General features: G+C 45.9%; 1 protein-coding gene across 2 annotated transcripts; it reads left to right on the forward strand.

Annotated features, from left to right (window-relative positions):
- The first annotated feature begins 9,119 nt into the window (after nt 1-9,119).
- Nucleotides 9,120-242,759, forward strand: EXO1 (exonuclease 1). 2 transcript variants are annotated; one of them, XM_078649397.1, is made up of 14 exons: nt 9,120-9,299; nt 30,037-30,209; nt 45,330-45,449; nt 48,448-48,571; nt 60,159-60,296; nt 125,928-126,140; nt 132,593-132,780; nt 134,513-134,609; nt 136,300-136,531; nt 146,357-146,603; nt 151,068-151,764; nt 217,640-217,741; nt 238,050-238,243; nt 242,360-242,759. In XM_078649397.1, exons 2-14 carry the CDS (start codon nt 30,049-30,051, stop codon nt 242,499-242,501), a joined length of 2,655 nt encoding a protein of 884 aa, XP_078505523.1. In that variant the 5' UTR covers nt 9,120-9,299; nt 30,037-30,048; the 3' UTR covers nt 242,502-242,759. The 2 variants fall into 2 exon arrangements, with proteins under 2 accessions (XP_078505523.1, XP_078505522.1); XM_078649396.1 differs by lacking the exon at nt 242,360-242,759 and adding an exon at nt 240,815-241,091 and having other exon boundaries at nt 9,166-9,299.
- Nucleotides 242,760-260,488: the final 17,729 nt, after the last annotated feature.

The following is a 260,488-nucleotide window of genomic DNA, read 5'->3' on the forward strand; positions in this document are numbered from 1 at the left end:
TCAGCGTGCGGGCTTTGCGAGGGCGAAGGGCTATGCTGGGGGCCGGTGGCGTGCGGAGGGTGGTTCTGATCGAGGCACCTAAAATGGCGGGTGCGCACGACAGAAATGTGGCATCCGGGGAAAAAGGCAAGATGGCGCAGATAATGTTTACCAAACCGTACCAATTTTCCACAGAAGCGTGGACTAGCAAGTAGCCCACCCTGGTCCACTGGCCAACCCAGAAAACCCCTGTGCGGAGTGGCGTGAAGGTGAAGAGAGAGCGGAGCCAGGAGCCCACCCTGGTCCAAGCACCAGCCAAAAGCAATGCAACGTGGGAGCCCACCAAGATCGTCGATATCGGAAACAAGAAAAGGGCATCCGCCGGCGTGCGGATAAGCAAAATACCACCTGCAAACAAGGGAGAGCATAGCAAGATAAAGCCCTGAAAGGAGAAAGGCGCGCGTTAGTTTAAAGGAACTATCATGTGATCACAGCGGCCATTTTAGAGTCAGGCGGCTATAGGAAAACATATGAAAAACAGAATAATAGTGCGAAAAGTCCAAAAAAGACACACAGAAAGGTGGAAATCAAGCACAATAAAAGTGAAACAAAGAAATAAAGAAAATAAAAAGAGGAAGAAGAGCAGAAAAGTGCTAAGGAAGAAGATGAGTGACAATGAGGAGAAACAGAGCACGAAAGCCATCTTCCGCAGGCCATTACCGTTCAGCCTATCAGAGCATCAGGTGGGAAAGATGGGTCAGGAAGTTTGAGCGCTACATGATCGCCACGGACGTCCCGGACAACAAGCAACTGCACCTACTGCTAAATCTTGCATGGGATAAAATAAAAGATCTTTTACTAACATTCCGCGCCGACCAGACCGCGGATTCCAAGGGAGTGATGCAGTGTCTCACACAAAAATTTGACCCACAACGCAACGTCGATTTTGAAAGATGTTATGTTATGTTATCGAGTCTTATATAGCGCGCAGCTGCCCCAGCAAAGGGGCGTCCCGGCGCTTTCAGCATAAGAGGTAGAACAAACACAACAACCTGGAACCGTGGCAACCAACATACCACTGGAACTAAACTAGAGGAAAGAGAAAAGTTTTAGTAGCTTTCCTGAAGACAAGCAGACACTCTATGCTGCGAATCTGCTCAGGCAGAGAATTCCATAACCTAGCTGCCAGGCAGCGAAAAGACCGCCCTCCCGCATGGCAGCGCTTGACCCGCGGGATAACAACCAGGTGTTGCCCCGCAGAACGCAGCCGGCGGGAGGGGATATAGGGAGTAAGCAAGTTACTCAGCAAGCTAGGTCTAGCAAATTTCACAATCTTAAAGGATAAACACAACGCCTTGAATTGAATACGCTTCTCCATAAGGAGCCAGTGAAGCCCCTGGATGATGCCAGCAATTGGGCAGAATCACGGGAGTCCCACCAGGATTCTGGCTGCTGCATTTTGAACATGTTGCATCCGAAGTATTTCAGCCTTATTTGCCCCCAACAGAAGAGAGCTGGCATAGTCCAGGCGAGATAGAATGGTCGCCTGAACAACCAGCTGACGTGTCGATGGGTCAAAAAACTTCAGAAGGGGCTTAAGACCCCGCAGAAGGCCAAAACACGTGCCAGCCAACTTTTCTAGTGTGAGCCTGAAAACTGAGAGATGAATCCATCCATACCCCAAGATTTTTAACCACTACCTTTGGAATGGGGATATTGCCCAGAACAGTCGGCCACCAATGCTCGCTCCACAAGCTCCCATTCTTCCCGACCAGCAAAACCTCAGTTTTGTTGGCATTTAGTTGCAAGCAATTGGTAGCCATCCATTCAGCTACAGCCGTCACCCCATCTCTGAACCTAGAGGCATTTCGAAGAAGAGCCTTCAGCCAAGGTAACAACAAGCTCCGTGTCGTCCGCATATGAGACCATAATAAGGTCCCACTGCCTGGCGACAGCTGCTAAAGACTGCACTTATAGATTGAACAACGAAGGGCTCAGCGCCGAGCCCTGGGGTACCCCCAGGTCGATGGAATGGGCCTGAGAAAGAAACGGGGGAGCGGACACTCGGAAATATCTTTCGGTCAGAAAAGATATGAACCATTCCAGAGCCGACCCAATCACCCCAGCTTCCTCTAGCTGCTGTAGTAGGATGCCATGCGAGACCGTGTCAAAGGTGGCACTGAGATCTAACAGGATCAGTGCAGCACTTTGACCAGATTCAAGAATGGTCCACAGATGTTCCGTAGTGGCCTGGAGAGCCGTCTCCGTACTGTGACCCGGACGGAACCCATTCTGAGATGGATCTAAGATGTTATTGGAATTCAGGAACTGTGTAAACACGTTGTTGGTGTGTGCCTCTGCAATCTTAGCCACCCATGGGAGAAGAGATATGGGTCTAAAATGTTCATGCTTAACTGGGTCCAGAGTAGGTTTTTTAAGAATGGGGGATACCCATGCCTGTTTCCATAGTGCCGGAACAGTTGCAGTGGAAAAGGAGGAGTTAACTGTATGACATAGCGGATCCCGAAAAATAAGAAAGATACACATTCAACACGGCTTGCCAGAAAGGAGAAGAGAGCTTGAACGACTTTGCAACGAGACTAAGGAAGCTGGTTGCATACTGTGAGTTTGACAAATTCGACAATGAGCAAGCAATAAGACTGCGCATCGTTAAAGGCTGTAAATCAGTGGAGTGCCGAGCACGTGTTCTGAAAGAACCAACAATGCTGGAAAAGATATTGAAGATGGCTTGCACAGAAGCACGAGCCACAGAACAAGCAAAGCAGATGGAGATGGGAAAAGAGAAGAAAGTGGAGGTAGGAAATCGCGTCACTGGGAACTTCAGGAAGAAAGAATCCAAGGGGCCGGTCCTACCAAAGAAAGGCGAACAAACATGCAATTGGTGTGGCCTCGAATTCACGCACGTCGTGCCTGCCCCGCAATGGGTCAAAAGTGCAGGAAGTGTAACAGAGACAATCATTTCTCGAGCACATGCATGACCAGACAATTCAGAAATGAAAGAGGCAGAACAATGAGACCACTGATGACAAGTAACAGATACGCACGACACATGGAAACTGCCAATCGCAGCTCCTCAGATGAGTCAGAGGAGACAACAGCACCTGTGAGGGAGGAGAGACGGTATCTGATGTCAGATGCACCAAGAGAAGACAAAGACACAGAGCATGTTCACCTCGTGGACAAGAGACAAATAAAGAAAACAGCCACTGTAGACATTGGGGTAGGAAACCACCAAGCAAAGTTTGTGCTTGACACTGGAGCAACCTGCAACATCATGTGCATATCAGAATACCAAAAAATTAGAGTGAAACCACCACTATCACCGTCGACCGTGGATGTGTTCACATGGGGCTGCCGACAGCCAGTAGAAAACATGCGGAAACTCTAACGTACAAAGGCAAAGTGTACCAAGAAGAAATACATGTGCTTAAGGGTGACATCCCAGCACCATGCCTGCTCAGCCACGTGACCGCCCAGGGAATGGGGCTACTGGCCATGACATATCACATGTCGCAAACTGAAAACATCCTACACGAGTACCCAGAAATACTGAAGCGTCTTGGGGAGCTAAAAGGAAAACAGATAACTTTACTTATCAATGAAGCGGTCAAACCGGTGGCCCAGCATCATAGAAGAGTACCAATTCACCTACAGTCACAAGTTGAGGAAGAAATAACAAATCTGTTAGCACAGGATATAATTGAACCTGCTGAAGGACCCACGCCTTGGGTGTCTCCAATTGTGGCAGTCCCTAAGAAGAACACCTCAAAGATCCACATTTGTGTGGACATGAGGATCCCAAATACCGCAATCGCAAGGGAACAACACCCAGGGCTCTACTTAAACAACATGTTCAGCTGCCTCACTGAGCCATGCCGGTTCTCGTAGCTGGATCTGTGCAAAGGGTATCATCAACCTAAACTGGACCACCAATCGAGGTACATCACAACATTTTCCACGCATCTGGGCCTGTTCAGGTACAAGCGTTTGAGCTTTGGAATCTCTTAGGCAGCGGAGATATTCCAAGATACAATACGGCAAGTGATAAGATCAATACGAAACAGCCTGAACTATAGCGATGATATTCTGGTGTTTGGAAAAACAGAGAAAGAACATGATGCAGCTCTACGTCAAGTGCGCGCACAACTGGAGCGAGCAGGCCAAACGGTAAACGAAGGAAAATGTGAGCTGGGAAGAGGGGAACTAGTGTTCTTCGGTCATATCTTCTCCAAGCAAGGGATGATGCCAGACCCCAGCAGGGCCGGACTGGGAACCAAAACCGGCCCTGGTAAAGTGCTCGGCCGGCCCCCCTCCCCACTTGGGGGGTTGGAGGTGCCGCCGAGCGCTTTGCTAGGGCCGGTTTTCGGCCGATTTTGTTGCAGGGCCGATTTTGCAGCTATGCTGCAAAAACGGCCCTCTAACAAAATCGGCCCCCAGGAGCTCAAAAACGGCCCCTACCCTTGCGGGGCACCGGGGGATTGCCCGGTGCCCGCTATGGCCAGTCCGGGCCTGGACCCCAGCAAAGTTGAAACACTGAAGAACGCAAATGCGCCGACAGACGTTGTAGAAATACGATCATTTCTAGGCCTCGCCAGCTATTGTGCCCGATACATACAAGACTTTGCCACAGTGAGCACATGACTAAGAGAACTAACAAAACAAGGACAGAAATGTATTTGGTCTCAGGAATGCAACAAGGCATTCGAAGAAATAAGAAGAGCAGTGGTGACTGTGGAGCATCTAGCATACTGTGACCCCCTACTGTGCACTGAACTGACTGTTGACGCAAGCCCGGTAGGGTTAGGAGCCATACTAGAGCAGCACCTGCCAGGAAGAGATTCACAAAGGAAGATTGTTGCATATGCGAGCAAAAGCTTAACAGACATTGAAAGGGCATACTCACAACCAGAAAAAGAGAGCATAGCAGTGGTATGGGTGTGTGAACACTACCACATGTTTGTCTACGGGAAGCCATTCACCATCATAACTGACTACCAGGCGCTAGTGACAATCTATGGCCGCCCGTCAGCCAAAATGCCTCCCAGGATTGAACGCTGGGGCATAAGGCTGATGGATTATGACTTCACGTTGTGCACAAGCCAGGAAAAGAACACAACCCGGCAGACTACATGTCGAGACACCCACTATTGCTGGCACAGGAGACGACATAGATGGCAGAAGAATACCTCAATTTCGTATTGAAAGAAAACACCCCGGCGCCAATAACGCTAACAGAGCTAGCAAGAGAGACCAAGAGAGACGCCACGATGCAAGTGGCCATGGAGATAATGAGAAGGCAGAGATGGAGGCACGCCAACAATAATTGCACCTGGGGGACAGGAGTATGCAAGGAAGAAGTGCTAGCTCTCAAGAAGATCCATGAGGAACTGTCAGAAACCGACCGATCATGATGAGAGGCACAAGAATAGTGATACCCAGCTCACTCAGGAAGCAACTGGTGAACCTGGCTCATGAGTCTCACCGAGGCATAGTAGCAACGAAAAAACGGATAAGGGAAAAAGTGTGGTTCCATGGCCTAGATCGAATGGTAAAAGACACCATAACGACTGCCACCTCTGTCAGGTAACTGGATCACCGGCCAGAAATGAACCTTTACAAACGTCGGAACGTCCAAGAGCGGTGTGGCCAATGCTAGCAGCTGATTTCTTAGGGCCCCTGGACACAGGCAACTACCTGCTTGTGGTCATCGATGAATACTCACGGTTTCCAATAGTACGCCACGTCTCATCGACATCAGCAACAGCGACACTACCGATATTGGATGACATATTTGCAGCATGGGGTTCACCAGAAACACTAAAAACAGACAATGGTCCTCCATTCTCAGGGGAAGATTTTCACAGATTCATGACCTACCTGGGGATAAACCACAGGAAGATAACTCCGCTGTGGCCTCAAGCAAATGGAATGGTAGAGAGATTCATGGGGAACATCAAAATGGCCGTTCAGAGGACAAGGCTGGCACAAATATCACTTGGTCAAGCTCTGTGCCAAGTTCTACGAGACTACAGAAACACACCTCATTACTCCACAGGAAGATGGCCAGCAGACCTAGTACTGGGAAGAACAAGCAGAATGAGGCTACCACGAATAGAAGCAACCATGGCCCCCAGATCGCAGTGACATTGCAGAAAAAGATAAAGAGGCGAAAGAGAAAATGAAAAGATATGCAGACGCCAAGCGACACACCAGCGTGCCAGACCTAAAAGAAGGAGACACGGTGGTATGGCGTCAGAGGCAACAAAGGAAATCCGACAGCATGTTCTCCAAAGACCCGTTACTAGTGATGAAAGTAAAGGGAGCAATGATCACGGCAGAGTCAGAACATCAGCGGATAACACGGAACAGTTTACATTTCAAAGAACTAAAAGAGGAAAAAGGGGAAGACCAGGACAAGGAAACAACAGACCAAGAAGAGCAAGGGCCAGCAGAAGAAAAAGAGACAGAAGCAAGCCCGAGAAGAGTTTGCAGACGTCCAAAAAGATTAATAGAAGAAATGTGATGATGAGAGGCAAACTGACCTGTGCCAAAAAAATTTTTGCATCTATCTTTATCTCTATCTACACATCTCTGTGTTTCAACATTCTCGTCACGTCTTTGTGACAAAGGGGGAGATGTAGTGACCTGCTGGCAGGGCACTAAGACCCTGCAGGTCATGAAGTGGACACTAAAGGAACCGGACACCACATCTGGTCAGGGGTGTGGGGAAGGGGCATTCAGAGCTGGACAATCAAAGTGGGCAGATGTGCGTGGGCACGTAAATACTAAGCTGTAACAGATAAAGGAATAGAAATCTTTACCTGTCTCCTTTCCCTCTTTGAAGTGGAGACACGACACTAAGGTCGGAGTTGAAGTTTTATTAGCTGCCAAGGTTTCAGATTGCTATGTGTGACATTTTCATAATTTTAGTATAATTTTTAATATTTATATGTTTTTCTCATCTTCATTGCTTGATTTTGCTCACAAAAAAAGTGCCACTCATATTTGTTGAAATGTCACTCATAATTACACTACAATTATGAAAATGTCACACATAGCAATCTGAAACCTTGGCAGCTAATAAAACTTCACACATAAATGTCACACAACCTTGGCAGATATGCATAGGCAACCCTAGCTCTAGCACAGGCAACCCTATTGGCTTTGCCAATGCGACGGTGTTCTATCAAACTGTTCTTCAGAGCATGATCATTAAATCAAAATCGGCTAATTCGTGCGCCCTAGAACAGCAGGTAGAACAACTTTACAGCAGTGAGGCATCTCCGCCGGAGGGGCGCCTATGTTAGCGGGGCTCTCGTGAGTAAAGTAGAGCCCTGTGTGCACGAGAGGCCGGATGCAGGATGAGAGAGGCGAGGAGGCGCGCGCCGGGGCAGCCTTCCTTCCGACTCTGCCGCCGGCCGGAGCCATGCCGCCATTTCCTGGGTGTGCGAACTCCCCAGGGGCACTCTCACGGTGGCCGCCTCCGCCGACCGTAGCCCATGGTGCTGAGGATCTCCCCACCTCTAACGCCATGCATGAGGCCTTTGGCCCCCCGGGCCCGCCACGCAGCCAGGTCTGGGGCATCCACACTGACCGGGGGAGCTACCCGGCATGGAAAACGGGCCCAACCAGGAGCCGCAGCTCGCCCTCCCCCGGGGACAGGGTGGAGAGAAAGCAGCCGTCCGCTGCAGGTAAGGACCCCCGCACCGCAAGGTCCCAGGTATCCCGGGCCAGCCGGAGTGACCCCCCAGACAAGAGCACCACACGCCGCAGAACCCCTCCACCATGCCAGGCTGCAGCGGCCCGGGCAGCGTCTACACATGCACCACCCTCCCCTTGCTGCCCGCACCCATGTAAAGTAATGAATCCACTGGAGGAAAACAGAATCGGAACGGGGAAAGGTGCTGCCCGGTCCCCAAGAGGAGAAACCACCCTCCCCTTGCTGCCCCCACCCTAGCAAAGAAATACATCCCAATGGAAAAAATGCATTCAAATGCGGGTGAAGGAGCCGCCCGGCCCCCGGGGAAGGAACCCCGGGGGGAGCGTTCACTCGTAACTTTTGGACTGGAAACACGCGTGTGCCCCCCCATTTTGGGACCGTCTCCTGTTGTCGCTCTTGTCCTTGGTCCGATTGTGAAACAGCAGACATTCTACTGCCCTCCCTTGGTGCTCTGTCTGCGTCCCCCCTCCGAGCCCACTTAATGCAACTCTGCTTCCCTTGTTTTTTGGGTCGTGACCTGAGAAAATCTACTATTTGTATATATATTTATATAGAGATAACTCTAACCACTAGTATATGTAGTAGACCTTTATACTCTCTACCATTCCTATGTGACTCTTAGTTTATCCATTTGTATCTCTTCCTTGAGTGACTTTACAACTTGTACATTTGCAATTTTTTTTTCTGTTTGTATCTCCTCCTTGTGTGACTCTACAACTTGTACATTTGCAATTTGTTTCTGTTTCTATCTCTTCCTTGTGTGACTTTACAACTTGTACATTTGCAATTTTTTCAGTTTGTATCTTTTTGTAACTCATGTAATCCTAAATCCTTATGTATTGCAAGTGGTTCTTATGTAAAGCGCTCTGACACCTTCGGGTAATGTTCGCGCTATATAAAATCGCATTAAATAAATAAATAAATAAAGTATGATAACCTTACACTACCATTTTACCCAATCGGAAACCTGTTAGGGCATAAATGAATAGAAACATCGCGTCGTACGTCATATTAAAATGAAACCTAAGAAGTTATAACGGTGGTGGCCATCTTGAAATAAGTATCTTTCATTTTAAAGGTAAAGGGTTTCCTCGAGGAAGGTTATAAAACATAAACTACTTTGTATAAGTGCTTGAGTTAAAGCAAGTTAACTACACATTTAAAAAACACTAACGCTAAAATCAGAACTATAAAGTTTAAAAGAAATAAATAGAAAATGAAATACAAACATTAATAACCGCACATATAGATAAGCGGTTTCCTGCGCGGTAATTCCACATCACCGCTGTGAAAAGCGGAGAAAAAAACGTTCAAGGGCTATGCGGTTTGCAGCAAAATGTCTTTTGACGTCTTACGTCACTTCCGACAAGGCTTTGGCGGGTTGTTTTGGATTCTGGTTACAGTATGCCTGCCTCCCTGTGATCAGTGATCATCCGATTTGCCTCTTGGCGCGGGCATCTCGGAGTGCTCTGTAGAGAGAGGAGGAGTCGGGTGCGTCAAGGCAAGGACTGGTTGGTCTACATTGCAGCCTACTTCTGTTGCTCGCGGGAATCCCTAGGTGAACAGCAGGTTTATTAAAGTAAGAATAGTGGTCGAATTGTCCACTTTTTATTGTCTGTCGCTGTCATCTGCCTCCCTCTCTTTTAGCCCCTCGTATTCTCTCTCTTTCTGTGTCTCTCTCGCTGCTCCTCACTCGCTGAAACAGGGCTTCAATAAACGTCTCTTGCCCTCTGTTTCCTCTACTTTCCTTCATGCGTTCCCTTGTGAAATGGATCCAAAAAATAAAGAAACACTCTTGTTGGAAATGTTTCTGACATTTTTCTGTTCCAAAGTGCAGCCTAGGGACGAAGATTTTTTTAAAAAAAATACGAACAATAAATAACTAAATAAAGCATTGCAGGAACCGATGAATGTCAGTTGCCCAATCTCTACTTATACATTTGTATAAGAAAGAGCACTGTTGTTTTACCAAAGGATGACAGATCTATGTCTCTCCATATGTATCACTCCTGCTGATGCAGGGGTGCCATGCAGTTTGGCAGAAATCTACGTGCTGCAGAGTTGATGGTACACAGCCCTTGTCTTCATGGTGGAAGAACCCGTTGGTCATTGCCAAGCCACTTTCGACATCCCAGCTTAGGGAGATGTGGTGCCTGCCTGCTGTATGATGACTTGAGATTGAGAGACACATTTGTTTTGGTAAATAGAGCAGCAATATCTTAATCTGTTCAGAGACCACTTCTTCACTTTTGACGTGTCAAGTGTGACACATTCAACCAGCCCTACATGTTCATTATAATGTATTTGTAGAGCACTTGTACGGAGATGTTTCTTTTTGCTTTAGGGAGATAACACCCATAAAACCTAACATTTTCTGAGGGAAATAGCGCAGTGATACTTAATAATAAAAAAATCAGATTTTCAGCCTGTTTTGTTCAGGTTAAATTTGAGTTAGTTGGCCAACCATCCCCTTACGATGGTGAGTTAATGGTCTTCTCTTTAGATTGAGAGACTATAGCGCAATGGAAAGGTTAAAGATACGCTGTGGCTGTCCTTGCGTGTTGGAGCAATTGGGCATGGGGCCGCTTGTACTTGTTAAACAGAAAAGGCAAGAGGATTGACCCTTAAGGGACCAACCTCACAGTGTTGTATGGCTTTGAAGGGTATTGGGGAGAATGACCACTTGTGATCTCCTTGAAATGAAAGATTTTATCCAATTCAGGACCACACTGGTCATATCCCCACCTTCCAGTGTCTTGAATAGAATGTTGTGGTCCATGGTATTACATGTGTGTGACTATTGTAAGAGGATTAGCATGCCAGTTTCTCCTTTATCAATAAGCTGGTGAAGTTTGCGTGCCAATAGGACCACTAGCTAGATGCTATGACGTGGATGAATGCTTGCTTGTTGCCATGCATTAGTCTTAAATTCTGCAAAGCCCTGATGCTAACCCAGTGCCACTTTTTCCATACATTTGCCCATAAATGGGAGCAATGAGATGGGTCTTAGATTGTCCATATCCTTGACTTCCAGGGTGGGTATCTTCAGCAGAGGTCTCACTAAGTCTACTTTCCAGAGGTTTGGAAGAATGCCATGCTGTAAGGAGCTTTTAAAATGTCAATGATGTTACTTGGCTAAAATGTGTTAATTTAGATGCCCTGCTGGAACAGGATCATTTGAGCAACCTGAAGGGTGATTGTTAGTTTTGGTCTGCAAGAGTTCCTTCTGTGTTATTTGTGTCAATGTCTCTATTTGGCTTGATCCAGCGGGCTATAGAAAATATATCATAAACTACGCTACCCAACTTCATAACCTATAAACAAAATTCTATACTAAATATGGACCCATTTATGAACCTGATATATTTTGGGCCTACTGAATCAGGTGGTCAGAATAAATCTATATACACATTATCTACACACTATATACATATTTATACATTTGCAGAAAGAATATTGTCATTATAATAAAACCCAACCATTTAAACGACCACCATAGGTGACGTGATCTAGCTAATGGTAACCTATACTTCTAAATAATCAAGACCAGCTTGTTTGTCAAAAGTAAGATTTTATTTTCTAAATTATGATATATATGTTGTAAGTTTTATAAATGAAATTTATTTGCAATAAAGCAAGCATGATGGTAAGAAATATGGAAAAAATACAATTTAAGCAATTGAATCAATTTTAAAGAAATTATATAAAGTTTAGCATTTCTAAAACCTATTTCCCTGACTGAGCTAAATAGACAGAATTTAAAGTAAAGATCTTTGAGGATTCTTACGTGCTCCACGCAAAGTCCAGCAGCACATCACCCTCATCGGAAAGTCAGAAAGCAGCAGCCAGCCCAACCCTAAGGGCATGACTTTTTATACCTTTCTACGCTAACTAAACTAGCAAAGGAAAGTTTTCAGAAATCTACGACGTCCCATTGGTTGAGAGTGACAAGTGACATGTCACCCGATTCTTAAAAAGTTCCACAAAATCATGTCTTACAAAGACCATTGTCTCTTCCACGTGAAGCCAAAAGCTTCCTGCGATTGCAACTTTGTATTAAGTCATCCTCGCAGCTTCCATAGTCTTTCAGTGCAACTTCCGCGGATGCCAAGTTAAGGGCTGACAAAAAGTTCACTTTCGACCTTGGCCATGTCCGACAGAATGATGTCAGCTCATCAGTTTTTGCTTTGTGAATGCAGCTTCAATAAACGTTTTAATTCAGAATGGGCGTCTTGTGACTTTCTGCAGAATTATAGATCAGCTCTTTTTCTGCGGCTCAAATAACTAGGCCTCAAAAGCAGGCAACTTATGATTTCTAGTATAAAACAAACACAAGAAAAGTATTAATGTAAGAAATAAAGTATATTCTGTATCCACCCCATGGTTTACTAATTAATTAACCCACCCGATTAATCAAAATGTTACCTAGCCATTGCAAACAAATAAAGCAGCGTTTATATTTACCAGTCTCCGTTTTTCAATGAGACCCATATGCACCTAGAATAGTAGAAATGACATCACACAGACAAGGAAAAGCAAAACAAGCACATGCTTATTTTAAGTTTGCAGCAGTTAGTAATGACAAAAACGAAAACAATAAATTATTTTATTATTTTGCACGAACAAAAAGATGCAACATTTATGCACGTTTATGAGCACACATGTTAGTCCCCCCACGTGTAAAGTTTAATCTAGGTTATTTTAGTACGACATATCACAAATCATTAATAATTTTATTCATGTTATGGAAATGTGACTTTGCGAGTTTAAACAAAATTTTGTTTTCTATCTCGCTCCATCAACTCCCTCATCTGGTGATTAACAAATCACCACACCAGCACTCAAAATTTCGGTAAATTAAATTTTTAAGAAATCGATTCAAATTCATTTGTATTAGTAAACCTAAAAGTCTGTTTCAGCATAATCTTTGCAATTAACATGACGCTCTCTACGTAACTCCTGTAACTCGATCTCCCTTTCCTCTTCTTTTCTGAGTTTATAGATTCTCTTCTTTTCCTTCAAATGTTTCTTTCTTTTATGTAACAAACAACCTACTTTAGTCAAAATAAAAATGAATACTATTATAATCAAAGGTGCCAGAATCTTGCCAAGAATTGAACTTCCGATATTATGAAACCAGTTTTTAATTGCTTGAAACCTTTTTGAAAGTTTCCCTGTAAAATCTTCTTCTTCTAAAGGAATTATTTCTGAATGCATTTGTGTAATATTCTTAATATACATTTCAATATTCTTACTTTCATCAGGAATATATGTACAGCAATGTTGAACATGTAAAATGCCACAGACTCCTCCCTCTTTTGCTAGGAGAATGTCTAAAGCAAGACGATCTTGAATTACCATGGATCTAATTGCAATAACTTCAACATTCACTAATTGAAACCCATCAGCAGTGTCAGTTGATAATCTATCAACTATAGTGGACAATTTTCTGATTCTCCCTGCATTTAGGGTTATACCAACAAAAGGTATTACAGCTTGGAAAATATCTCCCAGAACTTCGGTAAAAGTTTCTCTTTTAGCTCTATTTACATAATTATGAATTTTAAACAATCCTTCTGAATCTCTGTCAACATGAAATACTTTAGGAAAAACAATTCCCACATAACAAGTTCCATACCAATGGTCTGGAAGGTTATAGTAAGCTTTGTCACCACAAACAAAATAAATTCCAGGGAAGATAGGATCTTTTCCACCTTTAAATCCCCAACCTCCCATAATCTGATAAGTATCTTCACAGTTGCTTGCACCTACAAAATAATTATCAAAAAGTGTATTATCTCTTCTAATGCAAAGCTTTCCACTAACAGGTTTGTCTATATGAATTGCAATATTTTCAAGCATTTTGCCATTTAATTTCTCATCTTCTTTTTGCCAGAAGGATGACTTAGTCTGCTTGACTAATTCATTTCTCTTATAAATTGCTCTTCTCTCCTCAACCATATTCAAAAATTTCTTTCCTTCAGCACTTAATTTACATGTTAGATTATTCTTGTAAGCATACTCATAAGTGAGTTCGTTAGTAACAAGGAAATATTCTCTCAATTGTTTTGCTTTCTTATGCTTATTTAAAGCATTATCAATCTTAACATTAGCAAAAATTTCATCATAATTTGAATAGTAATATTCTAAACGACCAGTTTGATAAAATAAACTAGTTAATACACTACATGTAACAGCATAAGTGAGAGGAAGCATATTATATGTTACTCCCTCAGAAACAGAAGCGGGTAACTTAACACATACATAACAGTCCTTTGCATCCATTACCTTTACATATTCACTCAATAGTTTTGTGAATGTATTGCTTGAAAAATCACCTATTGATTTATCTTGATGAATGTTAGGCTGATGATCAATTACTTTTGCAGATGTACTATGTTTAGTTTGGCTAACCAGAGCTTTGCTTGTTATGTTAACTTTGTGTAATTCTCTATTCATTTCTAAAGGTATAATCACAGCTAGTATCAACCAGAGCAGAACTAAAATGAGCAGACACACCAGAGTCATCTTACAGCATCTTTTAAAAACAGAACATTTTGAAGTGCTCTCCTTAACGTAAGGCATTTTTTAGGTTAGTTTTAGCCTCAAAAATAAAAATAAAAATAAATTTTAAAATTTATATACACCCCCCTTTTAAAATATATTTTTCTTTTATAACCCTAAACAAGATTTCTTCGACCTTATGTCATACATAAGTTTTCTTCAACTAAACAGTTTTTTCTTCGACCTTGTGTCAACTAACAGGATTTCTTCAGCCTTTTGCCAATTTAATAATTCTGTACTTCAATCATTGTCACTAATTTCTTGTATTTCGTTTTCTTCTTCACTACTATCATATATGTCAATAACAGGTGGAATTACTAAGTAAGTCCACTCAGGAGACTTGTATTTCTGGTTTGGTCTAATTATTCTCTTCCCTTTTCTCGATATCACTTCAATTTTTCTTCCAACTCCAATTTCTTTTCCTGGACTCTTTTGACTACTTATTTCTTCAACTTGTTCTATTGGCTTTTTGATCAATCTGACTCTCAATCTTCCACCAGGCCAGTAGTCTGCTTTTCTCACATACTTCTTCTTTGGTTCAGAATTATTTGATTCTGACTTCCAAGTCCTTTTCTTTCCGTTTTCACTTCCACCTTCCACGTCACTTTCTTCAGTTTCGTAGTCTGAAATTTCAATTGACTCAGGAACTTCTCTATTCGGCAATTTCACTCCTTCAGGAACTTCACTTTGTCTTCCATCACTGGTACTCGGTAATTCGTTCTCCTCCTCTTCTTCAATTACCTCTAGCTTCCCAGATTTCCGATTTCTGTTCCTTACTTCAGAGCTTGTTCTCTGCCTTTCGATACTCTCCTGGTCTGAAACTTCCTTTGGTTCAGCTTCTTTGTCTTCAATATAGACAACTGAATCCTCAGTTATCTTTCCTTTTAATAGATTCTCTTCACCTTCAGAATCTATTTCAATTATTTCTAAGTCTTTTCTTGTCAGATTTCCATTCACTGGCACAGTTTCCAGATGTCGACTTTCTTGTCGATCTTCAGAATCTGGAATTACTTCACCTTCTGTTCTGTCTTCTGCTTCAGAATCAGAATCATCTGTGGTATCACTTTCAACATCAGAACTCTCAGGAGTTGGTACTGGAATAGTATGACTTGGATGAATCCAGCGTTTCAATCCTCTGCACTTTACAGCATTAGTAGTGATCAAGATTACCTGCCTAGGTTTCTGCCATCTAGGAGATAGACAATTCCTCCTCCGATGTACTTTCGTTCTGACCCAATCGCCAGGTCTCAGATCATGAGTCAAAACTTTTTCATTTGATTGAGCTTCAGTTCCCACCTGATTAGACACAGAAGTTACCATATCAGATAACCTTTTACAGTAATCCAAAATTGCACTGTCATTTATGCTCAACAGTTTACCTACAGGTACAAAAGCTTGCCTCATAACTCTTCCCATTAAAATTTCATGAGGACTCAGACCTGTCTTTTTATCTGGTGTACTTCTTAATGACATCAAAACAAGTGGAAGAGCATCAGTCCACTTAACTCCTGTCTCTAGACACATTTTTCCAATTCTGTTTTTGATAGTTCCATTTATTTGTTCAACTACACCTGATGCCTCTGGTCTGTATGCACAGTGTATTTTCTGCTCAATGCTCAAAGCTTCACAAATTAACTTCAACAGTTTGTTATCAAAATGGCTTCCTCCATCACTCTCAATAGTGACTGGAAAACCGTACCTTGGGATGATTTCTCTGAGCATTAGTTTTGCCACTGTAATTGAATCACAATGTCGTGTAGGGAAAGCTTCTAACCATCTCGAGAATAAGCATACAATTACAAGTACATATTTCAAACAGTTGTGTAAGGGCATTTCAATGAAATCTATTTGTAACCTGGTAAAGGGACCACCCTCTCGTCCAATTATTCCTGTCCCCACCACTGATTTTCTGTTTGGATTCATTTGTTGGCATGATAAACACCTTTGACAAAAAGATTCTGCAATCGTTCTAAATTTGGTATTGAACCATGTTTCTCTAAAAAGTCTGACCATAGAATCTCTTCCTAAATGTGCAGGACCATGATATAATCTGGCCATGTCAGCAATCAAGCAATTTGGTAAGACTATTCTGCCATCTTTGTAAACCCACACTCCATCTTCTTCACGTGGTCTACAATCTGATCTTAACCATAGGTCTTTTTCTTCATCATCTGCTTCATTTTGTAAATTCCTAATCTCATGCCATGTTTCTACAACAGTTGTTAGCATTAATGAATTTGAATCAGTTTCTTTACTCCTATTCCGATTGTAAGAATAATTTTTCCTTGCGCAGTACTTTGCTGTTTCGTCTGCGAAGGCATTTCCCTTGGAAATATAATCAGTTCCTCTAGTGTGCGCTGCACACTTGACTATGGCAATTTCTTTTGGTAATTGTATTGCTTCAATTAATCTCCTAATAAAAACTGCATTTTTAATTGGTGATCCTGTTGATGTCATGTATCCTCTCTGTGACCAGAGTTGTCCATAATCATGCACAACTCCGTACCCATACTGACTATCAGTAATGATGGTAACTCTTATATCTTTTGATATTTCACATGCACGAATTAAAGCAATCAATTCAGCCACTTGTGCTGAACGAACTCCTTCAAGACATGATGCTTCTTCAACATCTTCGACTGTACAAACTGAGTATGAAGCTTTCAAGACACCTCCTTCGGATCTTAAACATGAGCCATCTACAAAGTAGACAAAATCCGATTCAGACAAAGGTCTGTCTTTGATGCCTTTTCTTGGTTTAGTGCAGAATTCCATGACATCTAAACATTCATGTTCTGTTTCAATATCATCAACAATTTCAGAATCAGGCAGTAATGTAGAAGGATTCAGATTCAAACATCTTGAAATCGAAACATTATCTGCTCCCAGTATGATTTTCTCATACTTTGTCAATCTGCTACTTGTTAAATGTTGAGTCTTACCTCTTGTCAGTAATATTTCAACTGAATGAGGCACAAAAACTTTCACAGGAAATCCCATAATGATTCCTTCACTTTGTTCAAGGCTGATACTTGTAGCTGCAACTGCTTTCAAACAACCTGGTAATGCTTTTGCAATTGGATCAAGAACTGCAGAGAAGTATGCAATAGGTTTCTTTAGATTTCCATGTCTCTGAATTAACACAGATAATGCACATCCTTCTCTCTCACTGCAATACAGTTCAAAATCTTTCTCATAATTTGGCATACCCAAAGCAGGAGCTTGGCATAAGCTCTTTTTCAGGTTCTCAAAAGATTCCATCTCAGCATCATTGAGAATAATTGGATCTTTTACATCTGATTTGGTCAGTCTTTGTAGTGGTTTTGCAATTACTGAAAATCCACTTATCCATTGTCGACAGTAACCTACCATTCCCAGGAACATTCTGACCTGTCTTTGTGTTCTTGGCGGTAACATTGCTTGAATCATTTTTATTCTCTCTATTGTTACTTGTCTTTTTCCCTTTGCAATTCTGTGACCAAGATATTTTACTTCTTGTTTGCAAAACTGTAGTTTTGCTGGGGACACTTTATGTCCTTCTTCTGCAAGGCGATTTAACAGAATTATTGTGTCTGTTACACAATTTTCTCTTGTCTTTGCAGCTATTAACAAATCATCAATATACTGCACCATCGTAGACCTACCTGGTAAGTCTAAATCTTCTAATGATCTTTTTAACAATTCATTAAAGATTGAAGGACTTTCTGTATAGCCCTGAGGGATTCTTGTCCATCCAAGGGTTTTTCCTTGGAATCTGAAAGCAAAGATTTCATAACTGTCTGGGTGTAAGGGAACAGTAAAGAATGCATTGCAAAGGTCAATGACTGAGTACCATTCAGCATCATGTGGAATCTGAAATAGAATTACTGCTGGATTTGGAACCACAGGACAACATGGAATGACAATTTGATTAACTTTTCTCAAATCTTGTACGATCCTAAATGTTCCGTTAGACTTTTTAACTCCCATAATTGGTGAATTACAAGAGCTACTCTTCATTTCCTTTAATACACCTTGCTTGATTAATTTTTCAATTATAGGTGTAATACCTTCAATTGTTTCTGTTTTCATTTTATATTGTGGAGTGTTTGGAAATTCTATTCCCTGTTTCAATGCAATTTTTACAGGATCTACGTTTTTCATCAGACCCATCTCATTCCCAGTAAAATCCCATATTTCAGATTTCACTGTTTCCTTTAGTTCTTCAGGTAAATCCTTTTCTTCAAATGCAGGAAACAATTTTGTTTCTTCTGCTTCCATCATCATCATTGTCATTCTGTACAAACCATCTTCCTCCATTGTTTGTAATTCAACTCCTTCAGGAGAACAATATATTCTACAATTCATTTTACATAGGATGTCTCTACCTAATAGATTTACTGGACTACTATTACAAACCACAAATCTGTGTTTGTCTCTGTAATTTCCAATTTCAACTGGTACTGGATCAGTTAAGTCTGTTTTAATTTGCTGATTACTTACTCCCACAACTTGGATGGTATCCCCAGAGAGAGGTAGGTTTTCAATTTCCACTGATCTAACAGTAGAACGGGTAGCACCAGTGTCCACTAGAAAAGTGATGTCTACATCATTAACTTTCCCGTTTACATAAGGACCAGACTGGTCAACCTCAAGAGTGGCTCCAACAACACACTCTTCCTCCTCTCTCGGGCACCGTCAGCAATAATCATCAGAATCACTGTCTTGACTTTCTGTTAATAAAAATTGTTGTGAAGCATTTTGCATTTGAACCTTTTGCTGTTTTTGCTGTTTTTGTGGTTTTATTACCTGTTCACATCCCTGAAATCCCACGTTTGGATTATATTTTTGAACTCCCCCACAATTCGGAAAAGGTGGTTGTGGCAATTGGTCTTGACGATTATTCACCTGTTGTTGTTGCTGTTGTTGTAACTGTCGCTGAATATTAAATTCATTTAACCCCTGTTGCATCTGTAGCTGTTGCTGCAGGTTAACACCATTCTGCATCTGTGGATTCAATAAGGGATTCTTTGAGTTTCTAGGAGGATGAGGACACTCGTCCCTCCAATGTCCAATTTCGCCACAATTAAAACAAGGTAATCTTTGTTTCAGTTCTTCTATCTTTGGGCTAAATTTCTTTGGGAAATTATTACCTTTAAACTTTCCTTGTATCTGGTTTGTATTTCCAGTTTGAACAAAATTAGTGTTCTTGTTTCCCATGCTGGCAATCTGTTGCTCAGCCACCTTTACCTGAGCCCACATGGCTTTCTCCTTCAGCTTCTTCTGTTTTACTTCTAATTCATCGCTACAATATTTTGCTTTTCTTAGTATATCATCTACAGATAGTGCTTGCCATCCGACAATACTAGTTCTGATCATTTCTCCAATTTCAGGTTTTAGTCCATAAACAAATCTATAGATAAAATGACTCATATCTTTTTCATCTAATTTTTCATAACCACTGTATTGTTTAAAGATTAACAATAGTCTTTCATAAAAAGAATGAACTGATTCTTTTGTTTCTTGTTCTGTTCTTTCTATTTTAACCCAATCAACTTCTTTGGGTGGAATTTTGTTTTTCATCCAAACAATTACTTTCTCATAGAAATCCATTACAAGTGGATTTGGGGCACTTGTTTCTTTGATTCTTTCAGGTTCTGCTTTTGGCCAACTAATAGATATTTTACATTCTGTCCAAAGATCAGATGGAACTACAATATCAAAAAATCCATCTAAATCAATCCACAGAACCTTTGACACTTTGATAAATCTATCGACTTGCCTGTACCACTCAACTGGTTTCTCCCTCAATTTTGGAAAGTCATTTGTGAATAGTAGAATGTCCTGTCTTGACCATGGGACATGAACATATCCTCCACCTGCAACTTCCCTCATTGGAAATTGTTTTGACAATTTTTCCAATCTTTCATCTTCCTTCCTTTTGGTCCATTTCACTCTCCATTTGTTCAGTTCTCCTAGTTTTTTGATATAGACAATCAAATCTATAATGTGAACTATTCTTCCCATTGAGTTCAAACTCTCAATGTCACTTTCTGAAAAGTCTAATCTGTAATGCTTTGCAAAATTCTTTTGTTTACTTACATCGATTTCAAGTTCTGCAGCTAGATCCTCTAATTGATCATATTTATTTTTCGTTTTCCACTGAATACTTTTGCAAATGAATAGTAGTTCATCGTCCCGATAGTAATTTAAACTATCTGGGCCAATTGTTCCAATTATTAATTCTTCAATATTAGCTTTTAATTTGGCCACATCAAGTTTTGGTGTTGTTACCCTAACTTCAGGACTTCCTACATCTGACATAGCACCCATTGGTGTTTTTGGAGATAAATCCTCATTAAAGGTTAAATCAGGCATTCTTGATCTAGAAGTGTTTAATTCAGTTAAGTCTGAATAAAATTTTTCAGTAGGCTTTTGAATTTCTGTATTTAAAGGAATAGTTAATCCAATTTTGTTTGTATCTCTTTGATCAAATACAGGCTGAACAGGACCTATTGTTACTGGAACTGTGACAGCTTCCATGCCTTTTGTCATTCTTTTATTTAATTCTTCTTTAGACCTTAAATATTCATTATAATCAACATCCTCAACATTTCTTGTCTCTCTTGCATAATCTTTTGGAGGTTCCCTTGCTCTTGGAGTCATTGAGAAATGTCTACCTTCATTTCGAGCATTCTCAAATTCTGATCTTCTAGGAGTTTCAGTGATTTCACAATTATTTGGATAAAGTTTAGGAGCTTCACTAATTGGAGGTGCACTCGGTGAAGTTTCAGTAGAAACCACCGGAGTAGACCATGATCTAGGAGGTCTCAAAGGCTGATTAGGCTGTTTCTTTCTAGCAGTTGTATATATTTCTTCCATAACTGCATCCTCAGATTCACTTTCCATAGATTTTCCTGTAGGAGAACCCATTACCATTTCATGAATTAAATACAATCCTTCACTCATGTTTCCCTGTCTCCACATTCGCAATCTATCTTCATGAGTTTCTCTTTTCCATGATGGATTTTTAGAAGGTCTTTTAATTCCACTAGCTTCTCTTTGTAACTGATACATCTCGTCTTCCCACTCAACTAAAGCTTCAAATTGAGTTGGTCTCGGTTTTGGAACAAGAGCATTCATTTTCTCTCGTAAGTTTCTTAAAACTCTTACATTAAATGAACCATCATCAGGCCAAGCTAAAACACCATCGTTTTTAGTATAACGTTTCCAACTGTCGAACCATAAGACAGTATGATATCCGTATTCACCTTCCATGTACGCTGCAGGTGTTTTATACTTATGAAGTAGTTTACCACCTCGCGTTTCGATTTTCTTGTCAGGTGAAAATAAATTCTTAAATTTCTGAAATAATGTTGTCTTTTTCTCAACATGTTTAAAATGATAACTCATTTTTAAGAGTTAAATTTAATTCACAAATTGTTCGTAAAATATTTCCGGGATGTTCCGCGAAACAACCAATCCGTGCGCGAAACACACCAACAGGCCAATGGCAGTTGAGCTGCGTCACTTTTCTGCTCAACCAATAAATTTAGAGTTTTTCCGAACGACCAATCAGCTCACAGGTCGTCAGAGACTCAAGAGCCAATCAGAATACAGCTTGTGACGTAGGTCACCCAATCCCAGTGCGGCTCTGTGACGTACACAGCAGCTGCGGTTTCTCGCTTCTCACTCCTGGCGCTTACCCCTCCTTCACAGAATCTTTTCACAGCGCCATTTTAAGGACACTTTTCAGTGTAATTTCAGTGTAAATTAATTCTTAACAATGACTATAAAGACAACATCTGTTCGTTTCACTAATTAGGATAGTTTACATACATTCAAGTATCCACACTTCGGAATAGACGGCGCTATTCACACTAAGGATAATATTCAATTGTCAGTAGAGTAAACTTACCCCACCCTTCTAACACGTATAATTATGAACTCGCTTTGCTCTGAACCCACCGCGAAGTGAAAGTTCTAAGAGTTCCACTTGAACATAAAATACAATTCAAACTCGCACTTTTACACGGAAAATTCCCTAAATTCAAACACACATGAAATCCGTACAGGACTCTCACCTGTTTATAGAATTCATGCACCGTTAGCAAAATAACGACGTTATCCGTACAGGGCTCTCACCTGTTTATAGATATGAAACATGTACCCGTACAGGACTCTAACCTGTTTATAGATAATCATGTACCGATGTTAATTTTACCCTTCACTCAAGCTCGGATATAACCAATACTCTCATCACAGTGAGTTTTATGGAAGGCGCTTTGTCCCTATTCTCATGCTGCTTTGATTTCTTAGAAAATCCTCACTATACAAGATTCAGACCTAGCCCTATAACTGTGCTGCTCGGCGACAACACTATGGTACACGGCGATACCTCTTGTGATACTCGGCGATATCACTACAAACTGAACAGATGGCTTGCGTGACTAATTTCTCGCCACACAATCTATACCGGTATAGCTTACAGATAGCACGAAAAACGAACTTAACAAGTGTTAAAACATCGATCCTATTTCTATACCATGACGTAATCCTTAGCAACCAACATATTACCTTGGTTACCTCTTAGCAACCATCCTCTGCTACCAGAGAATTGATCCAGCGGGCTATAGAAAATATATCATAAACTACGCTACCCAACTTCATAACCTATAAACAAAATTCTATACTAAATATGGACCCATTTATGAACCTGATATATTTTGGGCCTACTGAATCAGGTGGTCAGAATAAATCTATATACACATTATCTACACACTATATACATATTTATACATTTGCAGAAAGAATATTGTCATTATAATAAAACCCAACCATTTAAACGACCACCATAGGTGACGTGATCTAGCTAATGGTAACCTATACTTCTAAATAATCAAGACCAGCTTGTTTGTCAAAAGTAAGATTTTATTTTCTAAATTATGATATATATGTTGTAAGTTTTATAAATGAAATTTATTTGCAATAAAGCAAGCATGATGGTAAGAAATATGGAAAAAATACAATTTAAGCAATTGAATCAATTTTAAAGAAATTATATAAAGTTTAGCATTTCTAAAACCTATTTCCCTAACTGAGCTAAATAGACAGAATTTAAAGTAAAGATCTTTGAGGATTCTTACGTGCTCCACGCAAAGTCCAGCAGCACATCACCCTCATCGGAAAGTCAGAAAGCAGCAGCCAGCCCAACCCTAAGGGCATGACTTTTTATACCTTTCTACGCTAACTAAACTAGCAAAGGAAAGTTTTCAGAAATCTACGACGTCCCATTGGTTGAGAGTGACAAGTGACATGTCACCCGATTCTTAAAAAGTTCCACAAAATCATGTCTTACAAAGACCATTGTCTCTTCCACGTGAAGCCAAAAGCTTCCTGCGATTGCAACTTTGTATTAAGTCATCCTCGCAGCTTCCATAGTCTTTCAGTGCAACTTCCGCGGATGCCAAGTTAAGGGCTGACAAAAAGTTCACTTTCGACCTTGGCCATGTCCGACAGAATGATGTCAGCTCATCAGTTTTTGCTTTGTGAATGCAGCTTCAATAAACGTTTTAATTCAGAATGGGCGTCTTGTGACTTTCTGCAGAATTATAGATCAGCTCTTTTTCTGCGGCTCAAATAACTAGGCCTCAAAAGCAGGCAACTTATGATTTCTAGTATAAAACAAACACAAGAAAAGTATTAATGTAAGAAATAAAGTATATTCTGTATCCACCCCATGGTTTACTAATTAATTAACCCACCCGATTAATCAAAATGTTACCTAGCCATTGCAAACAAATAAAGCAGCGTTTATATTTACCAGTCTCCGTTTTTCAATGAGACCCATATGCACCTAGAATAGTAGAAATGACATCACACAGACAAGGAAAAGCAAAACAAGCACATGCTTATTTTAAGTTTGCAGCAGTTAGTAATGACAAAAACGAAAACAATAAATTATTTTATTATTTTGCACGAACAAAAAGATGCAACATTTATGCACGTTTATGAGCACACATGTTAGTCCCCCCACGTGTAAAGTTTAATCTAGGTTATTTTAGTACGACATATCACAAATCATTAATAATTTTATTCATGTTATGGAAATGTGACTTTGCGAGTTTAAACAAAATTTTGTTTTCTATCTCGCTCCATCAGGCTCCTGTGCAAAATATATTTAATTGCTAAGTAGGCATATGGATTGGATCATTACTTATCAATTTCCTTATAATATAATTTTTTCTGAGAAAAAAGGACAATATTACCACAAATGGCTTGTAATGCTGGTGTTTACAATTTTACAGCTGCAAGTTGTTGATGTTCAGAGACAAGGTGAGTTATTTAGAAACCTTGGTGAATTACGAATCCTGTCAAGGAAACCTTAATTTTTGCTTTATATGAGAACATTGTAGAGTGGTAGGCCTCCTTATGAGGTGAAATAATCTCTTATCTATTTCCTTTGGGCTCTCCAACCTTTTAGTTTAAGGTTTTTAACTTATCAGAAAACCAGGGAATATTTCTACTTAGCCTATGCGTAGATTTATTTTCACAAATCGGCAATGTTTCACACAGAGTAACCAGTAGTAAGAAGTTGAAAAGATGAAGCTGTTGGTTCGAGTTGGAATCTGGGCGTAGTGCACCTTGTTGGACTCAAACATTTATTAATGCTGCAGTAAATTGGTCTGGCATGAAAAGGTTCTGTTTGTGCATACTAGTTGTTCATCAAGGATTTATCGTTATCAATGGATTTTGGTAGTTTTATGTGAAATCAAGTTCCAAATTGGTTAGACCAAATTTAAGGTTTAAGTTTGTATACTGAAATCTAAGTGACTGAGGCACATATGACCTCCAGTGTAAGGAGTGTAATTAGTAATTCAAGATTTTGTGTCCATGTCATTGCTGGCATTTGTACCGTTCTTTAAGATGGACTTGAACCATGGGTATAAATCCTCAAGGAGAACCTGATTTTGTCTATCAGTAGTTAAGCTTGACAATTTCCTTTGCATTGTGAGACTTTCATGCTCATTCTTCTTCGTCCTCTTGGATAAAAATGCAGCACTGGCAACTTGGCACCTTTCCTAAATAAATGTGTTCCAACTATGTGCTGAAACAGTATGCTTGTGGAAGATTTTGGAATTGGACATACAGAGAATCATTGTCCCAACCTTCCAAAACGAGCACCCAAAGCATGAGATGAGCACATGGGACTCTTTGGACTGCCTGGATCAGTAGCTTCTCTGAGTGGCCCAAGGTTGTATCTGTGTCTCAGCATGGATACAGAGAATTGCAAGATCCAGTTCCGCCGTACAGAGTGAAAAATGTACAGTGAGTAGAGATCCATCATCTAAAATCCTTGCACCACACCTCGTATCTCATCTGATTACATAGCCTGAACATATACCATACAAGCTAACCATACTCTATATGCATGGAACGAATGACTGCCTCACCTCCAGACAACAGCTGTTGCAGTTGTTGCTACTTCTCCCTTCCTGCTTTAATACACCCAATACCAAGTGCTTTGTTGCATTCCGTGCAGTACATCGCAAATAATGGTAATTTATTGTCCTGCTTGAGAGAGAGACACATGAGTGCAGCAGTGGTTATTATGTTAGCCAAAAGAGAGGTTGGGTCAACTCCAGTGAGTACACAGAAAAGCTTTGCTGTGCAGTATACAAGAGGCCAGGGGCAGCAACCAAACCAGATGTTTGTGCATGGACTCCTCACAAGCACACACAAATTCTCGGTCCTTTCTTATTTACTTTATCATGATCAGCAATAATTGATATGTCTTCTCAAACAGATATAATTTCAGATACTGCAAATTGTTTGTGGTTATTTTTTGCAAAACCTCAGGCAGCATATATCTTCAACAAAATAAACAGGCTTTGCTAGAGCTAATAGTTCCAGCATTGCCTTCGAACCTTTTGCATTTATCAATGCTTGTTTTGTTTTGTCATGGGTTTTGCAAAACGTTATAGCTGGGGATCTTCTGGGCCCTCAATAATTAAAACAAATATTGTCTCAAAGCAAAAATATATTTTTGATCTAAAAAAAACACATACTGCCATAGTTGTCCCTGGCACTGAACATAATTACTTTGCATGCTGATGTGATCCTTGTGAAAGAGCGGACTCCCAATGGCCAAAGTAGTCTGACCCATTGCTGTATGCTGTAGTGGATGGAAGAAAATGTGAACAAGACCGGAGCAGACCAATGGTAGAAGTCTGCTGTCTGACAGCCTCTAGAAGCATATGATATATTTATTTTACTAAAATCAAGCGGTATTGGCACCTGAGCTAACAAGGTTGATGTTTTAAATTAAAGAAACATCCTATAGAGGCTAACTCATACTCCTTTTGTGAGTGATAATTAAAACCATATGTTTAAAAAAGCTGGATTGTTTAAAATTATTTAAGTTTTTTTCTCCGTGTTCTAGGCAAATAATTCCAGGTTAGTCAGAACTTGCAAGGCGATATTTCAAGTTCATAGCTGCCATTGGCCCAAGTCACATGTAAGAAAGCTAGTCCTGCCTTTGTAGCCAACAGCATAATTCATTATGCAACTTATGAATTTGCTTATCACGTTATCCGAATGGGTTCAAAACATCCAGCTTGCAAGGTTGGGTAAATGGCCAAGTCATCTAGTCACATGACAGATCGCCTGCTGACAGGTTCCCTCTGACTAATTTGGTTTACCTTTGGCGCAAATGATCAATGTGGTGCCACTGTTGGAAGGAAAACAGTTTTCATTCTCTGGCTTTCATAAAAGAATAAGCATAGTAAGCCTCTATGGTGATTTCTTATACAACAGTAATGGAGTTGCACTAATGGCTTGTTCCATTCCTGTTGTTTTAATTTTGCGGTGTCTCCTCGGAATAAATCTTACTGATTAATCCAGACTAGCTGAAGTATGTCTGGATTTGCTGGTGCTTCCGTATAGTACGACTATAGCTTAGTAGTTTGCCTCAAAGGAGAAAAGTCAGTTTGTGCTGGACTTTCACTTTTGGGGTAGTGACTTGGTTGACATGCCAGTGTTTGGCCCCTAATTGTAGTAGCACATAGAGCTGATAACAATGGCTTTGAATGTAGTACATATACATTGCTTATTGAAATATCAGAAACAGGTTTCACCATGAAATGATGTGTGCAACATCCCCTCACTACATGGCACGTGAGCAAATGGGCACATTTTTTAAACAGGGAAAAGAAAATGGGGAAACATGAGTATGGTTTTTATTTTATTTTTTTATGGCCTCGACAAAATGTTTGCTGGGCATTGTGATGTGTTGCTTTTATCCTCTGCTCTGTCTAACTGACTTTTCCTCTACCTTATTTTCCCGTTGACATCACATATTAAAAGAAAAATAATAATAATTACCTCACTGTCTCGCAGTAAAAAAAACAGGTTTTGGTCTGTTAAGTGATGCATTTGTTCCGCTCAATATTCCTTGGTTATTCAGTTGTGTCTCATATCTAATACCACACCAAATGTTTCTATTTATCTTTCTCATCTGGGTCTCTTTTGGGTCATGTAAGCTTCTTTATTACAGGCACTTTCGGTGACAACAAGAGACAGAAAGAACATGGTAAATGCCGTGCACATACATGCAAAGATGGCTTTTTCAAGATTGCAGAGAAAACAAAAAGCAATTTGTGATGAAGCACGTGTTGGTTGCATGTTTTATATTTGACTCTACAAAAGTAACCTGTGTCTCAAACACAATTGTTTTACTAAACCGCCGCCTAAATGAAATTGACATATGTTTGAATCCATATACAAAAATGACGTGTTTCTTGCTACTTTGCTTAATATTGCATTGGTACTTTGACTTCTTCCTTGACGAATCAGCATTAACTGTACTTGAGACCAGTTCCACCGGCAGGTCACTGCAGGTTTAGCATATCCTGTTCGATATGTTGGGAACTAACAAAGGGATGGGCGGGATTTTTTTCCACAACTGCTGAGCCACAAAAAATGGGAAGTACCCAATACATTGAACCCTTCCCAAATTTCTATATACCCTAATGTAGTAATATGTACACATAAATGACAGTTGTCACAAGAATTGCATATACTGCTGTTTCTCCCTAATCATGCTTAATTTACATCCATTCTTATTGTTTTCCATTTAAAAAAATATTCTCATCATGTTTAAGATTTACGATTTGTTTAGCTCAATGAGAAATTATCTTACTGCTCCCTTCCAAAGGTAGGGAGTAAAATATGCTCACTTAGAATACTTTTACGTGGATCGGATTATTGCTAGAACCTAGATTTCTATGAGCCTCTTTTAACCCCTTCGACGCTGATGACGAGCTCAGCTCGTCATGAGGTACACCTCTCGTACGCTCATGACGAGCTGAGCTCGTCATGAACCGCGGGTTTTTCAAAAAGTCAGCGCACAGCGGGAAAATGCGCCGCACGCATGCAGTTAAGATACAACAATGGATCCATTGCAGTCCTGAATGTACAGACAATCTGTTTTGTGTTATATTTGTTGCGTAAACATTGCTTTTTAAGACATTGATGTTTTTACCTTGATCATTTTTATGTAATATTTTCTTGCCAGTGGACATTGTCATCTATGGCTTTCCACACTGAGAACCTGATCTCTTTACCGATATTTCCATTTACTAGAATCCGCTCACTAAATGTTAATTTTAAGATTTTTATTGATTTTCTGTCTGTCCCTTCTCTTTTTTATGTGTGGGCCAGAGAAAGCTTTAGGTGTTTCACCAATCTCATGTTTAATAAAAAAAAATATATATATATTTCTTTATACATACAATGACTTTCGGTGAGCCCTCTTCATCTATTGGTCATTCCCACTTTGTGTCATTCACATTTTTCTTCCACAGCATACAGCAATGCGCAGAGGGTCAGGTCTGCTCACTGCATCCATTAGCTGTCTTTTACCTTGAATGATTGCGTTTTGACTGATCACTTATACACAGTTGCTTAAAAATCGGAGGCCTTCAGTGTTGCGACTAATGTGCCATGCCTGCTTGGTCACTCCTTTGTATTTTTCTTTTATTTTGCAAGGTTTCTTTTGTTGCATATTGCCTATGTATTTTTCTTTTATTTTGCAAGGTTTCTTTTGTTGCATATTGCCTATGTTTGAAAACAATGTTGCAGGCATGCCAAGATCAGATCGTTTGGCTTTGCCAATGCGCTTTATTTATTGCTATTTTTTGTGGGTCTGATAGATTTGTGTTACTTTTGAATAATTGACACATTTTTTTTATCAAATTGATGGACCAATGTTATTGTAGATATATTTTTTTTAATACTTTTTGGGTAAGGTGGTAAACAATTACCAAAGGAGTCGGGACTAAACCGTGCCTCAGCAGCACACTTATAATGCTGTGCAACTTGGCAAGTGCCCTAAAGTACAAAAGGAGTAGAACATGTGGTGAAATCGACAAGTGTTTTGTTGAGATGGTTAGTTGATCAAGAAGGAGGCTGCTACTTCAGCCACGTCCCTTTAAAGTGCTGTTGACTTTATAGGTCAATCACTGGAACTCCTTGAAAGTTTGTAGTGAGGTTGCTTGCGCTTTGCTTCTGATTGCCTTATTTATTTCTGAGAGAGTTCTATCAGCCCCAGTTATGATAATGCATTTGTGTATGTCTACTTGAAGTTGATGCATGTAAGAAATGCTTAGAACTATTGAAATTACGTTGATCACTGTGTTTATTTATGTGATAACGTCAAGCTTTCTGCACACATGAATTCCCCTTAATGATGTTCGATGTGCTTTAAAATTCAGTAGTGTGTGAACATGGGAATACAGGGATTGCTGCAGTTCCTCAAAGAGGCCTCTGAACCCATCCACGTGAAGAAGTACAAGGGGCAAACCGTGGCGGTGGATACATACTGCTGGATCCATAAGGGGGCTTTCGCCTGTGCTGAGAAACTCGCTAAGGGAGAACCTACAGATCAGTAAGTACACCTGATAATCTTTGTACCGCATTTTGGGGAGTCTCAGCGCTTTTTTGACATGTACTCAGCAGAGTAGCAGTTGCTAGTTTCACTTAGGAGAACTAGTAATTATAATACATTTTCACTTCCCTTTTTTAAGTACAAGTGCGAAGATATTGTTTACACTTAAGTTGTCCACCTGTGTACTCTCTGTTTGTATATATTTCATCTGAGATCCTGCAGCTGCTCTGACTTTTCATTTAGATAAATGAAGTTCATACTTGAATGATCTGACCATGCTCTGTTGTTTTTTGGCCCTGGTGAATCTAGAAAAAAGCATGATGCGGCACTTTGACAGTGGCAACTGTCACACTCAATCCAAGGAGTCACCTTGAATCATTTTCTGGTCATCAGAATGTATGAGGTTTAATGGAAAACGGAGAACGTACACACCGTGTTCATTCAGATATAACAATCTCGTATAGATTTTCTTAGATCTGCGAGTGACCAGCCTCATACAAAGTAAAGAAAGCAATATATATATATATATATAAAAACGAATGTATGTCTGTCTGTCTGTTTGTCCTTTATGCATTACTACACCATTCATCAGATCGCCATGAAACTTTGGGAAGTTGCTGAGTACACTCCCGCGAAGGTTTCTGGCATAATTCTTTTTAAAATATCGGCCCCCCATGGCCCTCATAATCTTTCGAATACTGATGTACGCACCAGACGGAAAAACAAAAAAATAGTGTATCCACAAGCACTCAAATAAATAAATAGAATTAAAACGACACTTTGAAATGTTTTCCATATTAAAATTAATATGTTTCAATAAAAATGACACACTGTAAATTGAATGTTATCATGACAACTTTCCTTGAATTTCCTTTCTTCGGAGATCGCAGCAACACGCGACGGGTAAGCTAGTGATTTATAAAAGAAAACAGTATGGTGAAAAAACAGACTAGATCACTTTCCAAGACTATGGATCTGCAACAAATTAATACCACTCCACCACTAAGGTCCCTGGTAGCTTCATACAACAATGAAAGTCAAGTTGGACTTAGGGTACAACCTTATCTCAATTGCACTATAGGGAAAGCCTGTCTGACTAAAATCTTGGCAGTAAGGATGCTGGCACTACAAATCAAAGATTTTAATCCCAACTGGCCGCTGCTGTCTAAAGTAGTCAAGTGTAGACTCTGCAGCTACAAATCAGAATCTCTTCTACATTTACTGTGCAGCTGTCCGATCTTGCTTGACTGCCATCGAATCTTACTAAAGCCACTCTTTTTAATTCACGGCATAAGGACATGCAACCAAGCAATGAACTGGATTTTTAGTACAATGGTCCCCCTCGAACTGGCAAGAATAGGTGAATTTTTAAAAGCAGCGCAGGACTTCCTAAAAAAGAGTTCGCTTATGCCATAATTGAGTCTTCTCTTGGTTGAAACTTTTTTATTCATTTTATGGAAGTTTTTTTTTATTTACTTTTACACATTACCTTCATAATAGATATGTGAAAGAGAAGATGGTAGAGAGAAAGCCTGTATACCCAGTGCCTCCCTTCCTTGGGCACAAAAGCCATTCGTATTATACGGTTTTGACATGTAACTAGCATTTTATTTTTGCTTCTGTACAATTGTTTTTTTTTAATTTTAAATCTTTTCTATTGTTATGGTTTTAAGTAATCTACATAATAAACTTTGTATTGACTTTTAACTCAACTGTAACTGAAAAGAAAACATTAATTTTTATTGGTAAATTTTTTGATTGAAGTGGCTGATAGCTGAAGTTTTAACATGAAGTTTTAACATGGTCTATCACTTAAGTCTCAAATGATTTGTCTTACCCAGCATGTTGGTTCAGAGCTTTTTTTAAAGTCTTCGTCATTGGCCACATGAAGTCTTAGCCAAATAGTGCTTGGAATCAGAAAGTTACAAGCGAGTCCATATTCAGATTCGGTCTGTGCATGGAGTCTCTTTGGCTCGGCATTATGGTGCATTTAGGGTCCAACTAAATGTTCGAAATATTTTTTTAAAGTAACAGGCTACAATAAGCCCTAGTTAAGCACATAATATCTCCTATAACTAAGAACAGTCCAAATCTGCAAACAATATTTCAGTATTCTGTTGGAAAAGTAACAGGTCGTATGCAGAGTATAAAAACATCATGTTAATGTTAAAACGCTGCCTAAACAATGAGGAAAACGTATCAAGCTGCACTCCTGCATTTATTTCCAAAATGTCTAAATGTTTAGTAAATAAGCCATTTGAGCAATGAAGGATGTCTGTCACTCTGCACGTGTCTTCAGCAACGATTTGTGAGTCTTCATGTGAAGATTATGTTCTCCCTCGCACATCTCCCCCACAAACACATCTCTCAGCAGCCTTTCTGTGGCCTGATGCAGGGTACCTGCATCCTGCATGCCTTTCCTCAAACTACCCACCCCTCTTTCATGTTTGTACATCGAACAGTGCAAGCATGCATTCTGAATTCAGTTACAGTGGGTGGGAGTTATATGGTAAGTGAAGGGCTTTGGCTAAAAGACTCCCTAAGAAGGTGGCCGCTGCTCAGTCAGCTTCCCACTTGCCAAAGCTGCTACATAGTATAGTTTTGTAAATGTTTCAAGTAATAATGTAAAAACAGAATTGGTGGCAACAGTTTAAGAACCTTAACTATTCTATTTTTATTTTTGTAATGTGTCTTCTGGCACCCCAAAATTGTGTGTGTTTGCTGGCCCTACACCAATAGTGAACAATTTAATATTTTAATAACACAGGTATTTCGATAATAGTGCAGTCTAAAAGAGCAAAGATGGTTTTTAAGAGTTCTATCCTGTTTATTGTTGATTATGGGTGTGAGGACCATATACAATGGTATTAAATGATCTAATTGTAATAAATGCTAATGTTTGGAGAGGACTCGGTATATATAGCTCTTCAGGTTGTATTTAGTAATAAACATCACTCTTTGATCTTCTTGTAATGTACTATGGAGATGTTGGTTTTTATAGTCCTTGCTCTTTCTATTGTTTTATTGATGGCCTTAATCTCATCCTCCTTTTCAAATCCTTTTTGTAATGATAGAAACTTTTGTTCTGTAGTTGGAGTCATATGTGCTAATCTACAAGCTCTAATTTGGATAGAGGCCTATACGCTGCTAACAACGCCAATATCAGTGAGTTAGGTTGGGTGCAGAATCTTGTATCGCATTATAATAGCTGTCTAAAAGATTCAGTGAAAACAAACCCATGCACGGACATATTCACGTCTCTGTCTGTGCTGGCAATGCATAACCCTGGCAGAAAAATGTACCACGCAAGAGAGATTAAGAAGCTGATGACCAAATCAGATAAAGTTTCAGGGCCGAGTGGCCTGCCCAATGCTTTCTTTAAATCATGCTTGAATACTCGAGTGAACATCTAGCCCCACTGATTAATTACTGCTTTGTTTTTAATCACATTCCATACTCTTGGTGTGGAGCGATCATTCACCCATCTTTAGAGGTGGTAAAAATAGTGATGCCAAGAGCTATTGCCTGATTGCTCTCTTAGATAATGAGACCAAATACTATGCTGGTCTTCTACTCTTCGCCCTGAACAGCTGGATGGATGACCAGAAGATAATTCAGTACAATCAGACTGGCTTTTGCCCTGGTATGGCCACCCTGACTAACCTGACAGTATTAGTACTGACACTAAGAAAAGCTCCAAAATGCAAAAGCTCCTTTCATGTTTTTTTTTTATCTGAAGCCCAATTTTGATCATGTAGACAGGATAAAGCTCTGATTTAAACTTACAGTACGAGGGATCCCAGAGAAACTATTCAAAGCAGTTCAACAACTCTACACTGATACGTGGATTAGGATAAAACTAGAAGACTGAAAAAGGGTCTCCCGTAAGATCTAGACCTCAACCAGCCTTAAAAAGGGACGCATGCTCGCCCTAGCATTGTTCAACCTCTTCCTGGCCGATCTCACCCAAGACATGGACCAGACAAATGCTCAGGAACCCAAATTAGGGGAGGGGAACCATTGCTAAGTATGTTATACGCTGACGATCTAGTTCTTCTCAGCTGAACCAAGGGCAGCCTACAAAGGCTGTTGCTCAAACTAAGTAACTACACTCAAGCAAATAATTGAACATCAACCTTGCAAAAACAAAGGTGTTAACATTTAACAAAAGATCTAAGAAAGTAGGACCCTAGCATCTAAATACCCACAATCCCATTCAAGAGCAAGCCTACAAACCTCAAAACTTTTCTTTTCCTGCAAGCCTTCTCATCTTAGCATCTGCCCCCCTGTTCCCCAGGGCCTGCATCCTTTAGCGCCAAGAAACCGCTTGGTAGTCGTGCGCTCAATAAATACTTTTAAATTCAAATTCAAGTATCTGGGAGTGATAATTGATACAAACAGCACTTTTTTACAACACAAGGAACAAATGAAAATGAAGCCATGGTCTCTCGTAGCGGCTTTCGAAATCCCTTCAGAAGAGGATTGAAAACTGCTTGCTCTTCCCTATACTGGAAGCTATTAAAACAAAGCTTCTGCCTACCATAACCTATGGCTGCAAAGCACTTTTGTGGCCGTGAATCTGAATGGCTAGAGTCGTTAAACCTTAACACCTATAGCCAGGTTTTTCGACACCTTCAGAATGCCTCGCCTGCACAAATCAGGTTGGTGTTAGGCCTTGTGAAGCAAAAATATGCAAGACAAGGAAGCCTTTGTCAAATTTTGTCACAAACTGACAGCAGCCAAGGAAGAGTCATTAGGTCATAGGTTCTGGACTGAATTGTCTAGAAATACTGGCCCACACAGTGACTATTTACAGTCCAGTACGGAGTCTCTACAAATTATTATAATTTTTTATTTTTTTTGCAGAGTTTTATATAGCGCGAACTAGACCCGAACCAAATCGGGTATCAGAGTGCTTTACATATCACCAGTTACGTTACATGAGGACACACATTCATTTTAGGCACGGGGAGATTAAGTGATTTGCCCAGAATCAGAGGAGGTTTTGGCGTCGTTACCGAGACTCGAAACCAGATTCCGAGGTCGAGCGCCCTAGCCGTTAGGCCAACTCCTCTCCGAACTGTGAGTATTCGGAGCCTCATTTCAAGTCTTTAGTAAACATGTTAAAAGTATGTGAAGCTCTCTTGTAGAGAGTAAAAATATCTTCTTAAAGCGCGCTCACTCCAGGATAACCATCCAGTCCTTTAAGACTAGCGCAGTAGAAATACCTGAGCTTTAGTAAATCAGTCCACAAAAAATATGGAAACTAAGCGGCTTCGCTTGGTTGATTTCCCATCCTTGGACCTTTCACCGAAATTGCTTAAAAAAGGAATCAGTGTATCCTGCAGAGGCTGTAATCAAGCTCAAGAAACTATTGCGCACATTATTTGTATTTGCCCAGTATTCCTAACCGCAACAGCAATTTTTAGGGCAATCTTTCAACTCACTGGGAGTGTGGACCTGCCGGCAAGCAGTTGTGGCATGTTTTTACTGGGGCATTCAGGAAAACCTTCTGAGAGCTATCAGGGGCCTTTACTTCAGGACTTGGGTGAAAGTGAAAATCTCGACCAACGGAGTCACAACCCATAACATCTGGACCAACACTGGTGTAGCCGCACTTCTGTTCAACCTTTGTCTGGTGAATATAAATGACCCTCTAGGTTCAGCCTGTGCCCCCTCGCCCAAATTTGCGGCTGGAACACATTCATTGCCTCCAGTATGCAGATGAAAAGTTATTATTTGATCACATGGTAGTAGGGCTTCAGTGATCCTTGGAAGCACTCGTACTGTATTACGAGGAAAATACATTAGCAGCCACAAAATCATAGTATGTGGCGTTAGCAACAACCATACAGCCAACAAATTCATATTTTCCTTGAATAACCTGGTTTTGGAGGAAATATCGTGCCTAAAGTAGCTGGGCATTTGCTTCAACCGGTGTAATTCCCATTTAACAAACCTCACTGGCCAAAAGACTACTTTGTCTATGACAATGAGCTTTAAAAACTGGCAAAAAAAATGCGTGGACCACATCTTACTGGGTTCTGCACAGTATTTGATGTTCATGCAAACTCACTTATTGCTCATTGATTTTTGCAGACATCACCACATGGCTGGACAAAGCCCAAACTCGATGCTGCAGACACCTGTTCAGCCTTCCATTCGGCTTGTCGTCATCCGAAATACGGCTGGAATTAGGACTCTGAAAACAATAATGTATATTGATAAGGTTGGATTTTGGGCTACTAAGCGAAGCTTAAGGATACCCCCACAGGTTCCCTCAAAGAACTGATATGGCACAGCATCCAGGACAAGAAACTCCATTGGCAAACCTATGTATGGATTTCAGTCGAACTCCTGGTAGCTCAGTGCTTTGACCAAACCCAGCCTCCAAAGTTAACCTCCAAAATCGCAAAAATAAAATCAGGAGAGAAAGTCAGGCAAGATCTATCATGACAGGCCCATGCTGAACTTTGTGTGACTTTTCTCTGTTCTTAGTAAAAAAGCCTTATATCTATCCAGCCCTATGAAACTGGTCTTTAAAAAAAGAATGTATGAGGCTGAGATGCTGGCTAATTCCCCTAAAAGCATACAAATGTGGGCGTTTTAATGGCTCTCCCGAACATCACTGCAGATTGTGTAATTTTAGAAAGGAATCATTGATGCATATGGTCTGCATTTGCCCCTGTATAAAAGTTTAAGGTGCTACTGGTTAAAGCCGATATTTCAGCACTTGGGCATAGCACAATGTAATAATGCCATTACTCCCTGTCTGAGTAGAGATGGCGCATAGCTTTCAGCCATGTGTGTGAAATTCCTTAGTGAAGCGTTTAAGTTATTGAGCTCGTGACCCGCAGACAGCTAAAAGCGGTAGTCTACCTGCTTTATATTAATTCTAAACATTGTTGCTTAAGGCGATCTCATTATGTACTCCCACTACCGACATGCAGCCCCCTGGACATAGTCGGTCAAGACCATCAGGGTTTAGGTACTTCTGGCCCGTTCCCATCATAAAAGAATTTTGCGAATCGAATGGGAGTCACCCCAGCTCATGAAGCCAAATGAAATTGCTTACTACTCGCTGCTCCAGAACAAGTAGGTCCAGAGTGAGCCAAAACCATTAAGCCACATGACATTGCAATATGCACTTAATTAAATTCAATCTGATTGCAACTGTACTTTGCTCATTGGCCTGTGACCGCCTACGATTTGATGGGATCCCTCTCGCACCTGCCACCTAACTAGTACCTTTTTATTGGCAGTCTATTTCATGCCTTCGGATTTTAGAATTTATGTAAAAGATGTGAAGTATAAGTAGTTTTACGATGAACTAAAATTGATAGATGTATGCATGATCGGATTAACTGAGGCATCATCTGACTTCGCTATGTTTTAAATGTTTTTGCTATATAGTTATGTTTTTAAATAACTAAAAACAAAAACTTACCATACCTTGTTTTAAAGGGGGCAATACAAGACTAAATCTTGCCGACGACTAGGGTTTTGACTTAAGTTGTAAACGAGCTGCAACAAAAAAGAAGCTAATTGAATCTTATGCCCGCTGTGTATCTTACAGTCTGCACCATTTTTAAGGACACTAGCCTGGCAAGCCTTTAAGAAGCTTATCTAAATGTACTTTGTTTTATGTGTAAATTTGACGTTGGCATCTGTTCCACGATAATCTCTTGATGAGTTTTTTAAAGATTTTTTTTATTGTAGTTTTAAAAACAAACTTTTAGCATGTTCCTTTTAATTTTATTAGCTAATCATTCCTTTTAATTTAGTAAGTAAGCATATCTAATAAAAATTACATCTAGGTTCACTGAGTAGTAGTACAATATATTGACTGGTGGTTGGGTGAGCTGAGGAGCTGTGCAATAATACACAGTTTACTGATGTGTTCTTTATATTCAGTTGTTCAGTGAATAATTTAGACATTAGGAGGCACGAAATCTAGATTCCCCATGTTAGTAGCAGAAACATTTTGGAAGTGGCAGCTAGTACAGAATATTCCTATCAAATCAATCCATTTGCCAGACGTTCAAAAGTAAAAGGTAGACCAGCTTAGCAGACACACCGTAACAGCATAAGTGAGTGTTGAACAGTAAAAGCCTCAAAGGCAATCTCTTGGCCCTGGGTTATCCTGGAATTAAGTGCAAAATAGCAAGGAAAATGCATCCAGATCCTAGAATGGCAGGCAAGTGGGTATTCTTGTGGACTATAACAAAAATGCTTTAGCACAATTGAAAATTACTTTTCCATTTACCAGTCCAAGTGGCGTCCGCTTGAAACGGTGCTAAATAAAGAATTTCCTCATTGCTCTATACTGGCCTTGCCAATGAAGATACCCAAATCATAGAGAAAGCATTTGTGCGAGCCGAGCTTTCCTATGACCATGGCAAGGCAGGCCAAGCACCCCTGCGGATCAATGCTAAGCTATACCTTCTGTTTTCTGTTTACTTACAGAATGGTCATTTAAATATTAGCTATCGCCAAATAAGTGAAAATCCCTGCCACATGCTTTTTAGGTCTCGCTGGCGTGGGCTGCGCACATGTGTAGTCTCGCTGGCGAAATGTTATGTTTTTAGGGCTTTCATGTATTGGGCTTTAATCCCCGCCCCTCTTTCCCATTGGCCGACGTCACCGTTTATTCTAAACGTTGGCTAGCCACTGGGAAAGAGCTTTCTGTGATGTGGACTTTTCTCTTTGTCAGACAGCCCACTTGGATGGGCTCGTCTGACTTCCACCCGTCGCAAAAGGTTTGTTATCTTTATGGGGTATGTGTTTCAAACACATGGCCCCATAAAGACGTGCTCCGGCGCGATCTCTCCCTCCCCTTCTTTGCCTCTTCCACGCTGTCCTCCATCCCGTCCCCTCTCCCCACAGCCTCCTCCTCCGCCCTTCCCCACCGTGGCCACGTACGTCTACACTGCCCTTCCTCTTGGCATGCCCCGTAACCACAACAATGCAGATATGTACAGTGTTGGTTTCCACAAGGGCAGACACTGGAGCATTGGGGCTCAGATAGCGCGCACAATGCAAGCTTTAAATCGTCAAACCCGGATCCCTTAATTGAAAACACGCTGCCAGTTGGCTGTGGAGGAAGACTGCCAGGGTCATGAGAGGTTGAGGGAGCCGGGGGAGGTGGGGGGCGCAAATGTGCTTATGTTTCTGCAGTTATCATATTTTATTTTCTTCTTCTGCAAGAACAGTAAGCCCCGGATGCAGTGACCCAGCAGAATTGCAGGCTCGGGAACAGGCGCTGACAAGCACCGGTCCCAGGCCCGCCTCCACTGCCGAAGCTTGGGGTAAACAGCCCCTGTAGCAACGGCTGCATTCCTCTTTTATCGCCCCAACTTCTGAGGGTGCCTCGGGCTGAGGGGAGCGCACTGTCATTTGGTAATATTTTAAAGCCGGCTTTGTTGTCGGAAGGGATTTCTTAGTACGGTTTATAACTTTTTTCTTGGCATGCGCCTATCTTTTGGAACATGTCAAGTGGCGGTCTCTGTAAGCTGCATGGAGGAGGGAGGCGAGCGGGCGGGCGCGGAACTTTTTGAATCCTGGGCTAGGTAGTTCCAAGAACGGGCAAGCTGATGCCAAGCAACTCCCCTTAGTGCAGTGTGGGTGCAAGGGCTTGGCACAGGGAGCAAAGAGCCTCAAATCATTTTGTCTGACTCCTTTTCCAAAGCCAGTGAGATTGCTGCCCCCTGGTGGTCATCCTCCCAGGTTTTTCATTTTTAGAAAATCTACAGGTGACTGGGACTGTGTTTTAGTGCATTAACCTACCTTCGTGTACTATATGGTATGCTGTTTTATCAAATATAATATTACCATACGTTTTATATATATAGTATTACAGAATCGTCCATTGTTTAGGGCAAGAGACTTACTGTATGTTCAGCTAAGTTATGTTAAGTGTTATATGATGCTGTGTGCTACATTGGGTTGTGTTACGCTGCGTTGTTTTTAATTGCGCGTTATGTTTAGCATGGGGTGTGTTGTGTTAAGCTATGTTATGTTAGATTCTGTTTTATTACATGATGTGTTGTGTTACAGGGGCTTCTGTAGTGCGACATGCATTATAAAGAGGTCTGTACCTTGTGATGTAATTCAGTAAGTGTAGACTGCGTGGAATAGATCGCGCCGATGCTTGTAGCTGGACAGCCTTTGGGCGCTACTGTCATTTTTCGAAAGGATGTTCCTGCAGGCTGTAACTGTTGGATATAGCAGGGCTTCGGGGATGGTTACAGGCAGGGGAGGAAATGGGAGAAGGATGTGCAGGGAAGTAGAAGGCATGACCGAGGGAAGAGTCAGTACCCCCTGGTTTGGACTGAATGACAGTACCGCTGATGTGTAATTATTTTAAAAAAAATATATATATAGCGGGAACAAGACCCGAAGGTATCATAGCGCTTTACATGTGCAACAGTTTCGTTACAGACTGACACATTCATTTTTGTTAGGCACGGGTAGATTAAGTGATTTACCCAGAATCACAAGATGTCGGGTGTCCCTGCCAACACTCTACATCGGTCCCCCAGCTTCGAGGGCCACCGCCCTAGCCGTTAGGCCACATCCCCTCATTAGTTTGTGTGTACCGAGTCTGCACCGCATGTGGCCAAGCAACAGACGCAATGATAGGATGGCTCTCTCAGAAAGTTCACTATTAAGTTTGCACTGGAAGGTACAGCGCTCAGTCATTTCTGTTCCGCACGCGGGGGGCGGGTCCGAGAAGATGTCCTTGTGTAACTCTAGCACTGGACCCAGAGAGACCCCGTCCTTGTACACGGGGCTGGCGATGGAAATATGGAGCCAAATATACTTCTCTCCTGCACACTGCATGGAAAGAAGGTATAGAAGGGCGGGTGCTCGTTTTTCAGATGCAGTTATTAGACAGAAGTGCCGCAGCAGCAGGGAAGTGCTGGTGCTCTCCCAATAAGAGATGTGCACCAAAGGATAAAGGTTTCGGTACTCTCCCATTGAAAGTAGTGTCCCACTCAGAAAAGTGTTGATACTTTCACATTACACGTCTTGCGCCGCTCTGAGAAGTGCTGGTACTCTGATGATAAGGATAACTCAGCTCTGCTGAGAAGTGCTGACTCTCTCCCAATAAAATACGTGCACCCTTAATTCGAAGGGCTGATCCTCTCCCAATAAAAGTAGTGCGGTCCTGCTTATTGGGGCTTATACTCTCCACTTCAAAGTAATGCAGCCCTGCTGAGAAGTGCTGGTACTGGGTCATTAAAAGAGCGCAGCACTGCTGAGAAGTGCTGGTTCTCTTTCATTAAAAGAGTGCAGCTCTGCTGAAAAGTGCTGACACACTTTCATTAAACGAGCGCAGCCCAGCTGAGAAGTGCTGGTTCACTTCTAATAATAGGTTTCGTCTTTCCTTAAGTTAAAGCCATTTGCTTTGCTATACAATACCATTAGCAAAGCAAATGGCTTTAACTTAATCAAAGGCGAGACCTATTGCATTTTCAATGCTTGTTACATTCTTTCACTGGGAAGAGGTTCTGCATCTGTTAATGGTAATACAGTAATTGCGACAAGAATCTGCCTCGCCTTCTTTATTTGGCTAATTCTGGCTTACACTTCTCCTCTATTCAAGTATATTTGTCTCTATTCGCTTTTGGCAAACGTCGAGGCATCTCTTTACACAACTTCGGGAGTATGCATTTCCTAGAATGCATTAGGAAGTGTTCAGCTACAAAGAAGCCCTTCTCTTACTTGGATAATTTTATAGTGGGCTATCTAAGTTATCATGACACAATTTTCAATCAGTGCTCAAGATGAGATTAGGCGACGTTGCTTGTCATGGAAAGTTTCATTCCTGTAGCTATCACTTCAGCCAGAAAGATGACTGAGCTTCATGCTCTTTTCATCAATGATACTTCCAGTCCTCCAAACTAATAAGACTTTGCTATGAACTTGACCTTCTTTCCTTCCATCGGTCATTTCAGAGGCTCACATTAATCAGTCAACACATTACCAATTTTCTTTCTAAACTCTTCCACTACACAGATTGCCTTTATGTAAATTAGATGTTAAGAAGTTCTTGTTTTATTGTGTAGATAAAAAACACCGAACATGGGCAAATAGAAGGTTGTTCTAGTGAGACGTCTTCTAGTGCGTTGCTAGGTGGATAGCCTCTAGCTTCATCATCATCTACTTATAAGCCAACAGATCATTATAAGGTAAACTCAAAGCTCTAGTGGGTAAAGCTTCTCAATGCAATTTGTTTGCATAATTTCCTTCATTGTGTTCCTGCCCTCAAGCTTCCCTGATTGGGTTAGCTTCCTAATCTATTTTACCATGTATGAATATCAGCAACAATCCCATGATGGGCAAGTAAAAGTTTCATACTTGTATTCCTCACTTTCTGTCCTGAATGTTCTCTCTAATTTTATAAAGATTCCACCCACCTCCCCAGTGACCTGGATCATAGTTTTGGCTCCGGGTCATGTTAGATCCTTTTTCAGGCAGACCTCCAACACAAACGTCTAAACACTTTGCTGTTTATGGAAGAAGAGCGCAGTTTCAAAAGACCTTAAGGTGGCCTTGCCCATTTTTTACTTACCTACAACCTTAGTAAAGGAGCATGGTTTCCCTGCCTAGTGTCTTAGATGTTTAAAACATGTATGTACTGTACTACTGAGTTGGCTTAGTATGATTATATTTTAGAATGGACTAACTCTATTGCCTAGTGTTAAATGATTTTGAAAGTTCAAACCATGTATATTTAAAAATATATATTGGGATCCTGCACATGTGCAGATATAATTAATGTACTGTTTATGTATGGCTTCAGAGACAATACATTTGAAAGTGAAATAATATTACATTACAAGTAAGCAACTTCTTTCTCATCGCCTTCTCCCTCCTTTGGTCATTACCTAATGAGATGACCCAAATACTATAACTAATTTCAACAGCCTTTGTTTATTTTACAAGAGATAGCTTTGACTGTTTTATCTTATTGGATTTGGAGGTAGTCCTGTACAGGCTATGATTTGTTCGTTCAGTTTGAAATAGGAAGTGTTTTTTTCTGAGAATAATGGAAACAATAGCAAACCTGTGAGCAGGCTGAAAGCCAAAGAGCAGTTAAATAACCTACCGCAATAGCAATAATTTATTTCACAATCAGAAATGATGAGAAACTTTAACATTTGGAAAAAATACCTAAATAGTTATCAATACATCACAAACATAATTTTGATTGTTTATAACAGTGACATGATGGCTTTCAGCCATTTTTCAGCACTTCAATTTGTTTGAGTGATCCCATTGGGTAACCTCCAGTTTAGCACGGTGGTGACTCGCATGTTTGGCTAGAACATCTGTCACACAGCACTACTGATGACTGTGGTACCCGGTCTTGTGATGAGTAAGTCCTTCTAAGGCATTCTAATCTGGGGCAGGTGGTGATAATGATAGACTTGAGTCCCTCATGATGCTTTAAAAAAAGAAGAAAAAAATCCTCTCTCGATGGCATCTTTAGTAGGGGACCAATCAACTGAGTTGCAGGCCACCCGCTATGAAGGTTATGAGTTAATCTGGTTTGAGTCAGTAATTCAGTATGTTTGAACTCCAATTGCATACGTGCTGTTGTGAGCAGCCAGCATCTCTGGATATTTCATGCTTTTTTCCTCAGAGTGGTAGGCTGATTAGTGTTTTCAAATTGCTTATTCTCTTATTCAAAGCCTGAACAATGTAGTCTCTTTTCCTTAGGTTTGGGCATGGAGTGGCCCTTCATTTTCTGTTCTTTGTAGCTCTCTGACCTTTATTTAATGCCTTTATTATGGTGCATTAATAAGTGCAGCAAAACCCAGGGCACTTGTGAGTTTGAGCTGATGCTTCAGCTATTGAAGTGAAATGACCCTTACTATGCTTTGAAAGGTGTTGTTTGAGATCGAGTGCGAGAAAGATTGCTTTGGTTTGGAGGAGATGCTTCTGAACACACTAGTATTTGGCGTTTCCCCATAGACCTGTCCATTGTTTATCTTTACTTTGTCTTACATCCCTCTATTAGTTATTTTCTTCATGTTTGTGCTCCCTTTTTAAGTCCAGATCTATTAGGTTGTTATACCTAAGCACAATGGGCTTCTTTTTCAAAGGCAGTTATATAGGGATGAAGTAATTGAATCCGGCTTCAGGTGAGAAGCCGCAGTCTCACTGCCATGCCACGCACTCCTATGAAGGTGACGGAGAAGCATACGTTCAAGAAACTAGTTGTGGTAGCTTAGCATGAAAAGAACATTTAGGTGATCTTCTGCCTCTTGAGCCCTACAAACATAACAATAGAGTAGCATGAAATAATAAAAGCAACATCAAGATTCAGTCTGGGGTTGGATGGAACTGAATTTGGCATGATGATTGCTTTCTCTAGTTAATTTAGCCTGTTAGCAGTGGGGATGGAGACCATGCCATTGGTGTGCTCTCCGACATATGCTTAATGAGAGGAACTGTCTGGGGTCAGCATAGTAGCTGGGTTATCATATAGCCCCCAGGCGCCTATGTCTGCTGGTCATCATGCTGTGCGAAAATCTGACAAACATCTGTTTTAATTCTGAAGACAGTACGCACGATTTAGTGTTATTTTTTCACTGGAGAGAGGCTGCACTATGCTTTACTGTTTTTTGCTGTTAGCACTGAGGACAAAAGTTTCTTGTCTGAAATAAGTAAAATGTCTAAATATCAAGTGGTGAATCGGTGGGACAAATAATGTACACGTGTGGGCTAATTTGGAGATGCCGGTATGCTTTTTTAAAATCTTTACAAAAATACATTTTTTAGAGAGAAATAGGGAGATGTTATCTGCTACCATTGACCTACATTAGCGATGCAGAAAGCTTGAAAGCAAGAAAAAAAGCGAACTTTGGTTTAAAACAGAAGCTGTACTCTTGGAAGTCATCTCCCTGTCTTAGGTCTGTTTTTGGAGACCTATATTTCCTTTGTCTTTCCCTCTCCACCTTTCAAGGTATAAGAAGAAATTTGGTGATTGTATTAATTTAAATGTGCTTTCATTAAATATTGTAAATTGGAGCCCCTATTATAGTATTGAGCGAACCCAGGAAGTCGTGCTACAGCTACTGTTAACAGTTAATGTCTCCTGTTCTCCAGATATGTTGCCTACTGCATGAAGTTTGTCGATATGCTCTTGGGATGCGGAATCAAGCCCATACTGGTCTTTGATGGATGTACTTTGCCTTCTAAAAAGGAAGTGGAAAAGTCGAGGCGAGAGTACGTGTTTTTTTATGTTGCTTTTTTAAAATGTATTATGGAGCGATGAGATTGTCTTGTTTAACTTGATCTGCAATTGCATTGTGTGTTTGGATTACTATGTCAGTACTGGGCATTGTGTGTTGTCTGAAGTTATGCAGAATTGTTTGTCTTCGTTGAGCTGTACCAAATGTCAAGACCCTGCTAAATTCCCGCACACCCTTTCACTATTACAACCAGGAGAAATGATTAATGGTAGCCATTATGGAAAGTTTAAATCCACAAAATTCATAGCTTCTTTCCTATTGGTAACAGGTCTGCTGAGCAAAAAGGACACATGAGTGGAGCCTTCATTAACTTACTCTGTGACGCTTATTATGTCACTGCATGCTCTTACATTTCTCGCCCATTAAGTATAATGGGGTGACCCTGTAACCCTCAGAACCTGGGCGGGTAGTTATACAAACAATAATGGTTCTGTCGGAAGGTAATACCTAATGATACGGTATTCAAATAGTCAAGAAGGCAAATCAATTAGTTTTTGTTCCTAACAGACTTTGTACAGTTGGATCTCAAGTTTGGTGCGTCGACGTTTAGGGCATTCCTCACCCAGGATCCGACGGAGAGAGACGTAAGCTGCCTTCGTCCCCAAATTAATGCGGCATCCCTGATTGAATTAACCCCTCATGCTTGCACAGCTTTATTCTTGTTGTAAAAAAGAGACAAGACAGCATCACAGAGCAACAAGTGCTAGTCGGCTGACTAGCACCGTCCCAAACATAGGACCAGACGAGTCATACACCTTTGACGATTCGTACACCTCAAAAGGCTGTCCCATATCCATCCAGTCCTGATGAAGACCCCGCCCTTGATGCGCACAAATCAGCGCATCGCTTCCCAGAGTCGAAACGTCGACGCACCAAACTTGAGATTCATCTGTACAAAGTCTGTTAGGAACAAAAACTAATTGATTTGCCTACTTGACTATTGTGTTCACAGTTGACAATCTTTAATAATTGACCTACCACGTATTTATGTATGTATGTTTTAATGTGTACCAGTCCTTCACAAATTTCTGTGTTTTGTTTATGTTCATTTGTCGTTTGGATAGCACAACTAATGTTTGAAAATAATAAGAAAGTACATGACTAAAAATGTACTTTCTCTACCAATGGGGTCATTGTTTTTGTTTTATGTATAAGTGCCACCACATGTGTACCCCAATAGGGACATATTAATGCAGTAATAGAATTTGAATACCGTATCATTAGGTATTCCCTTCCAACAGAACTTACATTTCTCGCAGCATGACTCGTTCGCCTTTTCCCCTCCCCAACATTAAACTTTACTCTCCACTTTGCCAGGCCCTTCTTCTGGGTATTGCTTTCGCAAGACTCACCCCTTGCATTCCTGAGATTTTGCGGCCTATCTTCTAGTCCCCATGCTCGATATCCATTACATGATTTTCCCTACCCTGCTTGTAATTGGCTTTATTCAGCTAAGCTAATAGGCTAACAATCAGGATGCCACTCTCCTCACCTTGTGTGCTAACATTCACCCTTCTCACATTGTCCCAATTCCCCCTCTCCTCTGCTCATGCCGACTCTTCTACCCATGAAATCATTCAAACTTTTATTGCGCGCCGCCTTTTTTTTTATCGCCCATTCAAGACCAATTTGTGTTGTCCAGCTTCAAGGCCTTCCTCTGCACACATGCTCAGCATCCTGACCACTATTGTTAACATGATATTTAGATCGCTATCTTCTGACCACCTCCACTTATTTCCTGTCTCTCTCCTTTTGCTTTTTATAAAGCCCTTGAAAGACATTTTGCACTGAATCACCCTCTATGTCCACCCAAAACCCCCCTGCAGTTGGCCTTCTGCAAAATGCACAACCCCAAGGCAGCTCTCACCATCTCTCCAATGACTAAACAATATATGTGGGAAGGTTATGCCCAGACGTGGGTCCCTTGCTCACTAAGCCACTTGAGTCAAGCTATCCTGGCTGAAGACGGCTGATAGCCAGAAACCGGCCTAGGATGCTTAATTCCGGTCCAGGAAAGACATGACTTGGCAGTTCGGGCTGGACTGTTCCCATGAGGCACAGGGTCAAGACTGATTTGCATATAGCCATGTCTGAACAGGGCTGGCTTGGTGAGCAAAATAACGATGGATTAAACCCAGATCTGTGACTGGGACTGAATGTTTTGCCATTGTGCAGCATTCCGTCCATCATCTTGTGTGTTTTGCTAAACAATATACCCATCCTCCCTCTTCTCAACCCATCTGCTGCACTGACAGCTGCCATGCTGGTGCATCCCTAGTGCTGTGCTCCTCTGCCTGTAAATATTGTATAATAAATTCATAAATATCGAATTTACCAGGAAGAGGTTTGAATTGACAAAAATATTTTTTATTTGATGACTAGGTTAAGTGTGTTTTTTTTTTTTAAGCGTACTATAGCCAAGGCTATTGTTAGACCAGCATGCATTATTTGTGGGCAAAGTTTCTGACTGACTTCACTGTATGAATTGTTTGCTCATGTTGTAAATTTGTTGGTGAAAGTAGAAGTGAATGATCAGCAGAGGGTCTAACGAAGAACATGGAATGTTAGGTCTATTGGTTGGGTAGAGTTGGGCAGCAGGCAGGATGCTAGAAGTGAGAAAAAAGCTGGTGAGATATGGGCCCAGAAGAATATTGTAAAAGTAGACACTTATGTGAAAATTAAATGAAGTGCTAAACAATGACTCAATTTAGGTTAGACGTTTCAGATGCAAGGCAGGAGCATTTGGGGGCATGCAAGGAGTGAGATTTTATATGGTGAAATGTCTATGCACAAGTTAATAGCAGATTCAAGAAAAAGTATCAACACCTGCTGTTGAGAGTAGCTTCACGTTTAGAAAAAAAGTGTGATTCGCAGAAGTGGAGCACTTTACCACAAGTGTGTTTGTTGGTCATGGGAAAGTAAGGTTAGTCTTAAAATGACTAGGCACTTATGTTTTCTTTATTGACTTGCAGGAGAAGGCAAATAAATTTACAGAAGGGGAAGCAGCTGCTTCGTGAGGGAAAGCTTTCTGAAGCCAGAGAGTGCTTTACACGCTGCGTCAACGTAACACCTGCCATGGCCCTTGAAGTGATAAAAGCAAGTACCTTTCATAGCTTTGAAAGTATTAAATCCAGATTGGCCAGGTCCAGAGCCTTGAAATCAAAGTGTTTGAGTTGGTGAACATCATTTCATGAGACTAATCCAAGTTCTGGGAACAGTGTGGCTCAATGGTTAGAGCGGCAGACCCTGATGCAGAGGTCTAGCCCGGCACCAGGGTTCAATTCCCCGCCTCGGCGGGTCTTGTGCTCAAAATTCCACGGACCTGATAATTCTCGCCTCGGTGCCTATTCCAATCATGGAGTCCCACTCTGCAACTTTGGGCAATAGCTTGCTTAATCTCCACAACGGCCCCCACAACGCTAAGGATGCCTGGCCTCCACCTTGGGGGTGCCCAGGAGTGGACACCTCGCAGGGAAAGCCAGGATGGGTTCCACAGCGGTATTCATACAAGCGCCTTGTGACCCTTGCGGGTGAGTAGTGCGCTATACAAGTATCAATTTAAATTTTTACATTACATTTTATTCTGCCCCAGATACTCTACATTTAGATTTTCGGACAGCTGGAATCGAAAATCATCAAAGTCCTTTTTAGGTTTCCTCAAATACAAAAAAAAAACTGTTGCTAGAGAAAAATACCATGTTCAAATTGTCTCACGGTACACAGTGATGCATGTCTGCCTGCCCTGTTCTTGGAGAAACGTTTACAAATTGTCTTTTTAGGTCTTGCTTTCAGAAAGCTTGTTGCAGTTTTTTGGAAAATACCTCTTTTGTACAATGCTAAGAGTGGGCTTAAAGTCCGCCCTTATCGCTTACCACTGCCTCTCTCATTTGCTTACCTCTTATTGGATGGCTTTCCTTCTAATGTTTGTCCCTTGGATGGCTTTTATCCTTCCAAGATTCAGCATGGAAGTGCATGTGTTAACTTGCAGTCCCCTGCCTGCTTCTTTCCAGCCCCATAGTCTCAATGCTGCCCCCCCTCCAAAACCATCCCGATCAGATGTAAATAATTATTTGGGTGGTTGCTTTTTTCGATCAAAAAAATATAATACCCCGCCTAGCTCCTTTGCACCTCTGCGCTCCCCAGTTGCTGCAGTCTCTGTTCACTCGCTTTCCCTGTCAATTGCTATTTTTTGAGGGGCTGAGGTGGAGGTACGGGGGGGGGGGGGGGGGGGGTTGAGGCAATTATAATTCAGTTATTTCTAAATGGCTCAATGTTTGTTTCCCCAAGTATCACTGAAGGCCATAGTCAATTTTTCGAAAGTAAAATCAATATAAAGCTCCGGAGATAAAACATTATTTAGACACAAATAGTGTGTGTATATCTACTCACAATAAAACTATCACAGTATAGTTGACTATATTGTCCGGCAAACAATGCAGTTGAAATCAAATTTTCTCTGCCTTTATTTCATAAACGGGGCAGGGGTATGATTTCCTTTTGGATCCCGAAACATGGCGCTGTTTCAGAAATGAGTTACCTGCTTGAAACACTAGGCCCTTAAGGCTAAAGGAGTCCTAACTCTTCGACTGAAGATGACCTGAAATATTAAGCTTAGCAGCTAGGTGAAAAAGTACTTTAATAATAAGGTAACCTTTTTTTAAAAGTGAATCCGGATTGAGATCAAGTTGAACGCTCTAAGAGAAGATATGATGCTACTAGCTAGTGCCAGAGTTTCTTCTGCTATCTGTGGAGAACGTAATGTAGTGTCACAGACGTGATATTTGACAATGCTGATTTTGTATTTAATATACAGCCCTGACTTATCTTTGTGATGTTTAATGACAACTTTGGACCCATTGTCTGGAAAAACCTAATTCATATGGCTGCTGTTAGGTTCCGTTATTTTGAAGCATTTTAACCAACTCTATTAAACCACTGAGGCCTAGTAGGTAATCATAAAAAGACTTTGAGGAGAAAAAATAAAAAATCTTTAAGTCAGTAGGGCTGGTAGACGACTTCCGAAGATACATTTTCCTTGACTCCTTAAGAATTGAAATACCTCTCACAACACGTCAGTGGAGTGTTCTCTGAGAAGCAAAGGACTTGAACTATTCAAATATCTTCATATCAGCTGTATATCATTTGCTAAAAATGGTGCAAAGAGGTGTGGCCAAGATGGCAGACAGATAGGAGGCATATTTCCTTTTGTCTGACAGGGGCTCCATAGAGCCAGCTGCATCTCCACTCGGAGAGCATCAGAAACAGTCTTTGGAGGTTTGGGGCAACAAGGGCGCAAGCCGTGGAACCCCTCTGGATGAAGCTGTGATCAGGGGGCAATCTGGGATAAGCTGGTGAGCCCCCTTTCAGAGAGTGAGGCCTATATGTTGAATCGCTGCACTAGGAGTTGGCTGATGCAAGAGCTGGTGCCGCATCAGACATTATGCTTTCCTAGCTTGAGATGCATTCAGACTGAGTGGGAAAGAGACCCTAAGCATAAACAACCAGAGGACTACAATGCACACCACAGGATGACAACAGCACCACCCGAGGCCTGCTCTGGCCAGGCTACATTCCCTCAGACTCAAGCGCCATGTGGTCTGGTGCAGTGTGAGCTGTCATAGTGCAGAGGCCTTCCCACGATGAGTTGAGTAGGAAAGAAGATCTCCTAAAATTCAGGGGTGACTGAGGAGGCAGAACTCCCATGGGCCAGTGTGCAAAGTACATGTGGGGTGATGGGTAGCCGGCTCACTGTGTTTCCAAGCAGCTAACATATCTCAAAGACAACGCAAGACACCGTCGGCCAGGGAGACTGGACGGAACTATAAGAATTTAGTTGCCATAATACCCTTGTGAGCAAAAAGGAATAAGACCAGGGCCAAAGACGTATGAAACCCCTGTGCTGAGGGGGCTATCCAAAGATCAGGGCCTATCCAAAGATCAGGGCCTATCTCGCCCCTTTAACTGCAGAGCTTGTTGGTATGTCGTAGTCCATCAAGGAAGGCAGCAAGGTTGCACAAAAGAGGTGATTAATGGCTCCTGGTTTCTGAGTGTGTGTTGAGTGAGAGTAGAGTAAGCACTAGAAAAAGCCCCCTCACCAGCAGTCACAGGATATACTCGCATGAAATTCCAAATCCATTTGATGGAAATGGGAACCAGAATAATCTCTACTCTAGAAGATTGATGTTATGGCGGCTGCCAGTGGGAAGAATGATTATAGTCAGTCAAAGAACTGCTTCTTAAGCACAGCCCGTAGAAATCTGAGAAGTAACTGAAAATTCACGTTTACACTCTTCCTGAGTAGAAGCCCCAGTGCTGTAAGCAACAGCAAATGACAGACTTCTTCTGTAGCAAGGCATAGCCTATAGGTGGTGTTAGAAGGGGCGATCTCGGAGGGCCAGGTATTGCTCACCCAACCACCCCAGGACCCACCTCTCCCACAGATCTTGCCGAGTCTTATCGTGAGGTCCTCCCCGGGGAGGACTTCGAGTCTAGGATCGTACGTACTGAGCTCACACCACACTTACGAACAGACACCACACCGTTGGATTCTAGTAACAAGTTCTTTATATGCAGTAAAAAGAAAGTAGCACTCTTATGTACAAATGATCGAGGGATCACAAAGTCTTTGAGGATTCGGGCAGAGGGAAGCGGGACAGTCTTTAGCCTTTGGGCCAGTACGAGGCGTACCCTGCGCACAGCTCTCAATCCTCGAGCCGGGGGGGTACGGAAGATGGTGGACGTACTGGCTGCTTCACTCACGTCGAGTCGGCTCAGGTCGTGATGGTAGCGTCGATGGTCCAGCCGGACCAGAGTACTCCTCGAGCCGCGACGAGGTCAGCAGGGCTCGATCCGGAGAAGTTCCTGAGGAGGCGCGACAGCGTCAGCAGGGCTCAGATGGTACGAGTTCTAACTCGGGCCGCGACAGCGTCAGCAGGGCTCCGATGGTCTTTGAGGTCGAGCCGCGACAGCGTCAGCAGGGCTCCGATGGTCTTTGAGGTCGAGCCGCGACAGCGTCAGCAGGGCTCCGATGGTCTTTGAGGTCGAGCCGCGACAGCGTCAGCAGGGCTCAGATGGTTCAGTTCCGAGTGCGAAGAGGGAGCCGCGACAGCGTCAGCAGGGCTCAGATGGTTCAGTTCCGAGTACGAAGAGGGAGCCGCGATAGCGTCAGCAGGGCTCAACAGTTCAAGATGAGTTCTTCTTAGGGTCAGCCGCGATCAGATCAGCAGGGCTTCAGGTCCAATATACAACTGCCCGCTAGTTGTGGGGCGGGCCTTGATATAGTCCAGGAGCCCTTTGATGTCCGGACCCTCGCAGGCGGAGGTCTCAGGCCTTGGGGCTGGTCGTTGGCGAGGTCCGTCGGTTGGCTCTTTGATCTCTTTGGAAGATGCGTCCGGGAATTCCCAGACGCCCAGCAGGTCTGGAGCCAGCACTCGGGGAGGCCAGAGGTACGATCGAAACTGGTCCACAGGGGAGGGCCAAAGGTGTGACAGATACCAGTCTCTCAGGGGAGGCCGGAGGTGCCATCGAAACTCCCTGGCTTATCTCAATTGGGGAGCCCTTTACCCCCCAGCCGGGACTGGCGCGCCTTTGGAGTCTGGGCTTCGCTGGGGTCGGGGTCACGCTAGGCCCAGGGAGTCAGGGATCTCGGGAAGGGAAAATGGCTTCCGAGCCTTTGGGGGCATGCAAGGTTTCGGCGTGGGGCATGCAGGCCTGGTCGCCGGGTACGGGTTCTGGGCGTTCGGGGAGCAGGACGACCAGGAAACTCGGGGGGTGCTACTCTAACGGGGTGCTGCGCAGGGAACTCAGGGTGCAGGGTGCGCTCACAGGGTGCGGAGGAACAGGGGCGTCCCACGCCACGAGGCCGGGTCCAACACGCGTCCCCCCCAGCTGAAGGCGGGGAGAACTACCCATCCTCTTGGGGGTTCTCTTCTCTGAGGCGGAAGAACCGGGACAGGCCGTCTGCGTTGGCATGGTCAACACCAGGCCGGTGCTCAACAGTGAAATCCATCCCCTGGAGGGAGATGGACCAGCGCAACAGTTTGGGGTTCTCCCCTCTCATCTGCATTAGCCACCGGAGGGGTCGGTGGTCGGTCTGGACCCGGAAGTGAGTACCGAACAGGTAGGGCCTCAGCTTCTTCAGGGCCCAAACCACCGCGAAGGCTTCCCGCTCGATGGTGCTCCACCTTTGTTCTCGAGGGAGTAACCTCCGGCTAATGAAAGCCACTGGCTGGTCGAGGCCATTTTCGCTCACCTGGGATAGGACCGCGCCGATGCCATGTTCGGACGCGTCCTGGACCACGAACTCTCGGGAGTAGTCGGGGGCCTGTAGCACGGGGGCAGTGCACATGGCATCTTTTAATGTTTCGAATGCCTCTTGGCAGGCGGGGGTCCAGTTGACTTTCTTCGGCTGGTTTTTGGAGGTTAACTCCGTGAGAGGGGTTACGATGCTTCCGTACCCCTTGATGAATCTTCGATAGTACCCCGTGAGCCCTAGGAACGCCCGCACTTCCGTCTGGGTCGTGGGGGCTTCCCAGGCCACGATCGCATCGATCTTGGGCTGGAGGGGAGCCACGAGGCCGCTTCCGACCTGGTGCCCCAGGTAGACTACGGACCCTTGTCCGATCTGGCACTTGCTTGCCTTAATGGTGAGACCGGCCCTCTGCAGGGCCATCAGCACCTCCCAGAGGTGTTCGGACCAGTGAGCACTGAACACCGTGATATCGTCCAGATACGCAGCGCTGAACTCCTCCAACCCAGCCAGTACCTGGTTAACCAACCTCTGGAAGGTGGCGGGGGCGTTTTTCATCTCGAAGGGCATCATCCGGAAATGGTAGTGACCGTCCGGGGTGGAAAAAGCGGATCTCTCCCTGGCCCCTTCTGTGAGGGCGATCTGCCAGTATCCGCTGGTCAAGTCGAACGTGCTGAGAAAGCGAGCAGCTCCGAGGCGGTCAATGAGCTCGTCTGCTCGGGGAATGGGATGGGCGTCGGTTCTGGTGACTGCGTTGAGCCCGCGGTAGTCGACGCAGAACCTCAGCTCGGGAGCAGCCCCGGGGGCGGCCGCCGCCTTAGGAACCAGGACCACGGGGCTAGCCCAGGGGCTGTCAGAGGCTTCGACCACTCCCAGGGCTAGCATCTTGTTGACTTCGGCCTTGATGCAGGTCCGGACTCGGTCAGGGACGCGGTAGGCTCTGTGCCATACCGGAGGGCTGTCCCCGGTGTCCACGTCGTGGACGCACCAGCTGGTGACGCCGGGGATGAGGGAAAAAAGGTGGGAGAATTGTCCCAGTAACTGGCGACAGTCCTCACGCTGCTCAGGGGTGAGGGAGGAGGAGAGGCTCACTCCCTCTACGGAGCCATCATTTTCCTTCGCACACAGGAGATCAGGGAGAGGCTCCGTTTCCTCTCCATAGTCAGTGGCGAGAAGCAAACTCAGTCCGTGCGAAGTGGGGTTTGAGGCGGTTCACGTGGAGGACCCTCAGGGGTTCCTGGGGGATTGCACATCGACCAGATAGGTCACCTGGCTCTTGCGCTCCACCACCTTGAAGGGCCCTGTCCACTTGTCTTGCAAGGCACAGGGCTCCACGGGGGCCATCACCCAGACCTGCTGTCCGTGTTGAAACTCGACCAGAGTGGCATTCTGGTCATACCATCGTTTCATTTCTTCTTGGCTGGCCTCGAGGTTTGCCTCGGCCAGTTCTCGGAACTTCCACGTCTGGTTCCTGAGGGCCAGGATGTATCAAAACACATCTGGAGGGGGCTCTGGGGCGGCCGTTTCCCATTCTTCTTTGACCAGACTGAGGGGCCCCCTGACGGGGTGCCCGTAGAGCAGTTCGAAGGGGCTAAACCCCAAGGATTTCTGAGGGACCTCGCGGTACGCGAATAGGAGACGGGAAAGAAGGACGTCCCACTTGCGCCTCAGGGGCTCTTCGAGACCCATGATCATTCCCTTGAGGGTCCGGTTGAACCGTTCAACCAGACCGTTACCTTGGGGGTGATATGGGGTGGTGAACTTGTACGTCACCCCACATTGTTGCCAGAGAGATTTCATGTACTTCGAGATGAAGTTTGTCCCTCGGTCGCTCACTACTTCTCGGGGGAATCCCACACTGGAGAAGATCCCCATGAGGGCCCGCCCCACTACGGGGGCCGTCACCATTCGCAGGGGGATGGCTTTGGGGTAGCGGGTGGCATGGTCCACCAAAACGAGGATTAAACGGTGGCCCAAGGAGGTCCGGGGGTCGAGAGGCCCCACGATATCGATTCCCACCCGTCCAAAGGGTGTACTGACCACGGGGAAGGGTTGGAGGGGGGGCCTTGCGCCTTCCTCCGCTCTTCCCGCTGGACTGACACGTGGGGCAGGACTTGCAGTGATTCTCCACATCGGAGCGCATGCCGGGCCAGTAGAAGTGGGTGACCAGGCGGTGATATGTTTTGTCTCTTCCCAAGTGTCCCGCCAGGGGCACATCATGGGCCAGGTTCAGGAGGAAGCCGCGGAAGCGTAGGGGCACCACCAGCACCCGGGCTGACCCTAGCTCCGCGGACTTTTGTTCGCTGTATAAAAGGCCGTTTTCCCAATAGACAAAGTGGGAGCCGGACTGGTCACCGGCGGCCTGCTGCTGCGGCCCAACCAAGGATGGACAGGAGGTCTGTTCGATGCAAAATTCTTCCCGGGACGGTCCTCCTTCCTTGCGCCACTGGGCCAGCTCAGGAAGGTCGTCCAGGCTCGGAGTCGGTTCGACGTCAGGCCCGAGGGGACCTGCGTCGGAGATGAGGCTCTCCTCGGGGGACAGCTCGGGGCGTTCCGATGTCACAGGGACCTCGGGGTCCTCTGGGACTGGCTGGGCGTTCTCAGGGATTACCCCCTCGGGGGTGGCCACTCGGGCGGTCATGGAACGAGTGCTCACACAGGCCCATTCGGGCAGGCCCACCATCTCCAGGTGGGTCCTTCGCTCTACCTGCTTCCACTGGGAGCTCTCCAGGTCGTTACCGAGTAGGCAGTCCACGGGCATGTCGGTGCGGACTGCTACTCGTAACTCTCCGGAGACGCCCCCCATTCGAACGGGACTTGGGCTATCCGGCAGGTGCGGACGGAATTGTCAGCTGCGATCACCCTGCAGGAGGCGTGGGGTACAATTTGGGCTTCAGTGACTAAGTGACACTTTACGTCTGTGATACTGGCCCCTGTGTCTCGGAGCGCCCCTATGCGGTGGCCATTGACGACTACTTGCTGTCGGTATTTTTCGGTGTTGTCTGGCAGAGGGGCTCCGGGGACCATTTCCCTATCACCCAGGGAGACTAAGATCATAGCTGCGGGGTCACCCCCCTCGAAATCCTCTTCCCCTTCCTCTTCTATGGCTACAGAGGCTAACTGGCGCGCTGGGGGACCCGCAGCGGCGGGCTTCTTGAAGAAAGGGCATCGGGGTCATTGGCATAATGCCCTGGCTGTTGGCAATGGTAGCAGGCTTGGCTGACTCGGGCCCTGGCTTTGCGGGAGGGAACCCTGCGCACGTTGTGGGAGGCGAGGTGCCGGGTTGGTTTCTGGGGGGACTGCGCGGGGACCCTACCTGGGACCCCCTCTGTCTATTCTGACTCCCCCCTCCCCTCTGGCGGGAATAACCCTGTTCGTTTTGACCAGATTCTCCCCCGGGCCCCCGGGGGACTCAGGTGCTCACCCAGCGATCGGCCTCGACGGCCAGTTTCCGGGGGTCAGCTAACTTGCTGTCCAGGAGGTGCTGTCGGAGTTCCACAAAGCAATTTAGGGACAAATGTTCGTAAGCAATGAGGTCGATGAGCCCCTCGAAGGTGAATACTTTGCTGCCCTTGATCCAACCTTCCAGAGCCCGGCTGTAGAAGTTGACATATTCTACCCACGTGGTGCCGGGAATCTTTTTGCAGACGCGAAACCTTTGCACTCTTATGTACAAATGATCGAGGGATCACAAAGTCTTTGAGGATTCGGGCAGAGGGAAGCGGGACAGTCTTTAGCCTTTGGGCCAGTACGAGGCGTACCCTGCGCACAGCTCTCAATCCTCGAGCCGGGGGGTACGGAAGATAGTGGACGTACTGGCTGCTTCACTCACGTCGAGTCGGCTCAGGTCGTGATGGTAGCGTCGATGGTCCAGCCGGACCAGAGTACTCCTCGAGCCGCGACGAGGTCAGCAGGGCTCGATCCGGAGAAGTTCCTGAGGAGCCGCGACAGCGTCAGCAGGGCTCAGATGGTACGAGTTCAAACTCGGGCCGCGACAGCGTCAGCAGGGCTCCGATGGTCTTTGAGGTCGAGCCGCGACAGCGTCAGCAGGGCTCCGATGGTCTTTGAGGTCGAGCCGCGATAGCGTCAGCAGGGCTCCGATGGTCTTTGAGAACGAGCTGCGACAGCGTCAGCAGGGCTCAGATGGTTCAGTTCCGAGTGCGAAGGGGGAGCCGCGTCAGCAGGGCTCAGATGGTTCAGTTCCGAGTACGAAGAGGGAGCCGCAACAGCGTCAGCAGGGCTCAACAGTTCAAGATGAGTTCTTCTTAGGGTCAGCCGCGATCAGATCAGCAGGGCTTCAGGTCCAAGATACAACTGCCCGCTAGTTGTGGGGCGGGCCTTGATATAGTCCAGGAGCCCTTTGATGTCCGGACTCTCGCAGGCGGAGGTCTCAGGCCTTGGGGCTGGTCGTTGGCGAGGTCCGGCGGTTGGCTCTTTGATCTCTTTGGAAGATGCGTCCGGGAATTCCCAGACGCCCAGCAGGTCTGGAGCCAGCACTCGGGGAGGCCAGAGGTGCAATCAAAACTGGTCCACAGGGGAGGGCCAAAGGTGTGACAGATACCAGTCTCTCAGGGGAGGCCGGAGGTGCCATCGAAACTCCCTGGCTTATCTCAATTGGGGAGCCCTTTACCCCCCAGCCGGGACTGGCGCGCCTTTGGAGTCTGGGCTTCGCTGGGGTCGGGGGCACGCTAGGCCCAGGGAGTCAGGGATCTCGGGAAGGGAAAATGGCTGCCGGGCCTTTGTGGGGCATGCAAGGTTTTGGCGTGGGGCATGCAGGCCTGGTCGCCGGGTACGGGTTCTGGGCGTTCGGGGAGCAGGACGACCAGGAAACTCGGGGGCCGCTACTCTAACGGGGTGCTGCGCAGGGAACTCAGGGTGCAGGGTGCGCTCACAGGGTGCGGAGGAACAGGGGCGGACCACGCCACGAGGCCGGGTCCAACAGGTGGGGTAACCCCTTCCAACTAATTTTCCACTAGCAGGACCAGGAATACAAAAGGAAATCCTTGACCGAAAAAATTAATATCCTCATTATACTGGACAAAAATTTTCTTTGGAAAAGGCCACACAAGAGAAATCACCTCGAGTAATGGACCAGATGATACAGAAAGAGTTGGAGAACTATTTTGAAGCTACTAAGAGATTACAAATCGACCAGATCTGACATCACAAGGGAGCTCAAGATATTTCTCTACCACCTCAGAGTAGTTGATGTAGGGCAAAACCCTGACTAGGCAAAGCCGCCAGTTGGTGTTCTTGTGTGACTGTTGGCAATAGACAGGACAGTGCTCAATGCCTTTGTTCACTTGAAATGGAGGGCTGCAAGAAGAGAGGAAGGGCACAATCTAAATACTGGATGGAGCTGTTGGCCTCTGTGGTGTCAAGGAAGGGTATTGTAAGTTCTCAGTGACCGTGTTAGGGTGCTACTTGCAGTGTTCATTACCTACTTGGGGCAATAGAGTTTTGGGAGGAAGGGGTATGGCTAGTGACATCCCTAAAGTTGGTGCGAAGACAAGGAGGAGGGAGGACCAGTTCGATGCTCCAATATTGAGGGTCGTAGTCTGTTTAGAAGTTTAAGAAGGTACATTCATAAATAAAAATCCATCCTGCATTTTCTTTAATCGTGACGGGCTAATTGTACCCAATTAAAAACTAATGTTCCTTCATGGTCTTAAAAAGCCGAGGTGAGATATGCTTCATACAGGAAACTCATCTTTTATAATTAATGTTTAAAGAAATATGGAGGCAAGGGCACCAAGCCTACCCAACAGCTCTATACATTCGCTAAGACCCAACCCATAGGCTTAGGGTTAATAATAGAGACACACTTGCGATTCTCTATTCATAATACGTACACAGATGGGGCATGACGATGGTTGTTATTGAACAGACCGCTTAAAGGCAGGCCAGTCTTCCAGGCAACGGTTTATTCAACTATCCGGGACTAGGAGCAGTTCCTTAAACACTCGGTCCAGAGAAACTTGGACAGTGTAACAGGTCCAATGTTCGTGACCATGGTCTACAACATGGTCCAGGGCAACCTGAGGGATAGAACTGGTCAGAAGACGAGTGACAGTGGTTTTCTCGAAGAAGTGTGTCCGTTGGTAGGCAGAGTTAGGATTGGTGGAAACCTGGAATTGGAAGCACTTTAGGATAGAATTTTCTCCCTTCCCTGCATCAGGTAAGTCATATGATAGACTAGACTTGCTATCCAGTGGCAAGGAATTGGCTTTTAGTCTGAATGAAGTAGAACATGGAATGCCTCATTTGAGGGAGGGCAAGATTTGTTCAAAATGTTCTTGTTTAAAAAACAACAAATAAAAGAAAATGGTAAACATTTGTTATTTATGCTGACTTTATAGAGAAAGTATGGTTGTGCATGTGTGTAGATGAATCATGTGTACAAATTACTATGTAATCAATTATTGTTCTTTGTAGGCTGCTCGGACACATGGAGTTGATTGTATTGTTGCTCCTTACGAAGCAGATTCCCAGCTGGCGTATCTTAACAAGACGGGCATAGCACAAGCAATAATTACAGAGGACTCTGATCTTCTAGCATTTGGATGTAAGAAGGTATGTGGATGTCTTGAAAAATAAATAAAATCACTAGAATGTCCTTACCTGTCAGGAAGTGGCCTGATGAGTGACAGACCCGCAGTGCACCTAATTTCTAATCCTGTTAACTGACATGATGTTCCAGCTTGCTGCTCTGGTTTATTAAGCATATTAATTATTGGCAAAATGTTATTTATAAATACAGTTACCAACTAAAATTAAGGATACCAATTTCCGATTTTGTCTTAATGGTTAGGCAAAATAAGTTCACTCATGTTTTGTAGTGAATGCTGCTGAAAAAATTCAAGACTTAAATATGCGTGCCAATATGTAAATTGTGAACTGTTCTTGATGGTTTATGAGAGGGCTCCCTTTTTCCGTTTTTACGGATTTTTACAGATAAATACAGACCGAAAACAATGTGTTTTCTGGCTGCATTTATTTTTAAAAGTGTATAAATACAGAAAATTGTACTTCTTCTAAGTAACTCTCCGTGCTGTCTTTCATGAATTATAGGCCTCCAGCTGTACATATGGACAGCATGGGGAATTTTAAAAAAAGGATGACATTTCTTTATATAACTGCATATGTCAACATACTTTTATGGTATAATGCTAAGATTTACCAGTGGATGCATTGGTATGTAATATTTGGCAGCTTAAATAGCTAAAACACGACCAACATCAAAGTATGAGTGCGCCTCTATCAGTTAAGTAGACATGGAAATGTACAGTTTTACAACTTCATTTATATGCAAAACACAAAAAAATGGATAAATACAGATAAAATGGGCAAAAAATAAATACCATAAAACTGGGAGCCCTATTTATTATAACTAGTGGAGTGAGACAGGAAATGTATTTTGCCTTGCCTACCATCACTTTTTTAATAGTTGAGAATCAAGATTTCCGAAGCAAGCATTGCCAAGTAGAACATCAATCAATTAAAACAAGTCAGACTTTTAAGACCGTTCTATTGAGTTGTTGTCTACTTTCAGATGGATGAAGTGTTGAGTTAGTGATGTTAGACATTCCCCTACCCTAAGGGTGCAGTGAGAAGTTGAGAGGTCGTGGCAAGGGTAGAATGCTTGATGCTATTACACCTCTACATGATCTGAAAGGTTGCTAGGGAGCTTGTGTTGATGATCTGTTTTTTTCAGTATGGTATTGATTGTGAACTTGTGTCATATGACATGCATACCTGTATTTGCGGTAGGAGGGAAAGAACTTTGACAAGTGGCTCTCTAGCAGATGTTAGAGGAGGTGTGCAGCTGTTCTTGTGCAGAGGGAGTATGCCGCAAAATGGTGGATATTTCCTTACTCGGAAACTGATCCAAAGTATCATTCTGTAGAGCAGCATGTGCAAAACCATAAGGAACATAATAAATATGAGCAAAGAAGTGACATTGTCCTCATACCCTCCCCCATGTCTAAGTGAAAGAACTCAGTGCAAATTGTCTCGCACTCCAAGGTGAGACCCGAGCTGATCTGTGTTCCTGTTTGACCCCTGTTGGATTTCACCTTTGCTGCAGTTTTGCAAAATCTCATGCCTGGTTATCTTAACGATTAGTTAGAGAAGTGCATTTTGTTGGATTACCATTTTTTCAATGTGGGCATCAACAGTGGGCATGTCCTCTGGGAGAACTCACCTACGAAACTGAGCAGTGCTCACCAATCCCCAGGTCATCAGCACTATCTTTAGATAGTTTCTTTTTTTTTTACTTCAAAAGATTTTATTAGAAGAAGTTTTTTACAAAACAGTACAGAGTAAGCCGATCGAAGGCAACACTGGTAAATGTAAACATACGTATCGGTAATAATACATACGGGCTTGTTATGGCGCATGTGAGCCGGTTATACATCGGCTGCTTGAGTCCTTGTCTTAACATACCGCTCAAATGCATTGCCCCCTACGGTCGGAAAAGATCGTGTGTAGAGGTAAGTAGGACAGAGATGAGAGGGAGGGAGAGAGAGGACGGACACAGGTCCGGTGAATGGAGGTTGTGTGGCCAGCGAGATTTTGCAGACTGGTTACGCCACGGGTGGGGGTGGGGGGGGGCTCGGGGGGGTCGGGGGGAGGCGGGGTTCTGTGTGGGGCCGAGAGGTGCATTCACGGCGGTTTTTGTGAGGCAAGGTATTTGTCCAGCCACATCTCATTGCTGCGTCCAACTTGTGGTGTTTGATTTTTCGTTATGTTGTCTGCTCCCCTTAGGAAGGTGACCCAGTTGAACCATACTTTGAAAGTGGGCTTCCCTGTATCTTTCCGGTTAGACAGGATTGTCTTGGTTGCCGCCGTGAGGAGCAGGTCAATGAGGCTCCTGTCATTGGCAGATCGAATCTGCGGTGCTGTGAATGCGTACGCTATGCTGAGGAGATCTATTTTTGGAGTGTACCCAGTTACATTGTGGATGAATCCTGTTACTTTCCCCCAGAAATTTTTAACTTTAGGGCATTGGACTATCATGTGTTTTAGGTCATCTCTCTGTTTCTGACCGCTCCAGCATAAGTCGTTGTCAGTGAGACCGACCGCTGCTAGGCGTGCCGGGGTCCAGTACGCCCTGTGTAGGAGCCAGAATTTTGTTTGCGCTAGTGTTGAGGTGACTTTGTACCTGCTTGCCGAGGCCCAGAGGAGGGCCTTTTCTTTCTCGCTAAACCGCCCTTCGTTTAGTGTTTCCCAGCGATCCATGACTTTCCTGTTCAAATTTGTTGTTTTTTGCTCTAAGTAATTTGTAGAGGTGCGATGTTTGGTGTCCAAGTTTGTTGAGATTTGACATGTATTGGTGTATTGTTGGCACTTCTTTGCTTAGTTTTGCTCTGGTGATGGCCGCTTTTATTTTGAGGAAGTATAATTCTATATCTGGGAGGTCGTGCGCCTTTTGTAGGTTGGAGAAGGTGGAAGGGGACCCTTGTTCTTCTAGTTGGGATGGGGTGTGGATACCTCGCCGGAGCCAGGGGGTTATATTAAGTACTCTGTTCTTGTATTTCATTTTTGTGTTGAACCAAATGGATTCGTATTTTGTGTTTCTTATACTCTTCTCCATTCTTTTGTCTACATGCAGGAGGGCATTTTTGGTGTTTCTGAGGATTGTGTTGGTGGCTGCCGGATGTTTGTTAGCCGCGAGGAGGGCTGCCAGGTTTATGCCTCCCATCAGAGCTTCCTCTAGTTCCAGCCAGGCTGGTGTGTAACCCTGTTCCTGCGAGAGCCAGTATATGCCTTGCCTGGCCAGGCAGGCTGTTTGGAAAGTCTTAAAGTTTGTGACGTTAAGCCCCCCTAGGTCCTTGCTGAGCCTGAGTTTCTGGAGGCTAATCCTGGCTTTTTTACCCCTCCAGAGGAAAGAGTTTATCATTGTGTTCAGTTTTTGTGTGGAATTCTTCCGTAACTATCAGTGGCAGCATACTCAGCAGGTAGTTGACCATTGGAGTTAGCATCATTTTAATGGTTTCTACTCTGCCCCACCAACTAACGTACTTGGGGGACCACGTGTCAAGTCTATCTTTTATTTTGTTTAGTATTGATTTTTCGTTATGCTCCAGTGTTGACCTGAGGTCCCTGTCAAAGTAGATACCTAGGTATTTAAGTGCCTTCTTCTGCCAGAGTAGGCCGGAGTTACCTAACACTTCCCTGGTGGTGTGGACGTTGAGTGGCTTGCATTCGTACTTGCTTCTGTTAAGCTTGTACCCTGCTACATTGGCATACACTTCGATGGTGTTCATTAGTGCTACTATTGAGGGCTCGGGGTTCTCTGTCACGATGAGTATGTCATCGGCATATGCTGCTAGTTTGACCGTGTTCCTGTTGACCTCCACCCCCTTGATCTCGGCATTGTTCCTGATCATGGTCAGTAGGGGTTCTAGGGTCAGTGGGAACAGAGCCGGGGATAGTGGGCAACCTTGTCTGGTTCCTCTTTCCAGAGATAGGGCCTCTGATGTGCCTCCATTAAACACGACTCGGGCTTTGGGTGCCTTGTACAGAGCCATGACCATTGACCTATACTTCTCACCTAAGCCGAACTTCTGCATACACTGGTCCAGGAAGGGCCATGAAACTCTGTCAAAGGCCTTTTCTGCGTCTAGCGCGATCATCACCGCTGGTTTGGTGTTGGAGGAGGCACAGTTAATTATGTGGCAGAGGAGTCCTGTATTGTCTTGGGATAGTCTGTTTGTAAGGTAGCCCACTTGCGTTTTGTGTATGAGGTTTGGGAGTTGCGCGTTATCTACCCACTAGTATTTTTGCGTATATTTTGCAGTCTACGTTAATTAGAGAGATGGGTCTATAGTTCTGCGGAAATTGCGTGTCTTTGCCTTCTTTGGGGATGACTATGATATTGGCCTCTGCCATTGAGTTTGTCATTTTCCCTGCTTTGATGCAGTGTGCGAAAGCCTCTTTCAGTGTGTTTCTAATATGGGGAGGAAGTGTTTGTAAAATTTGGCTGTGTATCCGTCCGGACCCGGTGCATTATTGTCTTTTAGGGCCGCTACTGTCAGATCTATTTCTGCCCCTGTTATTTCAGATTCTAGTGATGCGCATTGTGCCTCATTGTGCCTCTGTTAGTTTGGGTAGGCTAAGTTTGCTCAGTAGGGTTGCCCCCCCCATCGGGGTTGAGGTTTTTGTCCTCTTTGTATAGTATCTCATAGAATTCTTAGAAAACTCTGAGAATCTCTTTGTTGGTTGTTTGAGATTTCTTGTTGGTGTCGGTCATGGCTGCTATGACGTGTTGTCTTTGCTTGCTTTTTAAGGTAGGAGGCCAGGGCCTTGCCTGCTTTGTTTGCTGAACAGAGATTTATGAGTTTGTACCTGTTGATCCATGTGCCCGCTCTCTCGCTTAGTACCTTATTTAGTTCGCATTTTTTCCTTGTCAGGGTGGTTAGTGTGTTCCTGTCTGCTAGGTTGAGGCTGTGGTGCATCTCCAGGTCTTTGATTTGTCTCTCTAGTTCTGCTATTGCTTTGTTCCTGTCCCTGTTAATTTTGGCCTTGATGCTTATAATTTTCCCCCTTATTGTGGCCTTCATAGCATCCCAGAGTACTCCCTTGTCTATGTTTGGCTTGTCGTTAATTTCTAGGTATTCTTTGATGGCTTCCTCTATGGCTGCTGCATTGGTTGGGTCCTTAATGACATCGCTATTGAATCTCCATCTACAGCTAGTTGGGTCGTTGTGGTGACCGCTAAGTGTTAGGCTAATGAGGGAGTGGTCGGACACTGTTCTTGGTGCAATCTCCGTGTGTTCTATGAGGTGAGTGTGAGTGGCTGATATTAGGATGTAGTCAATGCTGCTGTACGAGTTGTAGGGGTGAGAGTAAAATGTGTAGTCTCTGGCGTCTGGGTTCTGCAGTCTCCATGGATCTCTGAGGTGGTGTTTGGCGCATAGGTTCCTAAGTGTGTGTTGGGGCTGTGTTTGGTGACTGGTCCTTTTTGGGTGTCTGTCTAGAGTTTGGTCTAGTACCAGGTTAAGGTCCCCTGCTACTATCAGTAGTTCCTCTTGGGGGAGATTGCCGAGTTTGTCTCCCACTGCTCCCCAGAAGGACTCGTCCTCGTGGTGGGGCCGTAGATGTGGGCGATGTGTATCGTTTCCTCCCCCTCTTCAGGCTAGTTATTAGTAGGCGTCCATCTTCATTCGCCTGGTGTTCGAGTAGGGTCAGTCTGGCTTTCTTATTTATCGTTACTACTCCTCTTTTTTTGTGTATGGCTGGTGAGCACAGGGTTAGTCCAACCCAGCTCGCCTTTAGGCGCTGCGCGTCCTCTTCAGAAAGTTTTGTTTCCTGCAGGACATATAAATCGCTTTTTAGTTTGGTTAGATAGTTCATTATCTTCCTCCTTTTTATTGGGTGGTTGAGCCCTTTGACGTTAAGTGAGGTTATTTTCAGGTCAGATAGTAGTTGGGGGTCGTTGTGCGTTGTCATCTTGAGTGTATATTATCGCACATGTTTGGTGCTGTCTGTGAGGGGTTGGCTCCTTTGCGTTTTGGTCTATCCGCCCCCCTCCTGGTACCTCCCTGCGTACCCCGTCTGGACTGTCTGCAATGCGTGATGGCTGTGTATATGTGTCCGTTGAGAATTAAAGAAGTAGAGAAAGAAAGAGAAAAGGAATAAATAGTCTGTACTGGTCTACCCCCCTGGCCCCCCCAAACCCCTACCCCCCCCCCGCATTTCGATAGATGGGCGTGCGACAGCAACGTTTCTTCCCCCCACTCCTCCCCCCTCGAGGGTTACAGTTGTCTACGATATTTGCGCCGTGCATAAACCCAGGATTATCAGAAAAGGATATACACTTGGTCCATACAGCAGATGATGCCGTGTTGGCCTCCCACTCGTCCCAGGGTGGTTGAGGTAGTATCAGTTCACGGATATTGTGACAGGGTCCACCCTGGGAAACGGGAGCGTCTTCTTTGTGCGTACCTGATTTAGATACCGGCTATACCGTGAGGTAGAATGTTAGTTGAGGTAGAAGCGTTGCTCGGGTGCTGGAGCTCTTTTGTGTGCCTGGTTATTGTCCACTGTAGGCCTGGTCTTTTGCACTCGTGTTGTCCGATGATGCTCTTCTCTTCGCCGTCTCTGAGCGTTGCGACTCCATGTCCTCCACCGGGGGACCGCGTAAATGTCTTCTCAGTTCTCCTGGGTCGTCAAAGATCAGTGGGTGCCCCTTGTCCACGATTCTCAGTCTTGCTAGGCCTGCAAAGCTGAAGGTGATATTGTCTTTCCTCATTTTGTCTCGCAGAGCTAGGAAGCCTTTCCCTGTTTCGACAGTTTGGCGCGAGAAGTCTTGGGTGATTATTATTTTGGTGTCCTTCCACTTTAGTGTTTGGTTCTTCCTGGCCACTGCAAATATTGCCTGGGTCTGTTGCGATCTAAGGGGTCTGCAGATTATCGGGCGGGGGCCACGTGCTCTTTGTTAGTTTCATCGCTGGTACACGATAGGCCTTGTCTAGTTCGAAGTGTTTGTCAAAGCTGAGACCAGTGATATGCAGGATGAGCTCCTTTAGGAGGGCTGCGCAGGATCCGGGGTTGTCCTCTTCCCCTTCTGGTACGCCGAGAAGTCTTATGTTGCCTCTTCTTGTGCGGTCGTCTTGTTCGGCCAGCTGTTTCTGTAGGCTGTAGGTGGCTTTGGAAATTGACTGGATGGCTCTGCTAGATTTCGTGTTGGCGTCTTCGATCACGCTAATTCTCACTTTCGCCGTGTCAATCCTGGTGTTTGTGTTGTGTTGGTCTGCTCTAATGGCTGCCAGCTCTAGTTGCATGTTGTCGATAGTTTGTTTGGTGGATCTGGCAACCTCGTTGCCTTCGTTGACTTTCCTGAGGATTGTGTCCAGCGTTGTGTCATTTTTGAGCTTCAAGGGCGAGTCAGGATTGTTTTTGTATTTCTTTATTTCGTTGGCTACTTTCCCTTCTTGGTTAGACATCTCGCTGAGGCGCCTTCTGGCTAGGTAGCTGTCCAATCTGTCGCCCTTACGTTGTGTGGCCGAGCTGGATTGCTCTCCCCTTGGACCCGGTGTGGCTTTGCTCGTGTGCAGGCGGTCTAGTCTGTACCTGCTAGGCTCTCGGATGGCCCTTGTCCTTGTTTTAACTCCCGCCAGTTCCGCTTGATGGTACTAGTTTGCTTCCTCCCTTGGTGCACTTGTTTGCTGCTGCTGAGCTGGTGTGGTAAGAGGGTGATGGGGCCTACTTCGTGACATGAGATTACCAGTCTACCTACGCCATCAGCTGAAACGCTAGCCCCTTTTCCTGTAGAGAAAGGCGTGCGACAGGGATGCGTCTTAGACCCGACCCTGTTCTCCCTCTTAAATGGTTTATTAGAAACACTAGTGGCTGTCAAAGACATAGATTCACCGAGGCCGAGGCGAACCGCAAAATTCCAGCTATAATGTATGCGGAAGTCTCCCATGGGCATGCAGCGGGTAGTGGAGGAGTTCTGTGCCTTTTGCAGGAAGGGGGATTTGGAGATAAATCTCCAAAAAACAAAATACATGGTCTTCCATGCCAATACTATTAATTGCCCACACCCCCGAATGGAAGGCAGGGCCTTAGAGAGGGTGTCAATTTTTGATTACCTGTGCCTCACACTTAACGACAAGATGGACTGGGGGACCCACGTAAAGAAAGCCATTCTAAAATTGACACAGTCCACAGGGGGCATCATAAAAGTATACAAAAACTGCTCACAGAAAGCGATAGGCCCCCCAGCAGAAATATAAAAAAATCCAGGCAAGGGGAGCGTCACTATATGGTGCAGAACTCTGGGATCATTGTCCATCTAACACACTATCTATGCCTTCCTTAGGCAGCTGTTGGGCCTCCCCATGAGCACTCATTTAACACCACTAAGGATGGACTTGGGAATTGGCCCTATTGCTGATATAATTGCCTCTCGACCACTCTTCTTTTGGCACTGTCTCTGGAGTACACCTGGGCTAACCAACTATAGGGAGGAACTGAAGGATGTTATGTCTATTTTGGGTGCAGGGAACATACCATGGCTGTCATACATTAGGAACACATGCCAAGCGCTGGGGAGGGCAAAAATGTGGCATTAATTCAAGCAGTCTGACCTCCAGGTTTCTGGATGTCAAACAGCAATACAAGATGGAGCCAGCTCTGGACAGCATACAACCATTTTTGGCAAAGAAACTGTTCCTCCAATTTAGGCATGGGGTGCTCCCGCTTCGAGCACTCACAAACAAATGAAAGGGAGTGTAAAACTAGATTGCCCAGGGTGTGATTTGGTCGAAGAAACAGAACTCTATGTCCTTCTTTTTTTGTTCCGCCCTTCAGCCTATAGAAGGTGAGGTCCAAGTGGGTGCTCCAGCTTCGTAGAAATGTGGGTATTAGGCACCACACTGAGGCCTTTGGGTTGCTTAAATATGAAACACACCCACTATTTGTGTTTGCCATTTCCAGGTTTCTATTTACGATGTGGTGCATACGTAGTGGGATTTTAAAGAAAAGGAACTGGGGAAAAACTTAACTGTGTATACTCATCATTTATGCTGCTAAGCCATGTTTGCACAACCTCTCAGCCAGAAATATTGCTTCGAAACCTTACTCTCTTGAGCTGCTCCATCTTTTTATTCCTTTATTTTAATATATATATTAATTGGTTTTAAATGTCTTTAAAAACTATGCTTATGGATTATTAGTCAAAGATAGATATCTATGGTTGTTAATAAGAGGGAGATCATGTGGCTGCTGAGTCAGAAAATATTGTAAAATGTATACTTGTATTTTCACCCTTGGTTTTATGGATAATTTCTTACTATTTTATGGATAATTTCTTACTATTTTATGGATTTGTCTTTTGTATTATATGTAATTGTATCATTATATGTGCTTTATGGCTGTATAGCCGAAATAAAGTAATGTGACTGACTGACATGTGTTTTGCAAAACTTTGTGTTGGAGATAACAATGCCAGGCTCCAAGAATCTAAAAAAAAAACTGACTAAAAGCAAAAGTATTTTGTGGTCTCAAAAAGCACAGCTAACCATAGCAGTTCCTTGCGTTTAAGGTGCCTACTTTGTGTGTAAATGTACTACTTGCCAAAGGGCAGAAAGCCATCACTCACAGTGAAGCTGCTACATTTTCCTTGCCGTACATCGTAGTGGTTTGAAGAAAAATGCGAATGACACGAACGCAAAGTAATGGATAAGAGTTGGCTGAAAGCTCCACGTTATACGAACATTTTAAAAACGAATCAATTGAGTTAACTGGATTGAGAAACTCTGCTGCCCTCAAGTGTACATTGTCTATAATACAGTCTAAACTAAAAAGGAATGCTTGAAATTTTAAACCGATGTCCCGATCCTCTTGTCTAAGTTTAATTTACTCGCGAACCTGGCTTGATTTACGTGTGCAAGATACAAAGCCAGTCCTGCCAAGCGTCACGCAATAGGCGTGACGCTCACGCATTTCAGTGCGGTGATCCGCATCACCGCACTGAAATAAATTGTCACGCATACCAGCGGCGCCTGTCACTGTGCCCGGCCGGGCTCTCTCTGCTGCTCCCTCCGAGAGAGGTGCGCAGCGCCGCCCGTTGTGTTCCTAAACACTCACACACTGTCCTGCAGCTCTCAGCTCTGAGAGCGCTGCAATGTCGACTCTGCACTCTGCCACAAAGGAGCAGCCTGTTGCCCTGGAAACGAAATGCGTCTGCGACACATTAATTTTAATGGTGCGGCTGCCTGCGGCGCCAGCGCGGCTCATGTCACAGGGGCCGGGCTGCCAGTGCCCTGCTCTCGGCCCGACCGGTGATACTACAGCCAATCACTGACGACCGTGTCACCAGGGGGGCCGGGAATAATTAATCCGTATGTACGGCGGTACAGTCTGCCGTCACGTCCGACGGCCCGGAAGACAGTAAAGCCGGCGGTGGGGGATTTAAATCTGAGAGTGCACTGCCACAGCCTGCATAGCTGCCAAGGTTTCAGATTGCTATGTGTGACATTTTCCTAATTTCTTTGTAATTATGAGTGACATATCAACGACTATGAGTGACACTTTCTCGTGAGCAAAATCAAGCAATGGAGACCAGGTAAACATATCAATATAAGAAATGACACCCATTTGAGCAACGAAAAACTCTCAGAAGATCTTGAAACTGCTGTAAACCACCAGAAATTAAAAGGTAATAACAATTGACAAATAGTTTGTCCAGGCTGTGCCACATGCAAGACCTGACCAAGCAGGCTGAGAGGCCCCAGTGAGGATCTCAGCTGCTTATTATAATTAATGTTTTCAGTCACTGTGTTACAGGGTTAGTCAAGCTGTAATAATATTTTAGACCTTTAGTACTAATAAATATTAAAAATTAATTCATGGACTGCACTCACTGTGTCAGCTGCGTGGAGGGCTGGGGCAGTGCGTCCTGAGAGTAGTGAGCTACAGGCAGTCGGGCAGAGCAGTGACGCTGTAATTAAATAAAATATACTATTTGTTCGAAAGTTGGACTTCACCTGACCAGAATTAAACGAACAGCAGGATTTGACTGATTCGTACGTATATATCAATCAAATGAGACAATATTAATTACATTTAATGATCATTGAGATCTGGATTGTGTTCAGAGCACACTCGTCCCAGGGTGATGTGGCTCTTTCTCATCTTGGAAGGTGTTACACATTTACTCCCGACAAGGGCAGTAGTAAGTCATCTCCCAAAGTCGTAACTGGAATACAAGACCCTGAAGTGAAAACAGTCGACTGTTGGGGTGTAGAAGAGAGCGTTCCTCTTGTCCTAAAGTTGCTCTCTTTGGTGAAAACTAAAGAAGTTGGGAAGTGCAGTTCCGTTCATGAGAGACCCGCGCTGATTAGTCACTGCGTGTTCCCTGGCTTTGCATCAGTGGGACAGGGAAGTGTAAATGTTTTCCAAGAATACTCCTCCAAGTCTGAATCTGCGAAGGTCACCGTTTTCCGAGTGCACTTTCAGAACTTTTGTGAGTTCCAGAATTTCGGAGGCTTACTCCAAACTTTGAAGGAAACAATGCAGAAGTAAATTGCCTGTGTTACTTGCAGTACAGCTATGCCTGCCTCTATACAAACATTCACAGCCTGAGCTCTTGCAGTAATAATATCCTTTTATAAACAAACCTTTATTGTCTAACAACAGATGAGGGGCTAAAGCCCCAAAGTTTCTGTTCCAAAGACACATTGGACAGCTCTCTGTTCATGGCATCTCTTCCACGCCCCCTCACTGAAAATATTCGAGCCAGCGCTGTGTGGGGGCTGAAACTTTACTTACTACTGTTGACCACCTGCTGCTGCCCAGCCACGATGTGCAGCAGTGACTGCCACTACTGCCAGGGCACTGCCTGTCTTCTGCTTGCTGCTGCCTCCACTCGTCGTCCTCCTGGTCAGACCAGCTGACTTTCGCCAGCTGCTGCAGCCTCAGGTTTGTGGGATGCAGGCGGCCGCCCCGCCCGGGCCGCAATCGGTTTGCGGCCCCCTGCGGCCATCATGGCATGAGAGAGCAGGCTGTGGCAGGGCACTCTCAGATTTAAATCCCCCACCGCCGGCTTTACTGTCTTCCGGGCCGTCGGACGTGACGGCAGACTGTACCGCCGTACATCCGGATTAATTATTCCCGGCCCCCCTGGTGACACGGTCGTCGGTGATTGGCTGTAGTATCACTGGTCGGGCCGAGAGCAGGGAACTGGCAGCCCGGACCCTGTGACATGAGCCGCGCTGGCGCCGCTGTGGTAAATAAAATATTACCCTGTCATAATTTCTATGAATAAACAAAGTGTCATGCATTAAATGAGAGGCAGAGTCCGTGGTATCCGAGTCAAAGGGCTTTATTCCAATAACTCGAGTTAAGGGAGAATCTGTTCCATCACCTCTAAGGTTCAGGAAGGGTCTTCTAAACATTATTTTCTGATTACATATTTATACGTGCAATCTTGTACGTAGGAGGAGCGCTCGAGGCAGAGCAAGAGAGAAGATAAGAGCATGTGGGCGTGCATGAGGGTGTACACTTGATGAGTCATAGGTGAGTCATAGGTGGGTGGATACATGGAGGGGGGTTGCATGGCAGGCTTGGAACTTTGCCCTACTTGTGCGTGCAACTTGATCATGACGTGCAACTGACGTGTGACTGGGGGGAAAGCTGACATTCAGTCTAGTAGAGAGGCCTTTAGTGTCAGGGCGACCAGCACGTCTGGTATTATCTGATATCTTGAGTCCGGGGATGTTTTATCTGAAGCAAAGGTCGCTCATCACTAAGAGCCAGAGAGGGCATATATTTCTTCGTGCATTGCATGGGGAACGTGGGCTTTCTACGGATGCAAGCTCTGTAATTTACTTAAACGGAGACAGAAAGGCTAGGCCCTTTCTCTGCAGACGGGTTCTGTTTACCTTCTTCACTGGGCAGGAATGTGATTCTGTACAACAAGCAGATAACTATTTTGCAAAACACTGTCTTGGCACCTCCGTGCTGGGTCTCTTTCAGCTGAGCCAGAGGTATGCGAGGTCAGGGATACGTAACTGCAGCTCTCAGAGTGTCTGGAGACCTGGAGCCCTAATTCAGAAACAGGCTCAGGCTGAACCACAAAACGGGTTCATCGTGACTTATTTAAAAGTGCACAATGCAAATACATGGGCCTTAAATGCTAACTTAATATTTCTTACATGGGAGACTTGAAGACTGGCATCCTAATGCAGGACGTAAATGCAGAGGCCTTGTGATTCAGGCCACTTAAGGGAAAATGCATGTATGACATGCACATACATTAAACATAGGGTACACGCAGGGGACATATTGGTCATGTAAAATTCCATCTTCCTCATTCCCTCCTTGTCCCCTACTTTACCCTTCAGGACACATCTATATTCATGAGACCGTATAGTTGATCATACAGCATCATTTGTTCATCTTTGATCCTTTGTACACGTGGATGTGGTACACAGGCAGTCGCACCCAGGCCGCAAATGGCCGGGCCACACTGCAGACAGAGACAGCAGCCGAATATCATAAGCAGTATCATTCCTAGGAACGACAACACTTTCCATCCCCAAGCCGATATTACACCCCAGAGCCAACTGGACCAAGTCCATGTGCCTGGGTACAAGGCCGTTCTGAAGAACAACAAGTCTCATGGCAGACTGCTCCTGGGTCACATTCGCCAGAGCAGAGGCAGTCACATTCACTACTGCTTCCAGAGTTCTTGTTAACCTGCGTATCAGTTTACTGTTTTGGACGGGACCTATGAAGAAAAAGAATCCTTTGTTGAAATCTGTATATTGCTCCCAAGCTGTTTCAGTCTGATCTATCTCTGAGGAATCAGTCTCTCTCCTTTGTCTAACATGCTCTAGTCGTGAGTCTCGATGATAATGGGATGGGGCTAGAAAGACGGGTGGCAGCAGGAACGCTATACAACATGTCCCACCCCAGTCTGGGGGCAGATGTACATAGGCTGTCTGACCGCAAATGAAATAGGTATGGCGTGATGTTTTGAATGAAGACTGTCCTTTATCGTTAAACTCTAGTACAGCTTTACACTCGCTGTGTCCCATATGTACTGAGCCTTTCTTTCTAACGCACAAAGCACCTTTTACCGGTAGGACTGATATAAACGGTGGACCTATATTTTGCATGGGCTGAGCGTTCAGCATTACAAAACTAACGGATGCATTTCCTTGCTCGTACTCTTCATTTTCTAGATCGGTTCCCTTCCTTTGGGGAAATCCGTCTTTGTCTGGAAAACATGCTTCATTCATTACTTTATTCAGGTTTCCATATATCCATTCATCTTGGTATACTATGGACTTTCTGTCTAGTGAGGTCATTAAGGCAAACCATGCTCCTCACGAACCATTGTGGGAGAACGGTAAAGGGAAGAAGGGCAGAACTCCCTTCGTCTTTTGATAAGGTGGCAGTTGGCCACATACCCAGCAATCAGTCGCATTGCTGGTCTGATGAGAACGGTGTAACATTCGAATGAAAGTATTGTTACGCAGGGCAAGTCGATATGACAGTTCATGGAGTGGAAGTTCACTGAATGTATGCTCTACGGTGTTGTTAAGGGAAGAGTGCATATGCGAGGCAAGAGGAGGAAAGAAAACATGTAGTATTAAACTAACACAGATTATAACAATGCACAGGAAAAATAGAATAATCAAAGAAACTCAACATCTACTATGTAATAGCTTGCAATATTTTTCTTTCATTTTGCTCTACTTACTATTGTCGTATGCGATCTTATACATGTCAGAAATCTAGTCTAACCGATTCACCACCTAGTGGACTTAAACAATTAAACTTCGTCTGACTTACTAGATCGTAACTTAGACCTATACTCTTGCTGTGGAGTCTTTTCTAGCAAAGGCGGCGCAAGCGGCGCAAAGTCTTTAATGTCTTTATTCTTTTCAAAAGTACCAGATTGTCCAAAGTATCTCTTGCAGTGATGAGCGTGAAGCCATCCCTTTCTTCCCTCTACTTTAATCGCAGTCCTCGTGGTCAGTAACACCAACTTCGGCGTCTTCCAACGTGGCTCAAGGGGGCTTGATCGATCAAAATTCCGGACAAACACGAAATCCCCAGGGACTATGGGGTGTTCCTTGACCTGGGTGTTGTCAGGGAAGGTGGCAGCAACCTGTGAACGACAAGAGAGTAGTGCAGACATCAAGGAAGCCAGGTAATCTGTCAGCATGTTACTGTCAACATTAGTTATTTTCTTGGGCATAGGCGTACCCCACATATTTGGCGGTCTACCGAAAACTACTTCATACGGAGATAGGCCTGTTCTGGAATGAGCTACCATACGCATGTAAAAGAGGGCAACCGGCAAGGCTATCATCCAATCCACGCCTTTTTCTGCACAAATCTTTGCTAGTTTCGTCTTGATTGTCTGATTATGTCTTTCTACAAGGCCTGCTGCTTCAGGGTGTCGTACACAATGGAACTTCCAATTATATCCTAACAGAAGAGACACTTGTTTCATTAATTCAGAGGAAAATGGCTGGCCATTGTCGGAGTAAATGACACGGGGCAATCCGTATCTGGGGAAGAATTCGCGCACCAATTGCCTGGCGGGTGTCACAGCAGTATAATCTGGAACTGGATACGCTTCTGTCCATCTAGATAGTGCACACACAACTACCAAGACATACTTGTAACCTCTACATCTGTCCATTTGGATGTAATCCATCTGGAGGACCTCAAAAGGGTGGTCAGGAGGATGAAATCCGCCTTGTTCCACCGGGATGCCTTTACCTGGATTGAACTGGCAACAGATCATACATGTTCGTACTTTCTGTTTCGCTGCTTCACGCAGGTGCTTGTTAAACCAGATATTCTGTAAGCTGTCTATCATTGCCTTTTCTCCCAAGTGTGCTGGACTATGTGTTGTGTTTATGATTACTTGTACCATGGAATCTGGAAGAAACCATGTGCCTTTTCCCTTAGTCATCCAACCTTGGTCAGTCTGGACCCCTCCTTGTTCAGTCCATTTCTTTATTTCATCTGTAGTGGCATGTGTCTGTATGTCGAGTACATCTTGAGAAGAATCCCTGACTGTCATACTTTTTGTCAGTAATGGTACTTTTGTCCTTGTCGTGTCTGTTGGTGTCTGGGCTGTAAGTTTAGCAGTTCGGTCTGCCAGGTCATTACCCTGGGAAATGGTGTCTGTAACTTTGGTGTGAGCTTTGCATTTCAGGATAGCTATGGCTGTAGGTAAATGTATTGCTTCCAACAGGGCTTGAATAAGCGGGCCGTGCTGAATTTTGGCCCCATGAGAGGTCAAGAAACCTCTCTCCCTCCATAGTACTCCGAAATCATGAACTACGCCAAAAGCATATTGTGAATCTGTATAAATGTTCACTCTTAAGTGCTTAGCTCTTATGCAGGCTTGTGTCAGAGCGATGAGCTCTGCTGCTTGTGCTGACAGTGTGTCTATTCTTTGTGTCTCTATGACTTCAGTAGCAGTGGTCACGGCATATGCTGCTACTAACTCTCCTGCACTTGTTCTCATGCATGATCCGTCTACATAGAGTGTTAGGTCAGGGTCTGGAAGTGCAATATCTGTCAGGTCTTGTCTTGGTTTCGTCACTATATTCATTACTTCCACACAGTCATGTGGTGGTGCATTTACTGTACTTGAGGGCAAAAGTGTAGCAGGGTTCAGAATGTTACATCGTCTGATCTCTATGTGTGGTTGAAATAATGTCAGTTCATATCCTGTCAGTCTCGCTACAGTCAAATGTTGTGTCTGTGTCCTGTTTAAGAGAACCTCCACTGCATGTGGTACCTGTACTGTCAGGGGATGTCCCAGCACTATCGAGTCACTTTGTCTTATGGCTAGGGCTGTTGCTGCAACCGATTTCAGGCACGCAGGCAGAGCCTGGGCCACTGGGTCTAGTGTACTAGAAAAATAAGCACAAGGCTTGTGTTTTCCTGCTTGATCTTGTGTGAGGACAGATAACGCTGTTCCATCCCGTTCAGTTACGAAAAGCATAAAAGGTTTACTGTAACTAGGAGTCGCTAGAACTGGCGCTTGACATAATGCTCTTTTTAATTCCTCAAATGCCAAGGTATGTTCTTGTGTCCAAGGGAGGACAGTCGAAGACGCTGCCTCCTGTGTTGTCAATTGTATGAGTGGTTTGGCTAGATAGGCATACTGGGGAATCCATTGCCTACAGTATGAAGTGAGGCCAATGAAGGCCCGTACTTCCTTTTGTGTCTTGGGCTGTGAAAGGTTAGAAATGAGCTGTATACGTTCTTGTGTTAGCCGTCTACCATCCTTGGACAGCAAGTGTCCAAGGTACACCACTTGCTGTTCACAGAACTGTAACTTTGAAGGGGACACCTTGTGCCCCTTGTCAGCCAGAAAGTGTAAAACTGTCAGTGATGCCTTCTCGCATTCTGGTTCTGATCGTGCTGTAATCAGGATGTCGTCTACGTACTGGAGTAGAGCAGTGTTGGGAGGCATATAAATACTGTCCAGCTGTCTCTTCAATGCTTGACTGTAAATGCTAGGGCTTTCTGTAAAACCTTGTGGAGCTCTTGTAAATACAAAGCTACGCCCTTTTAAACTAAATCCAAAAAGGTATTGGCTATCTGGATGAATGGGAACACTAAAGAAAGCATTCTTCAAGTCTATGACAGTGAAGAACGTGGCCTCAGAATCAATGGCAGTCAGTAATGAAGAAATGTCTGGAACCACTGGATATTGTGGTACTACACATTTATTCAATTCTCGTAGGTCAACAACTAGTCGGTACACTGGTAGTACACTAGGGTCAGATCGCTTAAGGACAGGAATGACCGGTGAGTTACATACATTCGAGTCGGTCTCTACCACTACTCCTCGTGAAATGAGCTCGTCAACTATTTTCAATAAGGCTATTTCGGCATCAGGTGGTAACTTGTATTGTCTAATACGTGGTAATACTACTCCTGCTTTGAGAGTGACATGGTGTGGTGTTATGTCCATGTAACCTACGTCAGTCGGTCCTTGTGCCCACAGGAGCTGTGGCACATTCTGGAGTCTGTGGTCAAAATCAGTCAGCACATAATGTCCCTTAAAATCCCGTAAGAACAGTCGCACTCCTTCTGGAGAACAACAGATAACTGCTCCAAGATCTTTTAATGTCTTCATACCAAGTAAGTTTTCTGGACATGATTTAGTAAGTAGCAAGTCTGTGGTACGTGACAGTGGACCAACCCAGAGGGAGACTGGCTTCGATACTTCATTAACAATAGGCTTTCCTGAAAATCCCAGGGAAACATTCTGTGAGCCCGAGAGAGGTGCCCCTGGAACCTCGTCATGACTGGTGGTAGTTCTGCTCGCCCCTGTGTCAATCAGAAACTTTCGGTCCTGACCTAGTACATGACTATGTACGTACGGACCCTCTTGATCTACAGGAACTTCAATAAGGGGCAAGCCAACTTCCCTCTCAAGGCTGTTTCATGAGAACTGTTGATATTCTGGATAGTCTGACTGTGTGTACTGATACATTTGTGGTGTGGCATGAAGTGGCGGTGGTGGAGGTGGAAAACTCGCTACTGTCTGCTGTGTGTTCTGTTGGGTGCTATTTTGTCTAGGAGTGTATTGTCGTTCTTTTGTCTTGCCTGTAGCTATATTGTGTTTCAGAACTGTACATTCCTTTACATAGTGACCTGGCTGTTTGCAATAATTACAGTTCCCCTTGACATGTGTCATGTTAATCTTGTTCGTATTTGCCGGTACCGTTTAGGCAATCAGCACCTTCATTTTTGTTTCTTTCATGCGTCTCTTTTCCTGATCCTGCTCTTCTCTAATCCTGTTCTGGTGATATTGTAGCATCTGTAACATTTGTGAAGGGCTGTTTGCTTGCCAAGTACTCTCAACCTTCAGTACTCTATTCTTGATCTGGGGTAAGGAATTCTCTACTAATTTGCTCACGAAAAGATGTGGATATGATTCGCTACCTGGCTTAAGGCCACTATTAATAGTAAAGCATTTCTCAAATCTAGAATAGAAATCACTCGTGTCCTCATCTTGTTTCTGTTTACAGGCTGAAATAGCATCCCAATCTTCCTTTTTCGTAATCAATAGTCTCGGTAAAACCTGTATCAGGAGTTCAGGCAGTTCCTTAGCTTTGTCCCCAAGACCAATTCCTGGGAGCCTGCCTTTGTCTTCTGTTTCCAGTGCAGCCCAACTTAACTTTTTCTCGCCTACCTCCCAGTCTTTTTCCTTAAGCTTTTCGTAAATACCTGCAGGCAACAGTACTTTCAGTAGCTTCAGAATGTCAGAGTACGTATAATCTCCTATGCGGAGGATGTCTTTTAATTCTCGGTGAAACCCCCCTGGGTCTTTATCATGGCAGGGCAACATCTTTTTCATCTCTAGAATTTCTAATTTCGTCAAGGGAACATAAACATACCCCCGTTGTAACACATTGTCCGCATTTTTGACGGGATGTACCTCTCGTAGGGGGTTCTGTCTGTCTACGTGTAAGTTATTTCTGTCATGATGTGAGGTTGGAAGCATACATGTAGTCAAAGAATTTATGTATTTATGTCGTTGATCCAGGATGACATTAATTAATTCAGTACCCAGGCCTGTCCATCTGTCTAGAAGCAAGTCGTCCAATAATTTATACAATTGACCGGGATCGGAATATTGACTCTCATACAACGTTATTAAATGTTGAACCATGTAAATACCAGCCAAACGCTGTTCGTTCGGTGGAAGGCTCAAGAAAGTCTGGGCTAATATATCACTGCTGTATATATTAGAATTAGACACCCACTGGGTGGCTGACCGGGCCAACTCCATTTCGTGTGGGGTGGGAGGTCGCTCGCTCCCTATCCGTTGTTTCAGGGCTTTTTCAGTAGCTTGGAACAGATTTTCAAGGGAATATCTTTCTTTTATAGCTGACCCCTGTTTACGGTAGTCGAGGCGCTTGGGCCTGTCAAACCGTCGTGCATTACCTACATAATTCATTTTGTATTCTACCTCTTCCGTTGATGACTCACCCTTCTCGTCAGACCCTGTTCTGTGTATTGCCAATATTTCTTTTTGTATTTTCTTGTACATGCTCTCTGTCTGTCCCTGTTTATCATGTCGACCGGCATCTATGTGGTCACTCCATTCTATCAAACCAGATCTTACATCTCCGTCACCTCCGTCTTGTTCCCTGATCAGGCAATTAATAATAAAACGTAGGATATAATTCTTAACCCCTACCTTTCTGTGTTGCATGGCTTGTACTATACAATCGGGTTCCTCCCCCGTTCTAATGAAACGGTACATTTTATCTAGGTGCTCTTTCATGTCTGGTAAGTTTTCCAAATATGCGACAGCTTGTCTCAGTCTTAGTGAAATCACAAGCATTGGACCCTTTCCTGGTTCTGGATCATATATACAATGTGGAATTGCTACATCTACAGTAGGTAACCCTCCTACTGCCCCTGGCCCTACATCGTCTTTCACGAGTTGCTGGAGCTGATCCGCTGCTGGAGGCGGAGGGAAATCTGTATTTGCGTAATCTGGTATGGGCTCGTCTAGATACGATGAAATGAACGCCTCGGATGCTGTCGGCTTTGTTCTACGTACTCTATATGGCACAGGTGGTGGCGTTCGCGACCTACTGGGTGTTTCTGAGGTGGTCACTCTAGCTAGTTCTTCTGAGAGGACGGGATAAATACCAGTAACAACGGCATTTCTTTCTCTATCAGCCTGTTCTGTTTTGACCCGTTCCCCCTCCTCCCGTAGTTCTTTTTCTTTCGCTTTTTCCCCTGCTTGTTTAGTTCTCTCTGCTTTGTTCAATTCTTTCTCTGTTCTCCTATGTGACTCTTTGCGCCATAACTCAATGGCATCTTTCTGAGAGGGTCTTGATTTCTTTTTCCATAGCGCTTCCTCTACTCTCATAATGCATTCAGAATCCCATGTTCCCGAGACAGGCCATCTATATTTCTCCTCCAAATCCTTCGTGTAATCTACCCATAAATCTAAAAACAAAATGGCGTCTAGCCCGTGCTTATTATACATAAAATGACCAGGTGTGTCTCTGGGCGGGATGTTGACTGACTCTTCTAGTATACCTTTCCTGGTCCCTATCTGACGCAATTTCGAAAACAGCGGCATGTTGAAACCAACACAATGGAAATACAATACACATAGAATAGACTGAAACAATCAACAATCATTCACACTACAACATTAAAACACTAAAACAGATACAGTCTAACCTGATACATGGAATAAAACACATACTTGAAAACAGTTAACTTTATGCACTGGAATACAGTACAACCATACCGGTCCCAAAAATAAGACACGTCTTTACCGTGCCCACGTTTTACCGTGGACCCGTCTTTACCGTGCCCACGTTTTACCGTGGACCCGTCTTTACCGTGCCCACGTTTTACCGTGGACCCGTCTTTACCGTGCCCACGTTTACCGTGGACCCGTCTTTACCGTGCCCACGTTTTACCGTGGACCCGTCTTTACCGTGTCCGTGTGAACGGACACGTCTTTAACTTGATGCGTTCCCCATAGTGGTACTCACCGGGAAGCAGAACTTCAAGGCCTCGGAAACTTGATACTTGATACCACGCATGCGCCTCGGAACAGGTGGGCCTTCGGAACCTCGGACCTTGCTCTCTCACGGGTTGGGCTCTGGTTGGGATGATCCGCGATCCTCACCGCCTCGTGTGGACGCCTGGTCGCAGTCCGTCACCTCCGTGGGCCTGAGGGAGTAAGCAGGAAGTCCCGCTGAGTGTACACTTCGGAGTCCGTCACGGCTGTAGAAGGGGGCAAAGGCTGGACCTACGTCACCGGCGCGTGGGGAAAGGGATATGTTCCTATTCGGGCGCCAGATTAATGTGGTAAACAAAATATTACCCTGTCATTTCTATGAATAAACAAAGTGTCATGCATTAAATGAGAGGCAGAGTCCGTGGTATCCGAGTCAAAGGGCTTTATTCCAATAACTCGAGTTAAGGGAGAATCTGTTCCATCACCTCTAAGGTTCAGGAAGGGTCTTCTAAACATTATTTTCTGATTACATATTTATACGTGCAATCTTGTACGTAGGAGGAGCGCTCGAGGCAGAGCAAGAGAGAAAAGAAGATGAGAGCATGTGGGCGTGCATGAGGGTGTACACTTGATGAGTCATAGGTGAGTCATAGGTGGGTGGATACATGGAGGGGGGTTGCATGGCAGGCTTGGAACTTTGCCCTACTTGTGCGTGCAACTTGATCATGACGTGCAACTGACGTGTGACTGGGGGGAAAGCTGACATTCAGTCTAGTAGAGAGGCCTTTAGTGTCAGGGCGACCAGCACGTCTGGTATTATCTGATATCTTGAGTCCGGGGATGTTTTATCTGAAGCAAAGGTCGCTCATCACTAAGAGCCAGAGAGGGCATATATTTCTTCGTGCATTGCATGGGGAACGTGGGCTTTCTACGGATGCAAGCTCTGTAATTTACTTAAACGGAGACAGAAAGGCTAGGCCCTTTCTCTGCAGACGGGTTCTGTTTACCTTCTTCACTGGGCAGGAATGTGATTCTGTACAACAAGCAGATAACTATTTTGCAAAACACTGTCTTGGCACCTCCGTGCTGGGTCTCTTTCAGCTGAGCCAGAGGTATGCGAGGTCAGGGATACGTAACTGCAGCTCTCAGAGTGTCTGGAGACCTGGAGCCCTAATTCAGAAACAGGCTCAGGCTGAACCACAAAACGGGTTCATCGTGACTTATTTAAAAGTGCACAATGCAAATACATGGGCCTTAAATGCTAACTTAATATTTCTTACATGGGAGACTTGAAGACTGGCATCCTAATGCAGGACGTAAATGCAGAGGCCTTGTGATTCAGGCCACTTAAGGGAAAATGCATGTATGACATGCACATACATTAAACATAGGGTACACGCAGGGGACATATTGGTCATGTAAAATTCCATCTTCCTCACCGCAGGCAGCAGCACCATTAAAATTAATGTGTCGCAGACGCATTTCGTTTCCAGGGCAACAGGCTGCTCCTTTGTGGCAGAGTGCAGAGTCGACATTGCAGCGCTCTCAGAGCTGAGAGCTGCAGGACAGTGTGTGAGTGTTTAGGAACACAACGGGCGGCGCTGCGCACCTCTCTCGGAGGGAGCAGCAGAGAGCCCGGCCGGGCACAGTGACAGGCGCCGCTGGTATGCGTGACAATTTATTTCAGTGCGGTGATGCGGATCACCGCACTGAAATGCGTGAGCGTCACGCCTATTGCGTGACGCTTGGCAGGACTGAGCCTGCTCTCTCATGCCATGATGGCCGCAGGGGGCCGCAAACCGATTGCGGCCCGGGCGGGGCGGCCGCCTGCATCCCGCAAACCTGAGGCTGCAGCAGCTGGCGAAAGTCAGCTGGTCTGACCAGGAGGACGACAAGTGGAGGCAGCAGCAAGCAGAAGACAGGCAGTGCCCTGGCAGTAGTGGCAGTCACTGCTGCACATCGTGGCTGGGCAGCAGCAGGTGGTCAACAGTAGTAAGTAAAGTTTCAGCCCCCACGCAGCGCTGGCTCGAATATTTTCAGTGAGGGGGCGTGGAAGAGATGCCATGAACAGAGAGCTGTCCAATGTGTCTTTGGAACAGAAACTTTGGGGCTTTAGCCCCTCATCTGTTGTTACACAATAAAGGTTCGTTTTTAAAAGGATATTATTACTGCAAGAGCTCAGGCTGTGAATGTTTGTATAGAGGCAGGCATAGCTGTACTGCAAGTAACACAGGCAATTTACTTCTGCATTGTTTCCTCCAAAGTTTGGAGTAAGCCTCCGAAATTCTGGAACTCACAAAAGTTCTGAAAGTGCACTCGGAAAACGGTGACCTTCGCAGATTCAGACTTGGAGGAGTATTCTTGGAAAACATTTACACTTCCCTGTCCCACTGATGCAAAGCCAGGGAACACGCAGTGACTAATCAGCGCGGGTCTCTCATGAACGGAACTGCACTTCCCAACTTCTTTAGTTTTCACCAAAGAGAGCAACTTTAGGACAAGAGGAACGCTCTCTTCTACACCCCAACAGTCGACTGTTTTCACTTCAGGGTCTTGTATTCCAGTTACGACTTTGGGAGATGACTTACTACTGCACTTGTCGGGAGTAAATGTGTAACACCTTCCAAGATGAGAAAGAGCCACATCACCCTGGGACGAGTGTGCTCTGAACACAATCCAGATCTCAATGATCATTAAATGTAATTAATATTGTCTCATTTGATTGATATATACGTACGAATCAGTCAAATCCTGCTGTTCGTTTAATTCTGGTCAGGTGAAGTCCAACTTTCGAACAAAGAGTATATTTAATTTAATTACAGCGTCACTGCTCTGCCCGACTGCCTGTAGCTCACTGCTGTCAGGACGCACTGCCCCACCCCTCCACGCAGCTGACACAGTGAGTGCAGTCCATGAATTAATTTTTAATATTTATTAGTACTAAAGGTCTAAAATATTATTACAGCTTGACTAACCCTGTAACACAGTGACTGAATACATTAATTATAATAAGCAGCTGAGATCCTCACTGGGACCTCTCAGCCTGCTTGGTCAGGTCTTACATGTGGCACAGCCTGGACAAACTATTTGTCAATTGTTATTACCTTTTAATTTCTGGTGGTTTACAGCAGTTTCAAGATCTTCTGAGAGTTTTTCGTTGCTCAAATGGGTGTCATTTCTTATATTGATATGTTTACCTGGTCTCCATTGCTTGATTTTGCTCACGAGAAAGTGTCACTCATAGTCGTTGAAATGTCACTCATAATTACAAAGAAATTAGGAAAATGTCACACATAGCAATCTGAAACCTTGGCAGCTATGCAAAGCGTGTATATTATTTATCATATGGGACGACATCAAGTGGGCTTTCGAACCCTGGAACTCTGTGCACACCCAACCGAGTTGAGCGCGTGGGGTAATATTGACAAATGTTCCTCTGTGGATGAAAAAAAAAAAGAGTTGGCAAATATATTTTCCCTTGCTTTGAGATTTTCGCTTGAGCAGGCATAGAGGTGCCTATTTGCTTTTGTGAAAAATATATTGGTTAAATATTTCTAGGAGTACTAATAAACAAACTAAAAATCGTAGTTTCCTTTGAGTAAATGAAAAGTTGTGCTGTATCTGGAAGCTTGGGGGGATTAATGGATCCCCTGCAGGAATTTTTGTTTAACCTACTGCTCAGAGGAGGAAATCCCAAAGCTGAATTCAAGCTTTACAAATACACTTACTATGTTATTTCTGATAGACTTCTAGCTGCAGATTACTCACCTTTTGATTATTTCCTGTTCATCAGACTGGATCCGGAAACTTGAGCAGTATCTCGGCGCGCCGGTACACGGCACCACGTAGCTCCGCGTTTATGCCATTCCGCTCTAGAAATGATGTGAGGAGCCTATAGAAGCGTCACTTATACGCGCTGACGTCCGTTTCTTTCTGCGCCTCCGAATGCAGAGTTGGAGCTACCGCTCGTCTCTTTGAGACACTTGCAATCTTTGAGACTTACCCCAATCACAAAATTGCTTCTCAGTGTGCACGACACTTGACCCCCTTCCAAAACAACAAGTTGTAAGCCCTGTAGGGACTGTCACATCCCAATCTCTGTGACAGATCCTCATCAAATTTGCATCTGGTGCCTGGGGTCGAGCTACGACTAAGCGCTCTAGTGACTGCGCGGTGATGATCCTGAAGGCCATCTGCTACCGCAAGGCAAAACTACATCAGCACGCACCAGAAGTCTCCGTGACGTGGCCAGTCCAGCACGAAAGTTTGTTTCTGTTCAAGATCCAGAAGTTGACAGATTTGTTACAGGGGCCAGTCATCCTCGCAAACCAAATCTTCAGGTAAGTCAAAGAAAACCACACAAGAAATCTAAGCAGGATTTGGCCCTCTCCCACCACTCATACTCTCCTGAATTTAAACCTGATCTTGTGCCTTGTCCCGCACAACCCATCTTCAGGGGTGGTCCACCACTTTTAAGCAGGTCGAAGAGCCCCACATACCAAGCACCGACTATTCGGATCCCTGCCGACTCCCTCTGGTGCACTTGCAGGCCCCACAGAGCTGAGCGATTCTCCACATGGATTACCGCCAGCGGGATTGCCTTCGGTGCCAGCTGCACCCTCCAAGCCCATAATGGGGCCAATTCTGTCACCACGGTCCATGCTGGTTCCCAGCGCATCAACTCAGTTGCCGAGTCTGTCCTCTCCAACATAGAGTTGGCACTTACATGATGCAGTTTGAGATTGGCCAGCAGCATCATGAGGAGATCTGGTATGATGGCCTGTAGAAGTTTAATGGCCTTGATACCTCCCCTGAGTCTGTACTTCTCTCACCCCCTGGCCTTGCTACTGAGGGGAGTGATTCCTATACTATGTTCATGCGCAGGGCGGCAGAAGGCCTTGACCTCCAGCTCCCCACCTTGGCGGTCAAGACCAATGTACTTATGAAGGTTCTTGAGCCAGGGAAGACATCTAAAAAGCCCCTCCTACCATTTAACTAGGCCCTTACAGATGCCTTGTTGTGGGTGTGGGCAATACCTTGGCCTGGCCAACCCCACATTGTACAACCCCACTGCCCTATCTTGGGGGATCCAGCATTTTTAGCTCCGCACCCCTTACTTGAAAGCTTAGTGGTGCCGGTGCCTGCAAGCAAAATCAACCTCCCCGTCTTTGAGGCTACTTCCCCGATAGGTAGTTGAAACTTGTAGAGCCATTCGGGAAGAGAGTCTTTTCCTCCACTAGCTTGGCGCTAAGGTATGTGCATGCCAGCTGCTTGCTACGGCGCTATTCTCCAACATTTGAGACTCAGTATCTCAAGTCAACCAGGTGTCCCTGAATATCCCGGACTAGTCCTCGGTCAGGCCATACAAAGCAGTCATGACGCAACAAAGTTAACATTTCTTTGTAGCTTGGACACCAATGGTTCAATCGGTCGGCTCATTGGTAGCAGTGTCTGCATTCGCCGCTGCGTTTAGCTGTGGTCCACCGGTTTTGGGCGACGTCCATTCGTACTTCATAGATATGCCGTTTGACAGGAAATGCCTGTTTGGGACAAGGCAGATTTCTTTCTCGAGAGGTTCAAGGAGAGCAGGGCTAGACCACGCTCTCTATCTTATCTCGCAAGCCACACCAGCTCTACCGTTCATTTTGTGGCTTCAGCAGAGCTACCCCATACTGTCAGCCAGTGCAACCCCTGCCTCCCACCCAGCAGTTTGCAGCTGTGGTGCCCACCACTCCTGTGGTTTAGGTCAATGGGCTGCCAATTCCACTACCCACCTCCCTCTGCAGCCCCACCTGCCAAACCCCTTTATGGTGCCCTTAGTGGGCACAGCCACCTGGTGTGTGGTAGGGTCCGGCGATTCTTTCTGGCTCGGGAGGCCATAACATCCAACCGGTGTATACTGCAAATTGTTCAGAAGGGCTATGTCTTACCATTCCTTTCCGCACTGCCACACCTTCCACTATCCCTCCCCCAATCAATGAGATAAGACCATCTTTTCGTTTTACGGCAGAAAGTGTAAGCACTTTTGGCCCAACTCGCGATCAAGAGGGTGCCCGTGTCAGAAGTAGAATGCAGTTTCTATTCTCAAGTTTCCTTCAGCCAATCTTAGACCTGCACCTTATCAATGCTTTCCTCCGGAAAGAAAAGTTAAAAATGCTCACCCTAGCCCAAGTCTTGTCTGCCCTGAACTCTGGAAACTGGATGGTGGCATTAAACCTGCAGGGCGCCCATTTCCATATACCAGTCTGCAGGCCCATCGGCACTATCTGCACTTTGTGGTGGGACTGGAGCATTTTCAGTTTGCAGAGCTCCCCTTTGGTCTCATTAGTGCCCACGGGTGTTCATGTAAGTGATGGTGGTGGTGGCAGCACATGTTTGGAGGTCAGCGGTACCAGGGTTTCCCTACCCTGACAACTGGCTGTTAAAGGTAGGTAGTGGTCAACCATTTCCAGGCTACGGCGAACCTCCTGTAATCTTTGGGGTTCACTACCAACATGCTATAGTCACACCGGACTCCTTCCCAGACTCTCCCCTTCATTGGAGCTATTTTGGACACAGTTTGATTTTGTGCCATTCCCCTGGGAAACCGAGTCCAGGACATTGTCTATGATCCTGATCTTTCATTCTCAGTCCTGTATTTCAGTGAGCTCGACTCTGAGGCTACTTGGACTGATGGGCTCCTGCATCCTGCTGGTCAAACACCCCAGATGGCATATGCAGACTCTGTAGTGGAATCTGAAGTCTCAGTAGGCCCAACATCAAAAGTACCTCCCTGACCACGTTGATATTTTGAAAGAGACTGCAAAAGATCTGCATTGGTGGTTACTGGACCGCAGTTGAGTCAGGGGCAGACCTCTCTCTCTTCCCCATCCAGAGCAGACTGTGGTGACTGATTCATCACGTCTGGTTTGGGGTGGCAATCTGGGAGAGGTGGATATCAGAGGCCCCTGGTCTGCAGCAGAGTCCCTGCTTCATATCAACCTGCTGGAGCTCAGGGCTATCTGCCTGTTTTTGAAAACCTTACTATAGTCTATTAAGGGGAGGTTAACACAGGAGCTCATGGAGAGCATCATAGCCATGTGATACTGCATCAAACAGGGCGGGTCGGGTCTTTGATTGAACCTATGGGTATAGCTGGTTCACCAAGAAATCTTCTTGGTGGTGAACCACCTGGCAGGATCATGAATGCCAAGGTGGATGAGATCAGCTGTCGGTACCTTGTGTATCACGAGTGGCAGTTACACCCAGAGGTGGCACAAGATTACATCTGTGAATAGGGAGAACCTTGGATCAATCGGTTTGCCACCGCCAAGAACTGCAATGTTTGCAATTCTGTGTGCTGAAGTTTCCAAGTCGTCTCTCGGTTGGAGATGTATTCTGCCTCGAGTGGAACTCAGAATCCTCTATGCTTATCTGCCGATACCACTTCTGCCCTGAGTTCTTAAAAAGACCAGGGCCGACTGGGGCCAAGTGAACCTAATAACCCCGGATAGGGGTTCAGAGAGTATGGTATCCAGAACTCCTGGCGCTGAGCATCTGTCCTCCGATCAGGATGCCCATCCGGGAGGATCTCCTGTCACAGCAGCAGGGCAGGGTTCTGCACTCTGGCCTTCTCTGTTTCCACCAGTAACAGTTTAACACCTTCAAACTTCCTCCGGAGGTGACTGATATAATCTTGGCAGCCAGGCGTCCTTCAGCAAACACTGTGAATGCCGTTTGTTGGGACATATTTGTGGCGTGGTGTGGTACTCTGCAGAAAGATCACAACCAGGCAAAGCTCTATGACATTTTGTTGTTTTGGCCCTAGCCGGCAAGGGCTTGCTCTGGGCAGGTTAAAGGGGACTTTTCGGCTCGTTCGATCTTTTTGCAGCTGCTAGATCAGCCCTCTTTGTTTAAATATCCAGTTGTTCTGCTCTTTTTGAAATTCTTACAACATGTGTTTCCTCCCTTCCTTTTGTGATTCCACAACTGGACTGTAAGATGATACTGACATTTCTGATGTGCACTTCATTTAAGCCCCTAACCACTGTTTCTTGCGGCTCCTCACCTGCAAGATAGTGTTCCTCATTTCCATATCATTGGCATGGTGGTTGAGTGAGCTTCAGGCAATTTGTGTCAATCCACCATACACCACCTTCTTCCAAGACAAACTGGTTTTGGAGACACAACTTATTTCTTGCCAAAATTGTGACGCTGCTCTGTCAGTCAGAACATCACCTTGCTGGCGTTCCAGGCTCCGCGTCACCTCTCCTAAGAAGGAGGAGATAATCCAGTGCTTGGACCATAGGAGAGCACTGAGCTTTTACCTAGATGGTACCAAAGAACATCGAGTAGATGATAAGCTCTTTGAGATGGTTCCCACTATATCTTGTTCTACATTAAGATCTGCTATATAGCGGCTAAAAAGCAGCTTCTGGAAAGTATGCATGCTCATTCTACTGCGGCAAAGGGTGATACCACTGCATTCGCACGCGGAGTCCCTGTCCTGGGCATTTTTAAGGTGACTGAGTGGACGTCACTCCATATATTCACAAAGTACCATAATTTGAACAGCCAGGTTCGTAAAGTACGTACTTGGTCCTATAGGACTTTCTGGTTTGAGTCAATCCACAGACTCCCCTCCATATAGGTACTGCTTTAGTATTTATTGAGAAGGTGAGAAATCTGCAGTTAGAATCCTATATCCGAAGAACAAGTTACTTATATTTGTTTATGCTCTTTCTGGTAGGGACTCTAGCCGCAGATTCCTCACCAACTCTCCTATCCTCCGCATTCTGTGGTTGGCCTCTATCCATTATTAAGATACCAAGTGTAGAAATCAGCAGACTGGTCACACAAGTTTGCTTTTGGGGCTCCAAATCGGGGAGCGTGAGCAGTCTCAAAAGCAACTGACCTAAGCACGTGTGAGTGGCGCCTTTAAAGGCTCTACATGTAATTTCTGGAGCAGAATGATGTCATTGCATAGCCACACAGCACCACCTACAGGCCTGCAGCTTACTGCAAAAAAGATTCTGGATCCATTCGGATACCTAGGCAATATTCAAAAGGTGAGGAGTTGGAGGCTGGATCAAATTTCTACCAGAAAGAGCTTTACCTGAAGGTAAGTAACTTGTTAGTTAATGTCAAAGCAGTCAGAAATCTACTCCATTTGTGGGATGAAGCCAAAAAAGAAAATGTGATCCTTTTGAGAAATGTGTACAGATGGTGTTTTTTCAACAGTGCTGTTGTAATTAAAGATTCCATTACTTATGATTGCTCGTGCAGCCAAATGACACAAAGGTGATGGATCGGCTTTGCTTTTTTAGTCCTGATTAAAATATGTTTTAAAAGCCTGCTCCAGTGGAAAAAAGCAAAACTAAAAAAACTCTGACATGCATCTACAAAATAAAGAATTTAAAGTGGGATGAATTAATGTATTTTTAAGATACAATGTGAGCTCTTCAGAAGAGGAAGAGTGATACACCAGACAGCCAGTGGCATGAGGTGAGAGGGAAATACTCCAGTGGAACGAAGAAAAATATAGAGAAAATGAAACAATACATCCTTCATAGTGTCATTTTCATCAATAGTCCAGAATAGATAGTTCTGCTCATATGTGAGTTATTTATACACTTTCTAACATCTGTATTTTTTGTAAAAAAAAAAAATGATTGTGTAACCTATGTGCAGACTATATTAACAAAAGAAAAAACTTCAAATCGAAAAAACTTCAAATCGAAAAAACATCACTAATGCGCAACTTGACTATGTTTTACTTAGAAAAAAGTAAAGAAAACAAGGAAATGCTGACTGGTAGGCAGGCAGCAGCTCGTGAGAGCTGGAATTCGGCACTGCACCTTTAATAAAGCCAGCCAGTCATATATTAAATCATGCATTGGGCTATGACGTTTTCACATTTTCTGGTTGAAAATATAGTTGTCTATTTTATTTTTTCAATAAACACTCAATACTATTCAGAAGCAGGAGTCTTGTGACATCTTTTCCTGACTGAAAATCGGTTTATTCTGCTGTTTTGAAGCTTTCGTAACTGGTATGATATTGCTTTTTTTTAGGGTATCAATTATTTGTGGAAGAATGTAGTGGAAGTCCTCAGTGGCATTTGTATAGTCTGCCTTCCATACTTGCAACTGATGTGGAGTAGGAAATTGGTCAAAACCTGTCCTTGAGAATTCCTAAGAACTGAGAGGGCTTTGCTCTGCTTGATAGGCATGAAGGCAAAGGAAGATTGGAGGAGGTTAGATGAAATCTCCAACAGTAAGCCACCCTGTCTCATCTAAAGCCCAGGACTAAATCCATATGCAGGTGTCATGAAGAAAAGCATCCCCGTCCCGACTGATAACATTCGTGGACTGTCATTGTAAAGAGGTTCATAAGCAACCTTCTCACTGTCGAATGTTTGGATGAGTGCAAGATCATATATAGGACGTTGAAGAACTCTCATTACATTTGGCCTGTTCTAGGGACTGTAAATTCCAGCTTTGATTTACTATTAACTCTGGTAGAGTAACTCCAGGCATAGGTGAAAATGCACCAGGAGGAAGACTGCACTTAACCATTCATACACCATCATTACTGATAGTGTGCCCATCAGGGGTATCTATTGTGGACAACATTGTGCATTCCATTATGTTTTAGTTCTGAATACAGTCATGCTTTGAGCTGACAGAGCGGGACAAGATAGCCGCTGACAGGTCATAGGGAGCAGTCGCTCCTCTCTTTGCTCCTGTGGAATGGTGGAAAGTGTATGGAAATGCCTTTGAACGCTGCTGACCGCTGCTGCTATAGATTGTGGAGGAAGGAGGAATATGCTGTATCCACTTAAGCTGATATAACGCTTTCCCCTTTGGATAGTGAAGAGCACACCGAGACTGCCAGAAGTGCTCTGCTGGATCAATACGCTGAAAGTAGGCATCTCACGTCCAAGACACATAGAGAAGCAGAACATGGCCCCTCGACCTCCGAAACCCCAGAAGGAATTACAAAATGAGAAGGAAACGGACAAGGCTGTCTCTAGTGACCCGGGCACGGCCACAATGAGTGCTAACCTGAGATCAACGACCCAGATGCGGAGGAACAAAAAGCAAGATAATGCGGCAGCTGCTGAGAACTCCGCAATGCCAAAAGAAAAAGAAAGCCGCGATAACGAAAAAAGGTGCTAAGCGCCAGAACAGTGAAGTCTCCAGTAAGGAGGGAAACCTGCGGCAACCTACCCTCCGTGAGTCTTTTGCGATTCAAGTACCAGGTCCGGTGCTCTCCCCCTCGCGAACAGTCCCGGTGGCGAGTAGGAACACGGTCGAGCTAGGAGAGTTGGGAGAGCCGAGCCCAGGTCTGCCTGATGACGGGACGGGGACGGGAGCCGCAGTCAGTGAGAGCGGCGTGCGGATGCCAGAGGAAGCGCCCCGATTGACGTCTCTCCCTGCAGCTTCACCGGGACACGCTCTGATGTCACAGGTCGAGCAGAACAAACAGATTCTGGAGCTGGGAAGCCAACCAGTTTTGGCATCTGAACGGGAGAACTCGGTGACTGGCGCTGATGCGGATGCTGGCGGAATACAGCCGCAACAAGCAGACATTGTGGACATTGCTGACACTGTTGATCTCCGCGGTAAGGAGGGCACCGCTGGGGGAGGATTATTGACTTTGGTTGGGCACGATGCTGAGAGCGGGCAAGCCATTGGTAAAAAAAAAGTGCTGACAGCGGTGGGTAATAACATGCTCCCCCTTGTAACATTAATGGCCGTGCATGTATCATCCAAGGCACAACATATCCTCGCAACATCTGAGAGCATGACAGATCCCTCCAGGCTTTCTAAGGGGGGTTCAGAGGTCACCGCGCTTTTATCCCTGGGTACAGAGCAGGTAACGCGACCCAAGGTTATCATCCCTGAAGTGCATAGTCGTGACCTTGAGCCAAAAAAGCACAATGATTGCGAAGTCTCTAGGCAACGGACACGAGGTGTACTTCTGAATCCCACGAGGTGTACTTCTGAATCCTGGCTCCCCCAGCGACGAGTGTTTTTTCTCTGTGAACGACAAGGAGGAGGATGAGGAAAAGGCCGCTTCTGGCTCTATAACAGAAAGTGATCTTGGCAGCTCAGAAGTTGAGTGGGACTCAGACTCAGTAGTATCATCACTGGAAAGTGAGCTAACGCATAAGGCATGCACCAAACGGAGAGCCAAGAATTTGAAAAGCTTGAAGAGTAGATCTCATAACAGGGCAAAGTTTAATGTGAGTCCTTCACACCCGGAAGTATCTAAAAAACTGGATTGGGACTACTCTGCCACTTCCCAGCTCTATCAAGAGGGGGTATTATTGCATCCCAGACCCAGATTGATACCCCAGGACAGGCGACCACCATTGATATGCTATACGCTACTCTGAAACAAATGCAGGGGGAGGCCAGAAGTGAATCCCGGAGGGCGAAGCAGGCCAATCAAAAAATACAGGGTTCACTACGGAAAGTGAATAAACTTTACGTAGATATGGCAGCTAGGGTCACTGAGGTGGAAGCAAGAACTGAGAGACTGGAAGAGGATGTTGGGAAGTGGAACGAGTTTAAAAACGAACAGGAAAAGATGGCGTCTGATGTGCATTGGAAACTTGAGGATTATGAGAATCGACAGCGGAGAAACAATGTCAGACTACTGGGGGTGGCGGAAGGGAAAGAAGGGCGGGATGTGCGGGCATTTGTTGTTAGTTTACTTAAGGGGGCCTTCCCAGAGTTGTCTGCCTGGAATTGGGAGAATGAGATACAAAGAGCTCATAGGTTCCCTATGGTGTAAAGAAAAGGGCCAGCAACTGATAAACCAAGGACAATTCTGATATATGTGGGAAACTTTCTAAGGCAGGAAATTATGGACAAGGCCAAACCTGAGTCCAGGCGGTCCTATAATGGTACGACGTTCTTGGCCCGCCCGGATTTCTGTTATGCGACAGTGGAAAGAAGGTGGCGCATGAGGCAAATGATAACCCCTTTTCAAAATATAGGCTGTGAGGCCTATCTAATGTTTCCATGCCGCCTCAAAGTCATAGATAGCGGGCAGACTAAGATCTTTTTTTCTGAAATTAAAGCTCCGGCATATCTGGACGAGATGAAAAGAAGGAAAGGAGGCTCAAAGTCTATGACGGTGGCCCTGAGGCACTCGAAGTAACGAGGCTTAATATTGGGAAAAGGATATGGCTAAAGATCGGATAAGTATAGCAGCAGCAGCACCTAGCGTGTATAGTGCGGAGGCACGCGTGGGCTTTAACAGGAGCAGGGGCAGGAGCGGCGGGTGGCACTTGGGGCTACAGCTGTCACGCATAGGTCAGGACTGACATATTTGCACGTAAGGGGGAGGCTAGAGGGGGGCCGGGGGTGGGGTACAGGGCACGTTTTTTTGAGGTTGGGTTACTACATGCAGGGAAGCACTGGGAACGCTGGGGTGTTTGACTGGGTGAAGGCATCGCAACAAGGGAGGAATGACAAAATACTGTTTGTTACTGACCTGAGCTTGATGGAACATTTACTTGATGTGCATTAATGAGTATACGTATAATCACGGTGAATATTTGTGGCCTAAATGACCGCACCAAAAGGCAGCGGGTTGCAACATGGTTAAGATCTCTAAATGTGGACTTGGTGTGCCTTCAGGAAACCCATATAGAGGGAGAACAAGGTTATCTATTAGAACAGCTGGGATTTTGCGTAGTAGCATATTCTAAGCAAGGGGCTAAAAACAGGAGTGGCAATACTATCGAAATGCAGAGATGTTATAATAGGGAGAAAGCTCGAAGATCGATGTGGGAGATGGTTCCTCATAGAATATAAAGCCAATGAGGAGTGGGTTACTTTAGGCTGCATATATGGTTCGACGGAAGATGATCCGAATATTCTTGATTTTATGGATCTGGAGGTAGCCACCTGGTCCCCAACTGTTATCCTGGCTGGGGATTTTAATATTAATGGGGCAGGAGGACTGGGAATGGCCTTCGGCGGGGGGTACCAGGGTAGGAAAAAGAGAGTCTGGCGGTCATTATGTAATCTCACATGGAACAATGCTCTAGTGGATGTATGGGGGGGTCCTAAAGCCTGGTGAACAGGTATTTACCTATTACTCAGCTCCTCACAAAGTCTGTGTCAGACTAGATTATTTTTTTGTTTCAAACTCTTTACAATCAAAAGTTAAAATTGAGAAACTTCCTCGGATAATCTCCAACAATAATCCTTTGATTTTAACAGTAAATGTTGGTGCAACTACGGGGCCGGGTCGGGTTTGGACATTCGAGAGAGGGTTGCTTAAAGATGATGCTTATATTACGCATATGACTGACTGGATTAGGAGCTTTTTGGATATTAACAGAGGTAGTACGGCAACTGGGAACATGTGTGACTCCTTTAAGGCGGCCGTGCGAGGGGAGACAATAAGTTTCAGCGTAGCAAGTTGAAGGAGGGAAAGACAAAGGGAGGCAGAGCTCGTCCAAGCGGTGGCAGAGGCAGAGGAGGAACTAACTCAAGTGTGGTGAGGGGGGCCCCTCTAGATCAGGTATTGATTAGAATTGCGAAAGCAAAGATGGAGGCGGAGGAGAGTATAGCTAACAAGGCCGCTAAAACATACCTAGCGAATAGAGAAAGGTGTTATGAATTCAGTGAAACTGTTGGCCTCACCCTTGCTACTCGTATGAGTCAGAATGTATCCACGGGGCAAGTAAGGGAGATTCAGGATGATGCTGGAACAACAGTTGCAGATCCAGAGGGGATACGAGAAGTCTGACCAAATCCCATTGGAATTTTTTTTAACTTTCTGGAATGTAATTAGGCAGGATTTGATCGCTACAATGCAGCAAGCGCAGACAGGAGCATCAATCCCAAACAGTTGGGCAGGGGCTGACATTGTAATAATCTTAAAAAAGGACAAATCACCCAACCAACCCGGATCATACAGACCAATAACCCTAATGAATGCAGATACAAAGGTGTATTCCAAGATACTTGCACTTAGAATAGCGAAGGTAATTGATACCCTGGTCAGTATTAATCAGCATGGGTTCATACCAGGGAGAGGTACCACTCATCATACCCGAAAAGTCATCACTCTCTTTGATTCCGCAGAGGTTGCAGGAGACCCGTTCACAGTGATGTTATTAGATGCTGAAAAAGCTTTCGATCGGGTCTCCTGGGACTTTCTGTGGTTTATCTTGAGGAGGGCGGGATTTGGGGGGGCCTGGTGAAATCTCTACAGGTACTATACGCAGAACCTTCTGCTAGTATAAGAGTAAATGCAGGGTACACGCTGCCATTCCAGATAAAGAGGGGTACACGACAGGGATGCCCCTGATCCCCGCTTTTGTTCGCCCTCTACATGAACCCATATATACGGCGTATAGATTTAAATGATAACATCTGCCCAGTAGAGACTTATAGGGGCCAATGTAAAATTCTGGCCTACGCTGACGACGTGGCAATTGTCACCCCCAAACCCACAGAAGCTATAGGCCTGGTTGAGGCAGAGGCGCAATTTTTTGGAGAGGTGTCTGGTTATGCCCTGAATACTGAAAAAACACAGATTATTAAAAACAGCAAGGTGTACTGCTCAGATCACCGGGTGGTGCAAAGTGGAGTATATTTAGGGGTAACAATAATGTCAGATTTAGATAACCTTGTGGAGGCAAATATATCACCGATAATAAATAAAGCCAAGAAGGACTTAGACAGGCTACACAACATACATTTCCCAATAGTAGGTCGAACAAATTTTTTTTTTCCTCCAATATATATTTATTGCAGATATTCTTTTACAGATATACATCGGTCAACAACTTTACAATCCTCGTTGGTAGCGACGAGTCTATGGTATTCTAGTTACACAGCCATTTAGCCCACAACCCGGAGGTCGGGCGGCAAGTATCAAACCCGTATTGTGTGTGTGTTCTGTGCAGTACTAGCCATGACCGGCTATTGGAAAAAAACAAAAAACAAAAAAAAACGGCTTGCATCTGCTTTTCTTTTACAACCTATACCCCAACCAACCAAACTACACTGCCCCTGAGGTCTAATAGCAAACCATCGATCTCGGGATTTATAGAAGCTATGTAAAGTTTGAAAGTCCTCCCCTCCCCTCCCCTCACCCCCCCCCACACCCCCCCCCCCGCCATCGGTGCATTGTTGGTAGGACAGACAGTATGAAGCAGGAGTCTCGCAGTCAGCAATTGGGGAATCATGCAGTATACCTGTCGTGCTACGGGGATATAATCAGATCATTGCCTTCGACGTCTAAGTCACATTGTGTGTCGTGGTCGCGTAAGGCCTGCACCAATGCCTCCCATGCGTGCGCAGATTCCAGTGCCCTTTCATTCTGCTGTCGCCGCGCTAGCTGGTATCTCAAGGTACTGTTGGGCCCATTCGTGCCTTCCAGTATCACGTAATTTCCAGTTTCGCTAGGAGTAGTCCCATATCTATGAATTTGCTGGTAATTTTCGTTTTAGGGGTATGCAGAAACCAATGAAGGATCCCCACCGCCATGTCGTACTGCAGTGATCGTTCTGTCACCTCATTAAGAGTATCCCCTACCATTCTCCAGTAAGAGGTCAGACCAGGGCAAGTCCATAGCATGTGGCCTTGTTCCGCACCACTTGCCTGACATTTAGGGCAATTCATAAAAAGGGGGTGGTAATGGACAGAGTATCTGAATTAAGCAGAACACTCCTACCCAGTCAAAAGATCAGGGCTTGATCCATCACCGTTTTTTAGCTCACTGCACCATCCCAGTTCAGAACCTGGCTACATGCAAATTAGTCTGACCCTGGCCCAGTGCATCATGGGAACAGGGCAGACCAAACTACCAAGCCAATTCTTTACTGGAAAGGAAACAAGCTTCCGGGGACCGGTTTCTGGCATTGCAGCCGTCTTCGGCCCGGCTTGCTTGAATCCTGATGGTGCAATGAGCAAGGGACTCACATCTGAGTATACCCTACCACACTTATGGTGGCCAAAACGATTCATAAAAAGGGGGTGGTAATGGACAGAGTATCTGAATTAAGCAGAACACTCCTACCCAGTCAAAAGATCGGGGCTTGATCCATCACCGTTTTTTAGCTCACTGCACCATCCCAGTTCAGAACCTGGCTACACGCAAATTAGTCTGACCCTGGCCCAGTGCATCATGGGAACAGGGCAGACCAAACTACCAAGCCAATTCTTTACTGGAAAGGAAACAAGCTTCCGGGGACCGGTTTCTGACATTGCAGCCGTCTTCGGCCCGGCTTGCTTGAATCCTGATGGTGCAATGAGCAAGGGACTCACATCTGAGTATACCCTACCACACTTATGGTGGCCAAAACGATTCATAAAAAGGGGGTGGTAATGGACAGAGTATCTTTTTTTTTTTTTTTGAGATCAACACTGCTTTATTGCGTACGATGATAATGAATACACAGCTTTTCGCGCCTACAACCCAGAGGCCGGCAGCGTATTACAGTAAATAGAACACAGCCTTGTAACCGGCATCCCTGAGGCCCGGCGGCGTGATACATTTGTAAGCGAGGGAGATAACATGTGAGATGTTGCGTGGCGTTTGAAGGATGAGCAGCAGCAGAACAGCGTTTCCAAAGGTAACGTGTAGTGTCATAACAGTATAGAAAACTCCCCAACAGTGAGAAAACTAAGAGGCAATTCAGTCTTTCTTGGACAATAGAAGGTACCAAAGTGGTATGGCATCCCTGAAAGGCAGAGCCGCGCACGTCTCAATACCATTAATACAATACTTGCAACAGTCAACCATCCAGGCCGTCGATGGCGACGGATGCAGGGGCGTGAAATGCGGTGTGATGTAATATAATAGAAGTGTGAGGATGTGCCAGCCGTGATGTAGGGGATCCCGGTCTAACATGGGGGGGGGGGGGTGGGCAATCGCCACCGGGAGGAAGGCTCCCAGTGTCGGATACTGTGTAGTGGTCAGAAGGCAAGTCGAGTCATCCCGGCCCGGGGACGACAGATCCCTTCCAGCATCGTCTACAATGAGCTGTGAATGCAGGATCTGGATTGATGGGCCGTGTCGGGGCCATAAGACCCATCATCAAATAGGAACAGGGCAGTCGTCAGGCGCGCCTATATCATCTGACCGTGTTAGAAGATAGCACACCAGGGGACCCCATATATCTTTGGGCCAACTGGATAGAGGCAAGAGTTTGGCGAACGTAGTATATTGGTCCTGACAATGAGTCAAGTCCGCTAGCCAGTCCTTAAATTTAGGCGCCCTTCCTCGGCCCCACTGACAAGCCACGAGTCGCTTGGCCAACAGAAGTGCAGTGTCAACAAATTTCCGGCATGTGCTAGGGATCTGCGGAGTATATCCGAGAAGTGTCACCAAGGGGTCCATGGGCACAGTGGTTTTTGTCATGTCCTTGAGGGCACTCGTCACTTGCTGCCAGTAAAGCGCCACCTGAGGGCATTTCCACGCCAGATGCAAAACATCCGCATGATCGGCACGGCAGCGTATGCAACGGTCATCCTCCGCCAGGCCAAATCTATGTTTTTTTTACTGGCGTATAGTACAGCTGCTGTAGAAATTTATAGTGTAGAATTTTCAATCTGCTGCTGGCAGATATGCGGGAGGTGAGCGCGTAGCAGTACAGCCACTGTTCGTCCGTGATGTCAGTGGCCAGTTCAGCGGCCCAACGCGACCGAGCACCAGATTCCGGCATCGGAGCCGCACCCCTAAGCTGGCGGTGAAGGCAAGAGACCAAATGAGTCCCATCCTGGGAGCATAATAGGAAATGAAGCGGAGCGAGAACTTCAGGTTCGTTAGGGAAGTCAGGTAGGATGTCTCTCATCCCCGCGCGTAAGCGCATGTAATAAAAGAGCTCTAGAGGGGTGTGGGCATGTGCCTCGAAGAATAGGTCCGCCGTCTTAAACTGCCCGTTAGCAAACCAGTCACCCCAGCAGGAGACATGTAGCTTTGCACAGAGGTTACGGAATCCCTGTTCCCATAATAGGGTGAGATTAGGATGATAGGTGAGCGGCAGCTTCGGTGAATAGGGTAGGCGGCAGGACAAGCTCTTAGCTATCCGGCGCCATGTATCCATTGTGCACGAGACCGAAGTATTCGGCGTAGTGATGGATGATTCCGGACAGTGAAGCAATCCGCTTAGTGGAAGAGGATGCACAATCCAATCTTCCACCGCGATATGGGGCATGAAAGGCGTGGGAGCCATCCAGTGGTACGCGAAGTGTGCCTGCGCGCATTGATAATACTCCACAAAGTCAGGGACATCGAAGCCACCTTTGTCGTAGGGTAGGGTGAGCGTGGACCATTTGAGTCGTGGACTCTTGCCTCCCCAAAAAAGCCTGCGCAGTTCCATCTTTAGGGTCTTAAAGAAAAAAGAGCCGGGGAAGTAGGGAATGTTAAGAAATAAGTAAAGAAAACGGGGAAGGATAACCATTTTGATAAGGGACGCCCTTCCAGCCATGGAAAGCGGCAGGGTGATCCAGCGATCCACAGTGGCGGTCAGTTTGGTGATTGCCACTCTATAATTGGATCGCAATGTCTCTTCCCTATCTCGGGAGATACGGATCCCCAGGTATCGGAGGTCCGTCCGGCACCACTCCAATGGATAGTCAAGGGAAAAGTCAGCTACCGCATCCGTTAAGGGGAAGAGTTGGGACTTAGACCAGTTGATATGCACACCTGACATCCCGCCAAACATAACGAACTCCCTGAGTAAGGGATTCAGGTGCATCTCGGGATGTTTAACATATATCGTAATATCGTCCGCATAGAGGGACACATCTATTTGTCGCTGTAGGCACTGTACCGCCCCGTCTCGATGTAGCTGACGCAAGCGGCAGGCGAGAGGTTCAACTGCTATGGCAAACAATAAGGGAGAAAGTGGACAGCCCTGACGCTTGCCTCTGGTGATGTCGATAGGTTGCGATAGGTGATTATTGATCAAGACTCTCGCCGCGGGGCGAGTATAAAGCAGCCAAATCCAAGATCTAAACAAGGGCGGGAAGCCCATGCTAGTCAATACCGAGAACAGGTAAGGCCATTCGACAGTGTCGAAGGCCTTAGTCGCATCAAGAAAGACGGCTGCGACAGGCATGTCGGGATGGACCGTGCGTAGGACAGAGAACAGGGTACGGAGGTTATGTGAAGTAGACCGGCCAGCCACGAATCCAGATTGATCGGGCAGCACGATTCTAGTCATCAGTAGGGAGAGCCGGGTAGCCAGAACCTTAGCGAGTATTTTCACATCGCAGTTTAGGAGGGAGAGTGGGCGGTAAGAGTCACAGGAACAGGGATCCTTGCCAGGCTTCAGGAGGGAGGTGATGACCACTTCGCGCATGGAGCCAGGCAGGATGCCATCACTTAGGGATTCCGAGTATATCTCGCGTAGGACTGGAGCCATTATATCAATGTAAGCCTTGTAAAACTCGGCAGGAATGCCATCTAGGCCTGGGGCCTTACCATTCTGAAGAGACATGATGGCATCGCGGATCTCGTCGAGTTCGAAAGGTGCCGCCAGAAATGCCCTATCCCCATCGCTGAGCCAGCACAGCGCTACATCCTTTAGATAATCAGCATATGACGTGTCGGACCCTGTGATGGAGGTGTAGAGCGAGCGATAGTGTGCTGTAAATGTGGTGAGTATCTCATACGAGTTTCGAATTGTGGTGCCATGTGTATCAGTGAGTTCAACAATGATATTGCGGCCCCTTGGATTTTGTGTGAGCGCGGCGAGCACCCTCCCAGGCCGATCTCCCTCGCAGTATTTTCGGGCTTGCCAGTGTTTACCACGGAACCTGGTTTCCCTAGCAGCTTCCTCCTCATACCTGGATAGCGTCTCCCTGAAAGCAGCATGTAGGACCGGGTCAGCCTCTTCCGCCATACGACATTCCAGAGCTCCCAGCTCCTTCTCCAATGAGCTAATAGTACGGAGGATGTCCCGTAGAACCCCACTACTCTTGGAGATGCAGTAGCCCCTAATGGTGACCTTGAATGCCTCCCATATGTGTTCTACTGAGTCTACTGATCCCTTATTTCTGGGGAAAAAGGCAGCTATCTCTTCTCCTAGTTCAGTTCGAAATACAGTGTCCAGCAAGATGTCAGGGCGGAGTCTCCAGTGTGGCCTTGGGTTATCCCACCCAGGTATGCGGAGGTGAAGCATAACAGGACTATGATCAGAGTATGTCCTGGGTAGGTGTACCACCCCTATCAACTCTGAGGCTATCTCTTTGGTAATAAAAAAAGAATCCAGTCGTGCCCACGTTACCGTGTGAGAGGTAAAGTGTGTGCCTTCCCTCCTGAGTGGGTGCAAGTGTCTCCAGGCATCTATCAGGCCACCCTCTGCGAGCACCCCCTACAGCGCCTCTCGCGCTCTAGGTTTATAAGTGCAAACGCCATCCGCCCTGTCTAATTGAGGTACCAGTGCCAGATTGAAATCACCTCCCCAAATGACGTGGCGTGATCCTACGGTCATGACCCTGCCCCATAGAGTGGAAAAAAAAGCAGGTGCGTCCACATACGGTGCATATGCAACAACAAATGTGAATGTATCTCGGCCTAGCCTACCCCACAGCAGCGCATAGCGCCCCTCCCCGTCCACCAGCTCCCCACATTTGTGAAACGGTACAGTGCGGGCTATAATAATAGCCACCCCCCTCACATAGGTAGAGTATGAAGAAAAGACGCGGTCTCCAGCCCATCTGCTCGCAAAAGTAGTTCTAGCACATGGCGGCAGATGGGTTTCCTGCAGCATGGCAACCTGTACATGATGTCTATCAAGATAGGCAATGACATTGCGACATTTCTTAGCATTATTCAAACCACGAATATTCCAGGACAAATAAGTCAATTGCGCGTTAGCATTCACAGTAGCCATAAGTAGGTCAACAACAGAAGTGACAGTACCAACCTAGGCAATGAGTTCGGGACTGCACCACCCCACCAGCCCAGGGGCATAAACCTTCGTAGAATCTGCATACATGGTCCAAGCAATAATCGCCTCTTCTTAGAACAACCCAACCCCCCTCCCACCCCAGCATCCCAATCATGCCAGTAGCCAATGAGCCCCACCCAGCCTCCCGCCCCCCACTCAGCCATTTCCAACCCATACAACAACATCAAGAACAGTAGTAATCTTAAGGGGAACTCCCTGTAGGGGTAAGGCATAGAGCACGCACAGCCCCCTCTCGGTCCTTAGCTCCAGTCTGTACCGCCCTCGGCGGAGCTCAGGGCCAAGAGAGTGGTCCTTGGGTTACATTACCACAGGCATGCCGAGTCCGTGCAGGTCCGGTGCAGGTATCCCTCTGTGCCCACACGTAGCACGATGGGCGTCATGCAGTCAGCAGAGGAAACATCCAATATAGTCTGTGCATGCATTTATTGATCGTCTGGCGCCGGCGGCGAACCCTCGTCTTCAATATCCGCCGCAGCATCTCGCTCCTCCCTGCGCACTCTCCGGAGCGATTTTAGGTAATCCTCTGCCTTCTGCGGATTCGTGAAAAAACACTGCGTGCCTTGATGTGTGATCTGCAGCTTCGCCAGGTACAGGAGGGCATAATCCACCTGAGCCTCCCGCAGCTTCTTTTTTACCGGGAGAAATTTGCGTCGTTCTTACTGCACCATCGGGGTGAAGTCCGGATATATGGAAAATGTGACACCATTATAATGTTGAGTGCGGGCCGCCCTCAATGCAGCGTCCCGGTCACGATAGTTCAAAAGTTTGGCAATGATGGGTCTAGGCGGCAATCCGGGTTTGGGCACAGGTGCTAAGGAACGGTGCGCTCGCTCCACAATGAAGTGGGGAGAAAAAGCGTCGTCCCCGATAGATCCCTTAAGGAGTTTTTCGACATATAGTTCCATCCTGCCCGTGTCTGTAGATTCCGGCACATTTGTAATGCGTATATTGTTCTGGCGGCTGCGGGCTTCCAAGTCCTCGTTTTTAGCCGCTATAATCCGGAGCAGATTGTCCATTCAAGCTAGCTGCGTTGTGTGAGTCGCGGCAACATTCGCGGTATCGGAGATACGTTGTTCCGTGGCCGTCAGTCGCTCCTCATGGCGATCCACCTTATGGAACAGCGCGTCCAGTCGTGCAGTGACGCCATCGACCTTTTCGACAACCGTAGCAAACCCCTGGCGCATCTCCTGAAAGAGGCTGTGTAGGTCCAGTTCAGCCGCTGGGGGTGTAGCGGCCTTCGAGGGCACCTCGCTAGGCCCGGGGCCGGCAGGCACCGACTTCGCACCCTTTTTGGCTCCCTCAAAACTCAGCTTCGCTTGGCGGTTATCTAGGCGTCCCATGGTGGCGGCAAGTCTCTGTATCCAGCTGCCGCGTATCTCGTCGGCCTTTTGTGTATAGTGGTCAGGCAGGTAGATGGCGAGGCAGCAGGGGGGCCGGACAAGCACTGGCAGCTTTCAAACGTGGCAGCCTCTAGGAAGATGGCGAGGGCAGAAGGCAGCAGCCGTCTGGGGAAGGGCACGTTGTCCAGGCGCCTCACGATTTCCCAGGCGCGTTCACAAAGTCGGGGCACGACGTCCAAGGGGGCAGCGACAAGGCAACTCCAGTCTCTCAGCGGAACTGGCGGGTCCCAGCTACGAGCCAAGAGCCGTTACGACGGCCACCGGCACCCAGGACAAAGGAGGGCAGCTGTCCGGATAAGATCCGCCGAGGTCCAACGGCAAGCAATGCCCAATTGCAGGAAAAGGTGGAATAATGCCGGTTCAAAGGGTCCAGCTCAGCTCCCAGTGGCACCAGCAGGTGTACAATCAGCGCAGCAGGCGGGGCCAGGTGTCTCCCGGTAGTGCCGAGCGTCACAGCCCCTCCCGCCCGGGGGGCACAAGAGACGATCACCGCCGCCGGCCCGGGGCAGTCCGCGGCCCCCGCCCCTTCACCGAGAAGCCCGGCACGTCGCCGACCCCCCAGCCGCTCGGGGAGCGCTCTGCCACTCAGCGCCTCCCCGGCGGGGGAGGCGGCTCACCTGCGGGTAAGGCTCCGGGAGTCCGCAACGGCAGGAGAGGGGGGGGGACCGACACAGGCAACGGGGCTTCCGCACCTCACCCCCAGCCGCAGTCCTCCTCGCAGTTTCTGTGTCGGCGCCGGGCGGGCGTCCGAGAGCGCGGCCTAGTTCCTCGTGGCCGGCCCCGGTGTGTCGTAGAGTGTTGCAGCCGGGCCTCTCCGATCTCGGGCTCCAGACCCCCTTCCGGTGAATTCAGGATCGGCTATATCTCCGGCCTCGCACCACGCAGCGGCTCCAAACTTGGAACGAGTGTTGAGGACACCTTTCTATCGCTTTTGATGAATGTACATGACGAGTCGTCACCCTGTGGCGAAGGATATGTGGAGGATAGCTTGCCAAGGCGCGGGAGCTACTAGCCTAGGCAGCCATTCCGCTTGTGCGCCCTCTAGCGCCCCATGGACAGAGTATCTGAATTAAGCAGAACACTCCTACCCAGTCAAAAGATCAGGACTTGATCCATCACCGTTTTTTAGCTCACTGCACCATCCCAGTTCAGAACCTGGCTACATGCAAATTAGTCTGACCCTGGCCCAGTGCATCATGGGAACAGGGCAGACTAAACTACCAAGCCAATTCTTTACTGGAAAGGAAACAAGCTTCCGGGGACCGGTTTCTGGCATTGCAGCCGTCTTCGGCCCGGCTTGCTTGAATCCTGATGGTGCAATGAGCAAGGGACTCACATCTGAGTATACCCTACCACACTTATAGTGGCCAAAACGATTCATAAAAAGGGGGTGGTAATGGACAGAGTATCTGAATTAAGCAGAACACTCCTACCCAGTCAAAAGATCAGGGCTTGATCCATCACCGTTTTTTAGCTCTCTGCACCATCCCAGTTCAGAACCTGGCTACATGCAAATTAGTCTGACCCTGGCCCAGTGCATCATGGGAACAGGGCAGACCAAACTACCAAGCCAATTCTTTACTGGAAAGGAAACAAGCTTCCGGGGACCGGTTTCTGGCATTGCAGCCGTCTTCGGCCCGGCTTGCTTGAATCCTGATGGTGCAATGAGCAAGGGACTCACATCTGAGTATACCCTACCACACTTATGGTGGCCAAAACGATTCATAAAAAGGGGGTGGTAATGGACAGAGTATCTGAATTAAGCAGAACACTCCTACCCAGTCAAAAGATCAGGGCTTGATCCATCACCGTTTTTTAGCTCACTGCACCATCCCAGTTCAGAAACTGGCTACATGCAAATTAGTCTGACCCTGGCCCAGTGCATCATGGGAACAGGGCAGACCATGCCAGAAACCGGTCCCCGGAAGCTTGTTTCCTTCCCAGTAAAGAATTGGCTTGGTAGTTTGGTCTGCCCTGTTCCCATGATGCACTGGGCCAGGGACAGACTAATTTGCATATAGCCAGGTTCTGAACTGGGATGGTGCAGTGAGCTAAAAAACGGTGATGGATCAAGCCCTGATCTTTTGACTGGGTATGAGTGTTCTGTTTAATTCAGATGCTCTGTCCATCACCACCCCCTTTTCTGAATCATTGACATCTAGGGCAGGCCGCGGTATCTGAAGCAAAATATTTTTTTATCTTTCCTGGGGTCAGATACGCCCGGTGCAGGATGTAGAAGTGGACCAATTGGAACCGCACATTGCGCGTGCTCTTCCAAGCCCGGCGCATCAGCTGAGCCCATGTGGTCTCCGGAATTTCCCTCCCTATGTCCGCTTCCCATTTGGCCCTGAGCGCCTCTAGTGGAGGTAGTCTCTCGTTAATCATCCTGGAATATAGACATGTCACTGCTTTGACCGTTCCTGCTGCCATCATGACATATTGGCATGCCATTGTCATCTTTGGTTCCTCTAGTCCCCCCTTCCAGTGCGCCTGTATTGCCCTCGTGATCGCCGCGTGTAGTAAAAAATCGCCTCTGGGTATGTCGAAACGGTCCGAGAGTGCCTGGAAGGGCAGCAGCGCCCCATCCTCGTACAGATCGCCTATTATTTGTATCCCTGCCTCCTCCCAATTTTTCAATTGCGACCAATCCCCACCATGTGGCAATGCTGTGAGCATTCCCAGCGGTATTTCAGGGGCATAGGGGTGGTTTACCCCCGCTCTGCGCTGTGTGCGGTTCCAACACAACCTGATTGTACGTTCTTCTTGCGTGAGGTCGCGCAGGGCTAGTCTCTGCTGCATTGCGATATAGGAGAGTACGTGTCTAGGTATTCCCAGTCCCCGCTCTTCCTCAGGTCCCCGGAATTCCCGTGCTATTTCCTAAGTATAGGCCTGTAATTGGGCTGCTAAGTAGTAAACTTCGAAGTCAGGTACAGCCAGCCCCCCCTCCGCCTTAGGTCTCATCAAAGTCATAAGCGCCACTCTGCGACGGCCCGATCCCCAGAGGAAAGACACGATCAGTGACTTCAAGTTCCGAAATACAGCGGGAGGGATCCAAATCGAGAGCGTCCTAAAATAGTACAGGAGCCTAGGGAACGCCATCATCTTAAGTAGCGCAATTCGTCCCGCCATCGACAGTGGGAGGGTGGCCCAAAAGGGCCTGCTGCCCTTCAGCGCTCTGATGCTACGGGAGATATTACCCTCCAGTACATCAGCTGGGTTGTGATACATGTAGACCCCCAAATACTTCAGGCAATTGGGTTCCCATCTAATTACTCTGGGTGTGGTGGGTTGGGGTTCCCCCTTACGGACTGGGAATACGCATGTCTTGGACCAGTTGACTCTGAGGCCTGATATTTCACCAACGGTAGTCAATACGGCATCGGCACCAGCCAAGGGCCATCAGCATCCTCAAGGATGAGCAACAGGTCGTCGGCGTAAAGGGAAATAAATTGTTGCCCCGTTAGGGTCCGCAGCCCTCTATAGTGGGCCCCTGTGCGGATTGACAGTGCTCCACCGCCAACGCAAAAAGCAATGGCGACAGCGAGCATCCCTGTCTCGTTCCTCTCTCCACCGGATAATGTGGGGAGATTAGCGCGCCCGGCTTCACTCTTGCCATCGCTGAAGCGTATAGCACTGCAGTCCACTGCAGATAGCCCTCTCCTATCCCGTAACAACTGAGCGCCCTACGGAGGTACTCCCATTCCAGACTATCAAACGCCTTTTCCAGGTCGATCGATAATATCATGGGGTGAGGGGCCTCCTTGTGGTCTTCCTCCAGCAGGCAAACTAGTCGGCGTATATTCATGGTGGTATTGCGTTTGGGTATGAACCCCGCTTGATCTTTATGAACTAGAGTGCCCATGTGTTCCAGTAGTCTGGACGCCAGGATGCTACTTAATATTTTATAATCCACTGTGAGCATCGATAACGGTCTGTACGACGCCGGGTCACCGCTCTCCTTGTCAGGTTTAAGCAGGGGGATCACCAGCGCCTCGCGCATCGTGCCCGGGAGGTACCCTAGTCGTTTCGCCTTGTTATACACTATTAGTCGTGGAGCCAACAAGTCTACATAAGCAGCGTAGAATTCAACGGGTAGTCCGTCTAGTCCTGGAGTCTTGTTGCGCGACATATGTTTTATGGCACTACGGATTTCCCCTATTTCTATGTCTTTACCCAAGTCCTGTGCCTGTTCGGGTTCTAGTTTAGGGATGGGCAGCTCACCTAAAGAATCATCTATGGGAGTGGTATCCGCTATCAGCCTGCTCTGATAGAGAGTTTCATAATAACATGTGAAACAGTGGAGAATTTCGGGTTGGGTATAGACCTCCACACCCTCAGTGTTGCACATGGCGACTGTGGGGGAGCTGCGCCTCGTGGGGTTGGCTAGCCAAGCCAGCAGCGCTCCCGACTTGTCTCCCTCCACGAGAGACCTGGTTATGTAAGCCTTATGGTCGAAACTGCGCAGTCTTTCCACTTCAACCGCCACCGCTTCCTTTGCCGCTGCAGCCTGCTGTTGCAGCTCTGGGCGACCGGGTCGCAAGAGCTCCAGTTCTCGGAGTTTACGATCTGCTTTATCTAGATCGTCTAGAAGTACCCTGCGCATCCCCACCTTCTTAGCTATACAATAGCCTCTCATTACTACCTTAAAGGCATCCCATTCTGTTGCTCTCTCCCCAGTCGTGCCTTCATTCTCAGTGAAATAATTAGTGATCCTTTCCCTCAGCTCCCTTCGGAATAGTGGGTCTTCTAACATTTCAGGGCACAATCTCCAAGTTGGAACGCAGGAGGCGCCCGGATACCACTTGAGGTCGGCCAGTAGAGGGTTGTGGTCGGAGATCGTCCTCGCCAAATATTCGGCTCTTGTGACCGCGGGTACCATCTCCGCGGAGCACAAGATCACATCCAGCCTCTCGTGTAATTCATGTATGCCCGAGAAATGAGAGTAATCCCGGGTATGCAGGTGTTGGGCTCGCCAGATATGCGTCAATCCCCATTTTGTTTGCCATTCCGGTCTACCCTTGGCTATTCGACATGTTGGGGAATCTGCTAGTGGGGGATGCGACCTATCAAGGGCTATATCCACCACCGAGTTAAAGTCACCTCCCATCAATAGTGGCCCCACTAGATAGTGGGCCAGGGAACCCGACAGTATCGCGAAGAAGGCTAACTGGTCCACATTAGGTGCTAAAATGCTGCAAATATTTATGTCCTTACCTCCCAGTTTACCCGCTATGGCCACAAACCGCCCTCCTGGATCTATCTTGTGTTTGGTCACCTGGAGAGGGACTCTAGCTCTTATCCAAATCAATGCGCCTCTAGCATAAGCTCAGTATGTAGTATTGTATAGCTGTCCCCTCCATCTGCGCTGCAATGCCAACCCCTCTGCTTTCGTGAAGTGTGTTTCCTGTAATAGCGCTATTTGCACTCCTCTGCGCACTAAGTAAGCATGTACCTTGTGTCGTCTCGTCGTAGTATGAAGCCCGCGTACATTCCAGGTAAGACATTTTAAGTTAGATAGTTCAACCATTGTCCCACAATGCTCTGCTCCCACTTCTCCGCCCGAGCTCTGCTTGGGTCAGGCACAGTAGTTGCCCTGCACCAATGGCGTACCCACCCCCCAACAAAATAACATCCCCAAATCTCACCCCCTCCCCCACCCCCCCAGAACAGGACCCAAAGACCGTGATCTAGTTCCCATCCAAACTTTCCCCAAAGAAAAGTTAGAGCATCCTGACGGTAGCCACCGCAGGCTGCCTTAAGGGCAATGTGGGGGTCGAGCACCGGCAGGAAGCCGCCTTCTGCCCGAGCTTCCTATGTGCGACCGAGCTCTAGTAACACAGGGCCAAATTAGGGCTTCTCCCCCAACCCATCTATCAGTAGGCTACCAACCTCTCCCCCGTTAAACACCTTACTCACTCCCATTGTTCGTTCCTTTGTCGAATCAGCTCACCCGAAATCATCCTTGCCCATCTAGCAGGCCTTCCTCCGTCTCCGGGGTGATCGTTGGCAGGGGTACACTGTCAGTCTCAGATTCCTCCGTGTCCATGTGGTCTTCCCCCCCGCCAGGCTCCGTGTCCTCTATTATGGGCATCCCCTGCGAGCCCGATATGCTGGGCACCACCTCCAAAACCCCACGCCGTTCCGCTGTTGTCTCCATAACTGAAGGCCGTCCAAGTCTACTTCGGCCATTTCGAATCCTCCTAGACCTCCGCCGCGGCCTCTCCTCTGGTACTGTTGGAAAAGGTGATTCAGGGCCGTCCTTGCCGGCTCTATACGTTTCCAACCAGCTACACGCGTCGTCAGGGGTGTAAAAAAATTGGGTCGTACCGTCCAGTATTATTCGGAGCCTCGCCGGGAACAGTAAGGAGTACTGTATACTCTCGCTTCTCAGCTCCCGCTTTATCGCTAGGAAAGAGGCTCTCTTGCGCTGAGTTTCATAGGTGTAATCCGGGAAGATGTTGACCCTACTGTTCTCCACCTGGAAGGGACCGTTCAGCCGGGCATTGTTAAGGAGTAAGTCTCTGTCCCGGTAGTGTAACAACCGCGCAACCACTGGGCGCGGGGGGCGGCCCTGCTGCTGCGGCGGCCTGGACGGAACCCTATGCGTAGATCCAGGGTATAAAATGGGGATAATCCATCGGGCGCCACCACCGTCCGGAGCCACTCTTCCAGGTAACCAACCATGTCCCCACCTTCAATTATTTCCGGCAGCCCCACTATTCGGATGTTGTTCCAGCTATTGTGCCCTTCAGCGTCCTCTGCCCTCTTCTCCAGTGCGTCAATCCGGCTCAAGACATCTTTCATGGCAGCCGAGAGTGATTTTTGTGTCGGTTCCATAGTGCTGATCGAGCTCTCCACCTCTTTAACTCTGTCCGAGAGCTTACCGTGGTCGGCCCTGAGTAGTCCCAGTCCCGTCGCGACTTGTGCTATATCCTGTTGGAGCGCCGATCTTGTGTCCGTTATCGCCGTCAGGATCTTGTCCAGTTGGTGTTGGAGGTGCGGGTCCAGCGGCGTCTCTGGATCCAACTGGTCGCCTCTGTCCGGCATCTCCGCGTCTGATGTAGCCTGCGTGTTGCCCTTGGCTCCCTTTTTGTTTCCCCATGGTGTCCGTGGTGTCCAACACTGTTCCGGGTGAGCGGAGGACAAGCTGGGAAATAGCAACCTAGCCGTGACGAGTCCCTCTTCAGTTTGTTAGTCGTCACACTTCAATAAATACCTTCCTCGGCCTGTCTCCGATCGGGTTCAGGGAAAGCGGCGCTGGGGGGGGGGGGGGTCAACCGCTAGGCCATTCAACTCGTGCCTCGGGGACGTCGGGCCAGGATAGCACCAACCAAATCTACTCCGCTTCCAGTCTCATTTGGTTTCCACGGCTCGTTCACCGGTTTCGTAAAGGATCCACTGGGGGTTTTCAGATCGGTTAGCGGCGGCGCCCGCCTCGACCACCGCAGCGGATCACCACGTGCCTCGGGCCTTCCGTGAATCGTCCTTATGGTGGACCGCGCCGCCGGGAGTCCAAGCGCAGGATGACTTCAGCCCCCCGTGGACTGGACACGGGCGGGGGGGAGGGTAAGGGCCGTCACCGACCTGCTATGTTCTTCCTGGGACCTCGACCCCCCCCCGTTTCACCTCCACCTCCACCTCTAGTGCTTCAGGCGCTCTCCGTCTTCCACGTAGGCTCTAACAGGCCCCAAGGGTCAGGTCGACCGCCCTCTCCGTTACGTCTGGCATCCAGCCCTCTGTTCCAGACCCAGAAGTCTTGTAGTGCGTCCACTGTGGCCCCAACGCACCTCCCGGGTCACACCGTCAATGGGGGCAGCCAGCAAGTGCCCATATGTTGATTTAGGCAAGGCTCGCACCCGGGAACCCAGCACCAGCTCCGCCACTCGGCCGCCGCAGCAATCGCCCCCCTGGGGAACCACAAGAAGAGTCTACAAGAAAAGGAGGTGCCCCTGTTGTCTGTATCAGGGATGGGGTATGCACAGTTTCAAAAAATTAGGGAATCCCTGTTGTTATTGTAGCAGACTAGAATCGCTGGAATGAACTGGGGGGGGAATTATTTAGAACAGAATGGATCTATGCTCTTAATAAAAATAGTAAGGATTATAAAAACATAACCTTTCAACCTAGATCCAGGCAAAACATTAAAGTGCACAGAAGTAAATAGCACTACTCTCAAATTTATAAAAATAATGTACAAAATGTATTTATGGCCTCCCAAATGGGTTACAATCTAAACCATAATGTTAAAAATACCACCAGAAACTGGTAACACAATATAAAAAACAGTCAAAGTATAAAAAAGTCGACGCGGCGTTTCGGTGCTACTAAATCTTGACACCTTCATCAGGACATTTGGAACATTTGACTCCGTATCTATAAACAAATGACAGTATTTTAGCATCATTGTGTACTTTATATATTTTTTTCTACATGTCCTAATCAGCAAGGCTGTTGTCTAAAAACTTAGCATTGATCCCCTGTATCATCCTCGCCCCAGTTTTTTACATCCTTAGTTATCTGTATTAAACCAGATCATTACTACTGGTTATGCCCTTGTATTGGTTTACTACTGACAGATATAGCTGAATGTACCTGTATGTTTATGTTATAGCTTATCAATTGCTTTTCAACTCGGTATGGACACTTTTCAGATAGTTGTCCTAGATCTTTGCACGGTTCTATAGGGAATGCAGAAACCAAAAACAAGCTACTTAATTACTTCTTAATATTGGAGTTCCTCTAAGTATTGCACATGAAAGTCCTTTATTTACCTTGTTGGTAGAAACCAATGTTATGTATCTGCACGGAGGGGCCACCATAGTTAATAGAAATGGCTTCGTTAATTTATTCACGTGTGGAAGTCATCGTGACCTATGTATAGAAAGATCACGTGTGGTGAGGTACAGATTTTAGTCTATCTCTGGTCTACCCACATAACCATTGTGTTTGTTTCATTTAGTATCTCTAGGGTGAATACTCACCAGTGTTATCTTACTTAGGACTTCTAGTTAAGGCTGAGATAAATGAGCTTCATCCACCATCCCAATCATTCACATTGACAGGAAGTTCGATATCTGTGGATATAAGTTAAATAGAGCTATAATCCAGAATTATGCACACTGTTTCTATGTCTCCAAGGTTTGTACATAGATATACTGTATGAGAAAATAGGGCTCTGTGGGTCTCTTCAGGCATATAACTCTCTTTGGTCTCCTCCTGCCCTTATCATTCAGTTTTGCATTAATGCATTATTAATGTCTATTAATCGACTAAGCCTCCGAGGTATATGTCTAAAGTTATTATACTTCTGATTTAAAACATATTTCCTCGTATTGTCTATTACATACCCTTTCTTATGCATGACCTACAAACGGTATTTAGGGTCCCCAATAGTTTGCAAAATGCCTTTTAGGTACAGGATATAGTTAAAGGGGTGCCTGGAGAGTCCCCAATAGTTTGCAAAATGCCTTTTAGGTGCAGGATATAGTTAAAAGGGTGCCTGGAGAGCAGTCCGCTATGGGTTTAAACCTACTCTCGAACTGCAAGAGTATCCGCTTGTCCCAGAGTCAATTATCACAAAACCGGGGTCCAACATACCTTCTGACTTAAAATCGGCCTCCCTGCTCCTCCGTGCTTCCTCCTTCGTTTCAATTTGAAGTGAGAAGACTCGCTATCGAGGCGGCGTGTTTATACTGCCCCTTCCCAGCCTGACCCGGAAGTCAAACGTGCTTCTGCGTGTATAGGTCTATATTATTTAATAAATTTTGTTCGCTTATTATTGTAAGCCATGCCAAAGCATATTATTTTTGTGGGAACTTTTTCCACTCGCTTAATCTTAAAATAGCTAATCGCGCACAGCCTTTCTTTTCGGAAAACCGGAAGTGATTCTCGTCGCCTCGAACGATAGCTATTGGAATACTTGCTTGAAACAAACTTATTCCCGCTTATTTTACATAATATCCTTGTAGTTACTTTTGGTGATATTGACTTGTTATATACTTTAGGATACTGGTTTCGGCGATATATTGCTCAATCCAATATCAGATGTGGCGGCCATATTGGATTGGGAACCACTAGTCAAATTTTCTGCGGAATGTGGTCATCCTATAGTAATACTAGACATTGCCCAATAGTTGAGGTTTCAGCTATACATACATCATTATTTTGGTTATCACGAAAATACACAAACAATAAACATGTGATCATTTGATATTTGAGAACTATCGTATTTTATACATCGTTATACAGCCAAATTATAATACATTCCGACAGACTATAATACAATGTATAACTTAACCTGAGAAATATTTTGTTTTATATTCCAGTTAATTTCTTAATAAATTATACAAGTTTGTACAAAAATCATACTAATACTAATAAACCCATAATGGCGGCCATATTGGGTGTGGAAACCTCTGTCCCGGGCTATCTATAGTATTGTGATCTTAGCTTATGTGTTAACATTAACCAGTTAGTAAGGAATTCACTGATCATTGATCCATAGGCTCAATATCCCCTATTTCTAAAATCAAGAGACAACATTACTTCTATGCTATTACTATTATTAGTTGTGTTTCTATTTCATTCAGACTTTGTCTAAACCCTCTCCATTGGCCACATCTTGACACCATACTTGATAGAGTAGTTAAAGTAGTCAACGCCAAAGGGCAAATATCTCATAGTCATAACTTAATAAACTTAAATTATCTATTTTTTCATTGTTCAACACAAGCAAGGATAACAACCACATAGATATATATATAGTCCTGTCCTGTTTGACCCAGATAGTTCCGCGGTATTATTAGTTACTTTGGTTCCTATTTTAAAACAAACTGAATAGACTTAACATACCATATTCTTCACTTAAAGGAATTGCCTGTTACTGTTTAGGGATAATTTTCTACTAACAGAGTATGGTAGATGTTATAAGATTAGTCTTTCCCATTCCTCTCTATTATTGAGACCTGTTCTGAAGGTATTAAAGAGAGACATGTAAAACTGCTCTCTCTTTTTCCTCTTAATATTGTTGTTACCTCCTCTGATACTTTGAGATATTGCTTCTACCCCACACCATTTAAGATCTTCCAATTTATGGTTATGGGTTACCCAATGATCCACCAGTGGGGCTGTCATTTTCTTAGTCCTAATGGCGGACTTATGTTCTGTTATTCTCGTTTTGACCTCTCTTGCTGTTTCACCAATATATGCCTTATTACACGGGCATTTTATTATGTAAATTAAATTCTTGCTTTTACAATTCATGAAACTTTTGATTTTATGAGCAATTCCATTATACATGATTACATTGCCCTTCATCTGCGATTGGCAGTTGGAACACATGTTACATGTAAAGTTCTCTCGACATAGAGGCCCTCTATACTAACATCCCTCAAGATGATACCATTGAGATGTTAGAGGGCCTCTTAAAAACAGGACAAGAAGACCTTAATCATCATGCAACTTTTATTTTGGAATGTGCAGAAATAATTAAAAAATATATTTTTTTATTTAAAAATGATTTTTATAAACAAATCAATGAAAAAATAGATAATTTAAGTTTATTAAGTTATGATTATGAGATATTTGCCCTTTGGCGTTGACTACTTTAACTACTCTATCAAGTATGGTGTCAAGATGTGGCCAATGGAGAGGGTTTAGACAAAGTCTGAATGAAATAGAAACACAACTAATAATAGTAATAGCATAGAAGTAATGTTGTCTCTTGATTTTAGAAATAGGGGATATTGAGCCTATGGATCAATGATCAGTGAATTCCTTACTAACTGGTTGATGTTAACACATAAGCTAAGATCACGATACTATAGATAGCCCGGGACAGAGGTTTCCACACCCAATATGGCCGCCATTATGGGTTTATTAGTATTAGTATGATTTTTGTACAAACTTGTATAATTTATTAAGAAATTAACTGGAATATAAAACAAAATATTTCTCAGGTTAAGTTATACATTGTATTATAGTCTGTCGGAATGTATTATAATTTGGTTGTATAACGATGTATAAAATACGATAGTTCTCAAATATCAAATGATCATATGTTTATTGTTTGTGTATTTTCGTGATAACCAAAATAATGATGTATGTATAGCTGAAACCTCAACTATTGGGCAATGTCTAGTATTACTATAGGATGACCACATTCCGCAGAAAATTTGACTAGTGGTTCCCAATCCAATATGGCCGCCCCATCTGATATTGGATTGAGCAATATATCGCCGAAACCAGTATCCTAAAGTATATAACAAGTCAATATCACCAAAAGTAACTACAAGGATATTATGTAAAATAAGCGGGAATAAGTTTGTTTCAAGCAAGTATTCCAATAGCTATCGTTCGAGGCGACGAGAATCACTTCCGGTTTTCCGAAAAGAAAGGCTGTGCGCGATTAGCTATTTTAAGATTAAGCGAGTGGAAAAAGTTCCCACAAAAATAATATGCTTTGGCATGGCTTACAATAATAAGCGAACAAAATGTATTAAATAATATAGACATATACACGCAGAAGCACGTTTGACTTCCGGGTCAGGCTGGGAAGGGGCAGTATAAACACGCCGCCTCGATAGCGAGTCTTCTCACTTCAAATTGAAACAAAGGAGGAAGCACGGAGGAGCAGGGAGGCCGATTTTAAGTCCGAAGGTATGTTGGACCCCGGTTTTGTGATAATTGACTCTGGGACAAGCGGATACTCTTGCAGTTCGAGAGTAGGTTTAAACCCATAGCGGACTGCTCTCCAGGCACCCTTTTAACTATATCCTGCACCTAAAAGGCATTTTGCAAACTATTGGGGACTCTCCAGGCACCCCTTTAACTATATCCTGTACCTAAAAGGCATTTTGCAAACTATTGGGGACTCTAAATACCGTTTGTAGGTCATGCATAAGAAAGGGCATGTAACGGACAATACAAGGAAATATGTTTTAAATCAGAAGTATAATAACTTTAGACATATACCTCGGAGGCTTAGTCGATTAACAGACATTAATAATGCATTAATGCAAAACTGAATGATAAGGGCAGGAGGAGACCAAAAGAGAGTTATATGCCTGAAGAGACCCACAGAGCCCTATTTTCTCATACAGTATATCTATGTACAAACCTTGGAGACATAGAAACAGTGTGCATAATTCTGGATTATAGCTCTATTTAACTTATATCCACAGATATCGAACTTCCTGTCAATGTGAATGATTGGGATGGTGGATGAAGCTCATTTATCTCAGCCTTAACTAGAAGTCCTAAGTAAGATAACACTGGTGAGTATTCACCCTAGAGATACTAAATGAAACAAACACAATGGTTATGTGGGTAGACCAGAGATAGACTAAAATCTGTACCTCACCACACGTGATCTTTCTATACATAGGTCACGATGACTTCCACACGTGAATAAATTAACGAAGCCATTTCTATTAACTATGGTGGCCCCTCCGTGCAGATACATAACATTGGTTTCTACCAACAAGGTAAATAAAGGACTTTCATGTGCAATACTTAGAGGAATATTAAGAAGTAATTAAGTAGCTTGTTTTTGGTTTCTGCATTCCCTATAGAACCGTGCAAAGATCTAGGACAACTATCTGAAAAGTGTCCATACCGAGTTGAAAAGCAATTGATAAGCTATATCAACATAAACATACAGGTACATTCAGCTATATCGGTCAGTAGTAAACCAATATAAGGGCATAACCAGTAGTAATGATCTGGCTTAATACAGATAACTAAGGATGTAAAAAACTGGGGCGAGGATGATACAGGGGATCAATGCTAAGTTTTTAGACAACAGCCTTGCTGATTAGGACATGTAGAAAAAAATATATAAAGTACACAATGATGCTAAAATACTGTCATTTGTTTATAGATACGGAGTCAAATGTTCCAAATGTCCTGATGAAGGTGTCAAGATTTGGTAGCACCGAAACGCCGCGTCGACTTTTTTATACTTTGACTGTTTTTTATATTGTGTTACCAGTTTCTGGTGGTATTTTTAACATTATGGTTTAGATTGTAACCCATTTGGGAGGCCATAAATAAATTTTGTACATTATTTTTATAAATTTGAGAGTAGTGCTATTTACTTCTGTGTACTTTAATGTTTTGCCTGGATCTAGGTTGAAAGGTTATGTTGTTATAATCCTTACTATTTTTATTAAGAGCATAGATCCATTCTGTTCTAAATAATTCAGCCCCCCACCCCCCCCCCCCCAGTTCATTCCAGCGATTCTAGTCTGCTACAATAACAACAGGGATTCCCTAATTTTTTTAAACGAACCACAAGAAGAGCCCTTCGGTCGCCCCGCAGCGCCCGGAAGGGCAGAACAACTTGTCCAAGTCTCGGTTCGGTAGAGGCCGAGCTCATCAGGGGTCCAATGGGGCTCCGGTCGGCCCTTTTCACCTCCTTCGTCACCACAGCACCCAGTGCCCCAGGGGCCGGGCCGGGCAGTACCTCTGATGGATGCCGCGCGGCTGGCGTGCTCCGGAGCCGCCGCGCGGGAGTTCAACAAACGCCGTCGGCCGCCCAGGTAGCCGGTATTTCTTTCGCCCCGCTATGGGGGGGGGGCAATCCGTTCAAATCCCCGGCGTCACAAGTCCGCAGGCCGCTCCCGACTTGCTAACTCAGAGCGGGCGCCATTTTGGACTTGGTACTGACTGAGCCGTCGGAGCTCGCCCGGCTCCGCTCGCCTCACCCAGGCTCCGCTGGGACCCTTCGATGTTGTTTTTTAGCCTAGTGCCCCTTCCCACACAGTAGCTCGTGGGTTGGGGAGGCTCCAGCGCCCGGATTACAGGATTAAGGGCGGCTCGATCACGGAGCCGAACGCTCAGGCGACCTCCAACATCGGCGCTCTAGCCACCCCCCAGTAGGTCGAACTAATATAGTTAAAATTATCTTTCTCCCGAAGTTTCTGTATTTATTCAGGGCCATACCTTTACTGTTTGAAGCCAAGTGGTTTAAGGTCCTTGAGCATATGGTAAACCGATTTGTATGGGCACATGGAAAGACTCGAAGGGTGCTGAGATATATGGCACTCCCGAGGGAGCGAGGGGGGTGGGCTCTACCTGACTTAAAACTGTATTACTGGACAGCGTCCCTCCAATATATGGCAGGTTTATTTGGAGGGGCAGAAAGTGAAGGACACGATGAGTTAGGAACTTTAGCAATTTATTCATTAGTGCTAGGAGATCACGCTGAGAACCTCTTCCTGAAGTTTACGGAGTACAGCTACTTTAAGAGGCCTAAATTTAAAACGGTTATGGCCGCCCATAAGATCTGAACCTCCTTTGCGAAAAAATTTGGCCTAGGCAGGTACAATGCTTATACTAGGCTGAGTAATAATCACAATCTCCCTGGTGATATATTTTCAGGCGCTGTCTTCTCTGAAGGGGGAAACTATGGGATTAGCAAAATGGGTGATCTGATAGGATCGCAGAGGGTGATGCAGTTTAACAGTTTACAGGCAATATACGGACTAAACTCAGCCCACTTCTTTAAGTTTCTGCAAATTATGAGCTTTATGCTGACAAAAACTGGAGGGCCGGCGGGATTCGCGATGAATTCCATCTTGGATATTATACAGGGCGGTACAGACTGTACAATTAAAAGATTTTATTCTGAATTAATAGAGCACCAAGCAGATGATTTGGAAAAGTATGAAGGAAAATGGATGCAGAAGTTGGGCGCAGAGAAGGAAAATTTCCGCAGATCATTGAAATTAGGACAGAAACTATTGTGTTCAGCATCGCTTCAGGCACAACATTATAAGGCATTGTACTTTCTGTATTATACCCCATCCAGGATAGCACAATGGGGAGGGGTAGCTGGTATCACGTGCCCAAGATGTGATAGCACTGAGGCTGACTTAGCCCATATGTTTGCTACTTGTACCCATTTAGAAACCACTCAGGAGGAAATTGAAGTATTTCTTAAAAGATCATTAAGGATAGAGATCACCTTAACGCCATCAGTTGTACTCCTCGGAATAGAGGATAATGTTATCCAGACCAAGCATGAATATTTCATCTTTGTGGCTATGGCTGTCTTAAGGCTGTGTATTGCCACGGCATGGTTGGATCGTCTACCACCTACGTTCCACCAATGGCTAATGAAATTACCACCTGCCTACAATCTTGAGAAAGCAATTTATGCAAGGAGGGAGGAAAAGGCAAGAAATTAGGAAAGGAAATATGGGAACCTATACAAAGGTGGAAGGAGAGAGAGATCCGGGGTAGGATAGAAAATTAAGGGGTCTAGGATTTAATTTATTTCCTTGCTTTGCTTTTACTTGTATTTTCGTTTCTATTGCATATTTTGTATGTCTTGTCACAAATCTTGTGTGTTAAACTGTAATGAATTTTCTTATGTGCTCTGTACAACAAAAAATGGGGGGGGGGGAAATCCGAATAAAAATATTTAAAAAATATTTTTTTTAAAAAGGGAATACAGTCATGCTTATTGATATCAAAAGCTGCCCTTCAAACTAGGCCTTCAGTGATCTTCCAACCATTGCACCCACACAAAAAAATACTATATCTCTTCTGCTGGTCTCAATTTTGCTTGAATAAAAGCTGGAAAAGTTTGACACGTGTGATAACTAAAGCCGATAGAGCTCCAAACAATAAAAACCATCTCAACAGAACCCTGCTTTTCTGAGAATGGTCCCTCACCCAGATTCAACCACAGTGCCTGCAGTTCATTAAAGTACTCTGAATAATTAGATCTTACGTCACCGGAACAATTAAAGCAAACTATTAGATGCAGTGGGCAGAAAAGTTTGTGGATCAAACACTGCTTTAAAAGGTACTACCACTACTGCGCTCTTGAGATGATGACATAGATCCCTTTTCAACTCCTGGCTTTCCCCTTGAAACCCCTGGCATTGACTTTAGAACATCTGGCCTCAGCGACAGCAAAATCAGTGCCAGGAACATCGGTTGGGGCTCCACTTTCCTTGTTTTCAGTCAGTTTTTCAATTACACTAATAGTGAATAATATTGTATTATACACTATTAGCAACAAACAAAATACGTATAATTAACTGGAATATGACCCTATCTGGCAGCTGAGGTGAGTAAAAATGCTTTTAAATGTATGTGGTGTGGATGCTTATTTTAGTGTGTAAGTGAATATATGTGTATGGTTTAGCATGTTTGTTTGATTAAAAAATAAATGTAAAATGATGTTGCCTCTCCTACCCCAGGCATTTTGGTGAATTGTTGTCCACCTCCCAACCCCCCCCCCCTCCTACCCATCCCCAAGAGCAAGAGTCTAAACTTTAAGGAAATTCTAAAAATGGCTTTGAGTCTTCAATCCAATTCTTACCTTTTGGCGTTCAGGAGTTCTTGATAGAATTGCCTTACAGGAGAGAAACCTGAGGCTTAACAAACATAATCTCTAATACTTCACATTCTACCCCACATGTTGAATAATCTACAAAAGTTGTTGAAAATATATAATCAGAACCATCCTTGAACAGAAATCAGAATCTTGGTGCAGAAACAAGCAGTAGATATTGTTTCTCCAAATCCAAAAGATAGGGTTGACCCTCAAAACTTTCTTGTTCAAAAGAAAGGTTCAGAGGCAGAAACGTAGTCCCATTTTGAATTATGAAATTGGCAAATATGATGGTGAAAAGAGAAAAAATCTGAATGATAGTTTTTCACTGAGTCAATCTTCAACTCCAACAAGGGAAACAGCTGTGCTTGTTTTATCTGCAGGATGTGTACTTCTGCATTCCACGTACAAAAATACACTGGAACTTCCTGCTGTCTGTTTACACTGTTATTGTTAAGTTCTTTAAATTGGATATTGCATCCGCTCCATGCACATTTTTCAGATGGATGGTGGTTGGAAGTAGCACATTTGATAAAAAAGAAATTATAATAACAAACCCCCAGGTCCTAGAAACAGTCCAATAATGAAACGAATCGACTGAAGATCAGGGTTGGGCCTTCTAGCAATGATGTCCTTCCTACCTTCAATCATGTTGGCCTCAATACTGATTCCTGCAGATATGGTAGGCTTGTGAATCTTCTGTTACATATCAGATCAGTCAAGTATTAGTAGTTAGTGCTGGTATTAGTTGCTACAGGCAGGCATAGTCATAATCGCCTCTCAAATGTCAGCTTGGCTGAGTCCCACTTAGTCATATCCCATTCTTGCATCTGAAAGAGTGCCAGTCACATTTGAAGTGCCATTATACATCTATCTGACCCTGGCCCAGCACTACAGCATCACGTGATGGAAATTAAGTATGCAATAATTTCCCATATTTTAAAAAAACCTGTATTTGAAAAATGGATTTCACTTTATCTTGAAGAGATTTTACCAGGCCCGTGATGTCTCCATTGCATAACGTGACCTAGATGTCTGGGTGCAATTTGTTGATATATCAGGCTCTGATCTCGTGCTGGCTGATATCCAGTGATTCCAAAAACAAAGAATTATACTTGTCAGGCGCCAAGCTTTGAAGCAGACTCGCTCAAAAAATACTTCAAGTGAGGCAAGATTGGGTTTAAAAACAAAGGTTCTGCATCATGCTTTTTGTTTTTGATGTTTTCTGCAAGAAGATTTCATGGCCATCTTAGACAACAAACATTGCTCAAACTTTGCCTCTATATTCAAACAACGGGGGATCTTATGCGTGCTTATCCAGCGGAGTGGGGAAGGGTCATTGCAGCTCTCCTTAATGACATCATGATGGGAGGGTCAGTGCCAGACTCCTGGAAGGGGGCGGTAGTGGTCCCGATTTACAAAAAAGGATGCAGAGAATCACCGGGGAACTACCGCCCAATAAGCCTGATAGACTCCACCCAAAAGATAGCAGGTAAAGCCATACTTGGTAGGATTTTGCAGTGGGTGGAGGAAAATAAAATATTATCAGACTTCCAGGCAGGTTTTCGGGCAGGTATGGGGACAATAGAGCAGGTGTTCAGGTTGGCACTTCTGGGGTGGAAGGTGGTGGAGCTAGGCAAGGGCAGTCTATACTTGCCCTTTATTGACCTAAGGACTGCCTTTGACCTAGTCCCCCGAGAGAAGTTATGGAGGGTGCTTCATGAGTTGGGATTGCCTCCATATATCTTGTCTCTCCTCATTAGCCTCCACGCCCATACCTTTGCTCAGGTCCGCTGGGGTAGAAATGGAGAATTAACAGAAAAAATACCAGTGTCTAGGGGTGTGAGGCAGGGATGCGTTTTGGCGCCCACCCTTTTCTCACTATATGTGAATGGGGTGGTGGAACATCTCCAGCAAGAACCAGCCGACGCCCCCTGTCTCGGAGGAGTGCGGATCCCCACCCTGCTTTTTGCGGATGACACGCTCTTGATCTCCAAGACTCCGCAAGGCCTCCAGAAACTGTTAACACGTTTCCAGGATTTCTGTGCTGCAAAGGGTCTAGTAATCAACGTGGATAAAACTAAGTTCCTAGTCCTAAATCCTCCAAAGAAACTGGGCCGCCCGCCTATTCTTAACTCTGTTGCCTTGGAGAAAGTATCCGAATTTGACTACCTCGGATTTCGGATTACGGATAGCATGAACTGGTCACCTCACATTGGTAAGATGGTCCTTAACCACAAGAGAGTAGGAGGAGCCCTCCTGAGGGAGTTCCGGGCATCACCTAGGAGGTCGCTTACCCCAGTAATTGATATCTACAAGGCTAAGGTAGTAACATCAGCCTTGTATGGGGCTGAACTGTGGGGGCATTGCTGCCTGGACGCCTTGGCAACAGTAGAGAGTAAGCTCTTAAAATCCATAATTGCCATCCCTTCAAGCACCCCGACAGTACCGGTATTGATGGATACAGGCTGTAAAAACATTAAAGACCAAGCCCGGCTTCGCCCTCTCCTTCTATGGACACGTATCTGGAGGGGTGAAGATTTAAAATCATATGCTGATGGGTTGGCGGAGATAATGAGCTTGGGCGGTTGGGCAAAAATAAGATGGCTGAGTGACACTAAAAAACTTTTGGAGAAAATCGGATTGGGGGACTGTTGGTTATCAAGATCGGCTCCACCTAAAGAGGTGTTGAAGAGACTGTATTGGAACTGGGTTGCGGAACAGTTAGTTATAAACCCGGATCATTGCAAGTCCACTGCTGCTTTTTTAACAGTAAAAGATGTTGTAGTGTTTGAGCCCTATCTGGACCTAATTACTCTTCCATATGATCGAGCATTGGATTTTAAATTTAGAGTAGGCTCGCTACCACTAGGGGCTCTGGTATCCAAGTGGAAATCAGGTGCCCACACGTCCCCTTATTGTGCATGTTGCCCTAATAGGATAGAGTCCATTACGCATATCCTATTTGAATGCCCGGATTATGCAAAGCCCAGGAGCTTCTGGCTTAAACCCCTCTGCCGGAATATGGGCACACGTAGCTATCTAGTAGCACTGCGCATTTTAATGACGGACACTTCCCCCCCTATTGTATGTGGCATAGCCACATTTTTAAAACAGTTTTGGTTGATAAGATGCAAGAGATTGTCAGTAGCGGTTTAATGTATTTTTAGCTAATTTATTTATGGCATTATATGTCCTTTTACCTTTTTAATGTGCACCTAATATTTGCCTTTTTAAATGATGTCTTTTTATAGATTTGTTTTGGCTGTATTGTGTGTACGCTTATAAGATATCTTGCATATCGAATAAAAGCTTATCAATCAAACAACTATGGCTTATAGGCACTGCCATTTGGATTGACTGTTCATGCACATTTCTTTAAAAGCTGGGGAACTAGTTCATTGTGATATCTAGATGGATCACTCATTATTATTTTCACTATTGTGGAATAAAATAGGAAACTTTTGATTAGTGTTTGTCAATAGAAGTAACCTTTGCTCACTTCACCTTATTTTATTTATAGGTTATTTTAAAGATGGACAAGTTTGGGAATGGATTGGAGATTGACCAAGCACGACTTGGAATGTGCAAACAGCTTGGGGATGTGTTTACCGAAGAGAAATTCCGGTATATGTGTATACTCTCTGGCTGTGATTACCTGTCCTCACTCCATGGTATTGGGTTAGCCAAGGCATGCAAGCTGTTAAAAATAGCCAACAATCCTGATATAATAAAGGTAAGATGTTAAAAACATACTATTTTTAATATGCTAAAGCATTTATTCTCTGCAGCTTATCCCACAGTATATTCCGGTTAATTAGGCAGCGTCAAAAGGCAAGCGCATCAATGCCTATTTATTTCTAACTTAGCTAAAAAATTGTTGTCACGTGTTAATGTTCTGATCATTTTTCTATGCCAGGTGTTGACTTTTTGACAAACTAATAAGGGGGTTTTAATGAGCCGTCATGCTTAGTTTCATTTTTTTTCTGCTACAGGAGAACAATTGATTGTGAAATTCTCTTTAGTGAAAGCTGTGTCTTGTATGTACAGCACAATTTGTTAATATCAAGCCTGCTGAACTATGAGGCCTTCGACTCGGATTCCACACGTCCCAGTTACTCTGAAAAATCCACCAAAAACTTCCTGGAGAAGCCTAACAGAGCTAAACATTAAATCCAGCATGCACAGGCTTGAAGGTCACATACGTCCACCAGCAGAACATACGTGGGCGGCACCGCATTGTCTTATTCTAAGAGATGTAACTTTTTAATGATAGAATGCCCACTCTTGTGTGAACTAGAGTCTTCCTTCTTATATAATGAAGTCACCTTTTTTCACGCTGGGGACCCTCGTTATTAACCTTACACAAGCAGCACCACCCTACTCCTCTAAAAAACAAGAAATGAGTTACCTGTAAATCCAATTCTCTGATCCTATTATATATTCACATTCTTGGAATATTCTCCGTCGGCAGACTGGGAATCCTTTGCAACTTTAAATAGCAGAAAACCGTGTTAAAATTGCCATAGGCCTCAACAACAGTATTTGTTTCAAAACAACACAAACTTCTGTCAATGGATGGAAGCCCTGAGCTTTGGTATTCCCCTAGAGGCCTCTGTAGCTCATGGTTCATAGCATAAGTGTGAGGGATACATATGATAGAAGTGAGTCTCTAACCTGGTAGGAAGGAGGGTTGCATGTGAATATATGAAAGATGCCAATACTGGAGCACTGAAGTTACAAGTTCAAATTACTAACTCGATTTTTCTCCAGGTTTAGATCATTCATATACTTGAATCAGAATTGCAAGCAGCATTCCCCCAATATCCCCCCCAATATCTTACCCCCCTTTCCCCCTCCCCAATATCCCCCCTCCCTTCCTCGATTTATGCCGGCCGCGCCTGACACTGTTTACTGTTTTTAAGGTTGCGAAGGACTCCCTGCTTGACGATTGTAGAATGATTCAAACTTATGAATACATTAAATATATGAAAGAGGCAATGCTGAAGTAACTAAGTGCCCTCCACTTGGAAAGTGCATCAATTCACCCATCTCCCATTCCTTGGAAAAACCTCGGAGTCGGTCTCCAATCAGTGGCAGATGGAGATTCACACTCGTCACTTGTACAGGCTCATCTCGCAGGCGCTGAGCTCCCATACTGCACAGAAAAAAACCACCAGTCAAGTCAACATTGACATACTTTGTTTAATGGACTACGGAGGCCCTGCTTCCCAATAATATAGAATTCAGCAGCCTTCAACATTGTCAAATGATAGTTTATCACCAACAACTTCTCATCCATAATGGCCTTTGAAGACTAAGTCATACTGTTAGAAAGTGGTTTATTAATAGTGGTAAATATGCATCTACCACCGGCAGTAAGGCCACTAACACAGTCTACGGCTCAGAATGCGTCTCAGAGAATTATTCCCATGCTCAACCCTTGGTAGCTTGGCTGCAAGCAGGCCTGCTTAACTTCATAGACCAGTATATAAAGCATTTAAAAACACCAATTCAGTAAATAATTAAGACACATCACACAATAAAAATCCAACACTAATTCATAGAAATAGGACATATTTGTATCTACAAAATGACACCAAAACTAAAAATATCCAATGTAGGGAACCGTAGATATGAAGTTTGAAAGATTTAGCACTATATAGCACATAGAAATCTATAGCACCCATTAGGACATCTGGTTGCGCTAGATTGTGGCCAAGCCAAAGTTTCAGGCCGACCACAATGGAGCCTTGAGTGGCTACCCTTTGCGGTAGGCCTCTGTCAAAGTTTTTACCTCCTGACTTAGAAATTTTGTGGGGCTTTTTCAGCCGGGGTTCCTCGAAGCTCTCCATCAGTCCGAATTTGGTGAGGGTTCGTCAGCTTGTCTTTAATCGAACTCCCGGTCAAACCTTTGGAATCAGACCTCCAGAGCTTTCCTGCAGGACGATCCAAGGATCCAGGCCGGCTCGCGGTTGATTGTGTGTGGCCAAACTCTCATGGTTGGTCCCGGGCACCTCTTCTACCTTCAGACTAAGAATCTTTTACGGAGCTTTTTCTCCCGGGGTCCCTCAATGCTCTTCACCAGCTCACATTTGGTGAGGGTTCTCTGGCTTGGGTTTTGACCAGCTCCTGGTCAAACTCTGGAAGTCGAACCTCTGAAGCTTGACAGCGGGACGAACCTGGATTGCTGACTTGGTTGGCCAGGTCGAGTCGGTCCACTTATGGAGCTTTTTTCCAGAGTTGCTCCAAACTTCTTCAATTTCCTTAAACTTCTTCCTCTGAGGGTCCCAAAGTGTCCAAAACGTACTTCAAGGGTCTGGAAGCTCCAAGATGGTCCTTGAAAGGTTGGTACTTCAATTCCTATATTCCACTTGGACAAACGCCTTACAAATCCACTGGAGTAATTCCAGGCTGGGGACTCTTGGTGGTGATGGTCAAGGTGATCTCTGTTAACCTGTAGCTTGCAGGAATTTCACTCTCTAGTCCTCTTGAAGCGAGTTAGTCCACAGGGCTTGAGTTCTAGATTGTGCAGTAGGCGCAGTCAGTCGGAGTGCAGGGTCTGGTTGGTGAAACTCAAACTTCCAACATGGACCCTTCTTCTGTTGTTACAAGCATCAGATCTGAGAGGCTATGCCCCTCTCATATATTTATTAAGTGTTCTCTGGGGTCAATCAGGGCACTCCTGCCAAATGAGGAGCAGGGCAACACCCCAAAGTGTGGCACAATGGTTTCCCAGAAAACACTATTTCTCCAAAACTCAATATGGCTGAAGTCTCAGCAGAGAGGAAAGAGATAGCTAAAGGAAACTCCAGGATGGCTCATCTCCATAGTCTCTCTCCTCCTGGCATCTGCAAATTCCCTCCTTAAGTCTGCTATCTGACTATGTCCAGAGTGGATGGGCATAAATGGACCTGGCTTTCTCTGCCTGTGCCCATCTTCTTTTGAAGCTCATGGTTTACAACCCCTCCCCCTTGTTCTGACATTTCTGTGCCTCAGAACCCTCTCCTCCCAGATGGCTCCTTCGCCCAGGTGCCATTTATCACCTCATCAAAGCAGCCTGGCTAGCCCACTTAACTCTGACCAATCAGGGCAGACCCCTGGAAGGCTTTTAGAATAAATTCAACAAAAGCATGTTGTTGGAATAATCAATACCATTCTGCTAAGTTGTTAAAATATATTTTCTGCAAAACCTAGCGTTAGGTTAACATGGCAATCCGTTATTATTTAATAACTATGTGGCTGGGGATCTACAATGGGAACATGAACTGGGCAATTTCTCCAACCCCAGGACTTATAAAACATATTTTATAAGGATCCTGTTAATATCTACAGGACCCCTCACCCCTGAATCACCCAAGGGAGAATTAAGGGGTTCTGAATATATAAGAATTATGTAGATCCTCACTCCACATTGCTCCTAGCACAAAAGTCGATTTTGGGAAGCACTTTACTGCAGTGAGGGAAGTGACATTCTCAATTTTACTAGCCCCAAAGCATATAAAATCATATTTTATAAGGATACTCCTTATAAGTACCTGAACCCCAACCCCTGGGGCACCTGGGGGAGACCCTGGGGGATACAAAATATTGTAGTTCATCAATTTGTAAGTGCCCCAAACAAAAAAGTCGAGTTTGGGCACAATTTACATTTAAAAAGCAATTCTGCAACAACGTGCTGCTTTTAAACCGACCTCCGGCTTCAACAGTGCACGCATGCAAGTGCAGAAAAGGCTGCTGGCCTCTGAACTGCCATGCCCTGTTATATACTAGGAACTTAACAGTAGTTTTAACCCCCTTACCCTATTATGTACTAGGGCCTTATAGGAGATGTTATGCCAATCATAGGGGTACCTACCCATAGTGTACCCTAGTGTATGTAGGTGTTTTTACTGTATTCGAAAAGTGTATTCAGCATAGCATTGGCCCTGGGCTTGGTTAAGCAGAGCCCAGGGACAGTCAGTCAGTTAGTTACCACCACCACTACCAGTCAGCAAAGAAATCGAGGTTGCCCAGGGCACAGGATGACTTTGCAACACATTCTTTGATTCATAACCTATTTAAGTGAGCAGCACCATTTCGTACAGGCACCAGGTCATTCAATTTTTCAGTTTCTACTGGTTACTAGTGGAGACCTTCAAGTCTCTGTCTCTTTTTGGTGATTTTAAGACGACATGAAACTGCCTGGTGACTTCATAGCTGACCACTCAACATACATCCGTATTGTGGAAACAGCAACTGCATTTGCAAAACCTTTAAGCTAAAGATGTTCAATGCCTGCCTGAAATGGAGCCCAATCAACCGTCTCCAACAAATAAGAATTTCAAGGACACTATCTTGCAACCAACATTTAGAGCCACAGGTCTGGGTAAATAAGCCCCCATAAAGGAGAATGGTCTGAAGGGGTTATCAAAATGAGTTTGTAACTCTTAAGGTTGCAATATCTTCGTCTCACCTAATTGCCACTTTTATCTCTCATCCAGTCGTGCCTTTAAGATTTGAATCTGGAAGGATTTGTGTTCCAGCTTCCAGCCCATACCAGAAGCTTCAAATGTTGCCTTATTATCAGCCTGCGTTCAAGGTTCACCTGCCAATTGCAATTGTAAGATTGCAACGTGGCAGCTTTCTGTGTGCAGTGAAATGTCACGATTACTGCAATCTCTTTCAAGCCTCCTTTCTCATATCTGAAATGGTGACAATGTGCTCCTCTATGGCGCCGGATCACAACGACCAGCATCCGAAGCAGAAGAGAGGCCTCGAGCCGTGCCGCCATCCTACGGTTCTGAGCCCATCTGAATCCCTGAATGCCTGTACACCTGACCACCATAGGTGCTGACTGAGGCAGCACAGTTAGGGCGGGCGATGTTAGCCACAAGGGCTGGTCCTGGAGGCCGTGTCGCTGTTAACGAACCAGGCCTCAACAAGCTGCTGGATTGCCTCACCAGTCTACATGGGACGATGTTGGCTGTGAAGGGTGACTGGTCCTGAAGGCCGCACCAGCGGCAACAAGTAAGGCCTCAACAAGCTGTGGAAGTGGATGGGTGCTTGTGCTGCAGCATGGCCCTGGGAGGGACGTCCCGTCCCCATCTGAGCTGAACGTGGCCAGGATGTGTGAGGGGGCCCCACTAACTCGCTACTACCGGGCCACCTGGACGCAGAGGCTGCCAGTGAGTCCTGCAGGGCGAGGGCAGAGGTTGTTAGTTGAGTTGTCTTTGGCTCTGTGGGGAGGCAGTGGTGCCATGCTTCACACCAAGGCCGGCTGGTACACCAGTGCAGCTTGCAGCGCACATGCCTCTTGCTGCACACAAGCATCTTGCCATTCCTCACCGTGGCAAAATCGCCTAAAGATCACAAGCTGAGACCAAAGGACACAAGTGTAAAGGACTCCTCGTTTTTACCAGTAACAGCAACCACTAAAGGGTCTCATTCGAGATACCTCCTACAGGTCCCCTCATCGGCCTCTTACCGGCCTCTCCAACAGGCCCATTTTATTCACTGAGCCCCTGACGAAGTCAATCTCTCAGGTTTAACCCTTTGCCATACGTTTTGTGGTCCGAATGGAAGCATCAAAGGGGCGGCAAAAAGGGAGCGGGAGCAAAGACCGGTCAGCAAGGCCAAACCCTTCAAATTTGAAAATGCATTCAGGTAAATAAACTTCTCATTCGAGCTAAAACAGAACACGAATGACATCCTAGCTATAACAACTGTTGGATCATCCATCCCTTGTTTCTTAGTTCATCCTCAATACTGCAGATCCATTTATGGTTTTATACCATATAGCAATTTGAAAAAAGGATGAGAATCAAATGAAGATATTTACATTGGCTACTCACTGGGTCAGGCTAGGATGTTACAATATACCCTAAAAAGGCAACTTGCCATTGATTAAGGCAAAAAAAAATGTTCTCCCAATTAGATAATTCACATTTTTGCTATTTTATTACGGCATTTTTTTAAATATATGTATCTATATATATTTTATTAAGCTTATATTACTACTGATTTATTTTGTATACAAAAATTCACCAAGATTTTATTTGTTCCACAAATGTTTTATTTGCTTTAAATAGGTTGTTAACAAGCCTAAATTGAATTGATTTAAACATAACTGTAAATTGAATGCACTATTTGTTTTTTGAAAAATTTGTACTCTGCATTAATTGGTCTTTTTTTTTTGGGCATCAATAGGTCATTAAAAAAATTGGGCAATATCTAAAGATGAATATAACTGTACCAGATGATTACATCACAGGATTTATCCGAGCCAACAATACCTTTCTTTATCAATTAGTGTTTGACCCGATAAACCGAAAACTTGTTCCTTTGAATCCATATGCTGACGGTATTGATCCTGAAATTCTTACTTATGCTGGACAGTATCCTTTACATTGAAAGGTGTTTATATTTTTTTTTAGCACAAATGTTCTTGTGCTAGTAAGTGAGAGATCTTATGCATTGTCCTAGGAGTTGAATACACACTGTTTGAAGGGAAACTATAAAATAGGTACTCTTTTATAACTGCTTATTCAGTATATAAAAGAATACTTTGTGTGTTTCATGTCATCGTTCCCAGAAGGAAGTGCGACGGCTGCCCAAAAATACTTACTGGAATCTATCGCATCTATCTGTCATCTTTAAAACATAGAACCTAAGAACACTTTATTAATGTGTTACTGGTGCTAGTACTTTTTGGACTCTATCAAACAATAAATTGGTTGCATGCTTTACACCCTTAAGTATAAACGACTGTTAAACCTGTTTTGTTTTACTGATACAGCTTCACTGCATTGCTAGAGTTAAAGGTGGATGTGGAAGAACTTTTCAAATGTAGTGTGCGCTCTAAAATTAATGTTATGGACTTCAATTGGGGCTGCTTAATTCCAGGAGCATATTATTTTACTACAGTTGGTTTCAGAGGATAGTTTTAACCACATTTTAGTTTTGTTTTAGTCTGCACATCATAGATTGCATTTTCTGTTTTAGTCCGAAAGTAATAATATATTTTTGTATGTTTTTCTATATTCGTTTTAGATTTAACTACAAATTTGCAAGGGATAGAATATCCCCTGCTACACTGTTTTTGTCCACTCTTGTGCGAGTTTGTGCTCTCAATTTTAAGGAATGAAAAAGATTTTTACATCTGCATACTTGCTTAATTGACGTTTCCTAAATTCATAGTTTCATATTTCCATTCTCATTTTGGGTGTAAATCCTATTTAAAGCATTATGTGCTTACTCACTTATGGCTGTGCACTCCATTTTTTGCAAGCTTGGAAAAATACATTCTAGATTTTCTAATATATTCTTTGAAATGCAAAGTTTTTTGTATTCTGTATAATCTAGAGTGTGTGCCATCCTATTGTAACCAGAAAATAGTATCATCAGAAAATTGTGTCTGTGCTAAGTTAAGGAAAGCATATCTATCAGTGAGATGAAGTTTCAGTGGAAGCAATTCAGCTAAAGAGTTTCCTCTGAAAAGAATATTTTAAATCACCTGACTCCGGACATATTTTGCACTCAGCCCACTGCATTCATTAGAGCGCTTAATTTGAATTGAACTAGAAAGTAGCAGTGGCTCTAAACTTCCTGTTAGCATATTTGAAGCTATTGAAGTGCAATGCAAATTGAATCTGTCAGGCTGAAAAAAATGTTTCATGTTCATGTGGTCTTGAGATGAAAATGTTTTAAAGGCAACAGTTCTACAATTAAGTTTTCTGCCCAGCTATTGAACAAAATAATGCAAACCATTTGTGTACCAGTGAAATAAAGAGATGCACCTTTATATAAAAAAGATCCACAAGTTCAGACATTTTGCATCAACTTTGATCTGGAGCTATCCTAATAATTGACTATGGTGCTTTGGAAGGAGCACTGGAGGAAATGTATTAATTTACATCAAAAAGTTGCTTCGGATAGAATGAGGAGCCTTCCTAAAGTTGTCACACTGGTCCTGTAAATGTTTGTTACTGTCATTCCAAATCTTTCTTTTGTACTTCGAAATGTGGATATTTTTAGGTTGTAAGTATTTTGTGTGTATATTTTACATTCTTCTGTGGGAGCACTTTTAACCATAAACTAAAATTACTGTTTCCTTAATTTGGCTTTCAGAAATATAGGTGATCAGGCTGCTTTTCAGATTGCCATTGGCAATAAGGACATCAACACAATGGAACAGATCGATAACTACAATCCAGACACTTTCCAGGTAATGTATGCTTTTAGCTAACTGGAAGAAAACGAAAGACAGCAAGGCTGGTCACACTGGGCTAAGTTTTTTGTGATCACTCAAAATTTTCAGCTAAAAAGATTAAAAAGTAAACAAAATATAATACAGATGTCTGCCAAGTAGTTGGCGGTAATTGAACATATGCTATGAGTCTGTGTTCTCCCATCACCCTATTCCCGAAGTTCAGTTTCCTCTTTCTGCTAAACATTCCACACGCTTTAACTGTGTACTATTAACTTACTGATTCATTATTTAAATTATTCTTCGAGAGAACTTGAGCTCAGAGCAAAGGGTAAGGAAGTTGTTTTAAAACATTTAAAAGCAGATTTATCTTACCCAAAACAGGAAGTGTTCCTAATGTACTCTTGATCCCCAACTGTTAATATAATGCTTCTTTATACGGATGACTGCTTGTCTCTGCTTTTGTGATTCCAACCAATGCAGCCATCTTTAATGCCCTTTCAGCTCATTATAAAAAATGCACACAGTCACATGGAGTAAAGTTAGCTGATTAGAAACGTAGGTTACTCTGAATTATACTGTTATAGCCATGGTGTTGCAAAAGTTTAGTCGTATTTCTGACGAAGTGGAGGGCTTAGAAATTTCACCCCTCACCTCTACTCAAGGTTCTCTCTCTTACTAGTCAGGATCAACAAATATACATGATTTGTCTGTTCCCTATTGCAGATAAAATACATCCTTTTCAGCAAAGCATCATAAAAACTGGCTTTATTTTTGGAAGTCTTCATTGTTAAGTCTAAACATGAGACGCATGGTGTAGGATCAACTCAAAAAAGGGTTTGCGCAGATCTGAGTCCATGTACAGTATGTTAACCATTACTGAATCATTCATTGTAGTACAAAGGTAAATTTGTTGTGCTTGCCACCATATCTTTTCCCTTAGTTCCCCACCCAGCCCTGTACTCTCTCTGTTGCAGCACAGCAATTTAATACCAACTTGTTTGTGTGCGGCACCCACCCCCCCACAAACATAAACATAAAAACATGGCAAAAGTGTCAATAAAATACTCCTTGTGCACTGGATTAAGACTTTCTGGACCAAGGGGAAGGTATACTCTGAGTTTAAATTAGGAACAAGGAAGTGTAGTTATTCAGGAGAGAATGCTTGTGCAGTTCTTTTTAAATGTACCTATTGATCCTTACATAATAAATGTTGCTTTTTATACTGAACATTATTTTTGGTATAAGGAATTGTTATGTTATGTTGGTATGTTAATGACTCTTTTATCGCGCATTACTCACCCAGGGGCATCTCAGCGCTCACCAGAAAGAGGGGGGTAGCCTGTGGTTAGGAAAGGTTCAGAACAGCCAGGTTTTTAGTTGTTTACTAAAGGTTTGGTAGGTTGGGGATTTTCTCAGCGTCACTGGGAGGGAGTTCCAGTATTTTAGTGCTACGAATGAGAATGCTCTACCGCCTGTGCGGGTTAGCCGTATCCGGGGAATGTTCAGGAGGGCTAGATCATTAGATCTTAGGTTGCACTCGCTTGTGTTAAGGTAGTTGTACTATTATGAGTTGAAATGCATTAGTATTATGCCTGTATCTGTGGAACAGTTTTAGGATTGTTGTTAGTTCTTCAGGTGGTATGGGTCAATATGAACACATTTTCATCTATTACTGCCTACCTTAAATGCTTGTTTACTTTTCTAGCAAGCTCAACCAAAGAGCCGTCGCTGGAGTGACAGTGTGGCTGACAGGAATGCAATCCTTTCTAGTAGCATTTGGAGCAGTAACTACAGACCTGGTCAAGTGAAATTCAACAATAGTCCCACAAAAAGTAAAGAAGCTGAAAAGCAATGTACAAAAGGCATTGAGAGAGTAATTCGCACAAAAGGATTGATATTTCCTCGCAAAGACACAGTTGAGAAAAGACCAAGGGAAGGTAAGTGCCATTTTATTATTGTGCAAAGCAGACCTTTGAAGGTGTATTTTCTTTTTAAAACATGAATAGTGGGATGGATTAATTTTTGCATGTGTTCAAAATGCAAAAGAAACATCACGTGATAACTGAGAGGATTCTATTCCAGTTTGATTTTGTAAATAAAGAAATTCTCGCCTAAAACATCTCCCTAGGAAGTTAAGCCACATTCTTTGAAAATCCCAAGTGTCACCAGTTCTCTACTGTTTTTTAAACAACGTCTCCGGTATGACATTATTGAGCCTTGTGAGCCTATCATTTGTGTGCCCCTTTCTGAGCCACCAATGCTATCTTGTCACTTCATGCCTGTTCATTCCATAGAAGTTGGGAAAGAAATTCAAACCATGGAAATACATTCCATAAAAATTAGGATCCTAAGGTGAAGAATCTGTTACAGTTAAATTTAGAGTTAGAACTAGGATAGGGTTAGTGTGTAAATCAAGGTTAGGATTAAAGGTTGAAAAGTTAACCTAGGGTTAGGACCAGAGATGGGGGGAGTGTAATGGTTAGGGTTTCAATCATAGTCGACCTGGTATAATCTTAAATGTGAAGGCCTTGTGTTAAAGTTAAAGTTTTGCTAGATCTGAGTACCAATTAGGGTTGGGGTTACGAGCAGGATTACGTTTAGATAAATGGTCAATGTCTAGGTTTGCGTTAGGATCAGGTTAGTAATTGTGTACGTTTAAATGTTAAACCTGTGTTTACTGTTCGGGATAAATTATGGTCTGTAATGATAAAATTATTGTCACCTTTGAGGATATGAAAAAGCCAAGTTAAGGTTTAGGAATAAAAATAGGGTGTTTTTAGAGGATGGGTAACATTATCCTTGAGCTTTCATGCAGGGTTTGGGTGATTTATGGATTACATTAGGATTCAGGCCAGAATCTCCTGTTAGGGTAATAGTTAGGGTCTGATGTAAGGTAGGTTTTCAGTTGTTTAAAAATAAATGTGCTGCCCTTTACTTAACGTAACCAGATCGCAAGTTGTGTGTTGTCGACAAATCCATCCTACAATTTGTTAAGCATTCTTTTTGGAAATCAAAGGGTTATTTTGGTATTTTCAAACTGTTAATTTTATTGGCTGAGGTTAAGCTTTATTGTTCTGACTACTAGGTGACTGTACTGGAATGAAGTTTGCAAAGCTAAATTTTGTTTGGGCAGTTCATTTCTCTGTGCTTCAAAGTGCCTCTTAATACAGAACTACTGACTGCTCATTTATCATATTTTGTTCAATGACTGCATAAGTACTGACCATACTGATCTGCAGCAATGTGGTTCATACATTAAGATTCCGATTCTGGCCGGAAGGGCTCCGCACGATGGTCGGAGCCATTCCGACTGTACCGGAATGTGTCGCACAAACTCCTTTCCGACCAAGCCATTCTGATGGGCTCGGTCGAAAAGGATTCTGACTCAGATTTCCAGATTGCGGACGACAGGCTTGGAGATCTGTCCGCCGTCTGGAAATCCGGTAGTACTTCCCCGGTCGTCTCTTTACGACAGAGGGAGTACGATGGCAGCTTTTCTCTGCCTTTTTGTGCCGGTGTTTCCGGCATGAAAAGGCAGTCGGAAAATGTCTCTGGGGGCCCCCAGCAGGGCCCCCATGGGTGTGAGGCTGCTGAATGGCGGCCTGGGGGCTGTAATATGGTGCCCCTCCGTTGATCCCTGCTCCCGGTGGCAGGCACCTTGGGGTGCAGGCCACAGAGTGCAGGGATGAACTGCACCCCTGCTTTCAACAATGCAGGCATGCATTCTGCTCGGAATGCATGCTTGCATTGTAAAGTATACGGATGCGACCAAACCCTGTTCGGTCGCATCGTACTAGCAGGGCTGTAACCGACGACAGCAGGTCGGTCGGTTACGGCTCCTGTCCGATGTCGGACGGATCCAGGTCCGTCCAACATCGGAATCGGACACTAAATATGGTACTCATTATGGGACAGTTTAACTGTTTAGTCTTGCCAAAATGTTTTGGCTAGCATGGACTTAAGTATTTTACTTTCCTTTTAAGTAGAGGGAACTCTGTACATTGAAAAATCCTTTAGATACATTTCTGTGTGTCAAAAAGCACCTCAGAAAAGTACTTTTTATTATTGCCTCCTAGCTCCTTTTATTGGAATTTTTCACAACATATTACTTGCTCCTCTGCATGCAGTACTGTTTGGAGGAGCTGAATGGAAAAATTAGGATTCATGAGCAGTTGACACCTTGAAGTAGAAATCGGATTTTTATGACTGTCATTAGAACACAGATAGATCATTTCTCATCATTATATTTCATCTGTTAATGTGTTGGTGCCAAACACTGGTTTCACATCTTTTCTGTATCAACCAGCAATGAAGTGCTTACCAGTTGCAAACCACAGTCTTAGCATACGTATACTATTACTTACTGTCGACTTTTATTCAAACAGTGTTTTGACACTGTCATGCTGGATGTTGTGCTGGAAACTCAATGTACATCTGGGCACTGCCCTCTGCCTTACTACCACCTCCTCCCCTAATAGGCATAGTTGCTAGATCTGCCAAGCAACCTTTCTCTCCTGGTAAATGCTTTGAGGCAGTCTAAAGGAATGCTTTTGTTGAGCATATATATCTAAGGATGATTGCAGTATATATAGGTGTCCCAACTGTGCGTTTCTTTACTTCTGGCAGTTGGGCCCTTACTACTTTCTTCCTAGCTTGCTATTATAAAACAACCACAGTAGTCCTGAAAATGTTTGCAGTGGGAACCCCAAATATATTAAATAAAGTGGGGGAGTTTGTAGAAACACCAAGGCATGCACTGAGCTTTTCATGGGTCTGAGTGACAGAAATGCTGCTGTTGTACAATGTGCACAAAGTTTACAGTTAGGTTGCAGTTTACATATATTTGACAATCTCTAGGGTTACGGAGAGCATCATCAAAGTGAGTTCTCATAGAATTTATAACAGATCAGCCTGCCCTAGGCTTTGTGTATGAAGAAAGATAACATTTGTGTAAGTGCAAATGTATCTTGTAATGGTAAGAATGTGATAAAAGGCATTTGCATATATTCAGTGTGTCCATATTGATTAACATAGTTCTTGTTGCGGTACCCCCAAGGGGGCATCAACGGCTCCAGGCACTGATCGAAAGAGGCATCGGGCGGACAAACACGGATACCCCCCCCCATCGCAATACCTGGACTCTTTAGTATAGAGGGGGTGCGTGGCGCGGAGACCGGGCCGTCACGCGCACAACAGGGAAACCCTTCCTCCCCCCACGATACACAGCATAATGAGTGCCAGGGGATCTAGAGTGCTGCAGAGTCGCCGAATTGAAAAGTACACCGTCGTAAAGGACCAACAAGGGGCGCCTAACGTGGCGGACAGTTTCGCGAAAAGCTAGCAGCCAGAACCGTCGCAGGAAATCACCCTCAAGGACGTAGTGGCGACTCTGCTACAAATGCAGACATCCATAGGATCTATCTCCAGTGAGGTAACACTGCTACGAGCGGATTTTTCTAAAATGGGAGCAAGAGTAACGGACGTTGAAACAGCGACGAATGCCCTGTCAACGGACATGGCCACTTTACAGGAGCAAGTGCGCCGGCTGGAGCTTGCCCAAAAACAGCTCACCGAGAAACTTGATGACCAAGAAGGGCGCTCCCAGCGCAACAACGTACGCCTCGTGGGTGTGCCAGAAACAGTCCGGGCCCGGCTTTGGACTTGTTTGTGGAGGAGTTGGTGCAGACGCAGCTATGCCCCCGCGGGCTCTCAAAATTGTTCTCAGTGGAGAGGGCCCATAGAGTCCCGGGCGGGCGACCCAACCCTGGAGCCCCCCCTCGGCCAATCCTGGCACGCATATTCAATTTTAGGGACAGGGACGCGATCCTGCAGGCGGCCAGAACCGGCCCACCGCTCCGAATAGAAGACAGCGTGGTGACCCTGTATCCAGACTACACGGCAGCCGTATCGGCCCAGCGGCGCACTTTCACAGAGGTAAAGCGAGAGCTCCGCAACAGAGAACTTAAATATGCAATGCTCTACCCGGCTAAAATATGCAATGCTCTACCCGGCTAAGCTTAGAGTGGAAGCGGAAGGAAAGGCTTGGTTTTTTGAGTCGCCCGGAGCAGCGCGAGACTGGCTAGACGGATGCAGGCCGGCGAAGGGGAGCAGCAGACAAAGACCGGAAAGGCGACGGCGTCCCTCGTAAGAGACCTTGAGCGGCCGGGAGGGCGACACGCTGGCCCAACAGGAAGACACAGGAGCGATCAGTGAGGTGGAGTGACTCTTAGGGCCGGACTGGACACTCCTGGGCGCTTAGTGACTGGAGGGGATTCCACGACCGGATGAGCGCAGAAGAGATGGTTTAGACACGAGCATAAGCATCGTGACCCCAAAGTAGGGCCCACACATGGAGGAACACAAAGTCGCAACAGGTTGCAATGCGGACAATTTTTGGGGACTATGGTGTGGCGGGAACGAACTCTTCCCCCCCCCCCCCCCTCCCCACTTTCACGCAAGTACACAGTTATGGGATTTAAGCGCTCGGCTAAGTTGGGGTGGCGGGTAGTTCTGAATCCGCTGGGCAGGGAGGGGGGTGGTGGGACGGGTTCTGGTTGTGGGTGTTTGGTTTGTTGGGGCCGTAGCCCCCTTTTGTGTAGTTCTCAAGAATATGATTGTGGAGCAAAACATGACAGGCTGTTACAGGGCAGTTCGAAAGAGGCAGCCCCCCATAGAACATGCGAGCCAGGGTGACAGGAACGTAAACTCACTAAACCACAACACAAAGGGACAGACGTCGCAGAAGTCTATAATCCTCTGGAAAGTTAATGGGCTGGGGGACAAAATAAAACGGGGTCTGGTTCTACAATATTTGAGGCGGAAGAATGTGGCGGTATCGCTGCTGCAGGAGACACCCCTGCATTGATCGAGAGTCCAAGCACTAAACAGGTGGAGATTTAAGATGATGGTACATTCGGACCTCACGTCCGGCTCGAGAGGGGTGGGAGTCCTAGTGAACAAGCGGTTCCCATTCATAGTCGCAAACACATATCAGGATGACCAGGGACGGTTTTAAGCTATCACAGGTCAGTGGGACGGTAAATCTAATAATATAGTGTCGGTATACATTCCGCCGGCACTGCACCAGGAAGACTTTGTGGACCTGGGCAAATTCCTGTTGAGGCTGCCCCAGGGGGAGCTCATTGTTGGGGGAGACTTCAATGCAGTGATGGACACAACACTGGATAGGCAACCCCCTAGAGACGCTGACGGGCCATCCCTTAGGTTGCAAGATTTTGTAGGGGCGCTAGGACTGATGGACGCATGGCGGACCGTTTCCCCAACGGAAAGGCAGTTTACATTCCACTCTGGGGCCCACAATAGCCTCTCTATAATTGACTACATTTTCACATTAGCCACCGGGTTGTTGGGGATGACAGCAGTTACACATATGCCCTGGGGTATTTCGGACCACTCTCCAGTCCTTGTCACATATGCACCCTTCACCCCACAGTCTCGTAGTCTGTTCCCAATTAGGCCAGGGTACTTCCAGGACGGTAGATTACGAAAAGCGCTCCTACAAACCACAAAGCATTACTTTGAGGAGAACCAACACTCCGTGCCCTCACCCACTACACTATGGGAGGCCTATAAGGCAGTACTGCGAGGTAGCGCCATCTCACTTACAAAAGGAGAGAACATCAAAAACACGTTAACGACCTAGAGTTAGAGGCCGAACGGGCGGAAGAGGCACACACATGCAATACCACAGAGGAGTCAGCCCACACACTACACATAGCCCAGCAGGCATATAGAGCCTATGTACAGGAGGAGGCCTCTAACAGGCTAACTAGCACACAGCACAGAATATGTGGTCAGGGTGATAAGGCAGGCCGACTGCTAGCATGGTTGGGGAAAAAAGAGAGGGCTAGTAATTGGATAACACAAATTCGGACTGGTAATGGAGACAGTGTCCACAACGCAGCAGATCTCAGAGGCGCTGGCGTAACACTATGAAACGATATATACACCAGTCGCCGTCGTCACGTTAGAGGAGAATCTGGCCTTTTTGCAGGACATTAGACTGCCCTCTCTAGATGTGGATGCGGTGAAAACCTTAGAGGAGGACATCACATCTGAAGAGCTTACCCAGGCCATAGGAGCGCTTCATACACGGAAGGTGTTGGGACCCAACAGGATCCCGATTGAATTTTATAAGCTAGGAGTAAAACACATAATTCCCCCCCCCTATTGGCGATGTTTAAAGACAGCTGCGCAAGAGGGATCTTACCCAGGGACCAGCGTCTCGCCACCATTGTGGCAATCCACAAGGCCGGTAAACCGGCGAAGGAGTGCACTTCCTATAGACCAATTTCACTCCTGAATGCAGAAGCGAAAATACTGCTAAGACTCTGGCCAATAGACTACAGCCGCACTTATCAGACCTGGTGCACGCTGACCAGTCCGGGTTTATGCCACACCGCAACACAGCACTTAACTTGAGACGCCTGTTCGGGGTGATAGAACGGAGGGCAACAATAACAGAGGACGCAGTAGTCCTTTCTCTGGATGCAAGAATGGCGTTTGATCTGGTGGAATGGCCCTTTCTTTTCGCGGTCCTAGAGCGTATGGGCTTCGGGCCGAAGTTCCGTACGTGGGTCCGACTGTTGTATACGAGCCCGATGGCCCAGGTGGTCGTGAATGGCTGTTTGTCAAAAGATTTTCCACCGGGAAGGGGAACACGGCAGGGGTGCCCACTGTCCCCCCTCCTTTCCGCGATAGTGTTGGAGCCACTGGTGACGTGGATCAGACAGGACCATATAATACAGGGCATAAAATGGGCTAGAGACTGGGAGGATCGTATCTCGCTATACGCGGACGACAGTCTTTTATATCTGATGTCCCAACAGAACTCCATTAACCGACTGTTAGAGATCTGCGTCGCATATGGCCGTCAGTCTGGATATACAATCAATTAGGACAAGTCAGTGCTCTACGTCCTGCGGGGACCCCCACCGCAGCTACCGCATGGTTGCGAGCTGCAAATGGTCACAACCGGCTTTAAGTATCTGGGGATATTTGTAACGCATGATCATGAGCGGTTAACAGAAACAAACGTGACTCAGCTCTTGTTACGATTTAAAAACGATGTCAAACATTGGCGCACGTTGCCGCTGACACTGCTGGGACGTGCAGCACTTTTTAAGATGGTGGCCCTCCCGAGATTTTTATACGCGTTACAGAATACACCATTCCCTATCCCTCCGACATACTTCAGAGCAATCAATGCGGAAGTCATGACGCTACTCTGGGACGGTAAAACCCCACCAATAGCGCTCACGAAACTTATCAAGGGCTGGTACGACGGCGGGATCGCACTGCCGGATGTCAAGGCATATTACTGGGCTTCCCAGATGGTCGCGATTAACCACTGGCTGTCATTGAAATGCTCTGCAATATATCTTAATAAAACTGTTTACTATAGTTAACTGGTTTTATATAACAGCACCTTAATCCAGTCTAGGAAAATATTAACTCAACTCCACTTGTATACAACTTTTCTTGTGTTTCTGAAACCTATTTATCTACATCGAACCACCCAGTTTCAACATTGAACCAGTTAATGGATGCTTTTCCAGGTACTTGGGCATCAGTACAGTGCCTTTCTCTGAGTTTTCTATATGATTTGTAATTTATAAATAGCTCTATCTGTGCAGGGTTTCAAAGAGAAAAACATTTCATTTTTGAAAATGTTTTTGAAGCCATCATGCTTTAAGGAATCATTCTATTTACAGTTTGATTACGAGTGGATGAAGAAATTAAAATAATTTTTAAGAAAAGCAACTCTATTCCAATAGCAGTGCATACCAGCGGCAGAAGGTTAAAAAACCTTAAATGCAAAAACAGCAATACTAACATCCTCGACAATACCCGTAGATCGACCCTTCTATCAGCAGTCTATTTGAGGAAGGGTAAATCAACAGACTTTAGCGTTTGGCAGCACCTTGCTGTCACCAAACAATGACTTTCGCTTTTTAGTGTATCATCCCCTGGTAGGATGATTTGCCTGCTACCTATTGGCATTGCTGAGTTGAACAGTAAACAAATGTGTGGTAGATATTTTACACAATAACGAAAAATCCAGTTTTACTCTGTCTAGTAGTTCACCACGGGGTTGAGACCTTCTGTCCTGAAAGTTTGGTACAGAAGTTGTAAACCTTAATACATCAGAAGGTGCTTTGCAGTGTGAGAATCAGATTGCTCTTGTACTCTACTGTTTACAAATATCTAAGGAAACTAACAGTTTAGACAACGTTAATGACCTGTAATACCAGTTCTCAATTCTGAGTATTTCCTTCATCTAATCCTCTCCATTAAGCCAGAAAAAAAGTTTGAATTGAGGCTTAGTATATCTTATGTGGTCGTGATTGTCCTAAATGAACTGCCAAGCTGCCTCTGCCGTGCAGTCTGGTACACTGCAGATCTAAACGCTTAATGTGTCAGAGTCCATGTTTCTCTTGACTGTTTGTTTCTATTATGTAATACATCCCGTCATCTCCTTGTCTTTGCTTTGTTTGCCTTAAGTTGGCAGGGTATGCCCAGACGTGGGTCCCTTGCTCACTTTGCCACTCGATTCAAGCTAGCCTGACTGATGAAGGGTGTTACCCCGCAACCGGTCCCAGGATGCTTTTTTCCGGTCCAGGGAAGACCCGGCTTGGCAATTCGGGCTGGACTGTTCCCATAAGGCACAGGGTCATGACTGAATTGCATATAGCTGGGTCTGAAATGGGGTGGGAAAGTGAGCTAAAGAACGATGATGGATTCAGCCCAAATCTGTGACTGGGGGGTGAGTGTCTGAAAAGTTTCAGCGCTCCGTCCATCATCTCCTTGTGTTTGCTTTATCTTGTTATGTCATCTTGATTTTGAACCTGAGGAGCATGTTTTAACTACTATTAATGCATTTGATGTTTCTACTTGGTTTAGACTAAAGAGATGGCTTTGGTGATTGCATTATTAGATAAGATGTACTCTTTATTGCGCTTCATTAGTTTTTTTTTGTTGAGGATTGCTTTTTAAATATGTTAAATACTTAAAATGTTTTTGTATGATGATGGTTTTATTATGATTTATTGACTGATGATCTAGTAAACCTTTAAAAAAATAAAGTGAAACTAAATAATATGAAATGAGAATTTTTTTGTCATGGTGCATATACCGTTTGCACCATTCTCGTTTAATGTAGAAGAATATTGCAAATGGATTGCCCCTGATTTTTATTGTAAGGCTATGTTCATGCATTACGGCGACTTGGGGATTAAATTTAATTCAGTTTACCCATTACCATCTGGAAGTTTCTGCTGGTTAATTGTAGAAGCATTTGGTGCTAAAAAAAATAGCTTAGTTTAGTCCCACAAGACTACGAATCTGAGGCTCAGCATACTATTCAATTCTCAGTGATTATGGTATCCTGTGCCGTCCCATTAGTCATCTTGATCCTTTTCATTTATTAGGATTTCAGCAGTGCTAGTAGTTCCACTTGCACACTTGTACATCTAAGAAATTGTTGATGTGGAGTATGGCATTGGGTCACACAGCCACATTTAGTCTTGCTAGATTAGATCATGAAACAAAATCTGCTTAGGCCTCACAATGGCAATTCACCAAAACATCATCATTACAAAGAAATTAGAAAAATATGTACATTTAAAACGCTTAAAACAGTTCTATAAACCAGGTTTTTCTTTTGTTTAGCTAGTCTGTTAAGACCAGCATGTAGGTAGGGTACAATATATAATTACCGCTTGTTTTTGTCTCCATTAAAGAGTTCTCTGATGTAGACCTCTTGAGCCAATACTCCTTTTCACAAGTTAAAAAAGCCAAGAAAGAGGTCAAAGAAGAAGATAGTCCTCCGCATCCACTGCCTTCTGCTTCGCCTACGCTGCATACATTACCAAATTCCAGAAAAGAAAGCATGAACTCTCAACATAAAGTTAGAAATAAATTTGCTACCCTCCTTCAGAGGAAGAATGAGGAGCTGGGGGCTATTGTTGTTCCGGGGACCAGAAGCAGGTATGGTAATGAAGGACGCATGCAACATGCGGACTGTTTTTGGGCGAGATAAAATTATTTTGTTGGAATTATAATTTATATATATATAATATATATTTTTTACTCTTTGCATGCAGTGTACATTTTGTAACTAACCTTCTTCTTTATCCTGTGCAGTATTTCAGTATACATCTTTCCCATTGTTAATACATAGCTCTCCTATTTGCTTTTTTATCTTTCTTTGTTGCGAACATTTTTTACTGTAGCATGGTGACTAAGACTTGCCTACCTCAGCTTACTACAAATGTGGAATCACTTTGCAGTCGGAGTACAGGCCATTGGGAAGCCAGCACAGGGCATTTAGTATTTGAATGACAGTTGCAGTCTCACAATAATTTGAATGCCTGAATTAGAATCTGGGACAGCTCCCTAAGTTTCAGGGACAAGCCTTACAAGCCTGTTTGAGCAATAGTGTAACAAAAGAGAGCTAATGCTAGCAGTACATTTTCTCGCTGGTCTGTAAGGGAAAATGTTACTGGCCTGCTTTGTCTAAAAATGTATTTATTAAAAGCAGTTCCATGTGATTCAAATGTGACAGTTTGTGATCCAAAAAGTATTCCCAGATTGTGGACTGGGGTGTGTAATTTTGATGTCAGGCCTGTGCTGGTAAACAGAGTAGAATAAGCAAACAATATCCTAACAGGTATTATTGTAGAGACAATTAAGCATGTATCCTATAAGCATTACTGGTGCAGAAATAAGGAGACTGGAGTCATTTTTAGTTAATGTGCATTTGCATTATATAATAAAACAAATTTGGGGAATACAGTTAAGGCAGCACTGTATAAAATGAATCAAGAAACAACAACCCGAATTGCACTTGGTGCTCGGTATGTGCAGGTGACATAGGTGGCGACGCACGTGACAATTGTGGACAGCGTGGACGGCGCGAGAAGTGGAAGTGCGTACAATATATACAGTGAGTTCAGATACACAATGTGACTCAAGGGTGATTCAAAGAGTACAATTTTATGGATTGCACTTCAAATGAGCAATTGTAGGAGCTGCGCCATGTATTGCGCTGTGTTGTCGACGACGTTTCGATCCTCGTGCCTCGGGATCGTCTTCAGGACGGGGTTGTGTGGTTTGTCAGGTGCTGTTGGCTGGACGAATGAGGGGCAGCGATCAAGCGGTGGGTACAGGAGTAAATGTTATTTAGGGATCTTCGTAGGGTGAGATGAGAAACACTGGGCCAAACCCCCCAAAGGATCCATTTATCAAGTATTTTCCCCATAATCAAACATCCTGAAGGAAGTAAAGTGCTTAGGGCCACCCGGGTCACCACAGACACCTCTCAGCCTTCCATACCGAATGAAGAGTCCGAGAACCAGTGGAGAATATACATCAATAATCATTTATTTGTATGCGCTCAGAGCGGTGCTATGTCTGCACAGTCTCGTAAGACTATTACAGAGGAAACTGAGGAACAGTAAGCACAAAGATATATTATGTACATTGCATGGTTAGCTAAACAAACACCCACAATGGAATTTTCCAAACAGATGAGGCCGGACTATGAAAGACAAAAAAAAAGGTCTCTACTCTCATATCTTACACAGTTCAGGAAGCTTTGAGGGTCGTTTCATACCGTGCTGCGATCAAACTGCTAGACAGGTGGGAGAGGTTCTTTATCTAGGGAAAACTATGCACGGGCACACGCAGTTCTTCGTTACAGAAACTAAACTTAGCAAAGGGTATTTCTTGGAACAGGGAAGGATTAGTTTCAAACCTCACACAAAATAGTGTCTAAAAATGAAAATGGTGCAGCGAATGCTAACGTATACATGGCATAACGAAAGCATCAACGAGCATAATCCAACAACCCAGTCTGCTATTCTGGTTTTAGGATACAATTACAAGAAACAAAAATTATTAGAAGGCTTGTACACACAGTTAATTGATTTTTTGATAGAACTTTTAATTCAGAAACCTAGACTCCGATTTCCCAAATTGATAAAAGTTTATTTTTTAAATTACGTCATTTTTCTTTATTAGTACTTTAGCAGTTAACAGAAAAGATGATGAAAAAACGGTAGAACAGTATTTTCCACATATTATCTCATATAAATTTCAACATTTATTTGAACCTAAACACCCAGCCTATTGCTGTGGCATAAATGTCTACATAGCCCCTTCATAAGCATATAACCAACATTTGCAATGCAATATGTCTCGCATTTGCGAGAGTTTGAGCTATTGTCATACCTTTTTATTTATGTGTGTGGGAGGGAGGCCGCTGCTATAGTTCATCTTGAATCACATCCCCTCGCATCACGAGAAGGAGCCCTGCCCTGAATGCCCTTCTCCGAAGCTGCCCTCTGCGCCCACTCAGGACAGAAGTGACAAGGAAGGCTTGTTTAAGCCCCCCAAGCACCTGCTGCGTTGCAGCCTGCATGTGTGCACTCTGCTGTGAAAGTTGAGTAGGGTCATAATGAAATCAGTTTTTCTTGTACCAGACTTTAAAAGTTCATCTAAGTTTAAAAAATTTTTTTTTTTTGTTTTACATTAGCATTCATATAATTTTGCTTTGTTTATACATTCCAGAGGACTTTTGCTAGTAGCATTAACGCTCCATCCTCCGTCCAGTCATTATGCACCTCCCAAATGAGAAGTAAAAAAATAGGTAGTAAACAATAGCAGTCCACCCACCATACAGGCATATAATGACATATATAACGGGGAACCCCTGCAATTAATACCCTTGAATCAATGGCTGCGTTTTCCGCCATCTTACCAGCAGGTACCTGGGTGGGGTGGTGGGGGCGGGCAAGCAGTGTTGTGGGAGGGGGTTGCTGTGACGAGTGAAGGCAAAGGAAAACAAGCTTCCACGAGCTGGAAACTATGAAAATAGTGCAGATAAACGGCCTGATGAGCGGCTAAATGTAAGGCCACATGTAATAGGGTTGGTCCGTGAGAAGTAAACAAGAGTCAGAAGCGCGGGATAATGAGGGAGGATTTAGCCACTTGTAAGCAGAAATTTTAGAAGGGCGATCGAAGCAGCCAATCAGAAGCGATGGGCGGACTTACAGCCCACAGTGTAGAGACCACATGTCTCGCAGAGCAGCACATACGCTGCTCCGGGTCGACCTAAAACTTATTGACTGCTCTCTCACTGTTCACCAAAACAAATCTAAGAGCTCACTCAATTACACGTTCTCCTTATTTTAGGGTTGTTTAATAAAGCACCATTTATCCGGAGGGGCATCTCTTTCCAAAACCACTTTTACTGTTCTCACAAAAATTAAAACACTCTTGATAGGCTCTAATTTCTATTGATTTTAAAAAGTGTCTGGTAATAAATATGAGACCTTACCAAACCAACTACACTGCTATTCTGGGTATGCAGCCTTGTCTTCCCTTTAGTGTCTACATATTGGGTTTGTTTTCATCAATGATATAATCCCAAATACATCTGTTTTCATGCCAATTATAAAAAACACAATAGTCCAGACTTAAAATGCTTAGTTTGGCATGCATGCTTGTATGAGAAAGCTATATAAATTGAGAAAGTTCAAGATAGTTCCCAATCAAACTAGAAATCTGCATCCCATCAAACGCACCCCAATATCAGAAAATATGATCCTTCTATAAATCACAGAGAGCCTACATCATGAAATCTACGGGCCTCTCTCAGTACAGTAAACGTTAGAGTTCATTATTTCACCAATAGGAAAAGACTTAACAAGTACATAGTTTGTGGAAGGACATCCAGAAGAAACTCCCATCTCTTCATAAAGAACATTGATGCTTTACTTAGGTTTGCATCTGAATGTGCCAAAGTTCTCTGGACAAAAGAGACCAAAGTAGAGTTGTTTGGCTGTAATGCGCAACATGTTAGTGAAACCTGAAACTGCATATCCGCAAGAACCTCACACCACCTAGCAAGCATGGTGATAGGAGTGATTATTAGGGCCTGCTTTGCAGTTGCAGGATCTGAAACCCCTTAGAAAACATTTTAAAGCTGGACTGTTTAGTATTCAAACATTCGTTTAACCCTGTAAGCACAAGAGATATACTCTGCACATTCACATTACAAAAACCTAATAACTTAATACACCAGGCATGTTGGTGTAGTGACCTGGAACATGTTCTAAATTTTCCTTGCAGCGGTTTGTCAATCAGTTTGGTGAAGTTAAAATTATGGTGATCCCTTTTAAATTAAACTGCTCCCAAAGTGCAACATTTTACTCACCTTTAATGTGAGCTCTTGTCAGATAACTACCTCTTCCAGCTAAACTTACTCAATACCCTTGTCATTTTTCTGTGACTAGACCATCTAATTACGAATGATACGTTTTCAACTGCAGTGATAGTCTGATAAGAATGTAGATTAGAAAATATATTTTACATACAATTGTATTACCTTTAAATGACATTTATGAATGTAATTTTACCATAATGAATATTTGTTCTTGTTTTTGCTAGGTTCTTTTCTAATTCTGTTACAGTTTCGGACAGTCCCGTAGGGAAAAATGTCATTACAACACCTACTTGTGTGTCATTAAACAACAGGGATGTTATAAAATGCGAAAGCCCAGCCAAAGATCTCTTAAATTTAGCAGAAGAGAATGATGTTTCACAATGTCCCCAGTCACCTAAGGAGTTGTGTGATCTTCAGTCATCTGAAGAGATAACTCTTCAATCGCTGTCTCCCAATGAGGAGGACGTTATCGTTCAGTCACCAAAGGAGAAAAGGTCTGATTCACCATCTCTGACTGAGGAAAATTGTGAATCTGCATCACCCACTCAGGAGCATTGTTCCCAGTTGTCCAATGAGGAAAATGGTGGGAAAAAGAGGTTATTCTCTCCCTTTGGAACACCAAGAAGTTGTTTCAGTTGGTCTGGAAGTCTTAGCGGAGACAGTCCAAGGACTCCAAGCACTTCTCCTGGTCTGCTGGCACTGCAGCAGTATCGCAGAAAAAGCGATAGCCTAACTCCAAGCTTCCAGAATAACAAATGGACTAGTTTACAGAAAGGAAATCAGAAAAACTCTGATGAACTGAACGACGATGTTATCAATGAAGCAAATGCTGACTGTTCTCCAAAGTCTTTAGATGATGAACTATTATCAAAGGGCAGGCTTGCAGCATCAACTGTAACACACAAAGATTCTCTTCTAAAGGTAAGAAATACTATTTGTTTTAGTTTCATGTACTAGTGTGTTTCTTTATTTTATTATACAGCCATATATGAAATATATTGTATTTTTATTGAAGTGGGTAAAATGTATTACAAGTTATCCATTAAAGCATTAATAGGCTACAAACTGTCAAGGGAAGGCCAAGGACACAGTTGGTTGTACATTTACAAATCGCTATTGTGCATTTGTTCAGAATGGATAGGTTGTGAGTGGTGAAAAATTATCCCTGCTATTCTTTTGTGTACCTCAGTTCATTAGAGTTGTACCTCAGAATCTTTTGTAACTTGACACATTTTGCTTGGAGGGGTGTTGTGACTATTTTGGACCAAATATTTTGTGGAACATTACGCCGCACATCACGATTCTATAATCTCACTCCTCGGTATCTCTGCAAAATGTCATCTATACTATTTTGTTAGTTCCTCTGTGGATTCAATTTTTTACTTTCACTCGGCAATCTCTCATCGCTCAGTGACCTCTCTCATCCCCCAGTGGTGGATTTTGCCCCTCTAAATCTGCTTAATCCACCCTCTTCATCAGCTCCACCCTGCCCAAGATCTACCACAACATCCCTATGTGTCTAACCCTCGGGGCACTGCCCCTTCCTCAATCATGCCACTTGCCCTCCCAGCCCAACTTTCTTTAAAGTTGTTTGTATCTTTTGTATACCCTTTAAGATTGTGAAATAAAGCTGGTACGATTCTTTTATTAACACCTCTTTTAAAGCCTCAAGATCTGAGTTTATACGTATTGCGGAGGGAATTGAGTTCCACATTTTCAAGTTGTTACTTGAAAAGAAACAAGATTGTGAATTGTATCTTGAACCTTGAAAGTTCAAGTAACATGGATTTTGTAGTTCTTTGGGATCAGGTTTCCCAAATCGGATGAGTTTTGTGCCTGGTGACTCTTGGAGCCACAATGCATGGCTTTGTCCATTTTGCATGCAATTGTAAATTTGCTGTGATTAATCTTGCAGCTTCATGGAGAGTTGTTTTCAGAGGAGCAAGCTGTGATTTAGGAATTATCCTCAAGCAAGACACTTCATAGTACGTTGTTTTAAGGCCAGAGGTTATACCGCTGTTTTGAAGTCCAGAGAGAATAAAGAGTGTGTAGCCCTCCAAAGAGAGAGATCTTCATTATTGTAGAAACGTGTGCTTGTTCAGATTTGTCAATAGTGAAAACAAGCCTTTTTGTACATTCAATGATTACAGGTGTGTAATAGGTATAGCAAGCAAGTAAAGCCAAGATTAAACTAGGATTGATTTCTTAGGATCAGAAATGAGTAAGCGCTTATCTAGCTTTGAGGTGAAAAGACATCCGAGACTGGATGTCCTCTAATGTTCAACCTACTGTTGCAGAGTCTTCTGAAATTGTTGCTTTGAGGTGTGTTTTATACGGATTACATTTAGTCTTCCTTTTAGATTCCCTTTTTAGGTCGAGCGACCTATCTCAATGCGCATGCACATTGAGCGGAAGCGAGATATATAGGGGCTTAAATAAGCTTTACCTAGACTGGCGATTGACTGGCGATTTGATGCTGTGCCCGTGCGCTTTTATGTCAATGCTCAAGCGCATTGACCTAAAATGCGCGTGCACATCATCAAATCGCCAGTCAATCACCAGCAGCACTCCTCCCACACCTTTGAAGGGAAGCTTAGCTTCACTTCAAAGGCCCCTGCTGCTTCACACCCTCATGCCGCTCTCCCCGCTCCGCCCCCTCCCGCCGTGTCTCATTTCTACTCCCCCCCCCCTCCCCACAGCAATGCCCTCCGTCTTGTTTCATCTGCCAGCACTGGATCACTCTGCCCCTCACCGCTGGTTCTCACCCCTCTTGCTCCTCAGCCCTCGCTACCGATCCCCCTCCCCGGACGCACTCTCCATTCTCTGCCCACAACCAGCTGTAACGTTGAACCCGACTCTGCCGTCGATCTTGCTCCCGCCTATCTCTCACCCTCCCCAGCACCGACTTCAATCTCCCTTTCCCCTTCACCACTGACCCCCTCCCCACCCCTCTTGAGCACGGGTTCAGACTGCAGCCTTTCCTTTCTCCGGTAATGGTATTTTCTCTTCTCAATTTTTTTGCACTTACTTTGATTTTTTTTCTCTCGACCTGTTCTTCGATTACCTCCCCCCATCCTCCAGCACCGCCCCCCTCCCACGCCCGTCATCCAGGAGTAGCTTGCTGTTTTTTCTCTCTTCCACATCTCCAACACCTCTATTCCCCCTCCTTCCAGCAACGCACTCTCCATTCTCTGCCCACAACCAGCTGTAACGTTGAACCCGACTCCGCCGTCTATCTTGCTCCCGCCTATCTCTCACCCTCCCCGGCACCGACTTCAATCTCCCTTTCCCCTTCACCACTGACCCCCCCCCCCCCCCACCCCCCTTGTGCACGGGTTCAGACTGTAGCCTTTCCTTTCTCCGGTAATGGTATTTTCTCCTCTCAATTATTTTGCACTTACTTTGATTTTTTTTCTCTCGCCCTGTTCTTCGATTACCTCCCCCCATCCTCCAGCACCGCCCCCCTCCCACGCCCGTCATCCAGGAGTAGCTTGCTGTTTTTAGGTCTCGTCCTTTACCATTGCGAAGCAATGGGAAATGGGGGAGAATTATAGTGCTGGATCGGCTAGTGAAACCACTGGCGTTTCTTCACAGTGCATGTGAGGTCACGTGGCCACAAAGCGGGTCACGTGACCGCACGAGCATCTCCCTAATCCGCCTGCCCCCACCAGGCTCGCATTCCCGCCCCCTCACCAGGCCGCACATCTGCCTGCCACACTTCTCCTCCCCTCGCACGCATTCCGCTGCCCCTCCTCCTCACAGCGCTGTCTTTTCTACTTGGCCTCGCTCCTCTCTTTATGCTTCTATCTCACTCCACTACCTGTCTCTGCCTCTCTCACTAACCACTGCCTGGCTTACCTCTCTCTGTGACTGCCTGTCTCAGCTTCTCTTTCTCTTTGACTCTCTCCTCTAACCCTCCTGTGCGCGTGCTCTCTCCGGAGTCTGCTGCCGTTCTCTCTCTCTTTGACTGCATGCCCCCCTTGTGTGCTCTCTCCCCTCTACAGCCCCCCTCTGCCTTGCGCTCCATGCCGCAGTCTCTCCCTTTATCTTTCATTTATGGCTGAGGCCCCACCAGCCAGAACCAAAACAAATCGCAGAAATATTTTTGAACGGGGCGAAGGTCGCCATTGGTATGCACAGCGCACTCTCTCCCCCCTCCCTCCTCCTCACAGCGCTACACGAAGGTTGGCACCCCGGCTTGTTTCTCTTGCGCTGAATGTCTCGCTTTCTTTCTTTGACTGCCTGTCTCTCTTTTTCTTCCATTGACCTTCTGTCTGCCTGTCTTTTCTACTTGGCCTCGCTCCTCTCTTTATGCTTCTATCTCACTCCACTACCTGTCTCTGCCTCTCTCACTAACCACTGCCTGGCTTGCCTCTCTCTGTGACTGCCTGTCTCAGCTTCTCTTTCTCTTTGACTGTCTCTCTCCTCTAACCCTCCTGTGCGCGTGCTCTCTCCTGAGTCTGCTGCCGTTCTCTCTCTCTTTGACTGCATGCCCCCCTTGTGTGCTCTCTCCCCTCTACAGCCCCCCTCTGCCTTGCGCTCCATGCCGCAGTCTCTCCCTTTATCTTTCATTTATGGCTGAGGCCCCACCAGCCAGAACCAAAACAAATCGCAGAAATATTTTTGAACGGGGCGAGGGATTCTGCGGGTCAGCTTTCCATGAAAGAAAGCCACAGGGAGGGGGAGCTCACACCTCACAGGCGAGTTTATGGCACCCCAAAACAGTTGTCCCCAGCTCTCACACCAGAAAACCATGTGGAAGACTGTAAACAGCCTTCAAAGACCATCTTCACACCTCAGGACATGCTTGGGGGGCCATTACTGGGTGGGAGTGGTAGGGTCAGTCGCCAGGGCCTCCATACCAACTGTCCTACCAGATTGTGGCGGGGACTCTCCAACCGTACCGGTGTTCATAAAGTGCGCGAGTGCGTCCGGCAGGCGTCTGAAGAGTGGAGTTGCAATCTGTATGTATATGTCTATGGTGTTGAGCGCTTTCTTCAGCGAAATGTATAACCTACAGGCAGCAGGTCCTGTTTCCTGAAGCGTGGACTCTTACTTTTAACTCTTAAGATATTATAAAAAGTGACGTAATGTGGAGAAATAGCACCGGCCATTGCTCAAGTACTAGTAGACAATTCAGTTATGTGATGTGTGCTATATTAAAGACCCGCAGCATTTTTTAGGTCTCGTCCTTTACCATTGCGAAGCAATGGGAAATGGGGGAGAATTATAGTGCTTGATCGGCTAGTGAAACCACTGGCGTTTCTTCACAGTGCATGTGAGGTCACGTGGCCACAAAGCGGGTCACGTGACCACACAAGCACGAGCATCTTCCTAATCCGCCTGCCCCCACCAGGCTCGCATTCCCGCCCCCTCACCAGGCAGCACATCTGCCTGCCACACTTCTCCCCTCGCACGCATTCCGCTGCCCCTCCTCCTCACAGCGCTGTCTTTTCTACTTGGCCTCGCTCCTCTCTTTATGCTTCTATCTCACTCCACTACCTGTCTCTGCCTCTCTCACTAACCACTGCCTGGCTTGCCTCTCTCTGTGACTGCCTGTCTCAGCTTCTCTTTCTCTTTGACTGTCTCTCTCCTCTAACCCTCCTGTGCGCGTGCTCTCTCCGGAGTCTGCTGCAGTTCTCTCTCTCTTTGACTGCATGCCCCCCTTGTGTGCTCTCTCCCCTCTACAGCCCCCCTCTGCCTTGCGCTCCATGCCGCAGTCTCTCCCTTTATCTTTCATTTATGGCTGAGGCCCCACCAGCCAGAACCAAAACAAATCGCAGAAATATTTTTGAACGGGGCGAGGGTCGCCATTGGTATGCACAGCGCACTCTCTCCCCCCTCCCTCCTCCTCACAGCGCTACACGAAGGTTGGCACCCCGGCTTGTTTTTCTTGCGCTGAATGTCTCTCGCTTTCTTTCTTTGACTGCCTGTCTCTCTTTTTCTTCCATTGACCTTCTGTCTGCCTGTCTTTTCTACTTGGCCTCGCTCCTCTCTTTATGCTTCTATCTCACTCCACTACCTGTCTCTGCCTCTCTCACTAACCACTGCCTGGCTTGCCTCTCTCTGTGACTGCCTGTCTCAGCTTCTCTTTCTCTTTGACTGTCTCTCTCCTCTAACCCTCCTGTGCGCGTGCTCTCTCCTGAGTCTGCTGCCGTTCTCTCTCTCTTTGACTGCATGCCCCCCTTGTGTGCTCTCTCCCCTCTACAGCCCCCCTCTGCCTTGAGCTCCATGCCGCAGTCTCTCCCTTTATCTTTCATTTATGGCTGAGGCCCCACCAGCCAGAACCAAAACAAATCGCAGAAATATTTTTGAACGGGGCGAGGGATTCTACGGGTCAGCTTTCCATGAAAGAAAGCCACAGGGAGGGGGAGCTCACACCTCACGGGCGAGTTTATGGCACCCCAAAACAGTTGTCCCCAGCTCTCACACCAGAAAACCATGTGGAAGACTGTAAACAGCCTTCAAAGACCATCTTCACACCTCAGGACATGCTTGGGGGGCCATTACTGGGTGGGAGTGGTAGGGTCAGTCGCCAGGGCCTCCATACCAACTGTCCTACCAGATTGTGGCGGGGACTCTCCAACCGTACCGGTGTTCATAAAGTGCGCGAGTGCGTCCGGCAGGCGTCTGAAGAGTGGAGTTGCAATCTGTATGTATATGTCTATGGTGTTGAGCGCTTTCTTCAGCGAAATGTATAACCTACAGGCAGCAGGTCCTGTTTCCTGAAGCGTGGACTCTTACTTTTAACTCTTAAGATAATATAAAAAGTGACGTAATGTGGAGAAATAGCACCGGCCATTGCTCAAGTACTAGTAGACAATTCAGTTATGTGATGTGTGCTATATTAAAGACCCGCAGCATTTTTTATGTAACAGTCAGCGCTCGAGCGCCCCCTCCCTCCCCCACACTTCTTATCCAGGTCACAATACTAAAACCACATGAAGTGATCCGAGTTTCTCAAATGAAAACCGAATTCAGAACACCCACCCAATCCCCTCGGGCATTTTTCTTTCCCTCGTCAAACAATCTTGTAGTCTCTCCATTTCGCCATGCTCTGCCTAGCTCCTTGCACGCCCCTCGCCTCCCCCTCAGCTCTCCCGTACTACAGCTGGTTCGCACCTCCAGCTGTCACCCCCTCCCTCCCCTCCACAACCAGGCTCCGTTTCAAAGGCAGCCAATTACTGTTTGCATCTTTCCGTGGTACCGAAAGAGAGACATGCAAACACACACACACATAGACACACGCACGCGCTCTCTCTCTCTCGTTGCCTCCCCACTCTCTCTCTCACACCGAGATTCATATTGGCACAAAACACAGACTCAAATACGGACAGCCACAAATCAGTGCAAACAGATGATAAACACAAAATGAAAGATAAAGACACGAAATGCACAAGGAAAAATAAATAATCACAGGGCAATGTAAATAGGTGATACACACACACTCACACACATTACATACTCGAAATAAACAAACAAAACGAAATAGGCAGTGACAGAACAGAATGTAGCTGGCTTCAATATTTGTCACCCCATCCAACCCCCTCCCGCACCCTTCCTTCCAAGCATCCAGCATGTCTATGTTGGCACTGACATGAGCTCATATCATAGTTCATGTGCAACAGTGTTTGAGGGGTATTTTGATATTGCCTAGAAAATGTAATAACATTTCACTTTGTGCCTCCATCGGTCCTTGGGGTCCAAGAAGACCATATACACACAGCTCACATACCTCTAATTAAACACTATCTCAAGTCCACAGACGCAGCAGTGCACTGTACAATCATTACACGCAGGGGGCAGCCAGGGCAGCTGAGAGTGCACGTTTCTCATGCATGCAGGGAACTCATAGCATCAGTTTCACTCACAGGGTACTGAGGTTCACTCTCACACAAGAGGTAACGTTCTCTGTCTTCACTTGCCAGGGCAGAAGTACCTACTCACAGCACCACTCAGCACCACCACAGCATCACTCAGTACTACCACAGCATCACTCAGCACCACCACAGCACCGCTCAGCATCAACACAGCATCACTCAGCACCACCTCAGCACCACCACAGGACCACCCAGCACCACCACAGCACCACTCAGCACCACCACAGCATCACTCAGCACCACCACACCATCACTCAGCACCACCACAGCACCACTCAGCACCACCACAGCATCACTCAGCACCACCACAGCACCACTCAGCGCAACCGCAGCATCACTCAGCGCAACCGCAGCATCACTCAGCGCAACCACAGCATCACTCAGCGCAACCACAGCATCACTCAGCGCAACAACAGCATCACTCAGCGCAACCACAGCATCACTGGTTCAAATATGTTCACTCAATGTTTCAGACTTGATTACAAATATCACAAAAAGATGTTAATATTTCACTTCTGTTCTTGGATTTTCGTCACAATAAAATACACTGAACATAATCTTCACAAAAGTTAGTTACAAAAGTTTAAGCTATTGCCATTATAAATTACAATCACTTTTATTTAAGTATTAATTATTTAAAAAAATTAAAAGCCATTGATATTTGTAATATCAATACATCTAAGTCATATAAATACAAAACCTGTTGCATTACAAATGCTATAGGTGTCACATTTCCGAAAGTTATAACTATTGGCATTGTAAGTGACAAAGCCATTAATTTAGATATTTTCAAAAACAACACATAAATAAAAAAATTGTCATTTACAAGACCAATACCTCACACTTCCCTAATGCGAGACCTATTGCATTGCAAATGCTTGTTTCTCTCTTCCACATCTCCAACACCTCTATTCCCCCTCCTGCCACTCTCTCCAGCACTAGCTCGCGCTCCTTCACCCACCCTTTCCCCTCTGTCACCACACCTCCAGCCCCCCTCACCCCGACCAGCACCTTGAGCACTGAGTCTCTCTCAGTGCTCATATACTCTGCGCACCCTGCACTGCTCTAGCTTACCCTTTCTTCTCTTTTGAACAAATTGGCCACATGCCGCCCCCCGTCTCCCCTCAATCACTGTCAGTTGTTTTCGTCCAGATCCCGGTACTGAACGATGTCATTGATGACCCGCAGGGTGGGGAGGAGACTGACAAAATGCTGCAACTCCGGGCCGAATTATCCGACAGCGCTATTATGTGGTTTTGAAAAGCAAATTATATGGTACATTGTGAATGAAACAAATTATGCGCCACCTTTTCACATTATTGTGTAGTTATTTAGAAACTTGTATACATTGATGCAAAATAGACCTCAATGATCCACCACATCCACCACCACCACCTCCACCTCCACATCCACCACCACATCCACCACCACATCCACCACCACATCCACCACCACATCCACCACCACATCCACCGCCACATCCACCGCCACATCCACCACCACATCCACCGCCACATCCACCGCCACATCCACCGCCACATCCACCGCCACATCCACCGCCACAACCACCGCCACAACCACCGCCACAACCACCGCCACATCCACCGCCACACCCACCACACCCACCACCACTACATCCACCACCCCATCCACCACCACCACCACCACCCCATCCACCATCACCACATCCATCGCATCCACCACATCCACCGCATGCACCACATGCACCACCACATCCACCGCATGCACCACCACATCCACCATCACCTCCACCATGACATCCACCGCCACATCCACCACCACATCCACCGCCACATCCACCGCAACATCCACCACCACAACCGCATCCACCACCACCAACCACATCCACCGCATCCACCACCACATCCACCGCATCCACCACCACATCCAACACATCCACCACCACTTCCACCACCACCGCATCCACCACCACCACCGCATCCACCACCACCACATCCACCACCACATCCACATCCACCACCGCATCCACCGCATCAACCACCACCACATCCACCACCACATCTACCACCACATCCACCACACCCATTACCACCACATCCACCACACCCATTACCACCACATCCACCACCACATCCAACACATCCACCACCACTTCCACCACTACCGCATACACCACCACTACCGCATACACCACCACCACCGCATCCACATCCACCACCACCACCACATCCACCACCTCATCCACCACCTCATCCACCACACCCACCACCACCATCACTACTACTACCACCACCACATCCACCACCACCACTTTCACCACATCCACCACCACCACATCCACCACCACCACTTTCACCACATCCACCACCACCACATCCACCACCTCCACCACATCCACCACCACATCCACCACCACATCCACCACCTCCACCACTTCCACCACCACATCCACCACCACCACCACCTCCACCACCACCACATCCACCCCCACATCCACCACCATCACCACCACCACCATCACCACCACCACATCCACCATCACCACCACCACCACATCCACCACATCCACCACCACCATATCCCCCAGATCCACCACCACCACATCTATATGTGTGTGTGTGTGTGTGGCTCTGTGTGTGTGTGTAGGTGCAAATGCAATGTTCTTGGATTTTCGTCACAATAAAATACACTGAACATAATCACAAAATTTATTTACAAACGTTTAAGCTATTGCCATTATAAATTACAATTTTTTTTATTTAAGTATTAATTATTTACAAAATTAAAAGCCATTGTTATTTGTAATATCAATACATGTAAGTCACGTAAATACAACACACATTGCATTACAAATGCTATAGGTATCACATTTGCGAAAGTTAAAACTATTGACATTGTAACTGACAAAGCTATTAAATTTGCTATTTTCAAAACCAACACATAAATAAAAAAAAGTGTCATTTACAATACCAATCGCTCAAACTTTCCTAATGCGAGACCTATTGCATTTCCAATGCTTGTTAGTTTAGCATCTTTTTAAGCTGGTGGTTTGAAATTGTCTTTCACTAACACGAGAAATGCCATGAATGCATGCATTTTTTGGTAGACCTTGTTCTGTAGTCTGAACTGTTAGTTCCAGGGACACACACTAGACCTCAATGTCCTTGCTTTATTGTGTGCACATCGGAGACCACTCTTTTCCCCAGAGTAAGTAAAGCTGTGTTTCTGTGTCTCTAGTAGAGTAAGATGAGGCTGATATTTTTATTATTCAAACATCATCCTTTTTGAATACTGTGAGAGGCACATTGCACAAGAGTTACCATGGAAGCTGCTGAAAGCTGTGACTTTCCTGCGGCTCCGCAGGCCCCGACATTCATTCTAAGAAGGAAGATAGTTGCGCAGACAGAGATATGTGTGGGCTTACACACTGAGATGGAGTGCATTCATTAATGCCCTGAGGCCGGCTGACACCAAGGTATGGGGTTAGATCACTCCCTTTTCCAACACCACTCCCCAGGGGCGTTATCAGAAGCCCCCATGGTGCTGTGGTGGGGGCCCGTACTACCTATCCTGGGTCGGGGCCCTCAGCTGACTTGCAGTATGCACAGCTTGAGAGCAGACACAGTGATGCTGCAGCGGTGTGCTGCAAAAAAGTCAGAATTCTCCCAGGTCCCAGCTGCCACGCCCCTAAGCAAGACAGGCAAGCTCTTGAAGGCGTCTGTAGTTGTCTTCAATTCTCATGAAGTGCAGCCACGAAGGTCTCTTGAAACCACCAGGCTTAAGGCACTCGCTGCTGCTTTTGATCCACTTTGCAGGTCAGGTTGTTATTCCATTCAAAGTCTGCCAAAACTGACGAATAAAAAAATGGAACCCTATCTGACCTGAGCACCGCACGTTTCTTTAAAAAGCATGTAGGTGTTTTGCAAAGGTCTTCTGTGAAAGTGAACCTGTTTTGCTTTGTCTCAAATGTTGCAAGTTGACAGGCTATAAATCCACATTCAGACAGCACACAGTGTTCTGGCTGGAATGTGGGGGGCCCGGAGGTGTCCTCCTCCCTTATCCCTTTTCACAGTCTAAAAGCTCATTAAAAGGCTCCAAGAAAAGTTGGGACTGTCTTATGCAGGTGAGCAATGGGCTGAGGGGAACAGAAACACATTATTTTTACTCTCTATTTTGTTGGTGTTTTCTTCTTTCACTCTCTTCATATATTGTCATCAACAAACACACAGAGGGGTGGTAATAGCTCAGATTAAAAACAAATGCACTTCAAGACTAATTTCTAACAGCCAGAACCCATCCAGAGAAACCTGCAAAACGTCACCACTTCTTGTACAAATGTTAATATGAAGAGGGGTTCGTTCCTTCAACCTCTCATTTAACGTTTTATGGGTTTAGTTTGAACTCTGCAGCTGTACTTACCATATGGTTGAGACTTATGAAATTCAAAATGTTTTTACGTCAACATACTGAAAATTCATAGGGAATTAAGGAACTTTTCATGGCGTTGGACTCGCGAGAGATAAATGCATGTTTATATGTGTTACTTTCAAACAAGTTGAGTGGCAGGGGGTACTTTGGACAGTGTCATTTGCAGGAAGTTTAGATTTTTGGCCTGACCTGCAATACTATATAGTTTAGATGAGGCAGCATGGTATATATGTGTGTGTATTGTATAGCGCTGCATAACACCTAACAAGGCGCCAAACCACAGGTATGTGTGCATCTGTAAATCTATATATGTTATGTTAATGTTATGTTATGTTAATGGTCATTTGTTGAGCGCACTGTCACCATGAGTTTCCTGGCGCTGATAGAGAACTGAGACTGTACAAGAGGGGTTTTATTGGGAGTGTGAGAAAAGCAAAGTTTTTAAAGATTTCCTAAATGATAAGAGGGAGTGTGAGGTCTTGAGTGGGAGTGGAAAAGAATTCCATAATTTGGGAGCTAGATGAGAGAAGCTGCGGCCGCCTAATTTGATAAGTTTAAACCGGGGAGTGACTAGAAGCTGAAGGTGAGTGGACCTCAGAGTACGGGAAGGGCAGTAGGGGGTAACCAAGGACTTAAAAACACCAGGAGAGGGGCCAGTCAAGGCTTTGAAGACCAGGCAGCCAACCTTAAAGGCTATTCTTTCACTGACTGGAAGCCAATGTAGTTGATGTAATAAAGGTTTGGCCAACTGCCATCTGGGGATTTTAAATGCCAGTCTGGCAGCCTGGTTTTGAATGATCTGTAGCCTAGACAACAGGGATTTGGAGAGGCCAAGATACAAGGAATTGGAAAAATCCAGGCAGGACATCACCAATGCTATTAGAACTTGTAGCAGAGCTTCAGGTGTCAAGAAGCGGGCCGCTTTCCGTATCCTGTGTAGCTGGAACATGCAGGAAGATGTTACGGCGCTCACCTGGGCCTTGAGAGTGAGCTCAGAGTCGATAATGACACCGAGACTCTTTACACAGCCAGCAGGAGAAGGAGACGGACCAAGCTCAGATGGCCAATACTGGGGACCCCAGTGGGAAGCGCTTCTCCCAGGGAGGAGGAGCTCAGTTTTCCCAGGATTGAGCTTTAATTGATTTTGGTTCATCCAATGCTGGATGTGTATCATGACCGCCTTAAAGTTGGTGACGGCATCAGGGGAGGAGAGGGGAAAAATAATTTGTAAATCGTCAGCGTAATTGAAATCTGAAAGAGACACGTTAGTATTAGATTCCTTACCTTAGAATATCCCCAGGCGTCAGACTGGATCCGGAAATTTTTGCGTAGCAGTACCCTTGCGCGTCGGTAGGCGTCGTCTGCGGTTCCGCGTCCGTCGTGGGCGCCGTGATGACGTCGTCGGAGTACTTAGACGCCGCCTCCGCGTGCTGACGTCAGTTCTTCTTTTTTCCGCGCCAGCAAGCGCAGATCTGGAAAAAGCAGTAACCCTAGTCAATTTTGACTAAACTTTTTGATCCTTTTGATTACTATTTCGAAGTCTCTCGACTCCGAAACGGTGCCGATAGGGATGCCCGGCTTCAAGCATTGCGATGATTGCGACCGGCTGATGTCGGTCACGGATCCTCACCGTGTGTGTTTGTCGTGTTTGGGCGTCGACCACGACGACAAGGCCTGCTCCGACTGCCGGACCCTCTCTTCGAAAGCCAGGCGGGAGCGGTCCCGTAGGCGACTCGAACTCCGGCAGTCGGTCCCGCGCCGCGAGAGGTCCCGATCCCATGGGAGGTCGAGGGACAGGTCGCGGGCCCGGAGCCACCACAGCTCCGAGAGTAGGCCGTACTCCTCCGGGTCGAAGTCGTCGTCAGGTAAGCGGCACAAGAAGTCCAAGCGGCGTCATCGCTCCTCGGACTCCCCCCGACGCTCGCGCGATGCGGCCGGGGATTCGGGTGACACCGCCCACGCGGCTCCGTCGGAGTCGCGGGCGCCGCGTCCAGCCCCATACCCTACGGTCCCTGGGCTCAACGCGACGCCGGAGGAGGTCGAGCGCTTCCTCATGGCCATTTATTTATTTATTTATTTTATTCGATTTGTATAGCGCGTTATAACCCAGGGGTCTCTAAGCGCTTGTCCAGTAAGCACAGCCGAAATCCTAAAAGGGCCCGTCCCAAAGAATTATAGCCCACCCCAGGCCTTCTGGAAAAGAAAGTTTTTTAACTTCTTCCGGAAGGACAGCAAATAAGGTTCCTTACGCAGATCCGCCGGTAACTTATTCCAGACAGCTGGGAGGGTGTTAGAGATGGCCCGACCGCCCACTGTCGCCAGTCTGAAGCGTGGTTGGGAAAGAAGGGTTGCTTCCGCAGATCTTAGCGCCCTACCCGGTTTGTATGGAATCAGGCGGGTCTTAATGTATCTTGGTGCCTTGCCATAAAGCGATTTATGTGCAATACATAATCCTTTGAAGTGCACCCTCTGTCTTATTGGGAGCCAATGCAGCTCACGCAAAAGTGGAGACACATGCGTGCTCCTGGGTTTCTTATGAATGAGCCTAGCGGCATCATTCATCACCACCTGAAGTTTGTCCAAGAGTTTTTGGGGCAATCCTAAATAAAGCGAATTGCCGTAGTCCAGCCTTGCTAAGATCATTGAGGACACCGCTCGTCTCAAGGTGGAATAGGACAATAGTGGGGCAATTTTCCTAAGTTGCCGGAGCAGGCCGACACAGGTTCCTACCATCGTGGTGATTTGCTTCCGCATGGAAAGTTTATCATCCACATGGATGCCTAGGCTTTTTACTGCTACCGCTGGCTCCGGAGGCGGCCCAAGTTCCCTAGGCCAGAACCCGTCGTGCCATGGATTGCCAGTGATGGTAATAGGTAGAACCTCCGTCTTGTCCGGGTTGATTTTTAAGGAGTTCAGCGACATCCAATTAGCTGTGTGCTTAAGAATGGTTTGCAGATTTGCTGACGCCCCAGGGGCATTATCCATTTGGATAATGATTTGGGTGTCGTCAGCATAGTTATAGACCTGACAATCCATTTGATTAAGAAGTAAAATCAAAGGTTGGAGGTATATATTAAATAACAGGGGCGACAAAGCCGACCCCTGTGGCACTCCACAGGAAATTGGTGTTGCAGTGGAGAGCAATTCTCCCAGCTGAACTCTGTGTCCTCCCTTGTAGGAAAGAAGCAAACCAGGCATGGGCTGTGCCCTGGATGTCGAAGTCCCTCAACCGCGACAAGAGTTGTTTATGACACACGGTGTCAAACGCCGCGGAGAGGTCTCACAATACCAGGGCGCCCGGTATCTTCTTGTCCGCCCTATTCCTGAGCTCATCCACAATTGACAGCATGACCAGTTCCGTGCTGTGATTCGCACGGAACCCCGATTGATTTTGTTCCAACAGATCGTTCCTTTCTAGATGGTCAGAAAGATCAGACAGAACATGCTGTTCCAGCACTTTGGCAAGGAAAGGGATCTGGGAAATAGGCCTAAAGTTTTTTAGGCATTTCACATCAGCCCCCGTTTTTTTTAGCAATGGGATCACCCTTGCCTCCTTGAAGGCTGAAGGAACCTTGCCTAATGCTAAGGATGAGTTCAGGAGAGTCAGAACCTCCTCTTCTATTTCTGGCATAGCCAGTTTGAATACTTCAGGGGGGCAGGGATCGGCCTGGGAGCCGGACTTAACTCGCCCCATAAGCAGGGACAATTCTTCTTTCGTGATTGGAGGAAGAGTATCCAGAGGTTTGTCCACCAGCTTTTTGGTCAACGTAGACTGTGGGGGGCAGGCATGTGTGGGAGTACAGGCAATTTCCGAAATGAGGTCTTTAATTTTACTAGTGAAGAAGTTCTGAAACCTCTGACAGTCCTCTAAAGTGAACTCCGGCCTTTGTTCTTTTACTTTCCTGAGTTCGTTTAGGACTCGAAAGATTTCTTTCTGAGGACACTCTCTCCTCCGACGGGCTCCGCGGCGCCTCCGGGCCCAGCGGACCTGTCTGGGAGCCCTAGCGGGTCGGCGGCTCCGGCCCCGACGCCATCGGGTGCTTCGGCCCCGACGCCGCCGATGCCTTCGGGCCCAGCGCCGCAGGCCCCTGTTATCCCGACGCCGCCGGCGCCTTCGGGCCCGGCGCCGAGGGGTCCAGTTGTTCCGACGCCGCCGGCGCCTTCGGGCCCGACGCCGCTGGTCCTCCTTCGGGATCTGGTTCGTCGCCGGTGGATCGGACGGCCTCCCCGGCGTCGGACCCTCAGGTGTCGCCTCCGGCGCCATCCTCGGGCGGCGCCGACCCCGGTTCTACTTCCGTTCCTGTTCGGCCGTCGGGGCGGCCCGTTGGGCGCCGCTCCAGACGCCGTTGGGTGAATTTCACTTTTATGAACAGGCCCCATTGGTTGAGGACCCTGAATTTCAGGAGATGGGTGAAGGAGAGGACTGGGAGGGGTCTGAGGACCCTCTGACCAGGGAGTGTCGGTCTCATGAGGACTGGACAGAAGACCTTGGGGAGGCCAGTGGCCTGGACACCTCTCCAAACCCTGGGTTTGTCTCCCCTCCTACCGTGGCTTCGGAGGAGGGGAAACATATAGTGTGGTGCTGATGAGGGCTGCCAAGGCCTTAAACCTTGAGCTCCCCGTCGCGGCCGTGAGGACTAACCTCCTCACTGAGGTCCTTAAACCGCAGTCAAGCTCGGCCGAGCCTCTGCTGCCCTTTAATGAGGCCTTGACTGACGTTCTTCTGGGCACTTGGTCCAAGCCCACTACGGGTTCGCCCGTAGATAGGAACGTGGCCAGACGCCACTGCCCCGCCCCGGGCGACCCATGTTTTCTGTCCTCCCACCCTACCCCCGAGAGCCTGGTCATCCAGGCCTCCAATTCCCAAACCGCATTCCCGTCGGCCCCGCCGGATCGGGAATCCAAGAGGTATGACCAGTATGGGAAGAAGATCTTCTCATCCATTAGTTTGGGCCTGCGGTCTTCCAACACCGCCTGCCTCTTGGGACGTTACACCCACTCTGTGTGGGATAAGGTCACGGAAGTGCTGCCAGAGTGTCCGTTGGAGGTACGGGCCAAACTCGGCCAAGCCCTTGTGGAGGGCCGGGATGCAGCCAAGTATTCCATCCGGTGTGGGCTGGATACCACTGACTCGCTGGGTAGAGCGATGGCAACGACGGTGGCGGTCAGACGCCACGCCTGGCTGAGATCCGCCAACTACTCGGCAGATGTCCAGAGCACGCTCATGGACATGCCGTTCGATGGCCGTCGCCTCTTTGGCGACAAGGCAGACCATGCGCTTGAGCGTTTTAAGGACTCCAGGGCTACGGCCAAGTCCTTAGGCATCTCGGGCCAACGCCAGCAACCGGCTGCCTATCACTCCTTTCGTGGCCACGGAAGGGGTGCGCCCGCACGTGCCGCCAGCCACGCGCCGCCAGCCACGCGCCGCAGGGCAATACCCAACGCGGTGGCGGCCGTGGGAACCGCCGTCCAGGCGGTCGTGGGCAGCGGCGAGGTCAGTCCACATCTTCCCCCGCAGCATCCGCCTCAAAACCCTCCTAATCCGTGCTTTCAGGCCCATGTGACGCCAGTGGGGGGCAGGGTTCGCCATCACCACCTCCACTGGCGCACTGTCATGTCGGACAGGTGGGTGCTGCAGATCGTCCGAAGGGGCTACTCCCTCCCCTTCGAGGCGACTCCTCCAACCATGCCACCGCAGAACCACCGTGTATCGGGGGATCACTTGCGTCTTCTGCAGGAGGAAGTTACGGCCCTCTTGGCCAAAGGGGCCATCGAGCGCGTTCCTGGGCCAGAAGTAGGGTGTGGTTGCTACTCCCAGTACTTCCTGGTACCCAAGAAGGGCAAAGGGGGCCTGCGCCCTATCTTGGACCTACGGAACGTCAACGGCTTCCTCCGGAAGGAGAAGTTCAAGATGCTGACGCTGGCTCAGGTCTTAGCTGCCCTAGATCCAGGAGACTGGATGGTAGCGTTGGACTTGCAGGACGCTTATTTCCACATCCCCGTCCTGCCGGCCCACCGGCGCTACCTGCGGTTCACGGTTGGCCACGAGCACTTTCAGTTTACCGTGCTCCCCTTCGGCCTTACCAGCGCCCCACGGGTGTTCACAAAGGTGATGGCGGTGGTCGCAGCTCATCTGCGCAGGTTGGGGGTTTCAGTCTTCCCCTACCTCGACGACTGGCTGTTAAAGGCGGGCTCGCCCCAGACAGTCGTCAGCCACCTCCAGACTACGGCAGACCTCCTGCATCAGCTGGGGTTCTCGATCAATGTGCCAAAGTCACACCTGTGCCCCTCTCAGAAGCTCCTCTTCATCGGAGCGGTTCTAGACTCGGCGCAGTTTCGGGTTTATCCACCCGAGCAGCGGGTCCGGGATATTCAGGCTCTGATTCCCATCTTTCAGCCGTTATCCCGGGTTTCGGTCAGGTTGACGCTGCGGCTTCTGGGGCTGATGGCCTCCTGCATCCTGCTGGTGCATCACGCCAGATGGCGGATGCGGGCTCTGCAGTGGGACCTGAAGTTTCAGTGGGCCCAGCATCAAGGCAACCTATCCGACCATGTCCTGATCTCGGAGGGCACTGCGAGACAGTTGCAGTGGTGGCTCACGGACCGCGATTGGGTCTGCGGCAGATCCCTCTCCCTTCCCCAACCGGAGCACGTAGTTGTGACGGACGCGTCCCTCCAGGGCTGGGGAGGCCACATGGGAGAGGCGGAGATCAGAGGCCTCTGGTCTCCGGCGGAGACTCGACTCCACATCAACATGTTGGAGCTTCGGGCGATTCGTCTAGCACTGAAGGCATTCCTCCCCTCTGTCCGGGGGAGTGTAGTGCAGGTGTTCACGGACAACACCACCGCCATGTGGTACTGCAACAAACAGGGCGGGGTGGGGTCGTGGACCCTTTGCCAGGAGGCTCTGCGCCTTTGGCAATGGCTGGAACATCAGGGTGTGACCCTGGTGGTTCAACACCTGGCAGGTTCTCTGAACGCCAGGGCGGACGAACTCAGCCGCAGGTGCATGATGGATCACGTATGGCGTCTGAACTCGGACGTGGCGCAAGGCCTCTTTCAGCAATGGGGAGAGCCTTGGTTAGATCTATTCGCCACCGAAGGGAACGCGCAATGTCATCAGTTCTGCGCGTTGGAATTTCCAAGGCGGCACTCGCTCGGAGACGCTTTTCGTCGCGAGTGGAGTTGCGGTCTATTGTACGCCTTTCCGCCTATACCACTTCTGCCCAGAGTGCTGAAGAAGATCAGGCGCGACCGGGCCCAAGTCATCCTTGTGGCTCCGGACTGGGCTCGAAGGTACTGGTATCCCGAGCTACTCAGTATGTCAGTCGATCCCCCGGTTCGTCTGCCTCTTCAGGAGGACCTTCTGTCGCAGCAGCAGGGGACGGTCCTCCACCTCCATGCTTGGAGATTGAGCGGCGACAGTTGAGGCCATTTGACTTGCCTCCTGAAGTCTGTAACGTCATTCTGGCAGCCAGGCGTCCCTCCACAAAGTCGGTATACGCCTGCAGGTGGAACAGATTTGTGGCATGGTGCACAGCAAAGGCTGTGGATCCTCTTGCTGCCCCTCTTTCAGAGGTTCTTCTCTTCCTTCTTTCTCTTGCCCAGCAGGGCTCTGCTCTGGGCACTATCAAGGGCTACCTTTCTGCCCTTTCAGCCTTTCTCAGGCTACCTGATCAGCCTTCTTTGTTCAAGTCCCCTATTGTGAACAGATTTCTTAAAGGCATCACTCACACTTTTCCTCCTGTTCCGTTTGTGATGCCTCAGTGGGACTTGAACCTGGTTCTGACTTTTCTGATGTGCGCTCCCTTTGAGCCACTTCACAATTGCCCTCTTCGCCTTCTGACTCTGAAGACTGCTTTCCTGGTTGCCATCACCTCTGCCAGGAGAGTGAGTGAGCTCCAGGCTCTTTCTTGTACTCCACCTTTCCTTTCTGTCCATCCGGACAAAGTGGTGCTACGTACCAAACCATCTTTCCTGCCCAAGGTCGTCACGGCCTTCCACATTGGGCAGTCTATCACCTTGCCTACCTTCTTTCCGCCACCGCATCCCTCTAAAGAGGAAGAGCGGCTCCATCGTCTGGACCCAAAACGTGCGCTCTCGTTTTATCTGGATCGCACACGCCAGTTCCGGGTGGATGACCAACTCTTTGTTGGTTACGTGGGCGCTAAGAAGGGGAAAGCGGTGCACAAGCGGACCATCTCCCGGTGGATCATCTTGTGTATCCAGGCATGCTACTCCTTGGCTAGGAAGGAGCCCCCTGCTGGATTGCGGGCTCATTCTACCCGAGCCACGGCGACTACCACTGCCCTGGGCAGGGGTGTGCCCTTACAAGACATCTGTCAGGCAGCTACGTGGGCATCGCTGCACACGTTTGCGAGACACTACTGCCTGGACAGCCAAGTCCGGAGGGATGGCTTCTTTGGCCGTTCCGTCCTCCAGGACTTTCTGGTGTGAGTATTGGTTCGCAGACCCACCACCGGGGTTGGTATTGCTGGGGTATCTCTTCTAAGGTAAGGAATCTAATACTAACGTGTCTCTTTCAGATGCACAAGTTACTACTTGTGTAACAATATATCTGTAAGAGACATTAGTTAGTATTAGATTCCTTACCGACCCGCCCATCCTCCCCGTTCTGCGAACCAATATCTAGGGTTAGGGTTGTCCCCTTCAGGGCCCTAGTTTCAATGGCACCAGTGTTGGTTTTTAACATGGCTCTGCGTTTCTGGCGCGGAAAAGCTGTGTCTAAGAACTGACGTCAGCACGCGGAGGCGGCGTCTAAGTACTCCGACAACGTCATCACGGCGCCCACGACGCCGACGCCTACCGACGCGCAAGGGTACTGCTACGCAAAAATTTCCGGATCCAGTCTGACGCCTGGGGATATTCTAAGGTAAGGAATCTAATACTAACTAATGTCTCTTACAGATATATCGTTACACAAGTAGTAACTTGTGCTACGGTGACGTCCCAGCTACCCAAGGAGTGAATAAGAGGCTGAAGATACAAATTAAAAAGGAGGGGGGACAAAGAAGAGCCCTGGGGAACCCCACAGGGTGATGGTGCACTGGTGGCACTGAAGGGACCCAAACTAACTGCTTGGGATCTACCCTCTAAGAAGGACTTAACCCAGGACAGGGCGAGCCCGCGGACTCCGGCGGCCTCGACACGGTGGAGCAAGATGTTATGATCCACCGTGTCGAATGCCGCCGACAAATCCAATAGGACCAATGCCTGAGGGCGTCCTCTGTCAGCATTACATCTGAGGTCGTCCAACACGGCGAGGATCACAGCCTCGGTAGAATGGGCTGGTCTGAAACCGGCCTGGTTCATTTCCAGGAAGTTGGACTCCTCGATGAATTGCGAGAGGCAAGTAGTCACATGTGCCTCCAAGATTTTAGACAGGTAAGGCAAGAGAGAGATGGGCCGGTAGTTGGCGAGGACCGCTGGGTCTGCACCAGGTTTTTTTAACAAGGGCACCAGTACGGCCTCCTTGAAAGAACTAGGGACTATGCCAGAATTAAGGGAAGTATTAAGTAGGGGTAAGATGCAATGCGGTAGAGCATGACAAATGTCACGGAACACAGAAGGGGGACAACAATCCTTAGGGGAGCCAGATTTCACCCGAGTAGCCAACTTGGCTAAAGAGTCGGGATCGAGTGTGGGAAAACGAGTCAGGGTGGAGGTGTTGGTGGGAGGGACTACAGCCCCAGCTGAGAAAGGGGAGAGAGGGATAGACTTTTTAATAGCCAGGATCTTGTCAATAAAGAAGGTGTTCAAGGCATTACATGACTCTGCGGAGGGAGGCAGATTCGGGAGTGTCCTGGTGTCCGATGTTAATTCACCAAGAACCTTGAAAATCTCTTTAGATTTGTTGGGGGCTGTTGATATTCTCTCAGAGAAAAAAGCAGATTTAGTAGTAATGATGGCTTTTTTATATGCTTTACGTGCAAGCACGTATGCCTCCCTGTCTGCACTAAAATAATTACGCCTCCACCTGCGCTCCAATTGGCGCAGCTCCAGATGTTGTAATTTCAGAGTTGAGTTGAACCATTTGTGGGATTTGCTATGGCGTGAGCGAGGAAAACGGGACAGGGGGGCAAATTGGTCGCTAGCATTAGTGAGCCAATGGACGATATTGGCGTCCAGTATATTGACGCCAAGGGCATTACTAGTTAGGGGCTGAGTCTCTGCGAGGAAGGAAAAAAAGGCAGAGGAATCAAGCGCGTTCCATTTCCGGGCCATCCCACCCTCCGAAGGAGTTGGCTTGACCAGGCCCTTTACAGAGATAGAGGACTCGATCAGCGAGTGGTCAGACCAGACGCAGGGGGAAATACTCGGGCGGGAGAGCGATACCCCCTGCGTCCAGATATGATCCAGAATGTGGCCCCCGATATGAGTGGGGGTAGTAACATGCTGGGTCAGGTTTAAGCTGAGGAGTGCCTCGAACAGTTCAGTGGCATGGGGGCCGGCATCGGTATGGTTGAACCAGTAATTAAAATCGCCAAACATGGCGATGCGGGCAGAAGAAGTCATCAGGGCGGCGAGCTGTTCACTAAGGGCAGCGGGAAACAGGGGCATAGTGGTGGGGGGGCGATATAGGACGATAAGGGTCAAGGCACCAGCTTCCGTTGCTAGGTTGAGGACAAGATTCTCAACCTCAGGGAGGCATAGCGAAGAAGACGCAATAAGTGACAGATCTTTGCGTATGATTGCCGCCACCCCCCCGCCACGACGGGCTGTAGGCCGGTTGGCATTCAACATGTAGTAGTTAGGAGGTAGGGCTGCCAGGATGTCAGGGAGGGAGAGATCAGACAGCCAGGTCTCAGTAAGCAACAGGACTTCAGGGTTCTCAGCTGTCAACAAGAGAAAAATGTCGACGTGATGTTGGGGGAGGGAGCGTGTGTTAAGATATAGTATACGAATCTGGGTCTCGGACGGGATGGGGGCCGACAAGGTTTTTTGGGTGAGCTTGGGACAAGGTGTGTCAGCCGAGATGCCAAGAGAAACAAGGCGGTCCCAGATTGTAGATGAAAGGGCGCAGGGGGGGTGCTCTAAGTGTGGCAGGAGAGTAAGTAATGGAAGGGGCAGCGCCCCAAGGCCCTAGGCCCGTCTGGCCGCGGACGGGCGCAGACGGGCTTACCTGAGGTGCGCCTTCGGCGCGCAAACGGCGCGCCCGCTGCGCTTCCGGGGGAAGCACATTTCTATAGGGCGAGGGGGTGTGGCCTAAGGGTGGTGGGCGTGGCCACAGTGCGTATATTGCATGTGAACTACTTTTGGAAGTGGTTTAACAGACTTGAAACGCTGCTGCGCCGCCGCTTCTTTACCTGGACTCCACTTTGGGATTTCCCTAGGAGAATTGGAGCTGCAGGGTGATGGATTGTGGGGCCGGCAGAGAGATGCCTGTGACATAGGTGTAGGAGGTGGAAAGGAGAGCGCCAGCCACAAGGGGGAATGTACTTACTGCTGACGCTCTAATCCCCGCCTTGTGCACCTGGTCGTTGAGCCTATCGCAGCTAAGCAGGCATCTTTTAAATTGGATTCCGGCAACACTATGTAGCCGGGATAAGGCATCTGACGAAGGAAAGACTCCGAAGTGCATTGTGCCCTTTCCAATAAATCTGCTGGCCAGAAAACTATCCTGAGTGTGTCCCCGGTACTTCCTGTTTGAGGGACTTTGGTTTCGAGATATATATATATATATATATATATATATATATATATATATATATATATATATATATATATTCACTGAAAAAACCATAGGTTATAGACCATATATAGTTAGGAATTTACATTTACAAAACCTTGAAAATTCACTGAAAAAACCATAGGTTAGAGACCATATATAGTTAGCTGGACATTTTATTGATATAAAACCAATGAAATTCCATATATAGTTAGTTGCACTAACTATATATTTCGCGCATCCGCAATCCAATGCTGATGATGTCACATATTACATCATTCATGACATGGTCAGTGACATCATTCATGACATCACTGATGACATCACTGATGACATCTCATTTAACATCAATGATCACACCACTGATGATATACTTCATGTGATAATACAATGCACCTCCTTACACTCTAATATAACCTCTGTTACACCTAGTGTAAAATACAGAGTATCATTTTTGAAACCATTGACACACGAATACCATTTACTACATACGCACTCACTGATTCCTATGTCTACACACACATTCACTCATTCACCCATACAATCACTCGTACATACAGTCACTCATCATTACAACACTATCATATGCACTATTACACCTATGCAGACACTCACACACTGCCACTCATCCATGGAGTTACTCACACACCTAGTCAGTCCTGTAAAGAATCAATCACACTTTCATTTCTTCATCTATACAGTTAAACACAGAACAGCTTACATTTTCACAGATATACTAACACATACTTACTCACTTATACAATCAAATCCTTCATCCATACTCTTATACATCCACTCATTCTTTAATGTGTAAAACATATTTAAACTTTAAAAAAAACACACAGACACTGGATGATGTCATCAGTGATGTCATTTGAGATGTCATCAGTGATGTCATCAGTGATGTCACTGACCATGTCATGAATGATGTAATATGTGACATCATCAGCATTGGATTGCGGATGCGCGAAATATATAGTTAGTGCAACTAACTATATATGGAATTTCATTGGTTTTATATAAATAAAATGTCCAGCTAACTATATATGGTCTCTAACCTATGGTTTTTTCAGTGAATTTTCAAGGTTTTGTAAATGCAAATTCCTAACTATATATGGTCTATAACCTATGGTTTTTTCAGTGAATTTCATTGGTTTTTTAAAAGCTAATATCTATAGCTGTAAAATATATTCTTTATTACGTGACGTATCACGTAGCCACGTGAGACGCCTCATGACGCGTCGCATAACCGTGACGTATCGGCTCTGCAGCGCAAACAAAACCCGTAACGTAAGCGCGCCAGAGCACGCTTACAGATATATATATTTTTTTTAACCTTAATTAGACAAAATCCACACGTGCACATATCTTGAGGCCTTGCAAAGGCACATCAAACAAACAGTCCCTACAATTTTGCCAAGTTTGGTGGAAATCTATTCCCTTAAATTTTTTTTTACTGTTTCTCTTGGTTTTCCCCTTGTTACGCTTACCGGGACGCTACCGGTACGCGAACCGGACGCTCCAAAAACACAAGATGGCGGACTCCCGTTACGCTGCCGGTTAGCTGCCCGGTTCGCGTACCGGGAAGCGCCTCTACCGCGAAAAATCGCAAACATTTTTTTTTTTTTTTTACCCCGCGGGGCACTTTAATAGCCCCCTCATCAATCCTAGGGGGTCAGGAGGGGTCTACCTTACCCCCTTTCCTTCATTTCCCCCTTTTTTTTTTTCACCTCTTGTCTCGCGATCCTACCGAGAGACAAGATGGCGGCCGCTCCGGACTGTTTACAATGTTGACAGCCAATCAGCTTCTCCTCAGACTCCCGTTACGCTGCCGGTTAGCTGCCCGGTTCGCGTACCGGTACGCGCGATTCTACGGCGAAAAATCGCAAAAAAGATGGCGGCCGCTCCGGACTGTTTAGAATGTTGACAGACACCGGAGAGCCAATCAGCTTCGCTTCTCGAAGTTCCGTTACGCGTCCGGTACGCGAACCGGGGCGCTAACCGGAGCGCTGTCACAGATATATATATTTTTTAAAACGTTAATTTCTCAAAATCCACTGGAGCACATATATTGAGACATAGCAAAGGCACGTCGGGCAAACCATATCTACAATTTTGCCAAGTTTCGTGTAAATCCATTCAGCCGTTCGAGCTAAAAGTGAGTCCAACCGCCCTATGGGAAAAATGAATGGGAAAAACGCGTTTGGGACCCCCCTTTTTTCTCGGCCCCCCCTGGACGAAACCCCCCCCCCAAATTTTCAGGGGCTGCTCAGACACAAAATGTGCCATTTTCCAGAAAATTTCAGCCAATTCCGTCCACAAACGCCAAAGTTATTGGACATAGAATTTTCAGAAGTCCCATAGGAAAAAAATCCTAACTATATATACCTACTGGCTATCGCCAGTAGGTAATATATATATATATATATATATATATATATATATATATATATTCACTGAAAAAACCATAGGTTATAGACCATATATAGTTAGGAATTAGCATTTAGAAAACCTTATTTTACTCACACAAAACCATTGAAATTCCATATATAGTTAGTTGCACTAACTATATATCGCGCACCCGCAATCCACTGCTGATGATGTCACATATTACATCATTCATGACATGGTCAGTGACATCACTGATGACATCACTGATGACATCTCAAATGACATCACTGATGACATCACTGATGACATCTCAAATGACATCACTGATGACATCATGACACACCAATACCAGTTACTACATACGCACTCACTGATTCCTACGTCTACACACACATTCACTCATTCACCCATACAATCACTCATACATACAGTCACTCATTATTACAACACTATCATATGCAATCATACACCTATGCAGACAGTCACACACTGCCACTCATCCATGGAGTTACTCACACACCAAGTCAGTCCTGTAAAGAATCAATCACACTTCCATTTCTTCATCTATACAGTTAAACACAGAACACCATACTTCAGTGACATCACTGATGACATCACTGATGACATCTCAAATGACATCACTGATGACATCTCAAATGACATCACTGATGACATCATGACACACCAATACCAGTTACTACATACGCACTCACTGATTCGTACGTCTACACACACATTCACTCATTCACCCATACAATTACTCATACATACAGTCAGTTATTATTAGAACACTATCATATGCACTCATACACCTAGTCAGTCCTGTGAAGAATCAATCACACTTCGATTTCCTCATCTATAGTTAAACACAGAACACCATACTTTTCACACATATACTAACACATACTTACTCTCTTATACAATCACTGATACAAGTACACATTGATATGCACAGAGTCACACACCTCCCAGCCAGCCACACACACACTCAGTCTTCCATACATCCACTCATTCTTCAATATGTAAAACGTATTTAAACTTTACAAAAACACACAGACACTAGATGAGGTCATCAGTGATGTCATTTGAGATGTCATCAGTGATGTCATCAGTGATGTCACTGACCATGTCATGAATGATGTAATATGTGACATCATCAGCAGTGGATTGCGGGTGCGCGATATATAGTTAGTGCAACTAACTATATATGGAATTTCAATGGTTTTGTGTGAGTAAAATAAGGTTTTCTAAATGCTAATTCCTAACTATATATGGTCTATAACCTATGGTTTTTTCAGTGAATTTTCAAGGTTTTGTAAATGCTAATTCCTAACTATATATGGTCTATAACCTATGGTTTTTTCTGTGAATTTCATTGGTTTTTTAACAGCTAATATCTGTAGCTGTAAAATGTATTCTTTAGGTAGTGCTTTTCTTCATGAGGTCTGGTCGCTTCCATACACATACAGATGTTTCAAAGATGATCAAGAAGTTTATCTGAATGGAGAGGAATGCACTGAGACGCCAGATCATTCACTAATGTGTAGGCACATACAGTTACACGGTTCATGCAACAAACACCGACCAAATATGGCTTGCGTGTTGCAAGGCACGCCAGTTCCTGCTATCATCCCCACGTTCAAGTTGTTGGAAAATGGTAGTTATTTGATGCTCAATAATGAAGATTGTTCTGAGTTAATTAAAAGTATTCCTTTTATCGTAACAGTAAGTGAACGGGTTATTTGCTGCAGAAATGTTCTATTTCCTCCCACACATGAACATAGGGAGTTTTCAATCTGGCCACAAATACCAACCTTGGGACACGTTTCAACGGCATGGCAAGAATAAGAGCTCTTTTGTCTCAGAGAGAGGTGGCCTTGAGTTCGGCCCGTGAAACTTTCGTACTTCACATAGCGAACACCCGTACAGAGGTGCACACCCTTTTAAATTAAGATTTGCCTTTCAATTTCAGCAACATGTTTCCGACTATCTTTAACGCATCCTCCACAAAGTCCCTGGCGCACTTTTTTAAAGTTGTTACCAGTGGTCTCGTGACTTCATTTGAGAAAATCTTTGGAGTCATCCCTGCTTCCTTTCATTCCATTTTCTCCACTCTGGTTCGTGGATTGCCATTTTTACTTGCATTACCAGCGGACGCTCTTGTGCTTTTTTACATTTTTAAATATGGATGTCCCTCCTATGCAACCTCACACCCTGCAGCTGCTGACACTGTTCCGCAATCGCATGCTAGAATATTATGGCACAATGCCGTTGGCGATATTAAGCACGGCATATGGATTATCTTTTCGATTCTCCTACTTCACCTGTGTCCAGCCTGTATTTCACTGCCTGACCTGTGATTTCGATTGGGCCATTGATTTGTGTCTCTGCGGACCGGTTTCTCCTGACGTCGACTTTAATCAGCTGATGACTCCTATCATTACTCACGAGTTGGTTTGTCCTGGCGAAAGGATTATGGCTGTGGCATTGATGCATGGACTACTTGGTCCCTGGAATTTACTGGCGGCAGCACAGTCTTTCTTGGAACAGAGCTTTCTTGAAAACCCACCGAGCTGTCCTCTGATGGTGATAGAGGATCCGGTGCTGGGAGAGCACGTATGTTCTTTTCCGCTTTTAAATTGGATGGCTGAACTGTTTTCGGATGAAGACGGTGACTTCCTATTGGAGGCTGTTGCAGCTTATTTTGCATACACAGTTATGTCATAGACCTTTTTCATGTTTGATATGCTGAGTACTAGCATTTCATTGACAATTCATTGACTTATTTGTCAAGTTTTTATTATTTACCTTGCCTATTGGCTTAAGACTCGATAAAGTACTTGGCTGTTTTATTTTTCTTTAGCATTACATTTTCCTAGTTTTTAATGCTTTACCTTGCGGACCGTCCACATATAAACTTGCAATCTGCTCTCATGAGATGGCACTTCTATTATCTTATTCAGTTCGTTTCCGGATCATGGGGAGGTGTCATCTAGGTCCTGGATATCTTTACACCGTGTTAAGTTAGCATGGGCTCATTACCGGTTTAAACGCCATTTTTCCTTTTTTGCAACTTCTGCACAAGACACTTAGTTGTTGCTTTAGCTTTCCACCTAGTAGTTCATCGTGGTTTACATGAGAATAATATGTTATTGGTCTACTATCTGCTTTACTTGTTAAACTATATCTGTACAGCGAGTGCTAAAGTTTCAAGAACAACACGATACAGAATTGTTATGAGGTCTGATCTCCACGACTTCATACTCATAACATAAGTGCAACTTCTGCCAATTCTGGGCATGAGGCGGGTTTTATATTGCTTTGCCGAACACACATACACAATAGTTGATGCGGTTCACATGAAGAGAGAGCTGGTGTATGCTGATGTGATTCCTTCAAATCTAAGACACTAAAGTATGGGCACGCCCTAAACCAACACAAAGAGACCTTCTTAGCAAATAATATAATATGTGTATTAGGGAGGGTGAGATATAAGCAGCCGCGGGCCGTGGAGGGAGTTACGATGGGGCAGGGAGGCGGGGAGGGGGAGAAGCAGGGTGGAGCCCTCTCTACCTTGCCCCTCCCCCTCCCCGCCTCCCTGCCCCACCGTAACTCCCTCCACGGCCCGCGGCTGCTTATAAGTGTTGCTAACTCTTATTCATTTACAGCATGTTAACATACTGTCACCATTCGCTTTTTATGTACTAGTAACTATGCTGGTAATTTTGCTACTGATAATATGTGTACTTGTATTCTCCACCCTGCTTCTCCCCCTCCCCGCCTCCCTGCCTCACCGTAACTCCCTCCACGGCCCGCGGCTGCTTATAAGTGTTGCTAACTCTTATTCATTTACAGCATGTTAACATACTATCACCATTCACTTTTTATGTACTAGTAACTATGCTGGTAATTTTGCTACTGATAATATGTGTACTTTTATTATCTAAGGTACTACGCCTGAGAAGACGGCATTAGTAAATAAACATTTCAAATACACATCTGTTCTTCTTAACTCCATGTTCTGGTTTCTAAGAAATCTATAACGACCGACTGTTCATGAGTTCCACGTATCCTGAGGTACTATAAGTTCATATTCTGGATTGTCTAAACATTGAGAGTTTGTTATATCCAATGTGACACTGTACCTAGCTTGCTAAGGAGTTTTTGATTACTAACGTGAGTTTTGGGACACCCTAATTCGCCGAGGTTCCAATCCTCTGTCCACAGTTCTGTGTGAGAACAGAAACCCTGCGACAGGGGCACCCCCGACCCTTGCTGGAGCTTCATCACACTTGCGATACAACTCCAGCAATGCATTCGCCGAGGTTCCAATCCTCTGCCCACAGTTCTGTGTGAGAACAGAAACCCTGCGACAGGGGCACCCCCGACCCTTGCTGGAGCTTCATCACACTTGCGATACAACTCCAGCAATGCGCCACCTTTACGGCACAGATACATCACGCATCTGTGCTGTTTTTGCCCCATGATGCGCCGCATTGTAAATGCAGCACACCATAGGTGACGGAACAGCGGCACAGAATGACTAACACATCCCTGGTGATGCGCCAGTCATCATAAATGTATCCCTATGCTTCTTATCTTGTTAGAGATGAACCGCCATATGTATCATCAAAGTTTTTTGCATTTCCTAAATAGCGAACTTTAAGGAATAAATAGCGATTCTTTACCATTCCTAGTTTGCGATGAGCTATTTGCTAATTAGCCGAATGTAGCCCAATGAAGCCCAATGTAGCCCAATGTAGCCCAAAGATGGCCGCCAGACACACAAAAAAACAAATGTAGCCCAAATATCAGCCAGATGTAGCCCAACTATAGCCCAGTGGCAGAATGACCAATCAGCTTCGCAAACCTCCGTTACGCGAAGCGGAGCGCTGTTACAGATATATATCTTTTTTTGAACGTTAATTTCTCAAAATCCACTGGAGCACATATATTGAGACCTAGCAAAGGCACATCGGGCTACCAGTCCCTAATATTTTGCCAAGTTTCGTGCAAATCCATTCAGCCGTTCGATTATTATTATTATTATTTTTTTTTGCCCCGCGGGGCCCTTTTAAAACCTCCACATCAAACCTAGGGGGTCAGCGAGGATCTACTATGCCCCCTTATAGTTATTTCCCCCTTTGTTTTGACCTCCTCTTGTCTCTCGATCCTACCGAGAGACAAGATGGCGGCCGCTACGGACTGTTTGGAATGTTGACAGACGCCGGAGAACCAATCAGCTTCGCTTCACAAAGCTCCGTTGCGCGAAAAGTCCGCGTCCTGGGCCGCTGCCCAGTCCGCTGTTACAGATATATATCTTTTTTTAAACGTTAAATTCTCAAAATCCACTGCAGCACATATATTGAGACCTACAAAAGGCACATCGGGCTACCAGTCCCTACAATTTTGCCAAGTTTCGTGCAAATCCATTCAGCCGTTCGGGCTAAAAGTGAGGCCAACCGCCCTATGGAAATTAACATGGGAAAAACGCGTTTTGGGACCCCCCTTTTTTCTCGGCCCCCCCTTGACGAACCCCCCCAAAATTTTCAGGGGCTGCTCAGAAACAAAATGTGCCATTTTCCTGAAAATTTCAGCCAATTCCGTCCACAAACGCCAAAGTTATTAGACATAGAATTTTCAAAAAACCCATAGAGAAAAAATCCTAACTATATATACCTACTGGCGACCGCCAGTAGGTAATATATATATATCACATAGACAGATACACATAGACAGATACACATAGATGGAGATAGATAGATAGAAATGAATGGTGTGGTTCTGTATCTAGTTATGTCTTTGTGATGAAGGTAGGGTAATTTGCCTTTTTATTTCCACCCAAGAAAAAGCCCCCAAGTGTGATGATAAATCTACCAAGACCTATCTTCACTTCATGATCCAGCTACAGCTAAACAATACAAGACATGAAGGCAAGGCATCAGAGTTAAATAGTAGCCGTCTTATGGTCAACAGTTTTCCAGGAACTTATTTAGGAGCGAATTGAGGTGCTGGGATTCTTGAGTTCACTCTCTGCAGTGGCGTGGCTGTTTAATGCAACATTGTGAATGACAAAGAATGGCACTGCTACTGTGGAAAATGAGCAATGACACCAGTGTCACCTACAGTCAGCCACGCTCTCCTCAGAGACCCGCCATACCTCCAAGCAGAGGGTGCCATAGGACGCCACTCTCCGATCAAAATACTTACCGCATTTGAACCGCCTTATTTAATTGCATTTAGATTTAAATCTCCAGTAAAAACAAGAAGGAGCTGTTGACTCGTGGAAGGTGAGGTAAGCTTTCCAGTTTAGGTTTCTTCACTGAACTCTGTTTCTTGTAGTTTGATTTATGGGCTAGAAATACTAGATTCCAAATTTAAAACTGCCCTGGAACAGTTTGTCACAGTAGACGGTATTCAGTTGGAGTTGGGGACTGCTGGAGAGAGGAACGTCAGGGCATGTGTTCCTTTACTTGGAATAAACAAGAACATGCTTTTTATAATGCCTGCTTTCCTTAGCCTTGTTTTTTTAACCTGCACCTCTTCAACATGGAACAACTCTGGATCACTGCATCTCTGTTAATGCTACTCATTCACAGCAAATGACACAATGAAATGTACCAGTGCTTCTAGAGTGCTCTACAACCTTAGTTTGGAATCAGTAAAAAGATGTCCATATAAGGCTGAGTGAGTCTTGTATGTCCTCCTCAGTCATATTTTAAAGGGTATTCCCCGTTAGGGTATGTTTTGAAAGAGAAGCCTTCTTGTTGCAGTATTGGGGGCCAGATCTGAGAATTTTGTTGTGTTTTTTTTGCCCATCAAATTGTAAATCTCCTTTTTATTCCTTCATTGTGTTTGGGGTTCTCTCCTGGTCTAGGTCACCATGGACCTGTTTCGGAGTGTGATGCCCCCTACTTTCTCTCAGGTTACATATTTTTTACATAAATAGGGCCATAGGAAACATTGATAGCCACGACACAGTTTCGGAGATAAAAGCATTACTTGAAATCACATAGCATTTTGAAGGTTCCGAAATTCTGAATATGTTCCTGAAATGAGCAAGGAAGAAAACTATTTCGTTAAAAATCAATGGTTATACATTTTTTTTAAATATATGGCCTAGAAAAACACATTGTGGGGAGGCCCCCCTTTGTGTAATTTGCAGGGGGGCCCGCCAGGTTTTGTTACGCCACTGGTACTCTCACCATGCTCTCACTAGTGTAGGAATATTAGTGATAAATAGGAGTAACATTCGGAACAATTAACATAGTTGAATGGTTTGTTTTTCGCCATTCTAATATATAACAATGATTTGCACCATCTGTCTAATAATCACTGTTCATGTTTTACTTAACAAGGATTAGATCTTTTCAATAAACATTTGAAAATGTATTATTCTCTCTTCTCTTTGTGAAACGTTGGGCATGCTAAAGTGGCAAATGAAAGTGTTACATCCGTTTCCACAAATTCCTGGCAATACGATTGGGCATGTTCGAGGTTACTGACAGCATCTATAAATCTTGAAGTTTAGGAAGTTAGATGCAATACTGTGAGCAAGCCAAACCAGCATTTACCGATGATATAAGAACACTCAGTCCCTAAATTATGAAGTTTTGTTGATCAAAGATACAGTCTTACTAAGTTCAGGGGAACAATATAACAGGTGTAGTCATAGGTATAAAGATAAGAGGTTTTTGATTGTTTCAGTATCTTGGTGAGAGCGTCAACATATACATTGAGGAGAGTTGTGGAGAGGGTTGAACCTTGAGGAAGTGCCAGAACAATAGGCCACTATTGCATCACTGCTTGATTAGTTTTAGGTAAGAGAAGAACCATTTTTGGACTGATGGGAAAGGGAGATTACCTACTGGTTGGAAGTTGTTTAAGTCCTTGTGATCTACTATTTGTTATCTTTTTTTTTTTAGGACCAGAGTTGGATTGCTTTAAGACATTCTGGAACCTCAACTTGGGTGATTAGCGCACTCACCTCTTCTAGTGTTGAGGCCTGAATTGACTCATTGAAATGTGATGAAGCTCTGGTGTACTACTGATCTGGTGGCTTAGGGGAATAATGCATCCACTGTAAGGACCTGTGTTTGGCATAATGGCCACAGGGTCAAATCCCAGCGGGTCCACTCAGCCTTTCATCCTTCTGAGGTGGATAAAACAAGTACCATTGAGTTGAGTAACAGTAGACATCTGTTATTTAGCGCCAAGATACCCTGCTGAGGGAACATGCACCTTACAAATACACATGTTATGGATACCAGATTGTTTCGGTAAGACCATTTTTTGTGATTTCCCTGATAGTGTCCAAGCTCATATTGTGTGTCTTTTGGTTCCTGGAAGTAGAATGAGACACCAATTATTTTAGAAGGAAGGGAGAGCTTATTCTTGCAAATCTATTTTTACTAGGTTATTTTTACAAACTTAATTTGATAAAGATTTATAGCCAGCATCTCACAAGTTCTGAATACAAGCCAACAGATACTTTGCACATAGTCCTGTAGTACAATTGATAATACAATTTAAATGTGTCTCAGCAGTACAATGTTGATACCTGTCTCGTCTCAGACATTTGGTTGCAAGCAGAGGAAGAGGCATACTTGTTTCACAGTGATGCCAGCGTTTGAGGAAGATCTCAGTCTCTGAGAGGGAATACAAGGTGGGGGGAGTTTGGGGATGAACCGAGCTCAGTCCAGAAAGCATATGCAGCTTCCGGAGAGATCTTTGTGCCTGAGTTTTCTCCAAGGGGTAGAAGACACATTCCTAGGCAGTGCAGGGACAGAGGAAAATCTGCCAGGTTGCATTCTGTTCATGGTCCGCCCAACAACCTCTCTCTCATACTTGTCTTCATCGCAGCACTACAGGCACAAGCTTGGATGGGCAGTATTCACAGACCTCTGATTTTGACAGGGTCAGTCACGCAGATCTCCCCTAGACAAAGCACTGGGGAGCTGCATTCAAGCTTTTATCCAAAATAAGGCAGCGTCACCACAAGCTAGGTGGTCAATAGCCTTCTCTTCTTCAGCTTGAAGTCGTAAAGGCCGTCCTAGAGTATGTTCCTTATTCCTTCGGGGGAACAGATAAGGTTTCCTGCATGGGGTTGGACTTTCCTGTACAGGTGTACGAAGCTCTTCCAAGTAAAATGGTGAGCTCTGAGGAAGTCAGAAGCGCATTCTTACTTCTTTTTTTTTTATTATAAATGTTTATTTCGATTTCCACGATAAAATCAACAATCTCCACTAGTGCTTGGTTGACAACATTCTGCAAAGCATCTCATGATTTTCCACCCAGTTCAATACAGTGTATATTTTCCCCCCTTCCACCCCACACCGAACAATTTCTGTGCCCCCGCCTCCTCTTGGTAGGTTGTTGTGTAATCATACATAGATCAGACCTTTTTATTGTGATCATTATGGGCTAATTTCCGGGCTTGATTCTATATGTGGAGGTTTGCATATGAATAGTCTGAATTCGTTCCACCTTCCCCAAATCCCCGACCACTTTTTGGGGCAACCTCTGTGTGTATACACTGCCCCTTCGGCCACCATCGCTGCATCGATATCGTTCCTCCATTGTTAGTATGTGGGTACTATCCCCGAGCCCCAGTTTCTAGCTGTTTCTCTTTGCGATCGTCATCCCCAGTGTTTCCCAGTTCTGCATCCGTAAATTCAAATCTGTGGGCTCCCAAATGTTGAGGAGGCATCGCTTGGGGTCCGGCTGGACGTCTGCTCCCCCCACCTGTGAGATCGCATTCTTACTTTTAAAACCGGTAGCAATTGGGCTCCGATCAGCTGACCACTCAAACTTCTGCAAGGAGCTATTTACCCAACTTCATTTCATTTCAACACTCTTGAGAACCTTTTATGGAATTAAGGTGTGCTATAACAGGCAAAATGGCATTATAGCACAACACGATGCCGGAGAGGAACCTCAGTGTCTCGTGTCAGTGCGTCAGCATGGAAGTCTTTCTCCTCTACCTGCCCCAGCAAAGATATGGTGTATATATTCACAAAAAGGCCTCTCAAGGGTTCTACCTTGCTGTGTCATATCGGCCGAGAATGACGGAAGGGATGACCCTTATACATAGTTATTATGCAGAAGATGGTAATCCTGCTGTGATTCTGAGAATCCTTTTGCATAATTAATGAGGCTAATTTTTTGGGGAAACCACACGACCTATATACAGTGCTTAATTAGGTAAAAGGCCAATACCAAAACCTGTTATGTAGTACAATGGTACGGTTTATGTAGGTGAAGGTTCAGGTGACTACTCAGGTGACTACTGAAGCCTATATTGGGGTACCGTACGAAACATAACTCACTGACTACCCTGCAGCAATATGTCGATCGGTTAGGTCTAGAACCATGGACCTTGAAACTAAACTTCAGTGGCTGGAGCACTGAACAGTCTGGGTTGAGGACAGGCGTCCATCCTGAAGTACGAAGACCTTGAAAATAGGTCACGGAGGGGCAATGTAAGAATTTGTAATGTGGCAGAGGGGGCTGAAGGGCCATATTTGGAGGCCTTTTTTGTGGGGCTCTTCTCTGAACTACTGGGGAGCACGCAATTGAAAATCGAGATTGACAGAGTCCACAGGGTTGGCCCTATGTTGGCTGAATATAAGAGATGACCTAGAGATGTGTTGGCCAAGCTCCACCCTTTAATGTCAAAGATTCAATCCTACAAGCGGCGTGCAAATTTAAGGACGTCTCCTTTCAGGGGGTGTCCTGCTCCATATTTCAGGGCATTGCCCCGGCGACCTTGGCAAGTTCCAACAATTCCTCCCGGTGACTGATAAATTGCGATGAGATTGAATTTGATATCGATGGACATGCCCCTTGAGCTGCATAACAAACCACAGCATATCACGGACCTTCAGGAGGTACCCCTTGAGCTGCATAACAAAACACAGCATGTCACGGACCTTCAGGAGGTGCTGCGGCTCTTGGGCCTGGCGGTGGATGCGGAGCAAGTGACTGAGGATGGAGCTGTGGGCTCACCCACGGCGCAGGTGGCCCAAAGACCGTGGCTTACCTATGTTCATCCTCAAGCTCAGAAGAAACTGATATGGGAGAAGCCCCCACCTTTTTGTTTTCTGCTATGGGGCAGGGAAGCTACATGGCGTGGGTTTGAGTGGCCCTCAGTTTACAACTGGGTGCTACTTGCTGCCCGACAAATACTATTGGGGCTCCCCTAGAGCATCTATTGAGCTGAGGGTTGGCATGTAAATTGCATTGGAGAGTGGGCGGGGATGGCTAATGGCGAGTAGGGCATACTCTTTTTCTTTCGGGATCATCATGCAGATCCTTGATTTACTTCTGTTAATTCTGTTTGGGTTGCCTTAGCGGGTAATTACATTATGCCGGAGACGAGGCAATACCTTGTTGGGATGTTATCCTCGAGACACAGTATTTCTTTTTTATTTGTAACAGGGAGTTAAGTGGTGGGAAGGGATGGGAGGGACACCGATGCGACACTTGGGGAAAGGGGGGAGTGTGGGATGGTGAGGCTGGGCGAGTTGGGGGCTGAGGCAGAACTAATTGAGGAGGAGTGTCTCTGGTAACTTGTTATGGTGATCACTACCCTCACCTGGAATGTGAGGGGCCTAAATTCCCTACTAAAAGACCAAAAATATGGAAATATGTGTTGAACCAGAGGCACAATGTGTTTGCCCTGCAAGAACCCCATATCAAATTTTCCGAGGAACATCGATTGCGACACAAGAATTATCTCTTTCTGTGTAAGCCTTCTGTGACTTCTAAATGGAATGGGCTAGCACTCTTCTTTCATTCCACATTGCAATGTCAACCTGAGGACTGTAAAGCGGACAGAGGAGAGAATAGTCTTAGTGAAGGGCACCCTACATGGACTCAAGTTCACATTTGCATCATTGTATGCACCCAACACTAATCAAGTAGCGTTCCTACACACTTTTTTCTATGCTGGGTTCCTTCTCATGCTGAAACTTTAATCTGACAGAAGATTCGGGTGTGGACAGCACACAACCCAAAAAGGTCCACCACGGGCAGCTTCCCAAAGACATTAAAACAAGCATTTGGGGAGTTAGGGCTTCAAGACGCATGACGAATGGTACACCCGATGGACTGGAATTACACTTTCTTTTCATACTCCCACAAAAGTTATTCCCGATTAGACTACGTTTTTGTCAGTAGTGCCTTCGCTTCAGCCTTACAGTCTGTTACTTTTCACCCAATTAAGACCATACCCCGGTGGCTTTGAACCTTGACTGGGACGCCTCCCCACCCAGATACCGTAGGTGGTTGTTCCCTAGCTCACTTGTTCGGGTTAGGCTCTGTAGAGATGACCTGCTGAAAGTAATTAGGGAATATTGTCAGACAAATGACCCACAGGATACTTCCCCCACTAACAACTTTGACGCCTTTAAGGCAGTGCTTGCGGGACAATGTATAGCTTTGAACTTATTCCTGAATTTAAAAAAGGACTAAGGCGAGACGGGCACTGGAAGCGGAGCTTCGGTCCACAGAGCAATCACACAAGGAGAGTCCAACACTCACGCTCCAGAGATGAGTGACAGCTCTTAGAGGGAAACTTCATGCAATTAATAGAAATAAGGCTGATCTTACTCTGTTAAGACTTCAACATACGACATATGAACAAGGTTCTCACTTAGCAAAGCAGCCTAGGATTAAGCGGGAGAAGGAATAAATAGGAAGTATTAATCGGGAGACAGGAGGGGTCGCAACTTCTGACACTGAGAAGGGCTGAGCTTTTGGTCACTTTTACAAAACTCTACTCACACGAGAGTCGTGCAGTCAGGCCCAGCTAAATTACCTAGAGGCGGGAACCTTACCTCTGATAACAGACACACAGAATAAAGTCTTGGGCTGTCCCATTTCGGAGGAGGAGGCGGTACAGGCAGAAACAAAAGGCCTGAAATCTAATAAATCGCCTGGGCCCAATGGGTTAATGGCCCAGTTTTATAAGACTTTCTGTGCAGAGCTCAGCCCTCACCTGGTGATGTTTTTTTAATTCTATGGCTGTTTCCTGTGCGGTCACCCCATCAATGGGTGAAGCCCTCATCTCCCTTATACCAAAACAGGGCAAGGGCCCTAAGGACTATGGCTCCTAACGCCCCATAGTGCTCCTGAACATGGACGCCAAACTGTATTCGAAGATACTGGCTGCCAGGTTAGATGACCTACTTCCTGACCTGATTCATCCAGATCAATCTGGATTTATCAAAGGCAGGCAAAAGCATGATAACATCCGGAGAGTAATCCATCTAATCGAGAAAGCCACTAAGAAAATTATCCCAGCAGTTTTATTAGTGTTGGATGCCTAGAATGGCTTTTGACTAGGTGGAATGGTCCTTCCGTAAATTTGTTTTTTGTGAATAATTTATAACCATGGTCCGGGCCAATTGTGCACTGCATAGTACCAGAGTGCTTGTGAATGGGGTGAGCTCTGAACTTTTCCAACTGGCAAGGGAGACAAGACAAGGGTGCCCTTTGTCACCCATGTTATCTGCTTTAAATATCGACCCTCTAGCAGCCATGATCCGGGCAGCCCCGGAGATCAAAGTCATAAACTTTGAATCGGTAGAACATAATGTGTCGTTCTTTGCAGACGATGTTCTCTTGGACATTGCCCCGAGAATGAATCGGTGACGGCGCTCCTAAGGGAACTGGACCGCTTTGAGCGGTAAACAACGTTTACCCCGAAACTTTCTCCCCGCAGGGAATCACAACGCGGTCGTTACAACGACTGCGTTGTGATTCCGCATACCATTACTCCGCAAGTCGGAACAACGACTTGCGGAAGGGGGGGAGGGGAGGTGTTGGATTTAAAATCCAACACCTTCCCTAGTGTACGCACAGACTGGTGTTGGAATAGTAAATTATACTATTTCAACATCCAGCACCCCCCTCCGCAAGTCGTTGTTCCGACTTGCGGAGTAATGGTATGCGGAATCACAACGCGGTCTTTGTAACGATCGCGTTGTGATTCCCTGCGGGGAGAAAGACTGCGAGGTAAACGTACATATTCCTTTGAGCGGGTGGCAGGGTTTCATGTTAATTTAACCAAATTCTTTTTAGGTCGAGCGTAGCGAACGGACCTCATGTATACTTTAGTATACTTTGTAAATGGGGGAGGTGCACGCGCTGGGACAGGGGAGGTGCACGCGCTTTCAGTCTCGGATCTCGGATTTGACCTCGTGAGCGCGCATGTGTGCGAGCGCGACTCTGCCATGCGCTTTCGAAAACGAAACCTAAGAGCCGCGCGACGTGAGCTGTCTACGGTAGAAGCTCACGCGCGCGGCTCTTAGGTTTCGTTTTGACTTGTTTATTTAACTGGGTAACTAGTACTGCTGTCGGGGGGGCCGTAAGCGCTTTCTAATCGCCTCACTGTCAAGCTGCTTCCTCTGATGTTTACTCTCGTCTCGCTTGAAGTTCTCTCCTACCCTTTCCCTCTGCTTGCTACCGCCGAGCGGAACCTCCCCTCCTGGCTCCGGGATGCGTGATGTGCTCTCCGGGCACCCTACTCTCCACAGAGGCGCTCTCCAGACATCGTGCTGGTGCCAGAGTGCTACTAGCCTGCATGGAAACCTGGAGATTTCACGGCAGGCCAGTGGCTCCCAGAGGAAAGTAGGGCTGGTACAAAGAAAGTTGGATCACAGTCGGAGCCTGACGTGTGACTGACTCTGCTTCAGTTCTCCCTGCCTGCCAGATGTTATGAAATCTCACTAAACCCCCATAACAAGCAAGAGGGTTACGAGCGAAGCCAAAGCCCTTGCGTCATCAACGGGGGCAAGCCAGGAGCAGTGCATTCTGGGGTATTTTGACTGCTTTGCTCGACACAATTCAGTGTATTTTTAGCGCTGCATTGCAGCTGAAGTTTTTAGAATTTCTGTGGATTTGTATAGCAAGCAGCCTTGTTGATATATGTCGGTTTTGTTCTCTTATAAATGTCAGTCCATTTCACGGAGCTTAAAGTCATTTAACAGCTGAAATGTAAGCCCTGGTTTGTTTTCTCAGTCTCCTAGAGTAAGGGGCATAGCAGGACGCCAGTAATTAACTGTGCAGAATCAGAATAAGGGTGACTCATAGAAATGTCACAGCCAATTGGTTACTGCGTTAAAGTAAATTAACACCGCCTGTGTCAGTGGTTTGAAAGTCAGTGGGTCGTGTAAGCATCGAGATGGCATGCTTGTCGTTGGAATAATGTGTATGATTCCCTATGTTATTAAAAGTAAAACGAGTGAAAACTTGCGTTGTAAGATAAGCGGAGTTTTTAAGGGCTGTATTCCTCGTAGAGGGGGGACTAGTGTGATAATTAGATTTGTTTACTTTCTGGTGTTTTATCGGTATCCCTTTCACCTTTATCCCCATTTGTAGCTGTCTTATTTTTGTTAAAGTGACTTTTATTTGGAAAATGTATTTTCAGAATGTCTTTAAGAGGTAGTCTTTCTATTTAGGCGTTGCTATTCTTTAGGTTATTAGTTTCACTTTTAAGTCTTACAAAAATAAGAACTTAAAAACGTAATAATCAATGTAAGTATAACACTTTCTGTTGGATACTTCTTTTTGCATATTTCGCACCTTATGACTATCCCCTGGTTCAAGATTGGATTTGAAAACCATTTCTCTAGTAGTAGCTCACCATCACCACCAGGTGGAGCTACACAACTTCAGTCATGGCTCCACCTACGCCAAAGGCGACTTCACCCGTCTGTGTATGGAGCAGCCTGGTGTGCTGCCATCAGTTCCTGTTTATCTGCATCTTAAATAATGTGGCTCTAGAACACTCCTTCAATTCTGTGTTCTTCACATTTCCAACATTGCTTGTTCAGCAGACCAGGTTAAGTGTCACAACCTAAGGTGGCTGGGTTTAACGCTTGTCTGAGTTGTCGCTTCCAGATGCTACTGCCCTCACATCAAGTGCATGTGCTGCCTTGGACTTGATCACTATCCTTTGATGTGTTATTCCTTTGACTCCGTGCATCCAGAGTTACTCTTGGAGCCCGTCTCTGTACCTTCACAGTCTTCACTCTATCTTATGAAAGCCACCTCTATCCAAGATCCCATGGCTCCTTGTAAGCAGACACACACGAACGCACACACACACACACACAAATACAGAACTCCCCCTCCCCCCGCCGCCGTGCATACACACACACATGCGCACACACACACACACATAGAGAACACCCCCGCCGCCGCGCATACACGCACGCACACACATACAGAACCTCTCCACCCCCGCCGCCGAGCGCACACACACACACACCCGCACATACACATACATAGAGAATCACCCCCACCCCCCGCCGCCGCGCGCTTACACACACACAACCCCCCACCCTCACTCACCGGGCTCTTCTCGCATGTCCCTCTCCCTCCTCAGCGGGTCACTCTCGGCGGCAGCAGGCTCGCCGTGTCTTCTCCGTCATCACAGCTTGCGCAGGGACAGCCAACGTGCCCGCGCACGGCGACGGCGTCTAGTGCGCTCCAACCGCGGTTTCGGTTTCGCGGCCAGCTGCTTGTATTTTTTGGATCCATTCAGCCTGATGCTTCTGGAGGGGTTTCAAGGTTGAAGAATAGACTGCCGCCCGTGAAGCATCTGGCCCTGAGTCTGGTAGGCTGGAATGCTGTTTTTAAGTTGGTTACATTTTGTGTTGGGACTGGAGAGGGCTGGTGGTGCTGGGGGTGGGAAAAGTGCTGCCAGGGCCAAGTTGAAAAGATGTCAGACACGTGCATCGGAGAGGACAGTGGGAAGTGTTCGCCATTATATCATACGCGGCTGCAGATGGGACGAAGTGGAAGTTTCATCATTTAAATAGTAACCCATTTGGGTGCAATGTCTTTCGTGGTCTTTGAGCACAAAAAATGGAAATCAATTATTTTATCAGCCGAATAAATGCCTTATTCTAATACTCTTGGCTAACATGGTATGTCTATCTACATATAATATTTTTTACGCTAAGTCTAATGCACGTCCAAGTGTCCCCTGTGATTCTAGGCAAATCAAAAATCTCCCCGTGGCTACCAAAAGGAAAATAAATTCATTAGAAGCACGTGTTGAAAGCATATTTTAAGGATTAGCACATATTTGAAGGGTTAGCGGAAGGAGAGTCAAACATACCGAGTTCGCTGTTTTATTATAAGCATCCTTTGTTTTTTTTACCGTTTCCGTGTATGGATTCCATATTAACTGACAAAGAAATACATTCAAGAATAGACTGCAAGTACTGGTTCTCCTGTAAACGCCTTAATCTGACCACAATGTGGGAAAGCTGCTTCTCGGACAGCTTATGACGGTACCTATCGTGTGGATCTCATTTGCTCAATGTTATTCTTTATACCAAATTCAGGTTTTAGGTATTCACAATTATTGGCCCACTTTTTTATTCAAGTGCAGCAGTTCTTGTTTCTAAGCTCTTTTTTTAAGGTTTGTACTTTGACACTTTATGGACATTTGTAACTAAAATGCACTACTAATTATTAGACCTGACATCTTTGGTGTCATATTCCTCCAAACGTTGTGCTTTCATACCTCCTGTTTATTGAATTGTTTCTGTAGTCTTAAGGACTCTGTGCAGTTCTGCCCTCTGTTACACTCGGGTTTTGTGCATTTCTGCCCTCTGTTAGACTCGTTTTTCCCTTGTTTTTCTGCCCTTATGCCCTCTGTTAGACTCGTTTTTTTGTGGATTTGTGCCCTCTGTTAGACTCGGTTTTTGTGCCTTTCTGCCCTCTGTTAGACTCGTTTTTATGCCTTCCTGCCCTCTGCATCACCACATCACTCAGCGCTACCCCAGCATCACTCAGCACCACCACATTATCACTCAGCACCACCACATTATCACTCAGCACCACCACAGCACCGCTCAGCACCACAACAGCATCTGTCAGCACCACCACAGCATCACGCAGCACCACAACAGCATCACGCAGCACCACCACAGCATCACTCAGCACCACCACAGCATCACTCAGCACCACCACAGCATCACTCAGCACCACCACAGCATCACTCAGCACCACCACAGCCTCACTCAGCACCACCCCAGCATCACTCAGCACCCCCCCAGCATCACTCAGCACCACCCCAGCATCACTCAGCACCACCCCAGCATCACTCAGCACCACCCCAGCATCACTCAGCACCACTCAACACCACCACATTATCACTCAACACCACCACATTATCACTCAGCACCACCACAGCACCACTCAGCACGACCACAGCACCACTCAGCACCACCACAGTATCACTCAGCACCCCCACAGTATCACTCAGCACCCCCACAGTATCACTCAGCACCACCACAGCACCACTCGTCACCACCACATTATCACTCAGCACCACCACATTATCACTCAGCACACCACAGCACCACTCATCATCACCACAGCATCACTCAGCACCGCCACATCATCACTCAGCACCACCACATCATCACTCAGCACCACCACACCACCACTCAGCACCACCACATCATCACTCAGCACCACCACACCACCACTCAGCATCACCACAGCATCACTCAGCTCCACCACAGCACCACTCAGCACCACCACAGCATCACTCAGCACCACCACAGCATCACTCAGCGCCACCACAGCGTCACTCAGCGCCACGCAAGCATCACTCAGCACCACCACAGCATCACTCAGCGCCACCCAAGCATCAATCAGCGCCACCCAAGCATCAATCAGCACCACCACAGCATCACTCAGCACCACCACAGCACCACTCAGCACCACCACAGCATCACTCAGCACCACCACAGCATCACTCAGCACCACCACAGCATCACTCAGCACCACTCAGCACCACCACAGCATCACTCAGCACCACCACAGCACCACTCAGCACCATCAAATTATCACTCAGCAACACCACATTATCGCACAGCACCACTCAGCACCACCACAGCACCACTCAGCACCACCACAGCACCATCACAACATCACTCAGCGCCACCCCAGCCCCACTCAGCGCCACCCCAGCATCACTCAGCGCCACCCCAGCATCACTCAGCGCCACCCCAGCATCACTCAGCGCCACCCCAGCATCACTCAGCGCCACCCCAGCATCAGTCAGCGTCACCACAGCATCACTCAGCGCCACCACTGCATCACTCAGCGCCACCACTGCATCACTCAGCGCCACCACTGCATCACTCAGCGCCACCACTGCATCACTCAGCGCCACCACAGCATCACTCAGCGCGACCACAGCATTACTCAGCATCACTCAGCACCACCACAGCACCCAGCATCACTCAGCACCACTCAGCATCACCACAGCACCACTCAGCATCACCACAGCACCACTCAGCACCACCACAGCATCACTCAGCGCCACCCCAGCATCAATCTGTGCAACCATTCGACAACAACTGGTTCAAATATGTTCTCTCAATATTTCAAGCTTTATTACAATTGTCACAAAAAAGATGTTAATATTTCACTTCTGGTCTTGGATTTCCATCACAATAAAATACACTGAACATAATCTTCACAAAAGTTATTTACAAAAGTTTAAGCTATTGCCATTATAAATTACAATCACTTTTATTTAAGTATTTATTATTTAAAAAATTAAAAGCCATTGTAATTTGTAATATCAATACATCTAAGTCACGGAAATACAAAGCATGTTGCATTACAAATGCTATAGGTTCACATTTGCGAAAGTTATAACTATTGGCATTGTAAATGACAAAGCTATTAATTTAGCTATTTTCAAAACCAACACATAAATAAAATAATTGTTATTTACAAGACCAATAGCTCAAACTTTCCTAATGCGAGACCTATTGCATTGCAAATGCTTGTTATTTAACTTGACTCTGCCCTTGTCCGAAGTGGAAGTGATAGGGACACACAAGCCATTTCAATGGGCTAAGAGGGACGTCACATACTTGGGTATTAAGATTACTCTCAGCATTTTGGATCTCTTTCGCGATAACTATACTCCATTGTTACAACAATGAAGAATGATCTTCACAGATGGTCACCTTTGCACCTGTCCTAGCTGGGGAGAATTCATGCAGTTAAAATGACGGTATTGCCAAAGTGACTCTATCTATTTCAAGAACTTCACATTGAGCTAGAACATAGTTATCTCCTGGCACTCTGCTCTTTAGTGGTTGGTTTGTGTAGCAAAATCACAGGGCACATCTACCTTACAAACTGCTGCATTTACCCAGGTCTACCAGAGGTTGGTCCCTACCTTACTTCAATCTTTATGAAGGCACATAACTGTTACAGAGTGAGGAGGATGCCAATACATGACGCAGACTCAGGGTCCACACAGTGCCCTAAATGACATGCATCCCACATGCACACCCGGGTCAAAATATAATATCTGAAGAGCATGGACAGCCATTTCACAACCCCAACACTTAGACGGCACAGACGTTGGGACAACAACTACCACTGGAGGGCTGTGACACGCTACATCGGGCGACAGTTAATGCCCCACCCTGTTGATCGTACAGGTTTCACACACAGTTTTATCTCCCTGTTACTCAGTACCCCACCACGACCAATATGCTGCATGAAATCGTAAACGTTTAACCTAGTGTGTTACATGTGTACAGGAATGTTGAATTGACGCTTCTCTTCTGCAATGTATACATGCGAATGATTATTGTGAGATTTTTATTGTTCAATGAAAAAACAAATTAACAAATTTAAACAAAACAAAATAAGGCGCCCAGTTGAGGGTGATCCCTGAGTGTCTGCCTGGGAGTCCGATAAACATTGGCTCCATATGGACAGGGCAGTTGTGGGGAAATACATCTGGGGCTGTTTTGGAAGCCCAAGGCAGACAGGCCTTTGAATGCATATTTGAGCACTCCTACCAAGACTACACTTTAGGTGTGGGACGACGTGCTTAGACAGGCTTCATGGACTACCTTTTCCTCGCTTCTTACACCTATTCACTTCAACCCCGCCTTTACTCCAGCTCTGCATTGGGCCCTTTCCAGGCATGGAGGACAGGGGGATACCTTACGATATCAGATTTATTCAATAATTGGGACATTTCGACTTTTCCAATTTCCAATTCCAATTTCCAATTTAAAACATTTATAAAGCGCAACGTTCACCGTACGGTTTCTTGGCGCTAATGAAAGGTCCGGCAACTGAAGCAGAATAAGCAGTCAAATGACAAGAGTGAGCCAGTTTACACGGAAAAGGCCTGTTTGAAAAGGAACGTTTTGAGGTCTTTCCGAAAAGAGACATAATGAGTGGCAAAGCGTAGGTGGTCGGGAAGGGAGTTCCAAAATGTGGGAGCCAAGATAGAGAAATTGGCTCCACCCCACTTTTTGCGCTTAAAACGTGGGATTTGAAGGAGAGACTTGGAAGAGGAACGAAGCTCTCTGGAGGGAACGTATTCGCTTATCAGCGAGGAGATGAAGGCAGGGGCAGTGCCTTGGCGGGCCTGGAAGGACATGCAGCCGGTTTTAAAAAGGGAGCGTTCCCTGACAGGAAGCCAATGGAGCTCCCTAAGGAGGGGTGTGGAGTGATGGTAACGTGGGAGACCATAGATAAGCCGGGCCGCCTGGTTCTGTACCATCTGGAGCCTCCGCAGGCTGTATGCCGGGATGCCGTTGTAAAGGGCATTGGCATAATCCAGCCGCGAAATTACTAGTGCGGCCATGATCAATTTGAGTGCCTGGGGGGAAAAGAAGCGGGAAACAGTGCGGATTGTTCGGAGGGTGAGGAAGCAAGAGGAGACTACGGAGCTAATTTGTGATTGAAGGGTAAGATGGTTGTTCATTTTGACTCCCAGTGTTTTGACCGTAGCTGATGGTGTGGGGGCGGGACCAAGAGAGGGGGGCCAGAAAAGGGAGTTCCAGGGACTGGACGAACCACCAGTGAGAACCAACTCGGTCTTATCCGGGTTCAATTTGAAGTGGTTGTGGTTCATCCAGTCCCTGATAAAAATCATAATGGACTGGAAGTTAGAGACAGAGAGAGAAGAGGAGGATAGGTCAAAGATGAGCTGGAGGTCATCTGCATAATTAAATACGGTGACCTCCAGCTGCTGAAGAGCGAAAATAAGAGGAGAGATGTAAAGGTTGAACAGTAGGGAAGAAAGGGAAGAACCCTGGGGGACACCACAGGTGACGGGGAGTGGGGTGGTCGTGAAGTCTCCTAGCCGAACCGCCTGGGTGCGGCCCCTCAGGAAGGAGGAAAGCCAGACCAGGGCTGATCCCTGAATTCCAGCCGCCCTGACACGGGACAGTAAGATGGTGTGGTCCACCGTGTCAAAGGCGGCGGAGAGATCGAGGAGCACCAACGCCTGGTATTGGTTGTGATCCATTCCCTTCCTGAGGTTATCTAGGACCGATACCACAACTGATTCGGTCGAGTGCCTGGGGCGAAAGCCAGCCTGGCGGGAAGCCAATCCCCCGTTTACCTCTACATGGGCACTGAGTACCGCGGTGACATGGCGCTCCAGTACCTTGCCCAAATAGGGCAGCAGGGAAATGGGGCGGTAATTGGCTGAGATGGACGGGTCAGCGCCAGGCTTCTTCAGGATGGGCACTATGGTGGCTGATTTAAGTGCAGGCGTCACGACTCCCTGGGTTAGGGAGCTATTGAGGAAAGTGATGGGGGGTTCGGGACAGAAGGAATAGATTTGTTGCAAAATTCGTGCCGGACAGATATCTGCCGGAGAACCCGATTTTACTTTAGGGAGAATCTCCAGGAATACTTCCTCAGTGAGGGGGGGAATGGAGGTAAGACAGCATTGAACGGTGGGAGGGGAAGGGTCGATAAAGGCAAACGAGGGGGGAGGGATGTTGGCCTTGATGGTTACAATCTTTTCTAAGAAATAAGTGTTTAGTTGGTCGCACAGAGACTGGGATGGGGGAATTTGGGGTGAGGCTCTGTCGGAAAAGGCTAGGTCGTTCACTATACCGAAAATCTCCCTGGGTTTATTTTCAGCTGACGTTATTTTAGTTGAAAAATAGGTGGTTTTGGCAGCGAGAATTGCCGTTTTATAATCGGCAAGTGATGTGAGATAAAGGATTTTTAGTGAGGGACAATAGTCTTTTCTCCAATGCCTCTCTGCCTGTCGGACGGTCAGTTTAAGCTTTTTTAAGTTGTCGTTGAACCACCTATTTGAGTCCTTGGGTCGACGGGTGGAAATATGACGCAAGGGAGCTTCTGAGTCACAGCCTCCAGCTAGCCAGGCATTAATTGCCTTGGCTTGAGAGTCGGATGAGAGGCCAGAAAGGGTCGGAATGGAATTTCGAAGCAGAGAGGTCAAAGAGGGGAGATCAACTCTATTCCAATTTCGCGCCCAGGTGTTTTTGACGTGTGGGACTTTAGACACCGGTTTGATAGAAATGGAAAAGGAAATAAGGGCGTGATCAGACCAGAGACAGGGGGATACAGTCACCGGGGAAACTGGGAGGTTGAGGGACCACACCTGGTCAAGTATGTGACCGTGAGAATGGGTGGGAACAGAAATGTGCGGAACAAAGTTCAGGGAAAGAAGAGATTCTGTGAATTCTTTCGAGGCAGTGCACTCAGAAGGGTCGGAAGGCCAGTAATTAAAGTCACCGAGCACCAGGACCGAAGCGTAGTTGACCACCAGGGTGGCCAATAGGTCTTGGAATGCTGGTAAGAACAGAGACGAAGACTGGGGTGGTCGATACATCAGGAGGCATGTGATGGGGGGGGAAAGGGAACGGGCGACAAGGAATTCAGTGGGGGGGATAGGGGGAAAGGAAAGGGTTTGAAAGTTCAAATCAGACCGAGCGATTAATGCCACACCACCGCCTGCCCTGCCTGCCGGGCGATCAGCACGTAAGGCAACATAGGAAGGGGGGAGGGTGGCCAGGAGAACGGGGAGGGACGAGTCACAGAACCAGGTTTCGGTCAAGAGCAGTATGTCCGGCTTCTCGGAGTCGAGTAGGACAAACAGCTCATGATGGTGTTTGACCGCTAATCTGGTGTTGAGTAAAAGAACAGATAATGAAGGAGTAGAGGGGGGGGGGGATCAGGTAAGGGAGGGAAATGCGACGGTAAGGCCGGCAAAGGCGGCGGCAATATTGGGGAAGAGAAAGGGGCAAGCTCTAACGAGGCAATATGCCTACAGGTGGATTCTGAGAGTGGCCATTGGCCTTGGAGGGAGGTGATCTCCTCAGAGGAGTAGAAAATAAATTTAGCATGGGGACGTGCCCCTAGCCCCGCCCGGCCGCGGACGGGCGCAGACGGGCTTGCCTTAGGCGCGCCTTCGGCGCGCAAACGGCGCGCCCGCTGCGCACGTCCGCTGCGCGTTCTGGGGTTGCACATTGATATAGGAAATCTTAAGGGCGGGAAGGGGGCGTGGCCTCTAGGTGGGCGTGGCCAGCCGCGATGGAAGCCGGAGGGAGGGGGTCACGTGAGCGCTAGGTCCGCTACACGGCGCCCTCGAAGTGCAGAGTGCTGTGGCAGTAGAATAGTAAGTTTTAAAAACACAATAATCACAATATAACAATATTAAAACCGCTACTCCCGGCTTTTCGCCTCAGGAGACTCGGACCAACAGAGCGCTTGCGAGTCAGCACTTAAGAAGGGCGGGAAGGGGGCGTGGCCTCTAGGTGGGCGTGGCCAGCCGCGATGGAAGCCGGAGGGAGGGGGTCACGTGAGCGCTAGGTCCGCTACACGGCACCCTCGAAGTGCAGAGTGCTGTGGCAGTAGAATAGTAAGTTTTAAAAACACAATAATCACAATATCACAATATTAAAACCGCTTCTCCCGGCTTTTCGCCTCAGGAGACTCGGACTTGAACATTGGCAGCAGTAATTCCACCTCTAACCTATGAAATTCTTGTGCTATACTCAACTAGCCCACTGGGTGCTCCTACCGGCTGTGAGGGAGGCGGCCACTAGGAGCTGGAACTCTCGGCAGTGGAGTAACGCGACGGGATGCATCTCTTTTCTTTACGCTCTTATTAGACTCCCTGCTTACACTGCGGCCACAGCACATGGAACTCTGGTACCAGAAATTTGGGCGACATAACTTCGGAGACTTGTCGGTCCAAGTTGTGGAGGGATATTCCTTGGTTTAATCACGCAATAGGCATGAGGGAAGCACATTATATACTTTTGCTTGATTGGTACCTCTACCCTATTAAACTCAAAAAAATCTTTCCACGCGTCTGACCTTTGCTGGAGTGGATGCGGCATGCTAGGTGGTTTTAAACATATTTGTTGGGGTTGCCCGAGTATTCAACCTTTTGGGCCGAGTTCTCCTTGAGCTGAGCAAGATTCTAAGGTACCCTGTCCCTACTGAGCCTGGGTTTGAATACTGACTTATTGAAGTAGCAAACCATTGGGGATATGACCGTGATGTGGCTCTCTTTGGGTGCTGTGAAGATGGCAGTAGCAGCTACATGGAAACTTAAGAAGGTGCCCTCGCTGACCCAATGGCATGCCAGGTTATGGAGAGCAGTTACAATTGAGCGCATGGCAGATGTGTTATTAGATACCTACAAAATCTTTCAGTACATCTGGGGTCCTCTTGTACATTTCCTCTCGGTGGGTCTGCCGTTATGTGTCTGTCCTACCAGAATGAGAGCCCTGCTTCTTTTCCAGTTCTGACTGGGGTTGCCGCATGTGTCAAGGGGAGAATAGGGCTGCGGATTGTGACGCTGCGGTGTTTGCTAGATGTTACCCAGTTTGGAGATGATGTTCTGTAGTAGGGAATTTCTGTGTATAGTCATAATCTAGTGAATAGTCCCGCCCATGTGCGTGGACCCCGGAGCAATCAAAAATAATCTCTTAGAGGGGAGGAGCTACGCTAGCAACCGAGATGGCCGCATAAGCTCCCGGCTCCGTCGACCTCCGTCGCTGGTGGATATATCCTGAACTTAATCCTGACCTCCCGCCAGACTCCCGTGTGTCCGAATCGTCACTGAGTCCAGGAACGCAATCCCGGAGTCTTTATCACCTTTTTTGACGAAGTTACACCGTCTGTCATTTTCGGGCCTTCTCCAGACTGTAAGCCGGGGCCTCGAGTACTGACCCAGCCGGGTTTCAGTTGAACAACATCGGCCGCGGATACCTGGCAGGGTCCGGTCTCATTGGAGTGACACAAATTCTCGATCCTGGTGGTTGTCTCGAGTCCCTGCGTATATTCGCTAGACAGCGACGAGACGTGGATGCCGTGGTGAGTGGGGGTCCGGTTCCTGGGACCCTGCTGCAGCCCTCGGGGTCCGCGGGGGGGCCCCCCGCTCTCGGCAGCGGTGTAACGAGCGCACAGCCTGACAGTCGCCAGTCGACTTCGCCCACCCCACTCCAGTTGGTTTCCCCGGAGTAGCCGACCTCCGGGGTTGATGACCTGCTTTGTCATCGATTAAGCGGAGATGGATCGGACGGCGTGTAGACCGACGCTGGGGACCGTCATGGCCGCCATCGGGGCTCTTCACTGGCAAATGGAGGCTGCTCTCCACAACCTAACCGTACGCATCGAGACTGTTTTTTCGAGACCGGACCCTAGCCCAGAGTCAGACCCGCACCATATGGTGACCCCCGCAAAGTTTGATTTTATCCGGGAGGAGAACCCCGAGCATCGTTCTAATCTGACGCCTATTATATCTGCGCAACTACAGCGGCCCGCGACTGGAGCCCCTAATCAGCCAGCAAACTCGGCAAAGTCATCGCCCTCACAGGACTTTTTTCTTTCTTCGTTTCTGGGGACCTCCATCGATATTCATTGGATTGACTTTCGTATCCCTGATAGACTTCGAGAATTGACTCTTCTGACCCTTTCATGCTATATAGATCTTCTCCCCTTTCTACAACGTTCTGACTCCTTTGCTATTGTGCTGGTCCTATTGGAGAGGGTTTGTGTGATGGATCGTAGAGGCCAGGGTTGAACTTGACTGTTTTAATACTGTACAGAGACTTCCTTTGACACTGCTGGGTGGTATCGGTGGGAGTGAGGGCCATATGGGATTCTTCTTTTTTGGCTTTGGTGTACTGACTGTGTTCGACAATGGGATTTGCTGCCTCTGTTATGTCTGGGGCTGGGCGGGATGGTATTTTCTCTCCTGGTGATTTCTCCATCAGTTTGCTTATAAGTCTGCTTTACCTCTCTTAGTACCATGGTGGGGAACATCTGTTCGCGGCGGGGGCGAGGGGAGTCCGGGAGCCCACATTGGGTCGTAAGATATTCCTCCTCCGTCTTTTCCCTTCCTTGGGGTGTAGTTTAGGGGGCGACAGGCACACTGCTAGTGGGGTTAGGTCGTAGCCATCCGCAGGGGTGCAGGGTGGGGGGTTGTGGTTTTTTTTTTTTTTTTCCTTTCTTTTGTTCTATGACCTATCTTTTCCCTTTTCCCCTCTCCACAAGAGATGTGGCATATTCTCCTGAGCCTGTTGTTATGCATATTCGGGTGTCGAGTGTCTAATTTTATATCCTGTATCCTTGGTGGGCAGATTCTGATAATGTTTGCTTATGATTATTTGTCTTGTATTGTTTTGACCCAGCTTCGGCTGGTATTGATGCTTTCCAGAGGCCTACAATTGGATTGTATTTCTTTATTTCATCTGCCCGTTCGCCACTGTAATATGTTATACCAATGATACCCGAAATGTACATTTCTACTCTTGTGTTATAATTAATAAAAATATATAAAAAAAATAATAATAATAATCTCTTAAGTCGTCAAAAAATGCAGACCTGCACAGACACTTAAGAGAGAATTTAAAGACAGATAATGCAGCCTATATCCACAGGCTACACTGTCCAGTACTTCAACTAGAAATTCCACCAAAAACCCACAAACAGCAAAGCCTGTCCAGTTATCTCCTCAGAGAAAAACTTTCCTTTACCAGCAAAAGCCTCTGGAATGATAGAGAGGAAGGAGTGGACAGACAAGCCCCATAGGCTGCCATTATGTGGCTCAGAACAGGATACTGTGCCTTTAAGAGAACTTTCCAGAACTCTCTCAGTATCCAGAATGCACAGCAGGTCCCTTTTACTTTCAGTTCTTTTTTCCGGCTCCTGCAAGCAGGAACCTAGAGCATTGAGCTCTCCCTTTCAAGGGTTTATTTAGAGATTTTTTCACTTTTCAAGTGTTTGAGTGCTTTCATTTGAAGTACTTTGGTGTTTTCTTCCTTGTGTGTGTCTTGGAGCACTCTTATTTGTCAAAATGCCTGCTTTGTTTGACAAATGCTCAGAGTGTTCGAGGAAGAAGGCCAAGTCGGACCCACACGAGGTGTGCATCGTCTGCCTTCCCTCATCTCATGTCCCGGAGGAGTGTGACATTTGCCAGACCTTCCACACCAGGACCCTGAGAGAGAGGATGAAGATCACGCTCCAAGGCCTGGAAGATAGAAGCCTGAAGGCACAAGGTGGGTCTGGGCATACTCCATCTGCCCATGCTGGGGGGCTCCCCAGGAGCAGGAAGACCAGCAAACGTCCCCGTTCTCCGCCGGCGTCGATAGCATCGACGACGACGGCGTCGAGAGGGATGACAGCAGTCTGTTCCCCGTCTCCCCAGGGCTCTGGGTCGAAGCAGCGTTGACGTTCGACGTCGAGGGGACTGACTAGGCCGCCGTCGAGATCGCCGTCGACGGAGTCATCGGCGTAGTCATCGAGAGAGTTCGGCCCGGCGTCGGCGCTCGGCGTCAAGGCGACACCGCCGTTCGCCATCGGCGAAGAAGAGGAGGTTGGCATCGAGGGGATCCTCGATGTCGAGGAGGACGTCGAAGACTCGTAGGCCTTCGACGTTGTGGAGACGCTCGGCGTCCAGAAGGCGTTCGCCGTCGAGGAGAAGGCGTTCAACATCAAGGAGGAGACGTTCGATGTCGAGAGGACGACGGTCGCTGTCGAGGAGACGTTCGACGTCCAGGCGAGACTCAACGTCGAGACGATGGGGCCGGTCGACGTCGAGACGTCGTTCTTTGACGCCAAAGAAGCGCAGAAGGAGTTCTGGCGCCAGGAGTCTCTCTGGGTCCGCTGGGGCGCGCCGGCGACGTTCGCCGATAGGAGACACTGCCTCTCCATCGCCTCCGCCTGGGAAGAAGAGGGTGTCACCGGGCTCGGTGTACTCTGAGGTATATACACCTCCTAAGCCGAGGTCGCCTTCCCCTCCTCCTCCCTTGCCCAAGGAACCTCTGCCGCGGACTCCCACTCCGCCTCCGCTTCCACCACCGCCTCCTCCTCATTCTCATCCTCTGCTTCCGCCTTATGGACCGCCTACGGTTCCGCCGAGGACGGCTTCACTACCACGGTACCCGACGCCGCCTAAGGGGACTCCTCAGCTGAGGCTCCCGGTCAGGCCGCAGTCGCCTACTCCTTTGAGACCTGTGGAGCGTCCGAAGCCGAGGAGATTGCGCTCTCGCTCCGGCCGGAGGGAGAGATCGCGGAGTCGTCACCGGTCGTCGACGAGATCAAGGCGACGCAACAGGAGTCGCAGATAGAGATCCCACACAAACTCTTCTGGGGCCAGGGACTACTCGCTGACTTTGTCGGAATCCCCTGGGACGAGGGTGTCGCCAGTAGACGACATCGTCTCATTCCAAGATGTTCTGCTGAGGGGTGCGGCTAAGTTGGGCATCACGGTGACGGTGTCCACGCCCACGACGTCCGTGATTTTCAAGACGCTACATAAAAAGCACCTGTTTCGGCCGTTGCTGCCTCTAGTACCAGGATTGGTAGAGCCTGCCAAGGAGTTGTTTCTCACTCCGGCGGGGACGAAGGCGGCTCCCTCCAGGCTCCTCAAGAAGTACCGGGCGCCAGATTATGACCCGGCTTTTCTCAGGATGGATCCGACACCGGACTCAGTCATAGTGATGGCGGCTAGGAAGCAGCATGCCACCACCCCGTCATCTACAGTACCTCCTGATAAGGAGAGCCGCTGGTTAGACTCGGCAGGCAGGAAGGTCTGTGGGACAGCGTCTACTGCAATGAAGGCTGCAAGTGCCGCGGCTTTGCTAGGGTGATACGATCGAGCCCTATGGGAGTCCCTCCAGCAATTCGCTGAGCTCCTTCCTCGAGAGACGAAAGAGGACTTTCAGGAGATTCTAAATGAGGGGCTGTTGGTGTCGAACCAAGTCATCAGCGTGGCTGCTGATGTGTCTCTTCTGGCGCCGCATGGGTACTGCCATGGTGTCAACCAACGGCGCCACGCTTGGCTTCGCCTTACATCCCTCAAGCCAGAGGCTCAACAACGGGTGGCCAACCTGCCTTTCTCGGGGGAAACCCTGTTTGGCAAGCATGCGGACGACGAGATGGCCCGCATGAAAGCGGAGGCCGAGACCCTGACGGCTGTCGGGTTGGAGAAGCCCAAGGAGAAGAAGACCTACCGCCCGTTCCGGAGACGGTTCGGGGCGCAAGGCAGTGGGCGAGGGCAGGCTTCGGAACAGCAGCAACAACAGCAGCAGCAGTTCCGGAGGCCCTTCCAGAAGGGCAGAGGCGGGCAGCAGTCTGCAGCGGCGAACAAAGGCCCGGCTGGGTCTAGGCCCTGAGTGGTTACTTCCCCTGCATCCGTTACCCACTCCGGTGGGGGGAAGCGTTAAATTTTTTCTGGCAGAGTGGAGAAAAATTACTCAGGACAAGTGGGTGCTGAATATTGTTTGCAATGGATACAGTCGTCAGTTCACCAGCCCGTCTCTAGCAATTCCACCGGTCAGCTCGCAGTTTCAGCTGCGCGAGCTCCAGGCGGAGGCCGATACCCTGTTAAGGAAAAGGGCGATAGAAGACGTACCTCTGTCTCAAAGGGGAAGAGGTCTGTACTCACTGTTCTTTCTGGTTCGCAAGAAGGACAAGAAAGAGTTCAGGCCCATTCTGGATTTGCGACAAGCAAACAAGTGGATTCGCAGAGAGAAATTTTGCATGCTGTTGTTGCATCAGATTTATCCTCAGCTGCAACAGGGAGACTGGCTATGTGCAATAGACCTACAGGATGCGTACTTCCATGTGCCCATTGCACACAAACACAGGAAGTTCCTGCGATTCCAAGTCGGCGCCAATCATTATCAGTACACAGTACTGCCATTCGGGCTGAAGTCTGCGCCCAGAACATTCTCGAAGTGCATGGCAGTGGTAGCTGCACACCTGAGGAAGAACAAGGTGTTTGTCTACCCATACCTGGACGATTGGTTGATCAAGGCCTCCTCCTTCTCGGAAGCTCAAGCGCACTTCCAGAAGGTGTGCGTTCTCTTGAACAAGCTGTGGTTGCACATCAACATGTCCAAGTCTGCCCTGACTCCGGTCCATTGCATACAGTACTTGGGAGCCTATATCAATACGCTGTCAGCAAGCGTGTCTCCTTCGGAGAGAGACGATTATCACTCCTTCGGAAGGCTCAGGCTCTTATGACCGCCCCATCGGTGTCTTCTCTACTGGGGTCGATGGCCTCTTGTGTCTTCCTCACGCCACACGCACGGCTCCACATGAGACCATTGCAGGAGTGCTTGGAGGATCAGTGGGATCAGAAGAAAGGGTCTTGGGACGACAAGATACGACTGTCTCTGCATGCTCTTCAGTCTCTGAAGTGGTGGTGTTCAGCGGAGAATCTCCTCAGAGGGGTTCTCTTCCACAAGGATATTCCCATACAGACTATCGTGACGGATGCGTCTCTCCACGGCTGGGGGGCGCACTCCAGAGACTTGGATACAAGGAACGTGGTCCCCGACGGAGTCCACGTATCACATCAATTTCCTGGAACTCAGGGCTGTTCACTTGGCACTGAAGGCCTTTCATCCGTCCTTCCAGACCAACTCTCTGCTTGTACAGACGGACAATACGACCACGATGTATTACCTCAACAAGCAGGGGGGCTCGAGATCACGCACTCTGTCGCAGGAGGCGCAGGCGATCTGGCGCTGGCTTCTAGCCAGAGGACTGACGATAACGGCTACCCATCTACCAGGTGTGCAGAATGTTCAGGCGGACGCACTGAGCAGACTGATACAGGAAAACCACGAATGGGTCATAAACGACGAAGTACTAGGAGAAGTCTTCGCAAGGTGGGGGACTCCAGACGTAGATCGGTTCGCCACCGCCGAAAACAGCAAAAGCCGAGACTTCGCCTCCAGGTACTACCAGCAGGGGACGCTGGGGAATGCGCTATGGATCAACTGGTCGAACAGCTTTCTGTACGCTCTTCCACCCATTCCCCTGATTCCGGGCGTGCTCTTCAAGCTGTCCCAGTCCAGGGCGCGGATGATCCTGATTGCCCCGGAATGGCCCAGGCAGTGGTGGTTCACGGACCTGCTTCACCGGTCTCTCCTTCCTCACATACGGCTGCTGTGCTGGCCGGACCTTCTCACGAAGTTCGGGGGGCAGATGGTACACCCCAACCTCTCGTCTTTGAGTTTGGCGGCATGGCTCCTGAGATAGTGCAATATGCCCATTTCAATCTACCAGAAGATTGTATGGACATACTGAAGGAGGCTAAGCGACCTTCCACTAGGACTTCCTATGCTTACAAGTGGAAGAGATTCTGCATCTGGTGCAAGTCCAAGAACTATGATCCAACGACATGTAAGGAAGATGTCATCCTTCCGTATCTTCTACATTTGGCGCAGTCTGGCCTTAATTTCCATTCCATTAAGGTTCATCTCGCTGCGCTGACTGCCTACAGGAAATGCCCTTCACAGACTTCCTTCTTCCAGATCCCTGTGATCAAGGATTTTTTGGAAGGCTTGAAGAAAGTGTTCCCTCCTGTCCGGCTTCCTTCGCCTTCATGGGAATTGAATGTGGTGCTGTCCAGATTGATGAAGGAGCATTTTGAACCTATTCATAAGGCTTCGCTGCAGCACCTGTGCTGGAAGGCGGCGTTCCTCGTGGCCATCACATCGGCCCGCAGGGTGAGTGAAATTCAGGCGTTATGTTGCCAAGATACTTATACTGTATTTCATGCTGCTAAGGTTGTTATGCGTGCTCACCCTAAATTTCTTCCAAAGGTTATCTCTGATTTCCATGTTAACCAGACCATAACTTTACCTATGTTTTTTTCAGAATCCTTCATCTCCAGCGGAAAGGTCTCTGCATTCCCTGGATGTTAGGACGGTGTTGAAATTTTATTTGGATAAAACCAAAGATATTCGTAGGTCAGACCAATTGTTTATCAATTATGGATCAGTCGGGACCGGTCTTGCTACCTCAAAACAGTCCATCTCGAGGTGGATTGTGTCCTGTATACAATTGTGTTACCAGAAGGCTAATAAGACCTTAGGGGGTAAACCTAAGGCTCATTCCACCAGGGGCAAAGCTGCCACTACTGCTTTGCTACGTAATGTTCCAATTGCAGAAATCTGCAAGGCGGCCACTTGGAAGTCGGTCCATACCTTTGCTAAGCATTACTGTCTGGACACTGATGCCAGGACAGACGCTCAGGTTGGGCAGGCTTCACTGCGAAATCTGTTCGCACAGTAGTGGTGTTATTTCTCTACTCTCCACCGCCGCTTTGGTGTGGGGATGGGCTTGCCATTCTATTCACTAGATTATGACTATACACAGAGATCCCCTACTACAGAAGGAGTAGTTTCTGTCCTGTAACTCCAGTTCTGTAGTAGGGGTAAGCGCCCGCCCTCCTCCCCGGTGGAGAAAGATATTCATGTAAGGAATGCTACAGGTCTGGCGTGTTACGCCTTCAAAAAGAACTGAAAGTAAAAGGGACCTGCTGTGCATTCTGGGATACTGAGAGAGTTCTGGAAAGTTCTCTTAAAGGCACAGTATCCTGTTCTGAGCCACATAATTTCAGCCTATGGGGCTTGTCTGTCCACTCCTTCCTCTCTATCATTCCAGAGGCTTTTGCTGGTAAAGGAAAGTTTTTCTCTGTGGAAAAAACTGGACAGGCTTTGCTGTTTGTGGGTTTTTGGTGGAATTTCTAGTTGAAGTACTGGACAGTGTAGCTTGTGGATATAGGCTGCATTATCTGTCTTTAAATTCTCTCTTAAGTGTCTGTGCAGGTCTGCATTTTTTGACGATTTAAGAGATTATTTTTGATTGCGCAGGGGTCCACGCACATGGGCGGGACTATTCACTAGATTATGACTATAACAGAGATACCCCTACTACAGAACTGGACTTACAGGACAAAAACTACTCCATCCCTCTCATACTATTACAGAAGTCCCCATGTACTGTAGTTACTTTCGGTTTAGGTTTGGTTGGAGGGGGGGGGGGGGAGAGGGTGTTGGAGACTGAGGAATTGTATTTTATTTGGTGCCTGATGCAGGCGATTTGCATACTATCTGAAATTGGTCAATTCCGTCTATTATGAGACCCTAAATCTGCCATTAGCTCCTTACTCTGGCAAAGGAACTGTGCTATGAGTTGTCCTGCTATTTACATGCTAGAAAATATAAAGACCGTTTTGACACCAACAACAAAAAAAGTTCCTTCCATCGGAAATTGCAAATAAATACTGTCCTTAGTATAATAATGCCAACGAGTCAAAAATAAACCTGTCGATATAGAAACCTTTGTCATTATTGCATGTGCTGGAGACTCTTCGGGTGGCGAAGGCTAACTCTGATCTAACTAATTACATTTACTAAATACTTGAACCATTATTAAAGTTATACTTAGGCACTCTGAACATTCTAACAAACACTGGGAACTGCAAATATCCTACCATGTCGCACCCAGCCTCCTGAATTGAGGAAGCACCAGATTCCCCAGGGAAACCAATTCCCTCTGTTTCCTGTATCAGTCCCTCGATTTCTCTTTTGTCCTGCCTGCCTTCCTTACCCAGTGACTGACCTCTCAATAGTTCTTTAGGATGAAGCCTGGTACATGCACCTTTGTGTCGGGTTCACTCGGCTGGTCCCCTGTAGATGCTGATTTGGGAAACCAGTCCCATTGTTGAGGTGGACACTTCGGGATATGTAGGGGTTCACGCTGGTTCTGTGAGGGAGTGATCGAGTTGGAGGCGGCCGATGGTGAGGTGAAATCTTTCATAGTGTCGAAGTTTTCTTTGCTTGTGTTGGTGCTGCTGGTCTGCCAGAGCAGTGTGTTTGGTGGTCCGGATCATTTGGTGGTAACGTTATAGGGCGCATTTCAATACGCTGATATCACCGTTGTCCTGCCTGACTCTCCATTTGTGCTCCGGTTGCGTTTCATCAGTCTCCAGTGCACCGACTAAGACCTTGAGTCTTCTGATTACGACAACTGGAACAGAGATGACAAAAAGCGGGGCACCTACTTAGGTCCTGACAAAAGTCCCAAACTTGAAGTGGCATAACCAAGTGGGCTTAAGCTTGTCAAAACACATTAGGGTGTAGGGACACTTAATGCTCCTAAAACACCCATCTTGTGAATTTAGTGTTACTGAAGGCACCCAATATTAAAAGGATACTGTGGTCCCTTCAGGTATTTTTATCTCTCCCCTGGGAAATGGATGAGCTTATCTTGGTTTATAGGGTCCAGGATTAGACCTGATGATGAAGGATGACACCAATAAGGTGTGAGAGGGGCAATAAAAACCTAGTCTGGGTCTCCCATTGAGGTTTTGAATCTACCTGGATGGTGATCCGGCATGCAGGGTAATGGGATATGAGTAATGCGTAGTTGTGACGTATCCAGTATCATATTAAATCTTTTTCCCCTTACCAGAATAGGAAGGCAAATTCTGAGGGTTAGTAAACTACTCAGTATGGTTCACCATTATCGTATCCTTAACCCTCCACCGCAGTCAAGACTAGGAACAAATGAATGACTGCTGTGTTGTGAGTGCAGAATAATGGGAATTTTGGAATAATGCTGTTTTTTATCACTCCATCGCAAGCTATCCTAGGTCTGCTCGGGATAACACAGACTTCCTGACTCCGTACCCAATATGGGAAATTCTTGGAGTGCAGACTTTGTCCTGCAAACTTAACCCAAATGCTTTCCCTTCTGCCCTGCCAGATAGCGAATGTAAGTGCACTGATGTGCTGGAAAAGTAGTTGTACCAGTCACCCCCCAATTAACCCAGTTAGGGATTACCATTTCTGAACGCGGTCGGTCTGTTGGCTGTTGGGAATATAGATCAACACCCTCTGGGATATGGTAAGTGAGAGGAAATTTCACCCTTTTCTTTTTTCTCCCTCCCTCCCAGCCACCCTTTTCTTCTCCCTTCCTCCCACACACCCTTTTCTATTGTTCTCTCTCACGCCCTTCCTCCATCCTTCCCTCCCTTCCTCCATCCTCTCCTCCCTCCCACCCACCCTTTTTCTTTTCTCCTCCCTCCCACCCACCCTTTTTCTTTTCTCCTCCCTCCCACCCACCCTTTTTCTTTTCTCCTCCCTCCCACCCACCCTTTTTCTTTTCTCCTCCCTCCCTCCCTCCCACCCTTTTTCTTTTCTCCTCCCTCCCTCCCTCCCACCCTTTTTCTTTTCTCCTCCCTCCCTCCCTCCCACCCTTTTTCTTTTCTCCTCCCTCCCTCCCTCCCACCCTTTTTCTTTTCTCCTCCCTCCCTCCCTCCCGCCCTTTTTCTTTTCTCCTCCCTCCCTCCCTCCCGCCCTTTTTCTTTTCTCCTCCCTCCCACCCGCCCTTATCTTTTCTCCTCCCTCCCACCCGCCCTTTTCTTTTCTTCTCCCTCCCACCCGCCCTTTTCTTTTCTTCTCCCTCCCACCCGCCCTTTTCTTTTCTTCTCCCTCCCACCCGCCCTTTTCTTTTCTTCTCCCTCCCACCCGCCCTTTTCTTTTCTTCTCCCTCCCACCCGCCCTTTTCTTTTCTTCTCCCTCCCACCCGCCCTTTTCTTTTCTTCTCCCTCCCACCCGCCCTTTTCTTTTCTTCTCCCTCCCACCCGCCCTTTTCTTTTCTTCTCCCTCCCACCCGCCCTTTTCTTTTCTTCTCCCTCCCACCCGCCCTTTTCTTTTCTTCTCCCTCCCACCCGCCCTTTTCTTTTCTTCTCCCTCCCACCCGCCCTTTTCTTTTCTTCTCTCTCCCACCCGCCCTTTTCTTTTCTTCTCCCTCCCTCCCACCCACCCTTTTCTTTTCTTCTCCCTCCCTCCCACCCACCCTTTTCTTTTCTTCTCCCTCCCACCCACCCTTTTCTTTTCTTCTCCCTCCCTCCCACCCTTTTCTTTTCTTCTCCCTCCGCCCTTTTCTTTTCTTCTCCCTCCCTCCCGCCCACCCTTTTCTTTTCTTCTCCCCTCCCTCCCGCCCACCCCTTTTTCTTCTCCCTCCCTCCCGCCCACCCCTTTTTCTTCCTCCCTCCCACCCACCCACCCTTTTATTTTCTCCTCCCTCCCTCCCTCCCACCCACCCTTTTATTTTCTCCTCCCTCCCTCCCACCCACCCTTTTATTTTCTCCTCCCTCCCTCCCTTTTATTTTCTTCTCCCTCCCTCCCACCCTTTTATTTTCTTCTCCCTCCCTCCCTCCCTTCCACCCTTTTATTTTCTTCTCCCTCCCACCCTTTTATTTTCTTCTCCCTCCCGCCCACCCTTTTCTTTTCTTCTCTTCTCCCCCCTCCCTCCCGCCCACCCTTTTCTTTTCTTCTCCCCCCTCCCTCCCGCCCACCCTTTTCTTTTCTTCTCCCTCCTCCCTCCCGCCCACCCTTTTCTTTTCTTCTCCCTCCTCCCTCCCGCCCACCCTTTTCTTTTCTTCTCCCTCCCACCCACCGACCCTTTTCTTTTCTTCTCCCTCCCACCGACCCTTTTCTTTTCTTCTCCCTCCCTCCCGCCCACCCTTGTCTTTTCTTCTCCCCCCTCCCTCCCGCCCACCCTTTTCTTTTCTTCTCCCTCCCACCCTTTTCTTTTCTTCTCCCTCCCACCCGCCCTTTTCTTTTCTCCTCCCTCCCACCCGCCCTTTTCTTTTCTTCTCCCTCCCACCCGCCCTTTTCTTTTCTTCTCTCTCCCTCCCACCCTTTTCTTTTCTTCTCTCTCCCTCCCACCCTTTTCTTTTCTTCTCCCTCCCACCCACCCTTTTCTTTTCTTCTCCCTCCCACCCACCCTTTTCTTTTCTTCTCCCTCCCACCCACCCTTTTCTTTTCTTCTCCCTCCCACCCACCCTTTTCTTTTCTTCTCCCTCCCACCCACCCTTTTCTTTTCTTCTCCCTCCCACCCACCCTTTTCTTTTCTTCTCCCTCCCACCCACCCTTTTCTTTTCTTCTCCCTCCCACCCACCCTTTTCTTTTCTTCTCCCTCCCTCCCACCCTTTTCTTTTCTTCTCCCTCCGCCCTTTTCTTTTCTTCTCCCTCCCTCCCGCCCACCCTTTTCTTTTCTTCTCCCCTCCCTCCCGCCCACCCCTTTTTCTTCTCCCTCCCACCCCTTTTTCTTCTCCCTCCCCTCCCGCCCACCCCTTTTTCTTCTCCCTCCCGCCCACCCCTTTTTCTTCTCCCTCCCACCCACCCTTTTATTTTCTCCTCCCTCCCTCCCTCCCACCCACCCTTTTATTTTCTCCTCCCTCCCTCCCACCCACCCTTTTATTTTCTCCTCCCTCCCTCCCTTTTATTTTCTTCTCCCTCCCTCCCACCCTTTTATTTTCTTCTCCCTCCCTCCCTCCCTTCCACCCTTTTATTTTCTTCTCCCTCCCTCCCACCCTTTTATTTTCTTCTCCCTCCCGCCCACCCTTTTCTTTTCTTCTCCCCCTCCCTCCCGCCCACCCTTTTCTTTTCTTCTCCCCCCTCCCTCCCGCCCACCCTTTTCTTTTCTTCTCCCCCCTCCCTCCCGCCCACCCTTTTCTTTTCTTCTCCCTCCCACCCTTTTCTTTTCTTCTCCCTCCCTCCCACCGACCCTTTTCTTTTCTTCTCCCTCCCACCCACCCTTTTATTTTCTTCTCCCTCCCGCCCACCCTTTTATTTCCTTCTCCCTCCCTCCCTACCACCCACCCTTTTATTTTCTTCTCCCTCCCTCCCGCCCACCCTTTTATTTTCTTCTCCCTCCCTCCCTTCCTTCCACAGTTTTATTTTCTTCTCCCTCCCTCCTACCCTTTTATTTCCTTCTCCCTCCCTCCCTACCACCCACCCTTTTATTTTCTTCTCCCTCCCTCCCTCCCACCCTTTTATTTTCTTCTCCCTCCCTCCCTCCCACCCTTTTATTTTCTTCTCCCTCCCTCCCACCCACCCTTTTATTTTCTTCTCCCTCCCACCCACCCTTTTATTTTCTTCTCCCTCCCACCCACCCTTTTATTTTCTTCTCCCTCCCTCCCTCCCTTCCAGTTTTATTTTCTTCTCCCTCCCTCCCACCCTTTTATTTTCTTCTCCCTCCCGCCCACCCTTTTATTTTCTTCTCCCTCCCGCCCACCCTTTTATTTTCTTCTCCCTCCCGCCCACCCTTTTCTTCTCCCTCCCACCCACCCTTTTCTTCTCCCTCCCGCCCACCCTTTTCTTTTCTTCAACCCTCCCACCCGCCCACCCTTTTCTTTTCTTCAACCCTCCCTCCCGCCCACCCTTTTCTTTTCTTCAACCCTCCCTCCCGCCCACCCTTTTCTTTTCTTCAACCCTCCCTCCCGCCCACCCTTTTCTTTTCTTCAACCCTCCCTCCCGCCCACCCTTTTCTTTTCTTCTCCCTCCCTCCCACCGACCCTTTTCTTTTCCCTCTCACCGACCCTTTTCTTTTCTTCTCCCTCCCTCCCCTTTTCTTCTCCCTCCCACCCACCCTTTTATTTTCTTCTCCCTCCCTCCCACCCTTTTATTTTCTTCTCCCTCCCTCCCTCCCTTTTATTTTCTTCTCCCTGCCTTCCTCCCACCCACCCTTTTCTTCTCCCTCCCACCCACCATTTTCTTTTCTTCTCCCTCCCACCCACCATTTTCTTTTCTTCTCCCTCCCTCCCACCCTTTTCTTTTCTTCTCCCACACCACCACCCTTTTCTTTTCTTCTCCCTCCCTCCCTTGCATTGGCCGTTTACTGCCCCCCCTCCTCCAGCCCATATGTCCTTTGGCCATTTACCCACCCTTATTTCATTTTCCCTCCCTCATGCCCTTATTCCCTTTAGCCCTTTACCCTCCCTCCCGCCCTTATTCCCTTTGGCCCTTTACCCTCCCTCCCGCCCTTATTCCCTTTGGCCCTTTATCCTCCCTCCCGCCCTTATTCCCTTTGGCCCTTTACCCTCCCTCCCGCCCTTATTCCCTTTGGCCCTTTACCCTCCCTCCCGCCCTTATTCCCTTTGGCCCTTTACCCTCCCTCCCGCCCTTATTACCTTTGGCCCTTTACCCTCCCTCATGCCCTCATTCCCTTTGGCCCTTACCCTCCCTCCCAAATGCCCTTTATCCTCCCACCCACTCTTACCCTGAGGCCCACCCACCCTTTCAGAGATGTACATACAGTGTCATTGTTTGTGTCAACATTTGTTTTGGCCTTCTCACACTCGTGTTTTTGGGGCCCTTATCGGAATGATGGAGCTATAACCTGTAAAGTTACAGTTATGAGACGGTTTAGCCGTTTGTACAGGTGTCATTCTTGCAAATCATATGTAGTGTGGTGGATTTTTGATACAGTTACTCACAATTTAAAATTTCTGATCCATTATTTTTCTTTTGTTTTGAAGAAATCAAGCTGCAGCCCAGAGCACCCTGTTAGTAGCAGGTTTAGCTTCCCAACTGTAGTCACAGACGTTAAAGAATGCATCAACTCTCTTCCAAAAGGCAAGGTATGTGAACATTGCTACAACAATACAACATTGTGCTGTATTATGGTTATACTCTGAAGCTCTGACAGTGAAAGTCTATGTAGATTTTCACAATAACACTCCCCTTCTAAGAAAGTTCTCACCTTATGCAGTGTTGCAGATATTGTTTTTCGAAAGGTAGGCTTGAACAATAGATTGTGTACTTCAATGCCAAGTTAAATCATGAGACATGGTAATAATATTGGACCCAAAGTGTATTCCAAACACAGGCAGGATGAGATAAGCTTAAGACAAGATATGTGACTGGTAAAATCTGTACTGTGTATTCCCTACTCCTCTCCATGGAAGTGGCAATCTTTTCCCTTAAAGATGCCAGCGCTGCTGTCTCATCACTAAAGAGAGGCTTAGATGTACACTGTCCTCATGGCTAGCCTAGCTTCCCCACACCCACTTAACGTTAGTCCCTCATTCAGCCAAAATGGCGCATGTGCAGCGTCATCTCCTGTCAGAGAACCTATAGTGCTTGTGTTTTCATTTGTTGGCTGGGATGATTGCTCCCTTACTTGCTGGGCTCACTGCAGAGCTGATTTAGTAGATTATCTCGGTCGCCAGCGTTCTAGTACTTGTTCAAAGAATGCTGATTTTCTGGCTTTCAGTTTCCCGTAGGCACTGTCTGCTACACCTTGGTAGCTCTCACTTAATTCCCAAAAAACAGCCTGTGCTTCCTTTTCGGTGCAGTTCCAGAATTCCCAGAAAGGGGGCTTCGGGACTTAGGTTTCTGACCAAAATAGAAGGTAGCCTTTGTCCTCAGCTTTCCAACTCCTTATTGCTTTTCTTCCTAATAGGATAACATTAAGTAACCGGGTACATAAGCCCTGGAGTATACTGGTCTCTTGACTGTTTCAGCAGTGGAACCTAAAAGGAACTGTCTATTTTATTTGTGTGGTTAATACAAAGTATTACAAAGATTTGCTAAATTCACATAATAAAAAATGATAAATATACAATAGTGCAATTTCAAATAGATCTGTCAGGAGGCAAGTGACAGGGCGTTCTACCTCTTCCACATGATTAATTGAATATGCCTTAAACGTTACGCAAAAATACTAAGCAGCTGACAAAACATTCCACCACTTCCTCATAATTCATTAAATACACATTGAAACGATACACAAAGGTGCCAATGAGTCACAAAGCTAAAGTAAAACTTGTTTCAATCTGTTGGGTATATGCACGAGATTATATGCTAGCGAGATTACAGTTGATTGGTACTTCTCTTATTCTTTCAGTACATCTGTCTAAGAATAAAGCTGATCTCAATCCAATTAAAGCATTAATGTCCGGATACCTACCTCATTAAACGGTTATAAAATCTCCCTAAGTACATAAAGTATTATCGAAGTTGCTACCTCTCTGATCACAGCCAAATTTCAAGCTACTGCCATTTGGTATAACACTTTCTTTTTAAGAATAAAGCTGAGGTCAGTCCAATTAAAACATGCATGTCCGGGTAATTGCCTCCCTAAAAGGGGATAAAATCCCCCAAAGTGCGAAAGTACATAAAGTGCTGCTGAAGTTCTACATCTCAGATCACAGCGTAATTTCAATGTAGAGCCGGCTTTTGGAGACCCCTCCCCACTAGGAGAGTCAAAGCCAGCGGTGCAGGGGACACTTTAGAATCTACGGGTTCTTCTTGCACAAATCATACATTACCAAAGAGACCAGGACAACCAGCCGTGGAGGGAGGACAAGTTATTTATTAGCTCGAGCAAAGGACAGGGTCCCAGAATGGTACAAAGACAATTCTACAGAGACTGCTGCTTTACTCCACAGTATTACACATATTTATAGCGCTAGCCACGCCCATTTGCACAACACAAGTTTCGTTATTCAGTTAAGTTCCTCATCTTGACAAGTTCTTCGTCAGTCTTGTGTGGTGTAATCGGGGCCGGGGACATCTGTCTCCAATTGCACAATGTACGCAGCCTCGTGCTTCCTTGCCCAACTGGTGTGGTCATGGGGCACAGCCTCCCGCTTCCTCTGTCAGTTGGTGTAGTCACAGTGCACCGTCTCGTGCTTCCTCTATCAGTTCGTGTGGTCACGGGGCAGTTGGTCGTGACAGGTCGAGTTACCAACAATGGACAGGAAGTGGTCGAGTCTCTGTCACAGCTGGGGGGGTGAGGCACACAGGCAGCTTCTCGGAATCGGCTCGACCACAAGGAGCAGGGAGGGTTGGGCAAGTTCTAACAGGGACGTGGAAAGCAGTTCTTTACCCGGTTGCCGAGAGCATGGCAACACAAAATGGAGTCGTGTGGGTCATTTTAAAATGCAGTTCGACAGTCCCTCCTTTTGCCATGCAGAGGCAACAATCAATCGTCATCTAGGTCAATGTCCATATTTTCCTGGACCTCTCTCTCGATCATCATCATGGCATTGTGATGGCGTGGTTTCATTTGTTTGGATGTCAGAGGAGCTGCACAGAGCCCACAGAGCGTGGGCATGCATTGAACACAGAGGCTGCAAGAGAACAATGCGGCTGCGATGATGGCAATGAAGATCATTATCTTCCATCCCCCGTGAGATACCATGCTCCAGAACCAGCCTGTTATGGACCATGAACCCTCGTCCTGATGGATGTCGGAAGCTATTTTATGCAGTCTCTGTATTGCTTGATAGACTGTTGGGGCATTATCTGGGATGTAGATGCAACAACTTGTCCTGATCAATGTACAGACCCCACCCCCCACGGTCTGCCAGTATGATGTCAAGCGCCATTCTGTTCTGCAAAGTCATGAGGCGGTCTGCTTGAAGTTCCGCCGTGATGTTACTGAGGGCACCGGCAGTTGCGTTTATGGTGGCCTCTACCACCCTCGTGAGGTGTCGCAGATTGCGACTGTTGACCATAGGGCCCCAAAAGGGGAGGAACCCTTTAGCAAAGTCCCCAAACTCTTGGCCAGCTGTGTCTTCAGCGTCAATCACACCTCTCTTGTGGATGTGGTGTGTTGCATCAGCTGTGTAGGTGGGAGGAAGTAACCATGCAATGTAACCAGTGCCGGCCCAGGATTTGGGCAGCCAGGTGTAGGCCTTGTTCCCACACACAAAGTACGTGTTCAGTGAGGACACCAGAGCTGGGTAAGTCGAACCATTGAGCTGGAGCGTGTAGGCGCAGTCACTTTGCCCAACCCACACTGTTCCATTGCCTTTCATACAGTACTTTCCGGGATGTGGGTAGACGGGGAGATCCCTGAGAGGTGGCAGTCTTTTCTTTCCCCCACCATTGTAGATGTTCTATGGATAAAAGGACCCATGATTGTTCTCATATTGATTCTTTTCTGCTGAATCTTTATCCATGCCTGGCCATTCCGCAGCCATGATGTGGCGGAATGCTTGTCTGCTACTGATCTTCCCCAGGGATCGTGTGAATGTGTCACCTGAATAGAATGCGTCAAAGAACACAGTGTACCAGCTGTAGGCTGAACCAGCTCGAGAAAAAGGAGCAGGAATCAGGGACATCCCGGTGCTTGCAGTATGGGGCAGCAACCCACATACCCAACAGTTTGTTGTGTCCACCACAAGCTGGTGCTGGTGTAACATTTGAATGAGTGTTGTTGAAGAAACCTGTCCTTCTGTTTGTCTCATGGGTGGGTAATGACACATGTTGATGAAGTGTTTCTGTGGAGGTGGGAGACTCAGGTTCTTCAACGGCAGCATGTATTACCCACCCGATGCAGGCCAGTACCAGTGAGATAGTCATTAGTACTATTAGACAGATCGAGTACCGGCCACATATTGTCTTTATGCACTCTTTTCTTATTTCTTTGCTCTTCAAGCTTTCAGTGTTCATTTTGTTCATCGTCTGCTTCACTTGGTCTTCCCTAGTTGCTGCCTGTGATTGGTGGTTGCATCGCCGGTCAGTGATTCAGTCAGTCCTATTGGCACGCTCCAGTCCGCTGTACCGGCTCCGGTCAAATGCCCCGGTGCATCACAGACCTGCAGCGATTTGTCAGACCATGTCAAGCAGAGGGCAGAGACCTTTGTCCTTTCAGTCCTTTCTTCTGGGTCGGAGGTTGTATCGGGTGGACTTGGGCGTTGTTTGGTCAGCAAACAAAGGCTCTGGCTGTTGAGTGTCCCGCAACCTCAGATGTGGAGGAAATGCAGATTGCAGGATGTCGTCGTCCTCTCGTTCAGATGAAGCCCAGGCAATGTTTGTGTCACTGAAGGGTACAAAGCGCGGGACTTTCTCACATCCGTCGTCTCCCAGGCCTTCCTTGACCCACCGGTCGTATGGTAGTGGTAGAGGCACCTTTTTGCAGTGTACTCTGTGAACCCAGTTTTTTCTTCCTGCCACCTTCACTGCCGACCTGCTAGCCAGCAATACTTGCTGGGGTGGTTTCCACCTCGGCTCCAAGTTCTTAGTTCTCTGGAAGTTGCGTACGCAAACCCAGTCACAGGGTAGGATGGTGTGACCAGGGCCCTCGGGTTTGGGTGGCAGGATATCTTGTACCTGACGATGAATGAGACATAAGTTAGTGGTCAATTCATGTAAGTAATCAATCAACAACGGGTATTCAATATCAGAATATCTTTTTGGGCGGGTTACTCCCCAAACATTTGCTGGCCGAACAAACACTATTTCATACGGAGATAGTCCGGTACGAGAATGTGCCGTGGCTCTTGTTGATAGGAGGGCAAGGCATCCGGCCAAGACAGCCCTGTGTCAGCCTGGATTTTTGCCATTTTCAATTTCAGTGTTCCATTGTGGCGTTCAACCAAACCCGCTGACTGGGGGTGATTGGCGGCATGGAACTTCTGTCTGATCCCCATCCCTACACAGACTTTCTTCATTATTTCCCCTGTAAAGTGGCTTCCGTTGTCGCTCCAGATAATTCTGGGCCTTCCAAATCTGGGAAAGAATTCTTTCAACAGTATTTTTGCGGTGCTTATGGCAGTGTTGTCCTTAAGGGGGTAGGCTTCAATCCACTTACTGAAGGCATACACCACAACCAGGACATATCGGAGATTGTTGCATCTTTCCATCTGTATGTAATCTATTTGGAGCACTTCGAAGGGGTAAGATGGGGTTTCAAAATTCCCAGCAGGTGTTGGAGTGCCTTTTCCCGGGTTATGCATCAAACAAATCATGCAATTCCTGACTAATCTCTCAGCATATTTTGGGATGTGTTTGTTTTGCCATACTGGAGCTAGCAATTTGCAAATACCTTTTGCGCTAATGATGGCCGGGCCATGAGCCATAGTGACCACTGGCAGAATATAGGCATTGGGTAACAACCATCGCTGTTGTTCAGACAGATCCATCCAACAGCCATTCTCATTTAATAGGCCTGTTTGTTCTTCCCAGAGAACCTTTTCCTCTCTAGTTGCCTCTGCCTGTATTTCCTTCACATTTTCAATAGTATCCTCGGTCATCCCCTTCTCCGGTACCCAGTTTGAGGGGCCTGCTACATACATATGAGTAGAGACATCTTTAGTTGTTTCCTTTGCAGTCTGGTCAGCGAATGCCTTTATCCCTTCCTATGTCATCGGTCACTTTCTTGTGGGCGCTACGTTTGACCACAGCTATTAGAGTAGGGTCTTGTTTACAGATTGGTGGCTTGTGCCTGCACTTTGGGCAGTGGCAATACCCAGCAATTGCTATGGGGTTGCATCTGGGGTTGTGAGTTGTCTGTTCACAACTGAACTCCTCTGCGGAGGGTATGAAGATTCTCCACTGAATGCTTATAGTCGATTGCCTGAACGTTGTGGGCGTATAGATTTGATGTATTCAAAGTGCTCGTAACGATCATTTTCCACTGTGAATTGTGGAGTCACCATGTTTTTCAAGGGTGTCTCCGCTGGATTGTAACTTTCCAATGTTTCAGATGATCTGTTGAAGCAGCCGACTCTTCTTTTATTTCAAGGGCTTTTGAGTCGCCTGGGTGGTTGTGATTATCTATTCCACCAGGAAATGTGATGTTATCCATCCCTGCTGTAGTGGTGAGGCCTACTTGTACTTTTAATTATTCGTAGTGGAATTTAAGTGATTGATCAATGGAATAGAGTGTGGTCATCAGTGCTTGCCCACAATTGTTGGTCATGCAACTATTGGGTTTAAAGGTTTTGTGGGGATTGTTTGTTGTACTCGGTTTACCCAGTAGGTGGGAAATAACGTTGCGTCCATCTGCAGGTTCTTCACACTCTGAGCATTCCATTTGCTTAGCTGCCAATCTTGTGCAAGGCTCCCTTTGCACCCTTCAGGTATTTAATTGCCTATCACATTTCGATTTGCTTTAGGGCATTATTAAACTCAATCGCCTTTTCTGCGACTATACATTTGAGACTGGCCTAAAGAAACTGAGGTTTGACAGAGCGTGACTATTTCCCATGTGATTTTGGGTTTGATCGTTTTGTGCTCCCACGCCAACAGGATTAATTGAATGAGTGGTTTTCTTACAGGCCTGTTTTGCTACTTTGGCTTCTTTGCGACCCCTTCACTGTCTTTCCAGTGGGCCTTGGGTTTTACTGGTGTGTTCTGTGTGTTTCTGACTTTCAGATAATTTTTGACTCTTAGCCCATTTCTGTGCCTAATATCGGATCCCCAGCGGTAGTACATGGAAAACGCTACCAGCCATTGTGATACAGCTGGCATTTTCCTTGTAACATTCCTCAGCTGTCTAGTGTTGCTGGTGAATTCTTTAGGGTTCCTTTGGGCTGCAGCGATGCAGGAGTGAGGAGGCTGAGCTGCTAAGTCACTAAACAGTCGGTAAACCAATGGTGGCGAGTGCTGTGTGATGTAATGCAGTCGTAGCTGGATGACCTCCCTACCAGGGAGATCTTCATGTCCGGGAGTGCACATAGAGTGCAAGAAGCCCAGATGGCAGCCCCCTAAAGTCAGCTAAGGAGCCCAGGGTGGGTAGGAAGCTGGTGTTCTGATGAGGAGCCACGGCGAACAGAGTGAGGTTCCACAGGGGCAGTACTAGAAAAGTGAAAAATAGAAGTGCAGGTACTCTGTTCCAGACCTGCTTGCTTCTGAGAAGTGCCGGTACTCTCCCTCTAAAAATAAAAAAGTGCTGGTACTCCGTACCGGACAGTACCGGCCCATTTAAAGAGCTGCACTGGGGGTACATACCGGACACGACAGGCGTGCAGGCCTTGTAACGGGCACAAGTCGAACCAGCCTAATGCCGGTCACTTCCATGCGACGTGCATTGCTGTATTCCAATGTTTTTACCGCCCCATCACTATGCCGTGGTTGTTGCTGTTGGGCCTGCTGCCCCTCTTTCTTTCTCTCTCCCCCTTCACCACCTCCCGCTTCTCAGTTGTTGCTGGCGAGGAGGGCCGTTAATGGGGGTGGGGGAGCGCGGGCCGTTGAATAGACTGCACCCTGGTCGAGAGCCAGGGTTGGATTAAGATTAAAAATCGGCCCGGGCACGCTAAAAAAAAGTGGCCCACATTTGCATATTTCCTTTCTGATTCATTCACACTAGTGAAACACACCTGAAAACAATTGAGGCCACTTCTGCTCAGGCCCCTGCCCCCGCTCAGTATGCACACATTAATGGGCCGGCCCGGTGAGAGAAAGGGAGTGATACCTCCGCCGTTGATAAAAGGGAGGTAATGGACGCCCATCCTCCTCCAGACAGGCCACTCAGGCAACCACTGGGCCGCTGGCGGCATCAAACAACGCAGCGGCCCTTAAAAAGCAGCCCACAGCTGGAATTGGAGGCCGGCCCCTCAGGCATTGCCCGAGTGCCCGTGTTACCAATCTGACACTCTTGTTATCAGCCCCGCCCTTCACAGGCACCCCTCTGAGTAGGAAAAAAATGTTTTTCCTATTTTGATGCTAACTAAGCATAACACATCCAACCTTTGAGTCAAAGTTTACTAGCATGGAACAGCCTCTGTCATTCTTTTGTGACTTGTTACTGCAGGTATTAGTGGTGTTGTGTGCAATACCATAAACAACAGCCACCTGAAGTACGTTGTGTTTTGATACCAGTCCTATGCAAGTATCAAAAGGGTTAACCAGTACCAATAAGGTGATAGGGTTTCATAAAGCAGGCTTGGAGGCTCCATCTACTTTCGTGTGAGAATATGGCTCACAGCTTCATTTACCATGTGCCGTTATCTAATCGGATATCCACATTATATATCTTTTTTTTTGTGTGACTTGGTTCGAAAACCTCATTTCCAAATCTCCAGGACATAGATGTTGTTTGTCCTAATCTCAGTACAGAGGATAACACAGTAGAAACAACATTTTGGCTACCAAGTTGATTTGCAGGGAAAAGTTAAGCAGAGGAGTCCGTATTGCTGTATGCCAAGTATTAGAAGATGCATATGATTCAAGGTTCAGACACCATGCTTAAGCATGATTCTATATTGTCTGACATAGTCTAGCACAGTGCTTCCCAAACTTCTTAAAACGGCACATTCTTAAAACTTTCACGACCCACCTAGCTTTAATGGACATGAGATGGGCGATTTATTATTATTTTTATTTCTTCCCTGGCGATAGCAGCGCATGCGCTGCTCTCGCCATGCAAGTGCCTTTTGCGAACGATTATTCCAAAGCTTGACATGCAAGCGTACGGATGGACAAAGATGAATGCTCTCGCCATTCATCCAAACCTAACCACATGCAAGCAAACGTACAGACAGTGGACAGTCCAACGCCATATTGTGTCAAGCGTTATATTGTCATGGCAACTAAGCTGCTACTTCGCGTATGAAGCTATATCCATTTGGAGAGGCCGACGCCATGTTTGTATGGCGTGATGTAGGGGTGTGTGATACAAGCTCGGTTAACGGGAAACGCTGGCTCCTCATTGGGAATCCTACCAGCTCCTCAGTCCCCTTCATCCAAAAGCAAACTCCTCAGAGTTGCGCTGTTCATTCTTAATGGGCTTCATGAGGCACGGCGTAAGTTTCATTGGACCTCATGTCGCGTTACTTTTTTTTTTTTTTGCCATTCAATGCTCCCGCGCTGTTTCTCGCTTGCCCTCCGCTCTCTCCTTCTCTTTACGCATATTTATGTTCTGCTCCAAGTGTAGGTGCTACCCTTGTTGTGTTGACTTCACTCCTGCCCCCTCCCGTTGTCCTTGTTTACCACCCCCTAGTCCCTATTTTATGTATACTTGCTGTCAGAGGGTTGATATGTGTTTGCATCATCCCCTCACCCCCATGTAGCTCCTCTGTTAGTCGCCCACACTGGGCGCTGCACCACAGACTTCTGGCTGGCTCTTTCTCGTGGTAAACTTTAAAAGCGCTATGCTTCTGTGCACACAGTTGGCAAAATGGTTTTACCACAGGGTCGTTTCCTAGCGTTGCTCCCCCATTCAGACATGGATACGGAGAGACTAGAGGCTGTGAGACTCTGGACTGAGTGGTGGAGGCAGCTCATTAACTCCTCCCTCCCCGCCTCCCCAATCATTAATCTTACCCACGTCTTAGTAGCGTATTAACCATACTCATCCCAGATATTACAGTGATAAAGAGGCCTTTCATGTGCTGTAAATCAGCAAAGCTTCAAAGCACTACTAACTCATGTTACCATTATTTCAGCAGGGCACTCCTGTTGGCCTTTATAAGTGTCCACGAGCAATAAGTATGCTACGCCAAGTTTCAGGGATACAGCTTAGGGGTGAACATATTTCACTAGTACATGTGAGCACTAACCCACGAATATATCTCAGAGATTTAAGGTCTCAGATGGAGTACGGATTTCAACTGTGGCATGAACAATACATTCTTGTGATACAGAGAGGACTTTTTGCAGCAGATAGTTCCGAAATTACTAGCGTAATATATGACTGTTTTAGTGAAGTCCATTGTTGTGTTAATTAAAAACAATCGCGGATGGAGGTGGACCCGAATTACTCCGATGCCTTAGTTTTTAGACATCCAAAGTTGCTACGAGTTTGTCTATCAGGTTATTGAAAAAATAAAAGAGCCGTGAGGAAAAGAAAGGGGTTTCAACGTTTTACGGCATGGGCAAAGTGGGAAATTACCTAGTCACCGACTCCCTCAAAGAAACTTAACTTTCTATTTTGCACCTGTCTACTCTATTTCATTATATTAACTTCTGGCCTACATTTACTTCTCATTGTCTCTCTACTCTGGCATCTTAAGTATTTTTTGGTTCCGGCAAGACATTTCAACAAACTTTAACATAATATTTAGTGTTTGTGGCATCATGTGGGCTTGAATTAGCAGGGAATTGGCAATAAAATTCAAATTTTTTACAAGCGAAGCCCCAAAAGTATGACTTGCTTGAGACATCCAAAATTCTCAAGATGACGCTGGGTGGGGGGGGAACATTAACCTTAGGGAGAGTACAAACAAGTTCTGGTGAAGCTCAAGTCAAGCCACCAAAATATAACCACCATTAAAAATGCAATAGGTCTCGCCTTTTATTGAGTTAGACATTTGCTTTGCTATACAATACCATTAGCAAAGCAAATGGCTTTAACTTAGTCAAAGGCGAGACCTATTGCATTTCCAATGCTTGTTTTTAATGTAGCTAAAGTATCTTGCGGTAGCACACGGTCATTTACAGACAGCACATTTTCCATTGAAATGGTCACTAAAGTTGCACACACCTACAGTTTTACTGATAAAACTATAAAGTACACAAATTATATTGTGTGTTTATTTTAATCCTATTAAATTCTTTGTTTCCTTCACTCTTCAGAATTACAAAATAGTGTTTCATTTTTGCTTTCCTAACTGCTGAATGGGTGTAGTTAATTTACAGGTATTTACACGTTCTTGTGTGTTACAGAAACAAAATACGTTTTACAGCCTTTCCTTCCACACTCCCTGTACCCCATTAAGATTCTCAAACAATTAACTTTACTTTTCTGACTCTGACTGCAAAGTAAGGAGAGTTTCAAAGCACCAATCCCAATATTAAAAAAAAAATCGTAGCAATTTGTCAAAAGTATAGCCTGACCTTTGACCTCTGTCTTTGAAGCTCAACAAATGTGACGACAAAAAGTGGCTTGAGAGCCACCAGTGGGTCGCGACCCAGAGTTTGGGAAACACTGGTTTAGCAGAACATTAAGCCTAGACTATGGTCACACACAGTCCCCCATAGGCCAGAGATTTATGCCACAGAGGCAATAATTGATGCGAGGATTCCAACCTGGACGTCTTCGAAAGACCTGCAACTTCCGCAAAACAGCTATTCAGACCATACCTCGCAGTCCATGGCCATAACTGTACATTACCTCTGTTTTTATGTGAATTTCAGAGGTTTATTTCAAAATATGTTGAGGTGATCTAAACAATCCAAACAATAACTTCACTTTAACTGTAGTTTTTCAGAGAATATCTGGGTTATTATGATCATATATTACACCTGGCTTCTATGAAGGTATTCCATTCGTTGCTGTGCATAGCCATAGGCTGTGAGCAGTGCGTGTTGACTGCCCACCGGAGCCAAACACGCCACAGGTGGCCATGCTGTGCATAGGTGTTAGTAGAGCAAGCCCTTTTTAGGTCGAGGTACTATCCGGTTCGGCAGAACCGGAAGTAGAGAGATCTTATGTTTCTTAGAGGGGCTCTTTATCCCGCCTCTAATTTTGGCTCTCTTCCATTGGCTGGCTTCCTAAACAGAGGCCAGCCATTGGAGGAGAGAGCCGTCCCTCCAAAGAAGCTCCGCCTTTTTCGGATTCGGGGGCGTGATTTTTTGTGTTCTTTAGACAGTGACGTTGTCTGTCACTCAGAACCACAAAACCACACCCCCGATTCCGAAAAATTCGAAAGCTTCCGGCCGCCATTTTACGGCTCCTTAAGATGAGGTAGGCTTGCTGTCCTGGTTTCCCCGCTGTCTTTTTCCCGCCCCCTCCCGCTGATTAGGTCGGCCGTTGTATTCTTTCCCTGCCGTGGCCTTTTTCCCGCCCCCCTCCCGCTGTCCAGTGTTTGTTCCCGCCCTCCTCCCGCTGATTAGGTCCGCCGCTGTGCTGTTGTATTCTTTTTCCCACCCCCCTCCCGCTAAATAAATCATTCAGTGGTGGCCGTCTTTTTTGCCGCCCCCTCCCGCTGTCCGTGTCCCGCCCGCACAGGATCTCAGCATCGCAGCTGGTATCTTGAACGCCGAGTGCTGCTGCAACTCGGAAATGTGTCGTAACAAGGTACACTTGGAGCTGAAAGTGCACAGGGCTGACTGGCGTGGAAATTGCACTGGGTTCGAGGTGACCGAGAACAAGCTGATTATATTTCAGTGGACTGCCAATGGACGTGGCGCTGGAGAAACGGGACGTGCCCGGATGAAGCTGGTAAGTGTTGGTTGAAGGTGTTTAAATTCTCGTGCCAGTGCAAGATAAGATAAAATGTGAATTATATGAGGCATATTTTATATATCTTCATAATCACTATAATTATAAGCACCCCTATATTTTCTTAAAACACGATTAATTCATAATACACATCGCTGGGCCATCTTATTTGTTAATGGCTCTATCCTCCTCGCACAAAGTATTATGTTTTCAATAGAACTCTAAAATGTGTGAAATAATAAATTCTGTTTTCCTAAACCGTGCCTTCGCATCTCACTGGATCGTTTGCAGAAAAGTTTCCACTCTGTCTTGGGCTCCCCCGTGGAAGCTTCCACTCTGTACTGAGGAGATAGGATATTAATATCTCTGTAAACAACAACTGCCGCTCCCTCGCCCTGATCAGTCAGCAGTCTGGCCACTTCTCGCCTCTTCCTCCTCCTCAGCGCCTCGGGGGCAGCACGCTGTGTTCGCAGGGGGAGCGCGTTGCGTCACAGGGTTTGTGGTGTCTGAGGACAGCTGTTCCCACGCCTTCTCGAAGAGAATTATCTAGGTTGCAGCGTGCAGATGTTTCTTTCAACCTTTGGATCTTTTCGATAGCACCGTACCACTAACAACATGTTTAACACCGCATATCCAAACAGTATGCATGACAACCGCGGCTGAGCTGTGCGTACAGTCTTCGCACCTTATCTTACCTGCTGCGCAACCAAGACATGACCCAACCCATCGCCTGGCGCGTGGGGAGCCACGAGGCGCCAAAGCACAGACGCACGCCCAGCCACACGCACGAGTTCAGGAACAACAGGGTTACATCGCTGTGTTTTGAAACGTCAGCATGAACGGTATTAGTAATGGCATCACCATTTATTTAGGTATCAGGTTTTATATAGCGCGAACATGATCCTAGCGGGTATCAGAGCGCTTTAATATTGGCCAAGAAGGAGAAGCAGGCTGAGAAAACAACAGCATACTCGAGAGCAGTACAAGATGTAATAATAGATCAGGTCAGGGAGGAGACAAACACAGAGGCCAGAACAATAGATCAACAAGCAAGAGAATGACAAGCGATCAATAGACCTAGGTGTAGATACTGCATCATATGGAGGCCAGGTGAGTAGAGCTGTGAAAGAAAATATCACTTGCCCTGTCACTTCCTCTCACGACTCAAAGATATTAATTTTCAGAGACTTCTGTCCTGAGCGGACATCGACCAACTTTCCTGGAGCTAGAAAATGATTTTTTTTTGATTGGCCGGTCCTGGCCTATGCAATGTCTGTCCCTTTTATAGGGTATGAAAAAGGATAACAGCCAGCCGCTCTTATTTTGCTAGAGACACCTTTATTCCGTTCGTGCTTTTATAATTAACATTTTGCATGCTGGGGTTGTAGTTTTTTCTTTTCCTTTTTAGGTCGAGGGACCGTTAAAGCCCCATTAACTAGCTTGGGCCTTGCCTGTTCGCTGTGGTGCCCTGGTCCTTCCTCACCTCCTGTTTGGGGTTTTGGAGGAGATCACTTTACAAAAGTCGCTGCAGCCTCTGAGGGATCCCTCTAACCCAAGGCCTGCTTCCAAGTGACAGCAGGCTCTCTCGATAGAGACAGGCCAAAGCGGGCCCACCAACTCCCAGGGGTGCTCCCCTCCCGCTGTCCGTGTCTTTTTCCCGCCCCCTCCCGCTGATGAGGTCGCCGCTCTCGTTTCTCTTGTGCATGGAGAGTTTTGCAGTGTATCAGGAAACTGTTGCCTTTTATGCGAGGTCCATCATGGGCAGTTGAACGAGCGCTAATGAGCCTGGGATAGATTGTTCTTGTTTCTCCTGACAGCTTATGCGTGCTGATCAGCGGCATGAGAGGTAAGTGCCGGTCTTGGGGTGGGAGGTATTTGTAGCATGTTTGTTTGTTGCTTATTGTTAGCATGCATTCCACATCACTCTCGAACACACTACCTCACAACTTTACTCTCTCTCTATCTCAATAGCTCACTCTCTCTCTATCTCACTACCTCACTCTCTCTCTTTCTATCTCACTAAGTCACTTTCACTCTCTCTTTCACTACCTCACTCTCTCTCTATCTCACTACCTCACAAACTCACTTACTGTTCCTATCTCACTACCTCAGAACATCCCTCTCCCTCACTACCTCACTCTTTCACTACCTCACTCTCTCTCTCACTACCTCACTCTCTATCTACCTCTCTCTCACTACATAACTCTCTCTACCTCAGTACTCCACTCTATCTATCTCACTACCTCACTATTTCACAACTTCTCTCTCTCAAAACATCACTACCTCACTCTCTAGCCCACAACTTCACTCTCTCTCTCTAACTCACTACCTCAATCACTCTCTATCTCACTACCTCACTCTTTCTATCTCACTAACTCACTTTCACTCTCTTTCACTACCTCTCTCTATCTCACTACATCACATCACTCTATGCTTATATCTCACTACCTCACAACATCCCTCTACCTCACTCTTTCACTACCTCACTCTCTATCTCACTACCTCACTCTCTATCTCACTACCTCACTCTCTATCTACCTCACTCTCTCCCACTACCTCACTCTCTCTATTTCAATACCTCACTCGCTCTCTCTCTCACTACCTCACTCTCTCTCTCTGCTAATGCAATAGGTATCACATATGCAACAAAAAAAGCTAATACCAATTGAAATGACTGCCATTTATTTAGGGATACAAAAAAGATAAAAAAATAATGAGCAATACCAATAGCTCTACCTATAATATTGCCGAGACCATTGCATTGTAAATGCTTGTTTTCGAGTTTTGCTGTGGAATTTCAAGTGAACTTTTTTTCTTTTCGGGTTTTTGTTATTTTTGCGGGGGTTCGATTTGTTTTTTGTTTTTTTTTTACTTATTTTCTTGCTATTGTGGTGGCAAACACCCACTTGTAAAGTTTAACATGTTTTCATATTGATCACATTTCTTGTAATGGTCTTCCGTCTTGCATCTTATTTCCAAACCTGTGGTTCGTCTCTGCACACGGTGTTTTACGTTCTGCGTTATAGTGCAAATATGCTAAAATTAGATTATTGTCCCAAGGCAGCGTAGCATCTTTTGGGCAGCGTCGCCTTGCGTCAAAATAGTAAATATGGGCTTCAGTCTCCCACAGTCTTACTCACTACCTGTCACTGACGCATCACTTTCACTCGCACACATGCTTTACACATAGACACGTTCTCTTTCACATGAACGCACTCATCTGCAAGCACGCAAAAAATATACATTTGAAAACATTTTTACTTACCATAGCTGTCATCAAAGGTCTCATTCCAACTAAGTGTGCTCCATTTTTTTTATTACACTCCTAGTGACTAATAAAATATTCTTTACTATTAGTATAAAGAACAACGGGCTGAAACTAAGGAATGCGAATCCTCCGCACAGGCAACCTCGAGCTTTGCAAGGCCTCTAGTAACTGAGCCCTCGCGGCATCCGTCTGTTGCTCCAAAGGGGGCGCCTCAGGAACATTACAATACCGATTTCCTGCTGAAAGCCATTCATCTTCCAGTGTGCTAAACGTCAGCTTGAGATTGAAGATTCCCCTTATTATTACGACCTGCCAACCCTCCGAAGATTGCACCGCTCTCAAATAATCAATCTTTTTGCCATGATGTGATTTGCTTTATCCGCGGTTGTGTGTGTGTAAACATTCAAGCTTGACAGCTGAGAAGCGTCGCGTTTTTCGTTCAACTTTGTCACATACACCAGGGGATGCCCTTCTGTCTTTTTAGGTTACTATTAGCAAATTACACATAGCTTTTTTTTTTTTGGAGGTCCGCTTTCTCCAATGTGCTAAAAGAATGTTTTTGTGTAAACCAAGATTGGGTTCTACCCTCACTTGCCCAATATAGTGCGTTCCATTCTTGAGTATCTTTTATTAGTGAGAAGTCTTTCAGTACTCTTAATTTGTTGCCTCAACTCAATATGCCAAATGTCCTTTTGGACTTGTAGTGTGGTGTGACCTATAATGCTGCCCCCCCTTCTAGATGACATCGCAAATGACCTTTTAGATTGAGTGTTGGGTGATTGATCTCAAAATCTATTCCGTGTCGGTTGAATCAATAAGGCCTGCGTCATCAGTCCTTGCGCTATCCACAGGTTCGGACAAAGTCAAGCAGTCTTCCGGTGTGTACTCTGATTGGGCGTCATGGGCCTGCCTCCTTCTGTCTATTTTCGCTTGTTAACTTAAGTTCACGTCGTAAGGAAACTCCTGGGGGGTAAAAATCCCATGTAAATCTAATTGCGTCATCTGTAGTGAATGTCATGCCCTTATAATAATTCTCACTTAATAGCAAGGGCCTTTGCTATAAAAGCAAGAAATAAACATAATCACAGAAGAAAGTAAAACAAAATGTGAGTTTTACTTTTTACAGGTCATCAGTATTTTTTCACCTGTAAATTTGTAGCTAAGTTCGTAAATGGCTGAAAGTGACAATATTTTTAAGCAGACATTTGGAACTCGAAAATTACATTGTTTCAATACCTTTATTTATATTTTAAAGAGGCATACATTGTTGGAGAACATTTTCAGAATCGCATATTGGCGACAACGTGCTAACGTCTACAGCTTTGTCACATACAACAATCTAGACAGTATACCGCGTACACACATGATAGTTAGGCATGGTTTCATTATATTGTTGAGGGGTCAGAGTACCTTGTTGTTCCATGTAGTATGCAGCAGGGTTCATGTCGGGCATCATGATCCCGCCAACGTGTAGAACCAGAGGGTTAGTCTAGCTACAAGCGAGTGTGAGATCTGGTGTATCCACCTCGATACTAGTATGCTGGCGGACATATGTCATTAATGGGTCCCAGATATTGTGAGGGTGATTTGCTGAAGGCATAAGGTCCCAGAAGGTAGTCAGCTGTGCTTGGCAGCGTGAAACGTCGGGCAGCCACGTCTTCACTGTCGGCGCTGGTCTGCGGCCCCAGTGCATCGCAACTCTGCGCTTGGCCAGCAGCAATAACATCACAACTAATTGACTGTGTGTGTCCGAGGTCTCCTTAACATAACCAAGTAGACACAGCCGAGGTCTTGTAGTTAAAGGTCTCCTAGTATAGCGATGACAGTATCGCATACGGTTCGCCAGTAGTCCACCATCTTCGGGCAGGTCCAGGCCTGATGCACAAATGGGGCCACTGGTGCGGAGCATTGTAGGCATCTCGCATCACTAGACAGGCCTATCTTGTGTAAGTAGGTTGGGGTGCGATACATTCTATGTAAATATTGAAAATGAATCAATCGCAGTCTATAGTTTGAGGAGAGGCGTTCTGTTTGACCACAACAGTAAAGCCATTGCTCAGCCGATATTTCCAGGCTTGTATCTAGTTCCCAGGCCTGGCTGGCCCTCGGGAAATCTAGCGAGGAGGCAGTTGGCATCCAGGAGTAGAGTAGGGTATTGATTTTGTGCAGCGATGTGTTTGTGTGGACATATCCTAATGCTATGATGACTGGAGGAGGGGCGGGGAACACGCTGTTTGCATTTCTACAAGTCGCACTGATTTGATAATATAGGAGTGTGTCTAGCAATGTGGCCTCACACTCGGCATTATTAGTGAATGGGGGGAGAAACTGGCCGTCTGGGTATAAGTCGGCAAACGTTTTGAATCCCAATGTGCAGGGCGTTGCGCTCCACCTCTGTCGTGTAGTGGGGGGAAGGAAGGATTCGCTGCCATTGTAGCAGACTGCACATAAAGTGTGGCAGTGCCAGTTTGTCTGCGGATGCCCTCCCATGCCCAACGCACACCCTCCATAGTGTTGATTTCATGCTTGGGTTCTTTATACGGTTGAAACTCTGAAGTTTTTAGTGGCCATGGGGATGCTTTGTCGCCCTCTACTGCCATATGCGGTTGAAATTGGGTAGGGTGCTGCTAGAAATGCAGAAAGCTCACTTGGTCACAAAGTGCATAAAGCTTTAGGTCCGGTGAGCCCAGTCCTCCACGCGTAGGAGGTAACGCAAGGAGTTCATAAGTTACTCTCGGCTGATGACCTGCCCCGCTAGTGTGACCATGTCAGAGCGCAATCTGTGCCATGAGGGGAAGCGGGACAAAAAGGTATAACAATTTCAGTAGGGCCACCATTTTTGCTATCGCTATGCGCCCAGCCAGAGAGAGCGGTAGTTTATTCTATATCTAGATACGTGCTTCAAGCCAATCACCTGTGTGTACATAATTCACTCTGCACACCTCTTCTGGGTCCCTGCACAGCTATATGCCCAAGTATTTTGTCGGCTCCGTTGCCCATTTTAGTGGATTTTCTGTTTGGTATGGGCACATGGCTTCAGTGAGTGGAAGGAGTATTGATTTGCTCCAGTTAACCTGGATGCCAGAGTAGCTTCCAAAGCAGAGCACTTGTCATATGTTGTAGGTTCTTGCATGGCTCGTGAATGTATAGGGTGATAACATTGGCGTTCATAGCCACCACCAGTCCCCAGGCAGTAAGTCAATACCCCGCTCCGTGTGATGCTGGGTAGCCTAGCTGCCAACGGCTCTATTACCACTGCAAACAGGAGCCGGGAGAGGGGGCATCCCTGTCTAGTGCCCTGTGTGATTGAATTGCAGAGTTCAGGGGCCTTGTCTGGTTTGTGTATGGTCATCATAAGTGCCTCACGAAGGGTTTTGGGGGAATCGGCCCACTGATATTGACTCATGATACATCTCAATAAGGTGTGGGATGAGTATATTGGCTCATTCTTTATAAAAGGCGGGCATGAGTCCATCTGAGCCGGGAGCCTTATCTCCAGGGAGACTGGCAATAATTGTGTGATTTACTCCGGTGTGAACGGGGCACCAAGATATTCCCTGTGTCCAGGGTCTAGCCATAGCAATTAGATGGAATCAAAATATTGTTGCAGTGTTTCCTGGTCACACACCACCCCAGCTGAGTAGAGCTGGGCGAGGAAGAAGGACATAACAGCAGGTATCTCCATAGGGGATGTAACCACTTGGCCTTTACTGTCTATCAGTTTGGACACGTATGTCGAGGCGTGTGGGTTCCGCAGCAGTCCTGCTAGTGTCATGCGGGGCCGGTCTCCCTCCCCGTATGTTCGGACCTGTGCCTCACATCCCAGGTAGCGTACCTCTCTTTCTGCCGAGGTTTGATAATCAGAAAGTTTGGTTCTGATGCCAGGTAGGCTGCTCGGCTTGGGGTCGTGATTATCTAACCTTTCAGCGGTTTAATTTCAGCTTTCAGGCTCCCTCAGCACTCCTGTGTTGTCTTAGGGTAATTTGCCGTTACTCATCTGTTCCGGACTTGTTGCCCTTCACTGTTGTGGATTGTGATTGCAGACTTTCTGTCATCTGCTATGATGTTTTTCACATGGTTTTCTGCCTCCAGGGAGGCTATCTCCTTAGCTTTGCAAGGCTGCTCCTCAGAGCGGTGCTCTGCACTTTCACTGCTATGGCTTTCAGTGCCACAGGGCTTGGCACTTTTCCAACTGGTGCTGTTCCTCACCGTTCGTTTCCTCCCTTTTCTGTTATACTGCTTTTTCGCACACTGTTCCCATACACAGTTTTGTTGGTGATGGCTCGGCGTTGTTGCTCGGAAAAGTTCTCTGAAGCAAATTGACGTCAGCGCGCCGAGTTGGGTCTTATGTGACCTCGCTGACGTCACGCCCGCGGACGACGTCAGGACGGAGTCATGTGGTACTTCCCCCGGCGCGCAGAGATGCTGTGGCAATTTTTTTTTTTCCGGATCCAGTCTCGCGCCTCACGTTAAGGAATCTGCGGCTAGAATCGTCTCTACCAGATACATCGTTACCAAAGGTAAGTAACTTGTACTTCAGCATCAAAATTGCAAGTTAGAGCCGCCTGAAAAAGAAGGGCTTTTTAATATATTCATTAACACTATCACACAATGTCATCAGATCAAATTATTTAATGGCCGTTGGTTACTATGGGTGGTTAGCTGGAATTGCTAGAACGAAGTTTAGGTAATGTGTGTGCGAGTAATTGTATCTGGTTCATATACTGTGTCTGTGTTATCAAATCATTCCTAAGCAATATGACGCTCTGTTTCATGTACACAGGTGCCAGGCCTACAAAAGTCGAAGTCTGTGGGATCAGGTCTCTCCACTAAACTAAAGCCTTTGCTTCCGGCAAAAGCCAGCGGGTTGAGCAAGAAGTCTCTAAGTGCTCAAAAGAAAAATGTCAGGAATAACGAAAATAAACCTGGGCTCCAGATCACAATCAATGAACTTTGGAAACAATTTGGATTTAAAAAGTGAGTCTATCCGTGGTACAAGTATTTTTGCATGACATTTTCTTTTTTTCAAGAAGAAATAAGGTAGATGTGGTGGCAACGTTACTCAGAATTGACCCCGAGATAATTGTAGTGTTCCTGAAGCTTTTTCTCTTTTTGTACCATAAATTTGCTCAGCCTCACTTTCTTCTTACTGTACCACCCTTTGTACGGTTACTGCTTAAACTGACATATTATTTTCTAACACCAAACTATATGAAAAGTTAGGCCTGTGCTTTATCAGTTCCACCTGTATCAATATTCTAGGAATACCATTGTGTTGTCCTCTGATAGGGTTACATGTAGGTATGGATGACCTTAAGCTGTTTGCATATATTCTTCAAGCACATGCTAGAAAGAAATTCCACAGAAGGTATCTCCGAGTAGGCTTTTCTTGCCTTGCAACATGCTTGTGTATAGTAAAGATACCCGCTCAAAGGTGAACAGCCAAAATACTCGCACTAGGGAAAAATTTAGCATTCTGGGAATGTCTTTGAGAGGACTTTTATAGGTTTCACCTACCAAACAACTATTAGCAGAGTTCAAAAGTCCTCTTGTGGACCATACCAAAATGCTGTGGTGGACTTAGAACTTGCCCATGGCTTATCATTGGTGTCTCCATTGTCACTCTCCTTCGCTTGATTCTTATTCGATTGCTATTCTCCCTCTTCTTGTGTTTGTCCCTTCGTTTGAGTTTAGCCTCAATACTATCCTTTTGCTTGGCTGACTGGTATCATTCCACTGCTCACATTTAGGGAACAATCTTTTTTCTTTGTCTTTCAGCACTCTGTTAGAGTGCAGGTGTTTTTCTATTTCTTTCCTTTGTTTGCTGATTCTCTCAAACATGCATCTTCCCGCCCATGCATTCTTCCAGTTTGTACACCGTCTGCCCCACACCCACGCTCGTCCATTGCTTTGGCCACCATTCCTAGGTTTTTCTTTTTTCTTTTTTTAATTTGTATATCTTCATTGGCCTCAGCGCTTTTGTTGCTCCCTCTCTTTTCCGCCCACTCCCTGTTGCCCCCAGCTTCTCCATTGCTCCCCCTCCCATCACAGTCCTTAAATTATTTTTCATTTTTGGAGGGCCCAGCAGCTGCTATTTGCTGCTGGGCTGCTTCCTGTCAAAATGGTCTTTTGCGCAAATATACATTATTTGTTTTCATCTACCGATCGAAGTGGGGTCCGCTACCTTGGTTCAGCTTGCACTAGGAAATAGGCTTAAGAAAGGCTAACTGGCCATGGCTGAGCCCTGAAAATATGTTTATATAGACACACATATACAAGCCTACCCAAAAACTCAGACCCTACCTTCTGCCTGTTAGTATATTTTTCTGAGCCAAGCAGTTAAGACATCCCTGGCTCCGTTGATGTTTTCAATGTTCTCATAAGCTTTCTTTGAAATTCCATTTGAATCCCAAGTACTTGTTTCACTGTCTTACTTCTTCTGTGCAGTTTTATATAAATGTTTTCAGAACTGCAGACTGATGTTGTAAGTTCCCTGCATCTGAGGCATACTGACTCTGCCTTATTTTTAGGCTGTGCTCACTATATTCAGAAGTGTCTACTGTCATTTGTCTTGTGTGTAGGCGTCACCAATCCCATCTGCTGAAACAGAGCTTTTTAGGGACTTTTGTTACCTTAATGGGTTTGCTGAACTTGAAATGTTAGTGCCTGAAAGCATAGCATAACACCACCAGGGTTGTTCCGTGGAGAACCCAGAAGACGTGAATCGGGTGGTACAATCTCTTCGTACGGCAACAGCGGTGCGGATTGAAACCTTCATAAAACATTGAATCCTGGGTGTACTCCCAACACCTAAGACGGGGAACAGGATAAGATATAAATTTGCAATGTTGGGGCTGGTCCTGGCGAAGAGGCTGATGGCAATCCACTGGATTCGCCCCCCCACATGGGATAGGTGGAGGGATGATCTGCGTGAGTGGGGAGTGGGTTTGGAGTGCCGCCTTAGAGCAGTAAGAACAGATGAGAATGCTGAGAGTGATCTATTAGATTGGGGCCAAAACTTAACGGAGGGGAATGCAGCAACCACCCAAAGTGAGATTGATACCGCACACGATTCACCAACCACACAGCACTCATTGCATCGAATGCAGAATTAGAATAATGGCCCTCTCATACGTATATCACACAAATTTCTAGCCAGCTTCCTGCAAATTGCCAGATTGCCCATGTCAGGAAATAGTCACAATTGCCAATCACTGCCGGTGAGGGGGAGGGGAGTAGAGAGTGGGGTAATTTGTTAGCAGCTGCTGTAATTGAATGCTGTCCGATTAAAATTTTATATCCAAGAGGGTGGCAAAAACACAACTACTAGTTAAAATTATAGAAGCAAGTGTTGCCTTTTCATTGATATTAGAGATACCTATTATTCATGTGTTGTTGTGTGAGTGCCGTTAAGGAGCACCCCTTTCTGTAGTTGAAACTAGCGTGCAACTGTCTTGGGCCAGGTAATAGAACTTTATTAAAAAAAGATAGCTTTACAGAAATTGTAAAATGTATTTAAATTATGCCACAAACTTATTTCTTTTGCAGAGATTCAGAGAAGATCTCGTCTTGTAAGTCTGCCGAGCCTCTTTCTCCGGTAAAAGACAACCTAGTGCTTACTCCCGAATCAGAAGAAGACATTTATAAGAAACCTGACTGCAGCCGTGTTCAGAGATCGATTTTTAAATGAACAGTTAGCAAGTAAATGGGATTGACTAAAAGCCACTGGTTCTATCCAGCTGATGAAATTGCCTTGGTTGCCCTGTTTCCTGTGGTCACCCTGTGGTGACAGTTTGCTGACATCATTAACTTGCAAACCAAGAGAAGTATAACAAATGTATGAGCTTCTTGTAAATAAAACTGAACTGATTTGATTCTGTTTTTTATAGTATATAAAATGCAAAATCAACACAATACCCTATGTGGTTAATAAAATATTTTAAAACTATTTGTATTTTATTTCAGTTTCTGTGATAATTGCGATTGTGTGTGTTTTTTTTTTTAAAGCGTTTGTAGTTTAGGCAGACATAATTGCTCATTTGAAATCCAGAAGTCAAGTTTCCATTTGTTGTTTGCTTTCTCATTTTCAATTTTCCAGAATTCTACTAAACATTTAGCAACTTGGAAATTTAGGCCATGCATCATAGGCAATTTGCTGTTTAGTTGAAGCATTGAAATGCTTTATCAGTGAGTTTCAACATCAGTTTTTTTCAGATGTTCAAATTGAACATCTGTTTATCTGTAGCCAAGTCCATCCGCACTGAGACCCTAAGGCAACAAGAACCTTTTCTTTGTATTGGGACAAGATATATTTCACACATATGTGTCACTCATTGACATTTGGTGACAACTAGCTTAACCATTATATTTCACAATCTAAATAGTCTAAATGTCCTGTTTTGTTTTCTTTTACTTATGTAGCCGGATATTACTGAAACCAGCACTTTGGACCCTTATAGTCACTTATTTAGCAATGGTGGTGTCAGCATGTTTTGAGATATATAAATATAAATATATATATATATATATATATATATATATCAACAAACCGTCCCTCTAAAAGAAGAACGCAGAGGCCAAGGGGATTTCAGGGCAACAGCTGGTTTTATTCCTCACTTCTGCAATGGCGGCGAATGCATTTCGGCATTTATCGCCTTCTTCAGCGCCCAACATAGCAGCATGTCCTGTCACGCAATGCTCCTTCCTGCTTAAATCATTGTTCCAGCACCAGACGCTCCTCCCCCTAATGCAGTCGGCACATCCTGCTGGAGTTCGTTACAATGCCGGACTCCAACTCCCAGAAGGCACTGTACCGGCACAATTGGGTCGATGGCGTGGGGGAGTGAGGCAGACAGTAGGTCCCGGCTGGCTATCAGGTAGGTGGTGATAGGTTCAATGCCCTGAAGTGAGAAAAGGTCACCAGCCGCAGTCCTTGGTCCCCTTTGTACCGCTGCAGCCAGAACACCCCTTTCTGTAGTTGAAACTAGCGTGCAACTGTCTTGGGCCAGGTAATAGAACTTTATTAAAAAAAGATAGCTTTACAGAAATTGTAAAATGTATTTAAATTATGCCACAAACTTATTTCTTTTGCAGAGATTCAGAGAAGATCTCGTCTTGTAAGTCTGCCGAGCCTCTTTCTCCGGTAAAAGACAACCTAGTGCTTACTCCCGAATCAGAAGAAGACATTTATAAGAAACCTGAGTGCAGCCGTGTTCAGAGATCGATTTTTAAATGAACAGTTAGCAAGTAAATGGGATTGACTAAAAGCCACTGGTTCTATCCAGCTGATGAAATTGCCTTGGTTGCCCTGTTTCCTGTGGTCACCCTGTGGTGACAGTTTGCTGACATCATTAACTTGCAAACCAAGAGAAGTATAACAAATGTATGAGCTTCTTGTAAATAAAACTGAACTGATTTGATTCTGTTTTTTATAGTATATAAAATGCAAAATCAACACAATACCCTATGTGGTTAATAAAATATTTTAAAACTATTTGTATTTTATTTCAGTTTCTGTGATAATTGCGATTGTGTGTGTTTTTTTTTTAAAGCGTTTGTAGTTTAGGCAGACATAATTGCTCATTTGAAATCCAGAAGTCAAGTTTCCATTTGTTGTTTGCTTTCTCATTTTCAATTTTCCAGAATTCTACTAAACATTTAGCAACTTGGAAATTTAGGCCATGCATCATAGGCAATTTGCTGTTTAGTTGAAGCATTGAAATGCTTTATCAGTGAGTTTCAACATCAGTTTTTTTCAGATGTTCAAATTGAACATCTGTTTATCTGTAGCCAAGTCCATCCGCACTGAGACCCTAAGGCAACAAGAACCTTTTCTTTGTATTGGGACAAGATATATTTCACACATATGTGTCACTCATTGACATTTGGTGACAACTAGCTTAACCATTATATTTCACAATCTAAATAGTCTAAATGTCCTGTTTTGTTTTCTTTTACTTATGTAGCCGGATATTACTGAAACCAGCACTTTGGACCCTTATAGTCACTTATTTAGCAATGGTGGTGTCAGCATGTTTTGAGATATATAAATATAAATATATATATATATATATATGTATGTATGTATGTATGTATATATATATACACACACATCATGATTTTCATTTTCTTTATTATATAAGAAATGTTGGGTATGAAGTTAACACTAAGTTATGAACCTGTAGCTTTCAATAGATTGTGAATGCAGCAAGAAATAGATTTTTAATAGCTTCTTGTCAGTGTTAACCCTGAGGTGTTTTCTGATTGCACCCATCTATTTCTGTACTTCATAAACTGCCCTTCTCTTTGTGGAGTTGTTTGTTGATATTTACAGGACGGCAAAGTCATTTGTGAAATGCTTGGCTTATTCGCAGCCTCTGGTAATTGCTGGTTGCTGCATTCTAGTCCATCGTTTTGTTGTCCACTATGCCCCTAACGCGGGAAGCAGCCATATGCAAATCAGCCTTGAGCCTGCTCTAGTAGCAACAGTCCAGCCTGAACCGCCACAAGTAACCCCTGACCAGCAGAGTGCAGCTCGGTTCCAACGGCACAGTGAGCACGGACCTGCATATGGGAATGCCTGCTGTACTTAAGGCACATAGAAAAAAACAAAAAAATGATGGGTGAAATGCTCACATTAATCTCAGACATGATTGTTTTGTATTTATTTACAAACATTTATAAAGAGCAATGAACCTTGGCGCTGAAGGAACAAATATAATGACTAGACACAGTAGCACAAAAAGGAAAGGCAAAATATCATCAGAGAACAGCCAGGTTTTAAGCAGCTTTCTGCAAAATCATTCATTAGGTCTGTGGTGGACGAATACATGGCGTATATGCTTGTATGGAGTTCGAAAAGGCAAGAATAAGTCATAGCAATAATCTACTGAGTCAGTTTTTTTAGTCCATGATTTTTCATTACTAAGGCTGGACTTAGCAAGGAGCCTAGGGTGGAAATTTACTGTTGTTCAATTTGTCTTTGTGCCAGACTAATGACCAGCAGTTCTTTAAGTTAGAAGCTGCTTCCTGAGGGTCATCTTCCATTCTAACAATACATTTGGGTATCATCAGCATTTTGAAAAAAATATTGAACCCAAAAGACTGGATATGATTGGGCAGAGGGATCACGTAAAGATTGAATAGTAGGGATGACGAGGGCGTAAATAGACACAAAGCGAACAAGCTCTTAATGTAGACTCAAATAGTGGATGAGAAATTAGGGGTCTTCTAGGTCTTAAAAATTCTGAAAGCGAAGACTAGGCCCGGTCTTTGAATCATAAGTAAGTGAGTCTAGTCAGTTGGCATAGAGTAGCTTATAGTATCAAAAGCTACTGTTTGATCCAACAGACTCAATGCAGCAGTAATATTGGAATCCAGAGCACATCTCAGATCATCAAGCACCAACATCAAAGTAAATCTGCGGCTGTGTCCGGAATGCTCGTCTATCTAAGTCCGGTGAAGGAGGCAGTTTGTTTCTACAAATTTGGTCAGTTGTTGAAATAGGCCTGTAATTGTAAAAAAAAATTGAGGAGATGGATATACTTGCTGTTTCATGATTTTTGGGACCATCCGTTCCTGGAGAGACGCATCAATAATTGCTCTGACCAGGTCAGGGTTGTGTCTCAGATATTGTTTATGCAAAGGGGCTGGTAAAAGGTTCCATGGGGAGCTAAAATCTTACTAGACATCAAGAAGCCAGTGAAATCGTAATCGCTAGGAGGAGAAAAAACAGTTTATAAATGTGCACTGTTAAATAGGCTGAGATGGAGCAAAAGATTAGACATTCAACACTAGACACTACTGTTATTTAGACACTACAAGCTGCAAGATTGCTATCAATTTTATTACAGAAAAATCAGCACTTTGGTTACATTTCTCAAGAGAGTTGGATATGTCAGTTGTGTTGGGTAGAGCTTATAATTCGTTGATCACTGAAAACAGCTTGATAAGTCTTAGGGGTGTTTAATACCAGAATAAATTGAAGACTTTGCTTTCCAGATTGTATATTTATGGGCCTGGTTAGAGATATTCCGCTCAATCTTAGTTTATGGATTTTAGTTTCGCCTCTATTGACGTCTGTTGAAACATAAGGATAGCGTAAGAGCTTTTGATTCTGCTGAATACAAGTTCTTAAAAGGTGCAGAATCTCTATTAGAGTATGATTTTGTTGGGGCCCGGGTATCAATTAATGAACAGAAGAGGTTATATCTATGTGCTAATTTAGCAGATGAAGATGAATCATTCTTAACCGCAATAGGGGGTAGAATAGCATTGGCCAAAATGTCTCGTGTTTGAATTCCAGTTTCTAAATTCAGAAGTTAAAGAAGGCTTATGCGTATTTGCAAATTCAACAGTTTTGGAAAAATAAAATGGTAATAAACTTAATTGTTTACCATTTTATTTTTCCAAACCCCGTCCTGAGCCGATCGTCAGGACAGGGTGGCAGGGCTTTCTGGTTTCTTCTGCTGCCAGTCAGGCAGATGCAGAAAGCAGTGATAGGCAGGGCACTAAGGTTTAAACTACCCATGTATTTTTGGCTGGCCTTCTTGCGATAGCCAGCCAGACATGCGTAGTTTATAACTCTCCAACCCAGGTATCTTAAGGCAGCTGGGTTGGAGACCGCATCCGGGTCCAATTTCCTCGGGAGCGGCGAGAGAGGCCGCTCCCTTCAATACTGGCACTGCTTTCATGCTGCATGAAAGCAGTGACAGAATTGGTTACTGCAGCTTCCTGGTCCTGCCGCGTTGGAGCCAGCTTGCCTGCCTGGACCCGAGCGAGGAGGATGTCGCGCCAGGATCGAAGACAAGTGTATTTTTTTGTTAATAACTGATTTTGTTTCTCTCCGCCCCACTACCCTCCTTGTATGCCAGCCGTTTCCCCCTATGTTGCCCAAGGCCAATTTATATTTGTGAGAAATGGGTGGGGCTCTAGTACCCCCTCATTTTGCTTTTCGCCTGGGGGGTACTTGTTTTGCAACAACAACATTTTACTGTTAGAAACGCCATAAAGTTTACTTTTATAAATATTCCCGAAGAAGTGCACGAACCCTGCACCTTCAGAGTAAACCCCTGTGATGCAGCAATAAACGGGCCTGCCTAGAGTGCAGTGCTGGGCCTTTTTTAGTTCGAAGCCTACCAGATAGCAGCTTGCTAAATACATCTTGGGGGGCATTCAGAAAGCTTCCCTGGATATGCATTCTGCCCATTGCTTACCTTTGGCTTTGTGGTTTGTAGATCACATTTTCTGGCTTTCTATTTGCTGACTTTATTTTTTTCCAACTGTCCAGCGTGAGTTCGTCCCTCTAATGGAGCAAAGCCTTTTCACATAAACTCCCTTTGTATTCTTCCAGGATTGCTGGCCTGTAAATCTTGTTCTTATTCAGTCACATTTGCTGTGCATTCAAAGACAGGTGTAATGTTGGGCTCTGTCTTGGAGGGATATTGGTATTTGCTTTTCTCTGTTTGACTTCAAAGTGAGAGGATTTATGTCACAATATTGCTAATGCGAGTAGGAAAGGGTTTTTTATACCACACAATAACATTTAAAAGATTGGTGCAAGTATTTCAGTATACATCCGAATTGGGAACGCAGAAATGAAAGCCATTTTTTGTTAATTCACAAGTGTGTTGGAAACAAATACGTTAAGATGATCAAAGCAAATCTATACTCGAGGTGATTCCATTTCCCAAAATGTTAGTTTGTGCGCTGTACGGTTTTATTAGTAGAACTGCATGCGTGTATGTGCAAATGCAATGGTCATTTCAATTGAAAATGTATTGTCTGTAGTGACACACCAGGAATACTCCACATCTCTGCACTCTACTCTGCACCATTCCACTTTACACTACGCCACTCCACTCCACTCTGCTCCACTCCACGCCACTCCATTCTATGTCTCTCTATGTTGCGCCACTCTGCTCTATGCCAATACCCTCTGCGACTCTAGTGTATACCACTTCAATCCAGGCCACTCCAATCTTCTCTGCACAACCCACTGTACTTCACTCTGCAACACTGCACTCTACACCACTACACTTTACACTGTAAAACTCAACTCTGCGCCCTTTTACTCTAACCCAATCTACTGTACTCCACTCTGATCTACTCTTCACCACTGCACTGTATGCCACTGCACTGTCCCTCCACAGCTCCACCCTATGTACTTCACTCTTCTCTGAAACAATCTACTCTATGCACAGCAGTCTACACCATTCAACTCCATTCTGCCCTACCCCACTCTGTACCAATGCAGTCTACCACACTCTATTTTAAAACACAGAACTCTACACCACTGCTCTCTACTGCGCTCTACTCTGCAGTCTCCACTACTGAGCTCTACACCACTCTAATCTGCATCACTACACCATACATGCCACTACTCTTTGCACCACTCTAGGCCCCTGCAGTCTCTGTTCTATTCTACACCACTGCACTCTGTGCCACTGTACTTTGTGCCTGTCTACTCTGCACCACTCCACTCTACTATGCACCACTCTAACCTACACCACTGCATCACTGCCTTCTACAATGCTGCATGGTACCTCGCCGAATTCTATGTCGCTGCACTCTGCTGCTCTCTACATCATTGCACTCTACACCAGTCCACTGTACGCCACTGCACTATACGTTGCACCACTGCCTCACCATGCTACTATATGTTAATGCACTCTACGGTACTCGATTCCACTGCACTCTACAGCTCTCTACTCTGCAACACTGAACTGTACTGCCACTCTACTTTGCACTACTGTATTCTGTGCTAACGCGCTCTACACCACTCAACCCCTGAGCCGCTGCACTCTGCAGCAGTCCACGCCACTGCACTCAACTCACTATGCTTACTCTGCACCACTCTATTCTGCACCACTTTATGCAACTCAACTCTGCGCCACTCCATCTACTCCACTGTACTCTACATCACTCTACTCTTCATCACTCCACTCTTCATCACTCCACTTTGCACACTGAACTCTACTATACAACACTCTAATCTGTGCTACTACACTCTATAGCGCCACATTAAACGCAGCTGCACTCTATGCCACTACACCCTGCAACACTACACTAGTCCACTGTATTCCACTCTATGCGACTACACTCTATGCCACTCTAATACACTACACACTATGCCACTCCACAACAGTCTATTCCACTCTTCGCCATTCTACTTTGATACACTACGCCACTAACTCTTATCCATGCTGATCAACATCCACGCTGGTGTAAAACATGGCTAAAAGACATTGGCAAAGCCACTGGCTCTTGCATAGGCAAGCCCTAATGCTTGGTAAAATCCGGTCTTCCTCGTCAGATAGAGGCTTGTGGAAATACACACTCAGCATTTAAATATTCTGTACTAGGCCTATACTTCAATTTGGAGGTTGCCCTCATTTTAATTTCTACAGAAATCTCTTTAAGCCCCATTGGAAAGAATAAATTAAAGCCTTTGTTCTGAAAATAAATAGAGAGCGGGATCTGGAGTTGGCTGTTTTTCTCATTCTGAAGCATGCTTCCTGTTTAGTTTTCAGAGCGCGTTTATGAGTGGTCTCAAGTAGGTGGTATCTGCATTAAATCAGACAACACTACATTGGGAGCTCTATTAAATGTAGCTGGAAACCGTTTCCTCGTTGCACGACCCACCGAACAAGGTTGAGTGTGGTTGGCCTCAACGAATGAGAACATCGCAGAAATCTGTCTTCTTTCCCTCATTTGTGTGTGCTGTATTGTAATTGAATTTATCTAGCGCTTACAAACCCTGTCAAGGCATTGAAGCGCTTTATGCCAGACATCTGTTGCTCTGGAAACTTAAGGTCAGTAGTTAATATGTTGGGTGTTAGAATTATACTTGTGCTTTCACAGAAACCTTTCCTCACATTTACTTTACTCCAGCTTCTTTGTGTAGCTTGTAGTTGTAATAGAGATTATGACAGGCATGCATGTGATTTAGAATAGGATGTGCGCTGAGTAAGGAGGCATACAGATGATGGATGATAAGGCGAAGGCCATTTGGAAAAAAAAGGCAACAATTGGAATTTTAGTGTCTTGAATATTGGAGAGGCTTTCCAAGATAGCGTGCAATCTGAGGATGCAGAACTGTACAAAGAAATACCATTATTTGCTTGTGAGAGAGTGCTATATTAGGTACTTTTGGTAGGCACTAGAATCAGGTGATCCGTCTATCCACTTCTAGCTACTGCTGGACAACCACTTCAGCAAGGACAGCTGATCAGCTCAGGGGCTGGAAGAATAAAGTAATAGCAGGACTCCTATAGGTACATATTCAGAGCTTTACATTGTGCTCAAAGCGAGCAGTAACCTCCAGATCATAGCAACATGGGAGACTATAAAGGGAACATAATGGAATCGAAAATGAGATTCTGTAAATGGTGGCGTGGATGATTTATGATGCTAGCCCTTTTTTTTTTTATAGTTTTATATTGCGCGTACTAGACCCGACGATATCGGGTATCAGAGCGCTTCTCATAGCACCAGTTTCGTTACATGAGAACACATTAATTTTTGTTAGGCATGGGGAGATTAAGTGATTTGCTCAGAATCACAGGATTTTGAGCGTCGTTGCCGAAACTCGAACCTGGTTTCCCAGCTTTGGCGTCTCCCACTCTAGCCGTAAGACTACATCCTCTCCCCAAAGTTTGGGTCACAGTATTAATTAGAAAAGCAAAGAAGGACTCATTATGGAGGCCCCTGTTTTGTCATGGCCCGAGATTGGGTGCCCAGACAGAAGTGTCTGCATTCCTGGGGCCTGAAAGTGGAACCCCAGACATTGAAATAAGGGGGGATGAAGACAGGGCTCCCCGAAGACATTCAGTGAGGTCTTTGTCATGAAGGGACTGCTGATTATTTCTTCCTGAGCACCGCAGATTGGTAGATGGCAAGTGTGAGCTTTACTAATTGAAGGCAGGGTTATGCTCATTATAGTTCTATATTGAAGCTTCCTGCACTTTTCATTCAGTTCTTTAGAACATGGTATGTTGTGTACACCTTTGTTTTCAGAATGAGTAATGGCTAGTATAAGGTGATTGTTCCAGAATTTACAGCACTAGTCTGGCTCAGATTAAATAAACTCCCAAGAATACATTATCCGTATGTTTCTATTAAATTTATACAAACGGATTGCAAATATGGAACATCAACCTTTTCTAGTGTGTCCTCTCTGACTGCTGCCTTGCAAAATTATAGGTTCTACTCAATTTGCAGTTTACTGCCATAGTTACCCCCCCCCCCAACCCAAACCTGTCCCACACCCTTTTGAAGTTATGGTATATACATCTTGGTCTCCGACCCTGGTAAAGATCTTCCTGACTTCAGGGCATATAAACTACTGTCTATTAAAGGGACCAACCGGTAAATGATTTTGTAAATATCTCAAAACACAAACTGGCATCGTCAAACAAAGAAGCGTTCTAGAATACCTATTGATTTTTAGCGGTGCAGGAGTGGGTAGAAGTCGGCTTTTTTCCTCCACACTAGATGGACTTTTGGGCATACTCAGTAAATCTATTTGTGGCGAGGCAGCTCGGGGTTCACCCTACATTGGCCCGTTCTGTTCATCCTGGTTTCGTGCCAAAGAGGAGCACATTCAATAACCTGCTCTGATTGGCACATACCTTATCTTTTGGAAATGAGCGAGGGGGGCTTACGCGGTAGCTTCCTAGGAAATCAAAAAAGGCTGTCGATTCGATTAAACTTTTTGTTCCAAACCATGGAGAACTTCAACTTTTGACTCTTATTTCATTATTTGGATTAAGCTATTATATACATTGCACCCAGCAAGCGTGTGAACAAGTAGAGAAATATTTGATAGGTGGATGTAGTAAACTTATACTCCTTGCAACATGGCCACCTTTGGTCATTAGACATTTCTCTGTTCCCACTTCTTAATCCTCCCAGAATACCTGTGTGCATTCTACTTTGTACTTGAATGTTCTACACTTGTTAGTTGATGGTCTGGTCAGCTGGCGAGGTGTAGTGCTCTGCTGTGTCTTACAATAAACCTACATGTAACCAACTAGAAGTGTCCTGAACCTACTAACAAGAGTGGACATTGGAACATGACAGAGATGTCCATTGTCCACATTGCTGTTTGGGCTAGTGATGGACTGAATGCCCGAATGATAAAGTCTAATCGGACTGGTGTCCCGACAGGGGACACAAATCACATGGTGTCTCTTTACACTAATGATAATCTAGGGTATTTAAATGATCCTGCACAATCTACAGGATGATGTTGACCTTAGTATGGTGTTTTGGATTTGATTAGTCAATTGCTATTGTTCTAATCTACCTTGCCCCTCTCATTTATGTGGGGAAAAGTCCAGAGGTTAAGATGGTGATTCTTACTAGTTGCTGGTATATTTTTTCTGGGTATTGTTTGTTTATCCTTGGGTTCAGATTTCATGTTTGGAATTAGATGCAGTCTTTGCTTTGGGTAGGATCAAACTGGCCATCCTTGAATTGTCCTTTAAACGGTGCTGCTTTGGTTACTCAATTTTGTATGTTATTATTGGGCCTCTCCCTTAACATTTGGTAAAATAGCTGTGTCTTATCGTTGGGCCTATTCAGTGTTTGAGGGCTTCTGTAGCATTAGTCACTTAAGGTATCAGTTTATGGCATTGTTTAAGGTTGCTACTGGCGGTGGTTAATAGTGCTGGGATGGACTCTGTTTTTCTGCACCAATGGTTTTGGGGATTACATTTTTGTCTGAGCAAAGGGGCCCATGTTCAACGCCTGTTTCAATTATTATTATTTTTTTTAAGAAAGCTCACATTTCTACAAAAATCATATTTTATACCTGCTGTTTTCCACAATATTTACCCACTCCTACTGATCAATGCCCATGCAAGTGGCATTGGTTTTTTTCTCATGATCTGGTTCTGTCCAGTGGTTTCGAAGTAGTGCAACTAGGTGGTGGGAAAACGTAAGGAAGAAATGGGTCCCCTTGATGAATTTTCCCTGAAACAGTGGATAATGGACTTAAATTCAAGACTGTACAAAGGGAATTGACTTATACATTTGTGATGTTCTTCCTACTATTTGATGAAAGATGCATAGCTATCCATTGTTTGCAGAGGCCCAGCGTTCAACATGTGGCATTGAGATGTATGTGGCTAGTAGTTAGATGAAGAGTTGCATACGGATAGCTTAGAGAATGATGAGGGAACGGCAAAAGTCCTAGGTGAATGGACTTCACTGGTAGATCATCTGATTTAGCTGTGGGTGAAAGATGAACTCTTTGGCCAACCGAGCGAACTGTACAGTATGTTAATTATGTTTTTGCTCAAAGGATTTACATGACCTCCATCTGGAGTGTCTTTCTTTTGCCCCTCGCCTCCAGCTTGATGGCTGTAGAATGATGTCACATTATAGATCCATTCACATGACCTGTACGTTCTTTACTTTTTATTTATGTTATTCTTGGTTTTACTAAAATTAAGATTCATAACATTGTTTTTTTGTCAGTGGCGTAATGTGTTTTGACTGTCTTGAGTTTGGCTTCCCGTAGCCTGGTAAGGCAAAGCTTTCTTATTCACAAATTAGTGATATCTGATAGTCTTCTAGCCCCTCAGATTCCTCACCTTTTGAATATTCCCCAGCTGTTAGACTTGATCTGGAAACGTTTCAATAGTGCCTCTGCATGCAGGTAGGTGGCTCCCTGTAGTTACGCACTGATACTGTTCCGCTCTAGAGGTGACGTGCAAGGCCTATATAGGCGCCACTCCCAAGAGCTGATGTCAGTTCCTTGCTTTCCACACCGCCAGATGCGGATTCGGAACTTTTCTCATCTCTCAGAGACCCTTTCTTTAAGATTTTTGCTTTAGATGTTTCTTTGAAAGTTAATCAGTGTGCAAGGGATGTCACTCTCTAAGTCTGCAGGTTTTAAACCCTGTAAAGACTTTCGCAAACAAAGGTCAGTAATGGTTGTGGTCAGGGCAAAATTCCAAGACCTGCAGAGACTACACATTAATGGACCATCTGGGAAAGTGAGACGAAACTTTGTGGCCATGCACAAGAAGATGCAGCAACGGACCGCTCGAAGTCCAACTCAAACTCTTGATCTCGGTCCTGTTCCTGGAGTCGACGGAATCACTCTAGAGGCCAGTCTTTGTAGCTTTCTAAATCCTCCAGTAACTGGGATGCGGCCAGAATAATTATCAGTGGCTGATATTATTTCAAGCATTCCATCCATCACTTTTTTGTATACTTTAATGTGTCGCCCTTGGTGGGATGGGTATGCCCAGACGTGGGTGCTGTGCACACTGTGTCACTGGAACCAAGCTATACCCGGCTGATAACACCATAACTAGGGCAAAACCGTACCTGGGTTGCTTGTGTTCCGGTTCAGGGAGAACCTGGCTTGGCAGTTAGGGCTCAACTTCTCCCATTGGAGGAGGGTCAAGGTTGATTTGCCTACAGATGAGTCCAAACTGAGGTGGCATGGTGTGTAAAAAAAAAAAAAAAAAGGATTTGAATTGGGACGCAGCCCAAGTAATTACCAGTGGATGAGATTAATTCAATCATTCCATCTATTACATTTTTGTATACTTTGATGTGCTGCTCTAAGTGAGACTGGTATGCCCAGACATGGGTCCCGTGCACACTGTGTCACTGGAACCAAGGTATACCCGGCTGATGAGCTCATTATTAGGGCAAAAAATGGTCCTGCGTTGCTTGTGTTCCGGTTCAGGGAGAACCTGGCTTGGCAGTTCAGTATTGTCCCTGCTCCACTGGGTGCAGTTCAGCCCGATTTGCATATGGCTGGGTCCAAACTGCGGTGGCATGGTGTGCAAAATAATGATGGATTGGGATATGGCCTCAAGTAATTGCCCGTGGCTGAGATTTAATTCAAGCATTCCATCCAGAATTCTTTTGTATACTTTTCTAAATCCTCAGATAAGCACAAAACACAGAAGAGGTCGAAGTGGAGTTCTGCTCCTTCGCGCCATTCTCACTCCCATGACAAAGCATGTGTGCCGTGCCAATAGTTTTATTCCCTCTCTTGAAGTTGGCTGATTTCGAAGTCCTTTTCACAGCTGGTTCCAGCACACCCCAAGTTTCCGGAGTCTTCAGTCACGCCACACCAGTTCAAAGAGTTCAGCGTAGCTTTGCTCCAGTACTTCAGATCTTTAGATACTCCCTCTGGTGCACCTTCAGAGTCGATGGAGTCAAGGGGTCTTCCACATAGACTACCAACGGCGTGTTCACCCAGGGCACCAGCTGGACCCTCTGAGACACTTCTGCCCTCGGTTCCAGTTCTGACACTGGCTCCAGCGCCCATACGCATGGCAAGCTTATGTAAAGCGATGCCGACCTCACCTCCTGAAGAGGTGGCCCTGATTGTCCTCTCCGATGCCAGTCTGACTTTGACTGACATCTCACCCTAATTCAACCGAGGCACCCATTTCTTTCCTAGCATTACCACATGGCAGGCAACAGTCTTTGCATTCCATTTTCGGGACCAACTGCCACTATGACCAGATTGATGAGTTCACTCAGCCCTATTCGGAGAATAATTGGTACAATGACTTGCAGGTGGCTAGTGGGCTGGATACATCCCAAGAGAGTGCCATTTTCTCCCCACCAGGTCCAGCTACAGAAGAATCGTCCTCATATGCTATGTTATGCTTAGAACAGCTAAAGTCCTTAACCTCCAGCCCTCCACCATGGAGGTAAAAACAAATGTATTGACTTAGGTCCTGCAGCCAGGCCAAACTGCTTCAGGCCCCACCTCCCTTTCAAAGAGGAACTTACTGATAGCCTCCTTGGAGCTTGGACCAAGCCTTGCCCTGGGCCGCCATAGGTGCCATTGTCCTCCTCCAGGTGACCCTGTCTTCTTGTCACAGCACCCCACTCCAGAGAGCCTCGTGGTGCATACCTAAACCACCTGGACCAACACCGACAATTTCCTTACCACTCCCCCTGATAGGGAATCAAAGCGTTTGGAGACGTTTGGGAAGCTTCTTTTCTCATCAGCTAGTTTGACCCCATTAACGATCAATGCCTCCTGTTTGTTAGGTCGTTACAATAATGCATTTTGGACCCAGTGGCACAAGTCCTCCCTACTCCACTAGAAGACATAAGCCCTGTCCATTCGCAGGCAATTCAAGATGGTTATAATGCGGCCAAGTTCACAATTCATTGTGGCTTGGACACCACCGACTCTGTTGAACGCTTTATAGGCACCAGCATTGCCATGCACGGTTATGGTTGACTAGGTTCTCTGGCAACGTCCAGTCATTTCTGATGGACATGCCCTTCGATGGAACCCATCTGTTAGGAGACAAAGCTGCATCTGCATTTGAACGTTTCAAGGGGTGTTGGGCTACCGCTTGCTTTGTGAGCCTCTGCCCAACCTCGCCAGCCACACCATTTTTACCACCTCTTACCGCCAGCCTGCTCTGCCCCATCAGGGAACCCATCAGTTTCACTGGAGAGGCTGAAGTGCCCCCCCGCCACCCCCTGTGGCCAAGGTCTGTATGCTGCTCAGTCCACAGCGCCCACCAGCAGTCCCACCGCCTTACCCTTTCTTTCTTCCTAACTGCACCTTCCTCCATCAGGCCAGTGACTGATGGAGGACCATCTTGTCATTTTGCGGCAGGAGATGCAATCCATTTTCTATAAAGGGGCTCTTGAGAGAGTGCCAGCACCACAAGTAGGATGTGAATGTTATACCCGCTTCTTTCTGGTACCCATTATGGACGGAGATCTTCAGTCTGTTCTAGAACTGCACCCTCTCAATGCCTTACTCTGGAAGGAAAAGCACAGAATGCTTATCCTGGTCTTGCCTGCTTTCGAACTTGGAGACTGGATGGTGGTGTTGTACCTGAAGGACGCCCATTTCCATAGTCCCATCCTGCAGGCCCATGTACGCTACCTGCAGTTCGTGCATGGAGAGAAGCAGTGCCCCTCGGTTGTTCAAAAAAGGGATGGTGGTGGTGGCAGCACATCTTTAGAGTTCATGGGGGCAAGGTGTTTCCCTTCCTCAATGACTGTCAGTTGAAGGCGGGCTTGCCCCAGGCAGTCGTCACCCACCTGAAGAATATAGCAAAACTCCTGCCATCTTCGGGGCTCACTATCCACGTGCTGAAATCACACTTGACATTGGAGCCATTCTAGACACAGTTCTGTTTCATGCTTTTCACTTGGGAAAGACAGTCCAGGATATTCAGGCTATGATCAAAATCTTTCAGCCTTGGTCCTGGATTTCAGTGAGGTAGACTTTGAGAATTCTGGGACTGATGGTTTCCTGCCATCTGTTGGTCAAGCATGCCAGTTGCATGCTATGCAGTGATATCTGAAGTTCCAGTGGGCCCATCATCAAGGGGACCTCTCACACCACATTCAGATTTCGGAGGAAACTGCAAAAGATCTACAGTGGTGGCTACTGGACTGCAATTGGGCCAGTGGCAGACCCCTCTCCCTTCCCTACCCAGAGCTGACATTGGTAACTGATGCATCACTTCTGGGCTGGGGTGGCCACCTGGAAGAGGTGGAGATCAGAGTCTTCTGGTCTCCAGCTAAGTCCTGCCTTTATATCGACCTTCTAGAGCTGAGGGCCATCTGCTTGGTGCTGAGAGACCTTCCTGCCATCCATCATAGGGAGGCGGCTACAGGTGCTCACTACCATCATGTGGTACTCCAAAAAAAAACAGGGTGGGGTCACAAACCCTGTGCAGAAGGCCTTGCACCTCTCAAAAGGAGTTGGCCTAACGGCTAGGGCGCTCGACCTCGGACCTGAGGATCAGGGTTCGAGTCTTGGTAACGACGCCAAACATCCTGTGATTCTGGGCAAATCACTTAATCTCCCCGAGCCTAACAAAAATGAATGTGTGTCCTCATGTAACGTAATTGGTGCTATGTAAGGCGCTCTGATACCCGATTCTGTTTGGGTCAAGTTCGCGCTATATAAAACTCTGCAAAAAAAAAAATGGCTGGACCGCTAAGAGATCTTCCTGATGGTAGACCACCTGCCGGACTCATTGAATGCCATTGGGGCCGAGCGGATCACGAATGTCAGTTACACACAGAGGTGGTGCAAGGTCTCTTCCATGAATGGGAAGAACCTTAGCTCGATCTGTTTGCCACTGCCCAGAATGCGATATGTCAGTACTTGTACGCACTGGATTTTCCAAGGTGTCTCTCACTCTGAGACACGTCCAATCTCAAGTGAAACTCGGGACTCATGTATGCCTTTCTGCCGATAACCCTCCTACCCCGAGTTCTCAAGAAGATCAGGACCGACCACACCCAAGTCATCCTCGTGGCTCTGGATTGGGCACAGAGAGTATGGTGTCCAGACCTCCTGGGCTTGAGTATTTGTTCTCTGATCAGCCTGCCCCTCTGGGAGGACCTGCTCTCACAGCAGAAAGGTGGGTTCTCCATCCCGACCTGCTCAATCTCCACCTTCATGCATGGAGATTGAGCAGCGAAAGCTGAATTCCAGCGATCTGCCTTTGGTAGTGGATGTCATCCTGGCGGCCAGACGTCCCTTAACAAAGACTGTATATGCCTGTCACTGGGACAAGTTTGTAGGTTGATGTAGCGCACGCCAAATTGACCCCCTCCAAGCCCAATTGTCTGATGTCCTGTTTGTTCTCTTTCCTGTCTGGCAAGGCCTTGCTTTGGACACTGTTAAAGATTATCTTTCAGCCTTTCTACGATTGCCTGATCAGCTTTCTGTATTTTAAATCAATGGATGTAATGCATTTTTTTAAAAGTGCTGCAGCACGATTCCCCCTTATTTAGTGATGCCCCAATGCAACTGCAATCTCATGCTTACTTAATTAATGTGTACTTCATTCGAGCCACTCCACAGCTGTCTCCTATGGCTCCTTGCCATCAAAACTGTGTTCCTAATTGCCAGTTCTGTTTTCTTGTTCCTGCAGATAAACCTAAGAATATCTTTCCTGCACTTCTTTTGCAGTGCATATTTGCCATAGAAGAGGTTTCCATATTCATTCAAAATACAGTAAACCAAAAGTAACGATTAGTGATGCTCTTGATCTGGCCCAAGTCCCACCTCCAGACAGATGTCCTTGTTCTTTGCCAGTGTTCATTTCCAGAGTATGCATCACAAATTGATCATGCTGTTTCCAAAGCAAGTTCCTTCCTTGGTCCACACTCCTAGAATACGCACAGTTCCCCTTGATAATACTATTTTGGAGTGTGGGTATCTGACAGTCGCTGCACTTTTGGGTAAGTTAACACCTCTTTCAGGAGCTGATGTTTTGAGAAGAATCATCACCTTCTAGACTGTTCTGATTTCAGGTGAGTCCTCACCTTTACCCAATTAAGCAGTTTTGGGAAAAACATATCCTCCTCACCACCTCAACTCTGCCCCGCATATTTTGAGATGTGTGCAGCTGTTTAATTTAGGGTGACATACCAGCTAGATACCCTTTTTTATGGGCCGCCTGCCTTGTGATTCTTCAATGCTGTGGCAGAACAATTCAATGCTTCTTCTTTATTATTTTATGAGCTTGAATTCTAGTTCTGACTTGCCAGACCACAATTCAGTGTTCCTAGTGGGATGTAAGAAGAGATGGTTTTGATACTTCTACAGTACAGGACCTTTCATAGACTCACATGCTTGAATAAGTCAACCATCATTGGCTGGAAAATCCCAGTGTTATATCATAATAGTGAACAATATTAACATGTCCATAGGCAAAACAATAGTATTTACTTAGTAGCTCATTTACTCCATTGACAGCTCCAGCCAATGGGGTGAACATGCTGAGCATAGCAGCCACCATTACTCAGGTTTTTAACACACACCAAGTTTGAGGGGGCCCTAGATAAAGATCTGATCTACCTCTATTCAAATAAGGATGTTTGATAATGTTCTGTTGCTGCCTGGGACTTTTCAACTCCAATTCCAATTTCTGTTCTCATCTGCTGGTATTTCTTGATTTTGTGGGCCAACAGAGACCCCATTTTGCTCATGTTAAGGGAAAATATATTTTCTTAAATCCTGATCCAAAGTAGGTCTAAAAAGAGAGTATGATGATGACTTAGACCAAGAATGTCTCCACTGTCTCTATCACCATAACAAATTAAAGGGCTCTAATATATCTATAATACGTAGTCTGTGATGACCGAGAAAAGCTTTATGCAATTCACCCGGCTCAATCGGGTTTCAGGGCGGCCTTTAGCACTGAGACTGCTCTGGTGGAAGTTTCAGAGGCCATTAGGGAGTGTCTGGACGGAGGCGGCAGAGCGGTCCTGGTTTTGCTGGACTTATCTGCCGCCTTTGATATGGTACCCCATGCTCAGCTGCTGACAAGGCTGGCAGAGGTGGGGCTGTCGGGTGCGGTTTTGGCCTGGCTGTCTTCGTTTCTGTCAGAGCGGACGCAGCAAGTATGGATGCCTCCTTATGCCTCGTCACCCAAGAAGCTCACTACAGGGGTGCCGCAGGGCTCGACGTTGAGCCCTCTGTTGTTCAACGTCTACATGACCCCGTTGATTCATCTGGCTGAGCAATGGGGAGCTAAAATAATGGCATATGCCGACGACACGCAGTTGCTGTTTACTTGGCCTAAGAACTGCTTAGACGCCAGTGTCGTCTGCTCCTGCTTGTCCAATGTCTTCCGGTGGCTCGTCTCAGCCCAGCTCAAATGCAACGAGGACAAGTCGGAACTGTTATTTTATGGCAATTTTCCGGCCAATTTTAAGGACCTTATTTGGCCGACCGATTTTGCATGTCCCAGCTCTCTCGGAGGTCCGGTCAAAAACCTGGGGGTTTGGTTCGGACAGGATCTTAAGTTCGAAGCTCACTTAAAAAAACTTACTGCGACCTGCTTTGCGACCCTCAAGTCACTCAAAAGGTTCCTTCCGCTGCTTCATAGGGAAGCAAAAGAGACGGTTTTGCGGGCTTTGATCTTGTCAAGGCTAGATTATGCCAATGCTCTCTTTAGCGGTCTCCCCAAATTCCTTATAAATCGAATGCAGATCATACAGAATGCGGCGGTTCGACTTCTGTTCCATCTCCCGAGAAGAACCAGTTCACATGCCCATCTTCGTAAGCTTCATTGGCTCCCGGTGGCCCATCGCATTGTGTTCAAATCACTGGTCCTGGCCTTTCGAGCCTTACACCAACAAGGACCACAATATCTGCACAAGAGGTTCACTTTTTATACTCCTCGCCGTGCTCTTCGATCAGCCAATCTCCTTCTGATGTTTACGCCCAAAGTCAGATATGTG

Source organism: Lissotriton helveticus, chromosome 6 (assembly GCF_964261635.1).
Source record: "Lissotriton helveticus chromosome 6, aLisHel1.1, whole genome shotgun sequence".
NCBI classification, from domain to species: domain Eukaryota; kingdom Metazoa; phylum Chordata; class Amphibia; order Caudata; family Salamandridae; genus Lissotriton; species Lissotriton helveticus.

What these genes read in the sequence shown, in the direction of transcription:
- EXO1 (XM_078649397.1), top strand. Translation starts at nt 30,049, where the DNA reads ATGGGAATACAGGGATTGCTGCAGTTCCTCAAAGAGGCCTCTGAACCC. An exon ending in TAGCATTTGGATGTAAGAAG is followed by an intron (nt 60,297 to 125,927) that starts GTATGTGGATGT and finishes TTTTATTTATAG; the next exon opens with GTTATTTTAAAGATGGACAA. An exon ending in GTTCCGGGGACCAGAAGCAG is followed by an intron (nt 146,604 to 151,067) that starts GTATGGTAATGA and finishes TGTTTTTGCTAG; the next exon opens with GTTCTTTTCTAATTCTGTTA.